Raw genomic sequence first — 288,358 nt, 5'->3', positions numbered from 1 at the left:
GCCCAGAGTTCAGGCCCCACGACCAACCAAAAAAGAAAAAAGAAAAGAAAAGAAAGTGTGATATATATACACATGATGGAATTCTATGTTTCCATCAGAAAGAATGACATCACGCCATTCAGAAGGAAAGACTTGGCGAAAAAAAAAAATCATTGTTAGTGAAGTAAGCCAGACCCAAAGAAACATAGGTTCATGGTTTCCCTCATTTGTAGCAACCCCCTTTTCTAAGCAGAGCTCTCAGGTCAGGGCTTGAAATAGCTGGGCTTCATTTTCTCTGTAACATCCGAACTCCATGTGTGATTTCCCCAAAGTGTTTTCAAGAGACAAGTAACCAAAATATCACCCCAAGTAAACAAACTGTCTGGCTTGTCTGACAACCTAGAACTGCCGCCTCTCTTGTGCAATAGAAATCATGCAAATAAGGAATATTCCTTATAAAAGCAAGAGCACTGTTGGGCTTGATGCAAGCCAATCATTCCTTCAGTCTAGTAAAACACAAAACAGAATGCACTTTTGCTGAAGGGGCAGTTGTTATAATTTTAATGTCTGAAAAACATGGTTTTTGTTGTTGGGAGTCCAATCACTTGGGCATGGCAAGTATCCACTGGGATTGATACTGAGAAAGGGAAAATGCAATCAATGCATTTTTGAAGTTAGGCTACATTTGTGCTTTCAGATTTACTATCATCTGACCCCCAAATCACCTCCTTTTGCATGTCTCTGTCTGTGGAAGGTCTTGTCTGTGGAAGCTTCTCTGTGGAGACCATATATCTTATTTTCAGTTCTTTGGACTCCAAACCAGTGATGCTCAGTACAGGGAGAAGGTGCCAGGAGAGAGGAAAGGTTTTGTTATTTATACATTCATTGTCCTGTCTTGCTGTTCTGTTATGTCCCTTTTGGGGCCATGTTCAGAAATGAGGACTACTCCATTCTCAGAGTCCTGGCTACACTGTGGGTTCCATCCCTGAGGTGAGCCCCACAAGAAGGCCAGTGAGCATCACCCTCCAGGGCAAGATTCAGGAAAGAGAAGTAAATTGAGTGAGTTACATACCTTCCTTTGCAGAAAGTTCATTTGCAGCTGGGCACCATTGGTTCACACCTCTTATCCTAGAGACTCAGGAAGCTAAGATCTGAAAATTGTGGGTCAAAGCCAGCCTAGGCAAGAAAGACTATGAGATTCTTATCTCAATTCATCATCAAAAAGCTAGAAGTACAGCAGTTGAGCAAATGCAGCAATGGTGCCTGCCACCAGTGGCTAATGCTTATAATCCTAGCTACTCAGATTTGGAAGCTGCCTTACTGTAAGTGTTGAATGTCAGATCAGTAAAGAATAACAGAGAGGTTCTGATGCAGATGCTCAGTGGTTGTCTAAGTTCCTCTAGAGTCTAAAACTTTCCTTTCCCAGCTCTCCCAACACCCACAGATATTACTTTTCATACCAGTCGCAGTTCCTTGCCCACCACCAAATCCTGCAGAATCTTCTAAACAAATGACATGAACCCAATCCTTTCCCCTTGGAATTGCCTCATCAATGGGACTAACCTGAAGTTTGTCTCTCTCTATCAAAAAGAAATGGTTGACAAGTGGGTCAAATCTGTTTATCCTCTTGATGTAGAGGATATGTGTTTGATAGCTGGAGTAGAGAAATTACTTCTTCTGGAAGGTTTCTTAGAAAATGTGTGAAGTGGCACAGTTGAAACCATCTCTCTGGTACAGTTAAAGCAACCTGGGCCTGAAGTGCAGTGAAATGAAATTCAAATACAGAGATAAATGAAAGAAAACAACACAATTCTAGAGTATGACACTGACACGGATTTTCTTTGTTTTGTTGGTTTTTGTTTTTGTTTTGTAATTTCTAGCTGAAGAAAAGTAATTAAGGGGAAATAAATATTACCTAATTAGTTCACTCACAAGACAATATGTTGGAAATGTTCTGTACAACTTGGGGAAGGTTGGGGGGAGGAAAAGAGGAAGAAAAATGAGGGAGGAGGTAACAAGTTAGACAAGAAATGTACTCACAACCTTACTTATGTAACTGTAACCCCTCTGTACATCACCTTGAAAATAACATTAAATTTCATGCATGTGTTTCTAACGCATTTATAAGATTGTCTCTTTGTTGCTTTGTATGTCCCTCCCCCACAGTATACCCCCTGCTTTCACTATATTTGATGTCAGTATAACTTGTGGAGGAGATGGGGAAAAACCAGTTGTTTAAGGATACAGGTGGACCTGTTGCAACAATGAGAAGTACAAGATGTCATGTCCAAAACGAGCTTTACAATGTCGGTGGGGGGGGAGGGGAAGGGGGGGAAGGAGAAGGATTGGGATTGGGGGGGAGGGGGGAGGCTGGGAAGGGATGTGAAGGGTAAACAAAGGAGGAGGCTGCAATGCTTGGTAAGAAATGTACGCATTATCCTGCCCATGTAATTGTAACTCCTCTGTACAGTATGTTCATAAATAAAATTAAATTAAATTAAAAAAAAGAAAATAACATTAAAATAAAAAAAGTTACGCATTCAAAAAAAATAATAATAATCCTAGCTACTCAGGAAGCTAAGATCTGAGGATCATGGGTTTGAAGCCAGACAAGGTGTGAGACTCTTACCTCCAATAAACCACTCGGATAAAGCCAGAAGTGGTGCTGTGGCTCAAGTGGTAGAGTGCTAGCCTTGAGCTGAAGAGCTGAGGGACAGCGCCCAGGCCCAGAGTTCAGGCCTCAGGACTGGGGGAGAGGGGTTGAAATGCATCAGTGTGTACTTACTAGACACTGTTGAAAATGAACTATACAACTTGTCAACTTGTGGGTGGGGATAGAGGGAAAAACTAGGAGAGAACAAAAGAAGGGATGATATTTTCCAAAAAGAAAGGCACTCTTTGCCTGACTTATGTAACTGTAACCCATTTGTACATCACTTTTATAATAACAATTTAATTTTTTAAAGCTAGACGTAGAGCTGTAACTCAAGTGATAGAATACTAGCCTTGAGCAAAGAAGCTTAGGGACAGCACCCAGGCCAAAAAAAAAAATGTAATTTGCAAGAAATTATGTGATCTACCAAAGACAGGAGCTTAGATTTGTGTTTGCACTCTTCCAGTTAAAGGCTTAACCTTCTCTAGAAACTCTATAGATTTAAGGTGAAGCTTACTGCAGAGTCAAATATGTAAACACAGTCCCAGCACCACAGTTGTCTACATTCTCTGTTTCCCTTTCCCCTCTTTTACTTGCCACCAAACACCTAACTAACGAGAGGGAAAAAAGAAAGTGAATGCAAGGACAAGCATTGTGATGCAGTGGGAGTGAGGAAGAATATTACAGGGAGGGGCTGGGAAGGTGGCTCAGTGGTAGAGCGCTTGCCTTGCATACCTCTGAGGCCCTGGGTTTGATTCCTCAGCACCACATAAGCAAAAAAAAGCCGGAAGTGGTGTTGTGGCTCAAGTGGTAGAGTGTTAGTCGTGAGCTGAAGAGCTGAGGGACAGCACCCAGGCCCAGAGTTCAGGCCCCATGACAGGACGCAAAAAAAAAAAAAAAAAAAAAAAAAAAAAAGACTATTACAGGGAAGGGATAGCCAAGCTACTGAAGCTGACTGCCTCCACCAACCCTCCTCCAACCTCAGGCAGCAGAGTGGGGAGCAGGACTCAGGCTTCTGGCGAGCACAGCATGGAAGTGAGCACAAGGGTTCATCTTGGAACCAAGCATCAGGCCCTCTGTAGTGAGACACAAATCCTGGTAGAAACAGAAAGTGCCATGTGCAAGCTAGAACTCATGGATGGACCCTCCAGACAAGCTCCAGCATCAGACACCTGTAGGCTGCTGCAACAGACTAGAGTTTTAACTTCTTTCTGTTTCAGCCTCAACATGGATCTGGGATATACCTCCCCTCTCCTCGGGACTGTATAGGTCACTGAAGCTGTGGGACACAGGGCAATCCAGTTTAGCCCAAGACTATGTGGCTTAAGAGACTACTTTCATCAACATTACCACATTATTGAGTAAAGGATACAAAAATGTAGAGACATCCTGTGTTCATGATTGGTGTTAAAAGGTCTATGCTACCCAAAGTGATTTACAGATTCAATGAAAGCCCTTTCAAACTACGAATTGGATTCTTCACAAAATTAGGGTGAAAAAGCACAGAAACAGTACTAAAATGTATGTGCAACCAGAAGAATTCCCTAATAGCCAAAGCAATCTCGAGCAAAAAGAACAACATGAAGTATTATGCCACCTGACTTCCAACACATAGATCAGTGGAACAGAATAGAAGCCTAGAAGTAAATCTAAACATCAACAGCCAACTTATTTTTAACATGTGCTAAACATGCATATTAGAGAAAATACATTCTTTTTTTTTTTTTTTGTCAGTCATGGGGCTTGAACTCTGGGCCTGGGCACTGTCCCTATGATCTTCAGCTCAAGGCTAGCACTATACCACTTGAGCCACGGCACCACTGCCGATTTTCTAGTGGTTTGTTGGAGATAAGAGTCTCACAGACTTTCCTGCCTGGGTTTGGCAGGAACTGTGATCCTCAGATCTCAGCCTCCTGAGTAGCTAGGATTACAGGTATGAGCCACCAGCGCCTGGCTATTCTTTTCAATATATTTTTTTGTTGAGTGAGATAAACTCAAAAAGCCAAATATTGTATGTGGAATTTGTGGGATACAGAGCTAAAATGATAATGATGATTAATAATAAGACATGAATGTAAAATGAGGACTGTCTAGAGGAGATTGGAAGGAAAAGAGAGTCAAGCTACACACACACACACACACACACACACACACACACACACAATATTCACATAAATATACACATATATTTGAAGACAGCATATTTAGTCTCTCAAACCGTATTAGAGAAATGGGGCAGGAAAGAGCAGTTTGGGGAATATAATGGAATGGAGTGGGTAGACTTGTTCAAAGTACACTGTATACATGTATGGAATTATTACAGTGCAACCTGTTATATTTCTAATGTATGCTAATTCAAATTTTAAATTGAATTTAAAAGGGGAAAACCAAACATTAATTAGTTAAAAATGAAAGGAAGGGTCAGGTACCAGGCTCACATCTGTAATACCAGCTACACAGCCCAGGCAGTGAAGTCTATGAGACTTTTATCTGTAGTTAAGCACCAAAACAATAGAAGTGGAGCTATGGCTCAAGTAGTAGAGTACCAGCCTTCAGTGAAAGAGCTCAGTGCAGCACCAGGCTCTGAGTTCAAGCCCTAGTACTGGCACATAGAAAAAGAGAGGAAGGAAGGAAGGAAGGAAGGAAGGAAGGAAGGAAGGAAGGAAGGAAGGAAGGAAGGAAGGAAGGAAGGAAGGAAGGAAGGAAGGATGGAAGGAAGGAAGGAAGGAAGGAAGGAAGGAAGGAAGGAAGGAAGAAAGGGAAGAAAGAAGGGAGGAAGGGAGGGAGGGAGAGAGGAAGGGTGGGAGATAAAAGAAGGATAGGAGGGAGGGAGCAATAGAAAGAGATAGAGAAAGAGAAAGAGGGAGGCGGGAGGAAAACGTCAGGGAGCGAGGGAAAGAAGGGTAGGAATAAGCCAGCCAGGCCAGGAATTGAGTTTGTTCACTGAGAGACGCTGACAGTATGTCTGTGCTCTGCTGCATTTAGCTCTGCTGGAAAGGTGAAGTTGGTGTGAATAGTTTGGAGAGCCTGTTCCCTGTAACCCATCTTGATTGGGCTACACTGCCTCATTCCTCTGCAGGTGAGAGGAATAGTTCTCAGAAGTCAAATGCCTGGTGACAGCATGAAGTAATGAAAAGAACATAGAGACTTTGGATCTGGTACAAATCAGTTTCTCCGCCTGCTGGCTGCATGTTAAATCCAGGAGAAGACGGTTACAAACTGATCTATCTCCACAGCTATCTTTCCCCATCAGCTTTGGAAGCCACCTATACTAGATATCATAGTTTAAAAAGTAAATCCATGTCTTACTGTCTGCAAGAGAGTTATGCAGGAGAGCTACCAGACCCACACTGAACTTAGTATGAGAATGACATTACCTTCTTCTAGATGGGGAGTAGTACATTACTGCAGCCCATGATAACTTATCCTAACAGAGGCTGAGGATGACAACTGTGCTGGACCATGATCATGACCATTCAGTCACAGGTGAACATCAAATACCAAACATCAAGCACAGTGCTTGGAAAGCAAAATTTACTCTATACAGCTTTCTTAATCCTTCATACTTTCAAATTTTGCATTTTCTGGAGGCCAGATCATGACCCAAGAATGGTAAGACACCTTTCTGATACTATTTTCAAGTTGGGACCTAGCCATGGAATTCTGGAGAGAAAAAAAAAAAAAAAGATGAGAAAGTGGTGCTGTGGCTCAAGTGGCAGAACGCTCGCTTTGAGCTGAAGAGCTGAGGGACAGCGCCCAGGCCCAGAGTTCAAGCCCCATGACTGACACAAACAAACAAATAAACAAACAAACAAAAAGATGAAGGATATACATAGCTTCATCAAGAGACCTCTGCCACCCTCTTAAAGTAATACAGACACTTCACAGCACCGAAATCCAATTCATCATCCTTTCCTCTGGTGTGCAGGTGGGGGAAATACAGAAATACATTTTCTGGCACATTATTTTAAACATCTGTTTTTGGTGTTGTGTAGCCAGAAGACTTGCAAATGCTGCCTCCAAAACATTACATGGGATTTTGAGTGAGGCTTTGATGGCAACTCCCCCCCACAAAAAATGAGGTGCTCTATTTCATTAACCATCTCAGCTTCCTGTGACCCAAGACTCTCAGATGTTACAGACCAGTTCTGTGTATTACAGAAGTTGAGGCCGACAGGCACTTATGGCTCACACCTGTAATCCTAGTTACATTCAGGAGCCTGAGCTCTCGAGGATAGAAGTTCAAAGACAGCCTAGGCAGAAAAGTCTTCCAAAATCCATCTCTACTTAACTAGCAAAACTACCGAGCTGGATGTGTGGTTGATGTGGTAGAGCACCAGCTCTGAGCAAGCTAAGTGAGTTGGAGGTTCAAGCCCAAAGATAGGTAAAAAGTTAAGGACCAGAGCAACAAGAGCTTGCCCCAGGTAACATGCCAGGAGTGGCTAAATGCCATCATTGCCCCTCCCCTTAAAGCCCTTCCGTCCCGTCAGGAGCCATTCATGACTGTCATCCTTCTACCCATTCATCTCTTCTTTAGGCCACCTGCCTCATTCAAATTCCTGGATGGAATCTGTCCAAAATGACCAGGAAAATCATATTGGTAAAGATTTCTGGTGTCCACTTCCCTCTGATTTCTATGGGTGGTGTCTGTTGGTTTGATGTAGTTATTAAAAGTCAGCCTTACTTTGGCAATCAGACAGAAAGCTATAATCACCACAGGCATTTCCGAGAGACCTTTAAATGAATATCATTAATTTTGAATAAAGCTCTCCTTCCCATCTCTTTCTAATTATAGTTGTGACATTCCTATTTTATGTTAAAAATTCCTCTACCATTTAATTTTTTTTTAAGCCTGCTTTTTAAAGTGCATGTGCTGGTCTGGTAGCCTAAGTACCTGGGTTAATTTTCTGAAATCAAAACTAATAGCAACTAGACCTTTTCCCTGTCTATTCCACTCTTCGGCACCCCTTACTCAGCCCATGTATTATATTTTAAATTGGACAAATGGGATTGCATGAAACTTCAGAGCTTCTGCATAGCAAACAACATAGCTAGCAAGATCAATAGAAAGCCCACGGATTGGGAGAAGATCTTCACTAGCCATACAATGGACAAGGGTCTCATCTCTAAAATTACTTGGAACTCAAAAAATTAAATTCTCCCAACAAGAAATTCTCAAAGAAACAACTGCCCGATAAATAAGTGGGCTAAAGACTTAAAGAGAAACTTCTCTGATGAGGAAATAAGAATGGCCAATAGACACATGAAGAAATGCTCAACTTCTGTAGCCATAAAAGAAATGCAAATCAAAACAACATTGAGATTCCACCTGACCCCAGTTAGAATGGCTATAATCAAGAACTTTAATAACAACAGATGCTGGAGGGGATGTGGCCAAAGGGGAACCCCAAGACAGGGACATAAGTGGTTTTTTTCTTCCTTGCTATTGTTTTTAATGTACTTATAATGTACTATTTTTTGTTTCTTTTGCATGTTCTTTCCCCATGTTATAAACCCTGTTTTCCCTGTATTTGATTCTGGTGCCCTGCATCTTGTATATACACTTTTCTAATTTTGGGAGGGGAAAGGTAAAAAGAAAATGCTTAAATAGGGATACAGGTTGACCCATTGTAACAATGAGATGTACAAAACACTATGTTGAAAACAAACCTTACAACTTGTGGGAAGGGGGGAGTTGGGGAGGCAGGGAGGGAAGGGATGGTAAGGGAAAAAACAAAGGAGGGGGTAACAATGCTCGAAAGGAAATGTACTCATTACCTTACTCATGTAACTGTAACCCCTCTGTACAATATTTTTACAATAAATAATGTATTTTTTTTAAAAAAATTGGGGGCTGGGAAGGTGGCTCAGTGGTAGAGTGCTTGCCTTGCATGCACAAGGCCCTGGGTTTGATTCCTCAGCACCACATAAGCAGAAAAAGTTAGAAGTGGCACTGTGGCTGAAGTGATAGAGCACTAGCCTTGAGCTGAAAAGCTGAGGGACAGTGCTCAGGCCCAGAGTTCAAGCCCCACGACCAAAAAATAAAAAAATTGGGGTGTGTGAAATAAATCCGTCTGTGCTCCAAAATGGGAGGTTACTGCTTGGAACACCTGACTCCAAAAAAGCAAAGTTTGGATCTCCAGGATAAGGTGGTAGCTGAGCATAGCTTAGATACTGGCCAAAAGGTAGAAAGCTCCATAGAGAATATCAGCGACCTTACAAATGCAACTCCTTAATTCATTACATGTCCAATGGAAGCTTCCATTCCTTAGACAATGCCAGTCAATACCCTATTTATTTTTCTGTAGCCAACTTCTTCACCCAGCATGTGCCAGATACTATGTCAGGTGTCCTACGTTGCTCATCTCGTAGGATCTTCACCAAAGGCTGTATGAAGCAAGAATTCACTTGTTTAAAAAAGAAATAAAGCACAGGTAAATTAAGCAGATGTCTCAAGCTGGGATTGTAACCTGCTCTTTTTACTTTTCTCCAAAATCCCTAGAGGATATCCTCACCATTGAGATAACCAAATGAAAATGACAGAGTATTGGCGGGGAGAGGGAAGGGGTGTCTGGAGTGTGAACTCAGGGGCCTAGGCACTGGCCTGAGCTTTCGTGCTCTAGGCTAGCGAGTGCTCGCTTGAACTCTATCACTTGAACCACAGCTTCACTCTGGCCTTTTTTTTAAAATAGCTAACTGTAGATAAGAGTCTCGTGGACTTTCCTGCTGGGCTCGCTTCGAACCATGGACCCCAGATCCCAGCCTCTTGAGTAACTAGGAGGAGCAAGCCACCAGCGCCCAGTGACACTTTGGATTTTTGTTTGTTTGTTTTAACCTTCCCTGTTTCCTTTGACGGGGCAAGCAGCAGGTAGAGTTGTTGATTCACCAGACTACAGGGAATGGAATAGGGTCGGGTAGAGACAAAGGACAGGTCAGAGGAATTTCCTCATCTACATCAAGTCTAATTCCAGCCAATCACAGTCCTGCAAGGTCCGGCCTTGGCAGAACCTGACAGTGGGTGTTTCCAGGCCTGATTTGAACCCAAGTCGGACGGGGCCTGGGACGGCAGGGAGAACGCGGCGGGCTGGATGCGCCCCCAGCACTGTGGAGAAAGGCCGCGCCCGCAAACAATATGTCCTGTGTGTGGTTCAGCCCTCGCGTGCGGGTGACAAATCCTATTCCGCGGCACACACCCCACGCAGGTGGCAACCCTGGGCTGGCCCACCAGACGTGCGCCATGGACTCTTCGGAAAAGCAGATGACAAATTCTTCTGGCGCCTGGGCTGCTGCGCAGGCGACCGCGGGCAAGCTTCCGCCCGCTCTCCCTTCCCCTAGACTTTCTCCTCCCCGATAGGGTCCCGGATCCACCCCGATCCCCACCCGCAGTAACACATGGGACCCTCACCTGCCCGGCGGCGGCGGCCGTGGGCCACGGCAGCACCCGGCGGCGGCGGCGACCGAAGCGGAATTTGGCCGCCTTGTAGATCTTCCAGTAGACAAACAACACCACGCCAAGCGGCAGGTAGAAGGCGCCGCAGGTGGAGAAGACGGCGTAAGAGGGCTCCTGGCTCACCTGGCACCGCTGGAGCCGGGCGTCGTACGCCTCGCCCCAGCCGAAGAGCAGCGGCGCGAGCGCGATGAGCGCCGCCAGCGCCCAGGTGAGCGCGATCATGAGCGCCGAGGCGCGGCGCCGGGTGCGCAGCGAGTACTGCAGGTGGCGCGTGATGGTCCAGTAGCGGTCCAGCGCGATGGCCGCCACGTTCCAGATGCTGGCGGTGCAGCACAACACATCGAAGGAGGTCCACACGTGGCACAGGCTTCGGCCCAGATGCCACCGCCTCCCCGCCGACAGCTCGCTCACCAGACTCAGCGGCATCACCACGGCTGCCACCAGCACGTCCGAGATGGCCGTCGAGGCCACCAGGTTGTGCGGCACGCGATGGAAGGTGCGGACGCGCAGGATGGTGACCAGGACCAGCAGGTTCCACAGAAATGTGGCGGCGATCAGCAGCGCCAGCAGCGTCACCACCAGCACGGTGAAGACCGAGAACGCGGGTGCGCGGCCAGGCGGGACGGCACCGCCGTGGGACGACCCCGCCACCCCGTCCGGGCCCCCGCCGTGGGGCTCAGGTTCCAGGGGAACTGTGGTGGCCGCCGAGAGGTTAGCGGCTTCCATGGCGTGCGCGGGCTCGGGCCCTAGACCCCGCAGGTGGACACGTAGGCGGGGGAGGGAGGGGGGCACTGTGTGCCCCGAAGATCTGAAAGATCTGGAAGATCAAAAACGGGTCTAGGTCGCTCGGCCCGGGTTCCTCTGTTGGGCTGCAGTCGCTCTCCGGCGCATCCTCTATTTCCCAATAAAGGAAAGGAAAGAGGAAGCGGGAGGGAGAGCTCAGGATTCTTCCAGTGCAGCCCCACGGGGCGTGCAGTCCCCAGGGGGAGCGGACCGCAGGCCGGCGTGGCCCCGGGGCCCGCACGGGGGCGGGGCTTGCAGCGTTGCCCCACCCCCACCCCCTGCAGCGGTCGGAGCTGCGGGGCTCCGGGTCTGGGTCCCGGAGAGCTGCGGGGCGGGGCGCCTTGGGGCACGCAACGGGTCAGCCGGGCCCGCAGCTCAGGCTCCCGCGGGTCTCCTCGTCTCTGCGGACGGAGAGGATGGAAGTGCACTCCAGAAATCCTGGAGGGATTTCCTAACCGCCACCTCCGCAGGTCCCTGTGGCCGGGGGGCCAGCCCCGGGCAGGTACTGAGGGCATCCAGCCCCACCTCGTCCCGGACAGAGTGGGTGCTGGTTTTTTCCCCCGTGCCAAGTGGTCTGTGTGCCACTTGGCAGACCCCGGTGCTGGAGTTTGTAAATGGCAAACTCCCTCCATCTGGCTCCATCCCTGCCGGTTCTGAGCACTTCTGCCCGAACGCTCCACCTGGGAAGCTTACTCCCTGGGAAAGAGAAAGAAAAGGAAAGCAAGAAAGAAAGCAAGAAAGCAAGCAAGCAAGCAAGCAAGCAAGCAAGCAAGCAAGCAAGCAAGCAAGAAAGAAAGAAAGAAAGAGAAAGAGAGAGAAAGAAAGAAAAAAGGGAGAGAGAAAGAAAGGAGAGAAAGAAAGAAAGAAAGAGAAAGGGGAGGGAAGGAGGGAGGGAGGGAGGGAGGGAAGGAGGGAAAGGAAAGAAGGAGCGCGCTACCGAGCATTTAGGCAGAGAGCTGGAGACCGAGGTAGTGCCAACCTCTGCGCCAGCTCCAGTCTCACCCCCAACACACCCAACTTCCCACCATCCCACCCTCCCCCCACGCCTCCACCCCCACCCCTACACACTGGAAGACTGTCTTCCAAGTTGGGAGAGTTGAGGTGTGGGTGTTGTTTCTGCCCTGCAGAGGACATAAACTCGGCCTCTGGCATGCTAAGATCGGAGGGTGGAGTACTCACTCTACGACTGAGCTACGCCCCCAACCCAGGAGTGATGGATTTATTTGCTTTTCAATAACTGCTTTTGGTTTTATTTTTTATTTTTAGAATTATCATGAAGTAGTTGTACAAAGGGGTTTCAGTTCAACGTATCCGTTTTTGAGCACGATGCACCCTGATCAGCATGTCCCCTCTTGCTTCATTCTCCATGTCTCCCAAACCTACCCTTCCCCTACAGTTACCCAGTTCCATGTTCACATATGCACACTGAATATTACGACTGTATTGCCCCCCTAGTTATTTTTATAGACCCTCGAGCAAAGGGAGAAAACCTTCGATGAGTCTCCTCACCCTCTATCAACCCCCTTCTACCAAAAAAACAGTTTCAGACTTTTGTTTTGTACCAGCCCTTAGCCTTGAACACAGACCCTGAGTGCTGTCCCTGAGCCTTTTTGCTCAAAGCTAGCGTTTTGGTATTTGAGCCACCGTTCCACTTTTGGCTTTTTTTTTTTGGGAGGAGGGGGGACCTGATTAACAAGAGATAAGAATGTCCTGGACTTTCTTGCCCAGTCTGGCTTTGAACCACAAACCTTAGATCTCAGCCTCCTGAGTTGCTAGGATTATAGTCATGAGTCCCTAACACCCAGCTTCAGACTTTATAACCACATCATGAAATCAATCAGTCAAAACCACCAGTGTGCCCTGCAATTATCTCCATGTTTGAAGTTGAGAAAATTGTCTGAGATTGAGTTGTCAAAAGTCTAGAAGTTATAAACAGTATAAATAAAAAGTGCAACTATGAAGAGAATATATAGTAACGTGAAGTGTTAAGAGAAATTCGCCCAATAAAATCTAGTTTTAGGCATGAAAAATCTATATAGAGGAACTAGAACAGAGAAAAAAAGCACATTGTGCATTCAACTGGTGCAATATGAACATTTGTATGTTTTAATAATTTTACTCTTATTTTCAGGATTGTTCAAAAATAGGGCATGATTATGGAAACATTGCAAAATCTGATCTCTATTTTCTTTGTTTTTTTCATTAAAAAAATTTAATTGTCAAGGTGATGTACAGAGGGGTTACAATTACATACATAAGGTAATGAGTACATTTCTTGTTGAACTTGTTACCTCCTCTCTCATTTTTCTTCCAATTCTCCATCCTCCCCCCCCAAAGTTGTAAAGTTCATTTCCAACATATTGTCTTGTGAGTATTACTGTCACCTTGGTTCACCCTTTGTCCTTTGTTTCACCATTTTGTTGTACTCCTTCCCTTCCCCAAATCTGATAAATGTATACACATTGTCAAATACAGTGACAATAGAGGATAAAACACAGGGGGGAAATGAAAGAAAAAAGAAATAACTTCACACAGTACATTAAAAGCAATAACAAAGAAAAACCTCTTGTTTATAGCTATTGAGCTATTGTGACCCTCTGCCAGGACTATCTGAGACATATAGTAATTAGTACAAATGAAGAAACCCATGCAGAATATGTTTCTTTGGGTCTGGCTTACTTCACTTAATATGATTTTTCCATGTCTTTCCATTTCCTTACAAATGGGATGATGTCATTCTTTCTGATGGAAGCATAGAATTCCATTGTGTATATATGCCACATTTTCTTGATCCATTCATCTACGGAGGGGCATCTAGGTTGGTTCCATGGCTTAGCTATGATAAATAATGCTGCAATGAACATGTTTGTGCATCCCTATTCTTACAAACTCTGAGTGTAGACCTCAGATTGTTCTCTTCTGATCTACTTTAAAAATTGTGGTTTTGCATAGCAGGATACAAAATAAACCCACAAAAATCAGTTGCCTTCCTATACACTGATAATGTACAGGAAGAAAGGGAAATAAAGGGAGCAACCCCATTCACAATAACCTCCCGAAAAATAAAATATTTAGGAATTAACCTAACCAAAGATGTAAAAGAACTATTTAATGAGAACTATAAAAAGTTAAAGAAAGAAATTGCAGAAGACACTAGGAAATGGAAAGACCTCCCATGCTCCTGGATAGGCCGACTTAATATAGTAAAGATGGTAATACTTCCAAAACTAATATACAAATTCAACGCAATTCCTATTAAAATCCCAATGACGTACATCTCTGAAATACAGAAAACAGTCCAAAAATTCATATGGAACAACAAAAGACCTAGAATAGCCAAAACAATTCTAGGGGATAAAGACAATATGGGAGGGCTATCCATGCCGAACTTCAAACTCTACTACAGAGCTATAATAACAAAGACAGCATGGTACTGGCACAAAAACAGACCCGAAGACCAATGGAACAGAATAGAAGATCCAGAAATAAATCCACAGGCCTACAGCCAGCTGATATTCGACAAAGGAGCCAAAGACATACAATGGAAGAAACACAGCCTCTTCAACCGCTGGTGCTGGGAAAACTGGGCAGCCACATGCAGAAAACTAAAAGTGGACCCCAGCCTATCACCATGCACCAACATCAACTCAAAATGGATTAAAGACCTTAACATTAAACCTGAATCTCTGAAACTACTGCAGGACAGAGTAGGAGAGACACTTGAACTAATAGGCACAGGAAGGAACTTCCTGAACAGAGTCCCAGGGTCACAACAAATTGGAGAGAGACTCGACAAATGGGACTACCTTAAAATAAAAAGCTTCTGCACAGATAAAGCTATCGCAACCAAGCTAGAAAGACAACCAACTAATTGGGAAAAAATATTTACCAGCAATATATCAGACAAGGGGTTAACATCCTGTATATACAGGGAACTCAAGAAACTAATCCCTCCCAAACCTAACAAACCAATTACTAAATGGGCAAGGGAACTAAAGAGGGACTTCTCAAATGAAGAAATAAAAATGGCAAAGAAACACATGAGGAAATGTTCATCATCCCTGGTGGTGAAGGAAATGCAAATAAAGACAACCCTGAGATACCACCTTACCCCAGTCAGAATGTCCCACATCCACAAATCAGCCAACGACAAATGCTGGAGGGGATGTGGAGAACGAGGAACGCTATTACACTGCTGGTGGGAATGTACACTCATACAACCACTTTGGAAAGCAGTCTGGAGGGTCCTTAGAAAGCTAAAGATTGACCTCCCTTACGACCCAGTCATACCACTTCTAGGCATCTACCCTGAACAACAGGAACCAATATACAAGGACACGTGCACCTCCATGTTTCTTGCAGCACTGTTCACAATAGCTAGGATATGGAAACAACCTAGATGCCCCACCACAGATGAATGGATCCAAAAATTGTGGTATCTATACACAATGGAATATTATGCAGCCATTAGAAATGACAAAATAATGGCATTTGCAGGGAAATGGATGGAGCTAGAAGGAATCATGTTGAGCGAGGTAAGCCAAGAACGAAGAGACAAACAGTACATGGTCTCCCTGATAAGCGGATGATAAATCCAAAATGTTAGGTGATATGACAAAACTAACAGGACTTAAGAAACAAAGAACTCCCACTCATCTGGTTGAACCACTACTAAATATCCCCATGCTGCTGATCACGTGTATGGTATATAACATATGAACACCGTTATATATTACAGACTGTGATAGACAATTTGCTCCAGGAAAGTTAGAATGAACGTGTGACTTTAAATGAGCATCATTATTCCACAATACTGTGAATTTCCGGAAATTAAGTAATCACTTAATCACAATCAAAAAAAAAAAAAAAAAAAAGAACCTTGGGGAAGGGAGGGAGGGAGGGGATGGTAGGGAGAAAACAATGGAGGGGGTAACAATGTTCAAGAGGAAGTGTACTCATTACCCCACTCATGTAACTGTAACCCTCTGTATAGAATCTTTACAATAAAAAAATTAAAAAAAAAATTGTGGTTTTGCATAGTTTTAATTTCTCAAATAGTTGATTCAACTAAATAGTTTTTTTCCCACACACTTCCAGTCAAACTTACCAGCAACCTGTTCAAGAGCCGTTCTCAATTGCAGATTAAAAAATATATATAAGGTTTTGCCAACTTGATGCGATGGATTGAATTGCATACTCTTCCCTGAAAGTCATATGTTGAAGTCCTGATCCCCAATGTGACTATATTTAGAGATAAGGCCCAAAAGGGGATGATAAATTTAAATGAGGTCCAGAGAGGAGCCTAATCCAGTGGGCAGAGTGAAGAAACACTGGAAAGCTCACTCTTTCTACCATGTGATGATGCAGCAGAAAGGCTTCTGTCTACACAACAGGAAGACAGACCTTTTATGAACCAGAATCAGTTGACACCTTGAACCAGAACTGTCAGAAATATCTATTGTTTAATGAGCAATGGATCCCATCAGTGGTATTTGTCACAGCAGCTCAAGTTGACTAATACACTTGCTTAGAGAGATAGTAGGACTCAGATCTAACTTCCAATTCTGTTTGTCCCTGGCATTCCAATTCTGTTTGCCCTCCATACATTGAACTAGGCGTTCAGTATAATTGTTTTAATAGTTTTATATCAAAAGTCTACATGATTGTCTTTTAGAAGAGTATTTTGCCATGCTTACACATCTTCTTGAACTTATATCCCATCATGTTTGATTGCTCTCCTCCTGGTGACTGCAATGGAGCCACACTGCCCTCCTGCTGCCTTGAATGTGACTTGTGTGTCTCCTGGGGACTGTGTGTATTTTTCCCTCTGCCTGGATGCTCTTCCAGGCATGGTTGATCTACTGGTTTCATCTGGGTCTTTGCTCCCCTGTCCCATGCCAGATAGGCCTTCCCTGCCAATTGGATCTGTCCACGGGCACTTTCTCTTCCCCTACTCTGTTTTCTGGTACTTTACATCATCTCACAGGAGTGATATATTATTTAATTGCTTTCCTTTTCTCTGCCTTTCCCACTAAAACATTAGCTGTTGTTGTGCAGGAAATTTGTTCCCTGCCATATTAGCATCCCGCTCTATGCCAGGTGCACAGTTGGTGATTTAACACATTCAAATGAGTTCATTGAGTGAATAAATTAGGGGTTGTTGGGAGAGGAGACCCACAAGCCTGAGTATCCTTGCATATCCTGGTGAGGCACCTCAGCACTGCTAATTAACCCAGCCTTTCTCAGAGCCCGGTTTGTGGAAAGCCTTAATGGATGTGGTGGCTTCTTCTTCTGGGAAGTGGGGAAGTCTACTGTTGAAGTGTATTTGGTGCTCTCCTCCCAGGATGCAGCCTGCTGCTGGGCAGGATTTCAGCATGGACCTTTTTTTTTTTTTACTATTCACAGGCCTTAGGAAACATGGGGATAAGACACACAGACATGAAGCTCTGGCTATAGCTTTTGCCCCTAGTAACTTTGTCTCAGTCCAAGGAATATCATGTCTTCTGCCATCATCTAGGAAACAGGAGCAAGACAGCTTGTCAGCTTGCAATGGGACAAAATCACAAACCGGAAACAGTATTTGACAGGCCTCCTGTTTATTGATTTTTTAAATTTTTAATTAGTAGAGTCTTTCTCTTTGGGGCTTATTTCCTTGATACATTTTCTTCCAAATTTAATAACTCAGTTAAAATGTAGTCATGGCATGATTATTCTCTTTGCCTATTTCCAAATTGTACCTTTGAGAGATTTCCTGGTTCCACTGTTCTCTTAACTCTGGCTTTGAAGAGACAAGAGGGAGAGACGGACAGCCTTGATTTGTTATCTATTTATTCCTTTGTAGCATTGTTTGTCTACTTTATTTTTTGCTGGTTCTAGGGTTTGAACTTAGGGTCTTGGTGCCATCCCTGAGCGTCTTTTGCTGCAGGCTGGTGCTCTACCACTTGAGCCACAGCTCCATTGCTAGTTTTTTTTTGGTACTTTATTGGAAGTAAGAGTCTCAAGGACTTGGCTTCCCAGACTGGCTTTGAAATGTGATCCTTACATCTCAGCCTCCAGAGTAGCTAGGCATGAGCCACCAGTGCCCAGCCGTGTTTGTTTTCAAAGGAATCTAGGTACTGACTGATGGAAAATGACTTAAACTAAAAGCACTCACCTATCCCTCCCCCTTCCCCCCCCCCCCAACTCCCCAAGCCATATCTTAGAATGGCTTTGCTGCAGACTTTGCCAAATCATCTCCTCCACCCACCTCCCTTTCTGAACTACCCTGGGGCTGCAAAAGAGATAACCTGTGACTTGAGGGCCTTACCATTTGGGACAAGATGCTGTAAACAAACAAACAAACAAACAAAAACAAAACAAAACAAAAAAAACCCTTTCCTAAGCTTAAGATCCTTTCTTTGCACAAAGATTGACTTCCCCTGTTCCACACTGCCCCTATGACCCCTGACCTTTGTCCCACCTGACTTCACTTTTCCTGCTAATAAAAGAAACCTTATTGTGAGGGAATCATGCTATTACTTTTCCAGCCAGGCTGAAGAACACCCTTTCCATGTTTAATTAAACCTGTTGGCCGGTGAGTTTGTCTTTCTGATCTTTTCTTTATTCCTATTCCTGGTATTCAAACTATTTCCTTAATATTTCCTTGCACTGACTTTATGGATACATACCCATTTTAACACAGTGTGATTTCACTAATCTGTTACATAATGTTTCTGTAACTTTTCTTCTTTCTTTGTATCTATTCTATTACAGTTTTTGGTGGTACTTAGTGGGCTTAAACTCAGGGCCTCACACTTGTTTAGCTTGCTTGACTGGTATTCTACCACCTGAGCCATACCTCTAGTCCTATTTTTTACTGGTTATTTTGGAGATGAATTCTCATCCTTTTTTACCCAGGCTGGTCAGCCTCCTGACCAGCTAGAATTAAGAGTATGAGCCACCGGCACCCAGCTTATTCTATTACATTTTTGTTGAATAAAGTTTTCTTATCTAAATAAAGATTTCTTGTCATTATCATTGACATTTAATCAGAAATCAGTTGCCTTTCAGTCCCCTTTTCTCACTATTAAGGTTTGTCAGAAGGTTACAAATGACTTTTTGTTTGTTTGTTTGTTTCTCTGCAGCTGTGGTTTGGGGTAAGAGGTGGTGGGCCTGCCTTCTCACCTTGCTGTTGTACATAATCCTATTATAATGCTACAAGGGCTTGGCCCTTATCCCTTATTCGCATTGGTACAAATATGGTCTGATGCTGTCTTGATCCTGGGGAATCAAGACCAAATTTATAAGACCAAATAAATTTCTGCCATAACTGAAATGCAGCAAAATGTGCTAAAGCAAGTTAGACTCAACAAGGGATGATGACCTTGCCAGCAAAGAGTAATTACCTCCAATGAGGAGAAGAAGAGCAGCCCTCTTGGGGAAGGCAGCTTATGACCTGGGTATTAAACATGAGGATTTTTACACACACACACACACACACACACACACACACACACACCCCGCTAACACAGGGAAGAAGGAGGCATGCAAGATGGCAAGATGAGGGGTAAGCAAAGACTTGAAGTAATTAAGACTAGCAAAACCAGGGCTGGGAAGGTGGCTCAGTGGTAGAGCGCTTGCCTTGCATGCCTGAGGCCCTGGGTTTGATTCCTCAGCACTACATAAGCAAAAAGAAAAAAGCCAGAAGTGGCACTGTGGCTCAAGTGGTAGAGCGCTAGTCTTGAGTGAAGAGCTGAGGGGCAGCACCCAGGCCCAGAGTTCAAGCCCCACGACCGGACCAAAAAACAAAACAAAACAAAAGACTAGCAAAACCAAACCATTAGCAGAGAATGATTAGGAAGCATTCAACAGTAACTAAATGGTAGCTCTTTCCTTCCTGGCCAATGGTCATTCATCCACTTCTAGATGTTTCTATTTGAAGGAAAATTTAAGTAGAACATTTTTATCATCTTTATTCAGCAGTACCTTTAGGTTCTCTTTACTATTTCCATGTATCTCCCATGATTATCTTTTGTGCTGTTATTAAAAATTCATTGTTTGATATTGTAGTTCTTGTATTTTTCTTCCAGATGGATTTTTAATAATATTTTATCAAGTCCTTTGAGAAGCTTGTCCTCATCCCTGAATCTGCCCGAACCCTGGCTCTCACTAGTGCACCTGCTCCCCCACACCCTGAAGCCAGTGGTGGACAGAGACCTGTGTCTGTCTCTCCTCTAGATGACAGGTTCCCAGAGGATAAAGCCTTGGCTCTCCTGAGACCCTACCCTCCCAAGTCCCAGGGGTCTCAATAAATGAAGGAGGGGGAAGAAGATAAGAAAGAGGGAGGGTGGGAGTAAGGAGGGAATCTCACTGAGGGTGGAGGGCAGTTAGGGTGTGTCAGGGTACCAGGGAAGACATCTGGTCATAAGGCTGAGAAGATGTTTGCTGAACATAGCAATGTAAAGGAACAGCCTGGCACTAGTGACTCACACTGTAACGTAGCCACTTAGGAGGCTGAGATCTGAGGATCATGGTTCAAAACCAGCCTGGGAAGTTAAGTCTGTAAGACTCACCTCCAATTAACTGCCAAATAAAGCCAGAAAAGGAGCTGTGGCTCAAAAAGTAGAGTGCTAGCTTTGAGCAAATAAAGCTTAGAGATAGTACCCAGGTTCTGTGTTCAAGCCCCAGGACCAGCACCAAAACAAACAGAGGAACAGAGAAGGGAAGACATAAAGAGTTGATTTTGTTTTGTTTTGTGCTTTTTGAATGTTTATAGCCAGAAAAGGCATCCTATTGGGAATCAATCCCATGCAGTTAGAGCATCGCCTCCTCAGAATGGACATTCATCAGTTCTCAAACTTAATAATACATCAGAGTCGTCTGGAGAGCTGGCTAAATGCAGGTGGCTGAGCCCACTCCAAAATTTAGGGCTGGGGCTGGAAAGCAAAGTTTGCATTTCTAACAAGTACCCAGAGGATACTTAGCCTCTAGTTTGAGGACCACACTTAAGAGAATCACTGGTCTAATGAGGGATTCTCTATTCATTTTCTGTTTATCTCATATAAGTTACTAACCTTCACTGTATGCCAAACCATGTCCTAAGTAGTTAATACATTTACTTTTCACAGTAACCTCATGAAATAGATAGATCTTATGACAGCCTATTGACTCCATTGGACACACGAAGAAGCAAGAGCTATTAAATTCATGCTGTCAAAACAAGTAGCAGTTCTAAAGATTGTTTAACTATAAGAAGAAAATAAAATAATATTTTTAAAAATTTAGATGGGGTCTGTGGGATCCTGAGGAAATCTGTATACTCCTATCTGCTTCTATGTCTTATAAATGGAAATTACGAAAGCACATCTCACAGATTTGATGGGTTTAATGAAGTAATTTACCAGGACCACTATAATTATGATTTACATGACTCCTACTTTCTCAACTTAAACTTTTTTTCTTTTTGGTCAGTCATGGGACTTGAACTCGGCCTGGGTATTGTCCCTGAGCTCTTCAGCTCAAGGCGAGAGCAAAGCCACAGTGCCACTTCCGGTTTTCTGGTGGTTTATTGAAGATAAGAGTCACACGGACTTTCCTGCCTAAGCTGGCTTTGAACTGCGATCCTCAGATTTCAGCCTCCTGAGAAGCTAGAATTACAGGCATGAGCCACCAGCTCCTGACCCTCAACTTACACATTTACTCCAGAAAAACAAGAAATTTGTCCTGGTAGTTGCTGGGGTTACCGAAACAACTAAAATTTAGCACATGAGGACCAATGAATATACTTTGTGGTGTTCTCTCTCTCTCTCTCTCTCTCCTCTCTCTCTCTCCTTTTTCTCTTTCCCTTCCTTCCTTCCTTCCCTCCCTATCCTCTCTCTCTTTCCTTTCTTTCTTTCTTTCTTTTTCTTTCTTTGTTTCTTCCTTCCTTCCTTCCTTCCTTCCTTCCTTTCTTTCTTTCTTTCTCTCTCTCTCTTCCTTTCTTTCTTTCTCTCTCTCTCTCTCTCTCTCTCTTTCTTTCTTTCTTTCTTTCTTTCATTTTTTTTCTGTATTGTTTGAACTCCAGCCTGCTCACTTTCTAGGAAGGTACTCTACCACTTGAGGTATGCCCTTAGTTATTTTTTTGTGTGTGCCTTAGTTATTTTTCAAATAGTCTTTTGTTTATGCTTAGGTTACTCTGGACAATGATATTCATGCATTTATTTCTCTTTGGGATTACAGACATACACGATTGCACTCAGCTATTGGGCAAAAATGGGTCATACAAATCTTTATTCTTATTGGCTTTGAATTACAATCCTCTTGAGTTAACTCCCCTCTTACCAGTTGAGGGTTTCTCAGGAACTGGTGGGACCCTCCCCATGAATCACATTTAACTAATTTGAGACTTTGCTTTGAGATGAGAGCTCCTGGGAGCTCCGCATGCCTATAGAAGGCTCTGCTTAAGTTTAAACACAGTCACTCAGGGGCTAGTGCAGCGTAATTCAAGGAGTCCTGGCTAGCTGGAGTAGTGGAAGACTCGGTTGGCATACACATGATTGCCGTTTTTACAGGAATGCAGAATGTAAAACGTGCTGATAGAGGCTTGCTTGCTTCCATAGAGATTTCAAATGTAAGACAGGGTTATGCATGAACTTGTAACGGTATAGCCTGGGCTTCACTGCTAGAAGTGTCAGAAATGGACTATCTGCCAAAGAAATCTATTGTAACAACTAGAGACAGCCTAAGAGAGAAGCAAATGGCAAGTCTATAGGGGTGAGGCTGCTCAAACCCACTGGTGCCCTTATCATATCACCTAGTGTCTTAGGGGCCAGATATAGAGCTATAGTACTTAATGTTTGCCTTGCTAGGTTTGGGTCTTGCTTTGGTCTCATCCTTTCTTGCTATTTTCCTATCCCTTCTCTTTAGAATGGCAAGGTTTCCTTGTGTCCTTGTCTTTTTTTTTTTTTAATATATTTTTTATTGTAAAGATACTGTGCAGGGGTGGGGGGGGTCCTTGTCTTTTAAAAGTAAGCAACTTTCATTTTACTTCTTCTCTTAGTCTTTGTAGCTATGAGTTTGCATTCAGTCACAGTAGTGTGTGAAGAGTTTTGAACAGTGCCGGAATTTCAGTTCAGACAAAAAGGATTCTTGGAAATAGACTAAATGCATTTTTCATTATAAGATGGATAGAGCCTTTGGAGACTGTGAGTGGGGAAGGTTATGGTTTAAACACGAACCAAAAAAATCCCCAACAACTGCATATATTGAACACTTGGTCTGAGGCTGGATTCACTCTTGGAAACCAAAGAGGTGGGGCCTGGCTGGAGGAAATAAGTCACTGGGGGTGTGTGTCTTTGAAGGTTAAGTTTGACCCCAGTCCTTCTAGGCATCCTTGCTGCCCTGTAGCAAGAATCTTCCTCCTCCACATGCCTCGAAGTTTTGTTGTACCCTGGATTGGAGGTAAGGGAACCACGTACAACATACTAAAATCTCTGAAACTGTGAGTAAAATTAAATAATTCCTCCTCCTCCTCAGTATTCTGTCATAGTAATGAGAAAAGAAATTGATACATCATGTCTAGAGATTTGTATGTGTGTGTGTGTGTGTGTGTGTATATATGTATGTGTAGTGGCTTCAACTTAGGACCTGATATTACCCATAAGCTTGTTTTGCTCAAGGCTAGCCCTCTACCACTTGAGCCACAGTGCCTCTTCCAGCTTTTTTAGTATTTAATTGGAGATAAGAGTCTCATGGGCTTTCCTGTCCAGGCTGGCTTCAAACCACAAGCCTCAGATCTCAGCCTTCTGAATAGCTAGGATTACAGGCGTGAGCCACTCATACCCAGACTTAGAGACATTTTTGTTGTCACATTTTGGGGATTGCTGTCAGCATCTACTGGGTAGAGGACAATGGTGTCACCAAACCTACAATGCACAAGAAAATCTCAGGACAAAGGTCTTTCCATCTAAAATGTCCACGGTACCAAGGTAGGGAAACCCTTACCAAGGTAGAAGTTGTTAATGAATTTAGATGCTCATGTGATAGTGCAATAAAGAAGGATCACAAAGTGTTATCAATGCTGATCTAAAGAAAGTTGAATTGCCAGAAGCTCATACCTGTAATCTTAGCTACCCAGGAGGATGAGATCTAAGCATAGTGGTTAGAAGACAGCCCAGGAAGAAAAGTCCATGAGACTTCTATCTCAAATTATCTACCCAAAAACCAGAAGTTGGAGCTGTGGCTCTAGAGGTAGAGCCTTAGCTTTGAGCAAAAAAGCTCAGGGACATTGGGGCTGGGAAGGTGGCTCAGTGGTAGAGCGCTTGCTTTGCATGCATGAGGCCCTGGGTTCGATACCTCAGCATCACATAAGCAAAAAGAAAAAAGCCAGAAGTGGCGCTGTGGCTCAAGTGGTAGAGCGCTAGCCTTGAGCTGAAGAGCTGAGGGATAGCGCCCAGGCCCAGAGTTCAGGCCCCACGACTGGACCCAAAAAAATAAAATAAAATAAAAAAAGCTCAGGGACAGTGCTCAGTCCCTGATTTCAAGCACAATAAAAGAAAAGGAAAGGAGTAGGTTTACCTGGCAAAAGAATACAACAGGGGGATGTCGTATTTTACCCTAGAAAGCGGGGGTAAGATGGTAACTGCTGGAATTACTGGGTTTGTAAGTGTACACCAGTAGGTCTGGCTAGTAGAATAATGTTCAGTTCAGCTTCACTGAAAATCATAGGACATGAACAAAATGAAGACAAATTATTTGACAGAATGTAACATGAATGACCTCCAGTTCAAGTCCCAAGAGTTCTCACTTTCACCTTATGAGCACTGTTCACCTTTACTCACATATGTCCCTCAGCATTGTGTACTCCTGAGCTTGCTCTAGAAAACACTCTGCTTACAGCACCCTAGACTTTCTGTAATCTAAAAACTCTTCCAAATTCCTCCCACAATCTAGTTCCAATGGTTTCTCAACCACCTGGTCAGCAACTACCTTATTCCTAGTACTAATTTTCTGTGTTAGTTCCTCTTCTCATTGCCGTAACAAAATACTTGAGAGAACAACTTAATTGAGGAAAGATTTGGGCTCATGGTGAGAGGTTAGATTAATTAGGAAGCAAGGCTATGGGCAATATCTTGGCCTGGCAAGTGGAAACCACATACAAAAGAGACAGCGTTGTGAAAGAAGTCCTACCAGGAAAGGGACCATCCTACATCCCAGCCCTCCCTATCCCCTTTTAGTTCCTCAGGCTCCAAGACTGTGATAAGAGGGAGATTTGCAGACTTGTCTTGATTGGGAAATAAAAGAAACAGCCATCAAGCTATAAGACCCTACTAATAAAAACATCACCCTCCAAACACCTAAGTATAATAAGGGCATAAGCCCATAAGGCATTAATATTCAAATCATAACATATGCCAAATGCCACCTAAAAGACAAGAATATCCCTGTGAAGAACCATAAATCTGAAAGATACTAGTGGCTCACACCTATAACCCTAGCTATTCAGGAGGCTGAGATCTGAGGATCATGGTTTGAAGCCAGCCCAGGCAGACTCTGATCTCTGTGACTCTTATCTCCAATTAACCACCAAAAAGCCAGAAGTAGAGGTATAGCTCAAGTGGTTAAGTACCAGCCTTGAGGAAGTATAGCAAAGGGGCAACACCCAAACCTTGAGTTTAAGCCCCATTACTGGTACACACACACACACACACACACACACACACACACACACACACACAGCCCTACACATTTAGGTAATTCAGATGCTTCCAGATGATTTTCCCCTTCTTAATTGTCCTACTAGATCACAGGAAATTTTTGTCTTACCACATGGCCTTCTTACAACCACCCATAGAAAGACCTGTTACATCAACATGGCTCTCTGCCCTAGTTCCTCACCTAAGAACGGATCTATTCTACGAGGAATCATATTGGGTGCTGGCTATCCTGTCACCATATTCGTGAGGAAAAATAATCTCTTCGCTCAAACTAAAGTGCCTCTGTCTGGTACGTTGATATTTTTGATCTTCATCTTGATGGGAATCTGCTCTGTTCTCATAACTCAATGTTGTTCCTGTGGCCCACTGACCAACTCCCTTCCCTGGGGACCCTTCCTGATTGCCAGCAAAAATTCACCCCTGACCTTATCTGAAGGTGCAGGACTGTTGGCATCAGAAGGCTACCATAAACCCCAAACTGCTGGGCAGTTTACTGCAGCCACAAAGACATCCCCCAAATGCTCATGCTCGTTTATATTTAAACCCTAACCCCATGTCCCCTGCTCCTTGTTTTTCTGACTCTCCCTGCTGGAGCCTTCCTTCCCCCTCCACCCCCCCCCCCCCCCCCCCGCAGTAATGATAATATCCTGATCTACTCCGTTGAGGTCTCTGTCTACTTTTTTCCTTTCTTCTGCTTGAGCTTTCCTAACATATACTTCCTGAGATCATTTGCTTTTTGACTTCAATTGTAAGTATTATTTGTCCTTTTTTTTTTTTTCTTTGCCAGTTCTGGGGCTCGAAATCAGGGCCTGGGTGGTGTCCCTGAGTTTCTTTTGCTTAAGGCTAGCATTCTACCATTTGAGCCACAGCACCACTTCCGGCTTTTTCTGTGTATGTGGCACTGAAGAATCGAACCCAGGGCTTCAGGCATGCTAGGCGAGCACTCTACCACTAAGCCACATTCCTAGCCTTATCTGTACTGTTTGTAACCAGCGTCCATGTAAGGTATATGAATCTTCTGTTGAAGGAGGTAAAAGAACAAACTGTAATTACCGGAAGTGCTGCTTGTGACCAGCTAGCCATGTTGGGGAGATAAATCTTTACCAATAATAAATAAAATAAAAATAGAATAAAACTGCAGCTACCAAATATGCTGCTTGTTAGAGAAATCTTTATCAATAGAGTTAAAAGGAATAAGATCCTCTTCTGAGTGGGAGCTTTCCACTGACCACATCAACCTCCTCCAACGATGTCTGCCAGCCACCTTGTTCCCAACCTTGCTTCCAGACAGCTGTGATGGGGAAAAAAATTGCAAGCCTTTGAAAAAAATTAATAGCCTCTTTCTCACTATGGTAACCAATTATATTTAGAATGTGAGCCTAACAAGGAAGAGGGACAGTTTGGACTGGGATCTAAATCTAGCAAACTAACCTACTAGTTTGCCTGCCTAGCTCTCAGTAGAGTATCAGTACTGTACCATTTTGCACAAAAGTAATTTTTCTTGACAAAATCTCCTATTATCTTCTGTGTGTCTATTCATTTCTAACCCTGGAGAGTTGGCATCCGTTTCCAACACACTGACATCTTAGCCACGCCCCTGCACACAAGGAGCATAGAGGATTTCTCCCCACCACAGAGTGTAAGTTTCAACCCCTCACTCCTCACATTGCAGCCATTTCTAGGAAGCAATTCAGAATCTGCCTGAGTCCTTGCCTTTGTTCAGCCTTCTCCTTACCTAGATAACCATATCCAAGCCCTCAAAGAGATGCTTTGTCTGAGGTCAGTTACTCAATCTGCCACAACACATTGTCTGAACCCTTAAGTAAAAGAACATGAAGATGGGACAGCACAGCCTTCTGCCCCCTTCCTTGTCTCATTCCACTCCCACTCACAGGTGGAAAGTTCTTGAATAACAATTCTTGTGTACACACACCTACACACATTCACACTTACCTACACAAACACCTTGAACACAAACAAAAAGGGGCTGGGAATGTGGCTCAGTGGTAGAGTGCTTGCCTACCATGCATGAAGCCCTGAATTTGTTTCCTCAGTACCACATAAACAGAAAAAAAAAAAAAAAACAGAAGTGGCACTGTGGCTTAAGTGGTAGAATGCTAGTCTTGAGCAAAAGAAGCTCAGGGATAGTGCCCAGGCCCTGAGTTCAAGCCCAGGATGGGAAAATATAGGAAGAAAGAGAGAGAGAGAGAGAGAGAGAGAGAGAGAGAGAGAGAGAGAGAGAGAGAGAGAGAGAGAGAGAGAGAGAGAGAGAGAGAGAGAGAGAGAGAGAGAGAGAGAGAGAGAAAGAAAGAAAGAAAGAAAGAAAGAAAGAAAGAAAGAAAGAAAGAAAGAAAGAAAGAAAGAAAGAAAGAAAGGAGAATGAAAGAAGCCAGGGGCTGGTGGCTCACACCTGTAGTCCTAGCTACTCATAAGGCTGAGATCTGAGGATCACAGTTCAAAGCCAGCCCCAGCAGGAAAGTCTGTGAGACTCTTATCTCTAATTAACCACCAGAAAACTGGAAGTGGCGCTGTGGCTCAAGTGATAGAGCGCTCGCTTTGAGCTGAAGAGCTGAGGGACAGCGCCCAGGCCCAGAGTTCAAGCCCTATGATCAACCAAAAAAAAAAAAAAAGGGAAAAGAAAAGAAAACAAACAAAAATGTTTTAGGTATAGTATAATCCATGTTTATTAGAATGTTCCCCAAGGAGAACAGCAGCAACAGAGCAGCATGCTACCATACATTGAGATGCTTTTTTTTTTTGGAGGGGGTAGGCAGTATTGGGTCTTGACAGGGCCTGGGTACTGTCCCTGAGCTTTTGTGTTCAAATCTAGCTTTCTGTCACTTGAGCCAGAGCTTCACTTCCAGCTTTTTTGGTAGTTTATTGAAGAGTCTCACAGCCTTTCCTGCCTGGGTTGGCTTTGAACCATGATCTTCAGATCTCCACTTCCTGATTAGATAGGATTATAAGCCTGAGCCACAAGTGCCTGGCTACTTATGAGTGAAGCAGACAAGTTTCTTTCCTTGGTGTTCCAGAAAGGACTGATGCTTTATGTTGGCCTACCAAAAGTCTCAAAGAAACCACTTGTCATGAAAAGTATAAATTGGACTTTCACCTCCAAAGAGACAAAAGAGCTGCCTGTGACTTTAGAACAGCTAGCTCTCCTCACCACCCACTGCTTGTCTTTATCGAGGGTTCCAAAACCTGTGAAGACAAAAGAAAAGGAATATACATCCACCCAAAAACCTGCACATGGCTGTTTATAGCAGCTTTGCTCATGATTGCATAAGCACAAAAAATTGGAAGCAAGCAAGAAAAGAAAATACTGTGGTGTAGTCTTAGCCAGGCACCCCATTATATCTATAGCTGGAGATAAATTGGGAATTTTAAAAATCCTCTCTACATTAACATATGCCATAGCACCATCTGCCCTTCGGCAGCTATTTTTGATTCTATTGGCTACTGAAATCTAGCAATTTAAAAGCACCCTCCTCTCCTATGTGATAAACACTATTACTAGAATTCAACCATCCAGAAGTTTTGGCTCTGAGGAATCTCTTCTGGGCTTGACTTGGTATTGGTCTCAGCTCCCTCACTGCTGTGCTATAGATTTGCTTCAGAATATAAGTGGGTGGAAATAATTTTCCCACTAAACATCGGGCCAACCTCCAACCCGCTATCAAAGTAATGCTAACTGATCAGATGGAGATGGGAAGAAAAAATGTGTCCAAGGAAATATCTGTGCATAAATGGTGTTGGTCTTTCTTACTGTGTGGGTGTACAAGCTAATTTGTTTGCAGGAATGCAAGAAGAGATAGTGCTTTAGAGTAATTATTCCTCTCACCACAGCTCAGATGAGCCTCTTCCCTTCCATCCCCTCTAATGGTTCCCTAAATATGACCCGAGGTAGTTTGTCTTTTAACCTCAGCTTGTAAATATAGGCCCTTTTTTCATTTGGAGACCGCGAATGAAGGACCCTTGGCCAAAACGTGGACATTTTCCAGAATCAACAATAATAAAGACCACCTACTTGCTGCTAGGACCTGGACAAACAGGCCACATAGCTCACAGATCCCCATGACAGCTGGAGGCTCTGCAGTTTGCTGTTCCGTGGTCCTTGTTCTCTCTGGTGCCACTGGTCCTGTATCTCATCAGCAGGGGAGACAGAAGCAGAAGAAATAAGGGAGTAAGAGGGAGTGGCGAGAACAGTTGTGTGTCTCAGATGGCCTTTTCTGCGTTGTAAAAGTAGCTCACAGAAGGCAACTTTGCAAAGGAGGGCTGAGATGAAGTCTGAGAGTTATCCACATTCCCTCACACATTGTCCGGGGGTGCTTAAAGGCTTTCTCTGATAGAAAGGATCAGGAAATGGAGTCCCAGGTTTTCTAAGAGAAACACAAGCCCTCAAAAGACCAATAGATGCATTTTTTTTAAACTCCTGAGAAGTAAAAGTGAAAATAACAGTAACAACATGGCAATAACAACATGAAGTTCCAAGACATAATTTAGAAATGGCAAAATGCATTAACAACTGCATCATTCAGGGTAGTGTACATTAAAAAAACAGAGCAAGATAAAAATGATACTTGATAAATTTCATGTACGGATTTATAGAATGGGTTTGGCACCAGTGGCTCACATCTGTGAATCACAGCTACTCAGAAGTGAGGATTGAGGCTCCAAGTCAGTCCAGAGAGGAAATCTTATCTTCAGTTAGCCACTAAAAACTAGAAGTGGATCTGTGGCTCAAGTGGTAGAGTGCTAGCCTTGAACAAAAAAATCTAAATGATAGTGCTCAGGCCCTGAGTTCAAACCCTATACTAGTTGTGTGCAGGCCCACACTCACAGAGATTTATAGAATATATACAAAGAGCTATCAAGAAATATCCTTGCAAAGTGAGTGCACATGAATATAGTCCATGTAGGCACGTAATTTGCATGTATGAGAATGGAACAAGAAGCCTGGCCCTGGTGATTCATGCCTGTAATCCTAGCTACTCAGGAAGCTGAGATCTGAGAATTGTGGTTCAAAGCCTGGGCAAGAAAGGCCCTGAAATCTTTTTTTTTTTTTTTTTTAAATTGTATTTTATTTTATTTGAGAACATACTGTACAAAGGGGCTACAATTACATGGGCAGGATAATGGATACATTTCTTACCAAGCATTGCAGCCTCCTCCTTTGTTTACCCTTCACTTCCCTTCCCCGCCTCCCCCCTCCCCCCACCCAATTTAGGCCCTGAAATCTTATATCCAACTAATCACCAAAAAACTAGAAGTGGAGCTGTGGATCAAGTAGTGATAGAGTGATAGATTTGAGGAAAAAAAAAAAAAAAAAGCTAAAGTGCCCAAGCCCTAAGTTCAAGCCCCAGGATCTGCATATACACAATAAAAGGAGCAAGGAATCCCGCTGAAATTGTATAAGAGAATTGGAGGAAGGAAGTGATAGAAGGTGAGACTGGGTAGAATCCATTGCATGTGTAAATGGAAATGGCTTGATAAAAATCTTCCTCTCTGTAGCTAAGAGGAAAAAAATAAAAGGAAAAGACAAAGACAGCTGGTGGCTCATAACAATAATCCTAGCTACTCAGGATCTGAATACCCATCTGAGGATTGAGTGTCAGAACCAGCCCCGAGACTCTCATCTATATAAATAACAAAAAGCCAAGAGTGAAAGTGTGATTCAAGTGGTAGAGCATTACCCTTGAGTGATAAAGTCAAGCAAAAGCACAAGGCCTTACCAACACAAAACAAAATGAAAAAGAAAGAAGGAAGGAAGGAAGGAAGGAAGCAAGGAAGGAAGCAAGGAAACAAGCAAGCAAGCATGCTGGGCACCAGTGGCTCATGCCTATAATCCTAGCTACTCAGGAGGCTAAGATTGGAGGATCACAGCTCAAAGCCAGCCTAGGGGTATGAAAATCTGTGGGACTCTCATCTTCAATTAACCAGCAAAAAGCCAGAAGCAGAAATGTGGTTTAAGTGGTAGAGTGCTAGTCTTGAACATAAAAGCTTAGGGACAGTGTTCAGGTCATGAGTTAAAGCCCCAGGACCAGAACAAAAAGAAGAAGAAAGAAAGGAAGGGAGGGAGGAAGGGAGGGAGTAAGGGAGGGAGGGAGGAAGGGAGGGAGGGAGGAAGGGACTCTCCAATGTGCTATGTTGCTTGCTGGTGGCTGTAAAATTTTAAAGAAAAGCATTACATCATTGAGAGATTCACTGGTTTAATCTTGCTTCTGACTTCAAGGTGAAAGCCTCAATGCAAGTCCCAGGATCTCTGGGGCAGAAGATACTCTGATTTCCAGAAGTCTTAGACTTTTATCCCTTCACACAAAGCTTCTCAAATGAATTCAAATTTTAGAGCTGCAGAGAAAGGCTTTCGAGGTTCCAGCTGTCTGGTGTGCTGATTGGCACTAAGTGGGAGGGAGGGAATAGTACTTTCAACTCGCATAGATCACCCCAGCTGGCTAGGCCCTATCTATGCTGTTGTTCTGAGCCTTCTCTTTTCTGGAATTTGCTCTTCTGTGGGTGAGAGGAGAGAACCATTACCGTGCCTCTGCCTGTGTTGCTATGATGTGCATAATTTCTAATTCCAACACATACCAGGCACATTCTTTTTTGTTTTGTTTTGTTTTGAATCAGTCATAGGGCTTGAACTCTGGGCCTGGGCACTGTCCCTCAGCTCTTTAGCTCAAGGCTAGCACTGTACCACTTGAGTCACAGCACCACTTCCATTTTTCTAGTGGTTTATTAGAGTTAAGAGTCTCAGAGACTTTCCTGCCCAGGCTGGCTTTGAACCACAATCCTCAGATCTCAGCCTCCTGAGTAGTTAGGTTTATAGGCATGAACCACCGGCACCTGACCAGGCATATTCTTTTTATCTTCCCAAGTCTGAGTTTTTCTTGCCTTGGCTTTTTAGAAAGTCTGGTTTGGGCTGGAAATGTGGCTTAGTGGTAGAGTGCTTGCCTAGTATGCATGAACCCCTGGGTTCGATTCCTCAGTACAACATAAACAGAAAAAGCAGGAAGTGGTGCTGTGGCTCAAGTGGTAGAGTGCTAGCCTTACACAAAAGCAGCTCAGGGGCAGTGCCCAGGCCCTGAGTTCAAGCCCCAGGGCTGGTCAAAAAAAGGAAAGAAAAAAAAAGAAAGTCTGGTCTTTGGATGCTCTTCCTTTGGGCAACTTTTGCCCTGAACAATACTGTTTGAGTGCTCTGTTGTTTTCCTATTATGAGAGATTTTTTTTTTTATCTCTGAGGGATAGAGAAGACATTCCAGATTCTCTTTGTAGACTTCCCCCTTTTCCTTCAAGCTACTCCACATGCTTGTCTAGCAGAGATGTGGAGGCACAAGGCTTGATGCGACAACTCTGAGTGAGTGCTAAAAGAACACAGGTGTCAGGAGGTGAATTTCTCAGAAGACACCTAGCTTCTCATGGGCTCCCCTGGCCCCCCCTCTGCTTGCTTCCCTCTTGAGGGGAATGATTGCCTTTCCTCATTCTATTCTTTTTCTGCATCCTGGGGAATTTGACTGGGAACACCCAAGATGAAGTGGATGCAGAAGACACCACTTGAAGCTCATCAAACAGGTTCAAAGATGGTGCCTAAGGAAGTGTCATAATTTGCCATCTGAACAACGTATTTATAGAAAAGTAAAAATGGAGCAAAAGAAATCAGAGGAGGCTTCCTGGAGGAGGTAGAGAAGAAATTGTCCATGGGTAAGAAAAAGGAAGGAGGAGGAGAACGCAGGGAACCGAAGGGTAAAAGGAATGTCCTACATGATGTGAGAATTAATATCCATGGTCGTGAAGCAATGTGCTTTACATGGGCAAAGCAGGGCTAGATATGTGCTTTGGATAAGCTCGGTTGTGGTTAGGTGCATGTGGAAGAACACCCACCAGTGTGAGGGGCATCAGACATACTGAGAAGAAGGACAAGATGAATCTTATCTGGGCATAGTTGACATTAAATAGTTGTTGGGGCAGGGTAGACAAAAATGTCATCCTTGATGCCAGCAGTTGAAAAACCACTCTTGATTGTCCTTATCAATTGTGTCTTACTTTGTTACAAGGTAGAATAAAGACTTGTTTCACAACATGGGTGGCTGCAATGCAGCTGGCCTGTTGGTGACTGTGATGGGAATTGGAGACAGAAGGTAATAGTAAATGGGAACAGGGCAGGGGGGAAGAGAGGGAGGAGGAGGGGAAGAATATCTCTTCTTCAGTAAATGGTAGTGGAATAACTGGACATCCACGTGTAAGAGAATGAAGTTGAATTCCTAACTCATCATAAACAAAAATTAAATAAAATAAAAAGGATCCAAGATTGAAACTTGGAAGACAACCTACCAGAAGGCGTATATGATCTCGGCTTTGGAAATGGTTTCTTAATAAGACAATTAAGAGCTGGGTGCAACTGGCTCATGCCTGTAATCCTAGCTACTCAGGAGGCTGAATTCCGAAGATCACTTTTCAAAGCCAGACCAATCAGAAAAGTCTGTGAGACTCGTCAATTAAGCATACACAAAAAAGCTGGAACTGGAGCTGTGGCTCAGGTGGTAGAGTGCTAGCCTTGAGCACAAAAGCTCAGAGTGCCAAGGCCCTGAGTTCAAGCCTCAGAACCTGCACCAAAAAAAGTAACAAACAAACAAGTGCATAGCAAGTAGGAAAAAAATAGACAAACTGGATATGATCCAAATGAAAAATTTTGTGTATCAGAATACACCAGTAAGAAAGTGAAAAGTGAAAAGAAAGTAAATCCTCTTTTGTAACCCAGAACTCAATGTGTATGAGTTTTGGTACACGTAAGAAGGAATATGATTCCTACAATAGTTGGCAACGATAGAGCTTTGTTAAATCATTTAGATTGACTCTGAGAATAAAGTTGATGTAACAGCTTAAAAAAAAAAAAAGGAACTGAAAAGAGAAACCACACAATGGGAGAAACTATTTGCAAATCATACACCTGATGATTGTAGTATCCCCAAATATATAAAATCTCCTTTCTGCCCAACAAGAACGACGAAACTTTTTTTTTTTTTTTTTGGCCCTGGGGCTTGAACACTGGGCCTGGGTTCTGTCCCTGAGCTCTTCAGCTCAAGATGAGAAGTCTACCACTTGAGCCACAGCGCCACTTCTGGTTTTTTAGTGATTAATTGGAGATAAGAGGCTCACAGGGACTCACCTGTCCAGGCTGACTTTGAACTGCAATCCTCAGATCTCAGACTCCTGAGTAGCTAGGATTACAGGCATGAGCCATTGGCGCCCAGCCAAAACTAATTTTTTTTTTTTGGGTCCGGTCATGGGGCCTGAACTCTGGGCCTGGGCTCTTCAGCTCAAGGCTAGCGCTCTACCACTTGAGCCACAGCGCCACTTCCGGCTTTTTTTTTCCTTTTTGCTTATGTGGTGCTGAGGAATCGAACCCAGGGCCTCAGGCATGCAAGGCAAGCGCTCTACCACTGAGCCACCTTCCCAGCCCCAAAACTAAATTTTTCGAAGGGCAAAGAAATAGTTATTTCTCCAACAAAGATATATAAAAAAACAAGCATACAAAAAGATGTTGAATGGGCTGGGATGTAGCTCAGTGGCAAAGCGCTTGCCTAGCAAGTGCAACGTCCTGGGTTCGATCCCCAGTACCAAAAAAGAAAAGACAAAAAAAATACAGTTAAAAAAAAACCCAAACAAAAGTAAAAGAACAAATGTTGGCAAGGATATGGACAAACTAGTACCCTCAGATAATATACTATAATGTAAAACAGTGCAGCTACAGTGGAAAATTGTTTGGCTGGTTGTAAACAAGTGCAATAAAAAAATCACATTCCAAAAATTTTACTTTTAGTCATATATCCAAAACATTTGAAACAGATTTCCAAACAAAATTTGTACATAAATGTGCATAAAAGCTCTATTTGGAATAACCAAAGATAGAAGCAATGCATATGACAATATAAAATGATGCCTATCGAAATGAACTCCAAGAAATGTAAACCAGAGATTTTTTTAGTGCACTATTTACAGTTATATTTTTCTCCCCCCCACAATTTGATTTATTCCCTGTTGTCACTGTTTTTGATTTCTGTACCCTTAGTCTTGTATATAAATTTATCTGATTTGGGGAAGAGAAGGAGACTCACAGAAACGGTAGGACAAAGGGTGAACCAATGCAACAGTGGTACTCACTACACACTATGTTGCAAATGGACTTTACAACTTGTGGCAGGGAGGGGAGTCAGGGTGGGGGAAGTGGAAGAAAATGAGGGAGGGGGTAACACTGTTCAAAAAGAAATACATGTATCACCTTATGTAACTGTAACCCCGCTGTATATCACCTTTACAATGACAATTGTTAAAAAGATAGAAGCAACCAATGTCCATCAGCAGATGTGCAAAAACATCCAAAGAGGCAAATCTACTCAATGGCATATTACTCAGCTATGTCGTTTGTCATTTGAGCAGCTTGGATGATGGCTCAGAGATAGATAGGGAGATGAAGGAATTTAAGGATGGTGTGTTGCTTCCCACACTGTGTTTTATGTGAGCTGGAAGCGGGGTGTAACACTTCCTGATCACCCAGAGAAATGTATATATCCTTCCATTTTAGTAACCCTGGGGCTCTATAAAATGATTAGACTTTCTCAGGTTATTAGTATTTTCTCCTGGGCATCTTCAATAGTGCAATTCAGTTCCATTAGGGCTTGGAAAATATTGTCATGGTAACCCATTCTGACATGTAAAGTAGTTACATAGAGTTGAAGAAAAAGAAGTTGGACTAAAACCCTCTATATTCTCATTGCTTATCATCAAAAGGCACTTAAAAAGAATTAAGAAAAACAAACAAATGTAGGTACACTGCCGTGCTTTGTCTATTTTGGATGAATAATCAAGAAAGTGTCTGAGCTGGAATTATCAAAGGATATTCTTTTTTTTTTTTTTAATTATTTTCTGTTCCTGGGCTTGAAATCAGAGGTTGGATACTGTCTCTGAGCTTGCACTGTCCTTGAGTTTTTCTGCTCAAGGCTAGCACTCTACCACTTGAATCTCAGCTCCACTTTCAGCTTTTTTTGGTGCTTGAGAATAAGAGTCTCATGGACTTTCCTGCCTGGGCTAGCTTCAACTGTGATCCTCAGATCTCAGCTGCCTAGGTAGCTAGGATTCTAAGTGTGAGCCAATGTAGATGGAAAGTAAGAAAGCTCTTTATCAGCTGGAATTATCAGCGGGCATTCTTAAAGCAGAGAATGTTGGATTCAAATCCTTGCCACATTGAGGTGTGAAAAATGCCACCACCAGATGTCTGATTTGTTTAAAAAAATACCTTGCCTCAAGAAGTTTCAAGTTCTGTAGAATTCCAATTGAATCCAAGTTTACACTGCTAGGAAACTCTGTCCCAAGGATGAATACAGAAGTGCTAGCATTTACAACTTCTCTCTCCCAAGTGTTTGGCAAGGGTACCCACAATTGTGCCTCTCTCTTGTAAATAAATGACAAGAATCCCAACAAATGATTACAGGACTGCTTTACAGACAAATTACACAAGTCCTTCAGCTGGAAATGGGAGAAAGGTACTATACTAGTTTCTTATTACTGCTGTAACAAATTTCCATATGCTCAATGGTATGGAACATGGAAAATTTATTATCCTACAATAGTCAGAAGTATAGACTGAGAGTCCCTGAGCTAAAATCAAGGTGTCAGCACAACTAAGCTCCTCCTGGAGGTTCTAGGGGAGAATCAGTTTCCTTATCTGCTCCAGCTTCTGTGATCTACATTCTTTTGCTGGTTGACCCTTTCATTTTCAAGGCAGCTGTGCAATGTCTTCAAATTGCTTTGCCTCTCTGTTTGTGTGGTCATTGTCTTCACTTACTCTAGCTTCATAAGGACCCTTATGATTATGTAGGTGGCATATGGATGATTCAGGAAAAGGTTATCAATTTAATCACAACTTCATATACTCACGGTTTTCTGAAGATTAGGATGTGGTATTATTGAGAGACATTATTCTGTCTCTAGAGACCTCCCCAGCAGCTCTCAAATATTCCCATGCTAACCAGAAGTTGTCTTGTCACATGACAGAGTAACATAAAACTCTCTGTACTTGGCCTGAATTTATCAACTAAAGTGTCCTGATTGCACGTTCCAGAAAATGATTACCTAATTCAAGGGAAAATTTTGAAAAGGCTCAGGGACTCAAAAGGAAGGTTGACTCAGAGAAATCAGAAACTAGACAGCTTTGGAGGTTTAGACACAGGAATGATTTCAAGCAGAGCCACAAGAAACAATTAAAAACAAAAGACATGATTTTCAGAGGAGATAAAGGGCGCAAGGTTGGTTTAGTCTTTGTTAGGGAAAAGCTGCTTTGCAGCTGCAAGACAGTGATTATTTCCTTTTACACAAGGGAAGTGAGCTAAGGAGGCAAATGTATGCCACATATCAGACTGTGTATTTGCAAATAGGACCTTCTTTCCCTACATCCCATCTTTGTGGCCATCACGCTGTCTTGTCATCTTTGCCCCATCCAGGCTCCACCCCAGCATCAACGGCTAAGCCTGGAGTGTACAAGGGCTACAGTGGTCTTCTATCTGTTCCATCTTTCCATCTCCAGGTCTCTGTTTTCTACCCTGGTGCTCTCTACTATAAAGGTTAACTAGGGTGATTCCCAACACACAAAGTATCTCCTTTCTATCCACTAGAAACTAAGCTCCATTTTCTCTTTTACTTTGTTTCTTATTTTCACCATGCTTCCTGACTGCTACCTTCACCTGCCTTTCTTAAGTGGATGCTCATCTCTGCAGATAGCTAACATTCTGACATGCTTACTGAGCGGTTTAAGCCCTGCCACTGCAGCCATGAGCATGATGATTGTTATAATGGCAACTATGAGGCTTGGGGAAGGTCTTTGCTTGTTGGAACTCAAACAGGCAGACTCGAACCCAGTTTTTTAATTTTTTATTTGTGCCTGTCTGGGACTTGAACTCAGGGCTTGGGAACTGTCCCTGAGCTTTTGTGCTCAAGGCCAGTGCTCTACCACTTGAGGAACAGATACACTTGAGCTTTTTGTTTGGGTTGGCTTTGAACTGTGATCCTCAGTTCTCAGCCTCTTGAGTAGATAGGATTACAGGTGTGAGCCATTGGTGCCCATTGTCCACCAAACTACTTACTCTTGGATTCACTCATGCTAAATTTAGCCTGGACATCTTGTCACTCTTCTTTCCTTCCCCCTTCCCTCCCTCTCCCTCTCCCTCCCTGTCTCATGAAATTTTGCTGTGAGTTACAGCATCCATCCTTCAGGACTGAACTTTGCCAAAACTGTTCTTGAGAGCTCAGTCCTTAGAGATGGTTATTTTCTCTTTATTTTCCCTGGATTTGCCTCATATGCCTCCTCCACAGTGAGCTTGTAGGATGGAGCAAGAATCATCCCTATACCCCAGGCTCAATTACAAGGACAAAAGACACTGCTCCCATAGAGTCTGACTGACTTGAGACATATCTACCAGAGTAGTAAGGCAGAAGCCTGGCCTTGTGGTCTTTGGTCTGCATTGCTAGCACTGAATTTGGACTTAGGTTTTTAAGCCCTTGCTGCTCAAATGCTAGGACACATTCTTTTGCAGGAAAGAGAAGATAAAAGCCACCTCAGTTGGCCTTGGAGTTAGAGTGAGTGGAAAATGTCCTGGCTTATGGGTGGAGCAGAATAGCCCTTGAATCCAGACCAGGCCACTTACTAGCTATCATGGATGCTTCTGATTTCTTCCTCATCCTGGTAATCTGGATGGGTGCTTTGGAGGCTCAGAGGAGTGATACTACAAAAGGGCTTAAATCTGAGCCTGCCTAGCCCAGGGCCAGCCTCACTTCTCAACATCCTCTCAAGTGGGGAATTAGGTAAATTTATATCCTCTATCTGTCCTTTTTATTCCCTGTAAGCACAAGAAAAACCAGCCTTACAGCTCTGCTCTCTGTTCACAGGAACACAAATACACCCACCCGGCCCCTGAAGCTGCTGGGCTCAGGCAGATCTCAAAGGCCTCCTGCTGGGGACTCCTTTGAGCAGTTTGACACTTGAGTGAGCAGGAAGTTCTAAACAGTCATGTTCCTAGTTCCCTTATTTTCTTTGGTGGTACTGGGGAATGAACATGGGACCTCACACTTTATCTCCAGCCCCTGCTTCCTCCCCCTTCTTCCCCGTCCCCCAGTTTTTGGTAGAATTATCACTAACTTGCTTCTAAGTGCTAATTGCATATAATCCTTGTGCATACCATTCCTCTTTCTACTGATGAAGAAACAGGAAGAGAGAAGGAAGCAGCTCACTCAGAGCCTCAGTGTACATTCTACCAGCTCCAAGAACTGCTGGCTTGGGAGGTCAGACAGCCCTCTGTGTAGCCCCAGACATGGCCCTTGAGGCTGAGTAATACCAAAGGCACATTTTCTTCCTTAAACTTCCAGCTTTTAGTAACTTTCTAGAAGCAGGGAGCTTACCTTACTTTTTTTCCTCCTCCTGGGGCATTTTTCCTTTGCTGGAATCCAATCACTTTCCTTGAGCTCCTTTTAGGAGCAAAAAGGCTATGGGCAGAGGGCAGGAATACAAGCAATATGGCTATTTTATATAAAGAAGAGGCAGGGAAAGAAAACATTAGTATGAGAAAAAGACACTGAGTGGCTGGAAATGAATTGCAAACACATTAAATGGCTGCAGAAAATCAGCTTGTAAAACGCGCAGAAGTGAAGGTGAATAAAGGACAGAGCCATATGGTCTGGTGTGGCCTGGATATCACAGTGAAACCACCTCATCAGAATCTCAAGTATACTCTTTTCTCACAGAATTCTCAATGTCAATAACTGAGACTCAAACATGTCAAGGACATGTGGCCAGGGCAAGTAAGGTTCATCTTGTTTGCTTAATGGAGCACCACTGAGTGATCCCCAGGCTTGGCTCAGGGAGGTGCAAAGGCTGTTTGTGCCTGTTTCTTCCCATATAAGGCATTCAAACAAAAGCATAGCTGTTTCCTTGCAAAGTCAGGGCACCTTGTCTCTTGAGGGCTACATCTTGATGACTACACCAACATCTCCTTGCTGAACACTTAGCAAGATCAAAGCAGGAAGTTTAGTCAAGGCTGTACACCAGAATCACTAGGAGGTTCCTCTCACTACCAGAGGCCTACCATCTCTTGAAGATGGGACAAGCAAACCAGGGTCCACTGGAACCAGGTATTTTAATTGTTTGACAACCTCCTCTAGACTAAAACAGTCTAAGAAGGATGATACTTAGGGTACCCAATGGTAGAGCACCTAGGGGTAGTGGGAAACTTGCTCACAGTGGGTATTCTCAAGGATAGTTGCTGGCACCCAATTTTTTTTTTTTTTTTTTTAGAGGCTCTGGGAATTTTTTTTTTTTTTTGGTCCAGTCGTGGGCCTGAACTCTGGGCCTGGACGCTGTCCCTCAGCTCTTCAGCTCAAGGCTAGCGCTCTACCACTTGAGCCACAGCGCCACTTATGGCATTTTTCTTTTTGCTTATGTGGTGCTGAGGAATCGAACTCAGGGCCTCAGGCATGCAAGGCAAGCGCTCTACCACTGAGCCACCTTCCCAGCCCAGGCTCTGGGAATTTTATGTGGTTGGCCTCAAACCACCATCTTCCAGATCTCAGCCTCTTGAGTAGCTAGGATTATAGCTATTAGTCATTGATGTCGACCTAAGGTAGGTTTTCAAATTGCTGATGAACTGGGATTACTAATTAGTCTTGAAAAGGGTACCACTGGAAGATACCCTGGGGAGATTTACAAATTTGAGCACTTTGCAAAATCTGGATCTGTTGTTCAAATTTCAAAAATTCTGTCTGGGGCTGGGAAGGTGGCTCAGTGGTAGAGCACTTGCCTTGCATGCCTGAAAAGCCCTGGGTTCGATTCCTCAGCACCACATAAGCAAAAAAGAAAAAAGCCAGAAGTGGCGCTGTGGCTCAAGTGGTAGAGTGTTAGCCTGGAGCTGAGGGGAAAAAAAAATTCTGTCTGTACTTAAGAGGCCCAACCATTTCAGGACATGTGCTGAACCTCCGTCCTTTTTGCCACTGTCAGCAAACTTCATTGATGTGCTTGACAGCTAACGCCTGGAGTACTTCACCATGCACTGCCCTGAACCTCATTGCATATTTGAATGCTATCTTATAAAATAGACCTCTGTACTTTTACTTCATCCATGAATCCAGCCCAGAGAAGTTAAATGGTACTGAAGGGAAATTAGTTAACCCTTATGCAATTTGCATCTTACATCCAGTATTTACATGAAACTGGTTAAGACTTAAATGAAGTTACTTGCTCCCATTTTTTTTTTTTTTGCGGGTCCTGGTCCTTGAATTCAGGGCCTAGGCACTATTCTTGAACCTCTTTGTGCTCAAGGCTAACATTCTACCACTTGCCACGCCCAGCCTTTTCTGAGTAGCTTTGGGAGAATTGCACAGGGATTTTCCTGCCCAGGCTGGCTTCGAACTGCAATCTTCAGACCTCAACCTCCTGAGTAGCTAGACTTATAGCTATGAGCCACCAGTCCGACTACCACTTGTAAAATGCTCCAAATTACCACTAGAAGCTGTTTTGAGCTCTGCAGAGGCTGGATGCCCTGGTCCTGGCCTATTCAGCCCACCATCTGTACCCTAACAAAAAAGATCAGGTTGTTAAAGGACCAGTCTTTTCACCATCTGATTATATAGATATACTTTTCCCAAAATCTTTGGGTATTGACTGGGGTCAGCAAAAGCACAAGACACAGAAGCAGTAGACAGCTGAGATTGAGAACCAGCCTGGCATAAGCAAGGATCCAAATCCTGTAAACCAAGCAAATATGAACACAGCAGTCTTAGATGAAATACAAAATTACAGGGTATTTAATGACAGAGACAGGGTGAGGTGGGTTGGGCAGGGATCGAACATGAAACAGGCTAGTTCTAAGTGTAAGGCAGAGGATGACTTCACTTTTGGGTAAAACAAAAAACTATACATGTTCACAAACATCTGAAATATCACCACTAGTAGTAATCCTGTCCAGTGATTATTGTTTCCATCGCTTCTGTTTTCTAAAACAAGGTTTGAAACCCAAGAGGCCTAGGTGGTCAAACCTAGTTCATTCCCTTTCCCACACCTTTCATCCCATGGTTTCCTCTTTTGATATTCTATGTAATTATACTCAATGGGACTCTTTTCCTGACTTCATTTGCCAGACACTGCAAAAGCATTTTTGTTTCAGACTGGTTTTAAGAGGTAATTTTTCCTCACACACAAACACAGCATCTCACAATCAACATAAATGAAAATAAACATCACTTGTTTTATATATATATATATATATGTGTGTGTGTGTGTATTTAAAATGATCTTTTAAGTTATCAAACGGAGAACAAGTATTATACTTCTACAACTTGATATTGAAGCACAACAATCTCAACTGTTTCTTCAACATTATCAGAGGGACTTTATTCATGTACTAATGGCACATACCTTGAATTTTCTTTTTTTTAAAAAGTAAAAACTAAGAAAGGCTCATTTTTTGGGGAGTTCATTTAGATATTTTAGGTAATCAGAGCCAAATAGGCATTATACCTTTTTATTCCTTTGCTAAGAGTACTCTTTGGTCCTACTGTGTGTGAATGCCTATAGTCCTGTGTAATATATCATGTTCATTTCAGTGTTTTTAAATTAGGAATATAATAGGGAGGCGATAACCTCAAGGGACATCTTAGGTATTTCCTCAAGGTCTCTACTCTTTTATACTAGAGTGCAGGTCTGTGTATTCAGACTGTCCAAGAAATAAATCCTCACCAGCTGTCCTGTCTTCTTCTTTTTTTGGCTATACCCACAGGGTTGAACACAGGGTTTGTTTGCTATACAGGTACTTCACCATTCAAGCCTCATCCTATATACCTTTCCTTGGTTGGGTTAGTTTTCAGGTGTTTTATCTGGGGCGAGTCTCAGCCTCTGATCTTCTTAGCCACAGTATGTACCATCACTCCTGGTGAACTGATATGGAGTCCTTCACTCTTTTGTCCAGGCTGGCTTCAAACAGTGATCTTTCTGATCTCTATCTGCATCCCCAAGTAGATGGGATTATAGTATGAGTCTTTTTTCTTTTTTGCAAATCAGCAGCATAGCTACCCATGCCAGAAATTCCTCACATAACAGCAAGTTACAAAAATAGTTATATCAAAACGACATGATTTGTGTGTGTGCACGCATAGGGAGTATTTAAAATTAAAACATCATAGCATCGAAGTAAAGACCAAGAACATTCTAAGCAGTATAAAAATCCTGTAGGAAAACAGAACCATTTTGGGGCCATTAGTGAAGGTAGAAGGAAATTCTTCAGTGAGAGAACTGCCTCTTATCTGAAGACTTCCTGCTAATGTGCTTAAAGATTTTGGATTTCTCTACTTTCTTGGTTTTCTGGTAGCCAAATCCTCCGCCACCTCCTCTCTTCTTAAGCTTGCCTTCATTGCTATTCACGTCTGCAGGTAAATGTTAAGGAAATCAGGCAGCAGAGATGATAAGCAATAGTGAAACCCAGCATGCATTGCATTGCACTCTTGCCCACCTGTCCTACATCCTGACAATGTAGAGGAACTAAAATGAGGTGTGATTTAAGTCCAGGTGCAATATTCACAGCAACCATTTGTTCCACCCAACAAAATTCAAGGTGAGTATAAATAAGGAGTTATAAGACCCATACAAACACATTTAGGAGTCCTCTCAGTACTGCCATATGTGGCTTTTGCTTCATTTGACTGAGAAATGTTTAACTAAGCAAAGGACCTAATTCTTCAGGCCAGACGATTCAACATGCACTCATTATAGCAATCATGACTCAACATCTAAAATGGGGATGAAGCAAGCCCTGGCGGCTCAATAATTCTACCTACTCAGGAGGCTGAGATCTGAGAATCACAGTTCAAAGCCAGTCAGGACAGGAAAGTGTATGAGACTCTTATCTCCACTAAATAACCAAAAAAAAAAAAAAAAAAAAAAGCTGGAAATATAGCTGTCATTCAAGTGGTAGAGCACCATCATTGAGCAAAAGCTCAGGGACAGTGCCCAGGCCCTGAGTGCCCAGGCCCCAGGACTGGCTCAAAAAAAAGGAAAAAAGAATGGGGATGGTAACCCAAAATCTGGCCCTCCAGTTCCCTCAAGATTTATCACAAATTTTTTCTCAAGATACATTTATACATAATCTGATTTGTTGATTAAAACTCATTTGTATAATTACTTTAAAAACCAAAAAACTTGTTTCTTCTGCTGAAAATAAGCACATATTATAAATTGCAACTGCTTCAACTGGAGGTATTCTTGCTTTTTGCCCTGAGCAAAGCTTATGTTTTCTTTTGTCAAACTTGCCTTTTCTTTGTATAAAACTCTCCACTGTCTGTAAGGGGCTTAGCTTAACACTCTTTGAACAGCATTAATGATTTCCTTTAAATACTCTGCACAGAGGGCCTCGGCAAACACCAAGTTCTGCAACTTTATCTCTGTGTTTCTGTCTGCAAGGTACAAAAATCCCTGCCTCTCACTGGGTCAGATTGCTTTGTCTTTTTGAAGCTTAAGCCTTATGTCACCTTCTTCCTGTAAGGTCCACCATGATTAACCTTTTTTTTTACCCTATTTTACCCCTATGTGCTAAACTAGTACTGGCAGACACTGAACCATGATGAACATCTGAGCCCTGGCTGATGGCAAAAGCACACTCAAACCTACTGGTAAACTAAAAAAACCCCCATGAAGCCTTTGCTCCTTAGTTCCAGCATGACTTAATAACAAACAAAAGGATACTCAGATCAACAAAAGGTGGCACCTTGAAACCAAATGACAGAGCAACCTGAGGCAAATTTAAGTTATTAACGTTGAAGATCTGCTTCAGAGAATGGGAGTCATATGCTCGTATGTATGACTTGTATGCTTCCTGGGCGGACTTATGAAGAAAATAGTTCTTTTCAATGAGTTTTTCAAGCTGGAACAGAAAGAAACATCGGTTTTAGTGAAACAGACCTAAAATATCTGAATAAAGTAACCTACAAGACACATTTGTTTATACTTACTCCAGTCAGTTTATGAACTGACACAGCAATAAGATCAAAGAAAAGAAAAACAAAGCAACCTAGAAACCACAGAGCAAGGAATCTTAAGTATTTCACAGTCTAGTTCCCACCTTATGAAAGGGCATATTCAGAACCCCATGAAGATGGTGTTGGGACAAAGTTATCTCTTACTCAGAAATGTAACTGGAAAAAACAGTATACCTGAGACTGAATGTCTGAAATTTTCGACCAAGAAAAGTCAAATTCATTTAGTGGAACCTAGAAAACAAAACAGAATAACCAACACTCAGATTTGGAGATGGATGAAAGTGCCAAGTGTCCCATTAACAGTGAGAGCTGATGGTTCCAGGCAGCAATAGTTTCAATGTAGCTCAAGCCTGGGATGTGGCATTTCCTCAGGATGGGGACCAGCATCTACTTTCTCTAGCTTTCCAATGTCAAAGGAAGTTCCAATTCTGCTGGGTGCACATGAATCAAGTTAGGGACTTGCATTTCTTTCTTCCTGGAAGACTAGGTGAAAACTGAACAGAGAAAATAAGTTGGGGAAGAACTTTAAGATGTCTATGATTGTGTGGGGTGCTGAAGCAACCTGGAACATTTAGTGAGGACCATCAGCTCTTCTAAGACCATCCTTCCCTGTGACTGTGGCTTGTAAACCCACAGGGCTCTATTGAGCACAAGCTCCAACAAATACTTGTTATCATTCATCACATTAAATAGCTGGAAATGTTCAAGACTTATACTAGTTACTGGGGGAGGGGGGCTGGAGGGGAAATAGATGTCCATTCTTGATGAGGATATAGCAATCAGCAACAAATTCCAGGAGTGCTTGTGCTGTGGGGCAGTGAAGGGTTGGAGCTCAGAGATGGTCTAGGATAGAGCAGAAATTCTAGAAAACCAGGAAAGGAGCGTATATAGCAAGTGTGCATAGGGTTCAGGGCAACTTTGGGAATGGCACCAAGTTGCAAGATAGAAGAAATACTCCTGAATGCTAGTGAGGTTGGCAAGGAACAAGTATCATGGAAAAGAAGTTCTGCCATCAGTCCACAAAGCCTAGCAACCAAGAGGCCTATTTTGATGGATTCTGTTATGGTAGAATGGAGAGGTCAAACCCAGATAGGTTACTTAGGGATTGATCAGAAAGAATTGCAAAGTGGAAACTACTTTCCCCACAAGGCAGACTAGGGGAAAGGCAGGAGCAGTAGCCCCCAGAGACATGGCAGGAAAATTAGTGGAATGATACCATGAAAAACAGCAACAGAAAAGTGAAGAAAGTAGTGATGGTATGAATGCAGATTCCACTGTTTATATAAGAAGGATAAGAAGAAAAGGTACCAAAGTGAGAAGCAGGTAAGGCTACAGGAGGCAGTCATGACTAGGAATAAGAGAGACTGAAGGAGCAGAGAAGCTTACACTGGGGTTGTAGGGAATAGGAGACAAGAGACTCTGGGACCCAGTAAGTATGATGAGACAGAGCTGGGGGCTGAGCTGTGTGGCAGCCATTTCTGCTCACATTCCCTGGCCAAAAACACATAAAACCTCACTGTTTTCACAGCCCTGCCCGGTCTTAAGACCTCTCCGCCAATTCCTATATAAGAACAATCTTGTCCCAATTTAACATTTTCTAAGCAAATGTATTTACCTTGGATTGCCTCAAGTAACGAAGGAAACCCAATTCTTCTGGGCGCAAAATAAGTAAGGCATGCCCTCTTCCATTCAGGCCTCTGGCTGTTCTACCTACACGATGAATGTATTCCTTTGGTGGAGAAAGAAAACCTGGGTTTAGGCATTGATTCCATGAACCTGTTGGCATCACGGCTGTATTTTGGATGACAGGAAGAGGTATATCAGCACTCCTATACTGAAATGGTGTGCCTCCCACAGAACTGGGCTATACCCACCTTCACCCTGTTCTCTACAAAGCAGGGCCAACACATTTTCTGCAAACACTATTCATGAATGAGTAATCAGTTAAAGATAAAGCCATAAAAAGGTTGTATATCATGTTCACATTAACATCGTAAGCTAATAAATGAAGTGTATTTCATCTTCAAAAATGGCTGGCTTAAGCATGTATGCTTTAGTCCTAACCAATTTTTCTTTATTATCCACGGTCCCGTGAAATACTTCTTAATATTAAGTTTGTTCTACTATAAATACTACAGAATTTTTATATAACTTAAGTAAATGTTAATTCTTTCAGACATTTGTTGCTCTGGATACAACACTCCAAAGATTTAATACTCTCACTTTAAGACATCCTGTTACCTGTTTAATCTTCTCTGCATACCCTTAGCCCAGGAAAGCCCGAATCACATTTTAATCCAAGAAATGCTGAAGGGCTGCTCTGCAGGGGTAAACTTCCTGGATATGAAAGGAGTTTCTCAGACAACCCAGACAGTAAATGCATTCCTTCTAAAGATGCTCCAGTTACACTATATGTTGGTTACCTTAGGATCATCTGGAGGGTCATACTGAACAATCCAATCGACTTCAGGAATGTCTAAACCTCTTGCTGCCACATCTGTACACAACAATATCCCTGAGTCTGCATTACAGAATTGGAAGAATGTGGTTGTACGCTTGTTTTGTTTCTGCCTTCCCTAGATTAAAAACAAAACAAAATTCATTAAAGCTGGAACATGGAGTTGTTTCTGTAAACTCTAAATAAACATATCCAAACTGTGGAATTGTTACTTTACTTGATTTTAAGCACACAACCCATCTTATGTTCTACAGATTGCAATGATGTTGACTTCCAATGGGATCAAACTATTCAAAACTAGTCTTCAGAAAGAGCAATACTTTCTATCCTACATTAATAAGCCCCTAGCAACCACTTACATGAATGGCCAAAACTGGCAAATCAATGTAGTTCAGCAGCTCATAGTGGTATTTCACAGATTTACAAGATGAAAAGAAAACCATCACTTTCTTCTTTCGATTCTTCTTAAGGAATGTAAAGAGCAGAAGGAATCTCTTTTCAGAGGGACAAACAACATAGCCCTAGAAATGAGCCAAATTAACAGATACAAATTAATCAAGTGAGCCTAATAATCCACACAATGTGAAGTAACATAGACACAAGACATTCAAAATCTAAACTGGTCAGGTGCCAGTGGCTCACACCTGTAATCCTAGCTACCCAGGAAGCTGAGGTCTGAGGATTGTGGATTAAAGCCAGCCTAGGCAGGAAAGTCTGTGAGACTTTTATCTCCAATAAACCACAAGAAAACCAGAAGTAGTGCTGTGGTTCAAGTGGTAGAGCACTAGTCTTGAGCTGAAGAGCTCTGGGACAGTGACCAGGCCCATAGTTCAAGCCCCATGACTGACCAAAATAAGCAAATACTAAACCAACATGAAATCACAAGGAACCGATTTATCAAAAACCTCAACATGTTATCTAACTGTAACCCCTCTGTACATCACTTTGACAAAAAAAAAAAAAAAAAAAAAAAAAAAAAGACAAAAAACAAAAGGACTCTACATGTAACATTTCCATTTTCATCAACCCACTTTGGATCTGACACCACCTTTCACAGCTATGACTTACCTTATACCTTATGGAGATCATTAGAAACACCTTTTTTTCTTTTTAAACTGTATTTAAAATTGGCAGTATAACATGTTTCCAATGTAACAAGCAGTAAAGAGTTGATCTGATTATTAGTTTTTGGTACTAAGAGTTAAGGACCCAATACTCAAATTTGCTGTCTTTGATTAAAAGTTCATTAATTTGTTTGCTCTATGGATAGTTTCTTTTTTTTTTTTTTGGGGTCCGGTTGTGGGGCCTGAATTCTGGGCCTGGGCCCTGTCCCTCAGCTCTTCAGCTCAAGGCTACCGCTCTACAACTTGAGCCACAGCGCCACTTCCGGCTTTTTTCTTTTTGCTTATGTGGTGCTGGGGAATAGAACCCAGGGCCTCAGGCATGCAAGGCAAGCACTCTACCACTGAGCCACCTCCCCAGCCCCTCTATGGATAATTTCTAAACAAGTATAATGAAACACCATCAAGATCTTTACAGTTCTAAGCTTTTTGTTTATAAAAGTACCTGCTCAAGACCATCCACTGTAGCATTGGCTTTATCATCATCAACACCAACATACAATGGCTCCTTTTTCAGTGAAATCCTTGCCAAATCTTCAACTTTTCGAGTTTGTGTGGCAGAAAAGAGCATGGTTTGTCTGCGTACTGAAACATACAACCAGAGATAGCCCAAATTTCCCTAACTATTTCACAATTACAAACACTTCACATAGATATATCAGGAATAGTAGAGGAGCTGTCACTATTAAAATGGGTAAAAAGGACACACTGTTAAGCTTCATAGGTCTGTTAAGTTTGATGAAGGACAAATTCCTTCAAAGGCAAATTTCCAAATCTCACCCAAGAAAACTCAAACAGTTGGTAGCTAAAACTTTACCAGCCAGGCAGGCACTGCTGGTTCACACCCGTGATACTAGCTACTCAGGAAGCTGAGATCCGAGGAGCAAGGCTTAAAGCCAGCCTGGGAAGCAAAGTTCCTGAGACTCTTATCTGTAATTAACCACCAAAAAGCTGGAAGTGGAGCTATGGCATGTGGTAGGAGCACCAGACCTGAGCAAAAAGCTCAGGCCCAGGTCCTGAGTTCAAGCCTCAGAGTCAGCACTCCCTCTCTCCCCATCCCCAAACAAAACACAACAACAAACTTCACCAGCTCCACACCCATTTTCTGGATAGTTATTAATCAGAAAAAGGTATCTATGCCTTTATAACTTGTAGACAAATAATCATATTCCAACTTCATATATAACTCCTAAACTGTACCACAGAAAATCCCAACAACAGTCATCCACAGCTAAAAGGATAAACTGGTATAGTCTAAAAAAATAGGATGGTACTGAGGAAAAGGGGCAGAAAAATTTGAGGGTGAAGGACATGTTCAGGATCTTATTACAGTAATGGTTTTTAAGGGACATCAGATTATCAAAACTTGAAGAGTTTAATATATACAGCTTATTAGATTAATTATATACATTGGTAGAATACCAATACATAAATCACAATGAACACAATCATGGTGTTATTATGAACAATTTATAATGATGTAAGACTGTAACCATAAATGTACCAGTCAAATATAACACAGAAGATAAGACTAGGGTTTCTCCAAAGATGTTCATAAGGAAACAGTAGGTAAGATGGCAAAGGAGGGAATCTGATGTTATCAAAAATGCCAAAACTATAAAGTCAGTAAAAATCTGATGAATGTATTACAAATTACGACTGGTTTAACTACTTCATTTGCCACAATAAAGTAAAATTCTGGCAGTAAATATGTGAGTTTTCCTATAGGAACAACCACAATCAACTTCTCCCTACTTTTTAAGCTACATGCAGATGTATCTACTTACCTGGCAAAAGTTTAATTATCTGCTTCAATTCTTCTTCAAATCCAACATCTAAGATACGATCAGCCTCATCAATAACTAGACACTGTAGATTTTTATACATAAATCCTGGAGTATTCTAACAAAACAATGGAAAAGAAGTGTCAGCTGTCGTTATATTTCATATAAAACAACAAGAGTGACAATACATATAAATGTTCTACCTGCATATGGTCTAGAAGACGGCCTGGTGTGGCCACAATGATGTTGATCCCATTACAGAGTTTCTGTGCTTCAGCAGATCTGTTACTACCACCCATGATCAACCCATATGTGTGAACGTGGTGCGTCATTAGCTCCTTAAGAACTCCAAAAGTCTGCATGGCCAGTTCTCGAGTGGGTGAGAGAATGAGGACTCCTGTTCCTAAAAATCCATAAATGACAGAAGGTACAAGTCTCATGGTTGTCAGCAGGAGGCCCTATAAGCTACAACAAACTTCTAGTGAAACAGTGGTAGAAATAGATCAAAAGCTTACCATTCCTGGGCATGAACTTTAACTTAACAATGAGCTCAATAGCAGGAATGAGAAATGCTAGGGTTTTGCCACTTCCTGTTTTTGCAGCTGCTAAAAGATCCCTAAATATTCAAAAGGGAAAAGAGAAAGACATTATATCTACCCATTCACAAATATTTACTGAACACCAACAAAGCACTATTTAGACATTTTAGACACAGAGCTAAAGCAGGAAGAAAAAATCTAGCCCATTCCTTCCCTATCACTGATACCAATAACATCCTATATACCTAACACAGAAATAAAAATTGAACTACAGAAAAGAAATTAATTCTTTAAACATCAGTAAATAACTTACAAGTTCTTATTGTGACTGATCATAATACAATGTTAAATCAACAAAACCATTTTGATATTTTCTTTACAATTTCCTACCTCTAAGAATAGAAACTAATTTCTAAACATCAGTGTTAATAATCATACCTGCCCTCTAGGAGTGGTTTTATACTTTTATGTTGAATCTCAGTCATGCGTACAAAGCCCATTTCTTTTATTGCCTTCAGGGTATTTTCATTGACAAGATAAGTTAGAGAATCGAATGAAGTATCCTCAAAGGCACCTATGCAAAAGACAGTTTATCATTAGCAAACTTAGGTTTCTTAAAAATTAATCCAGTTGGGGCTGGGAAGGTGGCTCAGTGGTAGAGTGCTTGCCTCGCATGCATGAGACTCTGGGTTCGATTCCTCATCACCACATAAACTGAAAAAGCTGCAAGTGGTGCTGTGGCTAGCCTTGAGCTGAAAAGCTGAGGGGCAGCGCCTAGGTTCAAAGTTCAAGCCCCAAGACCGACAAAAAAAAGAAGATAAAAATAAAAATAAATTAATGCTGTTAATAGCTGCCAAAACTAGCCTTGCTTCTTAGAAGGTCTTCTTACAGTTAAAGCCCTCCCCTCAGCCAGGTATTGGTGGCTTATCCCTGTAACCTTAGCTACTTAGGATGCTGAGATCTGAGGACTGTGGTTCAAAGCCAGCTTAGGCAAGAGTCCATTAGACGCTTATCTCCAATTAACCACCAGAAAACTAGAAGTGGAGCTGTGGCTCAGAGTGGTAAAGTGCTAGCCTTAAGCGGAAAGAGCTTAGGGACAGCACCCATACCCTGAGTTCAAACCTCATGACCCACAAGAACCAAACAGCCCCTCCCCTGCCCCCACAATCATTTCTACTGATATTGATTAGGAAAAAACCCTGTGCCTCTTGCACTTTCTTCACTGATGGTGGTTACATGATTTAAAGTCCATATGACATAAAACGTGAAAGGATAAAACATAAAAATGGAGCCTAGGGTCAAGTAAAAAGCAGTCAATTTTACTCCAATAAGACCACAGAGAAGAATCAGATAGCCATAGAACCCATATGAACTCACAGGGCAAGTACTGCAGTAGTTCTTCAGCAGGGTGGGCTATCAAAATCCTCTGGGTAGCTTCCTATCTACAGCAAGGTTGTAAAACAAGGCCTCTCTGCCTTGGAAATACTGATGGTTCCAGAAAGATAGTTCAAGTCACAAATTTTCAACTTTATGCTGGTGTAAAAGCACACTCAAAACAACCAGTTTTTCATTTTAGGATAGCATTTGATAAATTACATGAAATGTTCAATACTTTACTAGAAAGTAGGTTTTGTATTAGAGGGTTTTGTTCAACAGTAGCTGAAGGAAGAATTCTAAGCATCTTTTTTTTTGGGGGGGGGGGGGGGGAAGGGAAGGGGGTCTGGTCGTGGGGCCTGAACTCTGGGCCTGGGCGCTGTCCCTCAGCTGTTCAGCTCAAGGCTAGCGCTCTACCACTTGAGCTTTTTTCTTATGTGGTGCTGAGGAATGGAACCCAGGGCCTCATGCATGCAAGGCAAGTGCTCTACCACTGAGCCACCTTCCCAGCCCCTCTAAACATCTTTAAGGTAGGCTAAGCTACAATGCTAAGTGTTCAAATGCACTTACGGCTTCTATTTTCTATTTATAACAATAAGTTTATAAAGACAGTAAGTTGAAGAAGGATGGCAATGACATTGTGGCTGGATAATTCTGGCTAAACATAGTGGCTAAAGAATGAGCCCAGGGTTCATTCTAGCACTGGAAGACAGCTACAGTTTTGGAAGGCTATGCATCAGCTATAGCCTTCAGAACATTTCAGCCTTTACCTTCTAGATGTCAGCAGATTGTCCTTTTGACCATTAAAAATGTTCCTAGGGGTAGAGTAACCAATCTTCTATTTTTTTTTATAATAAGGCGGTTGGAATTTTAGGTTGTAAGACCTTTAGTACTCACACTGGGAAAATTCTGGGCAAACTTGGACCTAGTCACTCTGGTAGGCAAAATTACCCTTGTTGTAAAGCATGTACCACTGTGTATCTTTTGGAACTATTTTTTTTCCTTGTGCATAATAAGCATGATGTGTAAATGCTAGTCACTGAGCTACACATCTTTGTAATTTTGTTTACATAAAATAAGGGTTGGACCTAAGTATTTTCAACGAACAAGCAACCAACAGAATAAACAAAAAGTTCAAGGCAAACTGGCTCAAGAAGCCATTTCTGGTCAGGAACTGTGAATTAAAGACTAAATGTTTTGAAAAAGGATAAAGCAAAGAAACAAAGGGTAGTAGAAGCTATGCACATATCCAAGTACTGAAGTGTTAGGAATGTGGAAAAGAAAAATAAGGAACAAACCAAAAGAACCAAATACCATAAAGCAGAAGACAGAGATGACATTCCCAAGAAGATAAATCCAGAAATCTCCCTAGACGTTACCTGTCAGTCCCATGGGCAGGCTGGGTACTTCACTATCATCGTCCTTACTGTTTGGCTTCTCAACACTGTCTTCTGCTTCTTTAGGAGGAGTCTTGGTGCCTTCTTCAATTTTTGCCTTTTTAGTATCTTTGGCTTTAAAAAAACAAAACACTCTTTTCTTTAAAAAAATCATAACAGACTTGTTATGCAGAGATATATTTCCCAAAGCTAAATATATATTTAAGAATCTTGGGCTGGGATGTAGCTCAGTGGCAAAGCACTTGCCTAGCAAATGCAACGTCCTGGGTTCGATCCCCAGTACCAAAAAGAAAAGACAAAAAAAAAAATACAGTTAAAAAAAAAAACCCAAACAAAGAATCTTTTTCAAGGGGCTGGGAAGGTGGCTCAGTGGTAGAATGCTTGCCTTGCATGCATGAGGCCCTAGGTATGATTCCTCAGCACCACATAAACAAAAAACAAAAAAACAAAACCAGAAGTGGTGCTGTGGCTGAAGTGGTAGAGCGCTAGCCTTGAGCTGAAGAGCTGAGGGACAGCGCCCAGGCCCAGAGTTCAGGCCCCATGACTGACCAAAAAAAAAAAGGAATCCTTTTCAAGAAAACATCTTGGTTACACAGAATTGCCAACAAAACTTAGTAAGATTCCTAAAAGTATAATCATTAGAACCAAAAATGAACAAAAATCTTGTAAGTTGCACTAAGCAATGTATGAAGATTTATTAAAGCATAGGGAAAGGGCACTTACCAGATTTTATTTAAAAAGGCTTTTATAAGTCATGCCATGTGCCATTAATTTTCTATAAAACCCACTTGTTATCACACATACGTTCACCACACGGTCCCAACCTGTTGTTCCAGTTCCACCATCCACAGCTCTCTAATATGGATTTACCACCATGCTGGGCTTTTATAAAAATTTATGGCACTAAGGCTGAACAGAAATGAGGATTCTAAGACCGAGATATTAAAAAGCCATGGTGTGGTCAATTGGTGTCCCTGGATTATGACTTCTGTTTTCCTTATCAGTTTTAAAAGCATGCAGATTTTGCGACTTAGTGACGAAGTTTAGATTATAAGCACATCAAAACTAATTCTTAAGCTTCATGAATTTCCATCTCATTTTACCTTATATTTTCTTATAAGTTTCAATTGAGTTTGCAGGCAGCATGAAGAGCCACACATATCTGGGAACAGCCAAAAGCTACTTTGTAAATGAATGACTTACTTGAAGTAAGATATATCAACAGGATGTTTTAACTTGGGTGGGTAAACTTTTTATAAAAAGTTATGAATAGGGGGCTGGGAAGGTGGCTCAGTGGTAGAGTGCTTGCCTTGCATGCCTGAGGCCCTGGGTTCGATTCCTCAGCACAACGTAAGCAAAAAGAAAAAAGCTGGAAGTGGTGCTGTGGTTCAAGTGGTAGAGCGCTAGCCTTGAGCTGAAGAGCTGAGGGACAGCGTCCAGGCCCAGAGTTCAGGCCCCACGACCGGACCCCCCCCCACCAAAAAAAAAGTTATGAATATTTGAGCCTTCATAGTTCTCAAATGCTTTCTGTTGTAATAAAGACAACATAATCTAACACACTATGATGTAAGCCAAATTAAAAACAAAACAAAACAGGTGGAAGGCCAGATAGTTTGCTGACCCCTGTCCTATCCTACCTTTGAGATTTCTACTTGGCCATAGCTCAATTAAAAAGTCCATTCCATCACTAGTTTATTAAATTCAATAATCTTCCTCCTCCTTCATTATCCTGCCCACACTACTCCAGCATAAATTAAAACTGTTTCAGGGCTGGGAAGGTGGCTCAGTGGTAGAGTGTTTGCCTTGCAAGCCTGAGGCCCTGGTTTTGATTCCTCAGCACCACATAAGCAAAAAGAAAAAAAGCCAGAAGTGGCGCTGTGGCTCAAGTGGTAGAGCGCTAGCCTTGAGCTGAAGAGCTGAGGGACAGCGCACAGGCCCAGAGTTCAAGCCCCATGACCGGACCCCCCACCCCCCAAAAAAAATTAAAATTGTTTCTTCAAAACCTTCTTCCATGCTATTATTATTATTTCCTGGTACTAGAGTTTAGTTGAACTAAAGGCCTGGTCTCTTCCATTTTTTGCACAAAGCTGTGACTCTACAACTTGAGCCACAGTTCCACTTCTGGCTTTCTGGTGTGGTTAATTGGAGCTAAGAGTCTCATGGATTTTCCTGCCCAGGCTGGCTTCCAACAATGATCTTCACATCTCATCTTACTCAGTAGCTATGATTATACACATGAACAAACCACCTACAGATCTACATACCATTTTATATATTTTGCAAGTAAGTCTGCTTTTAAAAAGGGTAGAATTATGGAAGGAAAAAAGCAGATAAGTAAAAGAGGTAAATGAATTAAGTGCAGTTAAGTGAAATTCATTGACATAAAAAGGGCTAGGTAGATCTCACTATTCAGTAATAGAGGGAAGGTAGAATGAAAACTGTGAAGGAAGAGCTGAAGTTCAAAGAGAATGAGGTACATACCAGGCTCGGCATCATTCATCATTTTCCTTTTTTTCCTTTTTTTCTTTTTTGATTCTGTATTAGGAGACTGTGCTGCTTCTACTTCTCCTTTGGTTGAAGTGTTAGATTCTTTTGGTTGAAGTGTTACATTTTCCACAGTGTCTTCTGAGATATCTCCATTTTGTACTTCTGACAAACTCACATTTACAGAACGTTTAACTTTCTTAATCTTTCCAACTTTCAATGTTTCTTCAGGCACATTTTCATTTTGAGTTTCTGACAGGCTCTCATCTGATGCTTCTATTTAAAAAGAGAAACATCATGTATACAATTTTTAATGAACACCCTGGGGGCACTGAACTCTGACATGAGAAATTCCAGGGAGTCTGGGACTAGAAAACTTCAATGAGGTAGTTATAAAGTTACAATGTATACATTTTAGTGGTACTTGGTAAATTTAACTAATATTGTGAATGAAATTACTTCTTTTATATAAGTTGCTACTTCTCCCTCATTCAACTCCAACTCCCTTAGGCTGCAGTGAATTGGAAACAGCTAATGAAAGCATTTATTCCTCTCAGTATCTATATACAAGCAAAAAACTGTTACTTCTATCTACACCAATACCAACTATTTTGTAGAGAATTGTCAATGTATGAAAACTTTAAAACATCTCTCTCAAGGCCACAAACCCACTTTCAATTCATTACTATCTGCTGAAAACCACCTGGGGTTAGACTAGCATTTCCCCTTGGGGGCAGTCATTTCAAAATCTCGATCACAGAAAACTGGGACTGTAAACGAGGCAAGAAGGATAACAAAAATATAAAACTTTTTTAAGCCATTGTGCAGGCCACAGAGAAGCCTTAAGGAATTTGTCACATGAGATAGGGAGCAATAAACTTACTGTTCAGATTTTTTTCTATTTTCCCTACAGATACACTTTAGATGAAAACGAAACAGGATAACCTAAGCAAACAGGCCTGGTAAAGGTAACTCAGAAATATGGTATTTAGAAATACAGAAGTGCCATTTTTTGCTTCAAAGAGGAACCACAGGATGAACTCCTTCCCGAGGGATGCATTCCTCACCCCAAAAATTAACACTTGTCTAACATGATGTATGTCTTCCTGAGAAAAACGCTTTCTCCAAACTTAGGCAACCCCCTTTATCTAAAGGATAAGGATGTTTTACGGCAGGGTGCATTCTTACCTGGAAACTCAGAAGGTAACATCAGGTGTATTGGGGTGGGGGGGGTGGGGAAGCAACTATCTTTACGTAACTTTGAAGCCAGACCCCTGTCTTTATCACATAAATACCCCAACGGCCCAAGGAGCTGTGCGTCTATCTCCCGGTGAGAGCACCCACCCTCTGCTAGATTGTGCCCTTGCCCTTCCGTTTCTTGTCTGTATATCTGCTTGCCTGCTCTGCCAGGTTTTCTTACCACCGTGAGTTGTCCAGAAACTCTTATTCTTCGATGGAAGTCGAGGACCTTAAGAGTTCCTACATTTACAGGGCAACGTCACTAAAGCTCCCCTGCAGCCCGTGACGAGATGTGTAGGAACACGACTACAAGCTTAAGCATTTGGGAGGAAAGTGTAAGAACCAAGGGAAGACAGGAAACTAAGATGAGTAGCTCGCAGCTGAGGAGCACCGACGAGGCCCCGAGGAGGTGACGGGGTTCACATTATGAGGCTGAAGGGCAGGAGGGAAGCTTTAGGTGGCTGGCCGGTCGGAGCCCCACGGGATCCGGAGGCCTCAGCGACTGCACGGGTGCTGGGAGGGGCGGTGGGGCGGCCGGGGCCGGGGCCGGGGCCGGGGCCTGAGCGCGCCGCACCTCCCGCCGTGGGATCCGTGCTCGGGCCCGGCCCGCGGCCCGCGTGGGGCCGCCTCCGCTCCGCTCACCTTGCAGCTGTTCCTGCAGCTTTATGTTTCGTTGTCGCAACTTGCGATTCCTCTTCTCGATCTTCTTGCGCAGAAGTTTCATCTGTAGGTACGACATGCTGCCAGAAAGACGCCGCAGCGGCGCCTCCGCACCGCGGCTCAGCGCCCGGAGCCGAACACACGTGCGCAATTAGGCCAGCCGGAAACACATCTCGGGATCCTTCCGGCCGGCGGGGCGGGGCAGAAATGCTTCCGGGCGCGTGCGCCGTTGGAATCCAGAAGCTCTGCCGGGCCGAGCCTCACCGTTGCAGCGCCCCCTGGGGACAGGGAGGTCCGTCGTTGCACAAGAGTGACAAATTGAATATGAAGTTAAGACCGAAGAGTAGAGAGTTGTCTTGGTTTGTTTTCCGTCGCTAAAAAAATACTCAGGACTAGGAAATTCATAAAGAATATGTTTAATTTGGCTTTTGTTTCTGGAGGCTGGACAGTTTAATAACAGCTGTATATATATGTGTTTTATTACATATATATTATATAACATATTATTGTATATTATATTCTATATAACATATAATATATAACAATATGTTACATAAACATAATATATAATATAATATATAATACATATTATATGTAATATATATAATATATATGTTATATACTATAACACTAACAGCTATATATATTATATATATTACATATATGATATATATATATATAGCTGTTAGTGTTATAGTAGGGTGGATATGAAAGGGCCAGAGAGTATATACTGAAAAGAAGAAACTGGAAAGGTGGCATTGCTTTATAACAGTCTGCCCTCATTGTTAGCTAAGGAAGTTTTGAGCTTCTTCCTAAAGATATTAACCGCTCTTAATGACCCAATCACCTTTTTAAGGTCCCACCATTTCTCAACACTCTCACATTGGGAATAAAATTTCAACACGACTTTCATAGTGGACAAGTGATAACTGCAGCAAGGATGCTCTTGAATTTTCAAGCTTTGTATGTGCTGTACAGAATACAAGAAGGGGAAAGAAAGGGGATTGAAGTATGTTAGTAAAGAAGGGAAAAGGTAAGAAGACATGGGACACTCAGTTTGAGAGTAACTATATATTGTTCTACATATCCTTTCAGAGTTAAGGAAGATACAGCTCACTTAGACAAGATCTGGATTAAATGAGGTTAATATTCACATATGAGGTATATTAAATTCCAAATCTGTTAATGCCAGTTGCCCAGCAATTTTGGCAGCTGGAACAGTTAAGGAAAGAACAAAAAAGATAGCACATGAGCTAGATCCTAAGAATGAACCAAATTTGGCTGGGGAATAATATAAATGAGGTGAAGAGAGCATTGAGCTTCCTGGTATCAAGGGAATAGACCTGCCATTAGCGTTTAGGAGAGTCCTAGTAAAGATAAGTAAATGAGGCTGCCATTTGGATATAGTGTGACAATTTCAGTTGACAATGTCGATTCTTGAGGATGGCAGGGTGATAAAATTATGTTTCTGGAGGATTGATTTATAACCACTGTTTGAATGGACCTGGCAAAGGGGAGAACTGAGACCAGCTGGGAGATATTTTGGTCACTCAGGAAAAAAAAATGTGATGGGATTGTAGGGTGCTTGTTTATGCTCCCAAGTGGTCTCCATTTTTTATACACCCTCTCCTCATTTCCTTTCATTCAGTCTTTCTTGACTGTAAGCCTCTTCTTTATTATCCATTCAGTCTTAGCTTTAATGAATTCTCCCCTACATAGTCTTCCTACTCCTAGGAAGTGCTGCTTGGCCCATCTTTATAGCTACCTATAAGTTAGGATGATTTCTATGTCGTTGCTTTTTTTCAGAGCCCAAAGCCTTTATTTTTCAAATAGGGGGTTGAGGTGTCAGACCAGGATGTAAGTGAGCCTGAACTCCATGCTGACTTCTCCACAGCATAGCTGACTGTCTGCGGGCCATCGAGCGGCATTCCAGGATCCAGTGTGGTGCTAAGGAAGTACATGGCTTGCTTGCAATGAGGGTTCCAGCAAGAGTCTCCCTTGTCTTCCACAAGCTCCATCAGGCCAGTGCTGACTGTGCGTCCAGTTTCAGGTGATATTCTATCCACAGAATGGCTCTAGAGTCTTACCAGACTTCCTCAGCTCTATGGAGCCCTCCATAGGCACACACTGCTGCGGGACAGGCTTTTGAAAATCAAAAGACAGGATCTGATGGGGCACAGAGAGGTTTGTAACAGGGGTATTCCCTCTGTGGGTGGGGTTCTGTCTCCTTGCTTGCCCAGAAATCCAGGGTTTGCTTAATCATGTCCTCCATGATGTACACAATAAAACTTTCACAGCTACCACAGGGGCGCTGGATTCACCACAGTTCCTTGAACTCCACAATCATGGCGTGAAGTGAGGCAGGCTGAGGCATCATCATAGCATCAGGCCTCAGGTGCTGGTTCACAGTAGTGTGGACATACCAGTAGTACAAAGTGTGCCATGCCAATAGGTTGGTAGCAGAGAAGGGTTCACTCAGTAGGAGGGAGACTTTCTTACCCTCTCAGTCTGCAGAAGTTACTAACTCAGGACATTTCTCGGTGATACTAACCTTATCTTCCAAATGATGATCCTTAAAGATCTTCTTAAAGATCTGCTAAACCTTCAATGGTAAATACCTGCTCTGTCCCAAAGTGATGGGCTAGTATGCAGAGTAGACTTACATCATGGACACAGAAGCAGACTCTTGTCTGGGACAGACAAGAGTCCTCAAAGCCTGATAACTAATTTCTCCAAACCCAGGAAGGTTCCAGAGCAGCTGAGCCTATACTTTCCCATTCTCTTTGGGGCTGTATCATGTACAGTAGTCATTATGGTGGGTGACCAAGCCTGTACAATGGGTTTCTCTTGTGGCAGGAAATACACTGCATCTAGAAGTTCCTCCAGATCTGGCTATGAGGGACATGGTGCACTTGATGTTCACCTCAGGGTCCATTTCAGTGTCTTACCAGGAGAGAACCACTTGAGCTCTGCCAGATGCCAGAGGTCTGTGCTGCCGAGCAACTGACTTGCTTGCTTGCTGAAGTCCACACTGAACATAGGCAGCACATCACTGGGGAGATTGAAATCAGAGGATGACACTTGGTTCAGTTGAATGTCGGCTAGACAAAGGGTGCACCAGTACACCTCTCCAGTTCTAAAGGGAGGGAATGGTGACCTGGTCCCTGAGTCTATACTGAATATGGACAGGAAACAGCTTGTTCCACGGTTACATCCTTCTGTACACCACCATCTGGGCATAGACAGTTACTCTGTGAGGCACTGCTCCACAGTTCTCCTGGACAAGATGTCTGTGTGTGTGATCAAAGGTTGGAGGTGCTCCTGAGCCCCAGTCAGTTCAGTGTCAAACAGCTCTGTGATCAGGATGTTGGCACGGCATGGCATGTCACCATCTGGCCCAAGAGTCACCTCAGTGGAGTGTTTGTTGATAACCTTAATCTTATCACTGAGGCCATTTTTCTCTGCAAGCTTCACAGCAGCATTAGCCATAGGCTTGAAAATCGCAATATCATAGCAGAAGTCTGCACCTGCTGTGACAGCTAACATTGACAAGAGTCTTGTCCCAGTGTCAATCAAGGACCAAGGCCTTCTATTCTCTATAACCCAGCTCATAGTGGCCCAAATACTCTGGTAAGCTTTTATAGGATGACCTGGCATAGTGCTCCTCTTCTAGCTCCATAGATCCCATAGTTACAGTGCCACCCCACCTGCCCCCAGCAGACCTTCATGGTACCAACCAGCTTCCCCTTTGGGACAGAAAAGCATCCCTGCCAGTTCACTTATTAGGGACGAATTTAACGGTCAGAGACTCACCACTGGAACCATTCTATTCCCCTCTGCTGCCATCTTGCCCAGGCTACTGTGGAGGATCCAGCCATCAAAACAGAACATGGTGGGGAAATTATATTATTCTTTTAACTCTGCATAGTACTCTTGACTGCTCTTTTCTAGAACACTATGAGTTGCTTAGGGACATAGGTACTGTCTTTGGGTTCCAGAATTCTGCCTAGTAGGAGCTTAGTAAAATAATTCTATCTGAGTTTGTAACATACTTTAATAGCTATTTTAAATAACACAGTAGTGTTAGCTTTCCATGGGCGAAGAAGACCTTTCAGATGTCTGCACTATTCACCATAGCCAAGGCATGGAAACAGTCTAGATGTCCTTCAATGAATGAATGGCTCAAGAAAAACTGTGTTGGAAGTGGTGGTACATTATCTTTACAATAAATTTTAAAAAAATCGAAAAAAATGGATTCACAGAATGTCACAGCTAGAAATGATTTTGAAGTATCTAGTATACACTTCTCAAAGTAGAGGCTGGGGATTGAGGAGTGTAGGCAATAAGGGTCTGTCTTCTGTGGAGGTTACTGTCTGTCATTATCATTAGATTTGCTGATTTTTCAGAAAGATATCCTTATATATTCTTACATGTTTACAAAAATGAGGATGAGTAGATAATGGGTCCATTAAAACAAAGGAATCTAATTCCCTGAATACCATTTAGGGAAAGTTAACTAGGTCAAATGTTGACAGGATCTCTTAGGTTTTTCCCTGTTAAGATTTAGCTTGATGAGAATCTGCATCTTAGGTTTGAGATTTAATTTTAAAAGGCAAAAATGAAAAATAAAATGCCATTTTCTTCACATAATTTCATATAATAAGCTACATGCCTTTAAAAGTTGTTTTTCAATCAGTATCCATGAAACATTTGAACTGAGATATTATGAAAGAAATGAAATATAAATGGTGGCTATTGGCAAGTCTGAGCTAGGATTCAGGTACCAATCCAAGTGTAAATTTTTTTCCATTGGGTTTTTGACATTTATTGCTGTTACAGAAAAGTGAGTTATTCATCTGCATAGTATGTGGTATTTACTAATGATATTAGCACATTTGTAATTAACCATTGAGTTAGCATCCAGATTGCATTATTGTGTGTACAGTTTCAAATACAATCTCAAGTGTTGGGCACCAGTAGCTCACACCTGTAATCCTAAATACATATAAGGATTGTAGTTTGAAGCCAGAGGGGGCAGGAAAGTCTTTGAGACTCTTATCTTCAATTAATCACCAAAAGGCTGGAAGTAGAGCTGTAGCTCAAGTGACAGAGCACTAGCAAAAATGCTTGGGACAGCACTCTGAGTTCACAGACAGGCCCTGAGTTCAAGGCCCCAGGACTGGGACACAACAAACATATAAACAAACAATAACAAAAACTGTCTCAGAACTTGGGCCAGAGTAGTTAAAGATGATATTGAGATTAGTTCTATGTTAATCAATGATTTGCATTTCATGTATCAAATCAGCTGGAAAGTGGCTTGAGGAGGCATTTCACTGACCCTTATTGGAAGTTTGCCCTTTAACTCTCATCCTGCCAATCCACTTAGATCCCTCTACCCACTATGCCCTGGGGTTTCCTAACTGTATATCGACTCAACTCTGTAATTTCTGTCATCTCAAGTTATTAAAGCTTCTGGTCTACTGAACAGTCAATATTATATTTAATTAAAAGTTCCTGTTTGCTTCTAAAGCTGACGAGACAGCTGAGAAATTTGAAAAGGAGCAATGAGGTACTGTGTGTTTCCTTCCTTTATCTTTTTTATGCTTGTTCTTTGGGTGGTACGGTAAGAAAAGAGAAATTGAAAATACAAAAAGTCATTTTCTGCTAGGCACAAGAGGTTCATGTCCCTAATCCTAGCTACATGTGATTGTTGTGATCTCAATTCCAGGCCAATCTGGTGAGAAGCTTGTGAGACCTCTTTTCAACAAGTAGCTGGATTCAGTGGTGTGTGACTGTTAGCCTGGTTAGTGGAAAGCCTAGCATATGTAGATTGTGCTCAGGCACATGTCTGGGCAGGAAGTGAGACTATCTCACAAATTACCAATGGAGTTGGTAATCCTAACTACTCAGGCTCATGCCTGTAATCCTAACTACTCAGGAGGGTGAGATATGAGGATTGGCAGTTCAGTCAGCCCAGGCTGGAAAGTCTATAAGACTTTTATCAATTAACCATCTAAGAACTGGAAGTGGAGTTGTGGCTCAAAATGGCAGTGTGCTAGTCTTGAGCAAAAAGCTCAGGGACAGAGCTCAGGCCCTGAGTTCCAGCTACAGCAAGAACAACACAAATCATCAGCAGTAAATAGGGCCAGAATCAGTGCTAAATGGTTAGAGTTCTGTGTAAGTAGTTTCCTTTCTTCATTATCCATGGCAAGTCTTGTTCTCTTTGTTGGTTAGAATAGCTTATCTTCTTATGTAAACAACATATTCTAGTAGAGGAAAGGTTATTTTTTCTATTTTTTTCTTAAAATCACCATTTCTACCTATTGAGTTCCTTGACTGGAGTCCTAGACTTGTGGAGACACCAGTAGTGTCCAATCACAAGAAACACAATCTAGAGATGTTTCCATGGACATTAGTAATCTGTTTGATGATTTTCCTGCATCTTCCAATTGGCCTCCATCCCCCTCCATTGTGTCTCCTTGGCATGCACATGTGTGATTGTAAAGGTCTCCAACAACATCACACTCACTTTGTCAGCTTTTTATCCCCTATAATGGTTCATACTCCTCTAAATTACTTAGTTAAGGCATTGAAATGGAATAAGAGGCACTAGAACAGTATGCATGGTCATTTTCATGGTTATATTTCACTTTCCTGCTCCACCTAATCTTAATCCAATGCCAAGAACCTAATGTTTTTTGCTACTTTACCATAGCTATCTGAATTTGCAAGTTAAACAAACACTTCCAGTAAGGGTATAGGTATAGACCTGGAAAGGCCTGAACTGTGAATATGGTTGTGTTAGCACACAGCATGCCCAGCTACCTATGTTGGTGTAATTTAACCCCATTATCGTTGGGGAATCCACGTCTATGATTAGGAAAGAAGATTGCCTATGCAGTCTCCTCAACCACATCATTTTGTTTATGTCGTATCTGTGATGAAGGAAGCATCAATGGTCATTCTTAACCTCTTAGTCTGTACCAGGCTGTACAAGCTTGGGGTTGGTTACTTAAATTTTGTTTCCCTTCTTATGCATAGAATAAGGATGATGTTAGTAATTATTTCATAGGATTACTGACAAAATGAGTAGATACATGTTAATGACTCAGAACTATCTTGTCCAACAGAAAAAGCACAATGAATGTCAGTTGTCATTGAAGTCTTCCTCAAATTTCCTAATTTATATTTGTAAAGAAAATTCTATACATGTTTAAAGTGCCCAGAGAGCTCCATAAATACATGCTGTTGGAATTCTGAACTTTTTCTTTTCCAAGAGACATATCCTAATAAATTTGTCTTTCCAGAGCATGCTATGGTGCTGGGCATATGGTTGCTACTCAAGAGAAAATAAATAATGAATAAGCATGCTTTAATCTTTGGCTATAAGCATGCCCTGTGGTATAGGCATATAAGCCACAGTATAGCTCAGATCTCCTGTCTTGGAATTCTCCAAAAGGCAAGGAATCAGTGAAGTAAATCTTAAGTATCTTGGTGGCATCGAATTTAAGCCACAAAGTATGAAGGACTTGCTTTTTACTTCTGCATAGATTGTACCATCGATTTAGAGAGTTTTACAAAGTCCTAAAGTTGAGAAGCAAATTCCGTGTTTTTCTGCTTGAGTTAACATTAGCACTGTGTCTTTCTTCTTACTGTCAAGGCTACCAAGGTTAATCAAATAACCAGCTGATTAATCAAAATCTTATGCTGCTTATAGCTCATAACTAACAGAAAGACATGTTCATAATTTTTTAAAACCTTAATTTTCCATAAGGTAGAGAGATTTTTCTATAAGTGATTCCATTTGTTTTTAAAGCAAAGATTCTCAAGAGGGATGTGAACCCTTTGTTCAGCAGAAGGGTTTTCAATTCTTTACACAAAATCAGCTATAAAAATGTATTAAGAAGTCATGATAAAGGATTGATTGACACATCATAAAAAGAAATATGGGCTAAACCGTCAGATTTAGGCCACTCTTTTCAGTTAATGAAGTAACTTTCAGCTCAGAAATCGCCCAGAAATGTGAAGTTTGCTATTAAGTGATTATGGTTCTGGCTTTAAAGTTTCCAGTTCTTTGCTCCTATCCATTGTATGAAAATTCCACCCATAATTGCTCAAGTACAGCACTCTATTTGCTGGATTTTTCGGACTGAAATCATGTATTAAATCATACTATTTTTAACAGAACTCAGAAAGGGATAAATATATCCTTTAAAAGTTCACATGACTCATAGTTCTTGATTATAGATCTTCTCAGAAACTCAAGTAACTAAAAGGTCATCTGGGTAATAGTTGCAAAAAAAGAGAGAAATAAGTAGTTATTTTTGAAGCTGATTAAGATGAAGCAAGGAAGATGCTATTAAAAAGATAACAGTAGGGGCCAACCATGATGGTGCATCACTCTTGTAATCACAACCTGAGAAAGTAGAGATCTAGAAGATAACAGTTCAAAGCCAGACCAGGGGTGAGGGTGGGAAGTAATGAGACCCCATCTCAATAAACTAGATCCCAGATATATAGGTGAGGCTTTAGGTCAGAGGAACTTGATCCAGGCTGGGAAATCATGAGTTTCTACCTGAAAAAATAACCAATGCAAAAAAAATAAGAATAAGCAAGATTGGTGGCATGGGAAACGTGGTAGACCAGCTATCCCTGACAGACTTTGTGAAGGGAACCAGTACTCCATGTTTTTAAAGAAAACTCTTCAAGTAATTCTGATTCTCCTTAAACTGAGCACTGCTGGTGAACCATCAGCCAGGAGTAGCCAGAGTGGACCCAGGGGAAAGGAGAGAATGTGCTACCGTGGAGCTCAACCATAAAAGTGTTTGAAGACCTACAGTGTGTGGGATAACCCTGCTGAGGAGTCTCCTTCCCTAGTCAACTTAGGAATCACATGGTTGGGCAACATAAAAAGAAAGTTGTAACTCAGTAACGTTACAACTCCAAAGTTTTGTGTGCTGTTCAGCTTTTATAATTTCTTTTTTTAAATAAGTTTTTTATTGTGAGAATACAGAGGAGGGTTACAATTACATGAGCAAGGTAATGAGTACATTACATTTCTTATTAAGCATTGTTGCCTCCTCCTTTGTTTTTCCCCTACCATCCCTGCCCTTCCCCAAAGTTGTAAAGTTCGCTTTTCGACATAGCATCTTGTACATCTCATTGTTGCAATAGGTCCACCTGCATCCCTATTTAAACAATTTGTTTTTTTTCCTTCCCCTCCCCAAATTATACCAACATCAAATACTTTCCTGCCCCACAGAGTTTTTGTTTTTTTTTTTTTTTTGTTCTTGTCAGTCTAGGCCTGGGCACTGTCCCTCAGCTCTTCAGCTCAAGGCTAGCACTCTACCACTTGAGCTACAGAACCACTTCCAGTTTTTTCTGCTTATGTGATGTTGAAGAATAGAACTCAGGGCCTCATGCATGCAAGGCAAGCACTCTACCACTGAGCCACCTTCCTAGCCAGCTTTTATAATTTCTATGAGCAATGAGATTTCAAAATTTGTAATAGGATGTTACCCTGATATAAATTGTAACATCTTAAGGCAGGGTAAAGTTCATTATGGTATGTTTACTGTATTATGTTATATTACAGTCTTGCATATGATCACATATGTGAAATAATGAAAGTGGAGAATGTGAGTGGAGCGAGTGACTCAAGTCAGGACTCGGCCATGAGACATCATGGGAGCAGCTGGGACAGTCATGCTGAGACTAAGTGCATCTTCTGTGTAGGGATACCTAGTTTTTGGCTGTGCTTGTTCCTAGCCTTGAAATGTCTGGGGAAGATTTTACAAAGTACTAATGTCCTGGCCTCACGCTGGGCCACTGACATCAGAGACTCTGGAGGTAGGCTGGCTTCCTTCTTTTTAAAACATTCCCCTTTCTCTCATTGATTATAATGCTCAGTATAGGATTGAACACCTTTGGACAAGTTCTATGTTATACAAAGGTTCTAGTAATTGGATCAGTTACCTTTCAGGTAGATTTAGTGGGGTTGTTTGTTAGATCCACCTTGCTTGGAGTGGCAGAGAATCTCATCTTTAATAGGGTCAAGGAGTATCCTCCGTTTCAGGTCCTAGTTCCTTGTGAAAAGCAGTAATTTACATATTTATTTATTTGTTGGTTGTGGGACTTGAACTCTGGGCCTGGGTGCTGTCCCTCATCTCTTCAGCTCAAGGCTAGCACTCTACCACTTGAGCCACAGCACCACTTCCTAGTAATACATTTTTTATCCTGCTAAATACATCACTTTGAATAGCATGTTAGGCATTTGAAAGATTCATATCAACAGGAATGTGCTTGTTAGTGCTCAGAAAAAGTTAAAAAGATTTCTGCCAATTTTTGGTTTGTACTATTATATAAGGTCTATGTATTTGCCTTTGGTTATGTTACATTATTCTTCCCTTCTTTTATTATTTATTTATTTGTTCATTATTTGCACATTAAGAGACACCCAAGCTGTTACCTGAAATCCTGTTTTATTTTTGCCTCCCCCATGAAGTAGTTGAAAGTAAAATCACAGTAGCAGCTTTGGCTTGCATTAAAATTGAACATTAGACAAGGAATAATAAAGTGTTCAATCTTATTGCAATTTAAGTAAAAGTACATACAATTTCCTAAACCATATTTCACATGTTTAATACACACATATAATTACCAGCTATACACATATAGACAATAGAAATATAGACTAAAGTCTCCATCATCACTGAAGTTCATTTTGTGTTAGTCCTGGGGCTTGAACTCAGAGTCTGAATGCTGTCACTGAGCTTTTGTGATCAAGGCTAGCTCTTTACCATTTGAACCACAGCTCCACTTCTGCCATTATTTGGCAGCTAATTGGAAATAATCTTACAGACTTTCCTGCCTGGGCTGACTTCCAATTGTGATTCTTCACATCTCAGGCTCTTGAGTTGCTAGGATTACAGGAGTACAGGCATGACCCACTAGTGATCAGCTATTTAATCATTCATTCACTCCTTCACTCATTCATGCTAGTCCTGGGGCTTGAACTCAGGGGCCTGGGCACTGGCCTTGAGCTTTTTTGCTCAAGACTAGCACTCAGTCTCTTAAGCCACACCTCCATTTTTGGCTTTTTGTCATTAATTGGAAATTGGAGTTTCCCAAGCTTTTCTTTCCCTAGCTGGCTCACAGACTTTTCTGCCCTGGCTGGTTTTGAAACACAATCCATTGTTCTTAGACTTCTGAGTAGTTAGCATTACAGGTGTAACCCACAGATCTGGGCTACTTATTAATTTATTTAAAGCAGACAGAACAAGTTCATTTGAATTGAAAGGAAAGCCTTGGAGGGGAAATGGCAAAAGGGGCCATGGAGAAGAGTCTTTCCTTTCTTCTTTTTTAAAAGTGGTTCTGGGGATTGAATGCAGGGCTAACATGCTGGAGAAATGTTCCACCATTGAGATAGACCTTCCTCCAGGCTTTGGTTTAAAAAAACTTACCTCAGCTGAGAAAATAGGAAGAGAGGGTAACTTGTGCCAAGGTACTAAATGCTCTTTATTAATTTAAATTGCAGCAAACTGAGTGGTATAAGAAAATCTTTTCTCTTTGGGAGGAGACTAAATCAAGAGAGATTGAGTCAATTGTGATTGAAAAGCACGAACTATGTAGACAAAATGTCAAGCATCAAGTAAAGGAGACAAAAGCTTGTAGAAGCTGGTCTTGGGTCCCTGCTACCTGAACTTATTTTATTCTCATTTTGATCTTACCGCCAAGGTCTAATATTCACCAGCAGGGGGCCCTAAAAGTTTTTTCATTCTTCCTTTTTTTTCTTTTTTGGTCTGACTTCAAGGACAGTAGTCTCTTTCAGTGTCAGTGAGCATAGTGGATAAAACATCCCCAGTACAAATAGAAGAGAGAGCCTGTCCCTAATAAAAGTCTACTTTTCTTCCAGGGACACTTCTACCCAGAATATAGCATCAGTTGCTGGAATGGCTTTATATACTTTTTTTTGTTGGTCATGGGGCTTTAACTCTGGGCCTGGGTACTGTCCTTGAGCTCTTCAGCTCAACATGAGCACTCTACCACTTGAGCCACAGTGCCACTTCCAGTTTTCTGGTAGTTAATTAGAGATAAGAATCTCATATATTTTCCTGCCTGGGCTGGCTTTGAACTGAGATCCTCAGATCTCAGCCTCCCGAGTAGCTAGGATTATAGGCCATGATCCACCAGTGCCTGGAGAGTTTATAAGCTTTTATCCATGGTTTCTTATTTTGGTGGACTAAGGTTTCATATAAATTAGTATTTACTATTGAAATGAGGTTCATTGTTTCTTAAAATTAAAGGCACATAAGAAAAGAGATAACTTTGGTTCATAAATTTGTTACTGAGTTGGGATTTGTGAAGTTGGTTTTAGTGTATGGTGGGTTGCTGTTCATATTCTGTCAGGATGAATTTGAACCTTTCTGTGATTTTTTTTGTAAGGAGGAGTTTTGTGCTGAGATTTGAATCCAATGCCTTAAGCATAATAAGCAATTATTCTCTTACTTGAGTTACCCCTTCAGTCCTTTTGCTTTTATGTAGTTTATGAAACAGGATCTTACTGCTACTTTTGGCTAGGCTGGCTTCAGATTCAAGAAAGGTCTTCCTACTCCTACCTCTGCCTCCAAAGTAGCTGGGATTATACCAGCATGCCTGGATTTGTGGTTTAATAGTGATGGTTTACTTTCTTGGATTGATACACATCTTAGGAAATTAGTAAAGCACACAGCCGAGTGAGTCGTTGAAGATACTTCCAGAGGGTATTAACTAATGGGGAAAGACCTGCTGTGCATTTGGATAACATCACCCATAGGCTGGGGACCTGTAATAAGAGAGACAAAAGGACAAAGCCACAGAGCTCAGGCAATCTCTTTGCTCCCTGGCTTTATGAAGTGAGCAGCCTCTGCCACATGCTCCAGTCACCAGATGCTCTGCCTCACCAGGGAGTCAGTAGAGATAAGGACTATTGATTGACTCTGTGAGCCAAAGTAAATCTCTCCTTTTTTAAGTTGTTTTTGTTTTTGGGTCTGGTCGTGGGGCCTGAACTCTGGGCCTGGGTGCTGTCCCTCAGCTCTTCAGCTCAGGGCTAGCACTCTACTACTTGAGCCACAGTGCCACTTCTGGCTTTTTTCTTTTTTGCTTATGTGGTGCTGAGGAATCGAACTCAGGGCCTCAGGCATGCAAGGCAAGTGCTCTACCACTGAGCCACCTTCCCAGCCCAAGTTGTTTATGTTAGATATTTTGTCCTGGCAATTCAAAGACTGACACATTTTCTTTAGATCTTCTGTTGCAAAAAAAAAAAAAACCTCCCCAAAACCATGAATTATTTTCAAGTAATTATTTAATTGAAGTACCTATAAGGCAACTGTTAATTGCTTAAAGGGAATATGATTTATAGACATAAATATTTATCATAGTTAATTAGGAATAATTTATTTTTCACTTTTTTGGAGGCTGTGAAGACCAAGATGGAGGTACTGATGGATTTAGTGTCTAGTGGGATAGATGAATGTGCTTTTATGCTGTGTCCTCACATGGTAGAAGTGGTGAACATGCTTCCTGGAGTCTATGTTATAAGGGCACTAATTTCATTCCTCATGATGCAATCATCCTTCAAAAACTCAACTGTCAATGCTTCACTTGGGAGATTGCCTTTCAAACACATGAGTTTTTGGAGATGCATAAATATTCAGGCTATCATTGCATTTTGATTAATCTGGGCAAGTCATTTAAGTTTTTTTTTTATTAATAAAGAAGCAACTTTATTGAGAAGGTTCCTACACTGACCAGCCAGGGCCACAGCACAGGCTTGGGAGCTGATACTGCGACCTCATTTAAGTTTTTAGGAAAATATTTCTCAGTTTTCTGTGAATTTGATCAGAGTACATTCTATGTATATCTGTAAATATCACAATGAAATACTTTTGTACAATTAATTTATGTTAATCAGAAGACAAAAATTTTCAAGTTGATATTGATAGTTAAGAATATTAATTTTATTAAAATGATCTCTTTTGGCAGGGAGAAGTTCACATCATTTAAAAGGAGATGCAGCAGGGCTGGGAAGGTGGCTCAGTGGTAGAGTGCTTGCCTTGCATGCATGAGGTCCTGGGTTCGATTCCTCAGCACTATATAAGCAGAAAAAGCCAGAAGTGGCACTGTGGCTCAGGTGGTAGAGCACTAGCCTTGAGCTGAAGAGCTAAGGGACAGCACCCAGGCCCAGAGTTCAGGCCCCACAACCAACAACAACAACAAAAAAAAAAAAAAAAAAGAAAAGAAAAGAAAAGGAGATGCAGGGTAGTAAAGCTCTATTTATTTTCAAAACAATATTATCTATTTGCTTATATTTGAAGTGACTTCTGTAGAGTTAACATTACTTATATAAAGTATAGTTACTAATCTTATTAGGAAGGATTTATTTGTTGGCCCTCTCTGGGTAAGGACTTAAATAATCTCAGAATTAGCAGTAAGTTATCTAAGTGCATTTTCAATGTAACAAACAAGGAAGGAGTGTGCTATTTTGAACCAAGGGCAAAGTGAAAATATACCTAGTAAGGACTGAATAAATAATGAATCCCAAAAGTCCTCTGACCCTGTATTCAAGGTCAAACAGCACAAGCCTTGGGCAAGAGCAACTCAAGCATCAGAAATCCATTAGACAGTGATGTCTTCTCAGGTACTGTTCATCTTGCAGATAGAATACAGATGTGAGTCCGAAACTACATTCAATCTCACTGAAAATGTGATCTCCAAACTGACTAAGTTTTGATATAGGAAGGAGCAATGTTCTATAGTATAACCTCAGAACAATCAGAAGTTTAGCAAAGTGAATGTCAGGAAGCCAAAACACGTCTTGACTGTGGGAATTGGGACTAAAGGGAGGAGGCAGACTAATGGAAAGAGGATTGTGGGTGAATACAACCATAATATTCAGTATGCATTCCTGAAAATGGAATTAAGAAATTTGATGCAACGAGTGGGGATGGGATAGATGACAGGGGAAGAATGATGGAAGGTGGGACTCTGATCAAGATGTGTTGCACATATGAACGGACATGTTAAATTGAAAACCATTGTGATCCCCAAGTTGTCCTGTTTTTCCTCCCTCCCTCCCTCCCTCCCTCCCTCCCTCCCTCCCTCCCTCCCTTCCTTCATTCCTTCCTTCCTTCCTTCCTTCCTTCCGTCCTTCCTTCTCCATCTCATCTTCTTCTTCTTCCTCTTCCTCTTTCTTTGTGGATGATTTTTTTGCAGGGCCTTAGGCATCCTAGGCAAACAGTCTACTGCTGGAACTACCACAGTCCCAGTTCCTTTGTGTTTTTTTTTTTAATTTTAAAACATTATCTCTCTCTCTCTCTCTCTCTCTCTCTCTCTCTCTCTCTCTCTCTCTCTCTCTCTCTCTCTCTCTCTCTCTCTCTCTCTCTCTCTCTCTCTCTCTCTCTCTCCATATTGTCAGACTTGGGGTTTGAACTCAGGGCCTGAGAACTGTCCCTGGCTTTTTCATTCATGGCTAGTGGTCTACCACTTTGAGCCACAGCACCAATTCTGGTTTTTGGTGGTTTATTAAAGGTAAGAGTCTCAAGAACTTTTCTGCTTGGGTTGACTTCTAACGTTGATTCTAAGATCTCAGCCTCCTGAGTAGCTAGGATTGTAGACATGAGCCACTGATGCACAGCTTTTTATCTTCATTTTGAGATAATCTTCCTAACTTTGCCTAGGCGCTGACTTCAAACCAATGATTCTCTTGTCTCTAACTCCAATGTAGCTGGCATTATAGGCATGTGCCATCACTACTTGCTTTGTAATTTATAGACAAAATGTTTCTGTGATATGAAATAATTTGTAGACACCGTAAGGCCCCTGGACTAAAAGCTCAGCAGAATTAGTTATTGAACTGACTTTATTCTTGTAACTAGTCATTGGATTTAACTGAGCCATGTGTCTTGTGGCTTGCTTGCTCTTAAGTGTGTATATGCATGCTTTAAATTTATCTCTTATAAATGTATTTAATATATTCCTTTATCTAATGTTCTTATAATGTCAGCCAGTGAAGTAAATTTTCTAAGATGGATGACATTAATGGGGTGGAGCATATTATCTTTGAATATAATGGCTTATTCTGTAGGGAACATTTTCTACTTGGTGAATTCAGAGATTGTTGGGTTAAATGAAGAGAAAGGATTTTCAAGTGTATGTGGGGAGGGTGGGGAGGTGGTAGAGAGAGGAAATATTTACTTCAACAATATGCTGAGTATGTATTTTATACAAGTAAATGTAAAAGTACAAAAGTCAATAGAAGTATTTGCATTTGAAAGTTAGTAGTGAAGGCAGTTCTTAGGTTGAGAGATTCTAAAATAAAAGTTCTCTTATTTGAAGAAATAGAATCTTAGTCTGCTTTTATCTTGATACTAGGGAATTTCCTTACTTCACATTTGGCAATCTTGGAAATTAGACAGAAAAATAGACATGTGAACATCAGAAAGATCACTGTAGGTTCAGACCGTAAAACCTGCATCTTTGAGTCAAGCAGAGCCTCCAAGCCCTGTTAGCCTCAGGACTCTTGACTTTCTCACCCCTCAGGAAAGCCTGGCAAGTTGGTTTCCCAGATTACAGGAACCACATGTGTCAGAGACAGGTGGGTGGAAGAAAGCACAGGCACAGGAAGTAGACCAGCAACAGTGGAGGAGGTTGCTGACAGTGACAGGGACACTACATAACATATTTGACTTTTAACTGTTAAGGCAGTCTCCAATTATAATATAGGATGACGGTGCCAATCAACAGCCTTCTTTCTCCTGGAGTCTTTCCTTGCCAGTTCACTCTATGGTACCAGAGTTTTGTTAGGATCTACTGGCTCTCTGTCACCTCTGGTAGACAAAGTGAGTGGGGATTATGCCACACCCATGTCTGCAGCTCATCTTTGTATCCCGATTGTTTGTTAGATTCTATCAGAGGGCTTCTGGGCTAACATGCTTTTGTGAAGCAACATTTTAGTCTTCCGTGTGATTTCACAATGAGACTGAATCATAAAGAAAAGGTTATTCTCACCACCTTCTAGAGGACAGCGAAGGATAAAAGAGCTGAGAAATATTTACATTCAAATGGTGAAAATGAAGAGTTTGGGCAGGTAGACTCTTAAGTAAATATTTGTTAAATAGGTAAATTACTAAATACAAGGAAAGACTCACAAGTTTTCTGGGAAGTTCCCTTCTCCACATTAATGAATAAGCAGGGCATGGCTGAATGTGACTCTTTTGTTGAGTTTTATTGTGTTTATAGAGACTCAGGTTCCATCTTGTAAGAGCAACTCAGAGATGTGCCAACATTTGACAAGGTACTTGTCCCAAGTACCTTCAAGTGTCATCCTGCAATCTTTTAAACATCTTTAAAAAATATACCATCAAAGTATTTGGAGTGAAAGCTGATGATCGTTCCCCTGCAGATTGGATTTTGTAAGTAAAATCAGTTCTCAAGGCAAGCACAGTTTATTTTGTGTATATAATCAGTTTATTTAATGAAAGTAAAAGTTATTTATTGTCTTAAAAGTAATTGACTTTATTGTTTGAATTTTATGTATTAAACATCTATTGCCATATGTGAGACAGAGCTGAACATGAAATTTCATTGTTTTTGTACATACTGTCAAGAATGTAAAACACGACATACAAAATAGAAATGTATAATCCAGTGACTTATTATGGGTGTTGGCAAACTTTTTGTGTAAAAGGGCAAATGTCAAATGCATTAGGTTTCGTGGGCCATATGATCTTTGTCATAATGGTTTAACTGCTATTTTTGTGTCATTTTTATTAGTGTATATTGCTTGCATTGTGACATTTTCACATATGCATATAGCACACTTCAATCATATTCCCTGTCTCATTACTTTTTCTTATCTACTTCCTCTTTTTTCTCCAAGAGTCCCCTTTATGCCCTCATATCTTTTGTTTTTAAAATCTTGATTTTACAAATGAGAGAAAACATGTGACATTTGTTCTTATTTTGCTTAACATGATCATCTCTCGCCATCCATTTTCCTGCAAATAACATGATTTTGTTCCTCTTTATGGCTGAATAATGCATCAGTGTGCATACATGTCATTGATGGGCATTGGGGCTGATTCTGTTCTTGGCTATTGTGAATAGTTCTGCTATAAACACAATTGTAAGTGTATCTTTATTGTATACTTTGATTCCTTTGAGTCTATATCTAAGAGTGGCATAGTCACTATCATCTGATAGTTCTAATTTAATTGATTTCCATAAACTGATTTTCATACTGGCTGCATTAATTTACATTCTTGTCAGCAGTGTATAAACATTCCTTCCTATTATCCTCACATACTTGCATCTGCTAATATATTGCTAATATAAAAGTAGACATAGAAAATACAGGAAATAACATGTCTGTGTTTCAATAAAACTCTATCTACTAAAATAGGTGGTATCTGAAGTTTGATGAGCCATGGATGTGACTTGTCAGTCTCTGATTGATTCGCAAACAAACCTAGTGTTACAGTCAATCAGGACCAGCCGCAAGATGCTGCCAACATTTTAGAAACATTCTACTCTCAGCTTCCAGTCAACATGGCTACCTATTTACTCCAGCTTTGTTTTTTATGATATTCCTTTGTTTTTAAATGATTTCATCAACTAGCTATATATTCATTGGCAGGGAGTCAGATATTATCTATTTTTTTACTCAACATTATCAGATTTTCATTACTGTAAATAATTTCATTATGCTACTATATTAACATTTATTTTTTCCATTTTAATACTGTGGGCATTTGATGGCTATTTTCACACTATGGCTTTTATGACTGATCTCATCTGAGTATTCCTGTACCTGTCTCTGGGCACACATATGTATGCATTTCTGTTGGGTATATACTTAAGAGTAGAATTGAGTATGCTGTGTATCTGTATTTGTACCAAGTTTCTAAAGTAGCATATAACTTACACAGTTATGTGTAGCGTGTAAGAGTTCCCTTTGTTCTACATCAGTACTCAGCAATCTTTGGCTCAGTCTCCAATGGGGAAAGGTGCCAGTGTTATGCACTGACTGTGAGCCACTGAGACCAGTCAGGCCATCCTCCTCCACCATTACTTCTCTCTTGCAGCCATGTGTCACTGCTCAGCAGGAATAAGCACATCACCCCCCCTGCGGTATTCTGTTGGTGGCAGACATCTAGATCAGCTTCTTTATTGATTAGTCACTCAACTTGAGACAGCTAGTCTCCCTAGGTTAGAAGGGCACACTGGGATCAGAGTCTCCTTGAACCAGAGAGGGAAACCAACTAAGGTATCTGTTCCCCCTTCTTTTTATGTGTCCTCTCCCTTTATACCTGCCTACTCTTTTACAAGGTTGTTCCTAACTGCAACTGGGCAAAGTCAACTTACTGTCTAACGTGGCCTGCCTCAGTCACATGTGGCAGGGAAAGCCCAGGGTTATCTCTTAGCTCATAAGCACTCAGGTCCACAATCCTTTTGGTTTTGGCTCTTGATCTAAAATAATATTACCCTTCTTGGGAATAGTTGCCAATATACACTCGACAGTCTCATCAGTACTTAAATGTTGCCAAACTTTCAAACTTTAGATATTCTTTGACTCTGGAATTATATTACATTTTAATTTTAATTTCTATGATTTCTAAAGACATGTTGGTGACCAATATCACTTAGTATCATCTTTTAAGGACTAGTATTTGGCTTTTGTTAGTCAGCTTTCCATCATTATAAAAATAATCTGAAATAAAGAACTTCAAAGAAGGGAAACTTTATTTTTGGCTCATGGTTTTATTGGTTTCAGCCCCTGGTCAATTTTCCCTGTTGCTTTGGCATGTATCAACACATTGCTTCATGGCAGAAACATGTGATGAAGACCTGGTAACCCATATGGCAGCCAGGAAGCAAAGAGAAAGATGAGGAGACAGGTTCCCAGTTTCCCAATGTGCCTTAGGTTAGTAGCCAATCTTTAGCACATGGTCTTTGAGGAACATTTCCAATCTAAAAGATGACATTATCCATTTTACTTTTAGGCTAATTTTTTCTTTATTGACATATGGTTCTTTTTATAGTCTGGATATAAGCACATGATGAAAATTTCTGCTGCTGTTTATGTTTTAGTTCCTTTCATGGTATCATTCAATGAACTGAAGTTTCACTTTTATATTTACACATTTTTTTCTCTTATGTCATAGTTGTGTTATTTTTGTTTGTTTTTGTGTAGGTACTTGAGCTTGGGTATCCAAGTCTCTTAGCCTTGTTGCTCAAGGCTAGTGCTCTACATCTTGAGCTATAGTTCCACTATAGTTCCACGTCTGGCTTTTTGGTGGTAAATTGGAGAGAAAAGTTCGTGGACTTGCCTAGGCTGGCTTTGAAGAATGATCCTCAGATCTCAGCCTCCTGAGTAGCTAGGATTACAACCATGAGCCACCAGTGCTACAATAGCTGCATTTTAAGAAGACTTTTTAAAATTTGTTAATAACACTTTCTCCTTAAACTACCTCTAAAGAATGTGGTTATTAAGTTTGTATGTCCATCAGAATTTCTCAGGAAGCTTGTCAATGGCTTTCTCACTGCTGATGCTGATTTACAGCAGATGTGGATACAGCAGAAGCTGGAGATTTCCCTTTGCCACCAAGCTCCCAACTGAGGCTGACGTTATTGACCAGGAGCACACTTGAAGGCCCACTGACCTAGAGGCTTTGCTGTTCCCTTTCACATTCATAGCTGTGATTCCTCGGGGATTCTGAAGGAAGGGTCAGTTTTTATTTCTTTTGTATGGACATCCTACTTGCTATAAGATTTTCATCTTGGGGCTGGGAAGGTGGCTCAGTGGTAGAGTGCTTGCCTTGCATGCCTGAGGCCCTGGGTTCCATTCCTCAGCACCACATAAGCAAAAAGAACAAAGCCGGAGGTGGTGCTGTGGCTCAAGTGGTAGAGCGCTAGCCTTGAGCTGAAGAGCTGAGGGACAGCACCCAGGCCCAGAGTTCAGGCCCCACGACCGGACCAAAAAACAAAAAACAAAAAACAAAAACAAAGATTTTCATCTTCTATAGACCATTATGTTTCAAGTGTCCAGGCCTGTATGAATTTGTTTCTGTTTAGTTTCTTCCATCCATCTTTTTGTGTACTACTGGGATAGTGGTAGCCCCACTGTGGGGCCTGGGGAGTAGGTGCTGCAATTGCTGTGCAGAGCACCGTGGTCTCTACGGGTTTCCAACTCACTTGGTCCCACTCCCTCAAGTCCTAATTTGTAGGTTCTGTTTTTCAATACATATTTGGAAGCTCTAGTCTGATTCTAAACCCATTAGTCATTTGAGGCTATAAAAGAAACTAACATATATGGTTTTAAGCTCAGAAGAGATATTTGGAAGGAGGATTGTGTTTTGGAAAGCATTCATAATTAAGGCATAAACAACTACATGCAATTATTATTTTTTTCTGGTTTATCAGAAGCAGGGTGACAATGTGTCAGTAGATGGCACTGTTTCTTAATAGACAAAGTCTTGTCCTAGTAAAAATAGATTAGAGGAAAAACACATTTTTTTATGTCACATTGGAATTAAAAATAATATAAATAAAACTGAGAAAGTTTTGAAGAGTCTCTTGTGATCTCCTTCTCTGGTGAGCTTAATTAAAGTCAATGAAGAAGCTTAAGCTCCAACACCTTTGCTTCTGTCTTTTCTCAGGCCAATTTATGCTAAACGACACTGTGATGTATAGCTGACAGGGCAAGGATAAAGTTGCTTTGGGGCTGGGAAGGTGGCTCAGTGGTAGAGTGCTTGCCATGCATGCATGAGGCCCTGGGTTCGATTCCCCAGCACCAAATAAGCAAAAAGAAAAAAAGCGGGGAGTGGCGCTTTGGCTCAAGTGGTAGAGCGCTAGCCTTGAATTGAAGAGCTGAAGGACAGTGCCCAGGCCCAGAGTGTTTAGTTCTAGCTATTTGACTTTCATAAACTGTGTGAGGATTAAGTGAAGCAACATAAGTAGAACATTCGGCTTGGTCCAATGAGTGACTAGCTACGTGACTTAACCCTGTACTCTTTGGAACTTTGGAAGGGGCAGAGAAAATAAAACTCCTGAGCAGGGCCGAGTGATTGGAAACCATCTATAATCTCAGCATTTGGAAGGCAGAGGCAGAAGGATCTTGAGTTCCAGACTAACCTGGGCTACATAGTGAAACTCTGAAAAACAACAACAAGAACCAAACCAACTAACCAAAAAACAAAAAACAAACAAACAAACAAAATGAAACAAACCAAACCAGGTAAGCCTTTTCTTTTCTTAAAGTGCTCTTACTACTTGTAATAAAGCAAGTAAGCAGGAAGGAATGAAGGGAGGAAGGAAGGAACAAAGGAAAGAAGAAAAGAAGGAAGGGAGGGAGAAAGAAAGGGAGAAAGAGAGGAAAGAAGAAAAGGAGGGAAATAAGAGACAGCTAGTATGTTGTATGTGACGTAGCTGCACCCAGGTGAAACAATGTCATCAAATTGGTCACTTACATGTTTGAGTTTGAATTTTGTATCCAGGCAGAATCTTTGCTTCCTGGGCCTCCTCCTCATCCTTGGAGTATTCACATCTAATGGTGTGGGATGGGCCAGATCTCCAGGTGACTCTAGTGGGCAACTGTGTGGAGATGCCTTGTCGAAGCTGTGCTGCTTTTACACTTTGTCTCCTGCTGAATTCAGGTAAGGTCTCAGGCTTGTGGTACAGTGGCTGGTTAGTTATCTGTGTGATGTCATAGCTCATGGTTTCTCCTGGCTACTGACTGTAGATTTAGTTTAGGAGGGTTGATGACGGGGATCTGTTGATTCTGACTGTACAGAGGGGTGCATAAGATGTGAGAGACATGTCTTCCCCTTAGATGAATTTCTTTCTTTTTTTTTTGGTATCTTTTCTTTTGCGGGGGGGGGGGGGGAGATCTGGTCGTGGGGCCTGAACTCTGGGCCTGGGCGCTGTCCCTCAGCTCTTCAGCTCAAGGCTAGCACTCTACCACTTGAGCCACAGCGCCACTTCTGGCTTTTTTCTTTTTGCTTATGTGGTGCTGAGGAATCGAACCCAGGGCCTCAGACATGCAAGGCAAGTGCTCTACCACTGAGCCACCTTCCCAGGCCCCCTAGATGAATTTCTTGAAATAGAGAAATAAAGCTCCTGATGTATACTAATATAAAAATAAACATCATAATATTATTTTGAAGAAAGAATAAAGTCCTAGAAGCAAGTTATAGAGAGGACCATGAAATTATTGTGCTTTATATATATGTTTGTGTTTATTTCTATTTGCATGTATGTGTGTCTATTCACTATCTTTGCTGTGTCTCTTCTGCTTTTTATCTATCTCTGTCTACAGCTCTTAGCTTTGTACCTTTCTTCCCTATTCTCTGTCTATTTCATTTCTTATCATCAATCTGTCTGTCTGAATCATACACCCTAGGACCAATATATATATTAGTCAGGGTTGTCCAAAGAGACAGCACTAGCATACAAACACATATACATATGTGTATATGTGTGTATATTATATACTTGTATAAATGTGCATACACAATCCCTAATTTATAGGGATTCAACTTACAGTATTTCAGTGAATACGTATATAACACATACCCATATACACTTTCTGTTTTTCATTTTCATCAAAGATCATTATACAGCAGATATTCAGCACTGTAAAATGGAATAGGCCGTGTTTTAGGTGATTTTGATCAACTAATTAAGTATAATTAGATAGGGCTAAGCTAGGATGTTCTGTTGGCCAGATGTATGAAGTTCATTTTGATATCAGATTTTCAATTTACAATGGCTTTACAATTTAAGAATAGGCTTCCATGCGGATGGAGAGTGAAGAAAGTTCCAAGATGTGCAGTTGGCAAGCGGATGATGCAAGGAAAGTGAGGTGTGAATTCCAGTTCAAGTCAGAGTCTGAAGACTGGAGTAGACTTATGTTTGAGTTTCAAGACAATTAGACAGAGAAACAGACTTTCCTTATTTATCCTTTTTGTTCTATTCAGGACTTCAACAGATTAGATGAAACCTACTCACATTGTGGAAGACAGTCTGTTTTACCCAGCACATAGAATACTGATGCAGATGTTAACTTCATTCAGAGATACCTTTGCTTAACCAAATATTCTCCTGTGGTCTTTCTGTCAAGTTGATGTATAAAAATGAGGTATAGAACCATCACACTATGGAATCCTCTATGTCCACCATTCTGAAACCTGAAACAGGCAGAAGCTTTAATAGAGTAGTCTGGGGTTAAATTTGGTTCTTAGGTGTGTTGTATTAGTGTCCAACTTTCCTGTCTTTATTATATCTGGTGGGTTCTACTCTGTAAGTCAGCTAGCTGCCCACTTTTATAGGTCATATCTGGGTTCAAGGCCACTCAATTTGTGCTCTCTTTTCTACCTATTGTAATACAACCAATACAGTTTTTTTTTAATTACTGGAAAAGTAAAAGTCTGAGCCAGGTACCAGTGGCTCATGCCTGCAATCCTAGCTACTTAGGAGGCTGAGATCTGAACATAAAGGTTTCCAAGCCACCCTGAGCAGAAAAGTCCACGAGGCTCTTATTTCCACCAGAAAAGCAGAAGTGGTGTCATGGCTCAAAGTGGTAGAGCACAAGCGAAAAAGCTCAGGGACAGAGCCCAGGCCCTGGGTTCAAGCCCATGACTGACAAAATAAAATAAAACATCCCAAGCAAACAAACCAACAAACAAAAAACAAATATCTTACAATTCCTAATGGCAATATCACTCGGCTAAAGAAGTCTGAATATGACTATACAACTACCTGGTTACTTCTTGGTCCTTTATTTTGGAAGATCATTTCTGGATGGACAGAATAATATTTCAGTTATTCGTATCCTGCTGGCTGAGTGAACCTCAGAGTTTGTCTCATTGATGAAAAGAAAGGGATTCCCCCTCCCTTTCACAACTAAATACCTCTTCATTCTAATTTCATCTCTTTTTAGGGCATGCTGTGTTCCTTTTTTTGCTGGCATTTTGCCTGCCTGACATCCCCAGACCATTAAATCCTTTATCAACTAGGGCATACACCACGAGGCTGCTCTGGATGCAAGCCGTCATCTTAAAATAAAACTTGGGAGCTTGAAAATGCAAGTTTGTCAGGACATGTATTTCATGATGTTTAAATAGAACATTGAGTGTTTTAAAAACAAACTACTCTTTTATTCCATCAAGAAAAAAAGCCAAGACAGGCCCATAACTATGTAATAGAAAAGTAATACCCTGAGCTAAAGCCTATATAATTATACCAGTGTTTCATATTCTTTTGGAAAATATTTGTGACAAATTATTACAATTTCCTTGTTCTTATATGGCACATTGAAATGTTTCCAACAGTGCTATAGTTTGGAAAGTATAGGGCAAAAAAGCAGTCTCAAATATTAAAAATAATTAAAAAGACAGTTTTTGTGCTCTTGTTGCTAGCAGTGGGGAAGCCAGGTTGGAGGATGTGATTGATATTGAGGAGCTCTGTGTATGAAATTGACTGGGGAGAAAATGGAGGCCCCCAGAGCTCTCATCCTTGTCACCAAGAAATGCCTCTTGGCAACTAAGGGCATTTATTTCTATTACGTAATTATGGACCTGCTTTTTCTTTTATTCGTTTTGGACACAACACTGCATGTTAAAATCACTCAAGTTCTATTTAAACCCTAGGTGATGCATAAACCATCCTAGAAAACATCTGTACACTTCTATTCTCTGGGAGCAATTTCAGTATCTATTGGGTTATTTACAACCAGTTCAGCAGAATCTCCCAACTACAATAGAAACTGGGGAAAACACATAGCCATCAATTCTGCCAGCATTCTTGAAGTTTCCCATCAATTTAGACGTGGATTATTTGTTCGTATTTTTTGCTTCAAAGGAATGCAGCCTTTAAAAACAAAAATTAAAGCAAGAGGCAAGGATGGTCCAGTAACTTTTTGTGTTTTGGCTGAGCACAATCAGGAATTTGATTAATGGCATGAAAGTAATAGATGGGGGACCCCCCCCCTCACAAACAACAAAGGCTGACTCACAAAGCAATGTCTGTTTGATTTGTTTTGAGGAAAGAATGACCCTGGAGACAGAACTGCTTGAGAAGGGGTAGCCTGGATGCATTTGCTTTTTCAGAGTTATTGAGTACCAAGTAGAAGCAGAAGGCCACGCATGGTTGGATCATTTCCAAGCACTGGGATTCTAGTGTTCTCTGAAGCTTGTCTCACAACTGTGGCATCCCTGGGGTTTAGAACAATTTCTGGACTTTACTTTGCTGCCTGTAAAGCTAGAGTGTACATGCACAAGGCCTGGCTTTTGAGAACTCACCAGCATACCCCCCACCTCTTTCTGTTGAACTCTCTCTTGTAAAGATTCTTTCCTTGATCAGGTTGACTAGTCTTTTTGCATCCTCTTCTCAACTTTGGACTTTCTTCTTAGATTGCTAAGTCCAGCTTTAATAAGAATCCTGATGGGTCAGTTTGGGCCAAATATCTCTTCTTGATAACTAATCAAATTCCTCACCCTGGAGATCTTACCTTCTGGACTGCCTTTAGCAGAACCCCTTAGCTTTGGTGCTTTATCTCCTAGCATTTGTCTTTGTCTTCTCCTGACTCCTCCCTGATTACAAATCCTTACTTGTTCTTGCTTTATACAGAGTTGAGCATCTCTCAGCTCCACTGCAAGCATCATTACAGTGGTCTCTGAATAGTCTTCCTTATCACATTTAATGCATGTCAGAATAATAAAGTGTCAGGTAGTTTTTTTATTATTATTTTTACAAGTGTCAGCTTGACTTTCTTTCCTTAAGACCTTACAAAGGGCCTGGACCATAAACTGGATACTCAATTAGCTTCGGAAGTAAGTAAGAAACAAAAGATAGAAAGAGAACTGGGCATGGCAATCCGCATCTGAAGCAAGAGGATCATGAATGAGTTCCACATCCTCCTGGGCTATATAGCAGGACCCAGTTTTGAGAATCTATCAACAACCTAAGAGATTATAACAACAACAGCAATAACAAACCTCCAAAATATAGAAGGAAATAAATAGCTTAGTTAAGCTTAGTTAACACATAGGGATTTTGTATCCCAAAACTTTATGTCTGGATCTCTGTTCTGGTAATTATTCGCTATGAGACAGACTAGATGGATAGGCTACAGAACACTTCTGTGTTCTGTACATTCCTCTGTAAAGAATGTATATAATTTCTTTCTTTTTTTTTTTCTTTTTTGGTCTGGACGTGGGGTCTGAACTCTGGGCCTGGGCACTGTCCCTCAGCAATTCAGCTCAAGGCTAGCACTCTACCACTTGAGCCACAGTGCCACTTCCGGCTTTTTTTCTTTTTGCTTATGTGGTGCTGAGGAATTGAACCCAGGGCCTCATGCATGCAAGGCAAGCCCTCTACCACTGATCCACCTTCCCAGCCCAAGAATGTATATAATTTCTGTGAGTAACAAATGCATGAATATGAACTGTCAGGCACTTGGTATTTGATCAACAAATACTTATCATTGTAATAGCCATTAGTAAAATAATAGTAAAGTATTTGGTATATGACCAACTGGGGACATCTAGAAAAGGTTTAGCTTCATGTGTGCATGTTCCAATGCTTTCCTATTCTGTTAGGGACTTAATTTTGTCCCTTCAAAATTCATAAGTTGAAACTCTAATTCCCATGGTTTTTGGAGGTTGGGACTTTTGGAAGTTCAGCCCTCTCTCAATAGTCTCTGAGGATTGGCTTCTGGATCCCCATGAATACCAAATCTGTGGATGTGCAAATCCTTTATATAAAATGGCATAATATTTGCATATAATCTACATATATCCTTCCATATATTTTAAATTATAGTATCAACTATAACATAAATTCTATGCAAATGCTTGTTATACTGTATGACCAGGAAATAATGGTAAGGAAAATAGTTTGTTTGTGATCAGGACAGGCTTTTTTTTTCCCTTGAGTATTTTTGATCTGTGGTTGGTAGCATCAACAATGTGGAACCCACAGATACAGTGGTCTAACAATAATTAAAGTCACAGGAAGTCATAAAAGTGTAAGCCTAATCCATTATGTCTATTGTTATCATAATGAGGCAAGAGACATTAGACACCTCTCTCTCTTAGAAGAAAAGCTATGCAAAGATTCAGTGGGAAGTAACTGCAAAATACAAAATAAAATGTCCTCACCAGAGGACTTTACAGCACCTAGCTCCCATGAATATGCATTTTAAGGGCCATTGCTGACAGAGTTCTCCACAACCCTCTTCCTTCTAATTTTACATTGAAATTTCTCCACCGTCATTGTATTTATTTCTCACTGAATCCCAGTTTTATTAATTCCATGTAGACTTTTACACCCTTTACTGGATTGTGATTACCTATTCATCAGACTGTTTTCCAAATGCAAATGGGTAATCAGTATTTTGAATTTATAATTTCATGCAACCATTGGGCTAATTCATTTGATAAACAAGGCCTGAGATGAAGAGAAAAATTACACACAACTGACAGAGACTGGGAAATCTTCATGGAGAAGCTATCTCATATTAAAGAGATTTGGTGTTAGAGAGAAGGTGGGTTATTGGTGTGTGTGTGTGTGTGTGTGTGTGTGTGTGTGTGTGTGTGTGTGTGTGTGTGTGTGTGTGTGTGTGCCTCTAACTACTTGTAATTAAGCTTTCTAAAGAATAAACTTTCCAGAATACAATAGTTGGTTTCAAGCTACATATTACCTAACCATCATTAATTTTTACTGGGTTGAAATAGCTGCTTATTTATTTTGCCCATGAGTCTGAAGTCTAGACAGAGGTTGGCAGGAGCATCATGTTTCTGTTCTATCTGATGTCTGCTGGGTCAACTTGACCGGCAGCTGGAGGATTCTCTTCCAAAGGGAAGTACTTATACCACTGGCCATTCCAGAGCTCAGACAGTCGGGGAGGGGGGGGGAAGCCTCAAGTCCTTGCCAAGTAAGTTTCAGAAAATATTTCTCCTTATAGGTATCTTGGGCTTCCCCATAACATGGTAGCTGGATTACAAGAGGGAGAACTCAAGAATAATCAAGAAAGTAGTAGTTGTGCATTGTTAATATCTGGAACTGGATATAGTTACAGCTTCATTTTTTTTGTTAGTTGTGGGGCTTGAACTCAGGGCCTGAGCTCTGTCCCTGAGCTTTTTGCCCAAGGCTAGCACTCTATCACTTTGAGCCACAGCTCTATTTCTGGTTTTGAGGGGTTACTTAAAGATAGGAGCCTCACAAGGACTCTTCTTCCTGGCTGGCTTCAAACTGTGATCCTCAGATCTCAGCCACCTTAGTAGCTAGGATTAGAGGCATGACCCACTAGCACCTGGTTTACAGTTTCACTTTTAATCTTTTCAACTTGTCACAGAGCTCATACTCTAGCGTAGGGAGCCTGCACTCTATCTCTTGATGGGAGGCATGTCAAAAAATTTTTGGTTCTAGATTTTAAATCTGATGTAGCAGATAATATAATTTAAAATGAATTACCAATACCTGTAAATCTTCCACCTGCAGATATTCTGGTTTAATTAGAATAGGCAAGACTTTGTAACCAATTCTAGGAGATTCTGATGGGCAAATAAATCTCCGGTCCAAAGTTCCTGTGTTGTAGGATGGATGAAAATGAACCATGAGCCTAAGGCTGTGAATGAAGCTCCACCTGGAATCCTGCTGGAAAGAAAAACAGTGAGGAATTGGGTTGACTCAGGGATTTTTTTTTTAGTACTACTGCCTACAAGATAAATTGCTTCCAGATGAGAACTGAGGAAAAACTTTCAAGTAAATGGACTTGCTGTCAGCATACACACTTTTTTTCATATTACTTTTTTACCTGTAGTTTGTAAATATTACAAAAAAAATCAATAGTGCTGCCATATCCCCGTAATCTAATTTGTCTTCTCTGATTGTGTGAAGCACGAGTAGGCGTTTGGCATCGCAGACCTCAGAGACCGATGTTAAACATTTATAGTGCACTGAATCATCTGTCAGAAATGTACAAAGGCATAATGTCTCATTAATAATGATTAAATCATGGAGTCACACAGAAGGAGATGTTCCCCTCTTTACTTACATAATGGTCAGTAACCACTAAAACCTGGGTCATTTGTAATGCTTGGCCAGCATGTCTGGTAAGTAGAAATCTGCTTGAGGAAATTAAGAAATCCTAATCCTACTCAGAGATAGGCTTGAGAAAACACATGCATATGGATCATTGTAGTGTATGCCTAGGGAAAATAGATATGACTCCCTGATCAGAGTCAGGTTAAAATTCAGTCAGATAATTGCTAGAAGTGTAGGGATGTGAAAAGAAATGATTTTATTTGCTTTTGGAGGTGAGATCACTCATTTCCAAATGCCTGGCTTTGGGCCTCTATTCAGAATTGTATGAATTGTTTTGTGAATAAAGGAGATTCATATTTTGATTTGAAATAAGGTCAGGATAGAAGGCGTCATCTGAATTTTTCAGGACTTGGGTTTTATTTTGATATTTTTTCACAAGAATATAAAAATCTCATGAGAAACTTTAGCAGTATCAGTGTAATCTTAGCAACCTATAGTACAAGAATTGAATTCTATCTATTGCAGGTTAGCCTCTGTCTTCAATAATCAGCCTAGAAGTTTTTGAATGTTTTTCACTTAAAAAAATTTATAGAGCCAGATGCAAATGGCTCAAGCCTGTAACCTTAGCTACTTTGGAGGCTGAGATCTGAGAATCCAGGTTCAAAGTGAGCCTGGGCAGGGAAGTCCCTGAGAACCTTATCTCCAATTAGCAAGAAAGCTCAGGGACAGCTCCCAGATGCTGAGTTCAAGCCCCAGTGCTGGCATATACAACATTGACAGGCTGTATTTCTCTTTACAGCAGCGGTACACTATCAGTTCTTCAGGATTTTTTTTTTCATTTTTTTCAGAGTATCAAAGTTTGACAATTCATACAGGTGACAATCACATGATCCAATCAATTAAAGTAGTGGTGCCAGGTTGTTAGTACTGTGACAGAGGCCATTTGCAGTTAATCTTGGGAAGAGCTAATATCTATGCCCATTACATTCCTGTATTCAGAATTTTGAAGGTTTTTATACTTTGCTCATTGCTATACTTGGGCTTGTCTTTGGTAAAAGCATTAAATACACAATTCACCTTTGGTCTTCATCCTTCTACTTTTGGCATGATAATCAGTAATATCTTCATCCTTTCTGGTTATCAGTTGTATTTCTATATGGTTGCTGATCATAGCCTGACCCATAGATCTTTGAACTGTTATGGGAAGAATTTATTAGTTGTTACTATTAAGGAAAATGGTCAGAACATATTGTTTGTGCTCAATACTGTGATATTAATCTTTGTGGTCAATTTGATTGGATAGAACAGCAACTGGGAATATGTGAGGTACCTCTGAGCATGTCTGCTAAGTATTTCTGGGCAGGATTGACTGGAGGAACAACAGCTCTGATAGTAGGCAACGTTATTACATAGATTGTAGGCCTGGATGGAGGAAAAAGGGAAAACGGAGATAGTCTACAGAACACTGGTATCCTTGCTCTGTATCATGGCCGCCATGTGAGCTGATTGGATCCATCACACCCTTTCCACCATGCTGGGTGGAAATACTTCAGATTGAGCAAAATAATTTTTTCTTCTGTAAGTTGTTTATATCAGGCATTATATCCCAATGGGAAAAAAGTAATCTGCTTGTGAAGGTTTTAAGGAGGCAGGTCACATCCAAAATGCATCTAAAATTTGGTGAGGATTGACTTTTATAATATTTCCCCCCAGAATTAATATCTCTACCATGTGTATAAATGCCTTATAACACTTCTAAGGATGCATCCCATTTTCCAAAACTTAAATAGAAGTAGAATGGAAACTAGGAGCAAAGATCTGGATGGACATATGAAAAGAAGCCAGAAATAAAACCAGAATAAAAAATTCAGAGCATGTATACAGTCTAGTACTTTTCTAAGAGATGGGCCTTAAGTTGCCCTGCACATAGTCTAGAAACTAAATGAAAAGAGATCTTTGATTGGTTGGTCTCTTCAGGAGATGCGTGATGTATTTTGAAGTGTGAACAGCATTCATTTTGGGACTCTTCTTACTGAGTGCACTGTGTAGAGGAATAATAACTTTGACCTTTCCTGTCCTAGATCCCTGGGGTTCCATTGAGATATCTTTTATTGTATCTTTTCATATAGACAGATAGTGTCACCTATGTCAGTGGAAACTCTTTCTATGGGAGGACAGTAGAGAAAAAAGAGTTCAAAAGCAAGTATTAGTTCACAAATTTCTGCTGGCCTAGCTTAATCAGGAGTTAGCATTAGGGTATTCAGATGAAAGGATAGGTTTTTATGCACCATGTAACACTTTTTGCCCCTTTAAATTAAGTTTTAGATAAATGCTAGAAGGCAGCAGTATGTTGAATATTACACTTCCAGGCAGATGTTGAATGTGTATGCAGTTTACATCTTCAATTAACTGTAGAGCCAAAGGCTCTAATGGAGAGGGAGGCTGGAGTAAGCCTGACAGTCTCTGAGAGCTGAGGCTGATGGGAGGCTTTTGTTGGCTGGTTATCAATTCCCCTGTGCTGGGAAGTGAATGGAAAGAATATTTGTGTGCAAAGACAGAGAACTGAATTGTGTTTTACTACTTCTGACCATTTTGGAGGTTTCCATTGTAGGGATCTGAGGAGCAAAGAAGAGAGACTGATGAACGATAATAGCCAGGATGAAGCATTTCCAAAGGCAGAGGCAAGAAGGAAGCAGAATGAGTGATTTGTGCCCATTCCAAGATACATCTAGTTGGAGCTTTCTGACAAAACGATTGATTCATGCATCTGTTTGTGAACTACCTATCCTTTGAGCACCAAACTATCGTAACTACTATGCCTGGTGCTGGCATGGTAAGAGAAAAGACAAATGATTTAGTCCTCCAAGTTTTCATTCTCTTTCCACAGGTGGACTGGTGTTCCTTTTGCTTTTCATAGATGTTTTGGAGGTTGCAATTTGTTCCTGACTTCTCGGCAGCAATAACCAAAGAGCAGCGGCTAGAGGCTTTCTTATGTGGTCCCGTAAATATTTCATTTGTGTATCCTTGCAATGCTGGAAGTCCTGGTGTCAAAGCATTGTTTCCATTGTCCTTGTTTTGAATTGAGTAATAAAACACTGGTTAGGAATGAATAGTTAGCAAGACAAACTCGTGAGAGTTGTTCAAAGTTGTTCATTAGAATAACTGTTAGGAAGCCCTAGTTTTAGGCTGAATGGTTTTGAAACCTCATTACTGAATCAGAATGGCTGTTTTTAAATATCAGTAATAGTAGAAAAAAGACCTTTTATTCCTAAGAACCAGCAGGGAATACCTAGTAGAAAATGTTCTTATTCAATTTTCCCTTCTTTTAAAGCAGATGATCAAAGACACCTCCACTAGCTCTCATTTGAGGTGTTTATATACATGAGAAATGGCTTGTGGAAGCACTCACTGGCAGGCAACGTCTAGCCCAATCTTTCCATTTTGCAGGTGAAGAATTTTGGTTTTAGCAAGAGGGGAATTACTTACTAATATCACAAAATAGCAGAGCAAATACAGGTGATCGCTGGCTTCTGACAGGGCTCTGCCCCACTAAATCCAACCTCAAGTTGAATATAGCATAAGTTAAAATGCATTGAACACATCTTGCCTACTGAACACTGTAGCTTAGCAACCTAGTCCATTCTAGATTGGCAGTGTTTTCCTTGTAGCTCACTGGGAGCTGCCACTCATTGCTGCTCACTGTCTCCAGAGAAAGCTTGTATCGCTGACCTGGAGAAAGATCTCAATTCAAAATACAAAATGCCGTAATATCAAAGTGAGTGTTTGTTATTTTTGCATCATTGTAAAGCTGAAAAAATTTAAGTTGAAATATAGTGATGCCACCTGTATTGTTTTTCCCTTTCCTGAATCAGTTGGCCTGTCAATGTGTGTAGTGGGTGCTGATTTACCCATCGGTCCTGGCTCCCAGGATAGCACTATGTTATTGCTCCGATGTGTCTTGCTGCAGGGGACAGATGATGAGTGTCAATGTACTCACTTTTGCCTTTGCCAGTGGGTGTACTCTGGCCTGTGATAAGGAAGATGAGCTTTGTTGATGCTCTTTGGAAAAAAGTTTGACTCCCTAATAAGAGATAGGCCCTTGAGGATAGGTCTCTGTGGTTAATACCTTACCCTTCCTCTTGCATTTTTCTCTGAACATTGTTATGGGAAGGAATAAGGCTTAGAGCTGTGGCAGCTTCTATGTGACCATATGAAGAGTCTGGCCCTGAAATTGGCAGTCTAGAGAGACTTCAGCCTTGTCTTTGTTGGCAATATTGATCTAAGTAAGCCTTGAAATGATGCAGAATTTCTTCTCAAAGAGCTTACACATAGTGAATTTGAATAGCAAACATTCTATGATAGATATGTATGCTATATTATAGATGTATACTGCTATGCTGGTATTGAAATTGGCAGTGGAGAAAGGGAGAAAGTCCCTTGCATGATGGGACTGAGGGTACAATGTGTGGAAGCTTCCTAGATGTGGCAGGTAGGAAGCAGGAAGGATAAAACAAAACAAAACATAATATTTTCAAGCTTCTCAATCCAACATTAACTAGATTGGTAAGTATTATGAATAAATTGCTTTTCTGGCATGATAGATGCTATTTGTCTGCATAAGTTGGATAACTCTTAGCTTACGACTCTGTATACCTTTATGGATCAGATAAAGAAAAAATGTATTTTCTCATTTTATTGAAAGTTGCAAATACATAAAATGAGCATCATTGATCATATTTCAAATCTTACTTGTTTGCAGAGCTGAAATTCCCACATCTTATATACATCAACCTGTCCAGTTAGTGTTATGAACATTATAATCCACCTCCAAGGACTAATTGCTTTGGTTGTATCAGGGAAGATTTGATTTCATGTTTACATGTGGTTCTATTTGCAGTCTTCCCCTTTAACTGGAAACATGTCCCATTTTTGTCTTTAATAGAAATTTCTCAGTTTGCAACAAATTTGATTTGTGGCCACGAGGGAAGAAGGATGAAGCATCTTAAGACAGAAATTCCAGAGCATTGGCATGGGTTATAGGCTCCCCAACTAGCTCTGCTTGGATGCTTTCTCAGATAATTCCCAGATGCCTGTCCTAGCTTAGTTTCAAAATGTGTTTGGGTAAACATTACATATCTTGGAGATGCTGATGCCTTAAAAAAGTTGCTCACAGCTTAAATACAACAGGGAGAAGTCTCTACCTAAGTTACAATGCAGCCATTTTACTGAACATATCACTGTGGTAAAAATGAAGCTGTAATTCCAGATGACCCATCAACGAACTCTTTGATATGTGGTTGAGTGAAAACAATGAGCTTCAATGAGCAGAATCTGACACCATATACATAAAGGTTATTCTGTTAAGCAGTACTGATGCATGTAGAGGAATACCGATGCAAAGCCAAGTTCTGGAAGGAGAGTGGATGGAGGGTAGAGTGGTTATCTCTGCAGAGGACTGCATGGTAGATGATGGTACAGGAATGTGGGTCTTATCTGTATCCATTGAGAGATATTTTTGGTCCATGTGTTTTATAAGGAGATCAGGTTCAAGTCTTGCCCAAATTATTTTAAAAAAAGGGAAGAGAAACTAGTTAGAAATAATTGTTTCGATGGTTCTGGACCATGGGGGGAGCACAAGAGCAGAACCCTTCCCTCATTGCCGTGTAGTTAGATGAGTCACTTACCTTCCTCGGTCCAGCAAAACAACTTGGCAAGGTTGTTATGAGAGTTATATTCAAAATATATGTCTTTGTATTTGGGATGCTCATTCCCTGGTCCCAGCTTCAGAACTGTCCTGCCTTTTTACAGTCAGATACTCACTTGGAGTCTCTTATTGATCCTTTAAGAAAACAGCATGTTTTTGATGGACACATTCATGTTATGGGAAGTCAGATTTCCAGGAATAAAAAGTAAACACTGCATAATTTTACTTACTCTCCAGTGGACTCTAAAGAAGTTGACTTCATAGGAGTTGAAAGTAATATTATGTTTACCAGAGGCAGGGGTGAGTAGAGGAGAGTGAAGGATGCAAAGATGGGGTTCCTTGAGACTTCTGTTGTAAAGATCTCCTCTTCTTGTCCCTCCAATTACTTATACAGTTAATTGTCTCGTTGGCAAAAGCCTTGAACAAAAGAAGAAACTCCATTGACATCATTTGGATTTTTGTCTTTGATGAACACAAAGAGGTGTGTTTTCAGTTCCTGGATCATTCTGAGGCTTAATTTTCCTCTGGTGGTTCTCCTCCTGAAGCTGTTCTTTGTATGAAAGTGGGCATTTATAAATCAATAGGATTTTGCCTGACAGCCAGCTGTGAAGAGATTCAGGTGGTGCCTGCAGATGACTGCAAAGAGGTGGGGAGCCACCCTGGCTTTTGTAATTGGAGTTTTGCTGTGTCCTGGGAAAAGAGACTCCCATGTGGATCCATTTGCTAGTTCATGGAGAGTTTATGTGGTGCAAGAAAGGATAGGTCCATGTGCATCTACACACACACACACACACACACACACACACACACACACACACACACACTTTACAAAATCAGTTGCCCTAGTGAGTTTTCTAGGATGATGGAAAATTGACTTTTTAATATCATTTTCTTTCTACTGTCTACAGAGTGATTTTGTTGTACTCTTGTTGATTAAAAAATTGTGTCAAGGCTCCAGTTTTTTATTGTTCTTATTTCTGGCTAATCATATGTAAATTAGATTTCATATTGTTGGTGAATGAAAGACTTTCTGGAGATGCCTTTATAAAAAAATAAACATCTTGGCTGGGAAGGTGGCTCAGTGGTAGAGCGCTTGCCTTGCATGCCTGAGGCCCTGGGTTCGATTCCTCAGCACCACATAAAACAAAAAAACAAAAAATCAGAAGTGGCGCTGTGGCTCAAGTGGTAGAGCGCTAGCCTTGAGGTGAAGAGCTGAGGGTCAGTGCCCAGGCACAGAGTTCAGGCCCCACGACCGGACCCAAATAAAATATACAAAAAAACACATCTTGCTGGGTACTGGTGACTGATGCCTGGGGTCTTAGCTACTCAGGAAGCTGAGATCTGAGGACTGCTATTTGAAGCAAGACCAGGCAAGAAAGACTGCCTGACTCTTACCTCCAATTAACCACCAAAAAGCTGAAAGTGGAGCTGTGACTCAAATGGTAGAGCACTAGCCTTGAGCATAAAAGCTCAGGGACAGTGTCCTAGGACTGGCACCTCCACAAACCCCCCAAAACAAACAAAATTTTTTCCATGTGTACTTCTGGAATGGTTTGTTGTATCCACAAATGGCCCAGGCAGCTGCTGAAGGATGGGAGATTGGAGAATCTGATCTCTTGGCTTAAGAAACAGCTCCTCTCTGCCATCATTCTTTCATACTGTTGCCTGAACCTTTGACTGCAAGTGGTTCTCCCTTCTTCCCAGGGGAGGATAAGTAAGATGCAAAATTGTCTAAGCAGAATTGTTGGTCAAATCAAGGATTTTTCCTCAGATTTTTTTTGGTTTTCTATCTGATATCACTAATATAAGTTGGCAGAGTAAGTATTTGAGTTGCTCTCAAGTAAATAAAATTGTTCATGCTTATGTATATGGATTTTTTAGATAATACTCCATTTTAATGCACATTGCAAAGGAACTAGCATTCTCAAACATATTAGAATTTTTTTTGGTTGTCAGTGGAATGAAATTACTATTTTCCTCAACCACATTAACAAGTGTGAGAATTTAGGAAAAGGGAAGGGAAGGCATTAAGAAAGATAGAAAACAAAACACATGACCCTTGCTGCTTTCTGAACCTGGCTTGCTTTGATATACATGTGATCTCCAGTTTTGTCTATTTACCTGTCAATGACATAATTTCATTTTCCCTTATGGCTGAACAATAGCCCTTTGAGCATGCACGTACATACCACATTTTCTTTTTTGGATCTATTTTTTTATTGTTTTATTTGTAAAGGTGCTGTGCAGAGGGGTTACACTTATGTAAGTAAGATAATGAGTACGTTTCTTGTCAAACATTGTTGCCTTCTTTGTTTTTTTCCAATCTCGCTCCCCCCTCCTTCACCCCTCCTTTCTCCTTTACCCCCCACCCGAAGTTGCAAAGTTCATTTCCAACATAGTGTCTTGTCAGTATCCCTGTTGCATAGGGTCACCCTTTGTCCTTGTTTCACTATTTTGTTTTTCCCCTTCTCTTCCCCAAATCAGATAAATGTATATATTAGGCAGGGTACTGGAATCAGTACCAGTGACTACTCCCACGGGTAAACTGAAGGGGGGGGGGAAGAAAAAAAGAAAGAACTACATACAGTACATTAAAAAAATCATCATCATCATCATTATCAACAACAACAATTAAAAACCTTTTGTGGGCTGGGAAGGTGGCTCAGTGGTAGAGCACTTGCCTTGCATGCCTGAGGCCTTGGGTTTGATTCCTCAGCAACACATAAGCAAAAAGAAAAAAGCTGGAAGTGGCGCTGTGGCTCAAGTGGTAGAGAACTAGCCTGGAGCTGAAGAGGGACAGCGCCCAGGCCCAGAGTTCAGGTCCAATGACCGGACCCAAAAAACAAATAAACAAACAAAAAACCCCCTCTTGTTTCCATATCTTGGAGTTAATTTTGATCAGTATCATTTTATATGGCCATCTGAACATAGCGATTGAGCTATTGTGATTGGATCTGTCTTACTGAGGGCAAGGGACATACTCTTCAGCTTCCTTAAGAACTGACTGCTAATATTCAAACATAGACTTTTTTAGAATTGCTTTTGGCTGAAAGGAAGGTAATTAACTAAAAAATCCCTGAGCCTGTGCTCTTACACTCATCATGGCCAATGGCCACCTGCTGAATAATATGACTTAAAATAACAGCAAAAGGGCCAATTGTGGCAAATTTGGACAAGTTTGAAGTGCCATTTGTGCTCCAGAATTCCCTGTGGGCCAAGACCAAAGCTACACATTAGCCAACCCCACTTCTTTATGCAATATTTCTCTGCCTTGTGCTCCTCTCTCATTCTCACCTGGCATTTTAGACACATATATTTGCATTACTTTTTAAATGTTTGCTCTACTATTTCTTCCTTAAATTCCATCATACCTAGCATTAGTAGTGTAGTAATTTACAGAAAATGTGAAGATCCTGAAACTTTATGTATTTTTTTCTCATGCTACCATATGATATGTTGTCATATGTCTTACATATATATGAAATCACCAAGGCACTAGCACTGTTTTATTTGGTGAGTTTTTTTTTTAATTGTGAAAATACTGTACAGAGGGGTTACAATTACATGGGCAAGATAATGAGTACATTTCTTATCAAACATTGTAGCCTCCTCCTTTGTTTCCCTTTCCCATCCCTTCCCATCCTCCCCCCCAACCCCCACCCAATCCTCCCTGCCCACCCTTTCTCCCCGCCCCTGCACCAAAGTTGTAAAGTTTGTTTTTGAAATAACGACTTGTACATCTCATTGTTGCAATGGGTCCACCTGTATCCCTATTTAAACGATTTGTTTTTCCCCTTCCCCTCCTCAAATTATACCAACATCAAATACAGTGAAAGCAGGGGTTATACTGTGGGGGGAGGGACATACAAAGTAACAAAGAAATAATCTTATAAATGTGTTAGAAGCAATCGCATGAAAGAAAAAAAAACATTTGCATACATATCTTAGGGTTCATTTCCCTAACATCACCTTATCTGAACTTTTCTGCTTGACTCATACATATACTAGATATTGCAAATAAGGGAAACCATATGATATGTTGTCATATGTCTTAGATTTATATGAAATCACCAAAAGGCACTAGCACCATTTTATTTGGTGAGGTTTATGTTTTTTTTTTTTCTGTCTTTAAGTTGCTTTGTTCATTTTCATCTATGTCCAATGGTCCCTTCTGTTGTATGTTTTCTCATTTTCCATTGATTCTGTGTCCTCCTCCTAGCTTTCCTCCATTGCATGCATGCATATATATACCATATGTGTGGTCAATAACATGGAGTCATTTAGCAATGATATGACAAAATGAGTGGCAGTCTTTGTTTCTTGAATCCTGTTTACTTTGTCATATCTCCTTGCATTTTGACTTTAGCATCCACATATCAGGGAGACCATGTGCGGTTTGTCTCTTTGCTCTTGGCTTACCTTGCTCAAAATGATTTGCTCTAGTTTCATCCATTTCCCTGCAAATGCTATTATTTTGTCCTTTCTAATGTCTGAATAATATTCCATTGTATATAGGTACCACAATTTTTGGATCCACTCATCAGTAGTTGGGCATCTGGGTTATTTCCATATCTTGGCTATTGTAAACAGTGCTGCAATGAACATGGAGGTGCATGTGTTCTTGTATACTGGTTCCTGTTGCTCAGCGTAAATACCTAGAAGTGATATGGCTTGGATCATAGGGGAGGTCTATATTTAGCTTTCTAAGGTACCTCCAGACTGCTTTCCAAAGTGGTTGTATTAGTATACATTCCCACCAGCAATGCAGTAGGGTTCCTCTCTCTCTCCACATTCCCTCCAGCATTTGTCCTTGTCTGAAGTTAGGATATGGGCCATTCTGACTAGGGTAACATGGTATCTCAATGTTGTTTTTATTTGCATTTCCTTTACAGCCAGGGATGATGAACATTTCCTCACGTGTTTCTTTTCCATTTTTATCTCTTCTTCTGAGAAGTCTCTCTTTAGGTCCCTGCCCATTTTGTGATTGGTTTGTTAGATTTGGGAGGGGTTAGTTTCTTGAGTTCTCTGTATATAATGGATATTAGGCCCTTGTCTGATATATTGTTGGTAAATATTTTTTCCCAGTTAGTTGGCTTTATTTCTAGTTTGGTTGCTATTTCTTTAGTTGTGCAGAAATTTTTTATTTTAAGGTAGTCCCATTTATCAAGTCTCTCTCCAATTTGTTGAAACCCTGAGACTCTGTTTAGGAAGTCCCTGCCTGTGCCTATAAGTTCGCGTGTCTCTCCTACTCTGTCCTGCAGTAGTTTCAGAGTATCAGGTTTGAGTTAATGTTGGTGCATGGTGACAGGCTAGGGTCCATTTTTAGTTTTCTGCATGTAGTTGTTCAGTTTTCCCAGCATCAGTAGTTGAAGAGGCTATGTTTCTTCCATGGTATGTCTTTGGCTCCTCTGTCAAATATCAGCTGTCTGTCTGCATGAAATCCGATATAGTGATGGCTCCTGCATTCTTTCTTTTGTCTAGAATTGCTTTGGCTATTCTAGGTCTTTTGTTGTTCCATATAAATTTTTGAACTGTTTTCTTTATTTCAGTAAAGTATGTCATTGGGATTTTATTATTTTGGCCATTTTCACTATATTAATGCTGCCTATCCAGGAACATGGGAGGTCTTTCCATTTCCTGGTATCCTCTATGATATATTTTTTTTAGGCTTTTATAGTTTTCATGAAATAGATCTTTACATCTTTGGTTAGGTTAATTCTAATATACTTTATTTTTTGGAAGGATATTGTGAATGAGGTTATTTCCTTGATTTCCCTTTCTGCTTGTACATTGTTAGTGTACAGAAAGGTGATTGATTTTTGTAGGTTAATTTTGTATCCTGCTACTTTGCCGAAGTGGTTTATAAGCTCTAAGAATTTGGGGATAGAGGTTTTAGGATCATTAAGTTATAAAATAAAAAGGGGTAGTTTAACTTCTTCCTCCCCTATGCGGATCCCTTTAGTGTTTCTTTCTTGCCTTATTGCTGTGGCTAAGGATTCCAGAACTATATTGAAGAGGAGTGGAGAGAGTGAGCATCCTTGCCTTGTTCCTGTTGTTAGGGGAATTGGTTGTAGTTTTTCCCCATTACATATAATATTGGCTATTGGTCTTTTGTATAAGGCTTTTATTGTTTTAAGGAATGCTCCTTCTATTCCTATTTTTTTTCCAGAGCTTTTAACATGAATGGGTGTTGTATTTTACCAAAAGCATTTTCTGCGTCAATGGAGATAATCACGTGGTTCTTGACCTTGGATATATTAATTTGATGGATTACATGTATTGATTTACATATGTTAAACCATCCCTGAATCTCTGGGATGAAGCCTACTTGATCATAATGTATGATCTTTTTTGGTATGTTCTGTATTCTGTTGGCTAAAATTTTATTGAGGAGCTTTGCATCTGTGTTCATCAAAGAGATTGTTCTGTAGTTCTCTTTTTTTATTGGGTCTTTGACTGGTTTGGGGATGAGTGTGATTTTGACTTTATAGAAGGGGTTTGGGATTGCTCCTTCTGTTTCTATTTCTCAGAAGACCTTGAGGAGTATGGGTATTAGTTCCTCTTTAAAGCTCTTATAGATTCTGTAGTGAATACATCTGGTCCTGGGCTTTTCCTTGTTGGAAGGTTTCTGATTGTTTCCTCTATGTCACTGTAGATTATTGGCTTATTTAATTGATTTATTTCTTCTTTGTTCAATTTGGGAAATTTGTATTTCTCTAGAAATTCACCCATTTCTGCTAGGTTTTCCTTTCTTAGTGAGTATAGAGTCTGGAAATAGTTCTTTGTAATTGTTTGGATGTCTTGGATGTTTGTTGTAATTTTTCCTGTGGCATTCCTGATGTTACTGATTTGGTCCCCTCTCTTTTTTTTTTTAGTTAATCAAGCCAGAGGTCCATCAATTATATTGATTTTGTTCAAAAAACAGCCTTTTGTTTTATTAATTTTATTTATAGTTTTCTTAGTCTCTATCTCATTAATTTCAGCTCTTATTTTGGTGATCACACTCTGTCTAGCAACTTTAGGTTCAAATTTTTCTTGTTTCTCTAGCACTTTTAGTTGCATCATGAGATTGTTTACTTGGTCTGTCTCTGTTTTCTTGATGTGTGTACTGAGAGCAATAAATTTGCCCCTCAGGACTGCTTTTGCCATATCCCACAGCTTTCTTTGTGATGTATATTCATTTTCATTGAATTGTAGGAACTTTTTGATTTCCTCTTTGATTTCTTCTGTGACCCAGATGTTGCTCAGAAGTGTGCTGTTTAATTTCCATGTGTTTGAGTATTTTGTACCATATGCTTTATTATTGAAAACTAGCTTGATTCCACTATGGTCAGATAGAAAACAAAGGATTATGTCAATCTTCTTGTATTTGCTTGAATTCCTTGTATGAACTATTTGTATGAACTATCCCTTGTATGAACTATTTCCATGGGCTGCTGAGAAGAATGTATATTGAGTTGTTGTTGGATGGAAAACACAGTATATGTCAGTTAATTCTGCGTGAGATATGGCATCACTTAATTTGGAGGCATCTTTGCCAGTTCTTTGGCTGGTAGACCTGTCCTTTGGTGAGAGTAGAGTATTAAAGTCTTCTAGTATTATTTTATTCGGATTTATCTTTTCCTGTAAGTCTAAGAGTACTTGCTTAACATATTTGGGTGCACTGGTGTTTGGGGAGTATAGATTGACACTAGTGATATCCTCTTCTTGGATTTTTCTCTGTATTAATATGTAGTGACCTTCTTTGTCTTTTCATAATGATTTTAATGTAAAGTTTACTTGATCAGATATCAGGATGGTGACTCCTGCCTTCTTGCTGGGAGCATTTGCATGGTAGATCTTACTCCATCCTTTCACTTGGAGTTTGCGTTTTTCTTTGGTTGTGAGGTGGGTCTCTTGAAGACAGCAAATAGATGGATTTTGTTTTCTGATCCAATCTGCAGTTCTTTTTCGTTTGATTGATACATTGAGTCCATTAATGTGTATGGTTATTATAGAGAGGTGTATTGTGCTTCTTGTCATTTTCCTACTTTCCTGTTTTGTTTCTTTCATTTCCTCCTGTGTTTACTATGTTGGTCTCCTAGCGATATCTATCTGGTATGGATCCCTGATCTTGATTGTTTTCTTCAGATTGTAATCTCTATCTTAATATTCTTTGTAAAGCTGGCTTTTTGTTTATGAATCCATTTAGTTTTGTTTTTTTTTTAAATTAAAAACTTTACTTTCTCTATTGAATGTGAATGCTAGCTTTGCTGGAAATACCAGTCTGGGCTGGCAGTATTGGTTCTCAGGGCTCAGATGGTACTTTCCCAAGCTTTCCTTGCATTCAGTGTCCATGTGGAGAGATCTGCAGTGATTCTAATTTTTTCCCATTGTAGTATAGCTCCTTCTTTGCTTTTGCTGTGTGTAAGATTGTTTCTTTATTGCTAAAAATCTATCATTTTTACTATAATGTGCCTAGCAGTGTTCCTCCTGGGATCCTGCTTGTTAGGTGTTCTATATGCTTTTGTTATGTAGGTAAGATTTTCTCTTTTAAGGCTGGGGAAATTTTTGGTGATGATATTATTGAATAAGTGTTGCATTCCTTTATTCTGGTATTCTTCCCCTTTATCCACCCCAATTATACAAAAGTTAAATTTCTTGGCACTGTCTGCTTTTTCTTGGACATCCCTTTGAAATATTTTTGAGTGTTTTTTCCATATCTGTAACTTTTTTTCCCCAGTGCCTGCATTTTGTCTTCAGTATCTGATATTCTATTTTCCATTTCATTCACTCTATTAACTGTGGCTTCCATTGTGGTTTGCATGGAGGAAAATGAATTTTGCATGGAGGAAATTGAGCCATTTATAATTTCTATGTTGTTTCTCTGAGTACTAATCTCAGCTTTTAGAGAGGTGTGTACTGCATCTATTTTTGAGTGCATTTCTTGTTTGCAATCCTGGATCTCTTTTGATATTTCATTTCTTTGTTCTTTAAGTTTCTGATCTATTTCTCTCTTTAATTCTTAAGCCATTGCCTCTATCATCTCTTGGATGTAGCGTTTGTCTTCCATTTCTGATTTTCATCCATTGGCATTCTCCCTTGGTTAGTTGCTGGACTTTGGGTTTGGTTTGCTGTCTTGGCCGTTGATGAATTTTTAAATTTTTCAGTGAGATTTTCTCATGTGGATGTAGGGATTATTGGAGACCAATTCCAGACTGTGCTTTGGTCAGTAGGTGGCTACCTTTGCTAGGTTCTGGATTTGTTACTGGATCAATTGATGTAGCTTGCTGTCTGCACTGGGCTGGTTGAGAGTGCTTTACCTGGCCTCAGTTCTGTTGGGGGAGGGCCCACTTTTCAGCTGCTGGTCTGACCACATAGGGCTTATTCTTGTTAGATTCTGGTGGGAGGACACACTCTGCCCTCTGCTGGAATGTGCATTTAGATCTTGACCAGTCAGGAACAAACTGTTAAGGCAGCTTGGGCTCCCCTGGGTCACCGGTAAGGGTCTGCTTAAGTGAGCACTCAGATCCTGACCTGTCAGAGACAAGCACTTAAGATAGCTTGAGTTCCTGCCTGGAACATAGGTAGGCTCCTTCAGCTGCCTACTGGAGATCCCAGGCAGTTCCCACTTTCAGTCAAGGAATAGCAGCCTAGACTGCTCATGTTCCCTCCCAGGGGCGCTCTTGGTCAAGCCTGGTGGGCTGTGTGTGCCTGCTGGCTGCTGCTGCACTTGGCACAGTTCCCTGCTTCCATAGGACCTGTAGCCCAGGTGGTGGGGTGGGTTCCAAGTCAAGTTCTGGGGGGTTGCCACCAGCACTGCTCTCCCATGGCAGGGAGTGGGGAGTATTTACGTGTCCTGGTGCTGGTTGGGGACTGTCCAGCGATTGCTGTTTTTGTGTGCTGTAGTTTCTGGTCACCACTGCGTTTTGTGTTCATTGGTCACCACCACGTTCTGTTTCATTGAGATGCTTGTGGGATATGCTGGGTGATTGGTTCAGACTGGGTCAGTGTTTCACAGTCTCTGCTACTGTTTATGCTGTCCCGGTAGCGTTTTTTGCACTGGTCGTCTGTGGTTTGGACTACTGTGGTTCTGGTGTTCCCCACTGTTGCCACCCCAGCCAGAACAGAGAGATGCTGCACAGAGGGTCTGGGGTCCCTTCCCATTGCCGTTGGCACCATCCTGGTTCAGGCTACTTATGTGGGCCGGGGCAGAGGTGCTGTGTGCACCACCACCAATTTGCTGGGCTGCAGGTCTGGGGTCAGCCGCTGCCCGCGCCACCACTCTGGTTTGGGCTGCTTCCCTGGGCTGGGGCAGAGGTGCGTGCTGCAGGTCTAGGTCTAGGGTCTGCTGCTGCCTCCGCCGCTCAGGTTCCCAAACTACATTTTCTTTTTTTTTAATGTTTTTTTTTTATTGTGAAAATACTGTACAGAGGGGTTACAATTACATGGGCAAGATAGTGAGTACATTTCTTATCAAGCATTGTAGCCTCCTCCTTTGTTTACCCTTCCCATCCCTTCCCATCCTCCCTTCCCCCCCCCACCCAATCCTCCCCCCCCCCAAGTTGTAAAGTTCGTTTTTGACATGACAACTTATACTTCTCATTGTTGCAACAGGTCCACCTATATCCTTATTTAAACGACTTGTTTTTTCCCTTCCCCTCCACAAATTATACTGACATCAAATACAGTGAAAGCAGGGGTTATACTGTGGGGGAGGGACATACAAAGCAACAAAGGAATAATCTTATAATTGCATTAGAACCAAATGCATGAGCTTCCCCCTCCCCCCTTTCCTTTTCAGCCATGCCTCTCCACCATGCATGGCAGGGCAGCAGTTCGGTAAATTAACTTCTCCTGCCTGAATAGCGCATGGTTACCTAATGAAACCTACCTATTTAATATAGCTTACATATGGTGCTGTGACCCGGATGGGGTTTTTGAGTTGGAAATGTTAGAATTTCCTAACCACACCTTTTCTGTGAACTGAACTACCTTGAGACACCACTCGAGACTTTTCACCAATACCATTGCTGGCCTTCACATCCACATCCACGCCACTTCTCTACTCTGATAACTATTGTAATGGAAAAAGGAGGACCTTTGCCAACCACTGTCAAGCAGAAGCTTCTTGGACAGTACTCAGCTGAGCAACAAAACAGGGACCCCTGATTACTTCGCCCCTTTACAGCAGGAAGTAGCTCCAGAAGAAATGACCTCTGCCCACACCCCCTGGCCTGGTACCCCCTATTTTTATTAAACAACAGAGTGGGGAATGTTAGTATTATGCTCACCTTTGGTCCTCAGCTCCACCCAGACCTGAGCTCCTCCCATCTCTGGAGTTCCTGCCATACAGCTGGCCCCTCCCTTTCTCTGCCCAGATCCACCTAGGTTCCCATCTACCTCACTTCCGACCCTCAGAACCCTCCTGCTACCTGGATGGTGATGGAGGCCATGTGTTTCCTCTTGGTGGAAATATGGCTCCTCTAATAATCTTAAAAAAAAAGAAACAAATGCATGAAAGAAAAAAAAACATTTAAAATACATATCTTAGCCAAACCACATTTTCTTAATCTATCAGTTGTAGCTTAGCTATTTCAAATTAGTGCCGCTGATTCACCTGGATTTATATCCCTTCGGATATTTGCCCAAGAGCAAATATCACTGGATAATGTGGTAGTTCCATTTTTATTTTTGCAGAACTTCCGAGCTGATTTCCATAGTGGTTGTACTAGCTTATATTCCCACCAACAGTGTATACACATGACACCAGTGGGGGTGGGGGAGGGCATTCTCACCGCATTTGTCATTTAGGTTCTTGAGGATGGCCATGCTGAGTTAGCTCCAAAGATGTGTGCTCCATGGAGTCCAAAGAAGCCTGAGTTACCTGATTAGCTTGTGTGTGGGGGCCACTCAAAGTCTGTATTAACTGAAAGAAAATTGTGTTCAGCTATGGACAAGTAAGTAGCCCAAGCTACTTACATGGAATATATTTCAAATGGAATTATGCAGTAAACCAAACTTCCTTAATTTCTGTGCCTATTTCCTTTTCTTACTTTCCCATTCTTACTTTTTTCTCCTGTCATTTTCTCCCTCTCCTTTATTTTCTCTTTCCTCAAGTAGATCAGTCTTTTTGTTTTCTCATTTGGTATTCAGATTGTTTTCTCAATTAACTAGTTGTAAATAGTCCATTTTCTTCTGTGCTTTACTGTCAATTGGACTTAGCTCTGGTTGACAACTTTTCCTTACTTCCTCTTTTTCTTCTTCCTTTTCCTTCTTCTTCCCCCCAAAAAATCAGAGTTAGTAGAGTCAGTGAGAATGCACCTTTGGTATCAGATAGACTGCTGAAGGGGGCCTGTAGCCAACTGATCCATTCTCTGTTTTAAACCCTAACCTTTTCTTTTTCTTTTCTAATCCTTAAAAAAATCTTAGGTAGTTGTACAAAGGAGTTGCCATTTATCAAAGCCCTATTTTTTTCTAATTCTACTAGAGAAGTTATAAATGCTAATCACTAAAGCAGCAAAGGTTCATAACAGGATACCTTTCCTAGTAAATAAAATATTACTTGTTGATATATAAAAATAATCTATGAGGGTAGAGAAGGTCTATCTGATTCCACTTGGAGAACTGGCTGCATTACTATTTTTCCCTTAGAAACATTTCTCTCTTTTTTGTTTGGATTTTTTTTATTGTCAAGAGGGGTTCCAGTTACATAAAGTACATTTCTTGTCACCCTTGTTACTCCTTCCCTCAATTTTCTCCTACTTTTCCTTCCCCCAACCCTCCCTGCCAGGTTGTACAGATTGTTTTGAAACATTTCTTCTATATGGGCACTGCCATATAAGATTAGTATTTTTTCCCCTAAAATGCTATTGAAATATTACTTCTTAGCTGATTGCTGGTGGCTCATGATTGTAATCTCAGCCTCAAGAGGCTGAGATCTGAGGATTGTTGTTTGAAGCCAGCCCAGACAAGACAATGTGAAACTCTTATTTTCAATTAACCAAAAAAAAAAAAAATCTAGAAGTAGAGCTGTGCCTCAACTGGTAGAGCATTAGCCATGAGCAAAAAGCTTAGATACAGCATCCAGACCCTGAATTCAAGTGCCAAAAAAAAAAGGAAACAAAAAAAGAGAAAGCATTACTTCTCATGCAATTGAGTGAGGATGCAGAAAAACAAGGTTGGCACATTGTAGAACGATAGTGCAGAGAGATTTGGAGCGAGGTGCACACAGAGTGTGTGCTGGTCTTGTAGCAAAAGGGCCCTGGTGAGCTACATAGAGTGTGAGTTGTGTAGATGATAGCACAAATCTTGAAAACCCTGTTTCATCAGGGCAGATTGTCACCATGAGACATTTAACAGAAGATTTCCCTGATAGGTCTCAGGTCAGTGACAGTGTAGGGATCTATTGTCTTCTCTCTTCTTGCTAGTTTTCCTGCATTTCATCCCCCACCCCAGCTCTGCAAAAGCCAGTGCATTTGAATGTACCTTGCCTTTGCCACTTGCCCTCCTTCAAGCATTTAAATGTTCTTTTTATCATCACAGTCCACAGTGGCTCCTTAACCCTCTGCCAAAGATCACACAGTGAATGAAGCCAAATGCACGGCTTTAGAGCTGTGTTGACTCTATTGTTGGAGCAATTGTCTGACTACAATCATCTAGTATTTTTTTATCCTTGAGTTGTGAAGGCAGCTTGTCCATGGCTTCAGGGTAAAGTTGGCATTTGCAGGTGGCTTCTGTTTTTTCCTTCTCAGCCTAAGATAAGATTGGATATTCTAAAAAATGGAGAAGAAGGCTTCAGTTATTTCTCATATTTACACTGGAGCTGTATGGTCCATACCCTGCATAAATGTATCTCATGGAAAACTTCCTGGAGCATAATTCAAATTTGGAATGGACCCCAGGGGATAGCCATGCATAGTGGATGTGCTCTAGGAGAAGGCTAGAGAAGTTAGAATCCACATCATTTTGTACCATTTTATTTTGCATTTAGCTTCTTTGCTGTTTGCTCTCTGCTTTCACAGTCTCTGTGTACAGTTGTAAGCTAGACTTACAAGTTGTGCAGGCAAAGGTATCCCTCAGAGGAGACTACCTTTCTAAAGGTGATTTCTGATTTCTGATGGCTCAACTTACAGTGTTTCACATTCAACTGCATTATAGTGATATGCATTTAGTAGAAACTCTACTTCAGTAGAAACTCTACTTTAAATCTTGTATTTTGAGTTTTGATCTTTTCCCCAGGCTAGTCATATGTGGCATGATACTTTGTAATAATACAGGGCAGTGGCAAAGCCTTAACTCCAGTCAGCCACTTCATAATGGTGTGTACTGTGCTGCTGAGCTAGACTATCTTAGAGACTAGGTGTACTAGGGGAATGTTTGATTTATGATATTCTTAATCTACAATGGATTTATTAGGATGTAACCTCATCTTAAGTCAAGGAGATCTGTATTGAATACACTATAGCTTTGTACACATATTAAAATAAATTGGCATATAGCAGCAAGCATTTTGTAACAGAAAAGGAAATTTTCCTAACAGTAGGTAGAGATGTATCCTAAGAAGGAGTACATTTTCCTCATTTGCAAATGGTCCTAAATGAATTGCCTTTAGAGAGTCTAGGGTTTTCCTTGGCTCACTGTGTAAAAGGTGAGCAATACCTGTGTGGGGAGATGGATGATCAGGGAGGAGATGGAGAGAGGGGCTGTGGATGGAAAGCAGCATTGGCAGGACCACCTTCTTTCCTAGAAATTGAGGATGGCAGCCAGAAGCTGTGGCTCAGGCCTGCAATCCTAGTTACTCAGGAGACTAAGATCTGAGAATCATGGGTTGAAGCCAGCCCGGGCAGGAAAGTCAGTGAGAATCTTATCTCTGATAAACTTCAGTACTCACAAAAGGGAAGAAGTGGGGCTGTGGCTCAAGTGGTAGAGTGCAAGCTTTGAGCACAAAGCGGCTCAGGGAGAGTTCTCAGGATGAGTTCATGCCCCAGGACTAGCAAAAAAAGAAAAGGAAAGAAAAGAAAATTGGGACGGCCGCCCCTCCCGCCCGCAGGCAGCAGCCCGCGCTCCCGCTGGCGCCCGCGGGCGTGGTGTACCCCAGCGCTCTGGCCGTGGCCGTCCTTCCCTCGCCGCACTGCGTTGAGCATGTCGTCCAGCCCCGAGCCCGGCCCGCCGGGCGTGGCGGGCGGCCCCGGCCCCGGCCCCGCCGAGCCCCGCGCCGCGCTCAAGGAGGAGCTGCTGCGGCCCGACCAGCTCAACGGCGACGCCTACGACGACTTCGACGACGACGACGATGACCCCGACGTGGACTTCGGCAGAGACAGCGAGCACGCGCTGGCCGGGCCGGCCAACTGATGGGGCGGGCCCCGGGCGCCGGGCGGGACGCGGGACGCGGGGCGCGGGGCGCGGGGGGCGGGGCGCGGGGCGCGAGGGGCGGGGGGCGGCGGCCGGGCCCGACGGCGGCGGCACACGGCGCGGACAACCATTCACACCCTAGCCGAGACTTCACCCCCCTACCCCGCGAGGGCGCGGACTGGGACAAACACCGACCGACCGACCAACCGACAGACAGACCCGCCACCCACCCGGACCAGCGGCGGCTTGAGACGGAAATAAGCTATGGGTGCTGTTCTCAGGTGAAGAGAGAGATAGATAGATTAAGAAATGTAGAGAAGAGACTATTTTCTGACCTTGGGTTTTCCGTGTTTGTGTACGTACGTATTTGTGTGATTTACGGTACTGAATAAGATAAGGCGAACCCCTTGTGAGTGAAACGCATAGCTAGGGATGAAATCCCAGAACCCCCCACCCTGCACCCCCTGGTCTAGACCGACCCTTGACCTTGACTTTTGCACTTCGAAGGACAACCAAGCGATAGGGCTCAGACATTCTGTTTTTTAGGTTTCTAAGATGAACATGCTTTGATTATTGGACGGATGACGATGAACATGCTTTGATTATTGGACGGATGACACAGACACACACACACTTGGCCCTGTAAAATAGAGGTGTGTTTTGTGTAACAAGAAAGCTACTAGCAAACTTCCCCGCTCCCCCAGACAGACAATAATGTTTGCTACTCAGTGATTTGTCGTTGTTGTTGTTGTTGTTGTCTGGGTTTATTTGTTCTTTGGTTCCCCGCCTCCCACCCCATTGATATTGCAAAAGACAGCCATCCTTGCATTCCACCACGTCTGTTCCCCCCCCCCCCCCATTTCCCACAAGCAGAACTGGGGGCTCCCGCCCCCCAACTCTGGCAGTCCAGGGAAGGACTGAGCTTTGGTTTCAGGAAGAGGAGTTTCATCTTTCTGGGACAGGAGGCGGAGGCCTCCAGCCTTTTCACAAGCCGGAGGCCAAGTGTTTCTCATGTAGTTAAACAAACCAGGGTTTGATGAAAAGACACTGTACCCCCAACCTCGTGGGGCCTGTTGGAGCCCCTCAGTCCCGGCCACTGGTCAGTCACGCCTGCCTTTCTTGTGTCAGCAGAGCAGGTGCAGGTGCTTCGGTTTTTAGGAACACCAGCACATGAAGGTGATAGCAAGGTCCGTAAGAAACTCCTTGTGAAATGGTGTCAGGTTACCTGCCATCATTATTGGTGTTCTAGGATTTCACGGTATAATAAATATCCCCCCCCCCAACCAGCCGCTGCAAGGATGTGCTATCGCACCCCTCCACCTCCCACCAAACACCCACCACCACCCCGGAGTTTTGATTGTTCACCTCTGAATAAGCAACAACAACAACACAGACACACACCCCTCCCTTTCTGTCGTGACTGTTTCTCTCTCAGAATACTCGATGTGGGGTTTGGCTTCCAGGGGCCCTGTCATTATATTCTGCATGTCAAAGGTTTGTTTGGGGTTTTTCTGTTTTCAATGACTGTATTTCTATTTGAACTGCCTCTTTTTTTGTTAGTGTTGTGATGATGAAGATGATGATGATGACGATAAAATAATAATAGTAATAATTATAATAATAATAAAAAAAAGAAAAGAAAATTGAGGATGGCTTTTCGCTGGTCAAGGAGGGGTGAGAAGGAGGGTAGTGGTACTGTGGCTTGAACTTTGGCTCTTGAGCTTTCATTTGGCTTTTTTTCTCAAGACTACCAGGACTACTTAAGTAATACATTCACTTCTGAATTTTTACTGGTTAATTGGAGATGAGTCTCCTAGATTGTTCTGCCTGGGTTGGTTGTGAACATCGATCCTTAAATCTCAGCCTCTTGAGTAGCAATGATTACAGATATGAACTGGTGGCTCTTGGCTGAACATTGTGCTTTCTAGACAACCTTTGACAATTTTGGCTCTGATTATCTCAGCAGGAATGAAAAAGATGGGCAGAAAAAAAATTTTCTAATTTCCTGGTCTCTGCAAGTTATATCTCTTCCCTAGGACTTGCATAGGGGTATGTTACTAGTGGTTATCTGACATAAAAATACAGCAATATGATGTTTGTTGTATACAATTCCAGCTATAAAACTATATTTGTTATACACCTGAAAACATGGTGACTTGTTTAACACAATACTTCCAAATCAGGCTTCTAGTGCTATCATTAGGAATGAGCATGGCTTATGTAAAGTCTGTCCTCATTATCTTTTTGTTTTATTGAAAAACACTTTCCCCTGTTCATCTTCCTCTACATTTTTACCCCAGGAACCCAACGCACCACACCTGGTGCATGTTGGCTGATGCAGGCCTTTCTTTTTTCCAGAGGCACCTTATACTCCCTCATACCTAACCCTATTCAAACATGCATGTCCTGTGACGCATCCCTTTTCAACCTATCCTGTGGTAACAAACAAAATAGGTGATGATGCAGCTATGACTTACAGTGAATTACTATGTTTTCCTGTCAAAGACAGGAAAGTCTGAGGCAGAATTGGCACTGGCTGTGCATTTATAAACTTTTATCTGTGAGGGATCATCCACTGTCACTTTCCTTTTGTCAGGGCTTTAAGGGGCTTGAAAGACTTTAGAGAAGTGTCAAGATAGTCTCTGATTAGTGAGCATTCAATTGGAGTTTGGCTTTCTCAATGGTCTTGAATTATATTTGGCCTCTAAAATCTTTAATTGGCTCATCATCCCTTTTTTCTATGACTGGGGAATTTTTACACGAGGGAGACTTGGAAAGACTTTGGCACCTTTCAAGGCTCTCTTATGATGTATTTTAAGTCCAGAGGGCAGAATGGGTAGCTGTACAGGATAGATACTAAGTAGTGATTTTTTTCCTTTGTGGAAAGAATGTGTGTTCTTAGGATACAGTTCTGCCAGAAATAGATTCTCACTAGTGGGATTCTGTCCTGTCTTCTGTTCTCTCTTTAACAGCAGTAATAACAAAAGGGAAAAAGAAGCTTTTTACTGACACATTAAGTATGGATACTATAAGTGCAACGACTTCCATTTAGATTAGAAAAAACTGAGTGGTGGAGTGGATTGACCAAAGTTCTTCAGCTAGTCAGCTACTAAGGGTCAGAACTGAGACCCAGGCCTGTTTAGTCCTAAATATTGTTATCTTTCAACTGTATCATTTTTAAATTGCTTATTTGGGGAATTCCATTGTGACTTCTAGATCATAGCTCCTGTCTGGGCTGAACTAAAGCAGTTCATAAGTACTTCCAGCTTTTCATGAAGAAATGGTGAATGCTTCAATTTTAGCTGTCATGTTAGAGAACATGGCCAAGAATGATTAAGAGGTAGCTATGAGGCTTTGGGATCTGGGAAGGACAAGGGGACCATCACAACCTGTTGTAATCAAGTGCATTTTCTATCATTAAAAGTATATATCTTTAGACTGTTTTAAAACTTCCAAAAGAAGAAAAACACCCAACAACAGTAAATATGGGTACTTAAGTTCCAGACCTTCACTCTTTTCATATATAATGGAATGCTTCCCTTCTTGAATTTTCACCCCAGTTGCATAATTCCACAAAGTCCTCTTCTGGACTTACTGCCTCAGTAATATGACATAAGGTGAAATGATAGGGCATCTTATTGAAACAGCTTTCCAGGAGTAAGGGGAAGTGACAGTAATTACCCCTAAGGCAATGTTCTCAAGCATGTGTCTGATGGGACTGTATTGTACTATGTGGTGTGTTTTATAAGTTCTTCCTGATATCCATCTCATCCTTAGGGCCCTGGACCCTGAGACTCTGAGTGTGAGATCCTTAATCTAGGATACTGTTCCCACCTGCCTAAGCTTGTGTACTTGGCCAGGGCCAGAGGCAGACGACATGGGAAGATATTTTTCAAATTTTCTGGCATCTCCTTTACCACCAGGGTGATTCTATCTGGAAATGGTATCTATCATTATTACTTGAGCATCACCCAAGGAAACTGGTTTTAATTACAGCTCAGTAAGGGGCCCTTGTGGCTACACCAGAGGAACTAGAATCAGGTGTTCAGTCAGTGGAGGGGTTTTCGTTACAGGGTAATTAGAAGTTTTCACTACCCCCACCCAGATGCCTAATGAATGTAAATGGGCAACAGGAGACCAATAAACAGATGTCTCTGTTGTTTGCAAATTTTATTATGGAGGAGAAAAAAGGTTATTGTGTAAATCACAACAGAAAGCCCATACAAATTATGCACTACTTTTAAACACCACCAATCAATTAATATTCTTTTCTCAGTGTTTTGTTCTGTCCTTAAAACTTAGAAACTCTCATTCCTTTTCTGCAGAGTTCTCCTATTCTATTGGAAGGCATAAATTATATTCTTCTCATAGGAATATGATGAGCAATAATCTTAGTGATACGTGTCTAGAGCTAGTGATCTTCTAGTTTCCTTGGCTACTTGTGATGTACAATGGTAGACTCATGACTATCTTGAAACCTAAGAAAACTAAGCTTTCCTCATGTCTTTAAAAATGTTCTGAGTAGTTTTTATTTTTAAAGTGAGTTTTAATCTTCTCCCAGAGTGAGAGGGAATTTTGGATCCCTCTAGTCTCTCCACGGGTAGGTAGCTAACATTTCCTTCTTTTTCTTTGAAACTTATTTAATGAAAAAGTTAATTTTATTTTGATTTTTATTTTTATTATCTTTAAGTAGTTGTACAAAAGAGGTCCTTTATATTTTCTTCTCTCTCTCTCTCTCTCTCTCTCTCTCTCTCTCTTTGGTCCTCATCTGGGGCTTGAATTCATCCCTGGGCATATTTGCTCAAGGATAGCACTCTACCATTTGAGTCACACTTCCACTTCTGGTTTTTTGGTGGTTAATTGGAAATAAGAGTCTCATGTGCTTTCCTACCTGGGCTGGCTTTGAATGGAGACCCTCAGATCTCAGCTTCCTGAATAGTTAGGATTACAAGTGGGAGCCACTGGTGCCTGGCTTGGTGTTTTTAACCAACATGAGCTCTAGCTTCTGATCACATTGCTTAATATTTATCATGCTTTTTTAAAGCATAAATATATACATTGGCATTTTTGATCATGCTGTAATAAAATAGAATAAAAATTCCCAACTTACGATTGTGCATCTTTCAATGTATAAAACCACCCTAAATTGTGTAATTTAAATTGGTGAATTTTATATGTGAATTATAGAACGATAAATGTACTTTTTAACTTCTTTGTCCATTTATATCTTCTACTCCTAGTTTCTTCTCAGTAAGGAGCAACAACCAAAACTTCAGAGTACTCTGCTTTCTTCTGATCTCTTTCCATCCCAGGGCTCACAAGTGTTCTGCATTTAGAGGACCCTAAGGCCAGCCTCAGTCTCAGTCTCTCTCCCTCTCCATTGGAGACTGCTGATGGGAAAAGACTTTGTTCCTTATTGGTGTGGCTTGTGAATCCCCCTCAAACCTTTGTAGAAGACAGAAGACTGGGGTTGTTTTTAGTTTGGATCAATTTTCTCTTTTGATCATGAATGTTTCTCTACACAGCGGTACTTGCAGATTTATATCATAAAAGGTGCCTACCATTGTGGTTCTCTGAGAATTTTTCCTGGACCACATTGCTATGTAGGAACTTGTTGGAGATGGAAATACTCAGGCAACATTGGCCTATTGACTTTCACTCTGAGGTGAGGCTCAGTTGTCTGTTTTAACTCTTCTACTTCAGATACTCCAATATACATTTAAATTTGAAAACTACTGAGCTGATAGGCTTAAATGACATCAAGGCACAAATACAGGTAAATTTCTATGTTCTTCCTATAGGGTCAATAATTATATCTGGGGAACTTTTGCTTGCACCACCTAAGGTCAAGGAAATTTGTGGAAATTAATATTTGTTAAGTATTAGCTATGTGCTGGGCACCTATCTATATTGTTTCATAATACCTCACTGATTTTGCACAATAATTCTATAATGTATATGTTATTGCGATTCCTCCTTCATAAGAAGAGAAACTAGGGCACAAGGGACTTACATCGCTTTGTGGGCACACAGCCAGGAACGGAACAGGCCCACACCACATCTGTGTGGCTCCAGTGCTTCTGGCTGCTTTACCACATCTGCTCCTTTCCGCAACTCTGTTTTGAAAGAGCACTTTTCACCTTCCTGCTCAACCTTTTCCCATTGCTAGAGGAAGAAACTTATTTAAGAGACTACTAGTGGACACAAAGCCATCATGAAGAACATTGATGATGGTACTCCAGATCACCCCTTCAGCCATACTTTGGTGGCTGAAATAGATTGCCGTCCCAGAAAAGTGACAGCTAGCATAGGCAAGAAGATTACCAAGAGGTCAAAGATCAAGTCCTTTGTGAGGGTTTATAACTATGAACACCTTATGCCCACAAGGTACTTTGTGGATATCCCCTCATTCAAAATTGGCCAGACTTCAGACACTCCATTCTTAAACACAAGGCCCAACTAGAGGGCAAGGTCAAATTGAAGGAGAGACACAAAACCATGTGTTCTTCACAAAAACATGTGGTTCTTCCAGAAGCTTCAGTTTTAGATTTTTTTGTTTCTATCATTAAAAATATAGACAAAAAGACTGTTAACTAGTCTGCCAATGAAAGACAAGAAGACAGAGTCTTGTCTATCACTATTTTTCCTTATTTGCAATAGGAGCAAATGCGACCATCAGGAGGCAGCGTGCTAAAGAGAAACACCCTTGGAAGTCAGATGAGGATGGGCTTACACACTAATTAAACACTTATTTGTTCAATTGAGAATATTTTGGCCATTGTTGACTAAATCGATGAGAAATGGGTATAATAAGACTCATCTCAAAATTTCCACAAGATTCAAAAGAGCCTACATAGATAAAGTTCACTGTGCACAGTGACAAATCTGGAATATAAATCCCTTGCTTGCCTCTTTTTTCTGTACAGCATGACTTCTGTGGAAAGTTGAGTCTAGAAGTAGGTCATAATTTTACAGAGGACTCCTAGTTGTAAATAAATGAAAATGGAATTACTAATTTCATGCTTTCTCTCTACAACCCACTCTTCCTTTGGAGGGGATTTCAAAGCTACTATTAGCTAACACATGAAAAAGGATGGAATGAGATCTCTTTCTGTTAGGTAAAGCATAATTTAAAAACCATTTCTGTACCATGGATTATCAGGAAGCAGAGGGGCTACTTAACTACAGCCTTGTCTTGTGGGTTAGTACTTAACTTCATGACTGGAAGCAGAGCTGCTCTTGGGAGCAGGCAGAGCTGACAAAAAATCCTTATCAGCAAACCAAATATTGCTTACTCCTTCAGGGAGGATTCCTTACCAGCCTGCTTAGAATCCATGTTTTCCATGTGTCTCAAGACTGGTTATTAACAAACAACAGGAATAAGTATTCTTCAGGAAAATGTGTGTGTGTGTGGAGGATATATTCACCATGCAATTTAAAATCTTCATGAATCTTGCTTTCAAATCCCTGCTGAACTTAAAATGAGTAAGGTAATAAAGAAGCTTTGTCATTTCATTGACCTACTACTGATCCTCATAAAAGTTCATCATTATTTTAAATTTTAGTGTGTGGTCACTGACATCATTTTAACTTCCCATATTCTTTACTTTCTCTAGTAGTTGTTGCTTTAGATAATTTTTTCAATGACTGTCTACTGTGCATTATATGTAATTCTTATAATTTTAAGGAAACTTTCTGATGGCTTGAAAGATTATTGTACTACAATAGGAAAAGTGTGTGGCTTTTAAGCATAAATGTCCTTTTGTGTGCCAAGAGTGTCTCCATACTCATTTTCAGCCAAATACTGTGAGGAAACAAATTCAATTTAGGTTATACGGTCCTTCACATGACACAAGTTAGACAATCAGTGTATTCTGTCTTTACAGCTGTGATGATCCATTTACGCAGAGGCCTAAAACCCAGGGTTTGATGAGGTCAACAAGCTCTACACTGGGACTCTGGATATGGTTTTTTTATAATCTTGATTAGAAATTATGTCAATGGAAATATAAACCATTGGGCCCAATCCCAGGATTCCAGGATGAAGCTATCAAAAGGGCTCTGTGTTGGAGACAATGCTTGGCCTTGGAAATAAAACCTAAATTCAGTTAATTTTATCTATAGAGTTTCAGGTTTATAGAAACAAGTAACTTTCTGAAAATTTTACTTAAACTTATTAGATTAACTAGTCTGCTATCAAGTTATCAAGAATCCTGACTTATTATTTATAAGCTCATTCTTTTTGGTTAATTAGAATCACATAAGTTAGTACTTGAAAGGAAAAAAAATATACCACCTAGTTCAGGGATTGGTAACATTTTATTTCTCAAAGGGACAGATGGTAAATGTGTCAGGCTTTGTAGGCCAGATGGCCATTGTTGAAATTATTCAACAGTGGTATTATAGGTAGATAGCAGCTATAGACAATATGTAAATAAATCAGCATGGTTATGTTCTAATAAAACTTTATTCATTGAGCAGATGGAGGACTCATTGTTGGCTAAAGTTTACCTTTGTCTCATTTTACCAGAAGGAAACTAAAGTCTATAGAAGTCAAGTGACCTGACATCATTGGACCATTTAGTTCCTGGTCAAATGGAGAGGAGGCCCTTAGCATATTACTTTCTGAGTACTCCATATTTCTAACCCTGAATGTTGTTTGATACATAAGATATTGTGTTAATACAAGAGCATGCTTTACGTTCTGAAAGTTTCTGCCTGTGGGGTTGGAGAAGATAATATCTGAGTAATGTGCTGTTGGTTTGACTAAGGTGCATCAGTGGTTTGGAGATTGTTGGATGTTCATCTCAGACAGCCAGAGAGATTTACAGGAAAAGTTGGGTTCTTCTCAAGAACCAGGTTAGACTGTAAGCATTTTCTGAGGTGAAGTTATTTTTACGTGGTACAAATAATTGTTATCAATTTTCATCACTAAATGACAGAATAAGGGCCATTTTCTGCCTAACATCAATTCCAAGAATTTATATGTCTTTTCCTTTATTTTTTCTAGTTGTTTTCCAATTCTTTTTCTTTAGTTCCTCTTCGTATATCATATTTTCTGTGAAAAATTTTATGTTTGGACATATTAATTCTTTCCTCAGGTCCCTATGCTTAGCATATACCTGGGGTACACTGTAAGAAGTTATATTCATCGGCATGTTATTTTGTATTGTCTTCCTTATTGCTCTGCATTTAAATTCTTCATTATTCTTCAAACCCAAATTGGTAATGTTGACTTTTATTGCTTTTTAAAAATAAGTTTTTTTGTTGTGAAAATACTATACAGAGGGGTTACAGTTACATGAGCAAAGTAATAAGTACATTTCTTATCAAGTATTGTTGCCTCCTCTTTTGTTTTTCCCCTATCATCCCTTTCCTCCCACCTCCACAACTACAGTCCCCCCTTCACACCCCCTTCCTCCTCCTGCTGTGCCTCCCCCCACCTAAATTATAAAGTTCGTTGTTTAAGAGTGTTTGGCACATCTCATTATTACAATGGGTCAAACTGTATTCCTATTTAAAAATTTTGTTTATTCCTTCCCCTCTCCAAATTATACCTACAACAAATACACTGAAAACAGGGGTTATACCTTAGGGGGAGGAACATACAAAGCAACAAAAAAATCACATGGTACATTACAAATACTTTAGAAACAATAGCAAGAAAGAAAAAACCACTTGTGTTCCTATCTTGGGGTTCATTTTACTTAACATCATCTTATCTGGTTATATGAACATAGCTTTTGACTTTTTCTGCTTGATTCAGACATATACTAGTTATTGCAAATAAGGGAAACTATGGGACCTATGTTTCTTTGGACCTGGCTTACTTCACTTAATATAATTTTTCCAAGTCTTTCCATTTCCTAATAAATGGGGCAATGTTATTATTTCTGATGGAGGCATAGAATTCTATTGTATAGATACACCACATTTTCTCGATCCATTCATCTACTGAGGGGCATCTGGGTTGGTTTCATATCTTAGCTATGGTAAATAATGCTGCAATAACCATAGTTGTGCTGGCAGCTTTAGTATGGTCTTGTTTGTGATCATTTGGGTAAATGACCAAAAGTGGGATTGCTGGGTCATAACGGAGCTCTATGTGGAATCTTTTGAGGAAGCTCCATATTACTTTCCAAAGTGGTTGAACAAGTTTAAACTCCCACCAACAATGCAGTAGGGTTCCCTTTTGGCCACATACCCTCTAGCATCTGTTGTTATTAGAGTTCTTGGTTTTAGTCATTCTAACTGGAGTGAGGTGGTATCTCAATGTTGTTTTGATTTGCATTTCTTTTATGGCTAGAGAGGTTGAACATTTCTTCATGTGTCTATTGGTCATCCTTCTTTCCTCTTCAGAGAAGTTTCTCTTTAAGTCTTTAGCCCGCTTATTTATTAGGCAGTTGTTTCTTTGAACATTTGTTGTTGAAGGATTTAATTTTTTGAGTTCCATGTGTATTTTAGATGTGAGAACCTTGTCCATTGTATGGCTAGTGAAGATCTTCTCCTAATCTGTGGGCTTTCTATTTATCTTGCTATGACCTTTGCTATGCAGAATCTCTGCAGCTTAATGCTATCCCATTTGTCCAACCTTTCTTTGATTTGTTGTGTTTCTGGGTCTCTATTAAGAAAATTTCGGCCTGTGCTAAGGAGACCTTGGGTTTCTCCTATTCCTTCCTGTAATGTTTTCAGGGTGTCTGCTTTGACTCCAATGTCTTTGATCCATTTGGAGTTGATTGTGGTACAGGGTGATATATAAGAATCTAGCTTTAGTTTTCTACAAGTAACTAACCAATTTTGCCAGCAACATTTACTGAAGAGGCTGTCTTTCCTCCATCCTATTTTTTTTTTAGTTTCTTTATCAAAGATTAGGTGGCCATAGGTCTGTGGGTTCATTTCTGGGTTTTCAGTTCTATTCCATTGGTGCTGAGGTCTGTTCCTGTTCCAGTACCAAGCTGTTCTGATTACTATGGCTTTGTAGTAGAGTTTGAAATTTGGTATTGATATTCCTCCAGCACTGTTCTTTCTGTTAAGGATTGTTTTTGCTATTCGGGGTCTTTTATTGTTCCATATGCATTTTTGGATTGTCTCTTCTATTTCCTTGAAGAATGAGGTTGGAATATTGATAGGTATCACATTGAATTTGTAGACAGGCTTGGGAAGTATTGCCATTTTCACGATGTTGATCCTTCCAATCCAGGAGCATGGGAGGTTTTTCTACTTTTTAAGTTCTGTTTTGATTTCCTTTTTCAGGTTTTTAAAGTTTTCATCATAGAGGTTCTTAATTTCTTTGGTTAATTCCTAGGTATTTTATTTTTTTGTGGGGCTATTACGAATGGAGTTGTTTTCTTGATTTCAGCCGCACTCCTCATTGTTGGCATACAGAAAAGTCATTGATTTTTGAGGGTTAATTTTAACTGTATTTTTTGTCTTTTCTTTTTTGGTACTGGGGATTGAACCCAGGACGTTGCACTTGCTAGGCAAGCGCTTTGTCACTGAGCTACATCCCAGCCCTTGAGGGTTAATTTTATGCCCTGCTACTTTGCCAAAGTTTCGAATCAGCTTGAGAAATATGGGTGTGGAGTCCATGGGATTCTTTAAATTCAAGATCAGGTCATCTGCAAAGAGAGAGTTTTACTTCATCCTTCCCTATTTGGATCCCCTTTATGTCTGCATCTTGTCTTATTGCTGTACCTAGGCATTCTAATACTAAATTGAAGAAAAGTGGAGAGAGTGGATATCCTTGTCTTGTTCCTGAGTTCAGAGGAAATGGCTTTAGTTTTTCACCATTAAGTATAATGCTAGCTGTAGGTTTGTCATATACAGCCTTTATTGTATTGAGGAATGTTCCATGATTCTTAGTTTTTTCAGAACCTTCATCATAAAGGGGTGTTAGATCTTGTCAAATGCTCTTTCTGCATCTATTGAAATAATCATGTGGTTCTTATCTTTGCTCTTGTTGATGTGATGAATTATATTAATTGATTTGTGTATATTGAACCAGTGTTGCATCCCTGAAATGAATCCTGTTTGATCGTGGTGTATGATTTTTTGGATGAATTGTTGAAGTCAATTGGCCAAAATTTTGTTGAGAAGTTTTGCATCAATGTTCATCAAAGAAATGGGTCTATAGTTCTCTTTCTTTGATGAGTCCCTGCCTGGTTTTGGGATGAGGGTTATGATGGCTTCATAGAATGTGTTTGGTAGTGAATTTTCCCTTTCAATTTCATTGAAGAGTTGGAGGAGTATTGGTATGAGTTCTACTTTGATGTCCTTGTAGAATTCCACTGTAAATCCATCTTATCCTGGGCTTTTCTTAGATGGGAGGTCTCATTGCTGTTTCTATTTCAATGCTTGATATGGGCCTGTTAAGTTGGTTTAACTCATCTTGGTTTAGTTTTTGGAAGTCAATATTTGCTAGAAAATCGTCCATTTCTTCCAGGTCTCAAACTTATTAGCATAAAGGTTTGAGAAGTATTCCCTTATAATGTTCTGGATCTTGGTTGTTTCTGTGGTGATGTTTCCATTCTCATCTCTGAGTTTATTTGGGTGTGTTCTCTTCTTTTTCTGAAAAGATTTGCTAAGGGTCTGTCAATTTTGTTAATTTTTTTTGAAGAACCAACTCTTTGTTTTGTTGATTCTTTGTATTTTTTTTTGGGTTCTAGTTCATTTAATTTGGATTTAATTTTAATTGTTTCTTTTCATCTACTGGATTGGGGTTTAGCTTGCTGCTTTTTTTTCAAGGAGCTTCAGATCTCTCATGAAATTGTTTCAGATCTCTCCAATTTTTTTGAGAGGAACTCAGAGCTATTAACTTCCCTCTGAGTATGCTGTTGCTGTGTCTCAGAGGATCTGTAATTTGTGTGTTCATTTTTGTTGAATATCATGAACATTTGAATTTCCTTTCTAATCTCTCCATGACCCACTGGTGATTCAACAGTGTGTTGTTCAATCTCCATGTGTTACAGGACTTTCTTTAGTGTCTTTTGGTGTTGAGATCTAATTTTATTCCCTTGTCTGAGAGAATGCAGGGCATAAGTTCAATATTTCTGAATTTGGACAAGTTTGCTTTGTGACCTAAAATGTGGTCTATTTTGGAAAATGTTCCATGTGGTGCTGAGAAGAACGTGTATTCTGATGCTGCTGGGTGAAATATTCAGTAGATGTCTGTTAGATATAGTTGATCTATGCAGTTTTTTAGATCTGCAATTTCTCTGTTGAGTTTTTGCCAAGTTGATCTATCTAGGAGGGAAAGGGGTGTGTTAAAGTCCCCAACTATTAATGTCTTTGGATCTATGTGAGATATGAGGGAAAGTAGTGTTTCTTGGATGAATTTGGGTGTTCCGGTGTTTGTTGAATAGATATTTAGAATTGTAATATCTTCCTGGAGAGATCCTTTAATTAGTATGTAGCAACCTTCTTTATCTCTTCTCATTAATTTTAATTTGAAGTCTATGTCATCTGATATTAGGATTGCAACTCCTGTCTGTTTATCGGGGGCATTTGCATGGTAGATTTTATTCCAGCCTTTCATTTTCAAAAGATGTTTGCATTTATGGGCAAGGTGTGACTCTTGAAGGCAGCAGATAGAAGGATCTTGCATTTTAATCCAACTAGACAGTCTATGCCACTTAATTGGAGAGTTAAGTCCATTAATATTGATAGTTAAGACTGAGAGGTATTTGGTAGTTCCTGCCATGGTATCCACCTTCTTGCGGGCTGCAACAAGTGGGTTCTTCCTATGGTTCTTGGATTTTTAGTTTGGGTGTGGTTTCTTGGCCTTTATTGTGGTCTTGTTGGTTTTCTATGTGTAGGACATCTTTAAATTCCTTTGTAGGGCTGGTTTGGTGGAGATATATTGTTTCAGTTTTTCTTTGCTATGGAAGGTTTTTATTTGACTTGTTATAAAGGAGGGTTTAGCCGGGTACAATTTTCTTGGTTGATAGTTAAGTTTGTCTTTAAGATATGGCATACATTATTCTAGGCTTGTCTTGCTTTAATTGTCTCTGCTGAGAAATCTGAGGTGATTCTTATTGGTTTCCCTTTATAGGTGACTGATCTTTTCTTCTTGACAGCTTTAAGGATCCTTTCCTTGGTCTGAGTTGATCCTGGATTATAATGTTACAGTGGGATGTCTTGTTCTGATCTCGTCTATTTGGGGTTCTAACAGCTTCTTGTATCTGAATAGGCCTTGTTTCTACATCCATTATCCTCAGCTTAGGCCTTCTGATGGTGTCTTTGAAATGCTGAATAGATCTATCATATTTCTTGGACTTGTCTTGGATAGTTGTATTTTCTTTCTCTATAATATCTAGGCTGTCTTCAATCCCTGAGATTCGATCTTCTGGATGGTCTAACTGACTGTCAAGACTTTCTACTTTATTATTTCTTTTCCTTTTAATTGGTGGGCTTTGATAGCTTCCAATTCTTTGTCAGAGCTTTGTTTTAGATCTTGTATAAACTTCTTTACTTCCTGAATTTGGTGTTGTGTTTATTCTCAAATCACTTAGTTGATTGGTTATGGTTTCCTTGGCGTCCTCCTATTCCTTCTGTTGGGCTTGATTCAGCATTCCATTTGTGGTCTCCCTGAATTCCTTCAGCTGTCTTTATGGATTCAATGAATGCGTCTATTGATCTTTGTCTATTGTCATCCTGCTCTCGAAATTCCTGTATTACTCTTTGATTAGCTTCCTCATGTTCACGCATTTCCTGTAGTTCTCTTTGACTGTTCTCAACTTGCTCACACAATTTGTGTGTTTGTCTTTGACTGTTCTCAACCTGCTCACGCAATTCCTGTATTAATCTTCGAGTAGCTTCCTCACGCTCACAGGATTCCTGTATTAATCTTTGGTTTGCCTCCTCTCACTCCCTATCATGCTCACACTGAGTCCTTTGCAGGTTTTCAATCTTGTTATTCACCATGTTTACCAGTAGTGTTTGTATAGCTTTTTGGAAACTGTCTTCTGGATTATTCAGTAACTGTTTTGTCACCTGATTATCCTGAGTGGGAGCTGAGATACTCAGACTTGTCATTTTTCTTGTGTTTCTCCGGCTTGTTTTGCCCATTTGGTATGAAAATAACACCAATTTTGTGCTAGAACACTATATTAAGGCAAATGTCAACCAGAATCATGTAGATGCACAGTGAAACTGGCTTCAGATACAATCTAGTTCAACGGATACAATCTATTCAACATCAAACAATTATGGATTAATGTGCTAAGAACATAAAATAGGGATTCAACAAACCAGCAATTATTAGGTTTAGGGAGAATTGTGGGGAAAAATAGGATTAGAGGGATGTGGATAGGTAAAAGGAGAGTGAATTTAACAAGTCCTAATCTGAGAGAGGGAAATGCATAGAACAGAATGATAGGAGAGAGATAAAACAAGGAAAAATGGAAAAGCAAAAATTTAAATTAAAAAAATGAAACACTTAAAAATGATGTAAGTTTAAAGAAATGATACTGAGAGAAGAAAAGGACAGGATGAGAGGAAGGGAATGATAAAAAGGAAAAATGAAAAAAAAATAAAAGTTCTTAAAATTGGAATACTTGAAAGTTATACAGGTATAAAGAAATAATACTACCATCAAAGAATTTAAGCCTAAGAGGTTGTGAATGAGTAATGTGTCTGGATTAAGTATGTACACAATGAGGGATAATGTCTAATAATAAACGATAGGTGTATATCTGAGGATGAGCAGAACATCAATTAAGTTATGCAAATAAGAAAGAAGAAGAAAAAAATAATAAAAAGAAAAAAAGGGGCCAAAAGGTCAAAAGAGTTTTTTTTTTTATAAAAAGCACACACACTCACATACACTCCTAAAATAAAAAATTATCAGAGGAAAAAAAAGAAAAAATAATAAAAAACAAAATAAAAAATATGAGGAAAAAATAGTTCTTTGATTTTTTTTTTCGGGGAGGGGGGGGTGGGTTGAAAGATCTTTTATATCCTCTGTGTCTGTAACCAGTCTCTTGGTGGAGTCTCTGGTCTGCTTGTGGTGTTTGGGTTTTCTGTGGCTTGATTGGTTTCTTAAGTCATTTTGTTTGAGCAGACAGACAGCTCTGCCTTACCCAGGACTTTGTGATCCTCCTCCCAGGCTAGTTCAGTGGGAGGGAGATCTGCTTTGAGTATCTCAAAAGAGGGAGGTGGCTATTTCTTCTAGTTTGGAGTTGCTGTGATGAGGCTAGGTTCCAGGTAGGGTTGAGGCCTATCAGCTGTCAGTAGCTTTTCCCTGAGGGGCTAGCTCCTGAGACACTCACAGAACCCAGCCTGGAGCCAATCTCAGTGTTGTTTATGTTTACTGAGTTTCAATTGTTTGTCTAGGCTGCAGTGGGGAGGGGCAGCCTCTGGTTCTGTTTACCCAGTGAAGAAAGTCACTCCTCTCAGGGTGGGGCTGCCTCTGGCAAGTCAGGTCAGGTTCCTGTGACCTTCTAATGGCTCCAGTTGTTTTCTTCAAAGGCCTGAGTTGGAGCTAGCTGCTCTGCCTGGCCTTTGCCAGTATGGAAGATGGAGATCTTGAGCTGCCTTCCCACAGCAGCTCCATGAGAAGGAGTGAGGATGTTAGGATTCTATTCATGCCAGAGTCTTGGTTCCTGGGCTGTCCCTGGTCTGTGATCAGCAGGAAGAAGATTTCTGTTCCTTGTCAGTTCTTGCTGGTAGTGAGTAGAATCTGCTCGCATGCTGCATCTGGCACCTTTGTCCCAGACTTTCTCTGTTGGTAGAGCAGCTGCGGCCCCTGCAGCCACCATAGCCACGGTTACTGGCAAGTGCTCTGCTCAGATCTGTCTCCTTGACCAAGCTGCCTGGATTTTCCCTCTGGCCAAACTCTCTGTACTGTGATGGCACACTTGGTGTGATTCTCTAGCCTAGGACTGTTCACTGGAACACTAAAACTGCTTTCTATGCAAGAGCTTGCTTAGCCTCCAGCTTCTCCTCCACCATTTTCCTATGGCTAGGATTTAATTTTTTGAATTTCATGCATATTTTAGCTGTGAGACCCTTGTCTGTTATATGAAGATCTTCTCCCAATCTGTGGGCTTTCTATTCATCGTGCTAGCTATGTCCTTTGCCATGCAGAATCTCTGCAGCTTAATGCTATCCCATTTGTCCAACCTTTCTTTGATTTGTTGTGTTTCTGGGTTTCTATTAAGAAAATTTCGGCCTGTGCCAAGGAGACCTTGGGTTTCTCCTATTCCTTCCTGTAATGTTTTCAGGGTGTCTGCTTTGACTCCAATGTCTTTGATTCATTTGGTGTTGATTCTGGTGCAGGGTGATATATAAGGATCTAGCTTTAGTTTTCTACAAGTAACTAACCAATTTTGCCAGCATCATTTACTGAAGAGGCTGTCTTTCCTCCATCCTATTTTTTTTTTAGTTTCTTTATCAAAGATTAGGTGGCCATAGGTCTGTGGGTTCATTTCTGGGTTTTCAGTTCTGTTCCATTGGTGCTGAGGTCTGTTCTTGTTCCAGTACCAAGCTGTTCTGATTACTATGGCTTTGTAGTAGAGTTTGAATTTGGTATTGATATTCCTCTAGCACTGTTCTGTTAAGGATCATTTTTGCTATTCGGGGTCTTTTATTGTTCCATATGCATTTTTGGATTGCCTCTTCTATTTCCTTGAAGAATGAGGTTGGAATATTGATAGGTATCACATTGAATTTATAGATAGCCTTGGGAGTATTGCCATTTTCACGATGTTGATCCTTCCAATCCAGGAGTATGGGAGGTTTTTCCACTTTCTAAGTTTTGTTTTGATTTCCTTTTTCAGGTTTTTAAAGTTTTCATCATAGAGGACTTTTATTTCTTTAATTTAATTCCCTTGTAGCAGTGGAAGTGGGTTTATAAAGGCTCCCTGAATACCCACTGGCTCTGAACTCATATAGTTACTGAACATAAAGTAATGACTCCGACTCGGGCTAAGGTGCTTTTTGGAGAAAAGCAAGATGTACAACATCACAGCCTTAGAATCACTGTCTCTTGCCCTGGAATAACAGCTTCATGATGAATTCAGAATAGAAAGAACCTATATCTCTACATTTGAGGGAAAATTCCATTATGGAGAGAGAGAGAGAGAGAGAGAGAGAGAGAGAGAGAGAGAGAGAGAGAGAGAGAGAAAGCTGTGATATTGTGCAATTCCTTTTCAGATCAAGAAACAAATTAGGGGAAGTTTGCTTCCAAACATTTACAGGTATATGACATATAGGTCAGTAATTTTCAAGAAGTTTAAACATGTTCCTATAATATGTCTCACAGAATCAAAAGCAAGAAGTTGGCTATGACAAAGAAAATGTGGATTGATCAATTTGGGACCACAAAAAGCTCCCAAGGCCCTGGAAAAATAGTGTTCACACTATTTTCCACCAGCACTTTTCCTTTAGCTACACTGATTTTGTTAAATATTAGGTAGGTTATTATAGATTGATTTATATGTCTCAATATTCTTACTAGTTTCCTTGGGAAAAAAAAATGAAGATGGATTCAAAACGCATTCTTATAGTGGTCCATTAAATATTTATGTGTATAATAAATTATATTTTCACCATAATGTTGGACCAGACACTTAATAAATTCTTTTCTAGACTTTTAATACCATTTATCATTGAGGATCTCCAGGCATTATATCTGGCTACATTCAGGTGGTCGTTACCTGATTTTTTTATAGTCATGGTTTTGGTATCTTGAGTGAAGATAAGCTTCCTGCAGTATTCTATCTTAACGAGAATTATTTCTGCTGGGGTCTGCTATCCATTACACCAGCACACAAACAGACCACTATCTTGACATATATTTTCATGGTTTTCTATGGATAAATTCCTATTGACAGTCTTTACTGCTGAAGAGTTATGTCTTTGGAATAGCAGAAAACAATTCTTCCAGTTCCAGTCATTAATCCTCCAAATAACATCACTAAGTTCTTTACTTTCCAAAAAGACCTCTTTCTTCTAGTTGATTTTGAAAAGTTAGATCCAATTTTGTCATGGATTTTACCACTTGGTTCAAGAATCCAGCTTAAGATTCAAGAATCCAGCTTAAGAGAAGGTTGACCTTCATCTGAGGGCCAAAGGGAACAAAACCGGAAAGAGTCAATCATTTTCATGATTTCCAGTCCTTTCAGTTATGTTTTGTCTTTCCAGCAATAGAAATGATAAACTCTGTGGCTTCTAGAAGGATTGGATCTATGTCTTTATTTATTTTTTATGTCTATAACCTAGCACAGCTCCTACCATGTGGCTAGTGTGGAAGTTTGGTGAGCTAAATGAATTAAATAAAAGTTTCAAGCAAGAGAAGTCACTCAGTGAATAAAATTCTATTTTCAGAAATCTTCAGATAGCTTTGAGTTTTATAATTGTTGTGGCATGAACTTCTTAAGGACTCAAACATTTGTACTATAGATAGGACTCAATAGATTGGTTTTGGTTACTTTACACAAGTAAACACAGTGATAAAATACTTTCTAATTACTCCCTCCAAAAAAAAAAAAAAGAGAAGGTTGACCTCAAGAGAAGTGCAATCGTGGTTCAGTTTACTCCATCTCAGCTGCTATTACCCCTATGGAGAGGGCTAGTGTTCCTAATGCTCCCAACCAACACTGTGATACCACACCTTAGGCCATTTTATTTGTAAAGAACACTGTTTGCTGAGGTCCAGTATTAATTCCATAGTTACTGTGTGCAGGTACTTTATTTGATATTCATAGAATGCCCTTGAGGGTTTCTTTTTTTTTTTTGTTTTTTTTTTTTTTAAATTTTATTTTATTTTATTTGAGAACATACTGTACAGAGGGGCTACAATTACATGGGCAGGATAATGCGTACATTTCTTACCAAGCATTGCAGCCTCCTCCTTTGTTTACCCTTGACCTCCCTTCCCCGCCTCCCCCCTCCCCCCACCCAATTATACCCCCCTCCCCCCCCCACACCGACATTGTAAAGCTGGTTTTGACATAACATTTTGTACTTCTCATTGTTGCAACAGGTCCACCTGAATCCTTAAACGACTTGTTTGTCCCCATCTCCTCCACATGTTATACTGACATCAAATATAGTGAAAGCGGGGGTTACACTGTGGGGGAGGGACATACAAAGCAACAAAGAAATAATCTTATAAATGCGTTAGAAACACATGCATGAAAGAAACGAAAACATTAAAATACATATTTAAGGGTTCATTTTCCTAACATCACATTATCTGACCTTTTCCGCTTGACTCATACCTATACTATATATTGCAAATAAGGGAAACCATGGGACCTATGCTTCTTTGGGCCTGGCTTACTTCACTTAATATAATTTTTTCCAAACCTTTCCATTTCCTAACAAATGGGGAAATGTCATTCTTTCTGATGGAGGCATAGAATTCCATTGTGTATATATACCACATTTTCTTGATCCATTCATCTACTGAGGGGCATCTGGGTTGGTTCCATATCTTAGCTATGGTAAATAATGCTGCAATAAACATAGTTGTGCTGGTAGCTTTAGTGTGGTCTTGTTTGTAAACATTTGGGTAAATGCCCAAAAGTGGGATTGCTGGATCATAGGGGAGATCTATGTGAAGTCTTTTGAGGAACCTCCATACTGCTTTCCAAAGTGGTTGAACAAGTTTACATTCCCACCAACAATGAAGTAAAGTTCCTTTCTGTCCACATCCCCTCCAGCATCTGTTGTTGTTAGAGTTTTTGATTTTTGCTGTTCTAACTGGAGTGAGGTGATATCTCAATGTTGTTTTGATTTGCATTTCTTTTATGGCTAGAGAGGTTGAACATTTCTTCATGTGTCTATTGGCCATCCTTCTTTCTTCTTCAGAGAAGCTTCTCTTTAAGTCTTTCGCCCACTTATTTATTGGGCAGTTGTTTCTTTGAGGATTTGTTGTTGGTGGTTTAATTTTTTGAGTTCCAAGTATATTGTAGATATGAGACCCTTGTCCGTTGTATGGCTAGTAAAGATCTTCTCCCAATCGGTGGGCTTTCTATTGATCTTGCCAGCTATGTCATTTGCCCTGCAGAAGCTCTGCAATCTTATGCAATCCCATTTGTCCAACCTTTCTTTGATTTGTTGTGCTTCCGGGTCTCTATTCAGAAAATTTCGGCCTGAGCCAAGGAGACCTAGGGTTTCTCCTATTCCATCCTGTAATGTTTTCAGAGTGTCTGCTTTGAGTTCAAGGTCTTTGATCCATTTGGAGTTGATTCTGGTGCAGGGTGATATATAAGGATCTAGCTTTAGTTTTCTACATGTAGTTAACCAATTTTGCCAGCACCATTTACTGAAGAGGCTGTCTTTCTTCCATTCTATTGTTTTAGCTTCCTTATCGAAGATTAGATGGCTATAGGTCTGTAGGTTCATTTCTGGGTTTTCAATTCTATTCCATTGGTCCTGAGGTCTGTTCTTATGCCAATACCAAGCTGTTTTGATTACTATGGCTTTATAGTAGAGTTTGAAATTTGGTATTGATATTCCCCTTGAGGGTTTCTTAAATTTAATGAGGACACAGAGGTTCAAAGATTGAAATCACTTTGTTCACTTCTGTCTGATTGGGATTTCTTTGCTTATTCTGTACATCCAAGGACTCCACACTTCATACTTTCTTCTTTAAACACATACACAGACATACACATACACAGTTACACTCAAAATGGTGTACACCACTGTCCAATTACTTTGGAGTGTACTTGAATACCAGAATCCTGGGTATTGAAATCCTAAAAAGACCAAAATTTCTAAAGTCTACAATCCTTAAAGGTCACAATCTTGAAACACTAATTCTGGAAAAAATATTCTTTAAAAATGTTTATGTAGTTTTAATAAAAGGATTTATTTAAGAAACTATGTGGCAGGACACTTCATTGGCATCTTTACATAGTGCAATAGACAACAATAACATATTTTGTGTTAATAAACACTCAGGCATACTAATGATTATCACATATGTATAACAGTTAAGAATGAATGAACTATATTCACAAAGAAATATTCCCCAAAGCAAATTTTGTAAGCCTGTGTTTTTGTGGCTGGTCATTTTATGCATCTAGCTTTGTAATTGTGGTAATCTGAAAAGCAGAGAATCTACATTTTCTGTTGAGAGGAACAAAACTAGGGTGGGTTTCATGAAATACAAGGTGTCCCAGAGAATAGAAATCTCAAGAAGTTGTCTTTCACAAATAGAGGTGTACAAAATTTCTCTTCATTTATTGAGGAAGTGTTAATGTTTTTATGGTATACATAATGCTTACACACTGAGTAAGCTTCCCTTAAATTTTGACATCCCTTAATATCCCACTATGGGATATTATTCACTTAGAGATATTTAAAATGGAAGATGGGTCCATACTCCAAAGCAGGGCAAGAATACCCTGTTAAGAGTCACATGTGTTCTCTAATACTATCATTTGGTCTAATCCAGAAAATTTTGGGGAATAATGAAAATATAATAAAATAGCTGAAATGTTTCGAACCCTTATTATGTGCCGGGCTTTAAACAGTGAGCATTATTTCTTTTAATCCTCGACAAGGAGCATTTGCTTTTTAGTAATTCTGTAGACTAAATGTTTTGATCTTCTGGATAATTGGGGATTTTTTTGTTTTTGTTTTTGTTTTGTCAGTTGTGGGGCTTGAACTCTGGGCTTGGGTGCTGTTCCTCAGCAATTCAGCTCCAGGCTAGTGCTCTGCCCCTTGACCTACAGTACCACTTCCAGTTTTCTGGTGGCTAATTGGAGATAAGAGTCTCACAGTTTCCTGCCTGGGCTGGCTTTGAACAATGATCCTCAGATCTCAGCCTCCTGAGTAGCTAGGATTACAGGTGAGAGCCACCAGCACCTGGCTAATCCTCGACAATTTTATGAGGAACCATTATCTATGTTTCACAAAATGATCAATCCATATTTTTGGTGTCATGGCCAACTTGTTGCTTTTGATTCTCTGTGAGAATCAAAACTTGTTTAAACCTGTTAAAAATTACTGATCTATATGTCACACTTTGATTGAATTCAGGACTTCATGCCTTCTAGGCAGCCACTCTACTACTTGAGCAAGGCCCAGTCTATTTTTACTTTTTTCTCCTCATATTTATTTTATGGCTGGCCTGAACTATGATCCTCTTATTTAACCTTTTTGGATATCTGGAATGACAGGTATATGTCACTATGTTGAGCTGTGTGTGTGTGTGTGTGTGTGTGTGTGTGTTTGTGTGTGTGTGTGTTTGTGTGAATACAGGTACTGGGGCTTGAACTCAGGGTCTGGGTACTGTCCCTTAACTTTTTCTCTAAGGCAGTTCCACTTCTGACATTTTGCTGGTTAATTGGAGATAAAAGTCTTACAGACATTCCTGCCTGAGTTGGCTTTGAACTGAAATTCTTAGCTCTCTTGAGTAGCTAGTATTATAGGTATGAGCTGTTAAAGACTGGCTTCAATTTTTATTGGTTGAGATGGGTCTTGTAAACTTTTTTTTGCCTTGACTGACCTTGAATTGTAATCTTCCTGATCTCTGTTTCTCAACTAGTTACAATTATAGGTGTGAACCACTATGCCCAATCCAGGCATTTAGATTCTGAAGAGGGCGTTGAACAGCTGTGGATTAGCATGAAGACACTGATGTAGTTTAAAGCATGCCACTCTGACATACTATTTTGAGTTAGAGGCACTTGAAAAATAAATAGCAGGTGTAGGAAGATTGCTGTGACCTTAATTCTGTATTAACCTTGTCATTAATATAGAGAAGTGAGGATGGTGGTTCTGGTGGTACCACTTGCCTAGCAAGTCTAAGGCCTTAAGTTTAAACTACAGTAATGCCAAAAATTAAAAAAAATCATAGGAAGGAGAAATTGAGACAATAAAAAAATCATAATATTAAACCTTATTCTTTTAGCCACTTCTCTGGTGATAAGTATTTGAGCCCAAGCCCCTGTACCTGTCAATTTTTCACAATTTACTACACCTTAATTTAGTACATATACTTATTTCTATCTTTGTCTTTGGTTCTTCATTTTTTGAAAATGAAGGCTGTATGCCATGTAAAACACGATCAAAAAACATGTATCAAGTTAATTTTATGCTTTCTGTTTCTTTGAGATAGTGTCTTACTATATAGCCCAGGCTGGCCTTGAACTGCTGATCCTTCTGCCTTAGCCTCTTGATTTCTGTGACTGAGGTACATGCCATTATGCATATCCCAATATGTATACATTTCCTCTGTTGATCTGTCTTATGCCAATTTTATTCCAAGTCCTAGGTAAAAGTCCTAGAAAAGTCACAGTAGACTATTGCTTCACCTACAACACCGAGGCGTAATTAACACATTTTCAAGGTCAGTAGTTCTCAGGGAATAGTTTATCTGCCTTTGGGGGACAATGACAGTTTCTGGAGATACTTTGTGACAACTGATCCCAACATCTAGTAGACAAAACCCAGTTACTGCCAAATTATGAGGAATGCTGGACACCTGCTACAACAAACGATCCAGTTCTGAAGATCATTTGTGCCAAGGGTGAGGAAACCCCATTCTGAGGTAGATGGGATAAGAAGCTGAGAGGACTTCAATTCTTTGGGCATGTCACTGTTGCCTGAAATGTCCCAGTTTCAAACAAAAGCATCCAAAAGACTCTCATCTGGTGGGTCGCCCCCTGGTGCTGTCAGGACAGCCAGGTGAAAAGACATGGGTCAGTTTCGGCTCTTTTTGAGGTGAAGCAGAGGCTCTCATTTATCTGTGTGGGATCCAGTGCTAGCAAGCATTGTCACCCTTATTTCAAAAATCGGAGGGCATTGTGCTGTGCTGCATCAGTTATTAAACAGCAGTTTGAAGGAAGAATGATGATTCTTTTCCCTCTGAGCACTGTGTTCAGTTAATTTATTCTGCCTGGATGTGGAGTGAACTGGTGCTGGACAATGTGCGGAAATCCATGCCCATTCCTCATTATCTTTAGTGGGAGTTTCAGAGCTGCTCGCAGATTCAGTATCCTATTCGGTCTGATTTGTCTAACACCTGTCAGTAGGCTGCTTTCCTGCGATGTCATTAATATTTGAATAATGCGATTTAAAGGTCAAACTGTGCCTACAGCAATATTAAAATACAGCATTCTGCTTCTTTAGATGGTGATGTGCAGGAATAGAAGAAAGAGTGGAAAGGAAATATATTTTCATTGCATTAATTAATAAATTAAAGAGCCACACTTCCTTTTTCAGGATAGGATTCTATATTGCCTAGTTAAATTATTGCATATCAGATTACAGAGGAGATTCCACCACAGACTAGCCAGAGTGAGCAGACAGATGAGCTGGGAGCTTCTGTTCAGGATTTCCCCATTTCCTGTCATGCCCTTTTCACCAGCTTCTTCTCTTCTCTGCCTCTCTTCTTAATTCTTTATACCTTGGTGATCTTTTCAAGTTTCCCTTCCTGGGAAATGCTTTCTTGACTTCACTCTGCCTCTTTGCTGTGCATCTTATTTTTAGTGGTGGCAACTGGGCTCTACTATTGATGCTTTAGGATAGAGCTCTGCTATGGTTTGAATATATGTGTCTTCTCAAAATTCATAAGTGGAAATCTTAATTTCAAAGGGAATAGTAAGAGGTAGGGCTATCAGGGGGGTGATTAGGACATGAAGCCAGAGCCTTTATGAGTGGGATCATAAAGGAGAGAGATGCTGGCTCATGCCTGTAATCCTAGCTACTCCAGAGGCTGAGATATGAGGATCGTGTTATGAAGCCAGCCTGGGCTAGAAAGTACCTGAGAATCTTCTCTCCAAAGAAGAAAGTAGAGCTAGCTGGCTGCTGGTGGCTCATGCCTAGCTACTCAGGAGGTTGAGATCTGAGGATCATGGTTCAAGGCCAGCCAGAGCAGGAAAGGCTGTGGGATTCCTCTCTAATTAACCACCAGAAAACCAGAAGTGGTGTTGTGGTTTAAGTGGTAAAGTGCTAGCCTTGAGTTGAAGAGCTGAGGGATAGCACCCAAGCCCAGAGTTCAAGCCCTGCGACCAACAACAAAATAAAAGAAAGAGAGAAGGAAGAAAGAAAGAAAGGAGAAAGGAAGAAAGAAAGGAAGGAAGAAAAAGAGAAAGTAGGTAGAACTGTTCATCAAGTAGTAGAGTGCTAGTCTTGAGCAAACAGACAGCTCCTAGTCCCTGAGTTCAAGCCCCAGGACTGGCACAGAAAAGAAGAGATGCTTTGGTCTTCTACCCTGGGAGGAAAGAGAAAGAAGGCATAATTCATGAGGAAAAGGCTCTTGCTAGACATCCAACCTGCTGGCACCTTGATCTGGTCTTCCCAACCTCCAAGAACTTCCCACCCTTCCAATGTGAAAGAAATTGCTATTACTTTTGGATCACACAGTATATGATATCTTGTTATAGCAATGTGACAGCTCACTAAATGATACATAATATGTATGTGATCATCAAATGTGATATATGAAGTATGATCAATATGGAAATGGTAGTCAATATTTGCCAGTTTTTGGTCATTCCACATCCATTTACTTTCCCTTCCTTCTGTCAGGCATTAACGTGAACTCTGGCTGATGTAGACTTGAATCTGTCTTTTCTAATTGAACATACTTACTGACTTCATCATAAGCACAATCTTCTTGATATTTGGAGCTCTAATGTTTTTTGACTCAGTAATGAAGTCTTGTTTACAGGCTTTGGACCAATTATGGACTAATTATGGTCCGCTGATTCTTTGAGCTTTGTGATGCTGTCCTTATAAGAACTTTCTTTTGCTTAATAAAGCAAATTTACTGTTTCCTGGGGGTTTAACTGAAGAATGTTTTGTCTAAAGACCAAAGCTGACAAAGTTTGACAATATCTGACAAGCATTTTACAAAGCCCAACTAGTTTTGTGGGATTCAGTACTTCTGCTACTTAGTGCCTTTGGAAGAAAGTCTGTCTTGGTTTCCTGTTGCTACAGTAAAAAAATCACAGATTTTGTAGCTTAAAACAACAAATTTATTTTTTTGTTTAGGATGTTCAGCTTTGAGAAATGAGGTTCATTGGGTCAAAATAGTGGTGGATGCAGGACTGTGAGTTTTCTAGAATCCCTAAAAATGATCATCATCTTGTTTCCAGCTTCTGGAAGGCCGAATTCCTTGACTTTTGCCTTTCTCCTAACTTCAAGGCTAGAAATCACACCCCTCAAATCTCTGCTTAGGTATCATACCTGGCTCTCTGACACTGAGCTAACTGACTCCCACTTTTAAGAAACACATGGCTACTTGAGACCACAGCAAGTAAAAGAAGTTAACAATGCCTCAGTTCAAAAAATAAGCAAGGTGTAGTGGTATGTACTTGTTATCATAGCTACTAGAAAGTATAGATAGGAAGATTACAGTTTTAGGCCTGTCCCTGGCAAAAAATATGAATTTCTGCCTGAAAAATAGCTTAAGCAAAGGAGTATAGCATGGCTTAAATGATAGACTACATACTTACCCAAGTACAAGGTCCTCGGTTCAAACCCCAGTACTGCAAGAAAAAAAAGATTCTTGTGACTTATTATAATACTAGTCAACCTTTACAATCCTGGATAATGTACTGATGACAAAATAGATCTTTTCATTGGCAAAATCTCTTTTGCCATTTGAAATGGTGTGTTCGTGAGTTCTTAGAATTAGGAGGTGAATATTAGCATTAGGGAGGGCTCTTTTTCTGTCTGCCATAGCACAGAAGCTTTTTATTAAAAAAAATCAGATTTGTTTCCTATACAATTTTTTCTTTCTTTTTTTTTTTGTAAAATTTTATACTAAATTAAAACAATGATCCAGGAAGGGGCTGGAAAGGTAGCTCAGTGGTAGAGTACTTGCCTTGCATGCATGAGGCACTGGGTTCGATTCCTCAGCACCACATAAGCAGAAAAAGCCAAAAGTGGCGCTGTGGTTCTAGTGGTAGAGTGCTAACCTTGAGCTGAAGAGCTGAGGGACAGTGCCTAGGCCCAGAGTTCAGGCCCCATGACTGACAAAACAAAAAGAAAAGCAAAAACAAAAAACCCCCACAATGATCGAGAAGATCAAAACATTTAGTCTATAGAATTACTAAAAAGCAAATGCTCCTTTAGCCCATCCAGGTAAATAAGTAAAACTTCCAGCTTTGTTGGAAGCCCTCTGTCCCATCCCAAATGAAAGCCTTTCTCTTCCCTGAAAACAGTCTAACTTTATAGTAATCATAAGTTTGCACTTTTTTGTGGGTTTATCCTCCAAGAACATCTAGATTATCCAAGTCTTGTCCATATAAATAACGATTTTTTTAGTGCTGATCCTAAGGTTTGAACTCAGGGGCTGGCAATCAGGACTGACTGCTGTCCCTGAGCTTCTTTTTGCTCAAGCCTAGTACACTTGTACCACAGCTCTCCTGTTTTTTTTGGTAGGTTATTGGGTAAAGTCTCTCAGACTTTCCTGCCTAGGCTGGCTTTGAACTGTGATCCTCAGATCTCAACCTTCTGAATAGCTAGGATTACAGTCATGGCCCACCAATGCCTGGCCTTCAATTGCTTTTAAGTTTCTAGCTCCTCTCTGTCCCATTCTTTATCTGAAACATTTACCTGGTGACCTATTTGACTTGGAGCTTCCAAGTTCCTGATAATTGGCAGCTGGACCCATGGGCTTGATAGATTCAACTTTGGTCTCATTGCCAGGACTCAAATGGCAGTGTGTTCTTTCATCAAGAGTCATATTATGTCTGTTGTTGCTCTTTCTTGAGGTCAGCACTATTTTTGCTTAATTCCCGGATTTAGTAACATGTGCGTGTGTGTAGTTGCAGGATAGTGATGTTCTAATAAAATCATTTAAGCTATTATCATGAAGAGGAAAAGGATTTGTGGATTATGAGCTTGGCAGAATGTTTATATTTCCTGCCAACTTGTGTGAGAAGAAATTTAAGAAAACCTCTTTTACAAATGAACTGAACAGATTCTTTTTTTTTTTTTTTTTTTTTTTTTTGGTCCAGTCGTGGGCCTGAACTCTGGGCCTGAGCTCTGTCCCTCAGCTCTTCAGCTCAAGGCTAGCGCTCTACCACTTGAGCCACAGCGCCACTTCTGGCTTTTTTCTTTTTGCTTATGTGGTGCTGAGGAATCGAACCCAGGGCCTCAAGCATGCAAGGCAAGCGCTCTACCACTGAGCCACCTTCCCAGCCCGAACAGATTCTTTTGAAAAGAAGTACAGTGGCCAATAAATATATGAAAAAGTGTTCAGTGTCTTTAGCCATCAAGGAAATGCTATGTGGAGATTTTATCTCACCTTGGTCAGTATGGTAATATCTAGAAAACAAACAACAAACAGTGGTAAAGATAGGGTGGGGAAAAAACTTTTATATACTTGATGAAATGTAAATTAGTATAGATACTATGGAAATTGGTATGGAAAAAGTAGAGCCATATGACCCAATTGTACTGTTAGTATGTGCCTGAAGGTATCTGAGCACAAAACAGGGATAATTGAACAGGTAAATTTATCATGACTATTTACTATAGCCAAGTTATGAAAACAGCCTATGTGTCCATCAACAGGTGAATGGATAAAGAAAATGTGGTATGTATACATAATGGACTGTTATCATCCAGAAAGGAGAATGAATTCATGCTTTTGTAGGAAAACAGATGAAACTGGAGATCATCACTATAAGTGAAATAAGCCAGACTCAGAAAGGCAAGTATCATATAGTTCTTTTTATATGTGAAGTCTAGAAAAATAATACATGAAAGCAGAAGGGGAAATCATAGGAAAGAGCGAGAGAACTAGGATTTATCTTTATCTAAAGATTCAGGCTGAACAACTATGTTTATTGCAGCACTATTTACCATAGCTAAGATATGGAACCAACCTAGAGGCCCCTCAGTAGAGGAATGGCTCAAGATGTGGTATACATGAATTCTATGCTTCCATCAGAAAAAATGACCTTGCCCCATTTTAAGGAAATGGAAAGACTTGGAAAAAAATCATATTAAGTGAAGTAAGCCAGACCTCAAGAAACATAAGCTCCATGTTTTCTCTCACTCGTAATGATTAGTATATGCCTAGGATAGTCCTAGCAGAGGATCACAATAGCTCCATAGTTATGTATATGTGACCATATAAAATGATGTTAATCAAAATGAACTCCAAGATATGGAAACAAGAGGTGTTTTTTTTTTAATGTACTGTGTGAAGTTCTTTCTTTTTTCTTTCATTTTTCTTTTTCTTTTGGTTTATCCCTTGGGTCTTGTATATATACCTTTATCTGTTTTGGAGAAGGGAAGGGGAATACCAAAATGCAATAGCGATACAAGACACTATGTTGGAAATGAACTTTACAACTTGGAGGAAGGGAAGCAAGGTGGGGGAGGAAAAGTGGGAAAAAGGAGGGAAGGGGTAATAATATTCTACAAGAAATGTACTCATTACCATCCGTATGTAACTGTAACCCCTCTGTAAATCACCCTTACAATAAAATAAAATAAAATTTAAAAAAACACAGGCTGGTTGGTGCCATATCTGATATCAGGGTCAGAGGAGGACTCCAGCACTCCAGCAAGGAGATGAGTCATGCTGCCAGTGGTTAACTGACTTTTGTAGGGGCCTGCTAGAGCTATCCTGGAGTGCCCTTGACAAGAGGACTATGTGTTTGGATCAGAATATTCCAGCAAACCAGCATTATGGGAAGTCTGGCTGGCACAGGAGCATAGGACCAGCCCAAGAAGGTCAGGCAAGCAGGTCTTGTCTATATCTGAGTTGTTTTTTTGTCGGTCATGGGGCCTGAACTCTGGGCCTGAGCGCTGTCCCTCAGCTCTTCAGTTCAAGGCTAGCACTCTACCAGTTGAGCCATAGCCCAACTTCTGGCTTTTTCTGCTTATGTGGTACTGAGGAATCGAACCCAGGGCCTCATGCATACAAGGCAAGCACTCTACCACTGAGCCACCTTCCCAGTCCTATATCTGTATGCAGACACCAATAGGTAATCATTAGGAGCCTGTAAAAGTTTTCCAGTCCTCAAAATAGGACGGCATGTGAGCATTGGCCACATAGAGCTTGGCTGTGCCAGTTGCCCTTCTTGGTTTTGTTGACTAGGGAAGAGTGTGTAAGACAGAGAAAGTTAAATGAATATAATCCACAAACTTATTATACTGCCACTGCTGTCTGCACATATGAGGGGCTGGCCTGAACTATGTGGAAGGACAGGAGCTCAAATAGGGATGAGAGAGGAAAGTATTAGACAGAGCAAATTGGACTACACTGTTTCTGGCCTGGAAGTCGTAAGGTTCATTAACACATGAAGAAGACAGAAAAGCTATGGGCAGATCTGTCTTCATTACTACCAGGAATAGGGAAGGAGCCTTGATGGTTTTTAGTGCTTGAAGCCAAAACATTACAATCCACTTGTATATGCCTCTCAGAAGTACAGAGCCTCTAATAAATATTTGTAGCAATGTGGCATGTATTGTTATAATCAAGGCATTATTTTTCTGACATCCTTGAAGTGTCGGAAGAAAAGTATTTTTAAAAATATCTTTAAGTAGTCATAAAATGGAATGGCCATTTAACAAAGCCGTTATGAATGCAATGCATCTTGATTAATGTCAACTCTTTCAGCATTTTTTTCCCCCTGGGTCCTGGGCCTTGAACTCCGGGGGGCCTGGGTGTTATCACTAAGCTCCTTTTGATCAAGGCTAGCACTCTTATCACTTGAGCTACAGCACCATTTCCAGCTTTATCTGTGATTAATTGGAGATAAGAGTCTCACAGACTTTCCTGTGTGGACTGGCTTTGAACCATGATCCTTGGATCTCAGCTTCCTGAATAGCAAGGATTATAGATATGAGCCACCAGTGCTGGGCTCAATTCAACATTCTCATCCTCCCTCCCCAACTGAACCTTTCCCTTACACTCTTCCATGTTGAATTCTTGATTGCATTCCTCCCTGCTTGAGGAGCAGGGCCTTTCTTTTTTCTTTCTTTTCTTTCCTTCCTTCCTTCCTTCCTTCTTTTCTTTCCTTCCTTCCTTCCTTTCTTTTCTTTCTTTCTTTCCTTCCTTCCTTCCTTCTTTTCTTTCTTTCCTTCCTTCCTTCCTTCCTTCTTTTCTTTCCTTCCTTCCTTCCTTTCTTTCCTTCCTTCCTTCATTTCTTTCTCTTTCTTTCTTTCTCTTTCTTTCCTTTCTTTCTTTCTTTCTTTCTTTCTTTCTTTCTTTCTTTCTTTCTTTCTTTCTTTCTTTCTTTCTTTCTTTCCTCTTTCTTTCTTCCTTTCTTTCTACAGAAAGATACTATACTGTTTTTACAAAATGAAATATGCAGAATTCCTTCTGTGTTTTTAGACTGACACATCATTGTACAAAGGTGTAGGACAAAGCAAGTTATAAGGAGACCCATCATCCCAGCTAGCTCTCTTTGTGTCTTATACATATTATACCTCTGAACTGATGTCATAAAATATCATAGTCTGAGTGCCTTATAAATGACAGAAATTTATTGTTCACTAGTCTAGTGGCTGAAGAACCCAAGACCAAGGTATCAACAGTTGTTGCCTGTTGAGGACCTGCTTTCTAGTTCATAGATGGCAACTAGTATGTCCTCACACAGCTGAGAGAATAAAGATCTCTCTTGCGCCATTTCATACGGCATTAGTCATGAAGGCTCTCTCCTCATAACATAGTCACCTCCTAAAATCTCCTACTCTTAATTTTATTATTGTAAGGGTTAATATTTGAACATATTAATTTTGCAAGGCCACAAACAGATTATAGCAAACTCATTTGTGGTTGCTTAATGACTTCAAAATCGACTTTCCTTACCTGTAAAATAAGAACAATACAAACTGCAAGAATTCATTAGGATAAAAAATGAAGAGTGGTTATTATCTTAATTTTTGAATGGCTAATACTTTTAAATTCTTTAAAATATTCAAAAAAGTAAAGTTCCCATTATTTCTGTCCCTGAAACATTCTCATATCTCTGCAAGTTTTCAGTCATTTGTTTTTTTTGGTATATATATATATATATATATATATGCATAAGAAAACAAATGTTTTTCTCTTTTTCCTATGAAAGCATATATAATGTCAATCAGCCTTTTGCTGCTGAGATAAACACCTGAAACAATTGTTTTTATTAGTATTCTTTTCTCATTTCAGGAGTGGAACAGTAACATCAACTCACTGAGTTGTGAGGTTGAAATGAGATCTAGTACTGAATTCCCAGTGCATAGGCATTTCATAAGGGATAGAAACTTGCCTGTTCTGCTAGTAGAGATATTTGATTGTTTCTTACTCAACTTTGCAAAAGTAGCTTAAAAAAAAGCCAGGTGTTAATGGGCCATCATTCATGGTGTTACGTTCTCAGAAGCCCAATGATTCTACTTCTCAGATCTGTCCTTTCTGTGCAAACATGGGAGATGCTGGGACAATGCCCCTCAACCTCTGCAGGTGAACATAGCCTGGTAAACTCCTGTTCTTAGGCTGGTTTTTAGGCAGGCAGGGAATATGAGACCAGAGGGTGGCAGAGTATGTCCAGAGTAATGTGAAGCATTACTGTGGTGATGCTGAAGAATTAACGTGTGTCTAGAAATGTATGTGCATTTGCACCTAGAAGAAACATTCTGCAGTAGTGTGGGAATAGAGCAAGTCTGGGGGTCTTACGTAAGGCATAGATAGGGGGCTATGATCCACTGGAAAGGAATAGGAACTGGTGTAGAAACTGATGATGGGGAGGAAGAGAAGGCAGAGTATGCTAGGCTTTCTGTTTCTGGCTTCTTGGCCATGTGGATAGTGATGCATTTCCTGAGTTGTATGCATAGGAAGAGAACTCGACTGCATCTAAAGACCAGCATTCAGTTTGGCAGTGAACTTCAGCTTCTCAAGACACATTCAAATGGAGATGTCCCATAGGTAGTTTATCATATGGGTTTTTCTTGAGAGAAAAATCAGGCCTGGTAATAGCTAAGAGCAATCTCTTCTGTATTCTTTTATGATGATTTTTTTTCCTGGGATTGTTTTCTCTTTTGTTTTTGTTCTTTTCTTTCCTTCATATCTGCATCTTTTTTTTCCCTGCCCTATTAAAGCTGCTCTTATCTTAGAGTGGATCATGCCAGTCAAGACTCCACCCTTCTTAAATGACATTCTTCACTTAATATATCCTTGATGGCTGGTCCTGCCGAAGCAGAGACTCTCCTTCCTGAAAGTAAGAAGCTCTCATTTCTATCCTTTTGCAGAATGCTGAATCCATAGCCCCAGTGAAATGTAATGAAAAGACAGATTGCATATTTCCTCTTTTGATTGCCGGAAAACAATTAATTATGCAGCTGTTTATTTTTATCAGTTTATCAGCTGCTCTCCTGACTAGAATTCTTAAACTGCGCCCCTTTAAAGAATCATTGGCAAGTTTCTCCTTCCTCTTCTCTTACCACATATACCCACTGTTTTCTCATCTAATGGAAGCAATGAACATTACCCCGTCCCTGCTGTATGAGAGTCTACAAATTTGTAGATACATGACCTTGGAAGAAACCCAGTTGTAGAGAAGAAATTGAAAGTCCTCTCCATGTATCTTCTGGAGTATGGTAGAGCAAGCATTGAAGTATAAATTGCCTCAAATTCATCAGCTCTGGCATATTGACAAAGAAGAAAAAAGACTTTTAATGGGGTGAGTGGATCTTTGTCAATTCAATAGCATCTTAAAAAAAAGTTCACACTTCCTGCTACCATGGAAACCATGCCTTTTGAGTGGATTGTAAATACAGATAGGGTCCTTTGGCTTCATGTTTAGATTATATGCATTCTATTTTCAATATGAAAAATATGCCAAGATGTCTGGTTTGTTGATGTCATTCTCATTTTTGTTTCTGATTGGGAAAAATTTGTCATTATTGGATACATTGAATGTTAGTCTTTCTGGGTTAAGAGGTAAGAATTGTGAAACTTAAAGGTGCCAATATTCATTTCAATTCAGTTGAGGTGTCATGTTCCAAAGAGCAGATGAATCAGGTCAAGAAAAGTAATTAGAAAATCAAATCTGCCTTTCTCACTCTTTTTGCATGGCTGAGTTCCTCACAGATCTTTGGCAACACAAGTCCATTGCTGCTTTCAGACATTTCATCTCTTCTGCAATTCACTTTGTGCAAAGAATCAAGTACTTTATCTGAGTGAAGGAGGCTCCCTTCAAGGGCGTGTTTTCCCTTCGCCTGTCCTTGCTTTTTGACTGACAGCCCTTGTGGAACACTGCCTCTGAGAGAATTGTAGACAACAGGGAGAAGGGTGGGAGTTTTGTTAAGATCTGGTGATCCCATTTCACAGCAAGGCATTCTGGGAGTTCTAGGACTTGAAAGCTCTCACTATTAACCTTGAGGAAAGAACAACTGGTTTTGCAGTGTTTCAAATGTGCCTCCAGAAAAGAAAAAAAACCAAAAAACAAAAAACATCCCAAATTCTTCAAGTCAGGAAAAGTCCTACCTTCAAAATTCTGCCTAATTTATCCTATTTATATTTTACATTTCTATACTTACTTTCTTGTCAGTTCAAATGATACTGAAATTATCTGGTTATATTTTTGTCTTGCCCACCAAATTTTCTGCCCTCTAAGAGCAGTGAGATTTATTTTGAATATAAATGTCCAGTTCAAGATCCTCAATAAATGTCTTTCAACTAGAGTTGAAATGCTGTGACTACTACTTGAAATGAGCTTCTCTAGGACAGGTATTATATTTGGAGATGAGGGTTAATATTTACTAAGTACTTATGCTGTAATGCTTGTTTCAATAGGGCACATTGTATTATTATTATTATTATTATTATTATTTTTGGTCTGGTCATGGGGCTTGAACTCTGGGCCTGGGCGCTGGCCTTCAGCTCTTCAGCTCAAGGCTAGTGCTCTACCACTTGAGCTACAGCACCACTTCCGGCTTTTTTCTTTTTGCTTATGTGGTGCTGAGGAATTGAACCCAGGGCCTCAGGCATGCAAAGCAAGCGCTCTACCACTGAGCCACCTTCCCAGCCTGGTACATTGTATTATTGTTCCCATTTTTCAGGCAATGAAACTGAGTTTTCCCCTACCATCTCATCCCTTTCCACCTCCACACCATCCCCCTCCCTCCAAGTTGTGAAGTTTGTTTTCAACATAATGTCTTGTACATATCATTGTTACAATGGGTCAACCTGTATCCTTATTGAAGCTTTTTGTTATTTCCCTTCCCTTTCCCAAATTAAAAAAAATGTATATATAAGATGCAGGACACTGGAATCAAATACAGTGAAAACAGAGGTTATACCATTGGGGGAGAACATACAAAAGAAACAAAAAAATCACATGGTACATTATAAATATATTAAAAACAATAGCAAGAAAGATAAAACCACTTGTGTCCCTATCTTGGGGTTCATTTCACTTAGCATCATCTCATATGGTCATATGTGCATAGCTTTTGAACTTTTCTGCTTGTCTTAGACATATCCTGTTATTGCAAATAAGGGAAATCATGGGACCTATGTTTCTTTGGGCCTGGCTTACTCCACTTAATATAATTTTTTCCAAGTCTTTCTATTTCTTAACAAATGGGGAGGTGTCATTCTTTCTGATGGAGGCATAGAATTCCCCCCATATATATATATATATATATATATATATATATATATATATATATATATACACACATATATGTATATATATATATATATATCACATTTTCTTGATCCATTCATCTACTGATGGGCATCTGGGTTAGTTCCATATCTTAGCTATGGTGAATAATGCTGAGATAAATATAGTTGTGCTGGTAGCTTGAATACAGCCTTGTTTGTGATTGTTTGGGTAAATGCCCAAATTGGGATTGCTGGGTCATAGGGGAGCTCTTATGTGGAATCTTTTAAGGGAGCTCCATACTGCTTTCCAAAATGGTTGAACAAGTTTACACTCCCACCAACAATGCAGTAGGGTTTAGGGAGAAATTCTGAAGCAGGTTCTCTGTACACTGGTTACTAACTGGGGCTGTCGAGACAGAACCCCTGCATCTTCCTACCCATACACAATCACTTAACAGGAAGTTAAGTGAGGAACAGCAGAAGTCTATGAATTATGGTAAGAGCTCAGTGATTGAATAAGCTGCCAGGGTCAATGGTTTCTCATCTGCTCATATCCCACCAATGCTGCAGCTGAGTGATATGGAACGTAGCTCACAATGAATTTTACGTCAAGGGTATAGAGCTTTCTGTGCTAAAGAATTGTTGGCCATCCTCTTGCTAGGGAGGACTTAGGACAGAGCCAAGGGTATTCCAGACTCCCCTTCTCCCAACTCCAGGCTGTTGGATTTCTGGAAGTGCAGTCCAATTATTCTTCAGTCCTACAAGCAGGAAAAGGGAGAAAGATGGGTCACAGTCCAAGGCCACCTGGAATTTTATTTTGTTTCACCTATCCTTTTGACAGATACATATGTCAGACTACTCCTTTATGAATTCAACCATGCGGAAATCACTAGTGGTGGTGAAGGGACAAGGCACAAAAGGTATTTAAAGATCCTTGCTTAATCAGAAATTAGTAAATTATTTCTTCCATTATTATCTTTTAGGTGCCAAGGATAAAGACTTAACATGGAAAATCTTGGTGGTAACGACTACATATAATTTCGAGAATGTTACTAATGTTACTAATATGGTTGCTTTTCTGAGTTTGGATGTGTAGTAGGCCATGTTATACAGAACCAGATGGAGAGATAGGGATTTGTGCACAGAGCTTTATAAAGACAGGCTCCCAGGGGAGTCTGGTCACAGTGAAGAGCAAGATGAAGAAGGGAGGATGACAAGCCCAGAGTGTAACAATCAGCTACATCTTCATGATCCTACAGGGTTCTGAGCGGTGGCATGTACTTTGGTGTTTTCTTATCTGGAAGAAGGGGCACTGGCCCCTCCCCCTCATGTGGCAATCCTTAAAAGTTGCTTAATTGGAGGGTGCTAAGCAGAGGTGGTGGCTCTTGAAAGAACACTAAAGTCAGTGAGGATAGTATGTACAGAAATAGTTAATTTAGTAACACTTTAAAGTCTTGGCTTATTTTTAACTTGCTTTGCTCAGACATCTGTCAGGCAGGAATGAAATATTGGCCTCTCCATTTCTGTGTGACAATTAGAAACAAGGCTGACACTGTGGAGCAGAAGGACACACGTGGAGGACAGTCATGATGGAAGATGAAGTTAGGACTTAGTGACTTACAAGTTTGGACACTCTTGAATCAGAGCTAGACTATCAAAGTTGACGTGGGTTAACAAAATGGTTAATAAAATCTGACATGCAGAAATCCAAATGAACGCCGAAGACTGATTTTTATATATCTAATTTTATATTTCTGATTTTATATTTCTATTTATTAAAACTAAAAGGGCAAACAAGAATTGCTAGAAACAAGTTCCAAGATATCAAATATAACAGTGTTTATAACAGGTTTCCTGGAAGAGGGCAGAACATTTCTTTGCAAATTTTTAACAATGACCAGAAAAGGAGTTGTAGGGTATTTATCTTAGATGGGAAGTGGAGAAAATAACCTTTCAAGGCCACTCAGATATGCCACAAAATTAGGATTTCACCTAAGTATTTAACAGACAGTTTATGTACCATGCCAAGCAATCCAGGAACATTAGGAAAGAAGATAAAGATGCTGACAAATGTATAGACCACAGGCATCATTATGTCCATCTAACTTCTGTTTTATACATCTGTCACAAGGAGGGAAGAAAGCCTGTGATTATCTTCATCTCAGACTGGTAGATAAATGTGTAAAAGAAAAGGAAAAGGCAGACATTGTATTTACCAAGCATTCATAAACCACCAGAAGCTGTAAGTAAATGTGTGAGAATGTATTCCTTAGTGCTTGAGACTGTTATCAAGATTTCACTTGTAACTGCAAATAATGTGAGGTTTAAAAACAAATATCAAATACATGTCTATTTGGAAATGTTTTAAACTTTGGTCTTTATGAATGACTCTATATATTCTCACTGCACAAAAAGTTCTGACATTTTACTTCCAAAATACTATTTTTTTCCTTCTAGTATACAAAATTCTTCTGCCCCATTACTCCTTTTTACAATTGTACAAATAAATATTACAAAATAAATAATTACAAAATAAATAAACCATCAGAATTGTGCTCTATTGATTTAAAAGTCATCTGGGCCAGACACCAGTGGCTTACTTCTGTAATCCTAGATACTCAGGAAGCTGAGATCTGAGGATATGTTTCAAAGCCAGCCTGGGCAGGAAAGTCCTTAAGACTTCAATCACAAAAAAGCTGGAAGTAGAGCTGTAGCTTAAGTGATAGGATGCTAGCCTTGAGCAGAAAAGCTAGGGTATAGCATTCAGGCCCTGAGTTCAAGCCCTAGGACTAGCACACATACTTACAAAAAGTTATCTGGACTTCTTAGTTTGTACTAAGGACTTCAACATGTTTGTTTTTTATTGTTTACCTCTCATATTTACGTTATTGTTATTGTCATTATTACTATTGTGTGTGTATGTATATTCTGGTACTGGGGCTTGATCTCAGGGCCTCACACTTTCTTTTTTTTAATTTTAATTTTATTGTCAATGTGATGTACAGAGGGGCTACAGTTACATAAGTAAGGTAGCGATTGCATTTCTTGTCAAAATTGTTACCCCTTCCCTCATTTTTCTCCCACTTTCTCTCCCCCCCCCCATTTCCACCCAAGCTGTACGGATCATTTCCAACATAGTGTCTTGTATCACTGTTGCATTGGTTCCCCCTTTGTCCTTTGTCTCACCTTTTTTTTGTTCTCCTTCCCTTCCCAAACTCAGATACAAATATATACAATACCCAGGTTACCAAAATCGAATACAGTGACAACAGGGGATAAACCATAGGGGTAAAAACACATACAAAGAAATCACATAGTACATTAAAAACAACAAACAAAAACCTCTTGTGTCCATGTCTTGGAGTTCATTTCACTTAGCGTCATTCTATATGGTCATATGTACATAGCTATTGAGCTATTCTGCTCATCTGCCAAGATTGTTCTAGACATATACTGATTATTACAAATAAAGGAAACCATAGGAACTATGTTTCTTTGGGTCTGGCTTACTTCACTAAATGTTATTTTTTCCCCAAGTCCTTCCATTTCCTTACAAATGGAGTGGTGCCATTCTTTCTAATGGAAACATAGAATTCAATAATGCATAATATATATGAGAAGCATCTGGGTTGGTTCCATATCTTATCTATGTTAAATAATGCTGTGATGAACATAGTTGTGCTGGTAACTTTAGTATGGTCTTGTTTGTGGTTATTTGGGTAAATGCCCAGAAGTGGGATTGCTGGTTCATAGAGGAGCTCTATGTACAGTCTTTTGAGGAATCTCTATACTGCTTTCCAGAGTGGTTGAACAAGTTTACACTCCTACCAACAGTGTAGTAGCATTCCCTTTTGAGGGTCTCACACTTTCAGTTGGCTTTTTTGTTCAAGGCTAGTGCTTTATCACTTGAGCTATACAACCACTTATTATTTTTAAGAATACAATGTGCCTCTATCAACGTTATCCCTTCTATCATTCTCCCTTATGTCCCTTATGGGTACATCCCCTCAATTTATCTGATTCTATTTTCATATATGTACATGGACTATTATTGACTATACTCACCTACCCTTTCCCTCTCCATTCATTTACCTGATTTTTTTCCCCTTTAAGATCCCTCTGTGGAGTCTTGCCAGTTAAATGTCAGGACACTGATATAATGAGAAGTTTCCTCTTGCTACTCAATACTGAAGGCCCTCTGTAGCACAATCTGGAGGAGTAGTAGCAGGGAGTAGAACATTAAAGCTGATGGTCACAGGTAGATGGTGTCTTGAAAGGACATTCACAAGTTCCTCCTTAAGAAATGGGGTTTAATCTCTGACTTCCTTCTTTCTCCCAAGTGTGGGCTAAATTGGGCCTCTTGATTTTAAAGACCAGAATAAGAATGACACATTGTGTGACTTCAGAGACAAGCTCATAAAAGGTAGGTATTGTGACATCACTCTCTTTCTCCTCCCTTCCCTTCCCTTTGTCACTTTGAGCCAAGCTAGCTCATACTCATGAAGACACTCAAGCAGCTTTGTGGAAGGAGTCCCTGTGTCTCCCTGCAGATAGCCATATGAACGGTTCACATTGGATGTAGCTCCTCCTTCAGATGCTGGAAGTGCCACTGACATTCTGATGACATTCTCATGAGAGACTGATCCAGAGCCACTCAGCTAAGCTGCTCTCAAATCCTGGCCCACAAAAACCGTGAGATGAGAATCATTGCTCATAAACTTAGTTATTGTTATTACTCTGCATAAGAAGGGAGTGAAAAGCAGAAATCACTTTTACATTTCTTATCCTTTTAATCAGGTAAAGGACATAGATGTACAACTGACTTTTTTCTCTTTTCTTTTTAAAAATTTCTTAAAAATTATCTTTAAGTAGTTGCACAGAGGCGTTTCATTTCCACATGTCAGTAGAGTGAATGAAAACTCACTGGGCTGTGTGCTCTGCCATTTGTTTGTTTCCTCAGACTCTTTCTGCCTGCCTTTTATCTTAGAAGGTTGATATCGTTGGGTTGTCTTGATTGGACTCTGTTTTATAATTTCTGTTGGGCTGACTGGCCACCACGTAACATCCACAGGAAAAAAGAGTATGAGGGAGAGAAAAGCCATGAAATGCCTTCTCCCGGCTCTTCTCTATGGTCAGTGGGCATCATTGGCTGTTTTAATTTCATCTCTGTCTAGGAATGGCAAAGGTTCCTGCTGTTGCTATTGCTTTGCTATTTCCTTGTGGTTTCTTCAGACTTCATTCACCCCTCCCCCCAATGATGCTTAGCTCATCCATTTTGCTTTCATACCCTCAGATACAACCATATACCTTTCTTTCTTCTTTTTTTTTGTGCATGAATACCTGAACGGAAAGAATTGATTTAGCTTTGAGGGCTCTATATGACTGCTGTTGAAACGTTTTTTCTCTTCTCCTTGTTTTTGCATGGGAAACTTCCTTCTGAGTTAAATTTTCTGCCGAACCTCTTAGTATAAAACAGAGAGGTCTGCTGAGGTTGGAATGGGAGGGAGGATGGTCATCTCAGCACACAGTCTCTCTCTCACATAGCACTTTTGTACAGCCATTGGTATGTGGAACCTACTTGGAATTCTTCACTTCAGCATACTCTAAATGCTGGGGAAAAGAAAGCGTCGATTTCCTCATATGCCTCCGACTATGCAACTTCTTCCTCCTCTGCCTTGCTACCTTGCTGCCTTGCTGCCTTGCTCCGATCTCAAATGCTGAGCAGTTGCAACTTATTCCTTGATAGCAATAGCTGTGAGAAATGTTGTAAAGCACTGTGATAGACTCTATAGCCAAACTTAGAACATGGTTCTTTTTATTCCCACTTTATAGATGAAGAAATAAAAGCTCAGAAAGTTAAATGACTTCTCAAGGGAATTTGTTCATGCACACTCTAGGGCTCAGACGTATGCTTGCCTGCTTATGAAAGCTCAGAACCTTCACAGCCACCTACTGGCATTCCATATCCTTCCAGTCTGATTTTAGCCTCATCCTCTGAATCCCAGTTTAAAGAAGGAAGCCAAGTCTATTCTCTTTCCCAAGACAGCACCTCTCATATGTGGATCTGGTCAATGCATTTTATTATGGTTTGAAAGTATCTTCTTGTTTGTGGCATTCTATTTAATGTGCCACTTTCTCTTTGTATTTCTGACAATAGACAGTTCTGCATCTACTATTGATCACTTTTGATTTCTCTAAAGCTGAAATGTGCAGAGTTTTATATATTGTGTTTAATAAATAATTGACAATTCCTCGTTTGCTTCCTTTTCTTCTAGCATTTGAACTTGTTTTAATTAAAAATGTGACTGTGCACACTCCTCTTGTATGCACTATTAATGTCTATATATTGATCAGGAATATATTATTAAGAGATAGATAGAGAGAGAGAGAGACAGAGAAAGAGAGGGAAAAAGAGAGAAGTAGGGGAGGGAAAGAGGGAGGGATAGAGGGCCTCCTCTGTTTTTTTTTGGCTGGGCTGTCCAGATCTAAGAGATTACCTGTAATCTTGTACTGGCGGGGAATTTTCAGAGGTAAATTTCTGTTTCAAGATTGTTAGCTGAGCTATGATATGTACCTGACTCTTCATTTATAAAGGTGATGGCAGAGAGGACAATACCATGGGAAGAAGAATTTTTATCACTTCTGTTTCCTGGGGAAAGAGGCCATGTGGTGCCTGCAGAGCTACCTGGGGAAGCATCAGGTTTTGATCAGAAAGCAAGGGCAGGACTGAAGGCAAAACAAGACCCAGAGCCTTTACTGTGAAAAGGCAGGGCAGAGCAGGTTAAAGAGCTGAGAGCCTGGTATTCTGAATCAATCCTGCCTGCTTAACAGCCACCTGCATGGGTTGTCCCTAGCTGTCTGGGGCCCGACCCTGGGATGATGGGGGCAGAGAACTATCAACTTGTTGAGAGCCAGGTGGAGAAGAGGACTCTTGTTTGTTTAGTTAACATATGCAAAGAACACGATCCTTGCTGAGCTCTTTGTGATCTCTAAGATGATATGTTGTCCTTCCCTGGTGGAGCAATCTGGCTCTGGCTTGTGAGGTTAAGATGTGAAAACATAAGATACAGAACAGCAGTAGCAACATCAATGGCAACAATGACCTTATTCACACAGCCCACTGTCATGTTTTCTTACTGGTTACCTCACTATTCCAGTTCTCTTTCTACTGGTGTTGCTCTTTCTCATAAATTGAGACTTAAACCTTCTGATTCTCTTTACATATACTCAGCCTGATTATCTATCTATCTATCTATCTATCTATCTATCTATCTATCTATCTATCTATCTATCTATCTATCTATCTATCTATCTATCTATCTATCTGTCAATCAATCAATCAATCAATCAATCAATCAATCTATCTATCTATCTATCTATCTATCTATCTATCTATCTATCTATCTATCTATCTATCTATCCATCTATCTATCTATCTATCTATCTTTAGAAGTGAGTCAGGATAGTCAGTGTATACTGACCATATGCACTCAGGACTTTCTTCAGTGCACTATGCACAGGGACAGGCCGATGGGCTGGGCAAGGTTACTATTTTTCTCTAGATTTCTGCTTCTGTAAAGTGGGGGTAGGACCTTCATTTTGTCCTATTCTTTCATCTCAGTGTTTGTAACAAGTGCCTCTTCCTAAAACAAGGGTAGGAAGATATTCTCATCACCAATGCATTCTCCTTAAGGCTAGAGCAGGGAAGATGGAATGTTGCTGGGGTCGACAGGGAAGTAAGTAACTGGAATAGATTTCCAAATTCTTTACCAGCCAGTTTAGTAGCCAGCAGTCTAACCCAACAATTCAGGCTCAGCATCCCTAATCTGAGAATCCAAAATTCAAAGCATTACCAAAGTATAAACTCATAGTTAGCAAGCATATCACCACAGAGGAAATATCCACACCTGTCCATATGTGACAAAAAGCAATCAAAACACAGGGTGAACACTGAACAATCAGATAAGATTAGCTTCAGGCTTTGTATGAGAGTACTGTATTAAACAAGTGAGATTTATGTTTAGACTTGTGTCATCCCCAGATATCTCATTGTGTACATACAAATTTGGAATTTGAAAACAGTCAGAAATCTGGATCCTCTTTAGTCCTAAGTGTTCTGGATATGGACGCTTAACTAGTTTTCTATTCTCTATGGCCATTCATGGTAGGTTTCCATGATATTCATGCTATTTCCCAGTTTAAGCAATCCATAGCAGGAGAACAAATGTTGGTTAATTATCTTGCTTATCTCCACCCCTTCTACCCCTTCTCATCTCATGCTGTCTCTTCTGCTTTTTTTTTTTTTTTGGTGGTCGTGGGGCTTGAACTCTGGGCCTGAGCACTGTCTCTCAGCTCTTCAGCTCAAGGCAAGCGCTCTACCACTTGAGTTACAGCGCCACTTCCGGTTTTCTGGTGGTTTATTGGAGATAAGAGTTTCACAGACTTTCCTGCCTGGGCTGGCTTTGAACCTCGATCCTCAGATCTCAGCCTCCTGAGTAGCTAGGATTACAGGCGTGAATCACTACCGCCCAGACTCTCTTCTGCTTTTTATGTCTTTTTTTCCTTCATGTTTCCTTGTGTTTAACCTTGTAGGACCCACTTTTATATTCCCAATTTTCTTCTCTAATTTCAGTGTCCTGCACTGAGCTCTGCTGTTGGGCTTAGGGTCAGCCTACCACACAGCATAGCTAATCTTCATTGTTACATATGTGTTAGTTTCTATTATATATGGATGTGAAAGACCACACCCATGCTAGGTGTCTGTGACTAGGTCTGCTTAGCTGATTTCCTGCCTCAGATCTCTCAGTGATGTGATGGTCTTCCCATGTAGAAAGGGGTTTTTGGAATGCTTTATTATCCCATAGTTCAGTCCCTTCAGCCTTGCAATGCCCTCATTGTCCATCTGCATCACTGTCCCTTGCATCTCTCTCTTACTACCTAAAACTCAGTCAATTCTGTAAGGTTTAGTTGACTTAATCTCCTGTAGATTCTTTAACCTTCAAGGCAGAGACTTGAAATACTTGGTATACAGCAGGTGCTTAAGAGTTCTGAGAATGAACAGAAGAGACCTGACAGTCTCTCCATACAGATTTTGGCACAGATTTCTTGGAGGCTGATGTTTTACCAGCAGAGTAGGACAGAGTGTTCCATGAATTATGGATTCCATCTTGTGGAGACAATCTGAATATTTTCCCTGTGGGTGCCTGAGTGAACCAAATTAGTCTCCTGCTTGTCAGCATCCTCCCTTTCTTTGTGCCACAGATGAAAGTGTAAGAAGTGAAAACTGGAACTCTCTTGACCTTTTCAAGTCTTCAAATAATGATTTTCTAGACAGATAAGACTAAATTGGTATTGGATCTCAGCTTGGGAGCAGGGAAGTGGCTTCTTAGGGGCCCACGTGTATCTTGTTCAATGCTTAATTTTCTTCTTTCCTGCTCGATGGAGGAAATTAAAACTCTGATGGTCAGATTAGCTGGTTCTAAGCCTCTCTGCCCCTTGCCTGCTCCTGTAGAAGTGAGAGTTAAGCTTATCTATTGGGTCAGGGGAGGAGGTCGATAATTTGAACACATGAAGAAATAACTAAGGTAATAAGATCCTTAAACTAAAGGACCTTTTTTTTTTTTTTTTAAAGAGAAAGGCAGCTATCGGATGGGGGTGAGGATACACAAAACCATAACTCAAACCAACAAGAGTGCAAAGGGTCACACTTACTCCACTTGGAGTAGAACAGAGGATGCTATTAGGACCCTTCCCTAGCAGGGCTAAATCTTGCCTGAGCTGTTCTGTCATTCCTGTGAACTTAGGGCTACACGGGGAGGCTGTCTGGTAATCAGAAAACGTGCTAGTGGATGATATACAGGTGTCTTTTATACAGGTGCTTGGCTGGGCTGGAGCTGGATCCTAAGTCTGGTAAATCTTTAAGAAGGAAGGTGGTTGGCAAGGTGCAGAGGTCAAAGGCTTGTGTTTGCTACATCAGTATTACTTGGGGATAGTAACTAAGGGGACTGTTTATCAAGTAGAGGCAGATGGATAATGGTTTGAGCCCAACTCCAGTAAAGTTAGAATGAGACCTTATTTGAAAAAATAAACTAGAAGCAAAAGGGCTCAAGTGGCAGAGTACCTGGCTACTTGGTTTGAAGCCCTAAGTTCTAATACCAAAACAAACAAGAACATATATAATGGAGGGCACTAACTGTGAGTTCCCACAATAAAAGAAACCAGTGATTAAGGTTCTTAAAATGCATGTAGCCTGCTTCTTGGTATGGATGAGATGATATAGCAACGGTCAGTTCAGAGCATCCTTACAAAGCACTATTTGTTTATCTCCCTTTACCCGGATATATTAGTGTTTGGGAGGAAAGAAACTTGGAAAGCTAGACAGAAAATTAAAGTATTATGACTTCACTCAGTTTAGAGGTAAAATTTGCTTTTCCTGCCCCTGTCCTCTGTGTTAGTAATCTTCCTCAGAGGGGGGCAGCTTTTTATCTTGAGTCATATAATTGTGCACTATGTAGGAAATCTAGTCAGCTACTCATTTCCCCGTCTGATTGGAAATCTAGCTTTTTTTTCTTCACAATTTGGGGCTAAAGGATACTGAGTATGGTCACATCTGAGTCTCATAATTGTGACTTCTCTTCAGGAAATGGTGGAACAGGACTGGTTTCACACCATTACAGAAGTGAAGAATTTGAAATTCACAGAGATCTCATGATTCTTTAGAGCTGAGAAATTTGGATAAAACCTAAAAAAGACTATACAAAAAGGTACTAAAATATGTCTCTGTTAATCTCTTGCTCTTTTTACTCTGTCTCTCCAACTCTCTTTATTGGAGAGAGGAGTCTTCCTAGATATTGCAGGGCTACTTTCACAAATGACCTGTTCATTCAACATTTATTTATTTATTCATTTATTTATTTCTGGTACTAGAGTAAACTCAGGGCTTCATGCTATTGTTTGGATTTTTTGCTCATGGTTGGTGCTTGACCACTTGAACCATGCCCCTACTTCAAGATTTTTCATGGTTAATTGAGCATAAGAGCCTCTCAGATTTGTCTTTCTGGGCTGGCTTCACATGTCATCTCAGATCTCAATCTCCTGAGTAGTTAGGATTATTAATATGAGCCACTGGTGCCTGATTTCAATCTCTTTCGTTAGTGAGCAAAATTAGGATGAGAGCGGCATTTACCACTCTCTTAATTTCTTTAAAAAGAAAGGCATTACATTCTAGTGCAGTTTGTGTGTGTATAAATGTTTCAAGAAAGCTGTGTCAAAAAACATGTGAATGACCCCCCATGTATGACTTTAAATATTTGTTTAGAACTCATTTAATAAAATGTCAGTGTTGTAAAATGATAAGCCCACCTACTCAACAAGTGGATCAAATCATAGCTTGCAGAGATCTAGAGCTTTTATAATTGTAGATTAGGGTAATAGATTCAGTAAAAGATGAAGCAAAAGTAGTTTTGATAGTGATTTCTGTGTCCCCAACCTCAAAATATTGATGATGTTATAGATAAATAGTTTGGAAATCATGTATGCTATAAGAGGTCATTTTATAGCAGTGATTCTTTTAATCTGTCCCGTCTGCAGAAGGGCCATTTGGATTTGTGGACTCACTTTTGGCTGCCATGGCTGAGGAGGGCAGTGTGGTATGACTGGAAGCTAGTGGGTAGAGGACACTGGATCATCCCACAGCAAAACTCAAATGATAAGAATACCACTTCTCAGAAACCTTGGATTATGAAGATCATGAATGAAACTGCCAGATTAGTAAAAAATGTTCCCATGAAAGCATTATGTAGATTCCTAAGATGCCATGCCTCCAAAGGATGGGAGGATGATGTTTTTGAAGAAGCATATTTTGTTTTATGTGACTTAAAATGGCTTTGGTGATACCAGACATTCAGCTGTCAGTAATGCAGAAAAGTTTCAAGAAAGCTGTGTCAAAAAACATGGGAATGACCCTCCCATGGTGTTGGGGATAGAACCCAACAAGTATGAAGCAGGCTTTCATATTTGGCAAGTACTCTGACACTGATCTGCACCCTAGTCCCAGAAACATTAAACATTTTTTCTGATTAGGAAAGTTGCCACATGCTTCATATTTACCTGAAGACATATGGGAATTCAAATTCAAATTCATGATTATGTTTTTAGTCATGACATAAATTTCTTTGGTCATCATATAAAATGTCTTTAACCTCATAAGTCTAAAAATCATTTCCAAAAAATACCAGGCCTTTCCCATGCTAATTTACTTCCAAAATTACATATAATACAATCGAATGCCTTCAGTGCATGCTATTGTAAAATGTGGTTGACAAATGCCTACTTTTCGGTAATCACTGTAACATTTCCCTCCATTAAAAGCAAGCAGTCTCTGGTACTGCTCCCTTGTAATCTGTCTCTTTCCTCCATGTTCTGCTTTTTTTTTTTTAAATGTTGATCCTGAAGCTTGAACTCAGGCCTTGGGTGCTGTCCCTGAGCTTTTGTGCTAGTGCTCTTTCACTTGAGCCACAGGTCCACTTCTGCCTTTTTGGTTGTTAATTGGGGATAAGAGTCTCATGGACTTTCCTGTCTTGGCTGGCTTTGAACCGTGATCTCCAGATCTCAGCCTCCTGAGTAGCTAGGATTATAGGGAAGATCCACCAGTGCCCAGCCATGTTTCTGACTTTTTCTTTTTTTTTTGTGGTTGGTTTATTTCACTAATTGTAATATCCTCCAGATTCACACATTTGTGGCTTGTGTTGGAATTCCTTTCATTTTTTTTCTTTTTTTTTTGCCTCCCCCCTCTGTTTCTGACTTTTAAACTTACTTTTTAGAGCATATGAGAAGAAGTTTTTAAATAAGGTTTTCTGCAAAAAGCCAACATCTAAATCTTCTCTGCCTAGAGTAAGCTATGGAGCCCAAGTCCACCTGCTCTGCCTCTCTCTGGTCCCAGACTGGGCTTTGGGGACTTTTCTGGGAAACTGGTTCTCTGCAGAATAGGCAACACTCATGAATAAATTCCTCCCCAAATCCCATGTTTGGTGAGCTGATAATTACATTGCACCAGGCTAGGAGCTGGGGAGTGAGGAATGAACTAGATGGACACAGATATAGTTCTTAGCCTTAGTCAGCTCTGAGTCTGATATACAGATCCGTCCTTCATAAATATAAATACTGTCAGCACTCCACATCTACTATTTTCTCCCTATCTGTGTCTATGAATTTAGCCAGTCTTGGATGGAAAATATGTGGAATGTGTCCCTGTACCAAACACGAACTATTCCCTAAACAATACTCTAGCAACTTTCAACAGAACATTTACATTGTACTCTATATTGTAAGTAATATACAGATGATTTAAAGTGTATGAGAAGGTGTGTGCATGTCACATACAAATATTGTATTATTTTTCATAAGGGACTTGTACCTCTGTGGATTTTGATATCTACACAGGCCTTGGAACCAATCTCCATTTCTTGAAAAGGAGACTCACATAGTGCTTAGGGAGTTAGAATCAGTTAAGCTAAGGCAAGAACAGTATCTTCTCTGGGGGAAGGGACAAGCAACCGTTAAGAGGGCTTGAAGGACAAGGTGTCCATGGAGGAGCCATGAGCAAACCCATGTAGCTCGACAGGCAGGGAGTTCTTGGAGACACAGTGAAGGATTCAATTATGCTGGCCTTTATGTGCATTAGAAATCGCAAATTAAGGTAGGCATGGTGGGACAGTCTTTCAATCCCAGAACCAGAGAGGCTCAGGCAGGAGCCTCAGGAGTTCAACAATAGCTTGGACTCTCAGAGAGATACTGCTAAAATTAAAAAAAATGACAGTATTTCAAGATTTGGAGGAATAGGTGTTTTGAGTAGGAGGGCAATGTGACAAGCTTCTCTCTCCCTTCCTCCCTCCCTCCCTCCCTCTTTCTCTCTCCCCCCTCTCCCTCCCTGGTGTGTACAGAATGGCTTGGGGTAGAGGGAGCAGTGAGGAGCTGCCTCTGCAGTCAAGGCAGGTGTCACAACATCTGGGTCACAGCTGAGACGGAAATGAGAACAAAGACAAGAAATGTGTGAAAGGTCTCGCACTAGAAGATGGTCAGGCAGCCTTGAAGGTGTCAGGGAATTACCAGGTCTCTAGCTCCAACAGCTATAGTTATGGAGATGGAGCCATTTGTAGGCTTAAGTGGAGAGAATCAGAGTCTACTTCTGGACAATTTAGATTGTAGTAAGTGGGAAACACCCAGAAGGAAATGCCAGAGTGGAAATGGAATTCCAACCCGCACTTGGAGCACTGGAGTTGACCTTCCTACTATCAACTACTTTTGGAAGTAGCTGGAAAGACTCACCTGTCCTCTCCCTGAACCCAGGTAGTGGGGTGAAAATATGCTTTTGACATGGTCCCTGACCTTGGAGTACTGAAATAGCAAATAAGATACATTTGAATTAGTGGTGTAAAAGAAATAAAATTATATAGCTACCAGGACTCAGCAGAGAACACACTATCTTTTGTCTCAGGAAATCAGGAAAGTCATTTGTCTAGATTCACTCCATGGATGTTTTCCCCAGATGCAAGGTAGGAAGAGCAAATTCTTCATCCAGAAAGTAGTGTGTGCAAAGTAAGTGAGGCCTGAAAATGGGCAGTCCTCAGAGACAGTGTCCTGTGTTAAAGACAGGGGCTGTTGGGGTTGGAGTATTGGATTTGTATGACTTGCTCAGGAGAAGCCAAGAAGGGCTGTGAGGAAGGCAGTGTTTCTGTGGATTCTGTGAATGGAGACTGTAGTATGAGCTAGAATGTTCAGGCCTGGGTTCAGGGAGGCTGGTTTGGATTATACTTGATTGTTCAGGTCAATGGATGGGATTTAGAAGGTTTAATCTACTTGCTTTGGGATAAAAGACTTAAAAGAATGGGAGATCCTAAACCACAGCAAGTAGGGATGCTGTAAATGACAACCACAAGCTCTAAAAGAGAGAGTTTGGGGTAAAAGAAATGAATTCTGTTTTTTGTCTGTTGTGTATGAGTTTCTGAGGTGCTTCCTTGGACCGGCAGCGTGGGAAATGGGGTCTAAGGATGATGGGAGCCTACACCATTGACTATGATTCTCTGATAAGTTGTAACTGACCAGTCCACACTGCACTGCATCCAAGGATTTGTTTGTGCAATTCTTGTTAGAGTGCACAAATTTCTGAAGAAAACCCTAGGGATCATATTTCCCCTTCCTCTTCAGTTGGGAGGTTTTACAGCAGCATCTTTCAAGTACTTGTACTTCAACTTACAGTAAGTAGTCAAATTTATGTGTGTGCTGGTCCTGGGGCTTGAACTCAGGGCCTGGCCACTGTCCCTGAGCATTTTTGCTCAGGCTAGTGTTCTACCATTTGAGCCACAGCCTCATTTCTGCTATTTTGGGTGGCTAATTGGAGATAAGTTTACAGGCTTTCTTTCCAAGGTTGGCTTCTAACCTTGTTCCTCAGATCCCAGCCTCCTAAGTAGCTAGGATTATAGGTATGAACCACTGTCATCTGGCAAGAAGTATATTTAGATCATGCATAAGCATGTCTCTACATAAAACAGAAAAATTATAAAATGCTTATCTATTGCATCTGTAGTACATTCCTCTTGGATCTGTCCTCCTACCTCCTTCCTTTATGTACCTCTTTTCTAATTCCAGTTTAAAAAGTTACCATTTTTTAAAATTTTATTTTATTTTATTTGTGAACATACTGTACAGAAGAGTTACAATTACATGGGCAGGATAATGCGTACATTTCTTACCAAGCATTGCAGCCTCCTCCTTTGTTTACCCTTCACATCCCTTCCCAGCCTCCCCCCTCCCCCCCAATCCCAATCCTTCTCCTTCCCCCCCTTCCCCCTCCCCCCCCCCCCCCCCCCGCACCGATGTTGTAAAGCTCGTTTTGGACATGACAACTTGTACTTCTCATTGTTGCAACAGGTCCACCTGTATCCTTAAACAACTGGTTTTTCCCCATCTCCTCCACAAGTTATACTGACATCAAATATAGTGAAAGCAGGGGTTATACTGTGGGGGAGGGATATACAAAGCAACAAAGAGATAATCTTATAAATGCGTTAGAAACACATGCATGAAAGAAAAAAACATTAAAATACACATCTAAGGGTTCATTTTCCTGACCTCACATTATCTGACCTTTTCCGCTTGACTCATACATATACTAGATATTACAAATAAGGGAAACCATGGGACCTATGTTTCTTTGGGCCTGGCTTACTTCACTTAATATATTTTTTCCCAAGTTTTTCCATTTCCTAACAAATGGGGCAATGTCATTCTTTCTGATACCATTTCTTTATATCCACTTTAAGACTAGTGGATTGACATGCATAGTGGGTAAACCACTGACACTAAGGACAAATGTAGCAAAGGTCTTAGAATTTGTAGTTACAAAGACTTAGGTTTGAATTCTACTCTGTCATCTAATAGCCATATGGTCCTGAGCACCAATTTTTATACTTGCAAAATGAAAATACATAATTGATTTTTCCTAAAGATCAAAGAAGAAAACAATACCCTTAAACAGTCCTAGCAATATTACTTGGTCTGGCTAACAAATTAATGCAAATTAGAAGCAACATAAGTAAGGCAACATAGATTTGTTGCACAGTTCAGGTGGTCAGAAGTCCAAAATCCATTTTCATAACTAAATTCAAGGTGGCAGAGGGTTGTATCCCCCTGAAGGTCATTTCCAGCTACTAGTGGCCACCTGCCCATGACTTCTTCCTCCAACTTCAAAGCTAGTGGTAAAACATCTTCTGTCTCTGACATTTGTGGCCTCCTTCTACATTTAAAGGACTTTGTGCTCATCCAAATAATCTAGGACTATCTTCTTTTTTTAAAGATTTTCTCACTGGCATATTTAATTGTGGCTGCAACCTTAATGACTCTTCACTATCTAACATAATATTATGCAGGCTCTGGGGTAAGAGTGTGGATATCTTATTCTTTGCATCACAATAGTATGGTGGTTGGAACATCATAGATGTCCAATAACAGTTGATAGCTTTGTAACACTAAAGTTCTCTTCCATGCAACTAAAAAAAAATCGATGTGACATAAATAAAAACAAATTACCCTTAAGTTTATTTTTAACTCAATCTTCAGTTAGCTTCTTATTTTTGTCTTTTGGGAACTAACATTTAAAAATAAATGTAGGACTTCAAGTTAGACTAGCTTAAAGGCTTTACTTCAAGGGGAAATTTTGTTGGTCTTCATTCAAGGTCAATCTTTAAGTCAATAAGAAATATGTTGAGCAGACTGGACTCTAGGCTATTGTTGTGAATTTCTCCTAAAGGCTGTTCTCTGTTCTGAAGTTGATCAGTGATCAATACTTCTGTTTCAAATAAAAAGTCAGGCGAAAGAAGGAAAGGAGAGAGAGGTAGAGAAAGTAGCAGAGAGATGAATAATAAACTTATTTAAAATTTGAAAGTATATTTGCTTGTAGTAGGTGGTCAGTAAATATTTGTGAAGTGTATGATTAAAAAGTAAAACAATAGTTAAAGAGAAAGCTTGCTGTGATTTTGGGAATGACACAAGCAGAGGCTATATCTGGGAGCTAATGCCATGAAAAAATACAATTACCAAGATAGGGACAAAAGAAGGCTTTCTTTGTCGTTGTTTTTAATGTACTATGTGATCTTTTTGGTTTCTTTTGCATGTTCTTCCCCCTACGGTATATCCTCTATTGTCACTGTACTTGATTTTGGTACCCTGCATTTTGCATATATACAGTTGTCTAATTTGGGAGGGGAAGAGGAATAACACAATGCTGAAACAAGGACACAGGATGACCATGGCAACAATGATACCCACAAAACAGTATGTTGGAAATGAACTTTACAACTTCGGAGGGGAGGGGGGAGTGAGTGAGGTGAGGGAGGGAAAGGAATAGTGGGAGAACAACAAAGGAGAGGGGGCAACAATACTCGATAAGAAATGTACTCATTACCTTACTCATGTAACTATAACCCTTCTGTACAGCATCCTTACAATAACATCAAATTAAAAAAAGTAAAAAGCGTCAGTTTAGTAAGATGAAATCTCAGTGTTAGCATTATTATTTGATGATGATGATGATTTTTTTAGTATTTCTTATACATTATGCATTTGGATTTATTTATAAGGCTCTTGTTTTATATTGGAAAAATTGACTCCCCTATGATGATATTAAAGAGCTAACTCCAAGGTGCTTAGCCAGATTGCAAGCCTATAATCAAGGTGATACCTAATTCCTGAGCACCTTGTCTGCAGAGGATTTGGAAGGCGAGGGAATAGGAGCACCAAAAGACTCCCAGAGCAGCTTACACAACAGGGAGGGGGTGATATGAAGCTAGAGTTAGAGACCCCAAAAGGTGAGCATATAACAGCTTCCTTTTTGAAGTGACCAAACAAGACATGGCACCTTGGTAGCCAGCTAGATAAGAGGCAAGAGACATATTCACTCATTCCATTGTCAGACAGACCCTCCTGGCACTGAGTGTGCAGAACTTTGCAGCCATAGGAATGATGAATTGGCTTTTTCAGACACCATTTGTCCTATCTCACTCATAAAGAGTCCATTCTTTCCAGATATTTTGCCTTTAGATGAATGGTTGACTCGTGGAGTTGTCAGCCTATGTCTGACATCATATTGATTCAGGGTTTGGGCTTGCCTGGAACATGAGATTGGAATGATGAACGGGGCCTTGTACAGCACATTTCTCTAACTCAGTGCCTACTCTAGAACAGATCCTCAGTAATTTTTTTTGTTAAAAAAGGGAATAGATTCATATTTCTTCTCAACAGAATTTTGATCTCATTTTCTTGACTGCTGATCAATAATTCCACGAGAATGAACTTTACCTGAAGATTTTGTAGGTGCGTGAGCACAGGCTTTGAAATGAGAATGTAAGAGTCTGCATTTGGGCATTTATGATTTATGTGACCTTAAACATGTTTGCTCTTTCTAAAACAATGTTAACAGGTTTCATTGTTCTATTTTCATACAGGGAAAAAAATCTACATGGGCCATATTCATCCTTTTTCATCCTCCTAATTAACCCTTTCTAGTAGTTTCTACTCTCCCAATAGAGTCTGATTCCCTGCTTCCATCTGTTGATCAACAGCTTTCATTGAGGTTCTTTATGCCATTTTTATATATAGTTATAGGTTTATAGTTGCAGTGTATCTCAAAATTATTCATCCTTCACCTTTCTTTTCCCCTTTCCTTTCTATTTCTAAGCAGTCATTTAGTTATATTCATGTTTTGTGTATACATATGTATAATATGTATACAAGTATACATGTGCCACATCCATGTCCATGAATATGTATGTTCTTTAGATTTAGCCTCTACACATAGGTGTAAAACACATGTGTTTTATCTTTCTCAATGTGATGAAAAGGAAGGCTTCTTAGAGTGCCACTTTTTTTGGGCTCTTTGTTTATACTGATTAAGTCAACCATCCCGTTATAATGGAATTTTTGTGTGTGTGTGTGTGTGCTGGTCCTCAGGCATGAACTCATGGCCTGGGTTCTGTCCTTGAGCTGTTTTGCTCAAGGCTACTGCTCTACCACTGGAGCCACACCTCCACTTCCACCTTTTATTTTTTGGTAATTAATTGGAGATAATAGTCTCACTGACTTTCCTGCCTGGGCTGGTTTCAAACTGTGATTCTCAGATGTCAGTCTCCTGAGTAGCTAGTATTATATGCGTGAAATCCACCTGGCCAGAGGATTGGTTTTGTGTGTGTGTTTGTTTTTCAAGTATGTAGAAGCAGGATTGGTGGAGGCCTTTGAGGGGCTGGTGCTGGAGTGGTATGACCCAGGATGACAGAAGGTGAGCGTGCCAGAACTTTTCTCACCTCTTCATCTGTCCCACACACTTTATTCTTCCCATCTGTGCTCAGACCTTTCCTCTAGGAAGTCTCTTTTCTGATGTCCTGTATCCAACATCCTCAGCTCCCATCTTCTATCCTATTACTTGCACAGAGTTGATTTCTGAGAGCTCAGACAGCTGCATACTGATGTTGGCATTTCAGGAATACTTAAAGCAGCTTGAGAATTGCTTGGCATTTGAGTCAGAATACTTCAGCCAGAAGCATTCAAACTCGCAGTGAACATTGGCTTTGTGTGTGAGGATGTTCATTGTCAACTGACGAAACAGGCGGGAGGTACGCAGTTCCAGACCCTTTCTGTGCTTTAACAGTTCCCCGGCGCCCCAGACTCAAGATCACTGTGCGGTCCTGTGAACTTGGTAGCTTCGCTCACCCACGGATACAATGGCCGCCCCAGCTCCAGGGCTCACAGCACTCACAGCATGGCTGCAGTCAGGATGAAGTCACAGAACGTTGATGGAGAGACTTTTCTACTACTCATAAAGGTCTCCATGGAATTTTCCCCTTAAGAATCATTGGTCACAGCAATGCCCACATCGCACATCATGATCAACTTCTGGCTAGAGGAATGGATCCCCATTGACTTAGAATGATTATGATTCTTGCCCTGGAAGGGGAGGTTCTTAGTTTCTTCTTGGTGATAAAAAAATCGCTGCAAGTTTAACAGGAAGATGAAGGGAAGTATGCTGGAAGATGAACATTATCTGCCATGTCTCTCACTCCTCTTCCAGCTTTGCCCTGATTGCTTTCTCCCAGATTATCCACTACCTATTCTTATAGTCTTTATTTTCTTCCCTCTGTCAGTCGGTCCGGGGTCGGTGGGTGGGTCTGCCTGCCTGTCTGTCTGTCTGTCTGTCTGTCTGTCTGTCTGTCTGTCTGTCTCTCCAACCCCTCTCTGTCTTTATTTTTACTGGTCTTAAGCCTTGAACTCAGTGCCTGGGCACTGTCCCTGAGCTTTTTTGCTCAAGACTAGTATACTCTACCACTTGAGCCACAGATCCACTTCTACTTTCTTTTTGTAATTAATTGGAGATACAAATCTTACTGACTTTCTTGCCTGGGTGTCTTCAAACTGTAAACCTCAGATCTTGCTCTTCTGAGTAGCTGGGATTACAGGCATGAGCCACTGGTGCCCAGGATTGGTTGTTATAAAGAAACAACTCCTTGTCATACACTTTCTTGTTTTGCTTGCCTGTTCTCTCAATTTCAATACAACATAGCATCTTTAAGGACAAAGACTGTATCTTACTCATTTTTGTAGTACCTATCACAGGTCCTTGAATGGGATTTAGTGAATGAAAAAAGTGCTTGGATCCTGAATTTAATAATAATAGTAGTAGTAGTAGTAGTAGTAGTAGTAGTAGTAGTAATAGCACATAGATGATGTTAAGAATGAGGTTCTGGTTCAATAAGGAACTCATGAGCATAGAGCAGAAGGGTGATTTACCTAATATGAGGCTAATGTCTATCTTCTACAGAGAGAGTGTTGAGTACCACACAGGAGAACAGTATATATCCCTGGCATTGACTGGGATTTCCTGAGGAGGAGAAGAAATATGAGTGGCCTTTAGCCTGCTGCTAAGGCTCTCTTACCTGAGAGCTCTTTAGCCAGCTTTGGAGAGGTTGTCCAGATTTGCTTCAATTGTCATTCATGCAGTGTGAATCTGCTCCTCTTCTTCCTCTTCTTTTTGCTTAGTTTTTCATTCCCTCTATTTTAAGTATTCCTCTTCTATATACCACAAGTGGTCCAGACTGTCTCCTTGATCTTGTTCCTTCACCATCTGAATTCCTACCTGCTGATTTAATCTTTATGAAAAGAGTTACTGTCCCCTGAACATTCAAAACCTCACATATTGTACTTTTTATTCAATCCCTTAGATTTATTTCAGCTTTTTTATCTGCACGTAAGTAATTGACACCAATTTTCCTGAGAATGAGGAAGGATAGAATCATGGTCATGATCTATTTACTTGACTTGCAGAATGAATATCATAAATTATGTGAACCATTGGTATTTGTGGATACAATATCTTAAAGTTTACCTTATGCTCCATGTAAGCAAGTGTAGGGGTTTAATGCATAGATCTCATGGAGGTCAAATGGAGGTGAGGACAGCAGGAAGTCTGGATGAATACACATTTCTTTCATTCTAGGCTTGAAAGAAGCAAGCCTGGATGAATATGTTTTTGCCATTTGTTTCCATTGTATTTTTTCATTTTTTTTCTGACTACCAAGGATGGATAAGATTGGGGGCATGATGAGATATGGTTCTAAGACAAGTATAGCTCTTGTAAATCCATACATAGAAAACAATTAGTAATGGAAATATAAAAAGATGATTGACTAATGTATTACTTTGAATATAGAATTCTACATCAAATCCTATAATCCAGTGAAGATAATCATTTATAATGATCTTAACATTAACTCCAAATTGCATTCTTATAGCTTTCTAAATTTTTTTTTCTGGGGCTTTAATTCAAGTCTCTGAGCTTTTTCTTTCTTTTTTTTTTTTTTTTCTGGTCCTGGGGCTTGAACTCTGAGCCTGGACACAGACCCTGAGATTCTTTTTGCTCAAGGAAAGCACCCTACAATTTGAGTCACAGTGCCACTTCTGGGTTTTTTTGAGTAGTTTATTGCAGATAAGAGTCTCACAGACTTTCCTGCCTGGGCTGGCTTTGAATTGTGATCCTCAGATCTCAACCTCCTGAGGAGCTAGAATTATAGGCATGAACAACTAGTCCCTGGCTGTGTGGCATAATCATTAATATGTTAAGACAAAAGAAATGTGATTTTATTTTCCTTTTTTATTTTTTTATGTTTTACTTTTAATTTTTCTCTTTTAAATTATTATCTTAAGTTGTTGCACAGAGGAGTTGGATTTAACAAAGCAGTTTCTAAATACAATATATCCTGATCAATGTCACCCCTTTTAGCATTCATCTATTCCTTCCCTCACTCTCCTTAATTTTGTAGGACATTCATTGGATCTTGACTGCAATTTCTCCCTCTTCTCCTCTTCACTTTTCCTTTTCCCTTGAACCCACCTCACCCTTTTTGAGTACTTGCTTCCTGGTGTTTTATTTTACTGAACCTTGATTATAGCTTTCTAAGGAATTATAGTATTTGTGATCTCCCTTGAATCTACCTTATTTTAGTTAATATAGTTGTATGCACTTGCATGGCACCCAATATATTTACTTATAAGTTTGTAAGTTAAATATAGCTTCATCATACAAGGGAAAACATGGATCCTTTGACTCTTTGGACATGACTTCACTTAATATAATTTTTCCAAGTTTTGCCAATTTTTTTTTATAAATGATACAATATCATATATTCTCATGGAGGAGTATAAAGTTCCATTGTGTATATCTGTGTGTACATCTATCTATCTATCTATCTATCTATCTATCTATCTATCTATCTATCTATCTATCTATCTATCTAAATTTCCCTTTTGGTTGAGGAACAAAACATTAGATGACAGTGAGATTATAGCTAGCTATGCTTTTATTCAAGGCTAGCTGTCTACCACTTGAGCCATAGCTCCACTTCTGGATTTTTGGTGGTTAACTGGATATAGGAGCTTCACAGACTTTCCTACCCCGATTGGCTTTGAAGTGTGATCTCAACCTCCCAAGTAGCTAGGATTACAGGCTTGAGCCACTGTCTCCTTGCTTTGGTCTCTTTTCATAGTGACATTGTCAGTCAGTTCCATTCTTTCTGGAACCCCCAAAAAAGCAAAGTGAGTGCTGAGGCAAAGGCTTAGAGCAGAGACATACAAAATGAAGGTGGAGATGCCAAGCTTTTGCTCAGCTTTAAATTACTGGACCCAAGTAAGGAATCAGTGCTCTGAGGCAAAAGTGTCTTTTATGCAACACTGTATAACAAAATGAGATATTCTAATTGAAGGACTTTCTATGATTATTAAATGTCAATTTTCTTCTATAACCCTTTCAACTATGTTTTGAGTGTGATGGTGATGTAGATATTCAGTATATACTGTGATAGGAGAAAATATGTTTTGTGGATTTTCCACATTTTCTGGTTTCCTTGCAGTGTAACAGGGGCAACATGGCCAGTTTTGGCCAGGCCAGTGGGAAAACATAATCACCTATTGGCTGGGGAAAAATCCTTTTCAAGTTCCAGATGGAATGGTGGTGTCTTTTTGAGTTGAGAAGCAGTAGTTGGCAAATGAAGAATGTGGTCTTGCTTTCTACCTGCACAAGGACATAACTTTCCCACTAAACATAGTTGATTGTTGGGTCATAACACTGTAACAGTTTTATTACGAAAAATAATCTTGACTCTAACATAAAGGGCCTTTAAATAACAAAAATAGAAAAATAGAAATTTAAGCATGCTACATAAAGAAGAATTAAAAAAATCAGCTTTAAAATGATAGGCAAGGAAAAAAATGGTTTTCTTCAACACATTCTCTTTTAAAGATAGCATTTCACAATCATCCCATAATTGTCCACCTGATGACACAGGATGTAAATCTGAAATGTATAGTAGAGACACCTTTTCTTGAACTATGTCACAGAATATGAGACTAAGAGTAACATAATCATTCTCTTAATTGACAAGTTGTTTGCAGCCACAGGCTCATGAGCTTTATGCACACTTAAAAAAATCAATTAATTGTAATGCAAAATTGCTTGACAGGACTCAGAAAAATTTAGCACTAAGTTTCCTAAATGTCTTTTATTGCCGGAAGCAAATAAAAACAGTAAAACTAGAGATTTTACTCTGTAAACATGTTTCCTGAAGAAAGAAGTAATTACATTTTTATCAACTGCACTTCCTGCCTTTTAAAAATGGTTGTGTTTTATCCACCACTAAAATGTTTTACCTTATCTACTGTTCAGGGCCAGAGCAGTAAATAGAGCAGTGATAAGCTGGATAATTACAGACACTGCAGATTCTGGAAGGTTTTCATGGTTGAAGTCAATTGGCAGTGTTACTCTCTGAGGCCATGGCACTGGGTTAAGTTCCTTTAATGATGATTTGTTTTTTCTGTAACCTTGTGTGTGTGTGTGTGTGTGTGTGTGTGTGTATGTGTGTGTGTGTGCGCACGCGTGCGCGCGGGCAGTGATATTGGCTATACAGGTAGATACAAAAGTTTTGGCTATGTCACCCCCAGCTCAGTTCCTAATTCCTCCTTGATAATCGGGCAACCTTCAGGGCAAGTCACTAAACTTACTTAGCTTTAGATGTCTCCAGCTTAATAAGATTATTATTTCCTGCCAATGGTTAAATGTAAGTAATGTGAATAAAGCCTGAGCCCTAAGAATATTAATATAAATAAGTAGGGTTATTTTAGAATGATGATACAGTACTGTTAAATGAATGATGGAAGGGACTTTTTTTTGTTCTTAATTTTTTTATTATAAAGATACTGTACAGAGGGGTTACAGTTACATGAGCAAGGTAATGAATGAGTCCATTTCCTATCAAGCATCATTACACCCTTCTTTATTTTTTCCTTACCATCCCTTTCCTCCTCACCTCCCCAACTCCTCCCTCTCCACCCCCCCAGAAAAGTTGTAAAGTTCATTTTCAACATAGTGTTTTGTACATCTCATTGTTACAATGTGTCATCCTGTATCCTTATTTTAGATTTTTGTTATTTCCCTTCCCCTCTCCAAATTAGAAAAATGTATATACAAGATGGAGGACACCAGAATCAAATACAGTGACAACAGGGGTTATACCATGATGGAAGAACATACAAAGAAACAAAAAAATCACATAGTACATTATAAGTACAATGAAAAGAACAGAAACAAAGCTAAAAGCTCTTGTGTCCCTATCTTGGGGTTCATTTTGCTTAACATCAGGTTATATAATCATATGTACGTAGCTTTGGATTACTTCTGCTTGTCCTGGATATATACTAGATATTGCAGATAAGGGAAACAATAGGACCTATGTTTCTTTGAGTCTGGCTTACTTCACTTAATATAATTTTTTCCAAGTCGTTCCATTTATTAACAATTAAGGCAATGTCATTCTCTGATGGAGGTATAGAATTCTATTATTTATATGTATATATATATGGATATATATATCCATATATCCATATATCCATATATATACATACCACATTCTCTTGATCCGTACATCTAATGAGAGGTATCTGGATTGGTTCCATATCTTAGCTATGGTGAATAATGCTGCAGTAAACATAGTTGTGCTTGTAGCTTTAGTATGGTCTTGTTTGTGATTGATTGGACAAATGCCTAAAAGTGGGATTGCTGGGTCATAGGGGAGCTCTGTGTAATCTTTTGAGGAACCTCCATAATGCTTTCCAAAGTGGTTTACATTCCCACTAACAATGCAGTAGGGTTCCCTTTTGGCCTGATCCCCTCCAGCATCTGTTGTTATTAGAGTTCTTGATTATAACCATTCTAACTGGGGTGAGGTGGAATCTCAATGTTGTTTTAATTTTCATTTCTTTTATGGCTAGAGAAGTTGAGCATTTCCTCATGTGTCTATTGGCCATTTTTATTTCCTCTTCAAAGAAGTCTCTCAAAGCCCAGGACCAGCTGGCTTTACAGCTGAATTCTACAAGCCTTCAAAGCAGAACTCACACCAATACTCCTCCAACTCTTTAAAGAAATTGAAAGTGAAAGTTCAATGCCGAACTCATTCTATGAAGTCATCATAACCCTCATTCCAAAACAGGCAGGGACTCATCAAAAAAGAGAAATATAGACCCATTTCTTTGATGAACATCGATACAAAACTTCCCAACAAAAATTTGGCCAATCAACCTCAACAACTCATCAAAAAAATCATACACCATGATCAAACAGGATTCATTTCAGGGATGCAAAGCTCATTCAATATATGCAAATCAATTAATTTAATACATCACATCAACAAGAGCAAGGATAAGAACCACATGATTATTTCAGTAAAAGCATTTGACAAGATCCAACACCTCTTTATGATGAAAGCTCTGGAAAAACTAGGAATTCATGAAACATTCCTCAATATACTAAAGGCTGTGTATGACAAACCTACAGTCAGCATTATACTTAATGGTGAAAAGCTAAATTCAGGAACGAGACAAGGATGTCCATAGTATTAGAATGCCTAGCAAGAGCAATAAGACAATATGAAAACATAAAGGAGATCCAAATAGGGAAAGAAGAAGTAAGACTCTCCCTCTTTGCACATAACATGGTCTTGTATTTAAAGAACCCCATGGACTCTACTCCCAAGTTACTCTAGCTCATTCAAAACTTTGGCAAAGTAGCAGGATACAAAACCCTCAAAAATCAATGGCTTTCATGTATGCCAATAAGGAAAAGAGTGTGGTTGAAATCAGTAATGCAATTCCTTTTGTAATAGCCCCACAAAAGATAAAATACCTAGGAGTTAACTAAAGAAGTAAAGGACCTCTATGATGAAAACTTTAAAATCCTGAAAAAGGAAATTAAAGCAGAACTAAGGAAGTGGAAAAACCTCCCATGCTTCTGGATTGGAAGGATCAACATCATGAAAATGGCAATACTTCCCAAGGCTATCTACAAATTCAATGCGATACCTATCAATATCCCAACCTCATTCTTCAAGGAAATAGAAGAAGCAATCCAAAAATTCATACAGAACAATAGAAGCAATATTATTGAAGTGATAAAGTAAGAATGATAAAATGAGTCAACAATGAAACCACATAAAATTTAGAGAATTATTAATGAGCATATGTTACTGTTAGAAGACACACATTTTGGTTTTATTGCTCTGATATTTTTATATTTCCCCTTGACTTTAGGAAAGAAAGAATGTTCTTTAAATGATTTGGAATTATGCATTCTTAAAAAAACACACACCCATAACTTAATGTTTTAATTGTAATGCTCTAATAAAAACTAGCGAAATTAAAACAAACAAACAAACAAAAAAACACACACCCATACAAAGTCAGGTGCTGGTGACTCATACCCGTAATCCTAGCTACTCAGGAGGTTGAGATTTGAGGATTTCAGTTCAAAGCCAGCCCAGGCAGGAAAGTCCTCGAGACTGTTATCTCCAATTAAGCTCAAGAAAACCAGAAGTGGTGCTATGGCTCAAAGTAGAGGACTAGCCTTGAGCATAAGAGCTCAGAGACAGTGCTCAGGCACCGAGTTCAAGCCTCACAATTTACCAAAAACCCCAACAAAATCCAAAACAACCCCCCCACCCCCAAGCACTTGGCATGTGGAGAAACAGAAACAATTTTGCATTGGTTTTGTTTTCTTTCTGTAGTCTGTTTGGATTAAGCAGAAGCCATCACTGGTCATGGTTTTGCTGATAGACCCCTTTCTTATTGTACTGTTTGTGCTTGAGCTGTATTGAGTTCCATGAAAAAAGCTCAAGGAAGGGTTTGCTTTGCCTGAGCATAAACAAATTGCTCCACATAGACACTGAAGACATAGAGACCCATTTACACATCTCATTTGCATGTGAAGATTAAAAGGTGTTGCTCCTTATAGAAGGGTTGGGTGTTTGTTTCATTCTAGTGAAAAGACTGCAGAATTCTAGGAATAACCAACTGCAGCTTATTCCCTGCTGAGCACATTGATCCCAGGTTTATGTCTGTGGCTGTTACTTGCAGAATTGGACTGTGTTTGCAGTCTTGAATGGGCTGTGAGTGAGGTCCAGGCTGAGAGTTCTAAGCATCCCCAGGGATAGTGGTTTGTATGAGGGGTGGGAGGATGCTGGAGACATGGAAAGAACCTGTTGGTTATTTTGCTTTTTTTTTGAACAAACTACTTGCTATTTTGCTAAGGCTATCCAGGCATTGTGGGAGGCCAGAGAAGAGATGAAGTTCAAGGAAGGAGCGAAAACACAAATGCCTAGTGACACAGCAGGCTTTTCTGTCATGCTTGGTTTTGCTGATCCAAATGTTCTCAGGTTTACAGATTATTAGACCTTTCTCTTTTCTGTGTCCTTCCCTAACTAGAGTGCCATCTGGATTTTCCCTTTGGGTGTTATTTCTCAGACAATGACAGTGATAAATAATAAACAGAAGCCATCCATTTTCCTCTGGTCAGCAGCTTGCTAACAGCCTCAAAGGCATATGTGTTCCCTTCAATATGGGGAATTACCTTTCTCCTTGCTCATTTATCGGCTTTAGCTTTCTTCTACTTTCTCTGTGTTCATCTCCTTCATCCATAAATTGTCAGAGTCCCTGGGATTGATCTCTTCTTTTAGTTGGCTCTTTCATTATTAAAGTAATGTGCCAATTTTAGAAATTTGGTATTTTTGAAAATTGGAAAACAAGCAAAATAACATACCATTCTCAAATCTTATCCCTGGGGAGATATTAGTTATTCATGTTTTGTGTTTTGTCTTGACTTTTCCTGGTGTATGTATACATTCCTTATCCTCTTCTATTGTTGAGTCCATATACTGAGTTGTGATTTCCAGTTTTAATATTTCCATTTGGTTCTCCCTGACATTTTCTGTTTCTTTGTGGAGATTTGGCATTTATTTGCTGAATCTTTCCATTTTTTCCTTTTTCCTTTTGTTTCAAGTGTGTGTGTGTGTGTGTGTGTGTGTGTGTGTGTGTGTGTGTGTGTGTTTTAAAAAGAAGCATTTTTTTTACAGTATATCCATTTATTTTTTTTTATTTTATTTGTGAACATACTGTACAGAGGGGTTACAATTACATGGGCAGGATAATGCGTACATTTCTTACCAAGCATTGCAGCCTCCTCCTTTTGTTTACCCTTCACGTCTGCATATTTATTTTTAAAGGTGTTATTATGAAGTAGTTGTACAAAGAAGTTACAATTCCGTAAGATACTTCCCTGTTCTTTGCATAATATTTTAGTATGAGATTTTTTTTTCTTAGAAACTTGGACATATTTGCTATTATGCTATGTGACTCTTGGTCTCACTTAGACTTTTTCTTTTGCTAATAAGAGCATTGCTTTTCCAGGGAGAGGGGGACCTGTGACCTCATTTCTGTTCAGTAGGGAAGGAATCCTTGTCCCTTATTTAACTTCTGGTTGTTGTATGGAGATTTCTGGATCTCCGGGAAGCTTTGGTGAGTCTGCCTTGCATGGGGAATGGGTGGGTGACTTGTCATTGTTTAACGGGTTACGTTTCACTGATGGAATCTAGGCTTACCATAGTTTTCAACAACATGGTTGGAAGCAGGGCTTCCAGTGGGCAAGCAGGGCTTTGCTGCTGCCCAGCAGGGAGGAAAACCACTTCTCTGACACTATCAGTGGGTGAGTTCAGGACCTTTGCTGCTGTAGATAGGGCCATTTTTTTTTTGTTTTCAGTAGATTTAAGTAACATGTTATCCAAAAGCTATTACTTTTCAGACTCACTGCCTTTTTAGGAAAGAAAATAGGCTTTTGGGGGTGTTTTTATTATTTGGTCTGTCCTCATTGACCTTTCCAGACTGTCAGCTTCTTTAGTGCTGTCTGGGTACTGAAAGCAAAGAGAACACCCAGGCGGCCCCTACGTATTGTGCCTGAGGTCCTGAGGCCTCTAGCCTGCTTTCCTTCTTCCCTCTACCTTCCGGAGTTTTCTTATGTTTGTTTTACATTTAACATGTAGGCTTTCACTTTTATGTTAGCTTCCCATCTCATTTTATCAAAATATCCAAGATAATTAACTTGAGGAAAGGTTTATTTTGGCTCACAGTTTGGAGATTTCATTCCATTTCTCTTCATTGCTTTGGGATTTGGTGCAAGTATGCTGTGGTGTGACCAGTGGAGGGGACATTCCAGGTGTTCCTCAGTTCTTTGGGGACAGTAAGATTAGGACACTATCCCAGGTGCAAGACCATGTAGAGTAGGATGGTGACAGTAGCAAAGCAAAATTACAGTATACCTTCAGGGGTGAAGCAGGGAGAAAATAAGGAAGGGTGACATGGAAGTTACTGGGGTTTGGGGTGGAGTTATGAGGTGGTATGAAATTAGGGCCCTTCCTTGGCGGCCATCCTAAATGTTTTGGTGACTATGTAGTGGCTGCCTAGATGTGGGAAGTCATATGCCTGTGCTTTTGAGAAGATGACTGCAGATGATTCTGCATTTGTTTCTCTGTGTTCTGCATGATTTAGCTTATGTACCAGTCCTTAGACTCTCAAGGCAGATATGGGACATTGATTTGGGATGTAAGGCTCTAAGGAGAAAAAAAACTATTTAAAATATGTATTTATATTATCATTAGTGGTTGTATAAAGGAGTTGCCATTTAACAACACAGGCTTGATCCATGTCACCCTCTTCCATCATTCTCCATCCCTCCCAACTCCACCCCTTCCATCAATTTTCTTAGTTTTGTAGAATGTACATTGAATTTTATGACTGCATTCTCCCCTCCTTCCTTCTTTCCTCTACCACTCTCCCCTGGACCTCAAGCCCTCTTTTGAGTACCTTTTTCCTGTTGTTTATTTGTTGGACCATGAGTTAGCCTTTTTAAGGAATTATAACATTTGTATTCTCCCGTGAGACTACCATATTTCAGTTAATAACATTCCTATACTCTTGGCTATCACCCTGAAGTGTTTACTTACCTATTTATAACTTGACTCTAGCACCCACATATGAGAGAAAACATGTATCTTTTGTCTTTCCGGGCTTCACTTCACTTAACATGATTTTTTTTTCAGGTTCTTCCATTTCTTTACAAATGGTTACATTCTTTTAATCAGAGACCCAGGATGTGGGCCATCTGGAAGTTCAGAGAGTAAAATTTTGTAGCTGGACCTTTCTCTCATTCTTGCTCATATTTGCCTAGCTGCCTATCCTACAGTGGAACAAAACTACTCATTTCATGGCCAGGAAGAGAAGAGAGGAGGGACTAGGGTCTTACAGTCTCTTCTGAGAGCTCACCTCCAATAACTGGGAGACCTCCCACTTACTCCTTCTCTTGAAGTTTTCACCACTTCTCAACACTGTGAAGGAGGCTAAATCTTTAGAGAGCATGAAAGATCTAAAACGCTAGTACATTGTTTTTAGTGAATGGAAGAGAGAAAAAAAAAGTTTTCACTACCTTCTGCCTGCTTCCTTAAAAAGGAATAAGGCCATAGCTGCATGTAGCATGTTTGTCATCCTCAATACTAGGGAAGCGTAAATGGAAGAATTGCAGTCCAGATCAGCCTGGCCACAGGCTTTTGGAGAAGAAAATTAAAAGGACCTGGGGGATATGGCTCATGTGGTAGAGTTCCTGCTTGGCTAGTGTGAGGACCTGAGTTCAAATCTAGTACTGTCCCCTCCCCTCAAAAAAAGTGGTTGGGGGACTGTCATATCATTTTTTCTTTTACAAAGTCAATGTTAAATATTTTAATCCCCCAGCCGTCATAATATTTATATGTTCTCATCTGTAGTTATTTGTATGGTTTTCTTAGACCCATGACACCTACTGTTAGTCACTTGAAACATCTTTATTAGTGACAGTCCTGATGGTGATGAAGTAGACAGCACTGGCTAACATGACGTATGCTCATTTTTTACTGAGTTGAGTTATCTAGGCTTATCTCCTGTGGCCACAGGATGCATACTCCAGTTGTAATTTTTTGCTACTCTGGAATAAACTCAGTCTTTCTTAAAGAAGTCTCTCTTTGTTATTGAAGTTGACACAGCATCAGGAGTGCCTTGACTTCCAACTGGGGATGAGAAGTTCTCATTAGCAACTCACGCTTGCTCTGTGGAGGGTCTATGTGTATGCATACATGTATGGTCTGGTGTGGTGTGGTGTGGGGTGGGGTGGGGTGTGTGTGTGTGTGTGTGTGTGTGTGTGTGTGTGTGTGTGTGTGTGTGTGTGTGTGTGTGAATGTTGTGGAGCTTGAACTCAAGGCCTGAGCATTGTCTCTGGGCTTTTTTCCCAGTAGCTATTTGGAGATAAGAGCCTAACAGACTTTTCTGCCTGGGTTGGCTTTGGACCATGATCCTCGGCTCTCAGCTTCCTGAGTAGCTAAGATTACAGATGTGAGCCACCACTGCCAGGCTCTACTGTTGAGGGACTTTAAGTGAGGCCTTAATGCCTATACAGATAGAGCAGCAGAGAGCAACTTGTTTCCTTGGCAAAGTGCTGTAGACCCTTCATGTTGGAATTCTGTAAAACTAGACTCTCTTGAGACTCTGGAACTCTGGGTTCAGAATTTCTGTTGCACTTCCATGCAGCTGCTGGATAGTATTGCTCCACAATCAGGACTGAACCTCAGGAAAATTGTGAGCCTTAGAGTGATAATTTTTAGTAATGTCTCCTCTATTCTTTCCTTGTGTGCATTCATTGAATCATCTCTTACAATGTTTATTCACTTATTAAAATATATTATTTTCAAGGGAACATGATTGAAAACCATCCTTTTCTCTGACAGGGTGATGATGGGTAAGGAAGACATTGTTGCATTTGGTGCCATGGGGAAGAGAAGCATGTGACTATTGTAGAGGTCAGGGCAGGTCAGGGAGGGATTTCCTAGGAGAGGTGAGGATTTTGCAAGGAATGAGGGATCAGGGAGCAGAATTAACCATGGAAGAAGCAGCCTAGATGGAGGTACCACAGAGAAGTAGGAAGTAGACCCATTTGTGAGACTGAAGATCAGGCTGAGAAGAGTAGTTAATGATGGAGGTTTTTTATCGTCAATTCTAGATTGCTGTAACTGTGCAAAGGTTCTATGCTGTCTAGTGACACTTGAGCCACAGCACCAGTTTTCTGATGGTTAATTGGAGATGAATCTCACAAACTTTCTTGCCCAGATTGGCTTTGAACTGCAATTCTTAGATCTCAGCCTCCTGAATAGCTAGGATTACATTCATGAGCTATCGGCACCTGGCTATCCCTCCATTTCTATGCCCCCCTTCCCCTCCCAAAGACAGATAAAGTAACAAGACAAAAGGAAAATAAAGCAAAACAGCAACAAAAGGAAAATGAAAACCTCTTGTTTCCATTTCTTGGAGTTCATTTTGATAAGTATCATTTTATATTATCATATGCACATAAGCCTTTGTAATCATCTCTTAAGAATATCTTCCTTTGGCTGCTTTTCAATACTTTGGATAAATGATGGAGATTGTTGAGAAAGGGGTGGGAGTTGAAGGCCACTTCATTACCTTTCCTTGGCCTCATTGATTATGTCAAAATGTAAATCAAACCTTGAAATACCCAGTTACTCAGAAATACAGAAATACCTACTAAACACAGAACAAATAGTGATTGAGATGAAGCTAATGGTTTTAGGGAGGGGTGAGAGGAAGAGGTGGGGGTAGAATTCCTGTCCCCTGTAAACAATATTACTTTCCTCAAAAGGAAGAAAATATAACTTCTCTGATTTCCTATGTCCTGAGGCTGAGTTTAATTAAAGGCAAGAAAGGGCAGAGAGATGTGATAAATAAAACAAAACCTTGATCTGTTGGACACTGCCCTAGAGAACTCCAAGAAGCTCAGAGCTGGTAATCATCATTACAAGAGAGATGAGATATGTCAGGGATGGAGGATGTCGTGTGGACAATATAATGAAACGCCATATGGGGGAGATAGTAAAATCTAAACACCTTTTATAATATCAGAGCAAAGATGCAGGGAGCATGCTTGAACACAGGTTTTTTTGCAGTTTGACAAAAAGGATTTTTATCATCCTGGGGGATGGAAGATGGAACAGGTGGTACCTACAGGGTGATGTCCTTGGCCAAGAGCCACTGAAGAGTTTCATTAGAGGTAAGAAAGAGGGAACTCTGAGTGATGGATAATTTGTATAATTAAGGCCACAGATCAAATGATGTGGAGGTTAAGGATATATGGGTATATAAGAATACTTGGGGTGAGTATAAAGTCAAGTTGTATAAGACAGAATGGCAAGCTTAGGTTTACCTCTTTTTTTTTTTTGTCGGTCATGGGGCTTGAACTCTGGGCCTGGGCGCTGTCCCTCAGCTCTTCAGCTCAAGGCTAGTGCTCTACCACTTGAGCCACAGAGCCACTTCTGGCTTTTCTGCTTATGTGGTGCTAAGGAGTCGAACCCAGGGCCTCATGCATGCAAGACAAGCACTCTACCACTGAGCTATCTTCCCAGCCCCGGTTTACCTCTTTTGATTGGCTTATTTTGAGTAAGTCATAGTTTCTCTGTTAATCAACAGTAAAAGAGGGATAGACTATATCTTATCTGAATTCATATAGATATATACACTTGAATAGTATCTGATACATTATATATAGCATATCTAGAAAAGTGCTATATATGCTATATATAACAATAACAATGCTCTATGCTATGCACATATAGCATTTCACTAAAATTATGTGATGTATATGATTTATATGGTATATATATATACATATATATATATATATATATATATGTATATATATATATGTAGTTATCCTGAGATACCCAATTTGAGATCATTTAAAAGTTAAAAAAAGTCTTTGGGCTAGGCACCAGTGGCTCTTGCCTATAATCTTGTGGTACATTGAATTGTGGTTCAAAGCCAGACTGAATAAGGAGGTCCATGAGAGTCTCATGGACCTCCAAAGTGATGGAAGTAGAGCTATGGCTCAAGTACTACAGTGTCAGCTTTGAGCAAAATAGCTCAGGGATAGCATCCAGCCCATGAATTTGTCTTAGAACTCTCTCTCTCTCTCTCTTATTCACACACACACACACACACACACACACACACACACACACACACACACACACACACACACACACACACACACACACCACAGAGTCATTGAGTAGTTACTGAGGCTGAGCCCTTGGCCAGTGTTGGATAGAGGTGAGAATGGAATCAGACCCTCAGGCTAGGTGAAGCTGTGGTAGTTTGTGATTTCCATGCAGGTATGGATTTATGTCATAGTTTTAAGTCCAGAGCCTAAAATACTGCCTGATAAATGGCAGATTTTCTCTAAGTACTTGCTGTGAAAGGCTACAGTGTTAATTGGGCCATAGTATAAAGGTATAAAGGAAGAGTATCACAATAGGCAGCCATTTGAAGAAAACAAGGCCTACTAAGTATCTCCTAATGTAAGCAGTATAGCTTTTCTGGGATTCTCAAAGTAGTATTAAAGAAGTGGGAAATAATTTTTTTCTGAAGAAATGAAGAACATGAATTCGCAGAATTAAGGAACTAGAATAAGGAAAGCTGAGGAACATCAATGTTAAGTTGTCTTAGCCCTTCACTCTTTCCATTTGGTTTCTTCCAATCTACAGTGATGAAAACAAAGAAATTGTTACCCACTTTTACCTAATTGACTAGTAAGGACACAGCCAAACAAATTCAGGGGATAGTTCAGTGAGTGATCAATCCTGGCATCAGATAGTAAGTAATGCAGGTAGGAGAAATGTCTGTTTGATTTCTCCAATTTCTAGTGTGATCTCTATGCTCCTCGGGGACTAGGAAAATGGACAGCATGGTGTCAGAAGGATCTATTTTAGGAGAATGTCGAAGTAAAGACTACTTGGAATGGTCCAGTCTTGTAATGGAATGGGAGGTGAGTGGGGACAGGGAGGGGAGAAGGCAACTTCCAATGCCCAGATTTCCCTCTTCAGCAAATCACAGGAAAGAGAATGTGAATTCTTTTAACTATTTGTAGTTACCTGTTTTGTATTTAACTTGCTTAGGATATTGTGACAAAAGTGTAGGACAGAGGTAGTGTGGTCATTATGAAGGTATGTATGTTTTTCTGTGTATGTGTGTGTGTGTGTGTATCAGTGTGTGTATGTGCAAATAAGAATAAAAAACGAGGGCCTAGATTGTCAAATGTTGCTAAAGTTCTGAGAAATATTCTGTGTGGGTTTCCATGGAAACAAAAGAGGCCAGCTCTGAAACAAATGGCAGGAACTGGAGAAAAGGGCAGAGATAGTCAAAATCTTTTTATAATCTGGCTATTCTAGCATCTTTATGAGAACCAGCAGGCAAAAACAGTGTTCAAATACTCAGGAATATTTCTATTTTAATAAAAAAGGAAGGAATTGGTCATCCCGTTTTTGCTTTATACTCAGCCTTTATACAAAATAGGGGTTATTTCTAAGACTCTTTGATTTCTTACTTCAGCTTGTGTACCAACCAGATCTTGTTAAATATTTATGGACAAGATTAAAGACTTTATAAAACTTAGCAGCTGGCAGCTGTCCTCGCCTAAAGGATAAAACAGAGAGTTTTCATTTTAATTGGATAACTATGTGACCAAAATATCTAACCCCCAAGGGAAATACAAGAATTAAAATATGTAAAGCAATTTTTTAAAAGAGAAAGTGGCCTTTTACACTTTGTAGTTTAGATTTCTTTTGGTAGCTTTATGTGAAGGTGAAATGACAGTGTTGTATTTTATAACTTCTTGAGGTTGGAGAAGTATATCTGTGTTTCAGAATGTTTCCTTTAGCACATGTACGTGTGAATACACACTGCTGGGACACACAGCTAGTTGTATCTCACTGCCAGGAACATATTTCATTCTTAGGAAGCTTTCATGTAGTTGTTTTATGACCACATTATAAAATGACAAAGTAAACTAAAAATAATAAGGGTGGAGAAAACTATTCAGCTATCTGACATTGAATGTAACAAAGTAAGTTGAATATACTTTTTAGTTTTGAGCCAATAATTGCTTGATATTTGTTATAGTCCATGTATTGAGCCTGTCATGCTGATCTAAGAACGCAACTAATCCTAGACAAGCTTGATTTTGTATAGTCTTGAGACCTAACAATGATTTTTCTAATAATGAAGAATATTTTCTGATACATGAATTTTAAATGCATTTAGTATATTTAAATATATTTATGAATATTTTTTTGATTTTATTTCTGTATTTATATATTTTCTGATACATGAATTTAAAATATAATTATAAATAAATATTTATAAATATTTGTTTATGTATAAATATTCACATATATAAATAACAAATATTTTAAATAAATACATGAATTTTAAATATCAGTGTCCATAAAGTTTTATTGCAACATGGGCAAATTCATTTGCTTCTGTCCTGTATATGACCATTTTCACACTATAAGAACACAGTTGAGGATGTGTGACAGAGACTGTGTAGCCTGAAAACCTGAAATATATTTAGCAATCTACTTTACAGAAAAATTTTCCATCCTCTTATATAAATATTTCAAAATCAACTTGAAAGAATTTATCAAGCCACTTTTTTTGTTCAAATGGTAAACTTCCTAATATTAATACTGACTGTTTTTGGACAAGGTGTCAAATATTTGCTCTCTGACAAGGAGAAAATGTGATTTAGCATGTAATTACTATAAAGAGTTTTATAGTGATAATTCCCTATATATGTACAAGATATTTTGAACAAGTTAACCACCTCTATTCTATTCAAATAACTCTTTTCTCTCCACAGTTTTCTGTTTTAGCAACATAATATAGTCTAAGACACTTTGGGATATGGTCTCTTAGTGAGGAAAAACTTTTACTGGCTGGAACACAATTGAAGCTGATTATTTATGGAACTGTTATGTATCTCCTAATTTTGCTAGCCTTATTGATATCTTTTCTTTCCCTCAGGTGCTGTTCCTGAGCTTTTTTATTCAAGGCTAGTACTCTACCACTTCAGCCACAGTTTCTTGTAAAAAATAGTGTACAGAGGGGTTACAGTTACATGAGTAAGGTAATGCTATCAAGCATTGTTACCTCCTCCTTTGTTTTTCCCCTACCATCCCTTCCCTCCTCATCTCCCCAACTCCCCCTTCCCCCGCAAGTTGTAAAGTTTATTTTCTACATAGTGTTTTCAGCCACAGTTTCTTCTAGTAAATAATTGGAGATAAGAAGAGATTTTACTCAGCCAGGCACCCGTGGCTCACGCCTGTAATCCTAGTTACTCAGGAGGCTGAGATCTGAGGAGCGTGGTTCAAAGCCAGCATGGGCAGGAAAGACCATGAGATTCTTATTTCCAATAAACCACTCAGAAAACTGGAAGTGGTACTGTGGCTCAAGTGGTAGAGCTCTAGCCTTGAGAGCTGAAGAGCTGAGGGACAGTGCCCAGGCCTAGAGTTCAAACCCCATGACCGACAAAAAAAAAAAAAAAAAAAAAAAAAAAAAAGATGAGTCTTTACCCACTGCAACACTGATACCTTCAAGACACTATGTTGGAAATGAACCTTACAACTTTGGGGGAGGGGAGGGGAGAGGTATGGGAGAGAAGGGGGATAATGGGAGAAAAACAAAGGAGGGAGAACAATGCCTGACAAGAAATGTACTCATTACCTTACTGATGTAACTGTAACCTCTCTGTACAGCATCTTTACAAGAAAATAATTTTTTTTAAAAAAGAAGAGACTTTCCTGCTCAGGCTGGCTTTCAACCATGATCCTTAGATCTCAGCCTCCTGAAGGGCTAGAATTACAGGTGTTAGTTACTAGTGCCAGGCTTCTTCCTTTCTTTGAGGCAGAGTCTCCCTATATAAATCACAGTCAGCTTGAACTAACAATACTCATATTTTAGGATTCCCAAGGATTAAAGATGTGTTCATGACACCCAACTAGGCATTTTCACATAGTTTCATTTATTCCTTTGACAATCTGATCTTCTGGAGATAAAACAATGGTATGTGGAGAGGTCAGACAGTGGGTAATACAGAAAGGTAGATTTTAATCTAGGTTTTCCTGTCTTCAAAGCTCATACTTTTACAAACTCAATTTAATATTTACAAGGGAAACTTTTCCCAAGTACAGAAGTTAACTCAAAAGAAACCAAGAGCAATGTCAAAAGACTTGTAAATTTGGGGTCTGGGCAAGATCCAGGAAAACATACTGGTCTGTTTGGATATATTTTTACCACAGCTAATGCTGGAAGAATACTCCCTGAATTTCTTTCAAACTCTGGACTCAGTAGTAATAGGTATTCTTCCTAAGATTTTGATTTTAATTTTAATTTTTAATCTGCTAATCCTTCTGTCACTGTGTGTTGTTGATACCAGAGGTATCTTTGAGAGCTGGATATAGCATGCAGATAGAAGCCAGGAATCTGGACTAGCTTTTTTACCTACTCAAATCCTTTCTTAGTACACTATAACTCTATGACCCACCTTACATATGAATAACCATAGATGTATGATCTAAGATTTGTTTCTGTTCTTTCTAGTAATTTATATACCTTTTTATTTCTTTTTTTAAACTACTGTACCATGTAAGCAATGTACCTTTCAGAATATCCAATCTTCATCCTTTGATCTGCATGGATCAGAGGTGTCCCTCCACCAAGCACCTAAGTCAGTATAAGAGTCAGTATACATCCGTCCATCCAGCACCAAGAACACTGCAAGATCACACTGGGATATAAGCCAGATCTTGGGTCAGCAGAGTTTTAAGTTTCTGTTAATCAAGATGCCATTTTTTTTCTAAAATTAGCAAATGACTTAGTTTGAAAAAAAAAAAAAAGGTATATGTTTCCAAATATTTTGCCAATAGTCCATTCATTTATAAAATTTATTCTTTTATTGCTGTAAAATCATATTTGTTCCTTTTTTCTTTGTTTTTTAAATTAAATTTTTTATTGTGAAAATACTGTACAAAGGGATTACAGTTACATGAGCAAGGTAATGAGTACATTTCTTATCCAGCATTGTTGCCTCCTCCTTTGTTTTTACCCTACCTCCCTTCCCTCCTACCATCTCAGCTACATACCCCACCCCACCTCCCCTTCCCCCAGCTAAATTGTAATGTATCTTGTACATCTCATTGTTGCAATGTGTCAGTCTATATCCCTATTTAAACATTTTGTTTTTTCCTTCCCCTCCCCAAATTATACCAACATCAAATACAGTGAAAACAGGGGTTATACTGTGGGAGAGGGACATACAAAGCAACAAAAAAAATCACATGGTACCTTATAAATATGTTAGAAACAATAGCAAGGAAGAAAAAAACACTTCTGTCCCTATCTTGGAATTCATTTCGCTTAACATCATCTTATCTGACCTTTACTGCTTGTCCTAGACATGTACTAGTTATTGCAAATAAGGGAAACCATGGGACTTGTGTTCCTTTGGGCCTGGCTTACTTCACTTAATAGAATTTTTTCCAAATCTTTCCATTTCCTAACAAAGGTGGCAATGCCATTCTTTATGATGGAGGGATAGAACTGTGTATATATTCCACATTTTCTTGATCCATTCATCTACTGAGGGGCATCTGGGTTGGTTCCATATCTTAGCTATGGTAAATAATGCTGCAATAAAAATAGTTGTGCTGGTAACCTTAGTATGGTCTTGTTTGTGATCAATTAGGTAAATGCCCAAAAGTGAGATTGCTGGGTCATAGGGTAGCTCTATGTGGAGTCTTTTGAGGAACCTCCATACTACTTTCCAAAGTGGCTGAACAAGTTTATACTCCCACCAACAATGCAGTAAGATTCTCTTCTGGCCACATCCCCTTCAGCATCTGTTGTTATTAGAGTTCTTGATTATAGCCATTCTAACTGGGGTAAGGTGGAATCTCAATGTTGTTTTGACTTGCTTTTCTTTTATGGCTAGAGAAGTTGAGCATTTCTTCATGTATCTATTGGCCATTCTTCTTTCCTCTGCAGAGAAGTTTCTCTTTAAGTCTTTAGCCCACTTATTTATTGGGCAGTTGTTTCTTTGAGGATTTGTTGTTGGGGGATTTAATTTTTTGTGTTCTAAGTATATTTTAGATATGAGACCCTTGTCCCTTGTATGGCTAGTGAAGATCTTCTCCCAATCTGTGGGCTTTCTATTGATCTTGCTAGCCATGTCCTTTGCCATGCAGAAGCTCTGCAGCTTCATGCAATCCCATTTGTCCAACCTTTCTTTGATTTATTGTGTTTCTGGGTCTCTATTAAGAAAAGTTTGGCCTGTGCCCAGGAGACCTAGGGTTTCTCCTATTCCATCCTGTGATGTTTTCAGGGTGTCTGCTTTGACTTCAAGGTCTTTGATCCATTTGGAGTTCATTCTGGTACAGGGTGATATATAGAGATCTAGCTTTAGTCTTTTACACGTGATTAATTAATTTTGCTAGCACCATTTACTGAAGAGGCTATCTTTCTTCCATTATATTTTTTTAAACTCCCTATTAAAGATTAGGTGGCTATAGGTCTGTGGGTTCATTTCTGGCATTTTAGTTCTATTCCATTGGTTCTGAGGTCTCTTCTTGTGCCAGTACCAAGCTGTTTTGATTACTACAGCTTTGTAGTAAAGTTTGAAATTTGGTATTGATATTCCTCTAGCACTGTTCTTTCTGTTAAAGATCGTTTTTTTTTAATTGGGGTCTTTTATTGTTCCATATGAATTTTTGGATTGCCTCTTCTATTTCCTTGAAGAATGACTTTGGAATATTGATAGATATTGCATTGAATTTGTATATAGCCTTGGGAAGTATTGCCATTTTCACGATGTTGATCCTTCCAATCCACGAGCATGGGAGGTTTTTCTACTTTATAAGTTCTGTTTTGATTTCTTTTTTCAGGTTTTTAAAGTTTTCATCATAGAGGTCCTTCACTTCTTTGGTTAAGTTAATTCCTAGGTATTTTATTTTTTATTTTTTTGGTCCAGTCATGGGGCCTGAACTCTGGGCCTGGGCGCTGTCCCTCAGCTCTTCAACTCAAGGCTCGCGCACTACCACTTGAGCCATAGCACCACTTCTGACTTTTTTTTCTGCTTATGTGGTGCTGAAGAATCAAACCCAGGGCCTCATGCATGCAAGGCAAGTGCTCTACCACTGAGCCACCTTCCCAGCCCTCCTAGATATTTTATTTTTTGTGAGGCTATTACGAATGGAGTTGCTTTCCTGATTTCAGCCATGCTTTTCTCATTGTTGGCATACAGAAAAGCCATATATTTTTGGGGGTTAATTTTATACCCTGATACTTTGCCAAAGTTTTGATTCAGCTCGTGTAATTTGGGAGTGGAGTCTGTTGGTTCTTTAAATACAAGATCATATCATTTGCAAAGAGGGAGAGTTTTACTTCATCTTTCCCTATCTGGATCCCCTTTATGTTTACATCTTGTCTTATTGCTTTTGCTACACATTCTAATACTAGATTGAAGAGAAGTGGAGAGAGTGGACATCCTTGTCTCATTCCTGAGTTTAGAGGAAATGGCTTTTTCACCATTAAGTATAATGATGGCTGTAGGTTTGTCATATACTGAATTTCTTCTTTAATAGAAACCTGCTGGCTAAACCAATCTTGTCATGTGAAAAATGTAAGTGGACATGCTTGTGTCTTTCTACAATGTCAGAATTTATTGACTAACTCCAAATTCACAAGTTACATAAATTCTGTTGCCATTAATTCACCAAGTACTTACATAGGTCACTTGAGAGTCTAGGCTGTTGACAACACAGCTTCTTTTATTCCAATCTTAATAATGAATATTATCTCTCAGGTCATACATTGCACAATAACATACAAGTTATAGGATGGCTAGTAAAGTATGTCTAGGACAAGCAGAAGAGGTCAAAAGCTGTGTACATATGACCACATAACCTGATGCTAAATGAAATGAGCCTCAAGATAGGGACACAAGAAATTTTCTTTTTCTTTGTTTTTCATTTTCTTAAAAAGGACTATAACAAAATGTTATTAACAGGATTTAATTATTCTTTCTTTTGTTGTTGTTGGTCATGGGGCTTGAACTCTGGGACTGGGAGCTGTCCCTCAGCTCTTCAGCTCAAGGCTAGCACTCTACCACTTGAGCCACTCTACCACTTCTGGCCTTTTCTGCTTATGTGGTGCTGAGGAATCGAACCCAGGGCCTCATGCATGCAAGGCAAGCACTCTACTGCTGAGCCACCTTCCCAGCCCAAGATTTTATTTTTTTTACTGTTCTTTTTAATGTACTTATAATATAGTATGTGATTTTTTTTGTTTCTTTATATGTTCTTCTCTCATGGTACAACCCCTGTTGTCACTGTATTTGATTCTGGTGTCCTCCATCTTGTATATACATTTTTCTAATTTGGGAAGGGGAAGGGAAATAATAAAATGCTGAAATAAAGATACAGGTTGACCCATTGTGACAGTGAGATGTACAAGAGACTATGTTGAAAATGAACTTTACAATTGCGGGGGGGGGGCATTGGGGAGATGGAGGAGTTTGGGAGGTGGGGAGGAAAGGGATGGTAGGGGAGAAACAAAAGAGGGGGTAATAATGCTTGATAGGAAATGGACTCATTACTTGCTCAAGTAAATGTAACCTCTCTGTACAGTATCTTTACAATAAAAAAATATATTTAAACCTTAAAAAATGGCTAATAAATGATTAAAGTGGCTGCAGGGCTCAAAGGGGCCTCGCTAAGGCAAAAGTAAAATAGATCCAGATGCAAGCAGAGTCACTGCAGATATCAGGTATGATACTAGAAAGAAAGTCATAGAGCTGTCATGGAGCTATGGAGGCCCACTGGTATCAAGATGCAGATTAGCTCCTAACAGCTATGCTGGCTGAACTGAAAATCTGATTTCAGGCGAGTTGAGTCAAGGTGCAGCACTGATTCTTGAAGTAACTGGATCCAGACAGACAGCAATTCAAGTGGGTCACCTCAAGCAGGGAATCAAGCTGAGATGAAGTCTCAGGAATGGAGTTAGGAGTTTATTATGTGTTAACCTTGATGTATACACCAGATAATCTGATATTACACTGGTGTGTGCCACTGTGTCCCAGTGCTTAGGTGTGTCTCCTTTCATATAATTCAGGTGAAGTGCTGACTAAATGACTGGGGTTAGTGTGTCTGATAAGTTCTCACCTAGTGCTTTGATATATTTGCTGATGTAATTGTTTGTTGGCACAAATAAATTATTTATCAATTTGTGCCTTGTGGTGTACTGACAGATGGAAGCCATTTATTTGCATAAACAAGATGTTAAGTCATTCTCTTTGGGCACTTATACTCAAGATGCAGACTCTTGCCTTGCAAGACAGAATGGGTCAAAAGCTAGGCACAGGCTCAGCCCTGCTAATCCCAGAGTAACCTGGAACAGGTTTGGCCTATTCCCCACAGAGGGGAAAAGGATTTCTCAAATTTTCTCTTGTATCTTTTTCCTCTCAAATGTCTACATCAGCCACAAGCAGAGTAACTGAAAATGTCAACTGCTAAGTTGACAGATACTCTTGTCACCAAAAGAAATCAGATAGACTTGTCTTTATCTAGGTGTTGTAAGTATGATTACTCTTGTGTAAATACAATATGTGCATTTTCCCATTTGACACTGAGGTAAATGCCAGTACTACTTCTTGTTTTGTTTTTTAAATGAGTTTTTTATTGTGAAAAATACTATATAGAGGGCTAGAGTTACATGAGCAAGGTAATTAGTACATTTCTTATCAAGCATTTTTGTCTCCTCCTTTGTTTTCCCCCTACCATCCCTTCCCTCCCACCTCCTGAACTACACTCCCCTCTTCCCCCTCCCGCCTAAATTGTAATGTTCATTTTTCAACATAATGTCTTGTACATCTCATTGTTGCAATGTGTCAGTCTGTATCCCTATTTAAACATTTTGTTTTTTTCCTTCCCCTCCCCAAATTATACCAACATAAAATACAGTGAAAACAGGGGTTATACTGTGGGAGAGGGACATACAAAGCAACAAAATGTCACATGGTACCTTATAAATACGTTAGAAACAATAGCAAGGAAGAAAAAAACCCACTTGTGTCTCTATCTTGGGATTCATTTCGCTTAACATCATCTTGTCTGACCTTTTCTGCTTGTCCTAGACATATACTAGTTATTGCAAATAAGGGAAACCATGGGACCTATGTTCCTTTGGGTCTGGCTTACTACACTTAATATACTTTTTTCCAGGTCTTTCCATTTCCTATCATTCTTTCTGAGGGAGGCATAGAATTCCATTGTGTATATATTCCACATTTTCTTGATCCATTCATCTACTGAGGGGCATCTGGGTTGGTTCCATATCTTAGCTTTGATAAATAATGCTGAAATAAACATAGTTGTGCTGGTAGCTTTAGTATGGTCTTGTTTGTGAACATTTGGGTAAATGCCCAAAAGTGGGATTGCCGGGTCATAGGGGAGCTCTATGTGGAAGCTTTTGAGGAACCTCCATATTGTTTTCCGGAGTGGCTGAACAAGTTTATGTTCCCACCAACAATGAAGTAAGGTTCCCTTCTGTCCACATCCCCTCCAGCATCTGTTGTTATTAGAGTTCTTGATTATGACCATTCTAACTGGGGTGAGGTGGAATCTCAACGTTGTTTTGATTTGCATTTCTTTTATGGCTAGAGAGATTGAGCATTTCTTCATGTGTCTATTGTCCATTCTTATTTCCTCTTCAGAGAAGTTTCTCTTTAAGTCTTTAGCCCACTTATTTATTGGGCACTAGTTTCTTTGAGGATTTGTTGTTGGGGGATTCAAAAAATTAACATAATTGACAGACACTACTTCTTGTTTTATAAATGACAAAACCCAGGTCTGGTAAACTTCGGTAAATGTACAGAGTGTAAGTGAAAGAATTGAAACTAAAGTCACAAATATATCAATTCTGCCACACATGTTCCTTCTTAAATTGCCCTGTGTCCTTACAGCTCCCTAGAGAGCACAGAGTGTCTCAATATATGATTTAGAAACTTGTAGTTACTGGGCAATGGTAGTGATTCCTATCAGTTCTTCAAGGAAGGCCAGAGCCTCCTGGGTAATAAAGCTCATCTGCAGAGCTTCTGCATGGCAAAGGACATAGCTATCAAGATTAATAGAAAGCCCATGGACTGGTAGAAGATCTTCACTAGCTATACGACAGACAAGGGTCTCATCTAAAATATATTTAGAACTCAAAAAACTAAATCACAAACAAGACCCCATAGTAAAGCTACCAGCACAACCATGTTTATCACAGCATTAAGCTAAGATATGGAACCAACCCAGATGCCCCTCAGTAGATGAATGGATCAAGAAAATGTGAATATATATATATATATATATGTATATATGAATTCTATGCCTCCGTCAGAAAGAATGTCATTGCCTCATTTGTTAGGAAAGGGAAAGACTTGGAAAAAATTTATATTAAGTGAAGTAAGCCAGACCCAAAGAAACATAGGTCCCATGGTTTCCCTTATTTGCAATAACTAATATATGTGTAGGACAAGCAGAGACGGTCAAAGGCTATGTACATATGACCAAATGAGATAATGTTAAGCAAAATGTACCCCAAGACAGGGACACAAGTGGTTTATTCTTTCTTGCTAGTGTTTTTAATGTACTTACAATGCACTATGTGATTCTTTTGTTTCTTTTGCATGTTCTTCTTGCACGGTATAACCCCTCTTTTCACTGGATTTGTTGCTAATGTTCTGCATCTTGTATATACATTTTTGTAATCTGGGAATGGGAAGGGATATTGGGATGCAGGCTGACCCATTGTGATGACCAGATGAACAGGACACTATGCTGAAAACGAACTTTACAAGGTGGGGGTGGGGGAGGTGGGAGGAGTTGGGGAGGGAAGTGATAGTAGGGGAAAACTAAGGAGGAGATTATGCTCGCTACGAAATGTACTTATTACCCTACTCATGTAACTGTAAATCCTCTGTACAACATTTTTTACTACACACACACACACACACACACACACACACACACACACACACACACACACACACTCCAGAAATGCTACAGAGAATTCCTTTACAGTGAACTAAATATTCCTTAAAAACAATAAAACATGATGACTAGGTGTCATATCTTATCTCAGCACTGCTCTTTGTGCTGTGAAAATAAGTACAAATATTTGTGCATTTGTGCAACTTTGTCTTGTAGGCTTTGGCCTAAGTAGGCACTTGAAAAATAGAGGTTGAGGTAAATTGCTAGAGTGGTATAACTTTCCATGCAGTTCATTTCTCAGTGCTTCAGAGGTATGAAGGTCTAAGACACCATCCCTGATCTCAAGAAGCTGATATTCTAGGAGACTATGGCAGAATGTTTGAAGCTAAGGAACTACAAATGGAGGCATCAAGGAAGATGTGACTTAGTGGTGACAAGAAGGTTCATCATATTAGTTAGACAAAAAATAGCCTGAAAGGACTCCAGTTTAAAAATATCTTCATAGCCTGGGAATAATAAGCCATATGTATAATCAGCAACAGTAATTTATCAAAAAATAGGAACATACACATATTTAGTAGATGCACGTTTCCAAATAATTTTTATTAAAGAAGCTGAGTAATCAAAGAAACTATCCCAGAAAAATAGAAAGATTGGGTGGCCAAGTAACTGAAACCAGCTCAACCAGTGCAAAAATGTTGTGCTTTAATAGTGACCCAATAGAAGTAACTATACAGTGTTTACCTGAGGTAGAAAATATTTTAGGTATAGGTGTCATACCAGTAATACATAATAATTGGTGGCCAGTAAACCTTGTAAAAATTATTCAATACAAATTAGCAAATGCAATTTATGCATTTATACAATTATGCAATGCAAATGAGCAGATTAGCACCCTTTCCATCCTACAATGACAATTTATGCAAAACAATACACTTTAAAGGATTGGCAGAAGGAAATTACAGGAATGAGTATGGAACTACTTAAAGAAAAAAACTAAAAATGTTAATATGAATTGGCCATGGAGATTAACACTAGATTAGAGGAACTCAAACAAGGTAGCTTCTAAACTCCCAGCTGCCTTACCTCCCATAGAAGTTATTCATAAAATAGCATAATATAATAGGGAGTTTTACACAACAATAAATATGTCACATAGGTTATTTGCAATACTACAAATCTAGTGTCAATTTGTAAGACTTCCACAAGGATATTTAAAAAGTCTAGTAATTCTGTGTGCCAGTTGCCTACACCTTTAATCGTAGCTACTCAGGAAGCTGAGATCTGAGCATCACAGTTCCATGCCATCCTGAGCAGGAAAGTCTGTGAGACTCATCTCCAATTAACAAGCAAAAAGCCCAAAGTGGAGCTGTGGCTCAAGTGATAGAGCACTGCCTTTGAGCAAAATAGCTCAGTGATAGCCCCCATGCCTGAGTTCAAGCTCTAGAAAAGGTAAAAAAAAAGTTCAGTGACAACCCATTCAATACTATCCTCTCAAATTAATTGGTGAAATTATGACTCATTAATCATATTATATATAGCTTATATAGTAATGATAAACAATGAGAAATTAAGAGCAGAAAAGAAACAATTCAGAGAGGAATAGCAGTTGGACTATTAATGAGGGAAAAGTAGTAGGACTGGGCACCACTTGAAAAATTTCAATTACATGACCATCAGATGGCAGGCAGATACCAAAGACAGCAATAGCCAGTTTATGACAAGAGAGACTCCTTCTAAATAAGAAGCAGGTAAGATTATTTAGTTTCTGGATACAGCACATACCCTGTTTAAATATTACATATATATTATATTAAATCACAGGACTCTTCTCCTGGGGAGAAGCACAGGAGCAGGCAGCATTAAGAACATTAAAATGTTATGTCTCTGCCTTCCAAAAGCTGTATTACCCAACACCTCACTCTCAAGATTAGAAATCATGAGGTTGCTAGATTATAACATGGTCATTATGGACCAAGGAACTTATGCAGCACAAGTTTTTAAAATATACACTCTTTGAAAAATATACTTTTTGAAAAATATATTTAGCTAATTTATAAGGCATTAAGAAATACAGAGCTTCTGACTGTCAAGGGACTTAACAAATACTGGATAAAGTTGAATCCTGAAGAATTGGCAAATATCCAGATTGAATGCAAACTGGCTACCCAGAAATGGTACATACAGAACAAAGATTCTGGATCTAAGGGCCAACCAGGACTTCTCACAGAGGAGATTCAGGAGATGGGAGATTTACTCACCAGAATTATTTCTGAAGGCAGAACATATCCACTTAATATCAGAAAACAGGGTCCAGCCTGGACAAATAAATCTTATAATGCCTGATTTACAGATGATAAGCCTCTGTGGCCCAAAGAAAAGCAAAATAAATAGCAGCAGTCCTAAGACTTTGAGACAGTGTGATCTTCACTGAGCACTGTACTTCACTGTCTGCACAACATACAGAACTGGTAGTGATGTTACCCACCCTCACACAAACCAGAATTATACAGACTCAATCATGGGCTGTCACAAATGCATAGTCCTGTGGTCACACAAATGAGTCCCAAATGATTCTACAATCAATGGTGAAGATTGATGGTCACATCAGTACTAGAATTACGATAAACCTGAAAAATATTAGCATTAGGGTCACACGCATATGAGTATATAAGTAGGGTAATTCAGAAATAACCAAATAGAGCAATGAAAATAGATGCACTAACATGACACATAAGGATAGAGGACAGAATTTCCAAATTATAATAGATAATAATCACAAAATACACTTTCACTCATAATCTTCAGAATGAGAGAAGATAATACATGGGGAATTGCCAAGGTATCAAACATTAAAATAAAAAAGATGAGAGGAGAAACTGGCAATAAAGAAATATTCATACACTAAAATTACACCTAGGGGATTTTAACTGTACATATACACAAAGGACATATGTGTGCCCATGGACTGTGTACATGGATGATTGATAGGAACTAGAAAGTAACTTGAAATGAGATAGAAAAAGGGCAATGCAAGGATGTGAGGAATGGAAAACCTCATTGATAAAATTTAATTCAGAATAATCAATAAATGCATACAGGGTGTCTGGTTGTACTTCGAGATCATTGATCCATTTGCAGTTGAATTGCTGCAGGGTGATATATAAGGATCTAATTTTAGTTTTCTACAGGTGTTTAACCAATTTTGCTAGCACCATCTACTGAAGAGACTGTCTTTCTTCTATTCTAATTTTTTGTTCCCCTATAGAAGATTAGGTGGCTATAGGTCTGTGGGTTCATATCTGGGTCTTTGGTTCTATTCCATTGGTCCTGAGGTCTGTTCTTTTGCCAGTACCAAGCTGTTTTGATTACTATGGCTTTGTAATAGAGTTTGAAATTTGGTATTGATATTCCTCCAGCACTGTTCTTTCTGCTAAGGATTATTTTTGCTATTTGGAGTCTTTTATTTTTCCATATGAAGTTTTGGATTGCCACTTCTATTTCCTTGAAGAATGATGTTGGGATATTGATGGATATTGCATTGAATTTGTAGATAGCCTTTAGTAGTATTGCCATTTTCATGAGGTTAATCCTTCCTATCCAGGAGCATGGGAGATTTTTCCACTTCCTTACTTCTGCTTTAATTTCCTTGTTCAGGTTTTTAAAGTTTTCATCATAGAAGTTCTTCATTTCTTTTTTTTTAATTTTAATTTTAATTTTTTGTGAACATACTGTACAGAGGGATTACAATTACATGGGCAAGATAATGAGTACATTTCTTATCAAGCATTGCAGCCTCCTCCTTTGTTTACCCTTCACATCCCTTCCCAGCCTCCCCCCCCCTCCCGCCCCCCCAAACCAAAGTTGTAACGTTCGTTTCTGACATGACAACTTGTATTTCTCATAGTTGCATCAGGTCCACCTGCATACTTAAACGAGTTGTTTTTCCCCATCTCCTCCACAAATTATACCGTGGGGGAGGACATACAAAGCTACAAAGAAATAATCTTATAAATGAGTTAGAAACAAATGCATGAAAGAAAAAATATTTAAATACATATCTAAGGGTTCATTTTCTTAACATCACATTATCTGACCTTTCCTGCTTGACTCATACATATACTAGATATTGCAAATAAGGGAAACCATGGGACCTATGTTTCTTTGGGCTTGGCTTACTTCACTTAATATAATTTTTTCCAAGCCTTTCCATTTCCTAACAAATGGGGCAATGTCATTCTTTCTGATGGAGGCATAGAATTCCATTGTGTATATATACCACATTTTCTTGATCCATTCAACTACTGAGGGGCATCTGGGTTGGTTCCATATCTTAGCTATGGTAAATAATGCTGCAATAAACATAGTTGTGCTGGTAGCTTCAGTGTGGTCTTGTTTGTAAACATTTGGGCAAATGCCTAAAAGTGGGATTGCTGGGTCATAGGGGAGCGCTATGTGAAGTCTTTTGAGGAACCTCCATACTGCTTTCCAAAGTGGTTGAACAAGTTTACACTCCCACCAACAATGAAGTAAGGTTCCCTTCTGTCCACATACCCTCCAGCATCTGTTGTTATTAGAGTTCTTGATTATAGCCATTCTAACTGGGGTGAGGTGATATCTCAATGTTGTTTTGATTTGCATTTCTTTTATGGCTAGGGATGTTGAACATTTCTTCATGTGTCTATTGGCCATCCTTCTTTCTTCTTCAGAGGAGTTTCTCTTCAAGTCTTTAGCCCACTTATTTATTGGGCAGTTGTTTCTTTGAGGATTTGTTGTTGGGGGATTTAATTTTTTGAGTTCCAAGTATATTTTAGATATGAGACCCTTGTCCCTTGTATGGCTAGTGAAGATTTTCTCACAATCTGTGGGCTTTCTACTGATCTTGCTAGCTATGTCCTTTGCCATGCAGAAGCTCTGCAACTTCATGCAATCCCATTTGTCCAACCTTTCTTTGATTTGTTGTGTTTCCAGGTCTCTATTCAGAAAATTTCGGCCTGAGCCAAGGAGGCCTAGGGTTTCTCCTATTCCATCCTGTAATGTTTTCAGAGTGTCTGCTTTGACTCTGAGGTCTTTGATCCATTTGGAGTTGATTCTGGTGCAGGGTGATATATAAGGATCTAGTTTAAGTTTTCTACAAGTTAACCAATTTTGCCAGCACCATTTACTGAATAGGCTGTCTTTCTTCCATTCTATTTTCTTAGCTTCCTTATCAAAGATTAGATGGCTATAGGTCTGTAGGTTCATTTCTGGGTTTTCAATTCTATTCCATTGGTCCTGAGGTCTGTCCTTATGCCAGTACCAAGCTGTTTTGATTACTATGGCTTTATAGTAGAGTTTGAAATTTGGTATTGATATTCCTCCAGCAGTGTTCTTTCCATTGAGGAGCGTTTTTGCTATTCGGGGTCTTTTATTGTTCCATATGAATTTTTGGATTGCCTCTTCTATTTCCTTGAAGAATGAGGGTGGAATTTTGATAGGTACCACATTGAATTTGTAGATAGCCTTGGGAAGTATTGCCATTTTCACGATGTTAATCTTTCCAATCGAGGAGCATGGGAGGTTTTGCCATTTTCTAAGTTCTGTTTTGATTTCCTATTTCAAGATTTTAAAGTTTTCATCATAAAAGTCCTTCACTTCTTTGGTTAAGTTAATTCCTAGGTATTTTATTTTTTGAGGGGCTATTACAAATGGAGTTACTTTCCTAATTTCAGCCACACTTTTCTCATTGTAGGCATACAGAAAAGCCATTGATTTTGGGGGGTTAAACTTATACCCTGCTACTTTGCCAAAGTTTCGAATCAGCTTGAGTAATTTGGGAGTGGAGTCTATGGGATTCTTTAAATACAAGATCATGTCATCTGCAAAGAGGGAGAGTTTTATTTCTTCTTTCCCTATTTGGATCCTCTTTATGTCTGCATCTTGTCTTATTGCTGTAGCTAGGCATTCTAATACTAGGTTGAAGAGAAGTGGAGAGAGTGGACATCCTTGTCTTGTTCCAGAGTTAAGAGGATATGGCTTTAGTTTTTCACCATTAAGTATAATGTTGGTTGTAGGTTTGTCATATACAGCCTTTATTGTATTGAGGAATGTTCCATGGATTCCTAATTTTTCCAAAACCTTCATCATGAAGGGGTGGTGGATCTTGTTGAATGCTTTTTCTGCATCTATTGAGATAACCATGTGGTTCTTATTCTTGCTCCTGTTGATGTGATGAATAATATTAATTGATTAGCGTATATTGAACCAGCTTTGTATCCCTGAAATGAATCCTGTTTGATCGTGGTGTATGATTTTTTGGATGAATTGTTGAAGTCGATTGGCCAAAATTTTGTTGAGAAGTTTTGCATCAATGTTCATCAAAGAAATGGGTCTATAGTTCTCTTTCTTTGATGAGTCCCTGCCTGGTTTTGGGATGAGGGTTATGATGGCTTCATAGAATGTGTTCAGTAGTGAACTTTCTCTTTCAGTTTCATTGAAGAGTTGGAGGAGTATTGGTGTGAGCTTTGCTTTGAAGACCTTGTAGAATTCTGCTGTAAAACCATCTGGTCCTGGACTTTTCTTAGCTGGAAGGTCTCTTATTGCTGTTTCTATTTCAATGCTTGATATGGGCCTGTTAAGCTGGTTTAACTCATCTTGGTTTAGTTTTGGCATATCAATATTTGCTAGGAAAAGGTCCATTTCTGTCAAGTTCTCAAGCTTATTGGCATAAAGTTTTGAGAGGTATTCCCTTATAATGTTCTGAATCTTAGTTGTTTCCATGGTGATGTTTCCATTCTCATCTCTGAGTTTATTTATTTGGGTGTGTTCTCTTCTTTTCTGTTAAGATTTGCTAAGGGTCTGTCGATTTTGTTAATTTTTTCGAAGAACCAACTCTTTGTTTTGTTGATTCTTTCTATAGTTTTTTTGGATTCTAATTCATTTAATTCTGATTTAATTTTGATTATTTCTTTCTATCTACTGGATTGGGGTTTATCTTCCTGTTCTTTTTCAAGGAGATTCAGATATCTCATTAAATTGTTGGTTTCATATCTCTCCAATTTGTTGAGGTAGGAGCTCAGAGCTATAAACTTGCCTCTGAATACTGCCTTTGGTGTGTCCCAGAGGAGCTGGTAATTTGTGTGCTCATTTTTGTTGAATAGCATGAACATTTGAACTTCCTTTCTAATCTCTTCCATGACCCACTCGTGGTTCAGCCGTGTGTTGTTCAGACTCCATGTGTTACCGGACTTTCTTTGGTGGCTTTTGGTGTTGAGAATGCAAGGTATAACTTCAATGTTTCTGAATTTGGACAAGTTTGCTTTGTGGCCTAAAATGTGGCGTATTTTAGAAAATGTTCCATGTGCTGCTGAGCAAAACGTGTATTCTGATGCTGCTGGGTGAAATATTCAGTAGATTCTGTTAAATCTAGTTGATCTATGCAGCTGTTTAGATCTGCGGTTTCTCTGTTGAGTTTTTGCCGAGTTGATCTATCTAGTGGGGAGAGTGGTGTGTTAAAATCCCCAACAATTAATGTCTTTGGATCTATGTGGGATTAGAGGGAAAGTAGTGTTTCTTGGATAAATTTGGGTGCTCCATTGGTTGGGGAATAGATATTTAGAATTGTAATATCCTCCTGAAGGAGAGATCCCTTAATTAGTATGTAGCGATCTTCTTTATCTCTTTTCAGGAATTTTAATTTGAAGTCTATTTTATCTGATATTAGGATTACAACTTCTGCCTGTTTATGGGGGCTGTTTGCTTGGTAGATTTTGCTCCAGCCTTTAACATTGAAAATGTGTTTGTTTTTACGGGCAAGATGTGACTCCTGAAGGCAGCAGATAGAAGGATGTTGTTTTTTAATCCAACTAGACAGTATATGTCACTTAATTGGAGAGTTAAGTCCGTTAATGTTAAGAGATAGGACTGAGAGGTATTTGGGAGTTCCTGCCATGTTATCCACCTTCTTGGGGGTTGCGAACCCTTGGTTCTTCCTATGGTTCTTGGATTCTCAGTTTGGGTGCAGTTTCTTGGCCTTTGTTGCGGTCTTGTTGGTTTTCTATGTGTAGGACATCTTTAAGAATCTTTTGTAGGGCTGGTTTGGTGGAGATGTATTGTTTCAATTTTTCTTTGATATGGAAGGTTTTTATTTGGCCTTCAGTTATGAAGGAGAGTTTAGCTGGGTACAGTATTCTTGGTTGATAGTTGTTTGTTCTTAGGGCTTGGCATACATCATTCCAGGCTCTTCTTGCTTTGATTGTCTCTGCTGAGAAATCTGAGGTGGTTCTAACTGGTTTCCCTTTATAGGTGATTAATCTTTTCTCCTGCATAGCTTTAAGGATCTTCTCCTTGCTCTGAGTTGGTCCTGTGTGGATTATAATGTTATACTGGGATGTCCTATTCTGATCTGATCTATTTGGAGCTCTAAAAGCTTCTTGTATCTGAATAGGCCTATCTTTTTTGCACGTTCCGGAAGTTCTCTGCTAGGATCCTGTTAAACAAATTTCCTAGACCATTAACTTCTGTTTCTAGGTGCTCCTCTACACCCATTATCCTTAGATTAGGCCTTCTGATGGTGTCTTCCAGGTGTTGGATAGATCTATCATATTTCTTGGACTTGTCTTAGATGGTTGTATGTTCTTTCTCTATAATATCTAGGCTGTCTTCAATCCCTGAGATTCTATCTTCTGCATGATCTAACCTGGTGTCAAGACTTTCTACTTTGTTTTTTTTATTTCTTTTCCTTCTAATTGGTCAGCTTTGATGGCTTCAAATTCTTTGTTGAAGCTTTGTTTTAGGTCTTGTATGGACTTCTTTACTTCCTTAATTTTGTGTTCAGTGTTTATTCTCAAATCACTTAGTTGATTGGTTATGGTTTCCTTGGACTCCCATTCCTTCTGTTGGGTTCCATTCAGCATTCCCTTTGTGGTCTCCCAGACTTTCTTCAGCTCTTTGTTAATAGATCCCTTGAATGCCTTTAGTGATCTTTGTGTATACTCATCCTGCTCTCTCAATTCCTGTATTACTCTTTGCTTAGCTTCCTCCCGTTCATGCCATTCCTGTAGTTCTCTTTGAGTGTTCTCACCCTGTTCACGCCATTCCTGCCTTTCTCTTTGAGTATTCTCATGCTGCTCACGCAAATCAGTATCAGTTTTTGAGTAGCTTCCTCACGCTCATGATATTCCTGTATAAACCTTTGGATTGCCTCCTTTCTCTCCCTCTCACGCTCATACAGAGTGTTTTGTAGGTTTTCAATCTTTTCCTGCATTGACCTATTGTTTGCCTCCTCTCTCTCCCTATCACACTCATACAGAGTTCTTTGTATGTTTTCAATCTTTTCATTTATCATGTTTGCCAGCAGTGTTTGTAGAGCTATTTGGGAACTCTCCTCTGGATTATTCTTTTTCTGTTCTGTCGCTTGATTATCATGAGTCGGAGTGGAGATTCCTGGACTTGCCATTTTTCTTGTGGTTTTCCGGATTACTCTGCCCATTTGGGATGAAAGTAACACCAGTTTTGTGCTAGAACACTAACTTAAGGCAAGCATCAACCAAAGTCTGAATTTGCACAGTCAATAGTCTGCAGATACAATCTAGTTCAACAGATACCTCTATTCAACATCAAACAACTATATATTAATGGGCTACGAATCGCAAAGAAGAATTTGGTAAACCAGAAATTATTAGGGTTAGGGAGAGATGAGGGTAAAAAATAGGAATAGTGTGATGTGGGAAGGTACAAATAGAGTTAACTAAGTCCTAGTCTCAAAGCAGGAAATAGGTTGGATAGGATGAAAGTAGAGAGAGAGAAAACAAGAAGAAAGAGAAAGGAAAAAAAAGAGACCAGAAAAAATAGAAAAATAAAAATTAATAATATGCAGAATTGAGAACAAACTATTCAAAGAACGTGAATATAATGAGAGAAGGGGAGGGATATAAAGGAGATGTGAAAAACTTAAAAATAAAAATACTTAAAATATTATATAGGTATAAAGAGGTAGTACTGCTATTAAGGAATTTAAGTCTCAGAATTTTGAATTGAGTAATAAATTTGTAGATTGAGTGTGTACACAATGGGGGATAGCGTCTAATATTCAACTATGGGTTTATCTGAGGATGTGCAGAACAACAATTAAGTCCCATAAAGAAGAACTGAAGAGAGGAAAAGGTGAGAAGGATAAGGAAGAAAGAAAAAAAGATCAGAAGTTCAGTTGAGCTAAGCAAAAAACAAAAAGAATTTTTTTTAAAAAAAGAAAAAAGAAAGAAAAATGTTCACATGCATGTGTCCCTAAAATAAAGATTATAAGGGGGAAAAAAGTTACTAGAAAACATTTTTTTAAAGGTAAAAATTAAAAATTAAAAATTAAAAAAAGTTTTAGAAAGGAAAAAAAAATTTTTGTAAAAGGCATTAAAAAAAAAAAGAAGAAGAGGAATAAAAAGAAAATTTCTTTGATTTTTTTGGGAGGGTTGGGAAAAATCCGGTATCTCCCTTGTGTCTGTAATCAGCCTCTGGTTGGAGTCTCTGGTCTGCTTGTGGTCCTGTGGCTTGGTTGGTTTCTTAAGTCAGTTTGTTTGGACAGACAGAAAAATGCTCTGTTTTACCCAGGATTTTGTGATCCTCCTCCCAAGTTAGTTCAATGGGAGAGGGGTGTGCTTTGAGTATCACAAAAGAGTGAGATGGCTTTTTCCTCAAGTTTGGAGATGCTGTGATGAGGCTAGGTTCTGGGTAGAGTTGAGGCCTTTCAGCAAACAGTAGCTTTTCCCGGGGGCTAGTTTGTGAGAAACTCACAGAGCCCAGCCTGGTGTCACTCTCAGGGTTTCTGTTTACTGATGTCGAGGCTGCTAAAGGGAGGGGCAGCCTCTGGCTCTGATTACCTGGTGAAGAATGCCACCCTTAGGGCTGGCGCCTGAACTGGGTGACTTTTCTCTGGGTGGAGCTGAGTCTGGCAAGTCACGCTGTTAAGTTCTTGTGACCTGCTAAATGACCCTAGTTTTATTCCAAGGCCTGAGTTGGAGCTAGCAGCTCCGCCGAGCTTTGTTGGTATCCAAGATGGAGTTCTCCGGTACTGGAGGGGAAGGGGTGGCCTTCCCTCCTCTGCTCTCTGAGAAGGAGTGAGGACGTCAGGCTTCTACTCACGCCGAGTCTTGGTTCCTGGGTCGTCTCTGGTTTGCGAAGTGCAGGATGAAGATGTCTGCTCCTTGTCGGTTCTTGCTGGTGTTGAGTAGAATCCACTCACTGCTGTGTCTGGCTCTTTCGTCCCAGACTCTGTTTCAGGTATGGCGGTACCACCACTGCCGCCTCCGTTGCCGCCACAGCGGCAGCTGTTGGCAAGAGCACAGATGTGTCTCCTTGCCTGGATTTTCCCTCTCTGGCCTAACTCTCTGTTCTGTGATGGCACACTTGGTGTGATTCTCTGGCTTAGGACTATTCACTGGAACTCTAAAATTGCTTTCTATGCGAGAGCTTGTTTTGCCTCCAGCTTCCCGGAACTTCTGTCTTTATTTCTTTAGTTTAGTTTATTCCTTGGCATTTTATTTTTTGTGGGACTATTACAAAAGAAATTGTTTTCTTGATTTCAGCTGCACTCTTCTCAATATTGGCATACAGGAAAGCCATTGATTTTTGAGGGTTAATTTTATAACCTGCTGCTTTGCCAGTTTTGGATAAACTCGAGTAACTTGGGAGTGGAGTCTATGGGATTCTTTAAATACAAGATCATGTCATCTGCAAAAAGGGAGAGTTTTACTTCATCTTTCCCTATTTGTAACCCCTTTATGTTTGCATCTTGTCTTATTGCTCTAGTTAGGCATTTTAATACTAAATTAAAGAGACATTGAGAGAGTGGACATCCTTATCTTGTTCCTGAATTTAGAGGAAATGGGTTTAGCTTTTCAACATTAAGTATAATGCTGGCTGTGGGTTTGTGATACATGTTTTTTTATTTTATTGAGAAATATTCCCTGGATTCCCACTAGCTTCTCCAGAGCTTTCATCATAAATGGGGGTTGGATCTTGTCAAATGCTCTTTCTGCATCTATTGAGATAATCATTGGTTCTTATCTTTGCTCTTGTTGATGTGATTAATTGTATTAATTGATTTGCATATATCAAACCAGCTTTGCATCCTGTTTGATCAGGGTGTATGACTTTTTTTGATGACATACTGAAAGGAGAAACTCTAGTGCTCTTTTGCATAGGTCAATTTTTTTTTTAAATAAAGACCCAGAAGCACAACAAATCAAAGAAAGGCTGGACAAATGGGATTGCATGAAACTGTAGAGTTTCTGCATGGCAAAGGACATAGCTAGTAAGATCAATAGAAAGCCCACAGACTTGGAGAAGATCTTCACTAGCCATATAGTGGATGAGGGTCTCATATCTAAAATATACCTGGAACTCAAAAAATTAAGTCTCCCGACAACAAATCCTCAGAAAAACAACTGCCCGATAAATAAGTGGGCTAAAGACTTAAAGTTCTGAAGAGGAAATAAGAATGGCCAATAGAGTCATAAAGAAATTCTCAACATCTATGGCCATAAAAGAAATTCGAGTCAAAACAACATTAAGATTCCACGTCTCCCCAGGTAGAGTTAGAATGACTATAATAAAAAAAATCTAATAATGACAGATGATCGAGGAGATGTGGCCAAAAGGGAACCCTACTGAGCTGTTGTTGGAAGTGTAAACTTATCCAACCACTCTGGAAATCAGGTCCTTTTGAGGTTCCTCAAAAGACTATACATAGTGCTCCCCTATGATCCAGCAATCCCATTTCTGGTCATTTACCCAAACGATCACAAACAAGGCTATACTAAAGCTACCAGCACAATTTCATTTATCGCAGCATTATTCACCATAGCTAAGATATGGAACCAAGCCAGATGCTCCTCAGTAGATGAGAGGATCAAGAAAATGTAATACACATACATACATACATACATACATACATACATACATACATACACATATATATACATATATAATGGAATTTTATGCTTCCATCAGAAAGAACAACACTGTCCCTTTTGTTAGGAAATGGAAAACTTGGAAAAAATCATATTAAGTGAAGTAACCCAGTCCCAAAGAAATTTAGGTCCCATGGTTTCTTTTATTTGCAATAAGTAGTATACATATATGATAATCTTATTAGATGAGCTGAAAAGCTTAAAAGCCATGTACAAATGACCATATAAGATGATGCTAAGTGAAATGAACCCCAAGGTATGTACCCAAGAGGTCTGTCTTTTGTTATTGTTTTAAATGTACTATGTGAGTTAAATTTTTTTGTTGTTTCCTTTATATGTTCTTTCCCCTATGGCATATCCCCTGTTGTCACTGTACTTGATTTTGGTACCCTGCATCTTGTTATATACATTTATCTAATCTGGGGAGGGGAATGGGAATAACAAAATGATGAAACAAGGATGACCCATTGCAAAAAGGTACCCACAGGACAGTATATTGGAAACAAGCTTTACAATTTCAGGGTGGGTGCGTGGGGGATAGGGTTGGGAGGAGTGTGGGTGTTGGGGGAGGGAAAGGATAGTGGGGCAACAAGAAGGAAGGAAAGGGGTAACAATTGGACAAGTAATGTACTCATTGCCTTACTCATGTAACTGTAACCCCTCTGTGCAGCATCTTTACAATAAAACAAAATAAAAAATGCATATAAGCAAGATACTTTTAAGTTTATTTATACAGACAGATTTTTTAGGTCTAATATCTAGCACCAGTATCTGCAAGAATAGGCAGAATCAGGGAGTTCACTTAACAGTGTGGGAAGTGTGACAACTATAAATGGTATATACAATGAAAGTTTTATTTGCCATATAGCCTTACAGCAGCTGGATATGTAAGAAGATTCAATGGCTTATTAAAGAGAGAATTATGATTACTATAAGATTTTCTGACTTTTCAATTAAAACTGTTTAGGTATGTTGTCTGAATCAGAAGGAAAGAAAAATTAAGGGAAGCCAACACCCATGTTTAAACATTCCAGTTAAAAACCTAGAAAGAAGGAAAAAAAAGCCAGGCATTAGTGGTTCACACCTGGAGTCTTAGGTACTTAGAAGGCTGAGGATTGTGCTAGCCCATGCAGGAAAGTCTGTGATCATGACAAGTCTGGAAAGTAAATCCAGTTAGCCAGGAAAAAAAGCCAAAAGTGGGGTTGTGACCCAACTGGTAGAACATTAGCCTTGAGCTAAAAAGCTCAGGGGACAGTGTCCAGGCCTGGAGTTCAAGCTCCAAGATCAGCGCGTGCGTGCGCCCGCACACACACACACACACACACACACACACACACACACAGACACACACACACACACACACACACACACACACACACACACAGACACACACACACAAACACACATCAAAAACAAAACCCTAACTAACCAACAAACAAAACCTTCAGGAAATCCTTTCACAAGGCACATGTCAAAACTAAGAATAAAATGATCTCACAAGAAATTGTGGCACCAGGAGATGGGAATACTATTGGACTACAGGACATGGGGAACATTACAGCTACTTAAAAAATCAATCTCATCCCAAGTAACCAGATGTACTAACAGCCTAACCATAGTAGCCATATTGACACCCACTGTCATCTTTCCTACTGCAGCCGTAACAGCAGCATCAGCATCACAGCTTGAACATAACTCAATAGATAGGCTAACACCTACAATCCATAGGTACATACACCTATAACATTCATTTGTGTCTGAGTACATGCTCAGATTGAGCTGTCAGCCATGAAGCCTCTTATACACCCTCTTATCCATCATCATTCACGTTCTCATCATTGAAGACACTACAGCTATTCCATCCTGTGTATTCTGCTGACAAAGACAATGCTATTACTCACATACTATTAGTACACCTCACACCTACAACCAGCAAAATTACTAACTTCGCACATTTGCAAGTCTTGATAAACATCACTGTAGGAAACTCCCTAACTGGACTCTGCATAACAGAAACTCTTATTAAGATATGTTAGAACTGCCTTATGATCCAGCAGTTCCACTACTAGGCACTGATTCAAAAGATTATAAACCAGGATATGATAAAGCCATGTTTATTGCAGCACTATTCACCATAGCCAAGCTATGGAATCAGTCCAGATGCTTCTCAGTGGACAAATGGATCAAGACAATGTGCTCTAAAGACACAGTGGAATTCCACTAATCCATTACAAAAATGATTTTGTATCATTTGTATAGAAATGGAAAGATGTGGAAATATTATATTAAGTGAATGGTCAGGCTCAGAGAGATGAGGTATACATCCTTCCCTTTATATATGGAAACTAGATTTAACTTATAAACGTCTAAGTAAATATGTTGAGTGATATGCAAGTATATACAAATGTATTAATTGAAATATGGTAGATTCAAGGGAGAACTTCCTTATTTCCTTAGAAAGGCAAAAGTCAAAGTACAGCAAAATAAAACACTAGGAAGAAGATACTCAAAAGGGGTGGAGTGAGGTCAAGGGTAAAGAGGTGGACAAATGCAGAGGAGAAGAGTGGGAAATGCAGACAACAATCCAAAGTATATCTTATAACATTAAGCAAAGTGAGAAAAGAGGTGAGTAGGGGAGGAATGGATGAGAATGTTGAAAGGGTAGACATTGATCAAAATATATTATATCCATAAGCTGCTTTGTTAAATGGTAACTCTCCAGTACAACTACTTAAAGATAATAAAAAGTAAAATGTCTGAAACAAATAAGAAAAAAAGATGTACTGTCTTACTAGACTAATGGACATAGTATGGCAAAAATGTGGTGCATATAACTTTAAAAAATGGAACATATGATCATTCATCAGCTTATTGTACATGTAAAGATTATTACCTTGTTAATATAGCAGCCATAGATGAATAATATGCTATAAATAATACACTATGGTACAATTTTACAATCATGTCTCAGTAGCAAATGTTCAGATTGTTACAAGTTCACAATGTGTGAAGATGATAAATGTTATCAATATTACATTAAACAGAAAAGTCTTATCTAGCCTCATATACTCAGGAATTGTCACACAAGGACCTGTCTGAATCATAGCATGGTGGAACCCAAGAAATCCTATGAATTGACAAGACACATGTAGACACTTATTGAAACACACTAGGAGAAACTCAAAACAGCCTCTGATGCCTCCCAAAAACAACTGGCAAAATTCAATTGAGCTCATCAGGCATGCAATTGTAGTATTAAATGCAAACTCATTCATTGATAAAGGACATTGAAGGCATACATACAATATATATTCTTTCAACTAATAGGCAAATCTCTCCTAATACCTACAACATGTACAGAATCATGGTCCAATCGAAACCTTTTTACTTGGTTCAAGAATGGCTGATATCATGTGACCAATGCAGTTTGGTCTCATCTAAAGGAAACATTGTTCATATTGCTAGTAATCATGTTTGGGTTCTACTGGCTTTAAACACTCAGCCTTTGTAATAACTCATGGAAAAAGAAAGCCACATAATTCTTCTAACTGTGGAGCACTGAGCTGCTGCTCTGAGGAATCAAGGGATAGAGAGGAGAAAACCTATCAAGGCATACTCTGGATCACTCTAGGATGGTTAGAACAGTGGTTTGAAGGCTGTCTCTCACTTTGACCCACTCTACTTTGTAAAGCAATAGTTTTTACCTAAGCTACTGCATCTTGAATGTAAGTGCCAAAACGAAATGGCTCTACATCTTGTTTATGCAAGTAAACAACCACCATCTGTCAGCACAGCATGAGGTACAAACTGATACATAATTTATTTGTCCAGTAAACAATTACATCAGCAAACATATCAAAGTATGTTAGAAATGCCAGGCCTAAACTTGTTGAACATACTAGATCCAGTGATTTAGTCAACTCTTTTAACTAAATCATATAAAAGGAGAGATATGTAGTGCTTGGGACTTGGTTGTGGTGGCATACACCAACCCAACATCAGATCATCTGTTGCATGTGTCAAAGATGAACTCATGAATCTGTCAGTTTAGGTCAGTTCCCAGCTATCTAGCGGGATTCACTAAGTCTTGAGAATCAGCTCTGCACTAGAACTTAACTCTGCCTGAAGTCAGATTTGTATTTCAACCAGAATTATGCCCCAGAGTGACTTTGCATGTTGACACCATGGGCCTTATCAGCTCTGAAACTTGGTTAAGAACTAGTGTTTTATCTGACCACTGTAGTGGTTCTTGATGTGGCAAAGCCTCTTTGAACCTTGAAGCTGCTTTAATCCTTTCTCAGCCAAACAATATTTTCTATATTATTGTGAAGGGTAATGTGTGATCAGAGAGTTAATAATTAAAATTAGGATAAAAGAACTGTGTTCTCAATAGCCTAGGCTATGAAGTAACTTCTGTATTACTTGGCAAATCAATGGCAACAAAATTGATGTAGCTTGTGAATTTGTTATCCAGTAATTCCTGACATTGTGGAAAGGCACACACATGTCTATCTGCTTCTGACTGTGCTTTCTCACTCCACTACCTTCCTGCTTTCACTCTACCTTGATCTCTTCTGCTTTTGGCTCTGTGTCATGAGCAGTGGGATTTGGGAGGCTCCATTTGTCTCTTCAGCAATGGTTTTATTAAGGCATGTATTTCTTCTGAAGAGTCTGACATAGCAGTGCTACATGGAGGGACATTATGGTAATGAACGTTCTGAAAAGCACAAGGTATGTCCAGGTGTGTGTCATCGTCCCATTCCCTGCTCCATGTGCTATATGAGCTAAGACTGGGCTAGGGTATAGCTGTCTCTCCCCTGTGCTCAAAGCATAGGTATTAATGTGAACCATGTTGAGCATTGTTCCTGTGGCAACACTGTTCCCAGCACGTTTAGAGGTATTTTTCTGTTTATCATTCCCAGTCATATCTGTGTTAGAAATTTGGAAATAGATATAGAAAAGTTATATAATCTGGCAAAGTCATGAATCAAATCGGAAGTTATGTGATGCCAGAAACCAAGCTGAGACAACTTAGGGTTATCAAGAATTCTTTTCAAAATGTTTAGCAAAAAGAAAAAAAGCAAAACAACTCCAAAAAAAAGACCAGCTTCTTTCAATGAGATACTTGAAGTGACTTTACCTTCAGATCCCTAGCTTTATTTTTTTTCTTAAGGGAAAAAAAATCCAACTGAGAAAAGTTCATACTTGGAGTCATTTAAAAATGAATTTGATAGCTATAATTGTCCTTTAGAATCTTTCTGACTTTATAATCTATAAACCTGTATTTCTGAGTGTGGTGCAGTTGAGGAGGAAGTGGATTTTCTCTGATGTCTAATCCGCTAATTATTTCGAGTAAAATTGGATCACGTATGTAATTTAGTTTTCAGTATTTGCATTAAGAAATGCTATTGGCAGAAAGTGGCAAGCAGACAAAGGGAGAAGAACATTGCAAATCATTTATGTGAATAGAGTGAGTGGTAGTTTTGTTGAGGAGAGGCAGTCAAAGTACTGTGTTTAGACAGCTCAATTTAGCTAATATGGCTGTTAGTAGTGCTTAAAATGGCAGCAGAAAATAGTAAAAATAATTATGTGGAAAGTATTTGAATGCAAGTCACATGACCACTCTTGTTTCCCTATAGCACAAGGAATTCTTTTCACTGAGTTTAAAGGATTTTGACTGCCAAATTGATACCACTGACAGATATTTCAGGAAAGTGATAAACTTATTGCATTGTGTGAGTATACCACATTTTCTTTATCCATTTATTGGTTCATGGATTTGTGTCGATTGGACTTTGGCTATTGCAAGGAATGTATACAAATTTTGTGTGGACATGTTTTATTTTCTGTAAGTCATATGGTAATAATATATATTTATTGTTTCTTATTTTTTATTTTTATTATTTTAATTTTATTTTATTGTAAAGATGTAGTACAGAGGGGCTATAGTTACATGAGTAAGATAATGAGTAGATCTCTTTTTTTCTTTATTTAGAATCTTTATTGAAAGTTCAATATTAGTACAGCTTTCATTTCAAAACTTTTTAAAATGACTTTTTTATTGTGAAAATACTGTACAGAGGGGTTACAATCACATGAGCAAAGTAATAAATACATTTCTTTTTCTTTTTTTTTGGGGGGGGGGTCCAGTCGTGGGGCCTGAACTCTGGGCCTGGGCGCTGTCCCTCAGCAATTCAGCTCAAGGCTAGTGCTCTACCACTTGAGCCACAGTGCCACTTCTGGCTTTTTTCTTTTTGCTTATGTGGTGCTGAGGAATCGAACCCAGGGCCTCTGGCATGCAAGGCAAGCGCTTTACCACTGAGCCACCTTCCCAGCCCCATGAGTACATTTCTTATCAAGCATTGTTGCCTCCTGCTTTGTTTTCCCCCTACCATCCCTTCCCTCCCATCTCCACGACTACACTCCCCTCCCCATCCACTGCTGCCTAAATTGTAAATTTTGTTTTTTAACATAGCATCTTGTACATCGCATTGTTGCAATAAGTCAACCTGTATCCCTACTTAAACAATTTGTTTTACCCTTCCCCTCCCAAAATCAATCCCCTCCCAAATACCAACATCAAATACAGTGGAAACAGGGTTATACCTTGGGGGAGGGACATACAAAGGAACAAAAAAAATCACATGGTACCTTATAAATACATTAGCAACAAAGAAAGGAAGAAAAAACCACTTGTGTCCATATCTTGGGATTCATTTTGCTTAACATCATCTTATCTGACCTTTTCTGCTTGACTCAGACAAATACTAGTTATTGCAAATAAGGGAAACCATGAGGCCTAAGTTTCTTTGGGCCTGGCTTACTTCACTTAATAGAATTTTTTCCAAGCCTTTCCATTTCCTAACAAATGGGGCAATGTCATTCTTTCTGATGGAGGCATAGAATTCCATTGTATGTATAACACATTTTCTTGATCCATTCATCTACTGAGGGGCATCTGTGTTGGTTCCATATCTTAGCTATGGTAAATAATGCTGCAATAAACATAGTTGTGCTGGTAACTTAAGTATGGTCTTGTTTGTGATCATTTGGGTAAATGCCCAAAAGTGGGATTGCTGGGTCATAGGGGATCTCAATATGCTCTCCATACTGCTTTCCAGTGGTTGAACAAATTTATACTCCCACCAACAATGCAGTAGGGTTCCCTTTTGGCCTCATCCCCTCCAGCATCTGTTGTTATTAGAGTTATTGATTATAGTCATTCTAACTGGATGAGGTGGAACCTCAATGTTGTTTTGACTTGCTTTTATGGCTAGAGAAGTTGAGCATTTCTTCATGTGTCTATTGGCCATTCTTATTTCCTCTTCAGAGAAGTTTCTCTTCAAGCCTTTAGCCTACTTATTTATTGGGAAGTTGTTTCTTTGAGGATTTGTTGTTGGGGGATTTAATTTTTTTGGGTTCTAAGTATATTTTAGATATGAGACCCTTGTCCATTGTAGGCTAGTGAAGATCTTCTCCCAATCTGTGGGCTTTTGAGCATTGTTACCCTCTCATTTGTTGTTTTCCCACTATTATTTTTCTCCCCCACCTCCCTTAATTTTTATTTTTTATTGTCAAAGTGATGTACATAGAGGTTACAATTATAGAAGTAAGGTAATAAGTACTTTTCTTGTCCTCCTTTCCTTTTTCCCTCCCCTGCAAGTTGTACAGATCATTTCCAATATATTGTCTTGTGAGTATCACTGTTGCATTGGTTCCTGCTTTATTCTTTGTCTCACAATTTTGTTATTCCCCTTCCCTTCCTTAATTCAGATAAATGTATATACAATACCTAGGGTACCAAAATCAAATACAATGAGAACAAGAGATAATATATATTTATGCTTTTGAGCCATAAATGGGCTATGTTTCCAGAAAAGGCACTCTGGACAGAAGACCTTTGCAAAAGCTATTTTCTCTGCTCTCTTTCTCCAACTTTTAATTTAAAATTCATTTCCTCAGATAGAGTTTAGTTGACTGTTAAGCCTTTAGATCTCTTGGTTATAGGCTTTCATTACAAATAGTATTTTTTATGTAAGTATATTTGTTTCTTGTGTAAACATTTTGTTAATTTGTACTTTATTTGTAAATCAAGGCCATTGATAACTGAACTACAAACAAGAATATGAAATGAAGTATTTAGCAGCTTGAGGTCTAAAGCATAGTAGTGTTATAAATGACAATTATTAATTTCACAATCTTTGTATGGACTATAAAGCCAGAGCCATGAGAGTACACCTTCAGTTCATATTAGCATGAAGCAAACATAACTGGCTTTTCCCCAAACTTGCTATTGATAGTTGCTGTATTTTTTTTATATTTTATTTTGTATGTTTTTTTAACCTGGGAATTTATACTAGCAAACAAACAACTAATAGAAGTAAAAGAAAATATAATGGCTAGATGATATAAATAGAGAAAATTCTTTTTTTATTGTGAAAATACTGTACAGAGGGGTTACAATTACATGGGCAAGATAATGAGTACATTTCTTATCAAGCATTGTAGCCTCCTCCTTTGTTTCCCTTTCCCATCCCTTCCCATCCTCCCCTACCCCCCCACCCAATCCTCTCCGACCCCCCCAAAGTTGTAAAGTTCATTTTCGACATAACGACTTGTACTTCTCATTGTTGCAATGGGTCCACCTGTAATAAATAGAGAAAATTCTGGGAATCTCTATGTATTTGGCATTTTATTTGAATTGGAAGCTGGTTAACAGTTTAGAAGGAAGGGCCTTGATCTAGTCCAATAAACATAAATAATGGATATGGTGTGGATATGATTGTGATGTAGGGGGAGTTCTTTTTGTATGTTTCTTTTATTGTAAAAACACTGTACAGAGGGGTTAGAGTTACATGAGCAAAGTAATGAGTACATTTCCTACAGAGCATTGTTGCCTCCTCCTTTGGTTTTCCCCTACCATCCCTTCTTTCTCACCTCCACAACTACTTCTCCCCTCTCCTCCCTTCCCCCGCTGACGTTGTAAAGTCCATTTTTCAACATAGTGTCTTGTGCATCTCATTGTTACAATGGGTCAACCTGTATCCCTACTTAAGCATTTTTTTCCACTTCCCCTCCCTGAATTAGAGAAAAGTATATACAAGATGCAGGGCACTGACATCAAATACAGTGAAAACAGGGGTTGTACTGTAAGGGAGGAACATACAAAGACACAAAAAAATCTCATGGAACATTATAAATACATTAGAAACAATAGTAAGAAAAAAATTGTCTTCCTATCTTGGGGTTCATTTCCCTTAACAACATGTTATACGGTCATATGCACATAGTTTTTGACCTTTTTTGCTTGTCACAGACATGTACTACTTAATTGCAAATAAGGGAAACCATGGGACCTATGTTTCTTTGGGCCTGGCTTATTTTACTTAATATAATTTTTCCAAGTCTTTCCATTTCCTAACAAATGGGGCAATGTCATTCTTTCTGATGGAGGCATAAAATTTCATCATAAAAATTTATTTTTTAAAAAAAATTCATTATATATATTATATATATACATATATACCACATTTTCTTGATTCATTCATCTACTGAAGGGCATCTGGGTTGGTTCCATATCTTAGATATGGTAAATAATTCTGCAATAAACACAGTTGTGCTGGTAGCCTTAGTATGGCCTTATTTGTGATTGTTTGGGTAAATGCTCCAAAGTGGGATTGCTGGGTCATAGGGGAGCTTGATGTGGAGTCTTTTGAGGAACATCCATACTACTTTCTAGAGTGATAGAAAAAGCTTACACTCCCACCAACAATGCAGTAGGGTTCCCTTTTGGTCTCATCCCCTCCAGCATCTGTTGTTATTAGAGTTCTTGATTATAGCCATTCTAATTGGGGTGAGGTGGAACCTCAATGTTGTTTTGACTTGCTTTTCTTTTATGGCTAGAGAAGTTGAGCATTTCTTCATGTATCTATTGGCCATTCTTATTTCCTCTTCAGAGAAGTTTCTCTTTAAGTCTTTAGCCCACTTATTTATTGGGCAGTTGTTTCTTTGAGGATTTGTTGTTGGGGGATTTAATTTTTTGTGTTCTAAGTATATTTTAGATATGAGACCCTTGTCCCTTGTATGGCTAGTGAAGATCTTTTCCCAATCTGTGGGCTTTCTATTGATCTTGCTAGCTATGTCCTTTGCCATGCAGAAGCTCTGCAGCTTCATGCAATCCCATTTGTCCAACCTTTCTTTGATTTATTGTGTTTCTGGGTCTGTATTAAGGAAAGTTTGGCCTGTACCCAGGAGACCTAGGGTTTCTCCTATTCCATCTTGTAATATTTTCAAAGTGTCTGCTTTGACTCTGAGGTCTTTGATCCATTTGGTGTTGATTCTGGTGCAGGGTGATATATAAGGATCTAGCTTTAGTCTTCTACACGTGATTAATCAATTTTGCCAGAGGTGTCTTTCTTCCATTCTACTTTTGTAGCTCTCTTATTGAAGCTTAGGTGGCTAAAGGTCTGTAGGTTCATTTCTGGGTTTTCATTTCTATTCCATTGGTTTTGAGATCTGTTCTTGTGCCAGTACCAAGCTGTTTTGATTACTATCGCTTTGTAGTAGAGTTTGAAATTTGATGTTGATATTCCTCCAGCACTGTTCTTTCTGTTGAGGATTGTTTTTGCTATTCAGGGTCTTTTATTGTTCCATATGAATTTTTGAGTTGCTACATAAAGGGGATCCAAATAGGGAAAGATGAAGTTAAACTTTCCCTCTTTGTAGAGGACATGATCTTGTATTTAAAAAATCCCATGAACTCCACTCCCTAATTTCTTGAGCTGATTTGAAACTTTGACAAAGTAGCAGGGTATAAAATCAAACCTCAAAAATCAATGGCTTTTCTCTATGCCAACAATGATAAGAGTGTGATGAAGTCAGGAAAGCAACTCCTTTTATAATTGTCCCACAAAAAATAAAATACCTAGGAGTTGAGTTAACTAAAGAAGTGAAGGACCTCTACAATGAAAACTTTAAAAACCTGAAAAAGGGAATCAAAGCAAAACTTAGAAAGTGGAAAAACCTCCCATGCTCCTGGATTGGAAGGATCAACATCGTGAAAAAGGCAATACTTCCAAATTTGATTCAATACCTATCAATATTCCAACCTCATTCTTCAATGAAATAGAAGGAGGAGTTATTTTTTGCATATCCATTTATTTCTGACAATTTTGAAGAACCGATCACTATGTTTGTTCCAGCTTTTTTTCTGAGCCAAGGAAAGGTCACATTCCCAGAACCACAGTGGTTATTTCAGCTGAAAACTGGGATGCCAGATCTGTTTCTGCCAGTGTTTGTAACTTTGGTGTAAGGCTTGTGCTCCAGGCTTTATCATCATTGCTAGAGATTAAAGCTGAGATGCTGATTAAGAGCCAGTGGAGAATGCAGGGGCTGTGGACAATGCTTTATGTCCTGAAGAGCAGAACCTGGGATTGTGTGGTCTATAGATGAAGGATGACATTAGATTTGGGGATGCATTTCATGGCTAGAATCTAAGTCTTTGCTATGCTGATTGATACTGGAGTGCAGAACATGGGGGAGAGAGTGGGCATACTCTACTAAGGCAGAGGAGAAGGGAGTCTAATCATAGTTTGTCTTAGGTATCGTATAGGTTGATGGTGGGGCAGGGGGAATTGCCCCATATGTGAAATACACCTACATGTGCACACACCAGCACATGCAATGCTTGTATACACACTCTTTACTGGTCATCATTATAATTTTCTGACATCTTTCTGTCTGTCTTTGACTTTTAAACTCCCATCTCTGTGATGGTCCCTGGGTTTCAGGTACCAAAGGTACCTGCTGCACTTGTTTCTGATGATAAATAGTCCCTCCTGCTCCTTCTCTAGCCTCTCTTTTTGCCTGAGGGTGGGACTACTAATCCCAAGTCACACTGAAGGTCATCTCTTGCTGAGAATGTGTCATTATTAGCTGGAAGTCCTATCTTGTTTCCTTCATTCCTCTTCTGAGAGCGTGATCCCCATAATTACTGGAACAAGAATCCGTATCTCCAGCCCTAGGGAAGCAAACTTAAAATAGTGCACATGCTTCTGTCTTTTCTTTCAATTAAGACCTAGCTCTCCTTAAAATTCTGCTCTCTATTGGCTGAAAATGGGTCATATTAATTATTAATCACAAATAAATCCTCTGAGTATATTTGTAGGATAATGTGTTACTCTTTGCTGATAATATAATGCCTTAACTTCACCAAGCATTTATTTTCTTTTCTTAAGTATTCTACTTGCTTAAGTAGAAACCCTAATGGAAACATGCCAGTGAAATTTTATGAATATGGCTGATCATGCCTACAGGGAGGAGAAGAAAAGAGAGACCTTTGGGCCTTGGAGCATCTGTTGTAGGCTGACCATAATTTGTCCCCTCTGAAACCTCTGCTGGCATTCAGTTCCCATGGTTAGGAATTAAGAAGATAGAAACTTAATCCAACTATGGTGTCTATCAACTGAGGCCTTAGAGAAGTGATTAAGTTTAGCTTAGGTCATCAAAGTAAAGCTTCCATAATTGAGTCCTGGTAGCTGTATACGGAGTGGGGAGGAGGAGAGGAAGTGGAAGAGGGAGAGGGGAGTCAGACAGAGAGGAAGAAGGAGGAGAAGGAAGATGAGAGGAAGAAGACAAGAATGAAGAGACACTAGAGAAATGGTAGATGTACACTTTCTGTCTTCTGTCTCTTTCCATGGGATGTGCCAGACTGCCCCAGACACCACCAGCATCAAGAAGGCCATGGAACAGAACTGTGAACCAAAATAAACCGCTTTTCTTTATAACTTACTGAGTCTGTGGTGTGGAGGTATAAGCAACAAAAAATCAACTAATATAATATTTGTTCTGGAAATATCTGGTTTTCTAAATCACCTTCCTCTTACCCATATCTGTCAGGGAGTCAATCTCTCCTTCCTTGCTTTCTCTTTGATGTCTTTACTGTACTGACCATATTGCACTATTGTTATTAATTTTGCTGGCTGTCTTCTCTAATAGACTGGGAGTATCTTGAGAACAGAGAGCTTATATTATCTCTAGATCTTTGATGCCTACTAGAGTACCTGGCATCTAGGAAGGTTTGTGTGATGAAAGCCATTAAGTGCACTGATGGAAGCTTACTCACTCCTCCTCAGTGTTCACCAGGACCTGCCATATATAGAAATACCATGAACAAACACTTATGGCAGTATGTAATTGTAATTATCTGTCCCTACTATATTAATTGGTTATCTTTTCTTTCTTTCCTTCCTCCTCCTCCTCCTCCTCCTCCTCCTCCTTCTTCTTCTTCTGTCAGTTGTGGGGTCTGAACTCTGGGCCTGGGCACTGTCCCTCAGCTCTTCAGCTCAAGGCTAGCACTCTACCACTTGAGCCACAGCGCCACTTCCGGCTTTTTTCTTTTTGCTTATGTGGTGCTGAGGAATTGAACCCAGGGCCTCATGCATGTGAGGCAAGCATTCTACCACTGAGCCAGCCCCTGTTTTCTTTCCTTTTTTTCAAACCTTTCAGAGTGGAAAATGTTACTCTCAGTGGAGGGAAGGAGAATGGAGAGGAAGGTGATAGGAGATGTAAAGATGGTTAGCTTCTGAAATAGGCTTTTTGGATGGAGATGGGGAGTGTGCAGGAGAGGTGGAGTGCAGAGAGGACTGGTGGATCCCCTGGCAAGATCCAGGGAGCAGAAGGGTCCTTCTCCCACCAGAATTCAGGAGTCTTTGGGAAACTAGGCTAACCTAGAAACAATAAACCTTGATTACACTCACCCAGGGGGCCAGTGGGTGTGACAGGATATGATAGCATCTTCCTGGGTTTGTGGGATGAGGGATAGCCAGTTGGAACCAGCTCGATGTAATATTTATTACAAATCTTCAAGGTAAATGACTTCCACACAGCCAGAACTGTTTGGCAACTTCGACACGAGGATAGCTCCACAGCTGAACCAGGAGTGAAATTGAGTTAGATTTAAAAAGTTTTATTTAGAGTGTAACCCAACTTTAGACGGAAACTTTATGCTTCTGAAGCGTAGAACTGAGAACCCTGTAAAATGAAACTAGTCAGCAGTAAACACGGGGGTCGCAGAGACTTCTGCTAAATGAAGATCTGAATTTCCGGGACATTCACGGATCCAGTGAAGTCAGCGTTTAGCCTCAGGGTACTCACTGATTATCAAGGAGGATATGAGAAAAAGAAATTGGCAGGTGAGCTCCTCCTGGGCCTTTCAACCCCTCCACCCCACCCCCAACACGCCCAGGAGCTCTTAGAAGCGCAACTGGGGAGACCCAGACATTTTACAAAGGCTGTCAGAACACTGACAAAAAAGGTATCCCTGGGCTCTGTCGCGGTGGGGATATTGAAACTGCTGTTGCCGTGAAAACAGAAAACCGTGCCAAGTTCTCACTTGCCTCGAGTCAGAAAGGCAGCCTGGAAAACTTCGCTTGATAAATCTAATCATTACTTTTTTTCCCTGGACACTCTTGGGCAGATTCAAGTCTGCTTGGAGAAATGGATATCACTATGTTCGGATAAATACCTTTCTATAGAAATAAATGCATAAAGAAAGACACCCACATGCAGACATAAATGTGTGGAGGTCGCCATGTATTGAACACTTTCCATATGAGAGTTTCTATATGTGGTTTTGTAGGAATCTTGTTCTCCCGTTGATGGCAAAGGAGAGATATACATGCTTATATATATTTGCAACACTTGGGACTGAACTCTGGGCCTGGTACATGTTAGAGAAATGTTCCACGACTCTGTTACTCCCTGAACAGAAGAATGATACATTATCTTTACAGGAGAGGAAATTGAGGCAGAAGGTTTTTTTTTTTAAAGCTTGTTGAGGGTCATAAAACTAGGATAGGTAGGGGTAGGATGTATCTACACAATTGTGATCATTCAGCACAGACACTTGTATTCATAGACATAGTCAATACATTTATTTGAATAATCCATTTCCTTTCCCCCAACATTTTTTAGCTCATTTAAAAAACTCACTTAACATTATTAGCAAGAATTGTAATTGTTGATGGTGGGAAGAGGGAGACAGAGCTCCATAGACAGGCAGTGTGTGTCTTTGAGTACACATACAGGGTCCCACGAACTTACACACTTGTGTGTGTTCTTGAAGAGAACAAAGACGATTCGGTCTGGCATCTTAGCCTCACAGAGGAGGAAATACCAGCTCATTTAGAAAAATGACTGACTTGAGGGTCAATGAATGATCTTGTCTTTGTTCTGTCTGGGAGGTGAAGCTTCCTTTTGGGGCTCATCCTAAAGAAAAAGAAGCAACTAAATGTGCCAAGAAGCTGCTCAGCTCCCTACCTGTTTCTTTTCTTCTGCTTTTTTCTTTTTTTGCTTTAATTTTTATTTACTTTATTTATTATCTTTAAGTAGTTGTACAAAGAGTTGCCACTTAGCAAAGCAGTTTCCCTATACAATGCATCTTGATCAATGTCACCCCTTCCAACATTCTCACCCATCCCGCCCAACCCATCCCTTCACTCTTCTTTTGTAATACATTGAATTCTTGACTTCATTGCATTCTTTCCCTTTTCTCCTCCTCATTCCTATGCTTTTCCTCTTGACCCCTCCCCACTTCTTTCAAGTACCTACTTCCTGGTCTTTATTTTGTTCAACGTTGTTTTTGCCTTTCTAAGGAATTACACTATTTGAGTCCTTCCTTTAATCTACCATATTTCAGTTAGTCTTTAAAAAAATGGCCTTCCTCTTTCTTATCAGCGCTCAACTTTGGGTTGGACTGTAGTGTGACTTCTCAGAAGATCACACGTCTGTGCCTACAAATGAGGGCACAGGGATATTTTTTCCAAGCCAAATTGCAATGGATTTTGGATTACCTCTTAATTGTTTAGAGAGATCTGTCTGTGCTGGTTGCTTTGACCTTTCCTAACTTTCTCAAAGCCATAGTTTTCTGTGTGAGAATGTTCAGAAAGCCTTTTTTCCATCTAAGTGCTTAAGATATTCTGCCAACAGGGTTCATTTTTCCTGTAAGAGAGATAACACAGTGGGCCTTGTGCCAGATCCTAAGGTCCAGATAGGACTCCATTGCTACTCCCAGAGAGTTACTTGGCTTCTACTTCTCTCATAGACATGAAACTTTGGGATAATAACATGTATTTTTAGTCTATAGAAATTTTAAACATTTCACAAATATATCTATGCACCTTCCACTCAATTTTATGGAGTTTTGTGTTTATGTTTTTGATTTTGTGTTTTGAGATATCATCTTACTGTGTTGCCCTGACTGGTCTTTAATTCTTGGGGTCAAACTACCTACCTGCCTCAACCTCCTAAGTAGCTTGGACTATAGGCTTGTACTACCATACCTGTTCAGACATTTCTTCTTAAGAAATGAAAGAGAGTTCCTTTTGTAGCTCTCCTAATTCCTACCTTGTTTTACAGGGAAATACTATGATAAAGTCTGTCATTATAATAGAACATATTCTGTTATATATTCATATGCACATAAAACAAACTTAAAAGATGGTCATGACTGGAAGCATTCAGGAGGATCATAGTTAGATGCTAGTCAGGGGAAAAAAGTTATTGAGATTTCATCTCAACAAATAGGTTGAGTGTGGTGGCAAATCTGTGTTCTCAGTAATGAGATAGGCATAGGTAGGAGCAGCCTAGTTGGAGTGTAGACCTAAGTAACAATGTGAGATCCTATCTGAAAACTAAACTAAAATCTGAAGGGGTTGGAGTATGGCCTGAGTAGTAGAGAGCCTGAGTAATAAGCATGAAACCTTGAGTTCAAACACCATTACTACCAAATAAAATCCCAAACCATTAGGGCCATAATGTATATCAATGAAAATTTACATTTCATATGAATGTAATTTATATATTGTAGATAATTATAGAAAATATCCCTATAGTATGTAAATTTTGCTTTATATTAATTATTATAGATTTTCCTCTTTTTTCTCTCCCTCCCCCTCCTTTATTCTTTACCCTTCCTTCTCCTTCTCCCCTCTTTTTCTTCTCTCTCCTTCCTTCCTTCCTCCTTCCTTTCCCTCTCTCTCTTTCTCTCTTGCTTTCTTTCTCTTTCTCTTTCTCGTTTTCTTCCTTTCATCTGTCTCCTTGTATCTCTTTGTCTCATACAGGAGTCTTGCTATGTAGCCTAGGCTAACCTGGAACTCATGATCCTCATGTCTCTGCCTCCCACCCAACGAGATTACAGGCATGGGTTACCACAATGGGCTATTTTATTTCTTTGATGCATATCATTTTCTTTTATTCAATTGATCTGTTATAGAGTCTTCCATCAGAGAAATATGTTATAGTTATTTATGGCCATTCTGTGGTTTGCACAGTACAGTTTGGAAGTTTTTTATCGCTGTAAACAATGCTGCCACACAATTTCTTGCGGCTGGTTCTATGTGTACATGGGGGGTGATTTAGGACAGAAATTTGGAAGTGGACACTTCCATTTTATCAGGTATTTTCAAATCAGAGTGAAGACTCTCACATCTCTGCATCTTTGTCGGCACGGAGTCTTGTTTACCTGAACTTCATAACCAACTGGCTATATAGAAATGAATATTTCATTGAAGCACTTTCTGACAATAAAATCTTTTCATGTTTCTGATCCTTTGTTTTTCCTCCTCTGTGAAACATCTTTTCATAATCTTTGTCTATTTTTTTCTATTGGGTTATTTAGCTTTTACTTATTAATTTGTAAAAGTTTTTATATTCAGATTTTCAATCCCTTACTGTTTTTGAGCATTCAATAATGCTTCTCCAGGAGTATGACTGGTCTTTCAGTTGGGTAATGATGCCTTTTATTATGGAAATTTCCTAAATTATACTGTAACTAAATCTACTGGCTATTATCCTCACACTGTTTGCTTTGTCTAATGGGAGGATGAATTCTGTCATTTATTCATTCATTCATTCATTCATTTTATGCCAAGTGCTGAGGCTTGAACTTGTGGCCTGAGTGCTGTCTCTTACCTTTTTTGCTCAAGGCCAGCACTCAAAGCTACCACTTGAGTGGTGCCTCCACTTCTGTCTTTTTATTTTTCTTTCTGGTTAATTGGTTATAAGAGTCTCATGGATTGCTTTACAGGGTATGACTTCAAACTATCATCCTTGGATCTCAGACTTGAGTTGCTAGGATTGCAGTTCTAAGCCATCAGCACCTGGTTTAGGCCTTCCTCCTCCTCCTCCTCCTCCTCCTCTTCTTCTTCTTCTTCTTCTTCTTCTTCTTCTTCTTCTTCTTCTTCTTCTTCTTCTTCTTCTTCTTCTTCTTCTTCTTCTTCTTCTTCTTCTTCTTCTTCTTCTTCTTCTTCTGCTTCTTCTGCTTCTTTTTATTGCCTTCTAAATTCTCAATTATATTATTTAAATTTTTTTATTGTAAAGATACTGTACAGAGGTTAGATAAGTACAGGCTCTAAACAACTTTACACTGTTTTATAACATTGTATGTGGTGTAATGCTCTAAGTTTGTGTCCTGCATGTAGAATTCCTGTGTCTGGGTCATTCGCTTTGGGCAATTAAACTTATCCAGGAGAATGGTATTCTAGTATCTACCTGTCAGGATTATTGTAGAGATTAAATTCTTTATACAAATAGTCCCTGATCTATTGGATAGGCAAACCTATCCAATTATTTTTTCACTCTAAGTTCAGTATTCAGTTAAGTAAATAATATAATCAAAATGTAAATAGTTTGGTGTTAGATAATTTAGTCCAACTGTTGGCTAAAGCAAGCATTCTGTACATATTTTAGATATGTTAGGCTAAGTTGGGGTGTTGAATAGATTATATATATACATGTATATGAATATATATATATATATAGTGTGTGTGTGTGTATGTGTGTGTGTGTGTGTGTGTGTGTGTATGTGTGTGTGTGAGTTCTGGGGCTTGAACTCAAGATCTGGGTGCTGTCTTTGAGCTTTATCTATTCAAGGCTATCACTCCACCACTTGAAACACAGCTTCTCTTCTGGCATTTTGAGTAGTCAATTGGAGACAAGAGTCTCATGGACTTTCCTGCCCTGGACTGGCTTTGAACTGAGTTCCTCAGATCTTAGCTTCTTGACTAGCTAGGATTACGGTTGTGAGCCCCTGATGCTCAGTTTAACTAAATATTTTTACATGATATCTTTATGTTGAATTGGGTTTATTGGGATGTTATACTATTGTAAGTTGAGAAATATTTGTATATGTGAAAACCCTTAGAAAAGTCTTTTGCATGTAGTAAGCGGCAGATTCATTTATCAGTTATTATTGTTATTCTTAGACTCCTACAGGACTGGATTTCTAGGGCTCCTAGAAACGTCTTTTCTGCATTTCTTATAAGCTTCCCTCTATATAGATTAAAATTACCTTGCCTGGCCAGATGCCACCTCAAGACATTTTCTGAGGTCAAGGAATTAGAATGCTGTGGTAAAACTACTCCCTTTGATGACCCAGTTTGCTGCTATCAAACATCTGCTCTCGCATAGCTTTCAGAAAAAAAACACAGACTTAAGAATCTTAGCAGTCAAGTGCTATTTAAGTTCAGTGAGAGTTACCATTCTTTTTAATTTCCAGACTGAGTCTGATGCATTAACACAGGTGAACTACAAGGACTTCATTGTATATCTCCTGTGGCTTTTTCCCTGTTTCCCTTCCAGTTTAGTCTCTCCTCATTCTGTTTCTTCAGCGGGGGGGAGGGGGTGTGGGGGTGTGTGGGGGGAGGGGGCTTGTCCTGGGACTTAAACTCAGGTCCTAGGTACTGTTCTGAGATTTTGTGCTTAAAGTTAATGCTCTACCACTTGAACCACAGCTTCATTTCTTGCATTTCTGGGATTAATTGGAGATGATAATCTCACAGACTTTCCTCCCTAGGCTGGTTTGAACCATGATTCTCAGATCTCAGCCTCCTGAGTAGCTAGGATTATAGGTGTGAGCCACTGGCATCTGGCTTTCTCCTCATTTTTCCAATCTTCCCTCCCTCCCTCCCTCCCCCCCTCTCTTTTTCTTTCTTTCTTTCTTTCTTTCTTTCTTTCTTTCTTTCTTTCTTTCTTTCTTTCTTTCTTTCTCTCTCTCTCTCTCTCTCTCTCTCTCTCTCTCTCTCTCTCTCTCTCTCTTCCTTCCTTCCCTTTCTTGCTATTTGTTGGTCAGGAGGATTGAATTTTGAGCCTGGGCGCTGTCCCTCAGCTAGCATTCTTATTACTTAAGCCACAGTACCACTTCTGGTGGTTTTCTGGTGGTTTATTGGAGATATGAGTCTCATGGACTTTCCTGACATGGCTGGCTTTGAACTGTGATCCTCAGCGTCTTGAATCACTAGGATTACAGGTGTGAGCCATCAGCTTTGTGTTTCTTATATAGTCCTAATCAAAGTAGCTCTTCCCTCCCACTCAGAGAGATATAATTGTTATCCAAAGTAGACTATCCCTCTGAATTTAGGAATTTTTTCTAAGAGGTGGCCATGTGACCCAATATGGGCCAATTACAAAATTTTGTTTGAATTTGATCAACCAAAGAAAAGTTTACTCTTAGGGCATGGGAAGGTGGTTCAGTGGTAGAGCTCTTGCCTTGCAAGCCTGAGGTCCTGGGTTCGATTCCTCAGCACCATATAAGCAAAAAGAAAAAAGCCAGACGTGGTGCTGTGGCTCAAGTGGTAGAGCACTAGCCTTGAGCTGAAGAGCTGAGGGACAGCACCCAGGCCCAGAGCTCAGGCCCCACGACCGGACCCCCCCCCTCCCCCCGCCAAAAAAAAAAAAAGAAGAAAAAAGTTTACTCTTAAAATGATTGTGAAATACTCACAATATCATTGCCTATGTCCTAGATCTGATTGCTGGTAATGGGTTTCCAACGCTTATATCCAGCCTAATGGGGAAGCTTAGCACAGAAGAGAGTAAAATGGCCTCTTGGGGGGGGCAATGCTCTAGAGCCTCAATTTCTAAGTTCTCTGGACACATTTAGTCCCATGATTTCCAAGTTGTATTGATTCTGTGAGTTTTTTGTGGTTAACTGTATACCATTAATTTCTCTTTAAGCAATGGGAAGAATTGTGTCTATTATAAACATACAAGTTGTCCACTGAATGGAATGATTAGTTCTAGGTCTAGATTAAGGTTTTGCATTTTCTAGTAGTGTGTTTTTAAACCTGTAAATCAATTTCCTTATCTGTAATTGGAGAAAGAGAAATATATATATATATATATATATATATATATATATTTTTTTTTTTTTTTTTTTTGTCCGGTTGTGGGGCCTGAATTCTGGGCCTGGGCACTGTCCCTCAGGTCTTCAGCTCAAGGCTAGCGCTCTACCACTTGAGCCACAGCACAACTTCCGGCTTTTTTTCTTTTCTTCTTATGTGGTGCTGAGGAATCGAACCCAGGGCCTCAAGCATGCAAGGCAAGCACTGTACCACTGAGCCACCTTTCCAGCCCAAGAGAAATATTTTTTTAGGGTTTTGTGAAATGAGTGAATAGTGGATGGGAAGTGCATGGTACTGTTATTGGGTGAAGAAGGGCTAATATTTAGCTATTGTTTTTATCACCACTTATACCATGATTGTACTAATTTATTGTCAGATTTGATTTTTCAAAGCTTGCATATCAGGTATCTTTGTAAGCCTCCTTGTTTTCTTTGGCTTTATGGGCATGAAAAATATAGTTGAAATATATAAAAATTGAACTGATTACCAATGCAGAGAAGGATGGAATATTATGGGGAGCCATGGAGTAGTATCAATTGGCTCTCTGAAAGAAAACAGAAGGCACAGGATTTGTTTAACTGAATGTAGCTCAGTGACAAACTGAATGGGTTAGAATAAGGAAGGTAAGATGACATGATGATGGACTCATGAGTCTAAGTCTATTGCCCAGTTAAATCAACAAGTATGGGAAAACAATTTTGTCTTATGTTTCCTTTAATCCTTTGTTTCTTAAACTTCAATGTAGAGCTTCTCAAATAGCAGAATGCCCTGTGTACCGGTATTATAGGAATAGAAGCTGCTCTTCCTTTGTACATTCAGAATTCCAGTCTTCTTTGAACTCAGGGCAGTGCTTAAAGGGCAGCAGTTGGAAGAAGTGGGTGTTTGGTTAATTCACTTAGTTTCTTTCTTTCTTTTTTCTTTTGCCAGTCCTGGCACTATCCCTGAGCTTCTTTTGCTCAAGGTGAGTATTCTACCACTTGAGCCACAGAACTACTACTGGCTTTTTCTGTTTATGTGGTATTGAGGAATGCATGCTAGGCAAACACTATATCACAATACCACATTCCCAGCTCAGCAGCTGAGTTTCTAGAGAAGGAAAAGGGCTCAGCTGGATTTGATTGGTATGTGTAGGCCTCTTCATTTCCATTCTCTTCAGATGTCCTGATTAGAGCCCTGCCATTGGCTGTTTCTGAGGACTAGCTTCTAGTAAGACAGCAGAGAAACCTCTGCATCTAGCCATAAAGGAGGAAGAATATTAATTTAATTAAATGTTTTTGTTCTTGAGGCATAAGAACTACTCTAGTAATACTTGTTATGGCTTTTATGCTGGAGTATATTGACTTCATTTTCCCATCCTTTGCACACTAGTTGATGTTTTAGGTGGTAATTTGCACTCTATAACTATTTGTGGGGTGTTGGGGGGGCTGTCCTCTGCACAAAAGGTACTTGGCAGCATAATGGATAACAGGTGCATTTCTTCAAAAGTTGTGAAAACAATATTCCCAAATGAAGCTTAGGGGACCACAGTTAACTACAGTTCAGAATCACTAATATATTCAATCTCTCTCCCACTCGCTCTTTCTCTCTCTTTGTCTGTCTCTCTATATAATCGATTGTTCATTTATTGGGCCATTTATTGCAGGCTTAAAAAAGTTAATATGACCAAATATAAATTATAATGTGCCACCTAGATGACAGCATATTACACAGCCTTAAAGGATTTGAAATCAAGTATAAAATTATTCATGATGTAATCATGTTTGCTGTGTTTAGTAATACATTCTAATCCAAGGAAAATAGATCCAAGTCCTTACTGTGGATATTTCTGAGTAATAAGATAACCACTGGTTTAATGTTTCTTCTTTTATTTTTTTCTACATATTCAATTTGTATAAAAAAGTGATATATTTCTATAACATGTTATAAAGATGTATGTTATATATTGTTAAATATTATACATGTTTTCTCTATAACATCTTTTATATGTTTTATATATATATATATACATGCATAAAATTATGCATAATAACTCAGCAGTTGCTGTTCTCACTGAGAAGGGGACAGAGGTAGCTAACCTTTAAAGAAACATATGTTTTAATCATGGAATCACAGAGCAAACCCTTGTGCGCCCTCATACAACAAGGTAATGTGTGATGGAACTGGAATGGACTGCAAGGAGCTTCCAGGGCTTCATTCAGTTTTGTTCTCAGGATCTGCTTAGCCTTAGCTAAATTACTTAATCTCTGCAAGTTTATGCTTCTCCCCTGTAAATTGGAGCCCGCAAGGATCAACAGGGATGATTTATGGCATACATTATCAGTGATTATTCTGTGATTCGTCTGTGAGTGGAAGCATGCTCGTTCTTTTTTCCCCAACATACCAGTTCCAGTACATGCCTGCATGTTCCTACCCCTCCTTTCCAGCTTTACTTAGCAAGAGGCAAGTAGGCCAGAAGAAAAGGACTGTGCGCCTTCAAGGGCAAAGTTGACCATGAGTAATGCAGGAAGCCCAGTGCTTCTAAGTAGTTCGGTTTTCTTTTTCTTTGACAAGACTGCTGACAGACCCTTTAGCAAGACAGAGGCTAATTACTTGCCAGGAGTGAAAGAAAATGTGTCATTTGGTTGTTCTGGCACTTCCCAGTGCAATAAATCACAGCCACAGAACCCTAGCTTCATTTGATTTAATAAAGATTTTAGAAAAGCAAGGAGCGTTCTTTGCTTTTATCAAGAACTACTGGTCATTTATGTCAGATCCATCCAGGGCTCTTAATTGGAGGAGACTCATTCAGATGGGCACACTGGCTGCTTCTGTGTGCATGGTGCTCTTCTGCTGTGTGCATTCATGATTCATGCCTGACTCCCACCATGGCTCACTCCCCCGCCCGTGGACCTTTGCTTGCTCCTTCCCTTCCTTCTCTTCCTTCCTTCCTTCCTTGGGGTCCCTAATTCCTTGACTTTATTCACAATTTTGATGGCCCAAAGGTAACCCTGCTCATCTAGACCATTTCTTCAGCTATGCTGCCCTGGCTCCTACTCTTAAACTGTCTCCTGAAATAACCCTCAGTTAGTTGTTTGTTGATTCCTATGTAATGAGAGTGGGGAATTCTCCCTTCTATCCCTTCCACTTTCCTCTCCTTATATCATATGTAGGCTAACATCTTTCCTCTTGAGTCTCCCTACCAGGTGAGCACCTTCAAATAATTTAAATGTAACAGTAAAATAGAATGGTATAAGTTAAAACTCAGAGGATTTTTTAAATGAAAGACAGAGGTTTTGGCTCAGGACTTTGCAAACAGGACTTAACTTTTCCTCACCTTTGCTTGTGTTAAAAAGGTCTGGCTATTTTTTTAAAATCACGATTTCACAATGATTCCAAATTAAATGCCTGAAATGAAACCCCTAAAACCTCTAAGAAATTAAATTGGACAAAGGTTTAATTTTCTTCCTTTCTTTCTTTTCTCTCCCTCCCTCTCTTTTTCCTTCCTTCTTTCCTTCCCTCTCTCCCTCCCTCCCTCCCTTCCTACTTTCCTTCCTCTCTCCCTTCCTTTGTTCTTGGACAATGATTGTGTATTTTATGGGGTATGATGAGTATGATCTATGCATAAGTTGTTGAATGCTTCACACATCTTAGTTCTTGTGAATCCCTATGGTTTGAACTGGAGATGTCATTGCTTATATGCAACATTGCCTTTGTTTAGAAGCAGATTTGTGCCTCTTTTGCATACATTTGCATTTTACTACAAGAAAGGTTCTCTCTCCCACTAGGTGGTATTTCTTCACATACCTGCCTTTGTTGAATAAAAACTGTATATATAATATGTACAGCTTGATACTATGATGTATGTGAACATGTGTATTGATTACTGTAATCAAGCTAATTAACCTACCTATCAACTCACAGAGCTACCATTTTCCCCCTTTCCCTCCTTCCCTTCCTTTCTCTCTCCTTCCCTTCCCCCTTCCTCCTTTCCTTTCTGAACTTAGATTTACCCCCTTTGTAAAGTTCAAACATACAGTCCAGTATTTGTTAACATAGAGAACACATGTGTATTAGATATCTAGAACTTATCCCATATAACTGAAACTTTGAACACTACCTCCAGTCACTTCCATTCCACTCTCTACTTCTATGAGTGATTATTTTAGATTCCAAATTATAACCAAATCATGTAGCTTTATGTTACTTATTTCTTTTTCTTTTTTTGCACTGGGGACTAAGCCCTGGTCTTGTGCATGTTAGATTAGATGAGCATTCTAACTCTATCCCTAAGTTACATGCACCATAACTGTTTTATACTTTATTTTTGATAGGGTCTTGCTAAGTTGCCTAGGCTGGCTTGTCCTTGAACTCTCAGTCCTACAGCTTTAGCCTTCAGAATGCTGCAATTAACAGATGTGTGATGGTGCCTTAGTGTTCTGGAGTCTTCCGTCTACTCTAACTGGCCACATGCAAATCATCTTAACAATTCATTCCAGAGATGTTAATGTTCAATAATAGCTTTACTTTATACTCTTGCTAGGAACTATTTCAGCAGGAAATTTCTAGAACTGGAGGTTGGTGTCTTTTTTACAAGGTATTCTACTTAAGTGGGTTCTAGGAGAGCCTCAGAAGGAAATAGCAGTTTTAAGAGAGCTCTTGAGGTTATCTGAAACTACCACAATTATAGAAAACGTTTGCCTAGATATGAAGAATTGTATCCCAAAGGAATAGAACTTCTCAGCAGCTTCCAAAGATTTGCTGTAGAGGATATTAGAGCAAGTGACTGTCTTTTGACTGTACCTTGGTGTGGGGTCCAAAGAAACATGACAGGAAGTTGGCCAGGAACCAAAGAAGCCACCAGGGATGGAGTACTGTCAACAAGTCTAGGCCCTTCAGTTTCATTGCAATCTCTCCAGGTAGAGATTAAATCAGGGATTACAAACTGGTGGTGCATGAGCCAGTTCTTATCCACACATGGGATTTGTCTGTTCTTTACAATGTTTGTTGATTTAAAAAACCTGAATTAAAAACCAGGCCAATCTGTATAGAATCTAGATTTTTCATCTTTTAAAAAAATGTATCAGGCATTCTGGCTTTCTGCCTGTATTTCAGGCTGGCTCTTGTGCCGAAGCATGTTGATAGTCGCTTTGTTTGGAGGGCATGCAGTCATGTATGTGGTGCTGCAGCCTCTGCTTGGCCTGTTCCCTTCTAGATATTTGGCATTTCAGGCATTTGCACTGTGATTGGGCTGACACGATAATAGCTACTATCAAGTACTTTCAGTGTGCCTCATGTTTTCTGTCTAATTCTCATGATACCTCTGTATTATTTTTTATTTCTAACACATGAGAGACTTGAAGTTTAAAACAGTTTCTTTACAGCCTTCCAAAGTGGTGAAATACTAGACATGACATTCAAACTAATAGTCTTTTCTTTTTGCATTTCACTCTCTGTATCTTTTCATTCTTCAAAAGAATGCTGTTGGTACAGCTTTAGATGTCTGACTGCTTTTCCAAGAACCCAAGCATAAGTGTTTCTGACCAGGAATCTCACACAACTCTGGCTCCCAGGATATTTTTTCTGCCTCATCATTTTCTATGGGAGCTGATCTATGGCTCTGTGAGAATTTAAACTTCTTGATGGTTGGCAGCAGGTGCTTCCTCATCTCTTCCAAAGAGATTTTTGTGTCCTGACTATTGTATTTCTAGAAGCAGGAATCTTTTTTCCCTTCCTTCCTTCCTTCCTTCCTTCCTTCCTTCCTTCCTGGTACTAGGGCTTTTTCTTGGGGATACTCTACTTCTGAGTCATACCTTCAGATTGGCATTTTGCTGGTTAATTGGAGAGAAAGAGTCTCACTAGGTTCTCTACTTGGGCCAATCTTGCCTTCTGATTAACTAAGATTATAGACATGAGCAATAATGCCTGGCACAACTAATTTCTTTAAGAGGCTATTTGTTATATACCAAGTAGTACAAAAGTTATTTTATATACATAGTTTAATCCACACAACGTATTCAATTTACATGATTTTATAAATGAAGCAATCTCTGAGAGGCTGGGAAAACTGCCAAAGGCCATATGTACATATGTACTAGTGGTCATTACCATTAAATACATCTGTTTGTTATTATTAAAAAAATTGAAAATTGAAGAAAAGAAAATAACTATCATATACAGATGGAGAACTATTTTGATGTATTTCCTCTAGTTTTATGAGCAAGTTTTTATGTGTAATACATAAAGTATGTGTTTCAAAAATATTTAACAACTGAAAACCACATATTGGCAGTTCATCCTAAAAGCTTACTTAAAAGGAAATATAGTGAATTGGAGATAAATATATAAACTTTGTACTAAATATTTGTGGTGTTAGTAACTGAAGTTTCAGTGATAACAATAAACATTAGTATGTGTGTATATGTGTGTGTGAGAGAGAGAGAAAAAGAGAGAGAAACCGAGAGAGAAGAGAAAACAAAAATATATACAAAAATTATATTACATTTACTGGTTTAATGTGTTTACTGATTTATATTTAATTATACATATATTTGATAGCAATAGGCCCATAGGAGATGCTTAGCCAAAGGATGGACTGCAATTTCTTCTTCACCTGGAATAGGTAACACCTGATCTAGATGTTATAACAAGCATGGAGGATACCTAGGTAAATGGATAAGAGATAGCATCTCAGCATCTGCCAGCTTCCGAAGACCAAGAAAATTATTTCTTGAGTGCTGTACTCTGACCTCCATCTTGTCCAGGAGAAATTCCACACTGGATACATTTTCCTTTCTGCCAACAGAAACCATGAGTTATGGACCCGTAAGCATAAAGGCTTTCTCTTTTTCTTGTCCCCTCGAATCACTTAGAATTCTAGCCTTGCTCTTCTAGGAGAAAGTTACAAACCTTTGCTGTATCCAGTGGGAAATATATTTTTTACTCATGGCAGAAAATCTGTTTAATCATTTGCACATAATAGACCATATGCTGGTGCGGGGCTGGAAGGTGACATGATAAAGGCAGAGAAAATCACTTGCCACTAGTTCAGGTGATGAATGTATCAGGCAGGTCTTTGCCTGGGGAAAGAATATGGATTTAAGTGTGCTCTAGTAGGAAGAAATCTTCCCCCACTCAGAGTGCCATGAAGTTATTACAGAGGTTGTATGGGGGCAGGCACACTTCTTGCTTAATGAAACATTGAAAAGGGCAAAGTCTCTGCCCTAGTTTCCTCTAAAGATGAATAGAGAAAGAACCAAAGTTATCTTTCCCCGACCAGATCAGTTAAAAAAATCATGAAGCTATAAAAAAATCTCTTTGGTATATGGAAATTTCATGTGCTCATCCAAGCAGTAATACTTTCCCCACTTTTGCTCCTGCCTCATTGCACGTTAAACTTATGAGGCTCCTCATTAAAAATGCATGTGAAATAGAGTAATTATTGATTTCCATAGCTAACCTTGCAGGGCAACTTCCTGTGTGATTCTGCATATGTATTATTTCATTTTCTCAGCAATCCACGAAGCCGAATCATCTACAATGGAGAGAAGACTCAGGGAGGTGAAAGAACTCACAGAATGATACAGCCGGTTAGGAGCAGAGCAGGGATTCAAATCCAAGTCTGCTTGATGTCTACTTCAAATACTTTCTTCTATACCTCTTTGTTCACTCTGGATCTAGGGAAAAATTGATGATTTTTTTTCATAATATCAAGGTATGTGTTTTTATTTTTCTGACTAGGAAGAAGGTAAAGGCGGTATTGAAAAGTTCTAGAAGACTATAACCATCCTTATAAGAACCTCTGTTTTTCAATCTTTGTATTTTTTTTTTTTTGGGGTCTGGTCGTGGGGCCTGAACTCTGGGCCTGGGCACTGTCCCTCAGCTCTTCAGCTCAAGGCTAGCACTCTACCACTTGAGCCACAGTGCCACTTCCGGCTTTTTTCTTTTTTCTTATGTGGTGCTGAGGAATCGAACCCAGGGCCTCGAGCACGCAAGGCAAGTGCTCTACCACTGAGCCACCTTCCCAGCCCCTCAATCTTTGTACTTCTAAGTGGTGTTCTTCACTAGTTGTGCAATATGACTCTTTTTTTAAAATAAGTTTTTATTGTGAAAATACTGTACAGAGGGGTTACAATTACATGAGCAAGGTAATGAGTACATTTCTTATCCAGCATTGTTGTCTCCTCCTTTGTTTTTCCCCTACCATCCCTTCCCTCCTACCTCCTCAACTACAACCACCCCACTCCTCCCTAAATTGTAAAGTTTGTTTCGACATAGCATCTTGTAAATCTCTTTGTTGCAATGGGTCAATCTGTATCCCTATTACTCCCTAATTATTTGTCCTCTGGCAGAACCTCTCCTTGTGGTTTCTCTGAACTCCAGACTTGAGAATTTAGTTATCTGATTTATGTTCCATAAACATATCCCAAACTGGATATATGATTCTTACTTTTAACCTGATTTCCTTCATCTATTCCTCATCTTAGTAAATGGAAGCTCTACTAGATACCAAGGTCAAGAAAGCCCTGGAGTTTTCTCTTGCTCTGATCTGGAATGCAGAGTTAGCTTAGTTAACCTCTCACTACCTCAATTGATAATACCATTATCATCTGTTGTTAGCTCTGCTACCTGCATGGAGGGGCTTCCTCTAATAAATATCACCAATCTACCTAGTCTATTCTTGATAAGCAGAGTGATCCTTTCAGAATGGAGAATGATTATGTATTCTCTCTGTCCTTCATTTTCTTCCTATCCAAATGATATCCAAGTACCTGTGATGAGCTCCACATATCTTTATCACCTGGTTTGACTCTTGGCTCTCCTCCCTCTCCACCTTCTTCACTCAACTCCAACCACTCTGGCCACTTTGCTGTTTGGCCAATACATAGTACTTTTTGACACCTGATATCATGCTAATTTCCTATCTGTTCTTTCCTTGCCATTAATAAAAGAAGCTTCCTGTAATTGTATCTGTTTGTTTCATGCTATATCTCTACTTCTGAGAACAGAGCTCAGAAGCATAGGACAGACTCTTAGAAAATACTTGTTAAATGAATGAGTGAATAACCATCTTGGCAACAACATTATGAAAAGAAGGGTTCATGGCTGCTACAGAAAAATGGACTGTAAGTCTATTCTGTCTTTACTAGAATATTTACCCAAGTCTTGGAGCTGTTGCTTTCAGCCAAACAGGGCATCAGAGCCAGTCTATTTCAATAGAGCTGTTGGGCTTTTACTGTGCATTTACCTTGACTGATGGTTTGGTTCAAGTTATGCTTTATGGGAAATTCATTCCCTCCCAGCGTTGCTTTTGCCAAGAATGGAAAGCAATAATTTCTTGTTGGCATGATTTTCCCATTCAATCTTCTCTGTCTTCATGAACTCAATTGTCCACACACAATTGGTGCAGATCTCATCATGGTCAAATCAAAGGCTGCATTTGTAATCTGACAACGCCTCCCCTACTACATCCTATTCTCTTTATTTTCTCAGAGTTTCCGGTGGTGGAAGATTGATTTGTGGTACTTTCCACCTAAATTTTTAAATCCATGACTTTGAAGTTTTGATTAGGGAGCATTTGATTTCCTCATGGTATATATGGAATAACTTGAAACAAGGTTTTGGGTTTTTTTGTACTTAGATATAAAAATATTTGGAATTACAAAATCAAGATACATTTTAAAATAAATGACTTCTACTTCATTCTGGCCTGTCTTAAGTAGGTTATGCAATCTTATTGTATCCATTTACCCTTCCAGATTCTTATATTAAATGACTTATAATAAAGTCCTAGTGACTAGATAACTCATGTTAGGCAAGTACTCTACCACTCAGTGACACCCCTAACCTAAAGATTACCTGTTAAGACAAAGAGAAAATTTATCATTATACTTTGAAGGAAATTGTATAAACTCAGTAGATTAAAATTCTGATTAAACCAAAGCAACCTATAAAATGTTATTTCCTCTTGCCATTTTCATGGTAAGAACCAAATTACCTCCCTACTCACAACAAAAACAATTTTTTAACCAATTTACTTATTTATATAGTTACTAAACATTGTTACATTTCCTGTTTTTAAGAAATGTGATATTGAGGGGCTGGGAAGGTGGCTCAGTGGTAGAGCTCTTGCCTTGCAAGCCTGAGGCCCTGGGTTCAATTCCTCAGCACCACATAAGCAAAAAGAAAAAAGCCGGAAGTGGCACGGTGGCTCAAGTGGTAGAGCACTAGCCTTGAGCTGAAGAGCTGAGGGACAGCGCCCAGGCCCAGAGTTCAGGCCCCACAACCGGACCCCCTCCAAAAAAATACAAAAAACAAAAAAGAAGTGTGATATTGAAACTTTGGGATAAGATATGAGATTGGATAGAATTAGATAGCTGTGATTTAGAACCCCAAAAGGAGCTTAAACAAGATGTGAACTTGCATGGGGATGGTCTCTCTCTACATTTTCTGGGATGATGGGTGAGTTTATGGGTAAAATAATTACTTCCAGTAGACTCAGCACTTCATAAGGACTAAGTAAGTCATAGATTCTCTCCTGCTCTGGCCTCTCACCATTTTATAGTATCTATGGGGCTCTATCTATCTATCTATCTATCTATCTATCTATCTATATCTGCTAACGTGTGTGTATATATGCATATATACATATATATATATATATATACACTTTCTATGGAACTTATCTAAAGTGGTTTTTGTGGTGAATATAGGCCCCCTCATAAGTTAAAATTTTAAATAAATTGAATTCATGTTCAAATTTGATTTCAAGGTACTTTAAGAAATGGAAAGAAGAATTTTTTTTTTAGGAAAAGTCTCATTTTGTTTTATTATTGTGAAAATACCATACAGAGGGGTTACAATTACATGGGAAAGATAATGAGTACCTTTCTTTCTTTTTTTTTTAATTTTTGGGTCTGGTCATGGGGCCTGAACTCTGGGCCTGGGCGCTGTCCCTCAGTTCTTCAGCTCAAGGCTAGCACTCTACCACATGAGCCACAGCGCCACTTCTGGCTTTTTTCTTTTTGCTTATGTGGTGCTGAGGAATTGAACCCAGGGCCTCAGGCATGCAAGGCAAGCGCTCTACCACTGAGCCACCTTCCCAGCCCAATGAGTACCTTTCTTATCAAGCATTGTTGCCTCCTCCTTTGTTTCTCCTTCCCATCCCTTCCCATCTCTGCGCCGCCCCCCCCCAAAGTTGTAAAATTCGTTTTTTGACATAACGTCTTGTACATCTCATTAATTTAGACTATTTGAGCTAATTAGAATCATTCTCTGAATATACTAATTAATTGGTGTTGTTTCAGTGTTACACATTATATCCTCTCCATATACTTAATATTAATGTGGTTTTTTTTGCATGTCATTTTTCACTTTTTTCTCCTGTGATGTTTTTCTGCTCCAAATTCTAGTTTCAACACTATGGTTTGTTTTTCTCCTGTGACTGGCGTTTTTCTTTTTAATTTTATTTTATTGTAAAGATGCTACACAGAGAAGTAACAGTTATGACTGGAGTTTAACTGAGCTTAGTTTCTACCATTTGGGAAAAGTTTGGCTGTTTTAACCATCTGAAAACTGTTATTCATATCTAGTTCAGATTGTTTTCCCCAGAGCTGAGTACTGAACTCAGGGCTTTGCACTCAACAGGCAAGCCTTGCTCTCCCACTGAGCTAAATCCCCAACCTCTTCTTAGGTTATTTTTAAAAAGGGTATATATATATATATATATATATATATATATATATATATATATATATATATATATATATATATATATATGGGAAAAATATCTAAACACAGAAATATGATTGAGAGAAATCACTCAAATCCAAACCATATGTGATATGTAAAGTAGCATTTTAAATATTCATATTATGATGTGAAAATCAGATCCTCTGGACAATTATGTTCCACAGAATGAATTAAAATGAAGACAACAGTATGAATGTTACTTCCCTAGAGTACAGTATTGCAGTTCAGCCCAGTAACTTTTTTCCCCCTAGATCGGCTCACTAGAGAATAATCATGTTTAGAGACACAGCAAACATGCCCTCATTCTAATTATATAAAGCACTTTGTAAGGAAAACAAATTTTAGCTCAACATCTTTCTGAATGAATTTTAATTTTATTAATATGACACTATTATTCTTGTCCATTTCTTTGGCTTATCTTGCTTTGCCATATCAGCATTTCTCTTTGTTTCTGCTTATTCCTGAGCCCTGGTTGGAATGGTCTTTGAAACATATTGGATGTTTATTTGCAACCTGCACATTTGCACTTCTATTTTTAAGCTTTTGCTATTATGCCAAATACTTCTGTCTTTACTTTCATTCATCTTGTTAGTAGGCCTCTCAACAGATTTGTCTCAGAGCAGTCAAAATGACCTCCAATTTCTTCTAGTGGAGAAATATTCTTGAACTGCTTTACATTAAGTATATTACCTTATTTTATGAATGCGTTGTACATCCTTATTTTGGCACACCTGGAAAGTCTATTGTAGCATGATTCATCTCCATTTGTACTGTTAATGGACTTTCAATTGCAAATTATCTATAAAACCTTCATCTGAATACTTTGTATAGTTGTATGAATGGATTCATAGACCCATAATATTCAATCAGCGTTTGGATTATATCAACAAGTTTTTTCTTCGCAAGCAGCTAGATAATGGGGAGACCAAAAGATTGTTGGTTAACTATGATTCTGGAGTATGATTTTATATATATTGTGGTGTCATACTTAAGTAAGAAAATTACAAGATAAAGAACTTAGGGATTTAAGAAGTTGAAGGTAAAAAGAAAGCTTCATACATATTTCAATTCTCATGAAATTAAAAAAATGAATTCAGCAGAGAAAATGAAAGATCTTGCTACTATTATCTGGTTGAAGATTTAATAACAATTCCAAAGAAAAATTAAAAGCAGATTTCTTTTCTCTAAACCATGGTTGCACAAAGTATATCCATGGACATCATGCACTCTTTGTTAACATGATGGGCACAGAAACTGAGAGAATGTAGAAACCTTGTAGTAGAGTGACGTTGCCATGACTTCCAAGTGGATGACCAGTGGCCATGTGCTGTTAAGATAGATTTGAGTGGATGCCGTTGAGTTCATTTGGTGTTGGTCATGTGTATTGAGACTGACTAACACTAAGGCTGATTCAAGCTGAGAGCAGAGAATTAAGCCAAAGGCCCTCTCCTGCATCACATCACCATGGCCTAGTCTGTCCCCTGGGTATCACAGCATGACCTCATTACCTCTGGAAGACTTGCACTTGAAAGATAGGCTGATTGAACCCTAGAGGTGTGCTCCAGAATGGATACCCAATCAAAATGGCTAAACAACATATGGAGAATTCTTGGAAGCTGCATGGAACCTCTGATTGGGTTTGCCCATGTGCTGTACAGTGTAGCTCTCACCTAGAGACACCTTGTTAACCCCTATACAATTCTCCCTAGGTGATGCTCTCCCTTGCCACCCCTCATGTCTAGCCAGGAGCTCTATCTACCAAGGGCTCTACTTATCTTTTTTCCATTAAATATTTGCCATTTTACTTCTCCTTCAGTGTCCGTGGATTCAGTCTTCAAAACCATAGAGACAATGGACCTAATCCAGTGGTTGCAGTTTTCTGTTATCAAAGCCAACAAACAAAACAGTCCCTATACACAGACTGCATAAGAAGCATGGCTCTAAACAGCACTAATAGTCAACAAAAGCAAGCCTTTAATATTCTCCACCTTCTTAGAGGCAAAGATGTGAAGAAAATGGAGACCTAATGCAATTAAGTACAAATTTTCAGTCTCAAAATCTGGATAATGGGTGGTGAATTTTGATGATGGAAGGAAATAGATAATCATTTCTGGCCTGTCAGCCACATTCAGTGGAAGACTGGGGGCTCTAGCTATGGATTCTAGCAGGAGTGGCTCCTGGTTATTCTAGGATGATTAAATAAAATCTATTGTCTCTTGAGGGTCTTATAGTCCCAACAGAAGAGGTATAGTTTTGCATCATGTAATTCTGCTTAATCAAGATATTCATTTTGTTGGACCATTTGCTGCCACCAAAAATAAACCTGAAAGGAGAAATCCCTCCTAACTGTAAAGATTCTTCTTATGTTATCAGTACAAGGTGATATATACAACATATGTGTGTTTACATACAATACACACTATAGTTTCAATGGTTTCTCCTATGCACTTTCATAATCTAAGATTCTATTGCTTTCAGAGATGTTCTATAACTTGAATTCTTGAGATCCAGTTTTTAGAACCTTTATTTAAACACCTTAGATGAAAATGACTGATTAGATATTGCTCAAAATGTCACTCTAGTTTTATATGTCTTAACTATATCCACAGACATCTAGCATATTCTCTTTTGGCACCTCTTGACATAAAAGCTGAATAGACAAGTACTCTTTACCTGCAAGTAGCCAGGATGGCTGCTTTAATCCTTTTGCTATGTGGAAGCACCTGCTGGTTACCTTGCATCCATGCACTAAGAGAATTTTTAAAATCATGTGGTCCAGTATGTCTTATTGTTGATTGACTTCCTAACTAATTTAGAAAGCTTGTTTTGTGAATAACATGTATTTACAAGTTTCATGGAACCTTTCTTTCTTTTTTTTTTTTTTTTGGGTCCGGTCGTGGGGCCTGAACTCTGGGCCTGGGTGCTGTCCCTCAGCTCTTCAGCTCAAGGCTAGCACTCTACCAGTTGAGCCACAGTGCCACTTCCGGCTTTTTTCTTTTTTGCTTATGTGGTGCTGAGGAATCGAACCCAGGGCCTCAGGCATGCAAGGCAAGCGCTTTACCACTGAGCCACCTTCCCAGCCCCATGGAACCTTTCTTAAGTTTTAATCCAGATTGTGTCAAATATGTGGAACACTTGGAACTGTTCCATGAGAACCTAATATATATTTTCACTTGAGTACATATACAAAGTGCAGGGGTGGAAATCTCTGTTCAAAATTAATTAAAAGTTCTACTATCATGCTGCTATCTTTTTTAACTTCTGCATATTTCATTTCACACTTTGTCCTCTATTTCTCTTTCTCTGTCTCATCTCTTTAATAGGCTATCTGAGATGAGTTGAAGTAAATAAAAACTATCATTGTCATTGACAAATACACATAGAAAAGAAAGGCATTCATATTAGAATTTTATGTAACAGGGATTTGTATTTGCAAGGATTATTCCACTCAACAGAAGTTCATGTTCCCCTCTGAGGAATCAAGAGTCAGAGAAGGTCTTTGAAACAAAGCATAGGCGTGTTTCTGAAGTAGCTCAATGCATTCAGGAGAGTGGTATCTAAGACTGAAGGTAGCAAAGTGAACTTGGCTGATCCTTCATATTCACTGTGTCTCATTGGCTCCCCCTCAATTACTTTGGACCAGTGTTCTAGTTCCTTTTCTGTTCTCACAGTTCTCTGTGTGCTCACCCAGTATAGCACTTGTCTCCTGTGCTGGGATGTACTTGTTCCACAGACTCTTCCCTTTTAGATATGAAACATTGGGAGTACACTGTGGGTCTATCCTGTATCCCCGGAGCCAGTTAGGGAGCCTGAAACTTACTGAGATCTCAAAAAATCATTTCTCAACAGAAAATGAACAACCCTCAAGCCCTACTCTATTAAAAATAAAGTACTATTTATCTAGAGTAAATTTGGCCCCAAGAAATCATGGGAGAGTGGATACTTTCTTTTCTCTGACTCCTCTTAGGAAAAGGTTTCATGGGTATTTACCTTCATTTCTTTCCTTTTTTTGCCACAAGTCATGAGGATAAGTAATATGTAACTAAAGAGACTTAAAACTTGTAAAAAAGAATACCACATAGGACAGCTTGTTTTTCCTTTTTCAAATCTCTCTCTCTCTCTCTCTCTCTCTCTCTCTCTCTGATTCTTTCTTTAATCTCTCATTTCTGGAAACCTTGAGTGCTTATACTAGTCCTTGGCAAAGTAGCTCTTCCGACTTCAAGGTCCATGATGTTTATTTATTTATGTATTTATTTTTTGGGGTCTGGTTGTGGGGCCTGAACTCTGGGCCTGGGCACTGTCTCTCAGCTCTTCAGCTCAAGGCTAGCGCTCTACCACTTGAGCCACAGCACCACTTCCAGCTTTCTTCTTTTTGCTTATGTGGTGCTGAGGAATCGAACCCAGGGCCTCATGCATGCAAGGCAATCGCTCTACCACTGAGCCACCTTCCCAGCCCCCATGGTGTTTCTTATGTGACTTCTCATCTAAATTTCTGGGTAACTTTTAATCTATTATTCTTTGCAGGACTTAATCCTGAATATCACTGTGATCAAAGATGTTAATAGTTATCAGCCAGCAAGTCTCTCTCTGTTTTATCATCATTTGCACTTGGAGTCTTAATGCAAAGAAACGTGAGGTGAATGCTATGTGCACTTGGCCAGGTTCTCTGTCAACACACAGAACTCATTCCCTTTGCTGCTATGTACTTGCTGCTCACAGATGTACCCTTGCCAAGAATAAATGAGGATGCTTTGCCCAAGTATACACCACATTCCTGAAGGCCACATTCAATGACTAGGTATATAAGGAGAAGTCTCCCTGGCCACCTCAGGGGAGAACTCTGAGAAACGTTCCTAATTTCAGATCTCCTTTGACTTTGGCAGAGATTGGTGTAAAAGTTTCATCACAGTTCAACTTCTCTATCTGCTCAACTGACTATCTTATTTCTTTAAAAGTTTTGTCCCTGAGCATCCCAGCTCCCTCTTTCCAAACTTGTTTGTGCAAATCTCTGGCACTAACTACAGTTGTTTGGGATTTGGGGATTTAGCTATTGATGGATGGAAGAGCCTTTGGAAGCTGCAGCTGAAGCATCACTTGGAGGGAGCAATCTATAACTGAAATAATAAGAGCTAATACCAGGGTTATAGAAACATAAAGTAGAATGTTATAATCTACTTGTAATCTCCTTATAATCATAAATATAATACAAAATGTTATAATCTACTTATAGTCTCTCTTGCTGACACTTTTGGGGAGTTGATGCTTATTATAGTTTCACTTTAGTCTATAAGTCCAGAGATGATTGTTTCTAGGCAGAAACTACTCTCAGCAGAGGACACATAAAAGTTTTATTAAGCTCTAATCTATGGTTGCTATCCACCTACTTTGGGCTACTCAAGTATGTAAGTATGTAGAAATGTGGCAGGGTACTGACCATGATGGTCAGGAGCAATCAGGAATTCTGTCCTGATTTGGGGAATGGTTTGTCAACCGGGGAAAATACATTACAGCATCTTTTGATAGTTCCTTGCCAAGTTGATATAACTGGATAAGCATGAGAAAGATATGGTGACTAGGGGCTCAGATGTCTCAGGGATGTGGTGTCAGTCACCCCATCACATGAGCCATCTAACTCAGCTGGATACTGAGAATCTAGAATGTCCAGTAGAAAGAAGATGACAAGTACCACTTATGGTACTGAGAGCAGCTACAGTACCAGGATATAGTATGAGACCAACTTGAACATTGGTGGAACTGTTCCCAAATGGAGTGAATTCATAAGAAGAAACAAGTGGATCCAGTACACAAACCTATTATCCAGCTTCTTCCTCCTTTTTGACAAAGATTTCTTAATTGCCGAAAAGGTCAGCAATTAATGTCAGTGCTATGCTTTGTTTAAAATACCTATTCTGCTAATGCTCTAAGCTGGAGTTACCTGTACCTTTTAAGAACTGCCTTGCCCAAGTTTATGTTTCCCTCCAGTACACTGTCTTCATCCGCAGCCAGTTGATACTGGAGACCTTATCACAATTGGAAGTAACTCCAAAGAGATCACCAGAATGAGCTGAGACCTCTCACACCTGCCTCTTACTTCCTTCTACCCAATTCTACTTCCTTCACTTTTTAAATGATTTTTTTCGAAATGCACCCTCCCCCAAATACCTTTTGCCTTCAAACCTTCACTTCAGAAAGCATCTTTAGAGACTCCAGCTGAAATTGAGTGGTAAGGATAATTTGAGAATAAATAGTAATTTCCTCCAAACTTCAGAGGTAGGAGGTGCCTCTTTTCCAAGGTTTTCCTTAGAAAAGTAGAGAAGTTCTCAATGAGTGGGTAGATGGAACTGAGATCATTTCTTAGACAATAAGATATCCTGTGAGGACTAATAAGTTTATTTTGTGTCATCTGGGATGATTTTAGAATTGATGTTATTATTATTTTTTTTGTCTGTCATAGAGCTTTTGAACTCAGGATGTGGGTGCCGTCCTTGAGCTCTTTTACTCAAGGCTGGTGCTCTATCACCTTGAGCCACAGCTCCACTTCTAACTAATGTTAATTTTAAGAAAGGCAGTGGCTCATACTTTGAAAGTCAGCTAATATTAATTATGCTGATAGTTTATATAAAATCTGGTGCAAAGGATGGCCTACAGCTCATTAGCAGAACATTGGCATGTGTGCAAGAGGCCCTGGTTTGATCCCTGGCACTGTGAGAGATCATGACAAAAATGAAAATAAGTTGACTTTTGAGCCAGAAACTCATGTTTTTAAGTCCCAACTTGCCATTTATGAATTGTGCTGAACAAATCTGTTTTGCGCTATAGTTTTGTCCATTTCTAAAAATGAAATAATACCTACTTGTGGTATATTTGTTTTGTGAGTGAGAATCAAAGAAAATGTCTCTAGGGTGCCTTGGCTTGATGCCCTTAGAGATAACTCTCATATTATGATATTGTTCAAGAAACATTCATTTAGCACAAATCTTTATTAGGTATTATGTGCCAGATTCAGTGCTAGATGCTTAGGGTAGATAGCACAATTGTTACAACTTTTGTTTTTGAAAGGCGCTTACTTATTATCAGCGTAAGAAAGTAGACTTAGCAGCATCTGATACTTACCTGATTCTATAATATCTAATCCTGTTATGCTACAATGCAATTGTCAAAATCAAGACATTGATATTTGTATAATAATGTCAAGAAAAAAGTACAGTAATAATGTCAAGAAAAAAGAACATAGACTTAGTGAAAAAGGTGCTGAATCAAAGATGCTTCTTAGATTCTAATTTGCTCAATATCACAAATGGCAATGATCCTGGATTTGCCATTTACCAAAGCAGTTTATGAATACAATGAACCTTGATCAATGTCACCCCTTTCAACATTCTCACCCATCTCTCTTGTTTGTGGTTTTCTTTTTAATGTGTGCTGGTACCAGGGCTTGAACTCAGGGCCTTGTGCTCTCATTCAGCTTTCTTGCTCACACAAATTCTCCAGCACTTGAATTGTATCTCCAGTTTGGCTTTTTGCTGTTTAGTTGGAAATGAAGTCTCAAAGACTCTTCTGCTTGGGGTTAGTTTTGAACCACTGCCCTCCATGACTCAGACTCCTGAGTAGCTAGTGTTACCAGAGTAAGCCACAGGTGTTTGGCCACACTCTGGATGTTGCAATAGACTTTGTTTTGTGTATATGTGTTTAACAAATTTAATGACCGATGCACTATCACCAGAATTCCATACTATGGCCTACCCGAGGTACCCGAGGCATGGAGTCTGGTGGGGAGCACTACAGCATTGTCAGAAGGAAAATGGGGGGGCGTCACCTAATGTTGATTAGGGGAGGGCAATGACAAGTCAAACCTTTGTCCTTCAGAGAAAACCTGGATCCTATTGCATTTTCACTTCTGAGGATACGTTCTTGTGTAGACCACACCCAATGTCAAAATGAGCTTGCTGCTGGCCAATTCGCAGGCCTTGTAGGCTTGGGGCTGTTCTCCTGAGGAAGAGTTTGTGTGCAGTAGAATTTGCTGTCATTCTCCTAAGTGGGTAGACTCTTGCACTTGCCTTCTCCCACCTTGGTGGTGTGCAGGAGTGGGGGCGGTGGTGGATTTCCACGTGGGGTTTGGACGCGTGGGCCACTGCCACTTTTTTCTCAGCATGGCGTTCATACCCAGAGCCTTGAGAGGCTCATGGAAATTCTTACTGCCAGAGACACTGAGCGGGGTGGTGGATGCGATGGATGCATAGATGCAAGGATGTGATATCTAGATAGGCCTTTAAGAAGGAGCCCTATCTGCAAGACTCTCCTTGGTGTGATGGAGAAGGCTGTATTTTCAGAATTCTTCCCCGAGAGGGAAGATCATGCTGCCTGGGACCACAGCAACTCTACTGAAGGACAATGAAGGGAACAGTGTCTCCACCCGAGCCTTCCTCCTCTTGCTTTTGCTCCAGCCTCCACTCTGTACATGCCTTGTGCATACATTTCAAAACTATGGTTTGAAGGAGCACCTATTTATGAGCAGGCTTGGTTTAATCTGTTTTATTATCATTTTGAGGTAAGAAACCAAAGCTTAGAATGCGTCAATTTTACACTTATTTTTATTTTCAAATTTATATGCATAAGATATATGTGTACTATGGAATGCTAGGTCCTAGCTAGTTAACACACATCCTCACATAATTACTTCTATGATGAAAACAATTAATATCCACTTTCTTAGCATATGGCCACTCACAACTGTCACAGTACTGTGTTATGGGTCTCTTGAAATTGTTTCTCCTATGCAACTGACCGAGAGTTCCCCAATTCTTTGTCCTTCACGACCACTCCTGCCTCTGGCAACCGCCATTTTGCATTTTACTTATATGAGATCAACTTTTCTGGATCCCATGTATGACCAGATTATGTGATACTTGTCCTTCTAACCCAGGATTTATTTCCAGGGCTGTGCTGGGGATGCAGCCCTCTCCATGCCCAGCTCGTTTTCCCTCCCCATCACTTATGGACAGGAAAACATTGGCAAGAAAGAGGCAACTGACAGTAGATAAGCTCTTAGCATGGATTTTATTTAAACGACCTGTAGAGTGGACATTGTGTTGTCATGGTTGCCCTAATCAATGAGATGGATACAGGGTCTTGGGGCTACAGCTGTTTGTCTGATCATTTAACCTTCAGAAGCAGATTTTATTAAAGTGCTCCTGTTGCTGAAAATGAATTACAAAGCTTTCCTTTTTCTGTAGGAAATAAGAGTGCCCAGATGAGATTACACGGCTTCCTATGATATCTAAATAAGATTAGTTTGCTGAAGATCACATTAAAATCCCATTAAAGAGACAGTTCCGCTCCAGCCCCGCTTCTCCTCAGGCAAGTTCTAAGCAAGTTGATGAAAATTGCTCAGGGATGACACACAGGCTTTGAGCGCCCTGTGGAGACACAGGGGGGTGGAGTGGGAATATTACCCCAACTGCGCTCATCAGATGAGCAAGGTCTATGTGCATGGTCCATTACTTACAGATGACAGTTTTTAACTCTAAGGAGGAAAGACTTCAGGGAGCAAATGGTAATAAGATGAAAAGATCTTGAGATGGAGGCAATGGGGTCATCCCCAGAGAGAATCCAGGAAATCATTAATTCATCTTTTCATGTGACAAGGATAACAATATTAATGTTTAAGTATTTATAGCTTTCCCTCAAGCCTGCTTCGGAGGAGGGAGCCTTTGCTCTCCGGAGGCTGAAAAGCCTGGATTTTTGTTGTACTGTTCTTTGTAATCGGTGCAACTTTGGAATTGGCGCTGAGCAGAGTTAAGTTGCTTTTTATTAAGGAGTCATGAAAGCCACTCCACAATACCCAAATAGGACCAACAGGTTGGTTGGAGTTTTGAGACAGTAAAAGAGAAAGCTTGGGAAGAAGAAAAGAAGGGAGATGGAAGAAAGGTATGTTGATGGTTCAGCCTTCAGGAGTGTCAAGCAGATGAGGAGATCTGCAGTGTATCTTCAAGAAGCTTCTATAAAAAACCTAAAACACTTTTCAGTGATTTTAGAGGGATTTAGGACTTACATTTAATTTTTTTAATGTCCATGATATATCTAGCAGATGGCCAAACTTTTGTTTACTGGTTTGTCTGATTTTCTTTTACTAGGGATAGGAGACAGTATGTGAGCCAGCTTTGTGTTACTTTAACAAAATGCATGAGGTAAATGATTAAGAAGAAAGGTTTATTTTGGCTACTGGTTTAGTCAGTTGACTGTTACTTTTGGGCCTGTGGCAAGGCAGCACATTAATGTGGGGAGTGTATGATGAATCACAGCTGCTCACTTTATGGTGGCTGTAAGCAAAGGGAGAGAAATGGAAGGTGGTAATGTCTTCCTCAAGGTCATACCACCAGTGACCCAACATCTTCCCACTACTTTTTACCTCTTACAAGTTCTGCTAACTACCAACAGTACAATGTGCCTTTTGGGAGACATTTCATATACAAACGATATACAGATAGAGACTATTGCCATGCACTAGGGGCAAATAAACAACTGGATTTAATTCAGATACTTCAATAGAAGCCTCTCAGGGAGCAAAGTGGATGCCAAGGAATGGTTCCTTTATGAGACAGCGAGGGAAGCCGGCACGCAAGAGTGTTGGCAATGCTGAGGGACTGATCTGCTCAATGCATGCCAGGGCTTATGCTTGGATATCTCTAATAGTTTGCAAAGGTATCTCTTCCTATCTGTTGTATTGTTCGCCACATCCACTGAAACTTGATGTTCCATTATTACCTGGCTGTTTCTGGGATGGAAGGTTGTGGCTTTCATCAAATGATAAAACAAAGGACAGCGATGAAGATTGATGTTCAGGATACCTTTTGTCTTGAGTGCCTGAATGGGATCAACATCTGGTAGAGCCCTATGCACTGAGCAAATATCTCTCTTCTGTTGAGTTGTAATTTGAAAGAATAAATTCTTAGTGTGACTATACTTAATAGTATAACTTAATTTTATATTACTTGGGTGAAAAATCAGCTTCAGGTTTTTGCCTCTTCAACTATATTTCAACTTTTTTCTTTTGGCTCTGATCTCCCAGGGCTTGAACTCAGAGCTTGGGTACTGTCCTTGAGCTTTTTTTCTCTTTTTTCTTTTGTTCAAGGCTAATGCTCTATCACTTGAGCCACAGCTCCACTTCCCAGCTTTTCTGCTGCTTAATTGGAGATAAGAGTTTGATGGGCTTTCCAGTGTGGGCTGGCTTCAAACTGTGATCTTCAGCTCTCAGCCTCCTGAGTACCTACAGGTGTGAGGGACTCACACCTAGCCTCTTTAGCTCTTTTTATTTTGATGAATATAGTCTGTGTTAAAGATTTTATTTAAACATTTCAAAGTATTTATTTCCAAAGTCACTGAACACAATAAAACCTAAAATGAAGATCTAATAGAATTGATTATTCAAAACTACCACTTTACTTTTTTTTTTGGTAGGTTGTAGGACTTGAACTCTGGGCTTGGATGCTGTCCTTGTGCTCTTCAGCTCAAGACGAGCACTCTACTGCTTGAGCCACAGCACCACTTTAAAATGTATATAATTCTTGAAAAAATTTTCCCAAATACAAAAATAAAATCAATTAGTAAATATAACAACTTTCTAACACCTTTCCAGCTTACTGTATGATTTAACAAGGTATTTATAGATTTTTATCTTAACTGAGAGGATTTTTTAAAAAGCAATATGTCCATCCATTTGGTAATCACCAGGGAAGATAAAGAAGTATTAGTTATATAAATCTGGCTTATAGGTCAGCTGAACAACACCACATTTATTCTTGTACAAATTCTCATTTGAGCCATTGAAAACATGTAGTATAACACATTTTTTCCCCCTAGGCCATGTTTTAAAGAGGAAATTAGGGCTTTTAAGGCCAAATTCATGTTCAGCTAAGTGAGCAAGTAATGAAATTGTAGAAATAAGCTAACTTTATGATTTCTCTAATGGTGGTGATGGAGATGACTGTAAGACTGCTGACCCTTGTAGAGCTAAGAGGAGTCATCTGTGAATCTAGTTTACAGGTAAGGAAATAAAATTGAGAGATTAATCTCAGATTTCTATTATTTCCAATGTCATCAGGTCACAAATGTAAAAAGTTCACAAACTCTTCTTCAGCTTTCTAGTTTCTAGTAAATAAATTCACATCTCCACATTATTATTATTGTTGATGTTTCTTTGCTTTGTAGAAATTGCCCTGACTAATTTCGTTTGTTGTTTTCCTAGCCTCTCTCTCTCTCTCTCTCTCTCTCTCTCTCTCTCTCTCTCTCTCTCTCTCTCTCTCTCTCTCTCTCTCTTTCTCTCTCTCTCTCTCGTGTGTGTGTGTGTCCTGGTGCTTGAACTCAGGGCTTGGGCACTGTCCCTGAGCTTTCTGCTCAAAGCTCTACCACTTGAGCCACAGCTCCACTTCTGGCTTTTTTTGGGTAGTTAATTGGAGATGGCTGGCTTCAAATCACAATAATCAGATCTTGGCCTCCTCAGTAGCTAGGATTACAGGAATGAGCCACCAGCACTTGGTTCTTCTAGCATTTTTACATTTTAATATTTTTGCAAGCTCATAATGACCATATATGGCTTGCCCTTAGAAAGTGAGCTCTCCTTATTTCTTTTCACTTGTGCATAACATTTGCTATGAATAGTTTTTGTTGTTAGCTTTGACTTTCATCCTTTTCAGAGGAGATGGGTTTTTGTGTTTATTTCTAAAAACAAAACAAAATTGTTTTAGATCAGTGGGAAAACTTTTAAGTTGTTTCATGTTGTTTCCTTGAGACTGCTATTAGAGACTTTCCATTCCCATCTGGTTGTGCTATTGTGTAGAATACTATTCATGTTCATAGCCCTGATGCTGCTTGTACTTGGGCTGGGGTGGGATGTGGGATGTGAATGTCATCTGCTCTTAGTTGCTAAGGAAGGATCAACAGTCGCCTTTATCTGGAGAAATTAAGATCTCTAGGTTTTGTTTTTGAAGCAAGAGAGAAGGCTAATAGAGAATGAACCAATTTTCTTTGCTGTAATTTGGTTGAATAGGACTTTATGGTATGGGTAATGTATTAGAAGAGGCTGAGAGTACAGCTCTCACCTTGCTTTATCCTTCCTGGAGGTATGGCCTCAGAAGAAGATGCGAGTCAGGCGTCTCTCTTTTCAATAGCACTTCACGGCTGTCACAAGATGGATTAATTTGTTTCATCCTCTACATCCTCTATTGTGTTTTTCTTAAGGCAGATTCACTTTGTTCTGAAATTTCATTCTTCCTCTTAAAATGAATGAACAGTGATTAATTTTCTGCTGTTTGTTTTAACTATGAAAATGAGCTTGACCCACACTAAAAGTAATTATGTGATAACTACCTGGGATCTTTTGAACTTCAGTAACAGAAATAAAAAAAAAACATTAAATGAGGACAAATGGAGGATGAGTAAATACTTGAAACAATGGAATTTCAACAGGAGTACTTTTATTGGGATTGCAAAATACCACAGCATATTTATTTATGGGGAGATGGCTAACACATTTCTTAATGCATCTATAGGTGTCACTGTTGAGATGCAGTTTTAAAATGAGCATCACCCAGACTAGAATCTGAAAAAAGGCTGCTGGGATGGACTTTATATAGTACTTTTAAGAAATTCTTGTACATACATATTATACACACACACACACACACACACACACACACACACACACACATAAATATATTTGTATATACATATAGATGGGGACACACAAACATACACACATTTATATCATATATAAACTTGTCTAATATAAGTGTAGTATTTGAGTTTGATCTCCTTGCATAATTGTTAATTATTATTGTATATTTTATTATTTGAAACAAAACCAGCTTGGACAAGGAAAATGACATCTAAGGATCTACTTCTTAGAATTTGTTTAAACATTTGTAGTAAGCACTCTGGAGAAATCAGTGTTTTCTCTTTTCTTCCCTTTCTCTTCTGACTAGTGGGTCAAGCCAGCTAGTCATAGTCATAAGGCTGTGTGGGCAGGATTCTCCATCAGAGAGTGACTTTCCCTCGCCTTGGAAACCAACATGGAACCATAGTATGTAACTCACATCTTGTTCTCTGAAAGGATTTTTAAGTTAAAGACAAGAAACATTTCAACCTATCAGGATTCTAGGCCTCTGACTTTGTAAGAATTCCCACCTTTACCTTTTTTTTTAATCTTTTGGATATATGGTAATTTGAGAATTTGAGGAAATTGCTCAGTGGGCCTAAGCCTCAGGAAGTAGAGTGATCTGTGTTTTGTATATATTGATATACTTCTAATTTCTTTTTTTTTCTTTTAAAAAGAGCTCCTTGTACTAATATTTGAGTTAGTTTAATTATTAAGCAGTTACTGCTCTTTGATTACATACATCTTATTTTTCTGGCTAGGGATTTAGAAAAATGGTAGGGACTATCCTGATCTTTCAGTGTCTCAGTGTGCCACCGCAATGAGAGGAGCTCAGTGGTGAGTCCCTATGGAATATAAAGAGGAGAGCTGCCACATTTTCCGGAATATCAGTTGTTTCAGAGATGCTTGCCTGGTCAAGTTGAATAGTGCTCCCTGGGAGGCAGAAGGCATATCACAAAGGGGTAGGCAGGCACTGCAGGTGTGTACAGGGGCAGTGAGCAGTTAGATTTGGGCTGAAGGATGGATGATGGGGGTGGAGGAGAAGCAGCACTTCATATGGGGTCTTTCCTGTAGGATGCCTCACTGTGTTATACCCAAAGAAAATGACCCCAGTAGTTAGTACCACAGACATGTCTTTTGGCTCCTGGTTCCCAACATTTCTTAGCTATTCATGTTCAACTTCTTTCAAGCAGAGCAAAGGAGGTTTCTAAATGGGCAGTTTTTGTGTTAGAGTCAAGTCTTACTGAGGTTTCAGTAGATAGCGATTGTTTTGACAACTTACTCTTCTTGGTTAATGAGGTCAAACAGAAGGACTGTGTGGATGGGTTTTCTGGACTGATGTGAGTAACACAAATTTAGTTGTAAGTGAATAAGAAGTTTAGAACTTGTGTTAAAAGCAGCTATCTGCTGTGCGTACTGAGTGTTAGCCACTGTCTTGTAGCTTACACGAAACAGCCAATATTTCTCTAGTTCTCTTTGTGCTAGACCACATTCAAATGTTTCATATATGTTACCACACTCCATAATCACTGTCATGTAGACAACAGTATTGTCCTAATTTTACTGCTAAAGAAATGAGATGTGAAAAAAATAGATTTATGCCAGATTGTAAGGCTAGTAAGAGACTGAACTTGGATTTGAACCCTGGACTGTCTGATTATAGTGACCCATTACCTAGTAATTGGCTATTATATATTAGTTAATGACAATATATAATAAGCTACTTTCTTTCTTGGTGTAGGTACTGGGGTTTGAACTCTGGGTTTGGGCACTCTCCTTTTGCTTTTTCACTCAAGGCTGGCACTCCACAACTGGACCCACAGCTCCATTTCTGGATTTTTTTGCCAGTTAATTGAAGGTAAGTGTCTCGGATTTTTCAGCCTAGGACAAACTTTGAACTGTGATCCTCAGATCACAGCCTCCTGAATAGCTAGGATTACAGGATTATATCACCCAGCTGATCAACAACTGTTAGAAATAAAGAACAAGCATGAACTTTTTAGGGGATGGAGGTTTATGGTTAGCCAGAGAGGCACAGTAGTATTAAAAACTCTTCCCATCAATTCTGGAGGAGCAAAGGGTAATGAGAATTCTCTTTACTCTTGGAAGATGATCACAGCGACCAGCTCTTCAAAGAAAGAAAGAGAAAAGAAAGAAGAGAGCAAAAGGAAGGAAAGAAGGAAAGAAGGAAGGAAAGAAGGAAGGAAGGAAAGAAGAAAGGAAGGAAAGAAGAAAGGAAGGAAGGAAGGAGAAATGGTGAAAGGATGGAAATTAGTTCTGTCGTTTTCTCAGAAATTAGTTCCTAAGTAAATGCTAGACATAATCCCAAATGGATGAGTCAGACTCAAGAGTCTTAAGAAAATGTACATGGAAACTATAAATGTTTTTGTTTTATTTCATGTGTATGGAGGAACAACAGTATCCTTGGGGCTGCACAGATTCACAAAGACATCACTCCTGCCCTAAGGGTTTACAATGCAAGCAGTCAGATTTGAAATACTTCTTTTTTAAAATCAGATCTGAATGTGGCACGTCATGCACCCTATTTTGCTTCCCTCCATTTAAAATTAGTGCTTATTCCCAGGGTGACTGACTCCCGACATTTTACTGATTTCACTCGATGATTTCATGAAAGGAAAAGTAGTATGTGCTCCAAATGTTTTATTCTCTGCAGCAGTTCTACATCAAAAGTGATACGCACCATTTTGTGTGTGTGAGCAATCAGCTAGGTCTATTAGCTTGTCTTGATAAATTGAAATGGCACATTGAGTGCTGAAGGAGTCAGAAAGAAATGCTAGAAAAAAGCCATTCACCTGTAAATTTACCACCCCAAGTGCACAGTAGGTAATTTACAAGGTCCTGACAATCCCTGAGTGAGTGTTTAGGACACGCAGTCTTTGTTGTTCATTGCCTGCCATGGTATAGAAGAGGTTGACTGAGAGTATACGTCTTGTGGCAGAAGAGCAGGCACAGCCTCATTCCTTTATCATTTTATCTCATTTGATCTTCCCATAGAAGGGAGGGTACTATTGCATAGTCAAGGGGTCTGTTGCTCAGAGAGAGGCTACATGACTGGCTCAAGATCGCAGCGCAAGTAAAGGTGGGATCATGATTAGATCCTCTGTGTGGCCACAAAGCTGAGCCTAACCTGTGCCATTTAGAATCATTTGTGAGTACCATTACCTCCACTGGTTAAACCTTTGCAGTAGCTTCTTTTGTAGAGGCAAGAATTCAGGATTATTTTTTCTAGATTTTCTCTATCTATTTTATGGAGCACTAGATAATTCCAGGGTTTTCATTGTGAGTTAAAGTTGAAATCCAAAGTGATGATAAATCATCATTCATACTTCTTCTCAACAGCAGCTGGGCACTGCCATTTGGCTGTGTGTGGACCCCTCAGGAAGAAAGGGCTGTCTATATCAGGGAAGACTGGCAGAAAAGTCTCAGCTTGGTAATCAGCTAGAGTGATAGCAGAAATTAGTGAGCAGCCACTGGAGGTCAAGGATGGTGTAGAAACCTGAGTGCTTCAGATATTGGAAAGTACCTAGTAATTCCTAGTAATGCGGAGTTTGCACACTGACCCCCAATCTCTAATGATACTGCAGTTTAACGATCATATCATTAAATCAGTTGTTTTCGGATGGCAACATAGCCATTAAACCCTGCTCCTAGGGCTGGACACCAATAATTAGGCTTAAGCAATGTGAAATTGTGGTGTATTTACGGTCATCCTTCAAGCATCTGAAAAGAACCAGCCCTTAGGTATGGTGCATTCACAGCAGAAATGCTGGAATGAACACCAGGCTTGAGAAAGACTTGGCTCCATTACAGAAGTAACTGCAATATAAATGCATCACTGGTTCATTCATTAGATTTCTACAAACATCATGGTGTGCAGAGCACTGTGCTGGGCTCTGCAGCTCAAAGTCAGGGATTATTTGGCTGTATGGTGAAGAAATGCCAGGTGGCCCCAATGGATTGTGTTTTTGTAAATTCATGGATTTCTTTTTCTCAAATGATCAGTGGGGAATTTAAAAAAATGCAAGAGGAAATTCAGGGCACAGTTCCAAACTTCTCATTACATTAGTGCTTGGCAAATGACCAAAGAGTCCAAGAGAAAACTTAGGATCATTAGAACCAAAACAAAACAATAACCACAAATCTATAGTAGATAATCAAATAGGGTGCAGAAAAGTAACAGCTTTTTCTGGAGTGTAATGCTTTAGTTTCATAAGGAATCCAGAGTGGTCATTAACTAGTTGTGTGATTTACAAACTTTCTTCATATCTGTGACCTTCCAGAAGAGAGGATCTTCTGCTCGGAAAGGTCTCCATCTCCTTGTCTGCTGCCCACAGTATTTGTGCCACCTCCTCCTACAGATGAGTCACTTTGTGTCCTCCTTGTATCCTGGTTCCATGCACTTGCCTCTCCCCAGGGTATCACTGTAGCCATCTCTCCTCTTTTTACCACTTAAAAAAATCTCCTAGATTATCCACATGAGTGCACAAAATGCCTCACTATCTCCCCTGTCAATCATACTGTTATCTTCAGTTTTTTTTTCAGCTTCTCCTTGTTTTTGCTGTATAGGAAAACTTCCCCAAGCATAGACTTCTCTACACCTCAGCTTCTTGTCCATTAACTCTAGCTCACAGCAAGCTTGTGTTCCTGAGATTCTGCTAACATACTCTTATAAGTCAGAATGCTCACGTAGTGTTTCATGTTGATGGTCATGTTTCCCCCTCTTTTGACCTAACTGGTTTTGTGATACTGTTTGTAATCCTAGTTCAAAGCTTTCCTCATAAAGCACCATCTTTTTTTCCCTCCTGATCCCTGTCTATTCCATAGACTCCAGTCCCACTCCCTGAGCTGCTCTGTCTTCTTGACTTTCCGATGTGAGAGAGACTCAGAGCTCAGTGTGTCATATTTTTCTCTGTCTTTGTTTCACTCCCAAGGTGAACGTGTTGCTTCCCATGTGTTAATGTCCATCATAAAGTGAAGATGCTCTCAAACTTGTGCTTTTCTCCTGTTCATTCACTTCCACATTTAAGTTCATCTTCTGTAGTACCCAGAGTCTTGGAACCCCCCCCCCCCCCCCCCCCCCCCCCCCCCCCCGTAAACCACCAGAGACCTTGGACAATGCAAGCGGCAAAGAGTCGTTTATTAACGAACTCGCGAGCACCGACCTCATGCACACCGTTGTAGGGGTGTTAGCAAGAGGCCCTGAAGAAAGGGTTACAGCACGTTTTATACATTTTAAGGTAGGGGCAGGGCCCCAGTAGACACTCACAGCAAATCACTATGCCACGCGGGAAATTTTGTAACACTCTTTGTAAAATGATTGGCGCAGGGTGACTCGAGGGGGATGGATGGTTGCTTTGGATGGTAAGGGTTAGGGGGAATTCTCATAGGTACAGGCTTGCGATTGGTTGATATTTGGCCTAGTTTGCTGGTCTTGCCAGATGGTCATTATCTCGGGGTCCAGTTCTCAGAGGAGGATCCGGAATATGTGTTAGCCATTGTTCCGGACTCTGGGAATGTCTGGGGCTTGAGGTCAGCAGTTAGTTATCTATCATGGCGGTTACATTCTTTAGAGTTTGTTGACACTGACCTATCTTTATACTTTAACGTTAGCAAAAGCAAGTTACAGAAGCGAAGTCAGCAGTTAGTGACTGCAAAATGGTGAATATAATTCTCAGTTCTTCACTTCCAGTCTTGAAGCACCTATTTTTTTTTTTCTTTTTGGTGCCAATCCTGGAGCTTGGGTGCTGTCCCTGAGCCATTTTGCTGGAGACAAGTATTCTATCACTTGAGCAAGAGCTCCACTTCTGGCTCTTTTTTTGGAAGTTAATTAGGGATGAGTCTCACAGAGTCTACCCTGAGATCTTAGCTTCCTGAGCAGCAGTTATGATCCCCGCCCTGTGCCCAGCAGCTCCTACTTTTCAACAGGTCTAGAGCCATTTCTTATTCCTGTTGTCTTGATCACTTGGCCCAGTTCTCTTGGACTGTTGTGAAGACCGCTAACTGTTCTCCACATCTTCCTCTAGTCTGTTCTCCTCAAGGCTTCCTGAGTAATCTTTTTTTGTGGGTAAATTCCATTGTGTCATTTTTCTACATCCTTCTAGTAACTTCCTAGGACACTTAGAAAAAAACCCATTGCTTCAATATAGCCTACAATACTTTGTAGTATTTGTCACGTGTTTGCATTCAGTTCTATCTCTTGGGTCCCTTGAACTTGCCAAAGCTGCAAGAACCTTCCAGGCTCCATCCCTGGCTCTTTATTCCTCTAGAGCAAACTTGTCACATGCTCTCTGTGGCTCTCGACCATCATCAAGTCACTGTTCTAGTGCCACTGAGTCATTGGAAACCCTCTGTGTGATACCAGCTACTGTTGTTCTTTTATCTGTACACTTGATTATTTTCAAACTAAACACTGATATACTCTGTGTGTGTGTGTGTGTGTGTGTGTGTGTGTGTGTGTGTGTGTGTGTTTGTGTTGGGCAATACCAAGCTTCAGTTGTGGTGCCTTCTCTGATCAGCTTTTCTCCCTTATACATTTGTGTGACCTCAGAAGTCCTACCTGCTCTTCTTATCTGTAAGACAATATTTATAGTCTTCCCTCATGGCCACTGCTCTTATTATTCCAAACCTTCTTACACATATTTCAAGTTCACACTGCTTTCCTGAAATTTTCCCTGAGAAAATCAGCCTAAATGTCCTTTGAACTTTGTAATGATTCCCTTTTATCCTCCGTTGTTCTCTTCATGTCTCTTGCATCCTAACAGTGTGCGTATATTTTATCTTGTGGTCTAAAATATGTATGAAGCAACTGTACAGAGAGGGCAGTTAGGAAACATTTGTTAGCTAATGAGGACCTGACCCTGAGTAATACAATGATCACAAAATGGTTTCCATTTATTATTATATAAACCTTATTATTCATCTCAAAAGTTGAGAATAAGGTATTGCTTTATTGTCTAAAAAGATATTAAGTGGGTATAGACTAAGCAGGTTAATACGCGGTCTGAAAGGGGCCAGGTCTAACTGGGAAGGAAAGTATAGAGGGGACTCTAGAGGTCTCATCCTGCAGCCACTCTTCCTTGTTCCATCATACTGTGTCCACAGTACCCAGCTGCTGCAATGGCTGGAGGTGCAGCCGTGGTCAGTGAGAATAGACACTGTCAGGACAGGACAGCTGAATGTACACTTGACAAAGGTGACAGGTTTGCCCAGGTGTAGAGCAGGTGGAGAAAGGCTGAGGAAATCTATCAAAGGAAATTGTGTGGTTTGGGTCTGGGATGGATGGTGAATTTTCTTCCAAGGAGCCAAATCTAGGAAAGAAAAGGTCAACAAGTTTTTTCTCATGTTTTCCACTGCTGTGAACAAAGTTAGTTATGGATGGAGACACATGCATGACAGGGGAGATTCTAAGAAACCTGGAAAGAAGTGACAAGGACATATAAGGTCAGATCTTGTGCAGAGGGAGGCACCTGACGAAATTGACAACTTCCTTTTAACCTTCCTTCCTTACAACAAAAATACCTACCTCAGCCCGGCAGAGTCGATGTTCTTTCTAAAATGTACAGACAAGGGTCTGTTTACATTAGTGTTTTTCAGAGTGTAGGTTCCTAATTAGTAGCAGAAGAGCCACCTGGGAACTCTTTGGGGATGCATGTTCTCAGGCTGTACCCCAGATTCCCTGAAGGAAAAACTCTCGGGTTGGGATCAGCTGTTGAAGGCTTAATATGCCCTCTGCGTATTTATATAGCTCAAGTTTGAGAACTACAGACTATGCCTTTCTCCTGTGACTCCAATTCTCTTTCCCTATGCTTTATATATCTTTGTTTTATCCCCATATATTAAAATTTTCTATATTCCTCAAAGTTAAATTAGGCCTTCTCAACTTGGGTTGGCTTTCCTTGATCAACTCAGCATACACAGATTTCTTGTATTTGTGACTTTTCTTTCCTTGATATTGATATTGTTTCCTTTTGTATATGTGTGTACTGCAGCTCTGAACTATTCTAGGAGATTTTTTTTGCTGCTGGTGACACTTATTTGTAGTCCTCATGGTTCCTCCTACATAAGAAGTGTACAATAAATGCCTCACGGTGACAGATGAAACACAGTGCCTAAATATTTTATTTCTGACTATCCATCATTTTACGTGCCTATGTATAACATAAAAGTAGAAGAATTCTTCTGCTAACAAAGGAGGAATATTTTTTTATTTTGTTGTATTGCTTCTTGTCCCAGAAAGGATTTAAGGAGACTTAAAATGTAGCAAAATAACATATATTAGGAACAAGAAAGAAAAGAAAAGGCAAAGCAAGGTTAGGGACATAAAGTGGATGCAGAAATGAGACTAACATAAAAATGCTACTATATAGTACAATACTGCAATAGATCAGTGGGAAATTTAGCTCTCAGTGTTCTTATCAGGGATTCAGAAAATAATGGCTTTTAAGTCCTAAACAGAAGTAATCATAGATTTACTTTTCATGAAGTCATATGAGTTTGAGTCATTTCCCAGTTCCTTTTTCTGTTTGTGGATTGCCCAAGCAACTGATCTGGGTCTTTGAAAGGAGGGTTCCAGGACATGATGGTTCTCATCATACGTAGAAAGGTGACCATTACTGTGACCAGACAGTAGAATATCCTATCTTCTCTCTCTAGCTGTGGGAGGACCTTGAAGGGCTGAGAAACATCTTGAAGGAAGCTAAGCTTTATTAGAACAGGAAGAGTAGAGACAGAGTCCATCTCCTAAATATCTCCGCCATCAGCAAAAACATCTAAGGTGATAAAACCATAAATTATATATGATTTAGAGTCTATTTTGGATCATGATAGATGGAATTTATTTGAATTAGCTAAGATTTACAATGGGAATAATTTATTATAAAGCATTCCAAGGCATGTACAGAGGCTGTAAGAAGAGAGTCAGAAAATGGAGAGGTATAAGGAGTGCTTTATTTAGTCCCTGCTATCATTTTCCCTCTCACTGTTTTTAGGATTTATTCTTTTATAGCAGAATGTTACTTGCAGCTCTTTCATTTACATGGTGGGAGGGAAGTGGCCAACTTGGTAACGGATCATAAACATAGACCCGAGTATTCTAGCCTGTGGATATCCTAATGTATCAGATCTGTGGTAAGACCCAAGTATACACATGCTAACAAAAGTCTCCAGGAAATTGTGACTATCAGCCTGAATTTGTGAATCCTTCAGCTGCCTGATAAATTGGTCGATAATTCACAAAACATGATATGAAATGTGTTATGGCCAAGGCAGTAGAGCCAGAGCAACTTCCTGTACATTGTATTGTGTTCTAGGTACACACGGCTTGTTTCCTCCAAGCCTGTTGAGAGGATGACCTAGCAGAGTCAGCTCTCACTTCAGAGGCCATGTGTTTGAGAGTGTATGAGTGTATGTGTATGGAGCCTTCATGCTTTTGTGGCACATGTATGTATGTTCACATAGGTCTAGAGTATGTGCATTTGTGTGCTGTATGCATATTTGTGGTATATATGTACACGTGTGTATGCGGAGGTGATGTGTGCTTGCATGTTTGTGGTATATGGGTTAAGTATACTTGAGTGCTATCTGTGTCTGTGTATGTGGGGGCATGAGTCTGTTTACTTGAATTCATGTGGGTATTGGGGTGCATGCTTAGGTAGTAGGTATGGATAGGTGTGGTATGGTGTGTGTTTGGGTACATGTATGGGTGTAGACAAAATCAATGTGAGGAAGGTGTGGATTGCAGGGCATACTTCTGCCTTGGGTTCAGAAAGATAATGTGCTTTGCTATATATGTTGCCCCTGTTGCAAACTAGTCTTGCTTGGAATGCTAGATGCAGTTTTTTTTAATTAAGCATGTACTGTAGGTTTAGCGCTAATTTGCAAAACAAGTTGTTGAAACAGAGCTTTTCCCTTTTTTTTTTTTCTGAAGAGAGACAGAGAGGAAGTAGAGGTGATGGGGCTGGGATCAAGTTTATGGTTTTTGATTTGGAGAATGTTTTAAAATGAGAAAGCTTAGGAAAATATCTGAATAACCAGAGAGACATTGATAGGAGATTCTTGGACTCATCTCTTGTGTCACTAAACAAAGTTTAGAGGGTCATCTCTCCCTCCTGCTATCTCATGATGTGGTTTTCCTTTGTTCTCCTGTTGGCTGATGAGCTATCAGAAAATCAGGCAGATGTTTTAGCCTCTGTAATAATAATAGTACTGGTATTTATCTAGTTTTAGTGGTGAAACTGATCATTTATTATTCCTCAATGCATCAGGTACCAAATTGGGAGATTATCACATTTCTGACAACTCAACAGGTCTGCATACTTAGTGCCATTTGACAGATGAAACTGAAGTTCTGGGAAGCTAAATAGGTCCAGGATGGTCACAATGGGCATAAGTGCCAGGAAGGATTTGTTAGCATGCAGGCCTGTTTGTTTTTTGCAGTAATGCCTTCCATAGCTTCTATGGATCCTGGGGGATGTGTTCAGGCCCCAGATGCTTCTCTCTTCTTTCCTTCACCTCAGCAGGACGATTTCTTTATACCTTGGCTAACATGTTTTCTTTAATTCTGCAAGTGAAGGCAAGAACAACTACTTGTGTATGACCCTTTGCAGACAGAGAGTTTCAAAATTTAATAACTGTCTCTTGGAGTTAGTCAAGGAAGTAATTAACAGCAGGGCACAGAGGGCAACCCCAGCCTCCAAAGTCTGGCATTGGGAAAGTCGACTCTCATCATTAACACATGATTAAGTAGTTTATCATGTGAAGGCAGTATTGGTGGAGTGAATGCAGTTATTTGTATTTATTAGAGACCTAATTTTGTTTTATTTCTCTCACAAGACCTGGAAGGATGGGAAGGGGTTGCCTTAAGGCAAGCACAGGAGAATGGTCTCTGGCATGTTTAGGACTAAAGAGAGGGAAAATATGGATTGGAAAAAATGTATAATTAATAAAGAAAAGTGAAATTGGGTGCCGGTGGCTCACACTTGTAATCTTAGCTATTCAGGAGGCTGAGATCTGAAGATCATGTTTCAAAGCCAGCCCAGTCAGGAAAGTCTGTAAGACTCTTATTTCCAATAAACCACCAGAAAACTGGAAGTGGCCCTGTGGCCCAAGTGGTAGAGAACCTGCCTTGAGTTGAAGAGCTCAGGGAGAGTGCCCAGGCCCAGAGTTCAAGCCCCAAGAGTGACCAAAAAAAAGTGACATAGGGATGTACTTTCATCTCCATTTTTGTGAGTGATATAGTCCAGAAAGATTAAATTATCTATCTAAATTATTTTAAATACCAAGAAAGAAAGTGTAGTTTTGCTTTGGTTTGATCTTAAATTTTAGCTTTTGCCCTTTAAGCCTACTGACATATGGATCAAGGCAAAATTCAAGATCTGTGAGTAATCTGAATGTTGAATGCTGATAAGGAGATAGAACCAGAAGAGAAGATAGAAAGAACTTGACCAACCTCACTCATGTAACTGTAACCCCTCAGTACAGTATTTTTACAATAAAAAAGATTTTAAAAAAAGAACTTGACCATACAAAAAGATGTGGCAGATTGTCTCCAAACCTCTAAACCTTGCTGTTAATGTTCTGCTCTTTTTACAAAACCCTTTATAAAATAATAGCTTCACACACCATCTTAAAAATGGCATACAGGGGGCTGGGAAGGTGGCTCAGTGGTAGAGAGCTTGCCTTGCATGCATGAGGCCCTGGGTTCGATTCCTCAGCACCACATAAGCAGAAAAAGCTGGAAGTGGGGCTAAGGCTCAAGTGGTAGAATGCTAGACCGCTAGCCTACAGCTGAAGAGCTGAGGGACAGCGCCCAGGGCCAGAGTTCAGGCCCCATGACCGACAAAAAAAAATGGCATACAGGTCAAACATCCCTCTCAACTCACTCCTCCCCTCATTTTTTTTTCTTTTTACAGATAATGGACCACAGGCTCAAGAGAGGAGAGACATTACCTCCTTTGTCAGTTCTGTAATAACTCTTCTATTAAAAATTGCAAAAATGGGGGGATGGGGGGAGGCTGGGAAGGGATATGAAGGGTAAACAAAGGAGGAGGCTGCAATGCTTGATAAGAAATGTACACATTATCCTGCCCATGTAATTGTAACCCCTCTGTACAGTATGTTCACAAAAAAAAAATAAAATGAAAAAAAATTGCAAAAATGTTCTCTCTCCCTACCCTATGTTCTAGACACTCTTTATCCTTTGCTACTGATTTTTCTGGATGCTAGTCTGGCCACACACCCCCATTTGCCTAAAAGTCCTGTTTATACCTACTGCTCTCAGTAATTGTTAGTAGCACTTTCTTCTATTTTTCTAAACTATTTTAAATTGGAGGACAATTATCTGGTGACCTTTTTCAGAGGCCTTAACACCTTCTCCCACACGGTATTATTCACTCTTCTTTCTGTGTTTATTGTTTGTAGTCAGACCTCCCCTTCTTGAATGGAAGGTCTGTAAAGGAAGTGGTTTGGTTTTGTTTATCACTAGTACTCACATCCTTAGAGTAGTGAGATAACATGGTGGATAAGGAAGTGATGGTAGGGGGAAAACAAAGGAAGAGGTAACAGTGCTTGCTACAAAATGTACTCATCACCCTACTCATGTAACTGTAACCCCTCTGTACAATATTTTTACAATAAAAACATATATAATAAAAAAGAATAGTAAAGTAAGTAGGTTTCTGATCCCTTTCTTTTCTCTTCTCTAACACTGGACCCTGAGGCATGGTGGCCCAGTCTGTGAACTGTAGCAGCTAGAATTTCATCAGAGAGTCTGCACAGACTTGTAAAGAGTGGAGAGCTAGGGCTCAGATACGTGGCTTCTCAGTACTGCAGAATCTCTTTCCACCATCTGAGAGATGTTGAGGAATCAGGGACATTAGGTCAAAAGGAGCAACCTGTTGAGAAAACTCTTCCCTTGTTTGATATCACACACATTGGCCTTGCTCACATTTGGCCTTGTGTTAATTATGGTTCATTTCCCTAGGTCAGTATAGTGTAGGATTCTACGTGAATTGTAATGATAAAAAGAAGGATGCTTTCAATTATCTAAAATTTATTGAAGAATGTAACTTATTTAAGTGGACAGTTTTAGAGTTTTAATGGAAAATGAGCAAGATTGAATTCTCCTACCTTCTACCCTTTTCTTCCCCCACTTCAACTGCCTCCAAAAGACTGCAATATTTCCTGAAGAGGAAGAATGGTTATTTTTTCCCAAACATGTTTTCTACCTTGGTTCTATCCCTGCAGAGCTAACAAGAGCGCTGGCAGATTGCCAGTTGTGTCATAGGCTCGTCATCCCCTTCTTGGGATATCACACTTTTTCACTTAGAGTCAAATTATGGCAAGAATTATATTGTGAGAGATATCAGGAAGGAAGTAAACAAATGTCTTATTAAACAGCCTCTGTGGCGCTTCCAGGTGCAGGCTGACTCCCTGTAGGGGGGTGGAAATAAAATCCCTAGCATTTTCCAGAGGACCCTGGGGACCAGATTGCTCCTCTATTACCTGTTTGTGCTCTGGAGTAGCACATCTAACTATCAGCATTGCTGACACAGGGATGAGCCCTAGGAGGGCCTAGCTCTCTGACATTTCTAAAGGATCCAGTTGGTGGGACAGAAATAAGGCAGTTGTCATCATGGTATCCTGCTACCTAGGGAGAGCATTTCAAACACAGCTTCCAGCTGGAGCCATTAACTCTATTCTGGGTCCTAGAGCAGTGGTAGAGCAGCTTCTGTGAGGAATAGAGCAGGTGTCGGTGGTAGAAGGAACATATTTGGTTTATGACTAGGTATTCCCAAACACTGTGTGTGATCTCAACTCCATGCTTCTTTTAGGATGCCCTTTTCTGCTTTTAATTCATTTGACTCCCTTGTGGTCCAGTTCAAACACACAGGTCTCTCCTTTATAGCAATCCTATTCATTCATTAAACTGTTTTTGTTTTGGCTTTTGTTTTTGTCAAGGTGATATTGGAATCTAAACTGTGAGCAGGCATGGAGACATTTTGTGTCAACCTTATTTCACAGTGTTAGGCACAAAGAGCCAGATAGATGAAATTACCTTATTAGAAATTACACAACTGGCCTTGTATGGTACCACCTCTAATCCCGGAATACTTAGCAGATGGAGTTCAAGTACAGCCAAGCATATGTTTGAGAGACTATCTCAACCAAGGATGGCACTGAGGGTCAGTCTGGACCCTATTTTAAAAAAATAAAGCAAAAAGAGATAAGGGTACACAGAGAGTACACAAAGTACTATCCATACACCCTGAAGCACTGTTCCTTCATGCTTACAACTTTATTTTCATCCATCTCTGTAATTTATACGACAACTTCCTATTGCTCATATATTTATGCAAACAGAGTACTACCTATTATATGTGAGGAAGGAAAGGCACTAACATGGAACAGAAAGGCAAAGTTTCTACCGCTAGAGCTTAATAAGACAGACTTCCTGCTTACAGTAGTGTCTCTTATGATTTTCAACTTCATAATAGTGTGAAAGTGATAGGCATTAAGTAGAATCTGTTCTCTGAATTTTGATGTTCTCCTGGGCCAGCAATATGATATATGATTGTCTTTCTCCTTCAGGGGAGCACAGTGAATCCCAGGTCATTTGCAGTAAATGCAAGGGGAAACAAAGTATGGTTGCTGAGAGCAGGTATCTAAAGGCAATTTGACAAGCAATATGGGATCATAAGAGGCTTCCCTGAGGAAGGGCTGATATCTAAGGCATGAAAAGAAAGGGTAGAACATTCTGGGCAGGGGGAGGGGCACTGAGGGTGAGGCAGGAAGGGCCAGAGCATATCAGCCTCTGCTTTTAGGATTTTTAATTTTTAGATCAGTTGTGTTGACACAGGAGAAATGAGTTTGAGGATATATTCAGATTTCATTTGGAAAACATTGCTGTCTGTTTGGAGGACTGATGAGAGCAAGGTCAAGTGAATTCCAGGATTTAGGGCTGAGGGCCTGGGCTTGGGTAAGAACCATAAGAGGCACTGCCAAAAGTGGGAAGTTGGTCTTATTAAACTCTAACAGGGTAGAAACTTTGCCTTTCTGTTCCATTCTAGTGCCTTTATTGCCCAGCACCTTCCTCACATACAATAGGTGCATAGACATAAAATATAGTGCACTCTACTGAGAGACCAAAAATAAGTTCGGCAGGAACGAAACTATAAGGAAAACATCTGTCATCTGTTTACTGGAGGATAAATGTTAGAGCCTGCTCCAAGACAATGTATCAGTGTCAGCACAGTCCAAGAGGTCAGACTACCCTGACCAGTTAATACCGCCCCCCTCAACTCTAGCCATTTAGTGCAGGATTCACCCAAAAATCGCCAACCAATCACATAACCCCACACAACCAATGCTTTAATGACCCCTTCCCTGTGCTTCACGTTCCCTATAAAAACCCTGCTGGACAAGAGTCAGGCTCACATTTCGGACCTGCTGCATCAGGGAAGATTTGTGAGTCCAACTTGAGCTGTAATAAACGACTCTCATGCATTTACATCAGCGACGGCTCCCTGGCGGTCTTTGCGGGGGGTGGGGTGGGGTGTCTACGGCCTGGTACTACACTAGTGTTAAACCATTGAAATGAAAGAAAAACAAAAAGGGCTCAGTAGAACTGCTAGGATTTTCCTCAGTGGGAGATCTGGCTTTGAAGTTAGTTAAAATGAAATCATGGATTCGGCTATGGTGATCTTCACTTAAATTTTTCTTGAACCTGCAAAAGAATTTTTGGATGAGATTGAGGCTGTAAACAAGAGATTTTGGATTCTTGATATATTCTTAGATCCACACAGAGGCATGGTCATCATTTTCACAATCTTCAAAGAATGAAGATAGCATGGAACCCAGAATTCACATTTCTCTGTCTTTTACATTGAACACTGTGTTCATCCTTGAAACATTTAAGTAAGATTTGGCTGCCATTGTTACATTCTCTTGCTTTGTACATGTCAGGCTTCTGCAAGTTGTAGGTGAGGATTAGGAGTAGAGCTGGATTGTATCAGTGAACCTTTAACATTTCAAAGAGGTGGCTGTAATTGGAAAGATCATGGGGAAAGATGAGTAACTGGATAGGAGGAAATAATAGCCACTCAAGCAAGAAACAATTCTGCCTTCCACAAAAGTCAGATTCCAGGGAAGATGGGTAAGGAAAGGGATGTCTCCGAGAAGTCTTTAGGATAACTAGTTTTAAGAGTCTGGTGTTAGAAAGATGGGATTTAAAATTCTACTCTGTGATTTGGTTTTGTGGGGCCATGAGAACTTTATTTAACTTCCTTGCAGATTTTGAGGGAAGAGTGGGAGTGTGTGAGAAGAGAGATGTAGAAAGTTGACTGGGTTTGGAGTTACAGAGCTGAGGGGTTGCTGGGATAGCAGGAAGGTGGCTAGAAGGCTTGCTTGTGGCTTCTGACTGATGAAAGGGTAGGAAGTAGCCCTGTGACTATGGACTGTGATCTCAATGGTTTCTGTAAAGAACTGTGGTCTGATGATTAGATGACTGGAGAAATGAGTATACATTGGGTTTTTGTCTTCTATAGAGAGATGGATATAATGATAAGGAATGTCATAGTGATTGGAAATAAATTAGATAATTAGATTTTTTCTTTAATCCCCCCTCTTTTAAATTTAATTTAATTTATTTTGGGGGGGTAATTTGTAGACTAGGGCTTGAGTTCTGGACCTCAAATCCTCACATTTTTCAGCTTTTCTCACTTACTGCTAGTGCTCTACCACTTGAGTTATTACTCCAGTCCTGGCATTTTGCTAGTTAATTGGAGATAGACTCTTTGGGACTTTTCAAAGCCTGGGTTGGCTCCAAACCTAGATCTTCAGATGTGAAGCTCCCAGCACCCAGCTAATTTTAAAGTTCTTGCTTCACAGGATTAGGGGGAATACTCAAGAAAATTCTGCAAACAAAGATGCAGCCTTTTTTAAACACTTAGATAGAGCTTAGTTTTGCTAGCACTTGTCACAGAATGTTGTATCTCTTACTCAATTTTCAAAAGTACAAACTTTTGTGTTTTCTCATTCCCAAGGGAACAGAAATTCAACTTACTGCCTCACAAAATGAAGAGTATGATTTCATTTTACAGCAAATGAGGTTTTTATTTTCAGATAAACTTTTATTGTAGTTTTTGAAGGTTTTCTCCTAAAAATATTATAAAACCAGATTGTGACATATTATTTGTTTTTCTACAGCAGTCATGAGATATGTGTCTTAAACTTTGTCCACTTAAACGACAAGATTTTCCTTAGGAATGGGGTCTTTGTGCTTCACGTAAAAGGCAATGAGAGTACCATTCAGAAAACATAGCTTTTCTGACAGTTCTCATTCTACTACACTAGACATCAGTCAAAACAATGACTTTCATAAAAAGGAAGTGTCTATGTAAACTACAGATTGACCCATTGGAAGACTGTTTACTAAATTTGCTTGCTATTCAAGATCTTTGCATATCTGGGACCAAATATTATTAAGTATAATAATACAAATAATTGACATCTTTAATGGTCTGTGGAGTTTATAAATGCTACTGCATACTGTATTTTATAGGATCCTCTGAAAACCTTGGCAGTTAGGTAGGGGTTATTTTCTTAGCTGTAGAAGAGTTTGAGTATGAATTTTGAATGACCTATGCTGTCTGTCACATTGCTAGTAGGTAATGTAGGTTGGGACTCCAATTTGCCTTTTAATATAACTTTTTTTCTGGTATAAAGACTTCTTTTGAAATATTACAAAGATTAATTATGTATAATTTTAGCATTGAAATTAAATGCACTATTTTTGAAGTTGCTCTCATATAATAAGAATAGTGTTAGGCTGGAAAAAATTAAAATGACAGATAATGTTTGCATATGGTTATAGAGTACAATGTGATTTGTTTGGTTCCATACGATTTGAACTCAGGACCTCATGCTTGTTGTGCAAGATATTCTTCCACTGGATCCACACTCTCAGCACTTTTTGTTTTAGTTATTGTGATTAAGGTCTTCCTGGTTTTCTTTGGCCTAGTCTACAATCCTCCTATATATGACTAATAATACTAAGGTTACATGTGTTTCACCATACATGGATTATTAATTGAGATAGGATCTCATTAACTTTTGCCCTAAGCTGGCCTGGAACTACAGAGCTGCTATTACAGAGTGAGCCACTGGTCCCCATATCCATTATTCTCATATATTATACAGTGGAATGATTAAATAAACTAGTTAATTACGAACCTCTTATCATTTTTTAAAATAAGTTTCTTATTGTGAGAATACTGTACAGAGGAGGGGTTACAGTTACATGAACAAGGTAATGAGTACATTTCTTATCCAGCATTGTTGCCTCCTCCTTTGTTTTTCCCCTACCATCCCTTTCCTACCATCTGCACCACTACACTCATCCCCCGCCTCCAGTGCCTAAATTGTAAAGTTTGTTTTTGGACATAGCGTCTTGTACATCTCATTGTTGCAATGGGTCAACCTGTATCCCTGCTTAAACAATTCGGTTTTTCCCCTCCCCTCCCCAAATTATACCAACATCAAATACAGTGAAAACAGGGGTAGGACTGTGGGAGAGGGACATACAAAGCAACAAAAAAAATCATGTGGTACCTTATAAATACATTAGAAGCAATAGCAAGCAAGAAAAAAAAACACTTGTGTCTTTATCTTGGGGTTCATTTTGCTTAACATCATCTTGTCTGACCTTTTCTGCGTGTCCCAGACATATACTAGTTATTGCAAATAAGGGAAACCATGGGACCTATGTTTCTTTGGGCCTGGCTTATTTCACTTAATATAATTTTTTCCAAGTCTTTCCATTTCCTAACAAATGGGGCAATGCTGTTCTTTCTGATGGAGGCATAGAATTCCATTGTGTATATATACCATATCTTCTTGAAATACCACCTCACCCCATTTAGAATGGCTATAATTAAGAACTCTAATAACAACAGATGCTGGAGGGGATGTGGCCAGATGGAACCCTACTGCATTGTTGGTGGGCGTGTAAACTTGTTCAACCACTTTGGAAAGTAGTATGAAAGTGAAGAGCCAGACAGAGTGACTCTAATCTTAAGGTAGTCCTTGAGTCTCAGAAAAGCCTGGAGCTCCCTGATAACCACAGTATGAGTCAGGAGATCACCAGGGAAATGGGAATAGCTGGAAAGAACCTAAGATAAGCAGAACAAAGAACCCCTTGCACTTCAAACCCAAAGCAAGACCAGCCAGATTGCACCAACAAAGTGCTATATGTCTACAGTATCAAGTGTCAACCAATCATGTGTGGGCCTAAATAAAATTCCCAAGCTTGCTCACAGTGTATTATAAAAGCTGTGAAAAAACAGAGGTCATGGACTTCCTGCATAACCAGCTGCGACTGTGTGCTAGGAGATCCAGGCTCGAGCTTGTAATAAACGACTCTTTTGCTTTTGCATCGATTACAGTCTCCAGTGGTCTTTGGAGGTCCCTATCTGGGCACTTCAGAGGTTCCTCAAAAGACTCCACATAGAGCTCCCCTATGGCCCAGCAATCCTACTTTTGGGCATTTACTCAAATGATCACAAACAAGACCATACTAAAGCTACCAGCACAACTATGTTTATTGCAGCATTATTTACCATAGCTAAGCTATGGAACCAACCCAGATGCCTCTCCGTAGATGAATGGATCAAGAAAATGTGGTATTATATATACACCATTTATCTTTTTTTTTGTGGTAAGATACTTATGATTTGCTCTCAATGATTTTGAAAAATTCTCTTCTAGCCAAGTTCCTTCTGAGCATGTTGGGTGTTGAAGGTTTCCATTAAATTTTATTTTGAATTTTGCTAATTGTTTCTATTTCTTTGTCAAATTTCTCAACTTGCTCGGGTTTTTTTGTGCAAATTTCATATTATTTGTTTATGCTTATTTTCATGAATCCTCTCTGTCTTTAGAAGAGTTACTCAGAATCCTCTCTGAGTCATTTCATAGATCTTCATTTTTCTCTTGGCCCATTACTGGTGCTTTATGTATTTGATTTGAAAGTTTAGTTTTTCCTGATTTTTCATCATTCACTGCTTCTGGCTGTTCAGCTGTTCTTGGTGACTGACATACTTTCTTTACCTGGTTTAGCCCGGGACTCTGGATAGGCCAACTAGTAACAGCCCTGCAAAGGCAGATCTTGACATCAGGTTCTATAGTTTGGGTAGGTCAGCACTTCCTGTGCTGAGGTGAGATGACATTGACCATAATCACAATGCTTTATGGCCTAGAGTGAATACTAGCTAAAATGGAACTACTAGCTTAGATCTGTGAGGGACCATGATCAGGCAGTGTTGTTACAGGTTCTCTACCTTGTCTGGGCTGTACTATTGCACATGGAATATGAACTTGATCAAGGGTGTATCCTTGGCTCCAAGGCTGGAAGAGGTTGCTGAGTTATTGCCTGGCAACATGGTGGGTGGGGTCAGGTGCTGTTCTCTACAGATATTTGAGTATTAGGCTTCCAGCCCAACTTAGTTTAGCAGAACACTGAGGCTTGGTGGTGTCACTGCTCAGATGCTAGGGTTAGTTACTGTTACTGCTAAACTTCAATTATCTCCTGGCCTAGGGAAATACTTCAACGTTTGTTTATTTTTTAAAATTTGGATATTTGAAACAAAAAGTGCTTTATAGTAAACTATTCTTTATAGTAATCAGACATTAGCTGTTTCATTACTTATAAATAAAAGACAGCTTTATTTTGGGCAAAGAAGTGGCCTTTGGATATTTCTTCTTTGTGTTGGAAAAAATGAAGTAGAACATTTGGCTGCTTGTGGAAATTGTCTGAGGCAGGGCAATTACTCAGCGGATTAAAATGGATCAATGACGAACTTATTAATATTTGGGGACAGTTTTAACACGCTTATTGGTCCAACAAGGACCTTTATTCCCTTCACATTTGGTGGGATAAAGGTGTTAACACCTGGCTGCCTTCAGAAAAATTCTCAATTATAGTAATTTGGTTATGTAAAAAATAGACTAGAAGAAGGAACAAAATATTATACACGCTCAAGCACATCACCACACAAAAGTACATACATATGCATATGAATGTTGTTCCATACAAATCAAATTGTCTACACCACATTTTACCGCATACACAATTCCCTACAACAAATAATCAGTATACTATTCTATCAGCTCTTATATCCATACAGATAGACCTAAACATGATCATATAGATAATGAGCACATCTTCATAATACATTTTTATTTAAACTCATTTACTGATGCAATTACTCACATGCTCTCTCTCTCTCTCTCTCTCTCTCTCTCTCTCTCTCTCTCTCTCTCTCTTCTCTCTCTCTCTCTCTTTCCCTCTCTCTCTCATGTGTGTGTATGTGTGTGTGAGAGAGTGTGTGTATGTATGTATGCATGCTGATATTGGGGCTGGAACTCTTGCTTAGCTTTATAGTTCAAGACTGGTACTCTACTACTTGAACCATACCTCCACTTCCTTCTTTTTGCTAGATAACTGGAACTAAGAGTCTCGTGGACTTTTCTGGCTTTTAGCAATGATCCTCAGGTCTCAGCTTCCTGAGTAGGTAGAATTATTGTAATGATATGCCTTATCTAACATAGACCTATGTAAAATGCTCACTTATTTCTACATGTTGTATTGCAATATATAGGATATGTAACCCTGGTCATTCTTTTTTTTAAATTTTTATTTATTTTTATTGTGAAAATACTGTACAGAGGGCTTACAATTACATGGGCAAGATAGTGAGTACATTTCTTATCAAGCATTGTAGCCTCCTCCTTTGTTTACCCTTTCCATCCCTTCCCATCCTTCCCCCCCACCCAATCCTCCCCCCCCCAGTTGTAAAGTTCGTTTTCGACATGACAACTTGTACTTCTCACTGTTGCAACAGGTCCACCTGTATCCTTATTTAAACGACTTGTTTTTCCCCTTCCCCTCCACAAATTATACCGACATCAAATACAGTGAAAGCAGGGGGTTATACTGTGGGGGAGGGACATACAAAGCAACAAAGAAATAATCTTATAATTGTGTTAGAAACAAATGCATGAAAGAAAAAAATTTAAAATACATAAACCCTGATCATTCTTATGCATATAAGACAACCTGTTTTACATCCAATATGTTGATCAGCTAATATGTCTATATAAAATGCCATTTTGCCCCTTCTACTCTACAGTGAGGACAAACATTTGTTTTCAACTCCTGTCTGTGACATTGTCCCTTCTTGAAGCTTGCTGACGCTTGGTATTCTGGGAAGCTAATTTTTGTATTTTGCAAATACAAATCCCATTTGATTCTTGCTAATCTAGAGGATATTGTTATATAATGAGAAAAAATAGTATAACTAAATGAGTCTTCTCCATTTTTTATGACAAATTTTTTATTTCAAAATCTCAATTCTCCATTTTTTATACATGGGGTTAATCCATGTTCTTAGAAAAAGATCCAGTAGAGGAGTTTTGTAGAATCTAGAAAGGAGAATGCAGGAACAGTTAAGGGGTTTGTTGATTCTCAGTGTTGTACATCAGAAAACAAAACACTTCTTTTTAAAATTAGTTTTTGATGCCTTCAAAAGGAAAGAGTTACATACATGTAAAATTTGGAACATAATAATAGCTACCTACTCAATTAAGTTCTATAATAAAAACAAAACTTAGTCTTTATTTTTCCAAACTCTTAAGAACCTCTAGATAGAACTTCAGAACATTTTACCTCTGATCATTCTGCCCCCTTACTATATTGTGATGACAAATATTGTTTTCCACTCCTGTCTGAAAAATTTTCCCTGTCTCTGATTTATCTATCCACTTTCCACTTAGTTATTATTATATATTACTTTGTTTCTTATAAGAGCCCCACATAAACATTGTTGTCATTGTTTGCAGCTGTCACTCTACCACTTAAGTCATACCTTCTGTTCTGTTTTCTCATTATCTCTCTTACTGTTTAATCATTTTCTTTATTTTCTTAGGAATTCATTAGTGAAAGTTAAGCTGTTATTTTCTCAACTCTTTGAACATATTATTCCATTGTATTCTGGCTTCTTTTCTTGTGCAATTTGCTGCCACCTTTTGATTTTCTTTCCGGGGTTTGTACTCTTCATTTGTACTGCAATTTGTGTAGATCTGGACTGCTTACTCTTTTTGGACACAATTGGTCTGAGATTGAAGCACTAGTGTTTTCTCTATTCTGTCCTTTTAGAATCTGGCTGGTGGACTGTAAAGCCTGATTCTGTTTCCTATGTGTCTTTACCTTTCATTCCCTTTTTTCTTTCTTTTTGTGTTGTAGTCTTAGTCAAGTCCATGACTTTACTATTATGCTTTTCATTATGTGTAATCAGATTTTTAACCTTAACTTCTATTTCTTTTCTTTAACAACTTGTTTAGTTGCTAGAAGCAGTAACCAATACACCTGGTCACTTTAGCAATTTTGTATCTCTTTCTCTTTCCTATAATTTTTTCTCTGTTACATTCATAATTGTGTTCTAATATGGATTTGATAATTTCAGAATTCAAAGTCCTTAGAGATGCATGTTTGTTGTGGTTTCTGTTGAGTTTCACTCTTTATGGATCCTTTTTTTTTTGGTCCCTTTTATCACCTTTGGGTTTGATTTTGATTCCTGGGAATCACAAAGGCCTAAATTACGAATGGTTTCTTCCAGAAAGTTGGTGTTGACCTCTGCTATGGAATTCCCATAATTTGGATTGTCCTGGCCTCCTTTCAAGGTCTTTGCTTTCTTCAGAGTTTGAGTCTCTGTTTTGTGTACTTCATGGCTGTCCCAAGATAAGATCTCTATATTTTAATGCCAAAATATTTGTTCTCAGGAAAAAAACCCACTTTCCAAATTTGCTGATTCGATGCTTGTAGCTCTACTTTCTATTTCCATAAGGGACTTCAAATCCTTTATTGCTATCACTTCTTGAAAACCTAATGATGCATAAAATGGTGTTTTATTGAGAATATATTTGTTTTAGGGTAGTAGTTCCTCGGATTGTATTGTTGGTGACTGTCAAAAATAAACTCTGGTTTTAATTAATAATGTCTTATTCTACTTTTGTTGAAGATCTCTTGGAAAGATTTTGCTTATGAAAAGACTGATAAATATTTCAGAGGACTGAACCAGAGCAACTTCCAGATTAATGCAGAAACTAGGCCAGGCATTCCCAAGAATAGGTAGCCAATGAAGATACAGATATTAATGCTGCACTGAAAACTGGCTTATCCCCACATGAAGGAAGAACAAATGGTCACTTTGTAGTGGAGATTGTCTTGTAATCTTATTGTCAAGGCTTGGTGTTATTCTGATATCTTAAATGAAGACTTCTCTGATATCCCACAAGAACTAATCTTTTCTTTACCCCCATTCAGTTCACCTGTACTTTTGTAATTCTACGTTAGTAAACTCCATTTACTGACTAACCTAGGAACATAGACTTACAGTTTATATCACACATTCGATGGCACTGTCTCAGTGCTCTTGGAAATTCTTATATGACCAAATGATATTTGTTGAATGAATTGATTCTGTTTGGCTTTGTAATCACACTCTCACTTTCTTTATAAAGTCTTAGAATGGATCTCATTTATCTTTGTATTCTCTACACATTTAATGTGGTCTTAAGTAAGACATGTATTGAAAATTGTAGGTATGTGAACTAAGCAATACTAACAATATGCCTTTGAATATTGAATGATTTTTAAGCCCTAGTGCTTTTGTAAAAGGTGTTAGTGCCTGTGAATAAGTGGAACCAAATTTGCCATTTTCATCTGGGCATATATACTGATTCTCCTGGTGAAGAGTCATAGTAAGATCTATATCTATAACTATGCTTATCTTTGTGCTTTGCACCATGTTTTAACTTTGTACCAATATTTATTTTCTAAAATATAAATACAAATTGCATTTTAGACTTGATTTTCCTGGAATTATGCCCTTGCTCCAAACTCATGAGTTTAAGTCCTAACCCTCAGTGTAAGCATATATGGAGACAGTCAATGGGATTATTATCTTCAGGAGACACCTGTCTCTGTATATTTCTCTCCCTCCAATAGTAAGCTCTCTCTCTGTCTCTTTCTCTTCTCCCATTCAACCATGCTGGCACTGTGGACTTCCAGTCTCCAGAAAAGTGAGAAAATACATTTATATTGTTAAGCCATCCAGGTTATAGTATTTTATTATGGCAATCTGAGCTGACCGAGACACTTGATTCAAACAATGTAAAAGTCATACAATTTATATATCTTTTTATATTTCTGAAGGGAAAGCCACAGAATGGAACAGATGTAAATGATGTTGGAAGTTAGACATCTGCTTGAGCTATGTTTTGAGAGACTAGTGATAAAGTTTATAGGAGTGGGCATTTTAAGTTAGAAGGAAATATTACAAGTAAGATTATGGTTATCCATATGGTTAATCATTCAAGGACTTATGAGCTTCTTTTGTTGCATCCATGAATCTATAAATCTACCATGTAAGTGAAACAAACTATATAGTAAATGCTAAAACTTCGAAGAATGCTAAAACCAGGAAGTCCCATTTTTCCTATAAGGGAATCTATCTACCTTCCTGAATAGGTAGAAGATGACCACTTTGTGTTGAGGAGAATATATAAAAGAAGCCACCATGCAGATTATATTATTATGCATTTAATCTTTGCAAGTTGGACTTGAAGTCACACTTATAATGGTGTGTGTGTGTGTGTGTGTGTGTGTGTGTCCTCATTTCATGTTTGTCCCTATTGTTTGGTATGGATAAGCACCTCCTCCACCTCTACCTTGACAGCTAGATGAATTCTGTGTGGAGCTATCTCTTAAACAATAAATTGCTTTCTTCTCTGATCTGCTGTCCCTGACAAATGAAGCTCACCAACCCTCACCTATCTGAAATTGAAAAAGAAAGGATATCAGATTATCCCAGAACTCCCATTGATAAAAAATGATAGAGATGGACCTTCTGTGAGCCTGTGAGTGTGGAAGTTAATATATAGCCTAGAAGCTCAGTTGCTCTTACCATGCGCTCTATAGAGCAAGGCTACTCTGTTGGCTTTGATGTTCCTTGTTAGGCAGATGGCCATAAAATATTTATTGTCATATACTCTCAGTCTCTTCAAGATTTATGGAAAAACAAAACTGTGACTTCTTAGATATTTAAATAAGGCAAGACAATTTTATTTCTAACTAGAAGGAGAAAGATAAGCACTTAGGGCATATCTTACTTACATGGTAGAGGGCCTGCCTAGCAAGCATGAAATTCAGAGTTCAAACCCCAGGACCACTACTAAAAAAAGAAAAACAGAAATAAATGAACAGACAACAACAAGAAAAAATACCCCTTTCTTTCCCCACACAAAAACAAACCTCAATTGTTCTTGTTCTTGATTTCATGTCTAGGTCTAAATTTAAAGATAATTACAATTGACTTGATATTGGCATTTATTTCCTTCCCACATTGACTCAGTATATATTTCAGAAAGGTTAAGAGAACTATTTCTCTTGCTCATGTTATGATAGATTCTTTGAGAAAAGAAAAAGAATTGTCAGCACTGTCTCTGAGCTCTGATGGTTTTGTCACTGTCTGTCAATAGAAGAAAGAGGCAACTAAATGCTAACACAATCTGTGTAGTACAAATTTTGGCAAGATCTCTTTGGCACAAGTGGTAGATAAAGAATGATCAAGGTCCATCAACTTTGTTAGAAAAACTCATCTAGTATATTTCGAATTCTGTTTACAAAGAAGAAATAGTATGGGTGACTCAAGAAGGCTTTTTTTTCAGAACCAAACAAACACACCTTTCCCAAAAGCCATTTTCCATTTACAGTGGTCTAATGGTATGGTTGGTTTTCTCCCTATTATGAAGGTTTGAACTCAGGGCCTCAAGCTTGCTAGGCTAGTACTCTACAACTTGAGCCACAACCCTGCCTCTTGGCCCTGTGTTTTTGCTGGTTATTTTTGAGGTAGGAACTCTCTTTGTTTCCTGCCTGTCTATGAACCATGATCCTTCCACTCTCAGCCTCCCAAGTTTCTAGTCTTAATCATAAGCCACTAGGCCACCAGCCCTGGCTTGACTGGCTATTTTAGAGTCTTCAAAATATCTTGGGGCAGTGTATTTTGACTAGAAGAAAGAGGTCCCATTTCTTTTTGAATTACAAAGGGAGATGATTGTGGTGTGTGTATGTGTTGTGTGTGTCTGTGTGTTTGAGAGAGAGACAGAGAGACAGAGACAGAGAGAGACAGAGAGAGAGACAGAGAGTGCTCATCCTGGAACTTGAACACAGGGCTTGAATGCTTTCCTGAACTATTTTTGCTTAAGGTTAGCACTGTACCACTTGAACCACAGCCTTACTTCCAGCTTTTGGGTGGCTAATTGGAAATGAGTCTCCAAGACTTTCCTCCCTAAGCTGGCTTTCCTTCATCTAAGTCTCATGAGTAGCTGGGATCACAAGAGTGAGCCACCAGGGCCAGGTGAGATTATTTTAACTAGAGGAAAATTATAAAATGTAGATAAGGAGAAAATAAACAAAAGGTTACAGAAAATTCAACTAGCTAATGTTCAAAAATATTTATAGTTATTATTAAAATGTATTTTTATGTTTATTTTGCTCCATTTTATTCTATTTTTTAGGAAATACCAATTATCTGTATTTTGTATCCTTTTTCTTATATGAATGCCATGAGCACTTCACTTGCTATTTTTTAGCTTCACTTGCTATTTGTTAGCATTATGTGTAGTATTCTTTTGTTTTGTTTTGTTTTGTTTTGGGGGGAGGGGTCCGGTCGTGGGGCCTAAACTCTGGGCCTGGGCGCTGTCCCTCAGCTTTTTAGCTCAAGGCTAGCGCTCTACCACTTGAGCCACAGCGCCACTTCTGGCTTTTTTCTTTTTGCTTATGTGATGCTGAGGAATCCAACCCAGGGCCTCAGGCATGCAGGGCCAAGCGCTCTACCACTGAGCCACCTTCCCAGCCCTATTCTTTTGTTTTTAATTCAGTTTAAATCTTTACAGTGATATTATTCTTCTCAATTTTCTTCCTTATCTCTTTGATCTTTTTTCCTCATTCAATTATTTCTTTTCTTTTCTTTTTTTTGTACCAATCCTGAGGCTTCACATCAGGGCCTGGGCTCTATACTTGAGCTTTCACGTGGGCCACAGCTACACTTCCAGCCTTTTGGTAGTTAATTAGAGATAAAAGTCTCATGGACTTTCTTGCCCAGGCTGGGTTTGAACCACTATCTTTCAGATCTCGGTCTTCTAAGTAGCTAAGATTACAGAGCCTGGTGCTAACTAGTGTTTTGAGACAGGTTGGTTTCCATTATGTAGCTAAGGCTGATCTTGAACTTTCAATCCTCTTGCCTGAGCCTCCCAGCTACTACAATTACAGATATGTCCTAACATACTTACATTGTCTCCAGTCTTCCTTCAGAACTGGAGACTGTACTCAGACTTTCTTGCTGAAGGCAAGCACTCTACTTACATTCTACTTGAGCCACACCCAGTGTATTTTTCAGATAAGGTCTTTGGCTAACTTTGCTTGGCTGGCTTGAATTCTTTCTCTACTTCTTGGATAGCTGATGTTCATGTAGATACTGTCTTATTTCTCTTTTGTTTCTTGATTTTTTGAACATTTGAAATAAAGTAATTTAAGTTCCAGGGCAGTCATACAATATTGACAAGTGGATGAAGAATCAAGTTAAATAAGGAGTGTGCAATGATAGGAGAAAGGACAGACAGGGAAACTGAGGCTCTCAGGAGAGTTAGATGCTGAAAAGCTCCCTGTTGGCCCAAGTGCCTAGAGTCAGTGAAATTTGGGGTATGGTTGATTAGTATTTACTGCCAAAATGTTTTGTGCTGGAATTAAATGCCCAATTTTCAGTATAGACAAAAAGCCTGTCTCAGTGTGCTCAGAAGAACTCAGAAAGTGGCTATGTGCCTTGTGTGTGTTTTAAAAAAATTGCAGAGATGATGCAGATGGGTTATAGTTATATAAGTCAGGTAATGAGTACTTTTCTTTTTGAACAGTGTCACCCCTTCCCTCATTTTCTCCCAGTTTTTCTCCTCCAGACCTCCTTTTCCCCAGTTGTAGAGTTCATTTTCAGCATAGTGTCTAGTGAGTATCACTAATGAATTGGTTCACCCTTTGTCCCACTGTTTCTGTGCTTCCCCTTCCTTCAAATATTGTTCATGTTTCTGAAAAAAACATTCTTGTTTGCCTTTGCTTTTTCTCTTGTATTTGAGCATCTTTTGTTAAATTTCATGTTGGATTTTAAAAGTTTCTTAATACTTACAGGTGAATTTTTATTTACTAGTATTTTACTCCACTCAAGACAATTGTTTCTAGATGACATTATATCTTTGTTTTATAAGGATTGGGGATGAAGTTGGTTGGCTTCTCTAGGATTTTTTTGCTCAGCTGGAGAAAGGTTCAATGCATTAGGTATGTGTGTCTCCAGGCTTGCCCAGTTCTTTTATCCTCATGTTACAGATGTGGGATCTGAGGTACAGAGAAGTCAAGTGTAAAAATCTTAAAATATTTAATAAGTCACTGGGCATCTGTGGTTTATGGCTGTCATCTTAGCTACTTTGGATTCTGAGATCTGAGGATCATGGCTCAGAGCCAACCCAGGCATGAAACTCTTATCTTCAATTAACCACCAAAAAGCTGGAAGTGGAGGTGTGGCTCAAGTCATCCAGTGCCAGCTTTGAGTGAAAAAGCTAAGGGACTGGCACAGGCCCTGATTTCAAGCCTCAATACCTACACCAAAATAAAATTAGTGACAGGGCAAGGAGCAGATGATCAATGCAACTGTTTTCCTGGGAGATGTTTATCTCAGAATTTTTCTTGTGAAAAATACTATATCCAAATGTTTAGAAGGACTTTTACCTTTTCTTAAAAACTGTGCATTTAAGACACACTTTTTCTCAGATACTTGGTTCTAGAACTCATGCTGCTTATACACACTGTGTGTGTGGCTCAGCTTGCTAATATGATTTGTGTTAAAGGATTCAAAGCAACTGATGGTGCACTGCACCGGTGCCACTGACTTTCAAGGTTCTGATTGTGGAATTCATATTTTTCAACTTTGTCGAATAGTTTCTCATGGTTTTATTAGAACTCTCAAATACTGCCATCCATCATTTTCTTTGCTGTCAGCTGCCCATTTCTCAAAGTGATTCCATATACTTTGGTTATTGTCATGTCTTAAACCCAACCAAGTGCCAGTGACTCATGCCTATAATCCTAGCCACTTAGAAGACTGAGAGATAATGATGGCAGTTCAAAGCCATCCTGGGCAGAGAAATGCACTATCATTTGAGCCAAAAAGTTAAGGGACAATGCCTTGGGCTTAAGTTCAAGCCCCTAGTGCTGGCACACACAAACATACACATATACATACATAAACAGACACAAGCACACATGCACACATATACACAAATCCTGACTTCCAATAGCAACTTTTGTTTCAGTTATCTATTGCCATTTATATGACTTTATAATAAGCATGATACAAGGTGGCCTTGTAGCTAGAATTTATTCATTCAACAATCAACATATGCTGATATTCTAGATTTAGGTACTACTTTAGATGTTGAGACTGGCCTTTAAGAAGAAGTGAGGATGCAAATTGTCAAAGAGGAAAAGTGAAATGCATTATGAGTAGAGATGGTAGAGCGACAGGATTGTGGATGTCTTAGAACTAACTTTATGTAGTATATTCATTAACATATTTAGTCCTATTAAACCTTTCTTAGCTTCTGTTAGTAATATCTCATGCATTATTTACCTTCTTATTGTAAAATACCAGCTGTTTTACTGACTGGCAAATAACATGATGGTTAACTATTGTTGAATAAGATAAAGTGCAGATGCATTAAGACTCATCAATACAAGACCCTCTATGGTGTCTTCTCTGCTTACCCCTCCCTCAGTCTCACTGCTTGTTTACTAGACTGGTTGCAAGAACAGCATGGTGCACACCATCTCATTTCTAGCCCATGTGCATGTTTTCATTCTCTGCCACCTCTCTGAAATAACCTCCTTCTCTTCTTCCCTTCTCTTCCTAGAAATAGCTAACTTTTATGACCTTTCCTGATCTGGTTCCATATATGAGAGAAGAGGATATATGATGTTTGTCTTTCTGAGTCTTACTTAACCATGATTGCCTCCTGGAGATGTGTCTTCTCTCCTCCAGTCTATTCTCCTACATTTTCTTCTAAGCTCTCATAACACCCCATACACAGATCTATCTATACAATATGGTAGATCTACTTTATATTTGTGACAGTTGTATAACTGATTTTTCCATATGCAGACACTATATCTTGCTTTCTTTTGAGTTTTCTTTCCCAAAAAATACTTAGCACACTAGGTACATATGTGTTGATCATTGATGGGAAAAGATAATAAGTGAATGAGAAAATATGAAGAAAAAGAGTATAAATTTAATTTTTTCAGATATTATGTCTAAGTTGAATTAGACAAAAGAAGTTTATTTTTGTTGTAAAAATAGTGTACAGAGGGGTTACAGTTATATGAGTAAGGTAATGGGTACATTTCCTATCCAGCATTGTTACCTGTTCCTTTGTTTTTCCCCTATCATCCCTTCCCTCCTCACCTCCCCGCTCTAAGTTGTAAAGTTCATTTTCTACATAGTGTCTTGAACATCTCATTGTTAGAATGGACTAACCTGTATCCTTGTTTTAGCATTTTGTTATTTCCCATCCCTTCACCAAGTTAGAGAAATGTATTTCAGTTCATGTCAATTTATGAGTACAGTTCATCTTGGCCAATGTCATCCCTTCCATCATTCTCTTCACCTATCTGGTCAAGTTTTACATATGTAAAAATGGAACCATTTATCTGTCCCCTTCCTTAAATCACTTGCCCATCAGACAAAATATGCTTTAAATTTTAACTTTAAAATAGGCAAGTTTCACTCTATATCTAATTCTGTTGCTTTCCAGCCAAGGGTGCTGATGATTTGATTATTTTCTAATTCTCTTACTGCCCCTTTTCTTTGCATTTAATTCAAAATGCTTAACACATAACTATTAAATTGTTAATAAGTTGGAATAAGTATGCCCATTAATTTGAAAATATTTTATTCAGAGGATGGACTAGCTGCAACATTTCAGAGGTGTCTGAACAATTATTAATGAATTTAATTTCCAGTGCTAAATACAGCATAATTTGAAGCTGAGTTTATGTGCTAATTGCAATTAGACTCAGAAGAGAAGATGTTTTCCTGGCTAGCCTTCATCTAATTACATCTAGTTTTCCTTTTTGAAATATATTACATCTAGTTTTCTTTTTTAAAATAGATCTCCAGGACATTTGAATTATATAGGAGGTTGCATTTGCAGGAACTTGGGGGCACATTGAATTTGTGTTTGCTGAGGACTCTGGCACTGGGATTGATGTACATAAAGGGGTGTATGTATGCCGGCAGATCTGGGTTTTAGGGACACCTTCAGCTTTGGTTCATATGTGATTTCTGTCTGTGTGTGTTACTACTGAGGCTTGAATTGAGGGCCTTCATGCTGTTCCTTAGCTTTTTCTTTCAAGGCTGCAAGTCTACCACTTGAGCCATACCTTTACTTGCTGGTTAATTGGAGATAAGAGTCTTGAAGACTTTTCTGCCCAAATTGGCTTCAAACTGTGATCCTCAAATCTCAGCCTTCTGAGTAGGTAGGCTTACAACCATGAACCTCCAGTGCCAGCTATAAATTGATCAATATGTGATATTGAGCAAGCTTTGTCACTCTCAGAACCTTTCCTTCCCATCTGATAAGATTAAGATTGCTTAAATACATTAGTTGTAGCTAAATGAGGAGCATTGAAAACTCTGACACATGATAGATGTTCAATACTCAGTGCTGATGCTGAAATCTTTAGCACAACAGGGTTGAGGATCTCTACATTCAATTGTGTGCTGAATGTCAAACATATTGGTATCTAGTCCCATTTTTCTGACTTATTCTTGATTGCAAAATATCAATTTGTTTCCTGACTGGCAAATAACAGAATAGGAAAATGTTATTTGATGAGATAACTCTTCAATATAAGACTCTGCAGCCTGGCTTCAGTTGAAATAACTTTTAACAGTTATTTCTATCATCTTGTCAGTTCCCATCCATCCCCCAGCTCCTGAGTCATGGCATAAGAAGGGAAGTCAAACGAACAGGGTGAAGCATCTGGCCTTGTTTTGTTTGATCTCCTCCCCCTGCTTTCTCCAATGCCTTAATTTTCTTTCTTTCTTTTTTTAGTAACTTTTTTTTGTGAAAATACAGAGGAGTTATAATTACATGAGCAAGCATTGTTGCCTCCTCCTTTTTTTTCCTCTACCATCCCTGCCCTTCCATCTCCATGACTACACTATCCCCCCCCCCACTCCGCCAATGTTGTAAAGTTCATTTTTCAACATAGCATTTTGTACATCTCATTGTTGCAATGGGTCCACCTGTATCAAACAATTTGCTTTTTCTCTTCCCCTCCCCAAATTTTACCAACATCAAGTACAGTGAAAACAGGGGTTATGACATGAGGGAGGGACATTCAAAGCAACAAAACAGTCACCTTATAAGTATGCTAGAAACAATAGCAAGAAAGAAAAAACCACTTGTGTCCTTACCTTGGGGTTCATTTTGTCTAACATCATCTTATCTGACCTTTTCTGGATTGGGAGAAGATCTTCACTAGTCAGACAACAGACAAGGGTCTCATATCTAAAATATACCTGGAACTCAAAAAATTAAATCCCCCAACAACAAATCCTCAAAGAAACAACTGCCCAATAAATAAGTGGGCTAAAGACTTACAGAGAAACTTCTCTGAAGAGGAAAGAAGGATGGCCAATAGACACATGAAGAAATGCTCAACCTCTCTAGCCAGAAAAGAAATGCAAATCAAAACAATACTGAGATACTACCTCACCCCAGTTAGAATGGCTATAATCCAGAACTCTAATAACAACAGATGCTGGAGGGAATGTGGACAGAAGGGAACCCTACTGCATTGTTGGTGGGAGTGTAAACTTGTTCAACTACTTTGGAAAGTAGTATGGAGGTTCCTCAAACGACTCCACATAGAGCTCCCCTATGACCCAGCAATCCCACTTTTGGGCATTTACCAGAATGATCAAAAACAAGACCATACTAAAGCTACCAGCACAACTAAGTTTATTGCAGCGTTATTTACCATAGCTAAGATATGGAACCAACCCAGATGCCCCTCAGTAGATGAATGGATGTATATATACACAAAGGAATTCTATGCCTCCATCAGAAAGAATGACATTGCCCCATTTGTTAGGAAATGGAAAGATTTGGGAAAAAATTTTTATTAAGTGAAGTAAGTCAGGCCCAAAGAAACATAGGTCCCATGGTTCCAATAACTTAATTTTCTATTAGGACATGCAATTTTCCAACTTGCCCCCCAAAAAGTAGGTAGCCATATACCAATGAGCCACAAGCACGTCTCTCCTTTGCTCTTGCCCTGAGGACTGGGATTCTTTAGATGACCTGATGCTTGCTGTTCTTGCTTCCCTTCTTCAAAGCCCCCTTCTCAACAGCTATGTTGAGAATGGCACTACTTTGGATCAGGTAAGCTCTGCATAGAGTTAATCTACTTCTTCACTGTTCTTCTGTTTCTGTGCTGGACTCTTGCTGAGTCCTCTACTTATAACAGTTTTTCAAGCTGTGTCCAGGGCTTGAATGAATCACTAAATCAAAATTAGCTAGGATTACACCCCCCCAGATCTCCAAGTATATTGGATAGAATGGAAGGAAAATTTCAATGACTATTATTTTGTAAGTGTGTGTGTGTGTGTGTGTGTGTGTGTGTGTGTGTGTGTGTGTGTGTGTGTGTGTGTGTGTGTGTGTGTGTGTGCTGATACTGTGCTAAAACTCAGGGCTTCAAAGATCTCTCTTGCCTTTTTACTCATGGCAGGTGCTTACCATTTCAGCTATGCCTCTAGTTGCAGTGTTTTTCTGGTTGATTTTAAATAACAGTCTCAAGGATTTGTCTTCTCAGGTTGGCTTCCAGTTGTGATCCTCATATCTCAACCTCCTGATTATAAGTGTGAGCCACCAGCAGCTAGCTTGGATTAATTTTTGCAACCAATTACACCAAAAGTTATTTTCCTCTTGTTTGTATGTGACATTTAATTAGAA

The 288,358-nt window shown here is 39.7% G+C and overlaps 2 protein-coding genes, 2 long non-coding RNA genes and 2 pseudogenes across 4 annotated transcripts in view; 2 read left to right on the top strand and 4 right to left on the bottom strand.

Moving 5' to 3' along the window:
- The window catches only part of LOC138828396 (5-hydroxytryptamine receptor 5B-like), an 18,577-nt gene extending 7,491 nt beyond the window's left edge, over nt 1-11,086 (bottom strand). The window contains exon 1 of the mRNA XM_070024465.1: nt 10,038-11,086. Coding sequence (XP_069880566.1) covers nt 10,038-10,808 — 771 coding nt within the window. The 5' untranslated portion in view covers nt 10,809-11,086. The remainder of the gene's footprint in view (nt 1-10,037) is intronic.
- A 23,132-nt stretch (nt 11,087-34,218) lies between these two features.
- LOC138835285 (small nucleolar RNA SNORA40) lies at nt 34,219-34,335 on the top strand (annotated as a pseudogene).
- An 8,021-nt stretch (nt 34,336-42,356) lies between these two features.
- Nucleotides 42,357-58,829, bottom strand: Ddx18 (DEAD-box helicase 18). The gene is made up of 14 exons (XM_070024421.1): nt 58,640-58,829; nt 56,756-57,034; nt 54,257-54,388; nt 51,942-52,077; nt 51,480-51,580; nt 51,168-51,367; nt 50,968-51,082; nt 49,626-49,765; nt 48,419-48,580; nt 48,025-48,177; nt 47,217-47,330; nt 45,776-45,832; nt 45,309-45,486; nt 42,357-43,993 (listed from the first exon to the last, which is right to left on the bottom strand). Exons 1-14 carry the CDS (start codon nt 58,734-58,736, stop codon nt 43,851-43,853), a joined length of 2,007 nt encoding a protein of 668 aa, XP_069880522.1. The 5' UTR covers nt 58,737-58,829; the 3' UTR covers nt 42,357-43,850.
- Nucleotides 58,830-60,459: 1,630 nt separating this feature from the next.
- LOC138840160 (protein arginine N-methyltransferase 7-like) lies at nt 60,460-62,203 on the bottom strand (annotated as a pseudogene).
- Nucleotides 62,204-107,207: 45,004 nt separating this feature from the next.
- Nucleotides 107,208-109,568, bottom strand: LOC138839336 (uncharacterized). The gene is made up of 3 exons (XR_011375954.1): nt 109,523-109,568; nt 109,321-109,419; nt 107,208-108,202 (listed from the first exon to the last, which is right to left on the bottom strand). It is a non-coding gene; the product is annotated as an uncharacterized lncRNA (long non-coding RNA).
- A 301-nt stretch (nt 109,569-109,869) lies between these two features.
- Nucleotides 109,870-265,388, top strand: LOC138839192 (uncharacterized). Its single transcript, XR_011375922.1, has 3 exons — nt 109,870-110,062; nt 235,280-235,480; nt 265,099-265,388. It is a non-coding gene; the product is annotated as an uncharacterized lncRNA (long non-coding RNA).
- Nucleotides 265,389-288,358: the final 22,970 nt, after the last annotated feature.

Source organism: Dipodomys merriami, unplaced genomic scaffold (genome assembly GCF_024711535.1).
Source record: "Dipodomys merriami isolate MVZ:Mamm:240054 unplaced genomic scaffold, mDipMer1.0.p SCAF_1, whole genome shotgun sequence".
NCBI lineage: Eukaryota > Metazoa > Chordata > Mammalia > Rodentia > Heteromyidae > Dipodomys > Dipodomys merriami.
This window is presented reverse-complemented; position numbering and strand designations above follow the sequence as displayed.

Bases quoted from the DNA above. Each gene is read 5' to 3' on its own strand.
- Ddx18 (XM_070024421.1), bottom strand. From the start codon at position 58,736: ATGTCGTACCTACAGATGAAACTTCTGCGCAAGAAGATCGAGAAGAGG. The intron at 45,833-47,216 runs GTAAATACATTT...TTTGTTTTCTAG, and splicing joins GTTACTTGAGGCAATCCAAG to GTTCCACTAAATGAATTTGA. The intron at 43,994-45,308 runs GTATCCTTTTGT...ATTTACCTGCAG, and splicing joins GCCACCTTTTGTTGATCTGA to ACGTGAATAGCAATGAAGGC.